Below are 288,358 nucleotides of genomic sequence, written 5' to 3' on the forward strand. Positions count from 1 at the left end.
GGGAGGCGCAGCCTCTACACCAGCCTCAGCTCTGCTGCTGTGTGTTAGGTTGCGTCACAGCTCATGCACCAGCCTCAGCTCTGCTGCTGTGTGTTTGTGGGAGGCGCAGCCTCTACACCAGCCTCAGCTCTGCTGCTGTGTGTTAGGTGGGGTCACAGCTCATGCACCAGCCCCAGCTCTGCTGCTGTGTGTTAGGTGGAGTCACAGCTCATGCACCAGCCTCAGCTCTGCTGCTGTGTGTCTTTGGGAGGCGCAGCCTCTACACCAGCCTCAGCTCTGGTGCTGTGTGTTAGGTGGAGTCACAGCTCATGCACCAGCCTCAGCTCTGCTGCTTTGTGTTTGTGGGAGGTGCAGCCTCTACACCAGCCTCAGCTCTGCTGCTGTGTGTTAGGTTGAGTCACAGCTCATGCACAAGCCTCAGAACTGCTGCTGTGTGTTAGGTGGGGTCACAGCTCATGCACCAGCCTCAGCCCTGCTGCCATGTGTTAGTGGGGGTGCAGGCCATACACCAGCCTCAGCCCTGCTTCTGTGTTTGTGAGCAGACAGCCCATATACCACCCTTAGTCCTGTGTCTGTGCGTTTGTGGGGGGGAGAGGCCCCAATGCCAGCCGCATCTCTGCTGCTGTGTGTTTGTTTTGGGATGCACATCCCATGCACTAGCCTCACCTCTGACACTGTGTATCTGTGTGGGGGAGTTCAGCCCCTGCACCCGCCTCAGCACTGCTGCCATGTGTTTGTGGAGACAGAAAAGGGAGTGGTGATGAACAGAGTGTCTGAATTAAGCAGACCACTCTTACCCAGTCCAAAGATCAGGGCTTGATCCATCACCGTTATTTAGCTCACTGCCCCATCCCAGCTCAGAACCTGGCTATATGCAAATTAGTCTGTCCCTGGCCCAGTGCATCATGGGAACAGGGCAGACCAAACTACCAAGCCAATTCTTCACCAGAAAGGAGACAAGCTACCGGGGACCGGTTTCTGGCATTTCAGCCTCGTCGGCCCGGCTTGCTTGAATCCTGATGGAGCAGTGAGCAAGGGACTCATGTCTGATTATACCCTGCCACACCTATAGTGGCCAAAAACGATTCAGAAAAGGGGGTGGTGATGAACAGAGTGTCTGAATTAAGCAGACCACTCTTACCCAGTCCAAAGATCAGGGCTTGATCCATCACCGTTATTTAGCTCACTGCCCCATCCCAGCTCAGAACCTGGCTATATGCAAATTAGTCTGTCCCTGGCCCAGTGCATCATGGGAACAGGGCAGACCAAACTACCAAGCCAATTCTTCACCAGAAAGGAGACAAGCTACCGGGGACCGGTTTCTGGCATTTCAGCCTCGTCGGCCCGGCTTGCTTGAATCCTGATGGAGCAGTGAGCAAGGGACTCATTTCTGAGTATACCCTGCCACACCTATAGTGGCCAAAAACGATTCTGCTTAATTCAGACACTCTGTTCATCACCACCCCCTTTTCTGAATCATGTGTTTGTGGAGGGCACAGCCTCTACACCAGCCTCAGCTCTGCTGCTGTGTTTGTGGGGGGGGGGGGCACAGCTCATTCACCAGCCTCATCTCTGCTGCTGTGTGTTTGTTTTGGGGGGCACAGCCCATGCACTAGCCACAGCTCTGCTACTGTGTATCTGTGTGGGGGAGTTCAGCCCCTGCACCAGCCTCAGCTCTGAGGCTGTGTGTTTGTGGAGGGCACAGCCTCTACACCAGCCTCAGCTCTGCTGCTGTGTGTTTGTAGGGGGACACAGCCCATACACCCGTCTCATCTCTGCTGCTGTGTGTTTGTGGGGACGCAGCCCTTACACCAGTCTCGGGTCTGCCGCTGTGTGTTTGTTTTGGGGGGCACAGCCTATGCACTAGCCACAGCTCTGCTACTGTGTATCTGTGTGGGGAGTTCAGCCCCTGCACCAGTCTCAGCTCTGCTGCCATGTGTTTGTGGAGGGCACAGCCTCTACACCAGCCTCAGCTCTGCTACTGTGTGTTTGTGGAGGGCACAGCCTCTACACCAGCCTCAGCTCTGCTGCTGTGTTTGTGTGGGATGCAGCCTCTACACCAGCCTCAGCTCTGCGGCTGTGTGCTTGTGTGGGATGCAGCCTCTACACCAGCCTCAGCTCTGCTGCTGTGTGTTTGTGGGGGACGCAGCCTCTACACCAGCCTCAGCTCTGTTGCTGTGTGTTTGTGGAGTCACAGCTCATGCACCAGCCTCAGCTCTGCTGCTGTGTGTTTGTGGAGGGCACAGCCTCTACACCAGCCTCACCTCTGTTGCTGTGTGTTTGTGGAGGGCACAGCCTCTACACCAGCCTCAGCTCTGCTGCTGTGTGTTTGTAGGGGGACACAGCCCATATACCAACCTCTGCTCTGGTGCTGTGTGTTTGTGGGGGGCGCAGCCCAGACACCAGTCTCATCTCTGCTGCTGTGTGTTTGTGGGGGCGCAGCCCTTACACCAGTCTCAGGTCTGCCGCTGTGTGTTTGTGGGGGACACAGCTTATACACCAGCCTCAACTCTACTGATGTGTGTTTTTGTGGGGGTTGGGCACAGCAGACACACTTGCCTCTGCCCTACTGCTGCTGTTTGTTTTTGAGGGGGTACAGCCCCCTGCACCAGTCTCAGTTCTGCTGATGTGTTTCTGTGGAGGCAGCTTCTACAGCAGCTTCAGCTCTGCTGCTGTGTGTTTGTGTGTGTGTGTTGGGGGGGGGGCAAAGCCCATACACCAGCCTCATCCCTGCTACTGTTTGTTTGTGTGGGGGGCAGCTCCTCCCCAGCCCCAGCACTGCTGCTTTGAGTTTGTGGGGGTTGCAGCCCATACATTAGCCTCAGTCCTGCTGCTGTGTGTTTTGGTGGGGGGGGGGGGGGGCACATCCCATACACTAGCTTCTGCTATGCTGTTGCTGGGTTTTTAAGGAGGTGCAGCCCCTGCACCAGTCTCAGCTATGAAGATGTGTGTTTCTTTGGGGGGGCCAGTTCCTACACCAGCTCTGCATCTGTGTGCTTGTATGGGGGGGGGGCAAAGCCCATAAACCAGCCTCAGCACTGCTGCTAATGAGTTTGTGGGGGTTAGAGCCAATACATTAACCTCAGTCCTGCTGCTTTGTGCTTTTTTTTTTGGGGGGGGGGGTACAGCCCATACACTAGACTCTGCTCTGCTGCTGCTGTGTGATTTGAGGAGGTGCAGCCCCTGCACCAGTCTCAGCTCTGCTGATGTGTGTTTCTGTGGGGGAGGGGGCAGCTCCTACACCAGCTTTAGCTCTGCTGAGGTGTTTGTGTGGGGGGTCAAAGCCCATAAACCAGCCTCAGCTCTGCTGCTGCACGTTTGTGGCGATGCAGCCCTCACACCAGCCTCATCCCTGCACCTGTTTGTTTATGTAGGGGGGCAGCTCCTACCCCAGCCTCAGCACTACTGCTCTGTGTTTGTGAGGATCGCACCCCATACATCAGCCTCAGCCCTGCTTCTGTGTGTTTGTGGGGGGGGGGGCACAGCCCATACACCAGCATCAACTCTGCAGCTCTGCTGTTGTGTGTTTGTGGAGGACGCAGCTCATGCACCAGCCTCATCTATGCTGCTGTTTGTTTGTGGAAGGTACATTCCCAACACCAGCCTCAGCTCTGCTGCTGTGTGTTAGGTGGAGTCACAGCTCATGCACCAGCCTCCGCTCTGCTGCTTTGTGTTTGTGGTGGGCGCAAGCTCTATATCAACATCAGCTCTGCTGCTGTGTGTTTGTGGAGGTGCTACCCTTACACCAGCCTAAGATCTGCTGCTGTGTGTGTGTGGCGACAGCCCATGCACCAGCCTCAGCTCTGCTGCTGTGTGTGTGGCGACAGCCCATGCACCAGCCTCAGCTCTGCTGCTGTGTGTGTGTGGCGACAGCCCATTCACCAGCCTCAGCTCTGCTGCGTGTTTGTAGGGAGTGAAGCCCTGCACCGGCCTCATCTCTGCTGCTGTGTTTGTGGGGAGTGAAGCCCTGCACCAGCCTCAGCTCTGCTGCTGTGTTTGTGGGGAGTGAAGCCCTGCACCAGCCTCAGCTCTGCTGCGTGTTTGTAGGGAGTGAAGCCCTGCACCGGCCTCATCTCTGCTGCTGTGTTTGTGGGGAGTGAAGCCCTGCACCAGCCTCAGCTCTGCTGCTGTGTTTGTGGGGAGTGAAGCCCTGCACCAGCCTCAGCTCTGCTGCGTGTTTGTAGGGAGTGAAGCCCTGCACCGGCCTCATCTCTGCTGCTGTGTTTGTGGGGAGTGAAGCCCTGCACCAGCCTCAGCTCTGCTGCTGTGTTTGTGGGGAGTGTAGCCCTGCACCAGCCTCATCTCTGCTGCTGTGTTTGTGGGGAGTGAAGCCCTGCACCAGCCTCAGCTCTGCTGCTGTGTTTGTGGGGAGTGAAGCCCTGCACCAGCCTCAGCTCTGCTGCTGTGTTTGTGGGGAGTGAAGCCCTGCACCGGCCTCAGCTCTGCTGCTGTGTTTGTGGGGAGTGAAGCCCTGCACCAGCCTCAGCTCTGCTGCTGTGTTTGTGGGGAGTGAAGCCCTGCACCGGCCTCAGCTCTGCTGCTGTGTTTGTGGGGAGTGAAGCCCTGCACCGGCCTCAGCTCTGCTGCTGTGTTTGTGGGGAGTGAAGCCATGCACCGGCCTCAGCTCTGCTGCTGTGTTTGTGGGGAGTGAAGCCCTGCACCGGCCTCAGCTCTGCTGCGTGTTTGTAGGGAGTGAAGCCCTGCACCGGCCTCATCTCTGCTGCTGTGTTTGTGGGGAGTGAAGCCCTGCACCAGCCTCAGCTCTGCTGCTGTGTTTGTGGGGAGTGTAGCCCTGCACCGGCCTCATCTCTGCTGCTGTGTTTGTGGGGAGTGAAGCCCTGCACCGGCCTCAGCTCTGCTGCTGTGTTTGTGGGGAGTGAAGCCCAGCACCGGCCTCAGCTCTGCTGCTGTGTTTGTGGGGAGTGTAGCCCTGCACCGGCCTCATCTCTGCTGCTGTGTTTGTGGGGAGTGAAGCCCTGCACCGGCCTCAGCTCTGCTGCTGTGTTTGTGGGGAGTGTAGCCCTGCACCGGCCTCATCTCTGCTGCTGTGTTTGTGGGGAGTGAAGCCCTGCAACAGCCTCAGCTCTGCTGCTGTGTTTGTGGGGAGTGTAGCCCTGCACCGGCCTCAGCTCTGCTGCTGTGTTTGTGGGTAGTGAAGCCCTGCACCGGCCTCAGCTCTGCTGCTGTGTTTGTGGGGAGTGAAGCCCTGTACCGGCCTCAGATCTGCTGCTGTGTTTGTGGGGAGTGAAGCCCTGCACCGGCCTCAGCTCTGCTGCTGTGTTTGTGGGGCGTGAAGCCCTGCACCGGCCTCAGATCTGCTGCTGTGTTTGTGGGGAGTGAAGCCCTGCACCGGCCTCAGCTCTGCTGCTGTGTTTGTGGGGAGTGAAGCCCTGCACCAGCCTCAGCTCTGCTGCTGTGTTTGTGGGGAGTGAAGCCCTGCACCAGCCTCAGCTCTGCTGCTGTGTTTGTGGGGAGTGAAGCCCTGCACCGGCCTCAGCTCTGCTGCTGTGTTTGTGGGGAGTGAAGCCCTGCACCGGCCTCAGCTCTGCTGCTGTGTTTGTGGGGAGTGAAGCCCTGCACCAGCCTCAGCTCTGCTGCTGTGTTTGTGGGGAGTGAAGCCCTGCACCAGCCTCAGCTCTGCTGCTGTGTTTGTGGGGAGTGAAGCCCTGCACCAGCCTCAGCTCTGCTGCTGTGTTTGTGGGGAGTGAAGCCATGCACCAGCCTCAGCTCTGCTGCTGTGTTTGTGGGGAGTGAAGCCCTGCTGCTGTGTTTGTGGGGAGTGAAGCCCTGCACCAGCCTCAGCTCTGCTGCTGTGTTTGTGTGGAGTGAAGCCCTGCACCAGCCTTAGCTCTGCTGCTGTGTGTCTGTGTGGGCAGGGCAGTACATACAGCAGCCTCAGCATTGCTGCTGTATCTTTGTGAGGCACACAGCCTGTACGCCAGTCTCAGCTCTGCTGCTGTGTGTTTGTAGGGGGCGCAGCATGTACACCAGCCACAGCTGTTGCTGTGTGTTTATGGGGGCGCCCCTACACCAGCCTTAGCTCTGCTTCTTCCCGGAGAAATGCATCATTAAGGGCCGGATGTAGGTCGGTCGGTAACGGCCGAAAATCGGAATTTTCGGCCGTTACCGACCGGTATTGCAGGAATGGTATGTAGGGCCACATATTTTACAGATTCGATAAATTTACCGATCGGTAAATTTACCGAATCTGTAAAATACCGATTCGGTATTTTTACCTATTCGTTTAATTTGATATGTAGGTGGGACTCTTCTGAGTCCCACAACCCTTACCGAATCTATATTTTACCATCAAATATATTTGATGGTAAAATACCGATTCCGGTGTGCATGCACATGTGTGCATGCACACCTGTGCCATATGACAGGCAGGTATGCCTGCCACATGGCACCCGAGCCTCTTTTGGGGGTGCCAGAGGGTGTCAAAGTGACACCCCCTGCACCCTTGTGGAATTCGGTATTTACCGATTCGGTAAATACCGAATCGGTAATGCCCATTCATTCCTATGGGCTGCAAAGCCCATAGGAATGAATGGGCATTACCGGTCGGTATTTACCGAATCGGTAAATACAGATTTTTACCGATTCGGTAAAAGGAACATCTGGATGTTCCTACATGTCCCCCCTTCTTATTTACAGATTTTTAATTACCGAATCGGTAAAATTCGGTAATTAAAAATCGGTAAATAAGTCCTACCTACATCTGGCCCTAAGTTGTTAATATTGGAATTAATGTATGGGGTATTATAACTGAACACAGGTGGGAAATGTGGCCCCAAATGTATGACGTTACTAGGCGTGCTAATACCACTTGTACCATTTCACTGTGAGTATTACTACGCTAGTATGTTTACAATAACCTACCATTACAACACATTCTTTTACCATGCATATGCCTTTACCACGCATGTCATTACAACACAAAGGCATGCGTGGTAAAGGCATACACTTGGTAAAAGTGATTAAGGTGAGTAACACTACCCCTGCATGACCCCCTAACCCCTGGCCTCCAGCCCTTGCTGTACCCTAAACCCTAAAACATAACCCCCCCAGTCCCTTCCTTTCCCTAACCTAAACCCTAAAGCAACACTAACCCTGCACAAGTCCCCCGACCCAAGTTCTATACCTACCCTAAACTATAACACACTACCTGTGCACGATCCCAAGCCCCAAACGTTTCCCTACCCTAAACCCTAAAACACTACCCTTGCACGGCCTCCCATCCCCCAGCCTTGCCCTAAACTCTAAAACAATACCCCTGCACGAGCCCCGACCTCCACTCCTCTCCCTACCCTAAACCCTAACAACTACCTCTGCATGCCCCCCCAGCCCCAATCCTTTCCCTACTCTAAACCCTAAAACAACACTACCCTTGCACAAGCCTCCCGACCCCAAGTCCTCTCCCTACTCTAAACCACTACCCACGTGCACAACTCCTACAACCCCCAATACTTTCCCTACCTTGAGCCCTAAAACACTACCCCTGCATGACACCCCCGGCATCCAGCCCTTGCCCTACCCTAAACTCTAAAATAATACCCCTGCACAAGCCCCCCCAATCCCGTCCTCTCCCTACACTAAACCCTAAAACACTACCCCTGCACGACCCCAATACTTTCCCTACCATAAACCCTAAACTAACCCTGCATGACCCCCTAGCCCCCAGCCCTTGCCCTACCCTACCCTACACCCTAGAACATTACCCCTGCATGACCCCTCCTTGGCCCTCGGCCCCTAAATTATTAACCCTCACCCCATGCCCAGTACCTCTTACCTTTCTCTCCTCGTGATTCCCGGGGTGCAGGCAGCTCATCCGAGCGGCGGTGCACGTCATTGTGAGGAAACGGAAGAGCTTCCGTTTCCTCACAACAATGTGGATCGCATATATTTTTTCATGTATGTGCTTTTACCATACATACCTTTACAATGAAATTACTTGTAAAGGAATGCGTAGCAAAGGCACATACGTTGTAAAAAAATGTGTAGTAAAGTTTACGCGTTGTTACAACGCATGCGCGGTAATGCTTGCTTTGTAATGGTATGTGTGGTAACAGCAGCGTTATAATGGGTATTGACCGGTGTGTAGGATCTAAAAACAACAACAAAATCAAATTAAAAAAAGAGGAAAATCTTAAATTGCTGCAGAATCTGAGTACCAAACAGGACTATTGTTTCATGGATTCAGTGACCTGGCAACGCCCCCGTCATTATAAGAGATTTACTGGGGTGAATTAGTCACACTGCAGCCCCCAGAGTCGAAGTCTCTCATTTATACAGACACAGAAAGTGAAAGTTCAGTCACATAAAGGCGCCACTCTTTCCCTTTTGTCGCCTCTCTATAGGCGACAAAACCCTCAGCCTAGAAATAGCCTCTCTGTAGCCTAGACAAACCCCTCAGCCTAGAAATAGCCTCTCTGTAGCCTAGACAAAAACCCTCAGCCTAGAAATAGCCTCTCTATAGGCGACAAAACCCTCAGCCTATAAATAGCCTCTCTGTAGCCTAGACAAAAACCCTCAGCCTAGAAAAAGCCTCTCTATAGGCGACAAAACCCTCAGCCTAGAAATAGCCTCTCTGTAGCCTAGACAAACCCCTCAGCCTAGAAATAGCCTCTCTGTAGCCTAGACAAAAAAACCTCAGCCTAGAAATAGCCTCTCTATAGGCGACAAAACCCTCAGCCTAGAAATAGCCTCTCTGTAGCCTAGACAAAAACCCTCAGCCTAGAAATAGCCTCTCTATAGGCGACAAAACCCTCAGCCTAGAAATAGCCTCTCTGTAGCCTAGACAAACCCCTCAGCCTAGAAATAGCCTCTCTGTAGCCTAAACAAACCCCTCAGCCTAGAAATAGCCTCTCTGTAGCCTAAACAAACCCCTCAGCCTAGAAATAGCCTCTCTGTAGCCTAGACAAACCCCTCAGCCTAGAAATAGCCTCTCTGTAGCCTAGACCAAAACCCTCAGCCTAGAAATAGCCTCTCTATAGGCGACAAACCCCTCAGCCTAGAAATAGCCTCTATGTAGCCTAGACAAAAACCCTCAGCCTAGAAATAGCCTCTCTATAGGCGACAAAACCCTCAGCCTAGAAATAGCCTCTCTATAGGCGACAAAACCCTCAGCCTAGAAATAGCCTCTCTATAGGCGACAAAACCCCCAGCCTAGAAATAGCCTCTATATAGGCGACAAAACCCCCAGCCTAGAAATAGCCTCTCTATAGGCGACAAAACCCTCAGCCTAGAAATAGCCTCTCTATAGGCGACAAAACCCTCAGCCTAGAAATAGCCTCTCAATAGGCGACAAACCCCCCAGCCTAGAAATAGCCTCTCTATAGGCGACAAAACCCTCAGCCTAGAAATAACCTCTCTATAGGCGACAAAACCCTCAGCCTAGAAATAGCCTCTCTATAGGCGACAAAACCCTCAGCCTAGAAATCTTATCCTAGAACCATCAAGAACTAGACAATACTTTAAGCATTGAGGAAACTTTTGGGCCCCTCAAAAGAAACCTGTGAGTACCCTCCAGTGCTTTGGGGCAATTTAACTGGGCTACTGTGATCTTCAGGCTGGGGCACAGAGGCGCTAGATGACACACCTGTTCATCCATAGGGTCTTGCTGGGCAGGTCAGAAGCAAGGTGTCCTCTTAATGCAGATCCCAAGGGCCCCGGTCACCTCAGTCCATCACAGGCGGTGGGAGCCGGACAACCCTCAGAGGAGCAGCGCCTTCATCTGAGCAGACACTCGTCCTACAGGCTGACTGCTGGCAGTCTCTCTATTCCCCTGCTTTCTCCCCCTCCACTCACCCTCTTTCTCTCTCACTTACACTCACTCTCCCCTCCACCTCCTCCCTCTTTCTCTATCACACTCACTCTCCCACCACTTCCCCCTTACTCGATCTTGCTCCGTCTCTCTCTCTCACCTCTCTCCCTCTTTCTCTCCCCCTCACAGTGTCTCTCTATCCCACGCTCTCTCTTTTTATGTCTCTCTCTCTCCCCTCAGTGTATCTCTCTTTCTTCCCTTCCATCACTCTCTGTCTCCCCCGTTCTTCCCCTCTACTTTTACCTCTCTCTCTCTCGCCCATTCTCTCTTTACAACTACTACCACTCTCTCCCTCTCTTCTCCTCACCTGGACTGGAGGTGTGCGCATATGGACACCGACAGAGGTTAAGGGGCTTATTTACAAGGCCCTTGCGCCACTTTTGCGTCATTTTTAACATGGGAAAAGTGATGCAAAAGTGGTGCGAGGGGCTTGTAAATCTGCCCCTAAGTGTTTATGGCAGGGCCAAGAGTCAGCCTAGCTGCCCCCAGGAGCTGTGTGTGAGCAGGTGCACTATTGGAGTGGCGCCCCCTAATGAGTCCAGTGAGAACACCCTCTAGCGAACTAGAATTAAGGTACAGTGTGAACTGAGACCTGGTACGAAGGGACCACCACAGACATTCACACCATTACAACCCCATAACTGGCACAGCCCATTTCAGAAGGAAAGGGGGGTTAACTACAGACCCCGAGAGAGCGGTGAGAGCCAGGGGAAGTCCTATTCAACCTTCTGTCCTATTGTATAACTGTCCTCGTTTACAACTGTCCTACTGCACATTCACTGAGACAGCACAATACCCCTTACTTAGAGAAGTCAAGTAGACCCTCAGTCCTCATTCACTGATTCTAACTATGGATCACTCTCTGTCCAATCCAAGAGTATATCTAGGTGCATCTTTATGCCTCCTCTATTTTTTGTGAACAGTCCTGAGTTGTGTGTTTGTGAACACTTTTCATTTTTCAAGTAAAAGCGCTGGCAGGACAATCATTTACCAGTTTTATGCCTTAGTGAGTTCTTGGTTTCTAGCCCTGCACTTTCTCCTTGAGTAAGCCTCAGACTGCTCGACTTCACTACTCTGAGAGTCAAGGGAGAGGGGTTCACTTGGTGCTCAGTCTTGGACCCCACAGTAAGATGAAGCCCCCGACACCAGTGGTAACAGGTTCTCTTTGTTACACTGTTTGAGTCCAGTTACCCCAGATTGACACAGAACTCCTAAAAAAAAATCAACAATGACAAGTATTGTAAATATATCTGTTTATTATGTTTTTGTAAAATGTTTCACCTGTAATATTAATTTATCACCAGTGAAACCATTTTATTCCTATAATGTTATTAGTTGTACTGATGTATACCAAAACTACAATCCCAGAATTCATAATGAATTTAAATGAATGTCTAGGGCTCGGAGGTACATTTCTCAGTGACGTAGGCTGACAACCAGTGGTAACAGCATGGAGGTTTATATAAATACTACAATACAGTGCAATCATTTGAAAGTCGATGTACACCCTGCCAGGATTTTAACCTGTGACCTCTAGATTTTGTCTTGCAAATGTGAATCAACCCAGTGAGCTACCTTATAAACGGACACCATGCCACTAAAGCTGAAAGGGAACACAATCAGCCCACGTCTTACTCAAGAGACAAGAATTACATCCAATCTCCATGAAGAAAAGACTCATATATTAATATGCAGCAGAATCCCCTAAAGGGGTGAAGAGGTGACGGGTGCTATACATCATTCCCGCTCTCCCAGGAGCAGCATTTAAAAATCATAGCAAAAACATTCTGCTTTGTTTGTCCTGGTGTCAAACCCTCACTCCAAGTGACCCCCCCAATACCTGACCATTTGTGTTAGTAGCACTTTGCATTTTGAGGCAAGTGGTTTGTTGCTTTCTATGAAGTACATTGTTATCCCAGTCCCAGCCTGCACTGGTGTTGGGTTGGAAGGCAGATTTGCCTCGAGTGTTCCACATCTAGCTGCTCTTCTTAACGTTTCATGACACAAATAGATTCTGCTTTTAACGCAGATTGGCCTGTATATACAAAATTACATCTGGAAATAATGTGCAGACAAAAAATCATTCTACCTAATATTTCTGCACAACATGGAAACGTTTGTGGAGTCACGAAAGCACTGCAGGAGGCTGATATTGTGTTGTATTTGTGCTGGAATATAAAAGTATTGCTCATTGTTCACAGAGGCTGCATATCTTTGCACAATAGATAGTCCATAAATCACAATAGTGGCTTGTGCAGTAGGGCAGATGTTCCACAAGAAAATGTGTACAATGTGGACCGTAATTGTGATGGATGGAATGTTTACAGTTTTTTTTTATATTTATTATTTTCCATGTTGCGCACACTTTATACATTATACATTGTTCAGCATTATTACTTCATGCCTCATAGCTAAATGACCTCTATTACAAGATATACAAACATTTCATTACGCATTTCCACCATCATTATTTCTATATTTTATTACTATACCACCAAACATTAAGCCCTTCTTGGGTCTACCTACGGCCCAAGTCCTTCCTTCCACCTTCTTATGGGTTGCCATATTCTTAAGCCTAATGTCCTTCCCCCTTTTCCCTTTTCGTGCATAAATATTCTTCTCCATATTGTATGCATTCAACAGATTAGCCAGCCAGGTTTGTAGTGCCGGCGGATTTTTATAAAGCCATGCCCTTGCTAAGGTCAATCTGTATACTGACATTGCCACGAACAGAAATTCCTGTTGTGTATCGGCTCCTTCCATACCCAGACCTAAAATTATCCGAGCTGGGCTAAGTTTAATTTTGATCCCCAATGATCTGTCCAGAAAACCCTCGATGTCCCTGATTAGCGTATGTAGTTGGGGACAGGTTGCAAATATGTGAATACTATCAGCTTCACTAGCGTTGCATTGGGGGCAATTGGTACCCATGGTCCCGCCCCATTTAGCTATCTTGGCGGGGGTATGATAGAGTGAGTACAGTTTTATAATGTTGTGACTGCATGGAGGATGAACACAATATAGTACGGCCTAGGTCCAGTGATTCCTTAAACCACCCTACATCCACGCTAAGTTTTTCCGCCCATTTATTACCCACTTTTCCCAAGTCGTCAGTTTTCCCTTTAACCAAACAGGCATAAAAGGGCCTAATGGTGCGATCCCCCAAAAGTCTAATTTTTTCCAGTATCTCATTCCTACTCACTCCAATTGACCCCCCTGATTTATTATTCAAAAAAACTCCTGACCTGGAGGTATTTGAAAAAGCCTCTATTATCGATGCCATGCTTAGTTCTTAGATCTGCAAACTGTACCATCCCCTCTGCATCAAATAAGTCCCCAATCTGGACAGTACCGTTGTTTACCCATTCTGACATTACTTCATCTGCGAAGATTGCTTGAGAAAACGACCTGTTTTTATATAGTCTAATATATCTGTTGTATTTCCCCAGTTTACTTCTTTTCAAGAAGGCAATCCAAATCTTAACAGCAGCGGAAACTGTCTTGAACCTGGTTCTTTTAAAATAGCCAAAATCAATACAGTTTAAGAAACAGTTTCCCACATCTGTCCCTAGCACAGTAGACAGGTTATTAACTCTATGATCCAAATCTGTTCCTCCTATTAGCCCTTGAATATATTGTAGAGCAGCTGCCATGTAGTATAACCTGAAATCCGGAGCTCCCCACCCCCCCCCCTTTCTCTTGGGAGCGTAATATATCTATATGCCCTACGCGTCTTCCCATGTGCCCAGATAAAACTGTTATATATTGCCTCTAGTGTATTAAACCAGCTGTTCTCAAAGAATAAAGGGATCGATCTAAAAAGATAAAGAAATTTGGGTAGAATCAGCATCTTAATAACGTTAGTACAGCCCATCAGCGATAGGTGTAAGTTGTTCATCCTTATTAGATCCATTTTTACTCTTGCCATCAGTGGAACCATATTTATCTCTACCACCATATCAAGATTTGCTGATATTGCCACCCCCAAGTACACGGCTGAATCAACTACCCTAGCGTCATTAAACGCCGAATATCTATTTTCAACAATCTGTGTCTTCGATTTGTTCAGTTTGTATCCAGAGATTTGACCGAAACATTGTGCCTCTGCTTCAATCTCCCTAATGGCAGTGGAGGGGTTAGGTGTCAAAATGGCAACGTCATCAGCATACGCAAGAGTTTTTATTGCACAGCCGTTTATATTCATTGCCGGGATCTGTGGATTCTGTTCCAGCCTACGCAGATAGGGATCCAAGTATAATGCAAACAGCAGGGGGGATGACGGGCAGCCCTGCCTAGTCCCTCTGCAGATCTTGACTGCTGCCGAGTATCCCCTATTGACCCTAATCTTAGCCATTGGGTTGATATACAGGGTCCCTATGGCCTTGATAAAGCCCTCCCCAATTCCACTCCCCCTCATGGCTGACCATAGGTATCCCCAGGAGACCCTATCAAATGCCTTCTCTGCATCTAGAAACAGCGCTGCCATAGGGTCTCCTAGGGTACCTGCTGCATGAAACATGGTAATGACCTGCCTGACGTTCTGTGTTGTTCCTTTTCCTGGGATAAACCCATGCTGGGAGGGACTAACTTACCTCTCAACAACCCCTGCTAATCTTTTAGCCAGTATCTTTGAGTAGACCTTGACGTCAGCGTTCATCAACGTAATTGGGCGGTACGAGCCTGGTTAGGTTATGGGTTTACCCTTCTTTGGTATTACGATGATGTTGGCTGCACCCCAGGACTCAGGGACGGATTCACCCTTTTGTGCCATCACCATAATATTAAACATGTCCGCTATGATCACTGTTTGGAATATTTTATAAAATTCCACCGGAATCTGGTCCGGTCCTGCTGCTTTCCCCGAGGGAAGACTGCCAAGAGCAGTGGCCAGTTCCTCTAACCGGAATCCAGCATCTAAGTCCTCCTTTTCGGCTACGGAGAGCACCGAAGGAGGCGCCTCGCTCAGATATTTTTCTATCTCTTCCGTGCTTGCTGTTATGTCTGAGGAGTAGAGCTCTGTATAGAACTGTTTAAAGACATCCCTTACCTGTCCTAGCTCTGTTACCATATTTCCTTGAGTATCAGCAATTTCTTTAATATCTGCTGCTGCTACTCTCTGCCTAGTCCGCATAGCTAGTATATGTCCCACCCTTTCACTGAGCTCATATGCATTCTCCCTGTTAGCCAGGTATTTCTCGGCCGTCTTTTGGACAACTCCTTCCAGGGCATCTGCTCTAAGCGATATTAGTTTAAGGATGTTTTGTTCTATCGGGACCTGTTGTAGGATGGCTACTGCTAATTCTTCTTCGGCCCTCAATAGGTTTAGTCGTATTTCTTCTGTCTTCCGTTTCTCTTTTTTTTGTGCGGACAATACAAAGCTTAACGTCTCCCCTCTAACACCGGCCTTAAAGGCGTCCGACACTACCCCTGGGGGTGCTGTCCCTCTATTTAAATCCCAGAAAATCTTGATCCATTTTGTCATGTATACCCGATATTCATTATCTTGCAGCAGCGCCCTTTCAAAGGTCCATTGCACTTCTGTTTTATGGGAATGCCCTAGTCTTAACGTCAAAACCAATGGGCTATGATCAGATATAATTCAGGGTTGTTTTTCAATTTTTGATTCACCGATTAGACTATTTGAAATTAGGAAATATTCGAGTCTGACCAGCACCTGGTGAGGAGCGGAAAAGAAAGTGCTACCATCTAAGTTCGGATGCCATTTTACCCAAGAATCTTCCAGCGAATTATGAAACGCCATATCCGACAGTGCCCTAAACATTTTCCTTTTCCTCCCTAGATATTTTGACCCTGGCTGCAAGAATGAACTAATTGGGTCATGCAGATTAAAGTCGCCGCAACATACAATTGGCTCAGGCCAATGTGCCAATTCCACATCCAGGTACTGGAATACGTCTGGGTCATCCTCTGTGGACCCATAAATTGTAGCTAAAGTGATCATCTCCCCCTTAAAGTCTATCTCTATCAGCACCCACCTCCCCCATTGGTCTTCTTTTTTCCTCTTTATAATTGTGTCACTGCACCTGCCCAGCACCGCCACACCTCTAGTTTTGGTCCCTTGATTTGATTTTGCCATAACTTCGAATCCCAATTGGCCCAACAGGTATGCGTTGGTACCCTCTATGTGGGTCTCTTGCAGACAAACCAGGTCAACGTGGAATGTTCTGAGTAGGGCTGCTACCTTGAACCTCTTTTTTTGCTCATTGAGCCCACATACATTTATCGAGGCTATTCTACATGCCATATAGCTTTAGTACTTTCGACCCTATGCTGATGATTGTCTGTTTTATCTTTACTTTGCTGTATATCTTGTATTCCTTTCCCAACCCAAACTTGTAATGCCAATAACGAAATACCATATCCTTGTGCAACATTTCTGCCCTTTCCCCTCCCTCCCCCTTCCACCCCTGCTATCCCCCCCTTTCTCGCACCCGAGCCCTACCCTCTCTGTGCTCCCCCCACCCACCTCCCCCCTCCCCATTGAGACGCCCTGGGTACATTGTTCCCAGGTGTGGTTGACAGTTAGGGCAGTACGTGTCAGACGTGCCCCGTGGCCCGGAATCAAAGAGATGTATTCCCTACATCTCTTTGGTACATAAATAGAACCTCTGTGCTCCAATATAGGTTCTACTCAATATCTACGTATATTAATGACATGTGAGAGTTATGTCCTGCGTTTTAAGTTCTTGTCGTTTATTTATTCATTTAACAGGCTTTCTGGGCTTTTGCTATTTGCCAGCTTTCTGGTTGGTGTTCCCCACGATTTCGTTCAGATAGGATTCTGCTTGCACTTCACTGGTAAAGATTTTAGTGGTGCCTTTATAGATTATTTTTAATCTTGCTGGGTTTTGAAGAAATATCTTTGCACCGTTTTGTTCAAATGGGGTAATCAACTGCCTCATCCTCCACCGGCGTTCTACTGTTGCGTGAGCAAAATCTGGGCGCACGAAGAATGAAAAGTCGGTGAATTCCTTCTTACTTGTGGGCCTCGCAATGTCATAAATTGCTTCTCTTAGCCTAAAGTTTCCTATGTTGACCAGCATTGCTCTAGGATACTGTGCTGGCTTCTGGCTACGTTTTGGAAGTGCCAGGGGGAAGCGATGTACCCGTTGAAGTTCAGTATTCATATCCCAGCTTTCAAGCTCAGGAAAAGCTGTCTTTACTAGGTTGATCATGTACCCTCTCGGGTCATCTCCCTCAACTCCTTCGGGAATCCCTAGAAAACGAAGATTGTTCCTCCTGCCTCTGTTCTCTAGGTCTTCAACTTTTTGCATCAAATCCTTGATAACACCTTCATGCTCTGCCCCTTGCTTCTGGAGTTTACTGAAGTCAGACTCTAAGTATTCAGTGTGGGACTCTACAGAGGCCATTCTGTTCGATATTTCTGAACATGTTTGGTCTACTTTTTCAACGGCTCCTCGAAGTTCCTGGATTGCAGCATGATTCCTATTGCTATCATTCTTAACGTCTATGTTAAAATGCTTGATTGAGTTTAGAACTTCGCTTACAGAGGGCTCCCTCCTATTTTGCATATCACAACCATCTTCAATTGGCAATGGGCTGCTTTTCTCTGGCTCTTGCCAGTGTTGGCTGTGTGATTGTTGTTCTCTTGATGCCCTTGAGGCTAAACCTAACTGTGAGCGGCTACTCCTGTGTTTGCCATGCTCCATGTTGCCTCCGGGATCTGTGGTTTCTTCGCCGGTTGATTGATGGTGCCTTCTGCGCCTTGTTCTTCTTTTTCCCCAATCATCTTTTTTCCCTTTATGGCTAATATCTCGGGTGGATGCCCGTGGGACGCCCAAGATTGTGGTAACCGAGGCCTCCAAGACTGTTGTTGCACTCCTCTCTCCAACCTCGGCACCCTCTCCTTCCTCTTCTTTCTCTTCCTCCTCATTTGAGCTACTTGTTGCACTAGAGATAGACATACCAGTCTCGTAGATATCTGAGCCAGAATCCCCACTTGATATTTCAGATTCCAGAGGCAACTCGTTTTTTGGGGAGGATGTCTGTGCTTCCGACGGGAGACATTTGGTCCCCGGGTTTTGATTTAATGGTGGGGGCAAGGATTCTCTCCTTATAGGGCTACTTAAGTTTGCACAAGGCTTTTCTTTCATTAGTTCATGGCCAACTCCCGCATTTTTTTTTTGAGCACTGTTTGTATCAGAAATAAGACCCATACTGTGCCTTCGTGCTTCCTGGTGGTCATTCCGTTTCCTTTTGTCTACTGGAATCGCCAGGTTATGATACTCTTTTTTTATTTATTTTCTCCTGATTGTCTTTAGGGATTGGGCTAAATATATTTGATATCCTTGGCTGTGAGTCTGGCTGCTGCCCAGTGCCCTTAGTGGTTGCTTTCAAGTTCTTTATCGTCTGCAATCTCCTTGCTTTCTTCTCCATTAGGTTCTCACTGTCTTTATCCAGCTCATCTGCCACCTTGCTTTTTTCTTGATTTTTACTTTTCCCTTTCTCCTTTACCTTGTCGGATTCTTGTTCCAGCCTAGTGTGGTGCTTCTGTTCCAAATTTTTGTCTGTTTTTTTCCCTTGGTTTTGTTGCAATCCTTGCCTGACGGCCTTTCAGTGCTACTGCTGTCGTCCCCCCCCCCCCCCCCCCCCCGATTGCCCTCTTTGGCTTTAGTTGCTCTAGTTTCTGGCCTTTGATTAGGTTCCTTTGTTACCTTGGATTTATTTGTGGTTTGTTCCTCTACGGCATCCCCTGTACCTTCTTGTCCATCTTGAGTATCCAGATGGCCTTGATATTTCTCTTGGGCCTGAACTAGGTCTTTATCCTGCTCCATTTCTCCCGGGCATTTGCGTAGGTGGTCAACTGATTCGCCGGTCGCGTTTAGGGGCATAGCGGGCATCCCAGGTAGCCCCTCTACTCCCGTTCATGCTGCCATTTTATTTAGGTCGTTGTCTTGGGGCCGAGGATGAGCCAGCTGTAGATATATGCCTACTTTGACATGTATTTTCAGCTTCCACCGTTTCACCTTCTTAGTTGCGAGGAACAATAAAGTTTTGGCACTGGGGTTTAGTTTAGTAGTGCAGGCAGTATAGGCAGTGTAAGCAGTGCTGTCAATGAAGGCTGTATCAGCTGTACAGGCTATACAGAGTTCGAGATTTTTAATAGCTCTGAGGGTTTTGAGGATATTGAAGGCTGCTCTGGACTTTGTGACTGTTGAATTGTTAGCCAGATTACCTCGCCCCCAGTCCCCACTCTCCTCCCCTCTGCTGTTAACTCTCTCTAGATAGCCGCTGTCGATTTTTGGAGGGATCGTCTCCGTTATTGCAGCCCTTTGCTCACCAATTATTGGCGCATGTCCAGCCCCCTCCAGCGTGGCTCCCCACTTTTTTATTTCATTAAGTCGCGTCTATCTCCTGCTATCTCCTCCCCTTTTTTGCAAACATTTTGTTTTCCTTTTATTTTTTCCAATACTCTGGCAGTTAATAGTTAATAGCGTTTTAATGGTGTTAGAACAGTTTTGTTATCCGTGATGCGACCGTGAAAAATCAAACGCCTAGTACCTGTTGGGTGGGCGGCTTCTCCCCCCTCTGTCGGCGTTCTGTCAGCCGTCCAGTCACCCAGCAACCCGGCAAGGCAGCAAAGCAGGACCGTCGTCGTCATCGTTGGAGAGCTGCCAGGAGTGCCGTCATCACCATGGGCCAGGAGCCAGGGAGCCAGGTAACCAGGAAAACCAAACAGGGAATCAGAGAACCATGCAACCGCGCTGTCTGCGTGATACCACCGCCGTCGGCACTAACTTTTCCGCTGAGCTCAACCGAGAAACTTGGGGGAAGCACCAGACGCGAACTCAGGTTGATCTCGGATTACAGGTTTCCAAGCTACGTTTTTTTCCTTGAGGTTGGTTTAATCACTCACAATAATACAATAGATAGTGATAGGTAATGACTGAAATGAAGTAAGCGGGGTCTTCTCCTGCTTATAGCCGCACACCGATTTTCGCTGTGGAAAAGATTTACTGCTAATGCGACTTCAGGCATTGATTGCGTGGGCGCTTACAGTATCGCGGTGATGTTGCTCGCCGTCGCACACAGTATCGCAGTATCACAGTATCGCAGTATCACAGTTCAATAACCAATGTCCATCTGCCTCGATTTCCCATGCATACGATAATCCAAGGTATGTAGTGGCAGGTAATGAAACGATGCAGACTGCCCTCAACCCAGGCTCAGTCCCATCAAAGCCTCTGAGCCCCTGAGCAGTCACTCCATAAAAAGTCCCCGATCACACGGGCAGGGAGCAGATCTAGCGACTGCTCTCCCCCATCGTAGCGCACAGGTTTCTCTTCTCTCTGAGCTCACCAGGTCCGGAGCCACGGAGTGTCCTCCGGCCCGTCCGCTCACACTGACGCCATATTGTCTCCTGAGAGGAATGTTTACAGTTTAGGCACTGTAATGTTTTCACATAGTTCTGTATTGTGATATATCTTCACTGGCCTAGTCAAGCTCACATGTTACAAAAACACTGTCCATAAAAAGAAGTTTTACACCCTGGCAAAGAAATACCAGCTACATTCACATGTGATGGATCACAAAAGCATTAACATTTAAGTTAGAAAGGAGACACAAATAGAAACCCATTTAGTGGCTTATTTGTACAAAGTGAAACCAGAAAACCTGGATTAATTGTGATTTACCCACATTTTATGATCCTAGGTAAATAGTGCACTTCACTGATCCTCCATTTTCTTCACTTTTACATATGAAAGCACTTTCAATCCTGTGAGTTTAGAATACCAGCGCTATAAAAACCAATTGCGTTTGATTTAATAGACTATGCTGTTGCTTTATTTATAAGAGTCTTGGCAGGGGCAGCTTTAGAGCCAGAGTCACCTCGTGTGACAATCTATTGTGACGCCCCTACCCCCATTACCACCTTCTGCAAAGATTCCCACTCCCACCTGCCAACAGTGTCCCTCTTCTCTACACAGCCCCTGTCTCACACGCATGTCTTGCTTTATAGCGCTACTCATACTAACCTTAGGGTGTTCAAGCGCTTTACATCGCACACACTTTATACAGAGACAATTCGTCTTGTGTGTGTAAATCAGTCTATAGGAAATGTTACAGAAACCAGTGAGGATTACTGTTCTGTGATCTGCATGTACATGTTCTTTACAGCTCTTAGCTCTGTGCTACTTTATGATGATTTTAGCTATGTGCTACTTTATGATGAGTCAAAACTGCAGCTAGCCAAAACTTCCATCTCTCTCCAGCAGAAACATTAATCACTTGCATTATCGTGGCATTTTTATTGTTGCCTGAAACGTGCTGGGCACACAAGGAAACAGCAGGTGCTTTAAAACCCAAAGTTATTTCTTAACACACAGCACCTATCCCAGGTCAGCGTAGGTGCGACTGCACCGGTCGCACTGTCCTAAAGCCACCCTGAATCTGGGTTGCATACAGGGTTCACATGACAACTGTCTTGCCTCTTAGTTCACTAATAATAGCACTGTCGCCGAGGCGGGGGCAGGAATGGTTTCTAAGGTCATGTTTAAAAACAATCACTTTTAATAAGTGCTCCTCAGCGCATCGCTATAATGTGACATATTAATGTCAAAGATCCGCATGCGAAAGAAAGGCACATTTTTCAATTCTGCATAGACTTTAATATGCCTTCCATGATGTTTGGTGTACGATGCACATAGCAAACATTTTCTGGAATTATTTTTTAATTGTATAAGGAAAAGAAATATGTAGTGGTCACTTGAACATGAGGCTTCTGGTTGTCATGGCAACATGTAAGAGGATCATTGTGAAGAAGATTCTTTGGAAAGTTGGTGTTTAAACTGGGGATGGACAGGTGAGGTGTGGGCTCCTCACATCGGGGGTTGGCTGACATCTATACATTAATAAATCTACATGAAAGAAACCTTCTTTTCAAGTCACTGGAATTACTACACCCTCCCATGATACTTATTCCTAAAGGAAGTGTTTTATTATTTAAAAGCGTCTCTATTTGTGCTCCTGGTCACATTGTTATCACTGCAGAAGGGGGCGGGAGGGAGGGATGAGGGGCTGAAGCTCCCTGCATCTCTCACACCAGCCTCATTTCCGTTCCTTCATCGATCCAGAAGAACGGGAAGAGCCGCTCTGTGAAGAGGGCCTGCGGGAAGGTGTAGAGAAGCTCCATGGAGTCAGCATTGTACAGGGAGATCCGCCCCCCCTCATAGTCTAGATACACCCCCAGCTTCTGGGGCTTCTCACGAAGCCACAAAGAAGTCTCATCGTAGGTGAGAGCTTTGTAGCTCCATTCACCGTCCCACCTCCGTATAGCCCAGACTCCCTGCGAAGGTGACTTTATGAAGGGTCCCTTTCTGTTCACAGACTCTGCTGCGACCCCCACCTCCCACCCATACCCCTCCTGCAGCAGCTGCACCTCCCAGTAATGTCTGCCGGAGGTGAACCCCTCGCTGCCCAGCACACAGTGGTAGTAGGTGAATCTCTTGGGAGTGTCCGGCACAGGCTGTGCTGTGTCTGTCCGTATCATACGTCTCTGCCCCTCAGAGAGGAGGAGCCAAGGATGAGCTGTGTCAGGATCCAGAGTCACCGTCACTGCAGAAAAGAGATTCAGAATTAGAGATTTAATGACACAAAGAAAGGCTGTAATTACTGCTTTCCATATGATTAATTTACACCACATCTGGAAGGAGCACGCTGTGCTAGAGAGCATGGCACTAGACTGCTCACTACACTAATGCAGGCATTCATCTAGAGCACACACTACACCAAACAGGACGACATAGAGAGGACATCCTACTATACACTGCATTGCACAGAATACTACATTACACCACACAGTGCTAAACCACACACTGTGCTACACCAAACACTGGAGCAGATAGGGCACTGTAAGAGTCAGTACCCTGTACTAGACAGTACAGAGTAACAAAGCTACTAGAAGATATACTATACTAGTCAGTACACTGTACTAGATGGTGCTAAGTAACAGAGCTACTCCAAGGTTTGCTGTACTAGTCTTTACACTGTATTAGATGGTACGGAGTAACAGTGCTACTAGAAGGTACCCAGAAATAGTCAGTACACTGTATTAGTGCAGAGTAACAGAGCTATTCCAATGCATACTGTACTATTCAGTACACTGCAGTAGATGGAACAGAGGGACAGAGCTACTTGAAGTTATACTGTACTACTCAGTACATTGCATTAGATGGTACAGAGTAACTGACAGCTACTACAAGGCATACTGTACCACTCGGTGCACTGTACTAGATGGTACAGAGTGCCAGAGCTACTCTATTTTATTTAGAAGTTTTATATAGTGCTAGCCAGACCTGAAGGAATCGGAGCGCTTAACAACATTTATTGAATAACAGTTGCGTATACAAAGAGTGAAATATACATACAGTGTTCAAAGATGGGTCATTACTCGGTATAAGTCATATCATTCGGATGCAGAATAGCAGTGGAGGTGATAATAGTCGGGGAGCGTAATGAGCGGGGTAAGAGTAAGATGCTGTAGGGAGTTGGTCTTATCATAGTGACTGGATCCTCAGTTAATGTCGGATTGGTAAATTGTAGCACCTTTGTCATTTTGGGAGAGCTCGATTGAGGAAGAGCACTTTGAGCTGGCATTCGAATTCTTTGCAGGAAGCGTTAGTTCTGATATGTACAGGGATGGCATTCCAAATTCTGGGTGCATTTCCAGAGAAAGATCGAGATAAGGTCTTTTGTTTACGGGTTTTTTGGGGGGGTGAGTAGCATAGTGTTGGTGCTCCTGAGTTTTCTTGTCTGTCCCGCTTTGTGGAGGTTGGCGGCTAGATAGGAGGGTTTGCCAGTGTGGAGCGCTTTGTGGGTGAGACATGCAGTCCTGAAGTTGGCAAGCAATTCTATTGGGAGCCAGTTGAGCTCTTTGAGCGCAGGGGAGATGTGATCGTATATTTTTACCCAGTCACCATTCTGGCTGCTGCATTTAAGGTAGATCTAAGATGAGCAACGTGTAGCTTAGCCTTGCCTGTGAGGGTGGCGTTCCCGTAGTCTAGTCTGGATAGCACTAGGGATTGTGTAACTTGCTTCAGGTCATTTGGAGAGATGAAGGGTTTGATTTTGTTTAGTAGTTTTAAGTTGAAAAAGGCACATCTTGCAGTGTTGTTTTTGAAGTGCTTTATCATGTCAAGGTTGGGGTCTAAAGTTATTCCCAGTGACTGCACGGAGTCTGCCGGGATGAGAGTGCAGTTGAGAGCATCAATAGACTTTATCCATTCCGTGATTCGGGGGGTCTATTCTTCGTTAGCTATGAGGAGGATTTCCGTTTTGTCCTGGTTAAGTTTCAGATGGTTTTGGGACAGCCAGTTTTGGACTTCAATTAGGGTGTCATTGAGTTTTTGCATATCCACTATGGAGGAAGTTTAGAGGTAGATCTGGGTATCGTCGGCGTAGAGGTGGAAGGGTATGTTGGCTTATTTGAGGATGATAATGAGTGGCGACATGTAGATGTTGAACAGTGCGGGTGAGAGAACTGAACCTTGGGGGACGCCTCTGGTTATAGGGTGTAGGTCAGATGTGAAGTCTCTGATTTTTATTTTGCGGTTTTGCAGGAAGGAGGTGAACCATTGTAAGACCACCCCATCTGCTCCTGTCCTTTCTCTGAGTATGTTGATGAGTAGATTGTGGTCAACTGTATCAAAGGCCGCTGAAAGGTCGAGGAGTATGAGTAGAGAGCAGCGATCCATGTCCAGTGATTTATGGATGTCATCAATGACATTTAGGATGGCAGTCTCTGTGCTGCATCCTTTTCTGAAGCCTGATTGGTGGGGGTCAAGGAGATTGTTGATGTCCATGTGATGGGAGAGTTGACGGAGTACACATGTTTCTATTAGTTTTGCTAGGAATGGGAGATTGGAGACAGGCCTGTAGTTGTTGAGATCACTTGGGTCAGCGCCTGCTTTCTTCAGTAAAATTGTTACCTGGCCGATTTGCAGGCAGTCAATCAATCAATCAATCAAGACATTTATAGAGCGCACTACTCACCCGTAGGGTCTCAAGGCGCTAGGAGGGGGGGGGGGGGTGCAGTTACTGCTCGAACAGCCAGGTCTTGAGCTTCTTCCTGAAGGAGAGGTGGTCTTGGGTCAGGCGCAGGTCGGTCGGGAGGGAGTTCCAGGTTTTGGCGGCCAGGTAGGAGAAGGACCTTCCACCTGTTGTCGCTCTTCGGATGCGGGGGACGGCGGCGAGGGCGTGGCTGGTTGATCTGAGGTGGCGCTTGGGAGCGTAGAAGTTGATTCGGTTGTTGAGGTAGCTCGGGCCTTGGTCGTGTAGGGCTTTGTGTGCGTGGGTGAGGAGACGGAAGGTGATTCTTTTGTTGACGGGGAGCCAGTGCAGGTCTCTCAGATGTCCGGAGATGTGGCTGTTTCGTGGGATGTCGAGGATGAGTCTGGCTGAGGCGTTCTGGATCCGTTGGAGTCTCTTCTGGAGCTTGGCGGTGGTTCCGGCGTAGAGGGCGTTGCCGTAGTCCAGTCGGCTGGTGACGAGGGCCTGGGTGACAGTCTTCCTGGTCTCGGTGGGGATCCACCAGAAGATCTTCCGTAGCATGCGTAGGATGTTGAAGCATGTCGAGGAGACGGCGTTGACTTGTCTGGTCATGGAGAGGGAGGAGTCCAGGATGAAGCCCACGTTGCGTGCGTGGTCCGTCGGTTTGGGTGCGGTGCCCAGGGCGGGGGGGCCACCAGGAGTCGTCCCAGGCGGAGGGCGAGGATCCCAGGATGAGGACCTCCGTCTTGTCTGAGTTCAGTTTCAGGCGGCTGGTCGTCATCCACTAGGCTACATCTCTCATCCCTTCGTGCAGGTTGGCTCTGGCGGCGGCGGGGTCGTTGGTCAGGGAGAGGATCAGCTGGGTGTCGTCGGCGTAGGAGATTATGTTGAGGTTGTGTTGGCGTGCGATGGCCGCGAGGGGGCTCATGTAGACGTTGAAGAGGGTGGGACTCAGCGAGGATCCTTGAGGGACGCCGCAGATGACTTCGGTGGCCTCTGACTTGTACGGTGGTAGGCGGACTCTCTGTGTTCTTCCGTCGAGGAAGGAGGTGATCCATTCCAGTGCCTTCTCCTGGATTCTGATGTTGCCGAGGCGCTGCACTAGGGTGCGGTGGCAGACAGTGTCGAATGCCGCTGAGAGGTCCAGGAGGATGAGGGCCGCTGTTTCTCCGTTGTCCATTAGGGTTCGGATGTCATCGGTGGCAGCGATGAGGGCGGTCTCGGTGCTGTGGTTGGCTCGGAAGCCAGACTGTGAGGGGTCGAGGGATCCATTCGTCTCGAGGAAGGCGGCCAGCTGTTTGTTGACGGTCTTTTCGATGACTTTGGCCGGGAACGGGAGGAGCGAGATGGGACGGTAATTCTTGAGTTCGGTGGGGTCCGCTGTAGGTTTCTTGAGTAGAGCGCTGAGTTCTGCGTGCTTCCAGCTCTCCGGGAAGGTGGCGGTGTCGAAGGAGGTGTTGATAATGTCCCGCAGGTGGGGTGCGATGACAACGTCGGCCTTGTTGAAGATGTGGTGAGGGCAGGGGTCGGTCGGAGATCCGGAGTGGACGGAGTTCATTGTGCGGACGGTGTCTTCGGTGCTGATCGGAGACCAGGCGCGGAGGGTGGTGGTGGGTGGCGTTGCTGCGGTTGTGGCGTGCGTCGGTTGGATGCTGAAGCTGTTGTGTATGTCCGCGATCTTGTTGTGGAAGTAGGAGGCGAGGGAGTTGCAGAGGTCTTGCGACGGGGTGATGTCGTTGTTTCCGGCGTTGGGGTTGGAGAGCTCTTTCACGATGTTGAAGAGTTCCTTGCAGTTGTGTGCGTTGTTGTCCAGCCGGTCCTTGTATGCATTTTTCTTGGTGGCGCGGATCAGTTGGTGGTGTTTCCGGGTGGCGAGCTTGAGGGTGGTCATGTTGTCCATTGTTGGTTCCCTTCTCCATACTTTCTCGAGGGCTCGGCAGTTCTTCTTGGAGCTCTTGAGTTCGTCGGTGAACCATGGGGTTTTTCTGCTGCCGGGTCTGCTGGGCGGGGTCCTCAGAGGTGCGAGTTCGTCCGCGCAGTTGCTGATCCACTTCGTGAGGTTGTCGGCGGCCTGGCTGGGGTTCGCTGAGCCGGCCGGAGGGTGCTGGCTCAGGGAGGCGGTGAGCTGGTCGGCTGTGATCTTGTTCCAGCTTCTTCGGGCAACCTGTTGCTGGTGGTGGTGGTGGTGGATCGTCGTTCTTTTGAAGGTGAAGTGGACGCAGCTGTGGTCCGTCCAGTGGAGTCCTGTTGCGTGGCTGAAGGCGATGTCTTTGCTGGATGAGAAGACGGCGTCGAGCGTGTGTCCGGCGAGGTGGGTGGGGGTGGACAATAGCTGCTTGAGTCCGAGGTTGGCGAGGTTGTCGAGCAAGGTGATGGTGTTACGGTCGCTGTTGTTCTCCAGGTGGAAGTTGAGGTCCCCCAGGAGGATGTAGTCGGCGGAGGGGAGGGCATGCGGGCTGATGAAGTCGGCGATGTCCTCGCTGAATCGTGTGCGTGGTCCCGGGGGTCGGTAGATCAGGGTGCCTCTGAGGGTGGTCTTCGGGTCGGTGTGGATCTGGAAGTGCAGGTGTTCGGCGGTGGTTAGGGTGTCGTCGGTGTTGGTCGTGATGCGGATGGTGTCTCTGTGGATGATGGCGATGGCGATGCCTCCTCCCATCTGGTTGGCGGTGCGGTCCCTCCGGGTGATCTTGTAGCCCTCTGGGATGGCGATGGCGATGTCGGGCGCTGAGGAGGCGTTCATCCAGGTCTCCGTGAGGAAGGCAACGTCAGGGGCTGTGGTGTCGAGGAGGTTCCAGAGTTCGATGGCGTGTCTGTGGACGGAGCGGGTGTTGAGCAGGATGCACTTGAGGTGGTTGCTGCTGGTGTTCGGCTTGGCGGGTGCTGGTTCAGGGTAGGTCCGGATGCAGGTGAACTTGCAGGCGTGGCAGCTGAAGGGTCCGTGGGTGTGCTTCGGGGTGGCTCGGTGGCATCCCGGGATGCCGCCGGTGTTGAGTGCGGTGAGTTCGGCGGCGTTGTAGGTTCGTCGGGTCGGCTTCCGTCGGTGGGGGCCAGGGGTCCTGGCACTGGGCGCGGTCCAGGCGCGGACGGGCGCAGACGGGCTTACCTTTGGCGCGCCTTCGGCGCACGATCGGCGCGCCCGCTGCGCGTCAACGCTGCGCGTTCGCACGGTCGCCATATATGGCGAAGTGCGCGGGGGGGCGGAGCAGCTGGGAGGCGGGAGCGGGGAGGGTACAGAAGGCAAAAAGGGGCGGGGTTAATGGCGGTGGCGGGAAGCGGGGAGGGATGACGAAGGGCAGCTAAGAGCAGGCAGTAAGAAGGAAAGTACAATAAACTTGAAAAACAGGCAATACAGAACGACAAAACAGAATTCAAAAAACAGCAAAGACAACAGGGGCCGGTCAGGCGAGCACGGACCATGCCGCTCGAAGGCAGGGGGCGTGGTCACGCGGCGGCAGCGAGGCAGTCAGGCAGGGTAGGCACACGCAGCAGCTGGTGGCCGTGCGGCGCGGGGGTGTCCTAGAACTAGGTCACCCCGGGTATGATTCCTGTTTTCAGGGAGCTATTAATAATCTTCAACCAGCGTGGGACTATGGAGAGTTTGAGTTTTTTAGCCAGTTGGGCGGGGAGGGGGTCCTCAGTGTGAGAAGAAGGCTTGGACCAGTAGTCAATTCAATAATTTCAGCTGCATTGATGGGTTTGAATGTTATCTAGTTTTTTGTGGATTGTCTGGGTGGTATCATGTCACCTTTGTAGGGTAGCGGGTCTTCATTGGGAGGAAGGAGGTGATCCTTGAGTGAGAGCTCGATCTTTGTCATTTTTTAATTGAAGAAATTGGCAAATTTGTTACAAAGATCTGTGGAAGCCGGAATTGCAGAAGGTGGTGGTTTGGATGTTTGTTGTCTAATGATGTTGAATAGTTGTTTGGGGCGATTGTTAGCATTTTTGAGTGCACCACAGAAGAAGGTGGATTTTCATTTATAATATGCTTTTTATAGTTCCTACATTCCTTTTTGAGTTGCTCGAGGTGGGTTGTTGAAGGGTTATTACGCCAAATTCTTTCTGCAGCTCTTAGTTGCCTTCTTTCCATGTTAAGGTCAGTGCTGAACCACGATCTCGATGTTAGGGTCTTGGTTTTTTTCCGTTTCAAGGGGGCTATTTGGTCCAGCAAGGCGGTCATAGCCGCGTTGTATTGTGAGGTAAGTTCTGTTGTGGACCTGTCGTCTGCGGTGGACGGGGGAAGTGTATTTAGCCCTTGTTCTAGTTCTTCAAGGGGGACTTGTCTCAGGTTCCTCATCCAGTGAAAGTGATTGTTTGTGCTATGCAGTTGATGTGTCTTTTGATTGATATGAAAGAGAATGAGATGGTGGTCTGACCAGTCAACAGGGAGTGTACAGCCGATGGTGATATATTTTTTTTTCTTTTTTATGGCCTCAGATGGCCGCCGAGTAGGAGCACCTCCATCGAGCTCCTGGGTTGGGGAATACTTCATCTGTATTTATTCCCCGAGTACCTGGCCATCCGACCCATCCAACCATAGCTTTGCAACCAGTAATTAATATCGCAAGAACATTGAAAGAATCCTGAAGAAAACTTGTTACTAATGACTTACCCCTGGACTCAGCGAGGACTCGTTGCGACTGATCCTCCACTCGCCCCGGCTTCATCAAAGACCCGCACTGAAGGTCCCTGCAGCTGCCGGACTAATCCGATCGCTCCCCAGTCAAGAGGAATGCCCCGGTGAGTCTCGGGGACCGATGCCTGGGGCTGAGACCGTTGTGGCTTTGTGGTCGCTTAGTCTGCCCCAAGCCCCCCCCCCCCTGAGGACAGCACTTAAAGTGAACCCACTGATCACCGCCGGCGCTTTCAGCTGACTGAGGCCCGTTGACTGGGGCCAGCCGAGACTCCTCAGCCCTCGCCTCGCCTGAGGCTGACGTCCAGGGCGCTGAAATCTACTGGCGGCTGACCAACACCTGCCGTCTGAGGCCTATCCTGACTCCCCAGCCCGTGCCTTGCCTGAGGCTTGAAGATCGAGACCAAGGTTGAGCCCGTTGAGAGTGGCACCTTATCTGCTTGGTGCTGGGCCCGATGTGGCCTTGCGTTCGCTGCCTGGAATCTGAGGCCTCGGAAACGCGTCTTTGATGCCCTGAGTCCCCCGAGGTAGGCGCCTGGGGGGAGCCCACTGGAATCTGCAGCGTCGCTTGTGGCTGACTGGGACCTGCCAAGACTCCCCTGCCCTCGCCTGGGACTGACGGTCGGGGCTGCTGAGGTCCTCAAGGTCGCTTGGGACCGACTGCGGCCTGCTGTTTGAGGCCTATTGTGACTCCCCAGCCCGCGCCTCGCCTGAGGCCTGACGATGGAGACCCTGTTGAGCCAAGGTGAGCCCGTTGAGGGTGGCACCTTTTCCGCCTGGAGCTGGGCCATATGTGTCCTTGCGTTCGCCGCCTTGACCCCGAGGCGTCTGAGTCCCACCTCTGCCTTTGAGACCGAGCCTCCCGAGGCTGGCGCCTGGGGTGAGCCCGCTGGGATCTGCAACGTCTCTCACAGCCAACTGAGACCTGCTGATTGGGGCCTGCCGTGACTCCTCAGCCCTCGCCTCGCCTGAGGGTGATGATAGGGGCTGCTGGGGTCGTCAACGTCGCTTACAGCCAACTGAGACCTGCCGTCTGAGGCCTGTCGTGACTCTCCAGCCCGCACCTCGCCTGATGTTTGACAATCGGGGCCCTCTGATCCTTGATGAGCCCGTTGATGGTCGCGCCTGGATTGCCCTTGGCCCCCCAAGGCCGGCACCTTTGAGGTGAGTTTGCAGCCCGCGATCCTGGTGACTCCGTTGATGGTCGCGCCTTGACTGCCCTTGACCCACTGAGGCCGGCACCTTGAGTCCGCTGAAATCCTCAACGTCACTTGAGGCAGGCTGAGGCAGGCAGGCTGAGGCCTCCCGACTGAGGCCTGCTGAAACTCCACAGTCCTTGCACCGTTTGGGAGTAGACAAACAAGGCCTAGATGAGACTGTTGAAAATAGACCATATGTAGCTTGAGGCTGTGCAAGACCTGCCGATTGGGCCCTGCCGGAAATCACTAACCCTTGTGTTGCCTAAAGCCGAAGATCAGAGCCCCATGACCCTGAGGTAAGCCCATTAATTGGCCCAGATGTTGCCTGAAACTGATTGAGTCCAGCCGTTTGAAACATGCAGGGTCTCACCAGTCCTCGCCTTGCCTGAGACCGATGATCGGGACCCACACAACAAAGTACCTTGCTGTGGTTCCCTGCCGTGATCGCCCCCCGCGGCTCAAGATGCCCGGACTCTGGGGGATCCCGCCGCACACCGAAGGCACGTCAGCACTGCCCCTTGATCAGCAACAGGAGCCTGGTGGGTCAGTGTATTACCCTCCCCCCTCTTTACTCACCTGAGACGGACGCCGGAAGCGGGCCTGCCGTAAAACCCTCCGACCAGCACAATGAGCAACAGTTCCCCACTGCTCACCCCAAGATCCATTGTACCGGAACTCCCCTGAGATCACCTGAGGCCTCCTGAGACCCCTCAATCCTCTAAACATCTAAGACTGACGCCAAAATTGGGCCACTGTAGCCCCCTGGATCCTCGCCTGCGAACTGATAGGTAGGTCCGAGCAGTGGCTCCACGAGCCACGCTGAGACCTCATGAGCCCAGTGCCTCATTTGGGCCCACTGAGACTCTTTGACAAATAATTACCCCGTAATAGCGTGAGGCTGTCACCATATAATGTGTGACTAAGATCTGCAAGTAACCCTCAAACCTTGCTTTGTTCAATCAGTATATAATGTGTGAATCAGTGTCAATTAGTATATAATGTGTGATATAGTGTTATCTTGCTAGCCTGGGCACCTACCTCTACCTTTCTCCGCTCCTTATTGGCAACCTTCCAAATCTTAATAACCTCCGTCCTACCCTACCTCTGCCTCCAAATCTCCCTTTCCCCATCTCCAACCCCGCCAATCCTCTACTCTCCTACCCCCCACTCCGGATTTGATGCCGTGACTCCCAAAACTCATCCCCTCCCTCCTTCCCACTCCCCCTCCCTCCGCGCTCTTACCTTAAGCCCCCTTCTTCTAAAAATTCTCCCCCATCTCTTCGCTCGCTCCCTTTTCTCCCCCAGCCAAACCTCACCACGGTGCCCCGCCTCAATATCACCCACACACCACCCCCCTCATGTCCCAACCGACAAACAGTCCGCCCTCACCAAACATGGACCCAACTCCTGGACCATTCCATATCCTCCCAACCTTTCGCAAAATACCAAAAAGAATCTTAAACATAATCCAAAATCCTGAAACCGTAATGGAAGACAACTACCACAGCTCCACGTCCCCCATTAAAACTAATATTCAATATAATAAAACTTTTTTTCGGTTTAGTTTGCAAACCACAAAAGTAAAATACAGCAATCCCAAAAGTTCATTATTTAAAAATCAAATCAAATAAAGATCCTTAAAAAGGTACAATAATACCTGACTAGCAGCAAGTATAGCAGCACAGGTTATACTAAAGTGAATAGTGCATGTGCAAAGAGGATTTAAAAAATAATTTACAAATCCAAACATTTTCTGTACTTTACAATTGTTTTCAGGAATTCTAATACAAAAAGAATACTATCACTATGTAATAGTTGTAAATACATCATGGCAGGTATGATTTGACAAAAATTCAATTTCTTTAGAAGCGGGACCAGATAGCGTTTACGGGGAAATTCATAACATTTACATAAAAACATAAAATGTAGCATATCCTGCAGAGACTTTCCATTGCAGCCGCAGGGAGCTGTTACTTTGTTAAAAGTGATTGTTCGTGGCCTAACAAGCAAATAATAAAAATGATTCATTCGGAATCTGGTTAGTAAAAATTTCTCGTACGAGGTCAGTGAGCCCATTAAATAAGGTTCGATGAGTGGAGTGGTTTTTAGCATAACATATGTTCTGACACTCGGTTTCTGAACCTCAATGGCTTCCCTCAATGTTCTCCTTTCCAAAACTAATATATTTTCTACACCAAACGCCCCTCCAAATGGAAGAGCACCTTTTTACACCACCTCCCAGTATCTAGCGCAATCAAAATCCCCCACGGTTTCAAACTTGCCACTTCTCCTACCTTGTTTTCCCTGGTGAAATAACCATCTCCATCTACAAAACTGGAAATATCCCTATCCAAGCCTCTGAACACCACCTCACAATTTTTAAACTCCTCTTCAGCACTCTTTCTAACCAGCTGACACTACCCAGTCCTCCTCCAACACCCTCTCAGTCCCTTAATCCCTTAGAGCACACCTCAACCGCCACAACCCCTAACCCTCTCACTAAGGAGAGTCCCCCTACAATAACTACTTCTCTGGCACCCGCACTTGAACTCTCCCCTGCCGCAATCCTATCCCCTCTACCTACACCAGCTACCTCCCCCACCCACTCCCAAATCCCCTCCGCCTCCCAGAGAAATACTCCACTCCTCCATGACACTCCTTCCCGTTATGAATCATCCCTCTCAACTCCTAGCCCACCCTCAGCTCTGGAACCATCCTCCACTACTCCTCTAATACACTCCTCCAAATTTCCATGTCCCCCGATGACCGTCCAACTCCAACACCCAACCACCTCCCCAGTATCCCTCCTCCCCTTCTAAACCGTCCCATAACGACCATAACCCCATGTCCTTGCCCCTTCCTCCACAAACGACACTTCTATGTCACCCTCACTCGAACCCTCCCCGGCCGCAATCCAATTCCCTCTCCCCACTCCAGCTCCCTTTCCCACCTACTTCCAACTCTCCTCCACCTCCCAGAGACAAACTCCAGTCCCCCATAACACACCTACCCGTAATGACACATCCCCCTTCGTAACTCCTGTTATACCTACCTCTCTAGAAACATCCCCCTTCCCCTCTAACACACTCCTTCAAATTCCCATGCCCCCAAATGACCGTCCACCTCCAGCACCCCATCACCTCCCTAACACCCCCCCTCCCCTTATAAACCATCCCTTAACGACCCTTACCCCTCAGGCCCTTGCCCCTTCCTCCTCAAACCTCACATCCACCCATTACACCGATACCACATCCCCTCTTGCACCTCACATGCTCCCCTCACCTCCCCACTTTCCCCTCCAACCGACAGTTCTCCCGAGGCTTCGCCGGGAGCAACAACGCCGCTGAGGCGCGGCGCAACCTCTCTTTTACTAACAGTGCCTGGACACTTTTAATTCACTTGCCTCTTGCTTCAGGGGCTGCGCCGAGGTCATCGCGCACCCCTCATCCTTTTGGGATTCCCTCTCCTGTTGCCGCCAGAGCGCCCCACGCCGAGCGTTCCCTCCCCCTCTAACGGGCAGGTCACGAGGGCGGGGACGGGCGTGGTGACCATCTTGGGCTGCTCTCTGGTTGGCGGGGCAGCTCCTCTATCCCTCCCCCCCCGGCAATACCTTCCTGCCAGGCGAGTCCCGCCTTAGCTCTACAGAACCGACAGTTCTCCCGAGGCTTCGCCGGGAGCAACAACGCCGCTGAGGCGCGGCGCAACCTCTCTTTTACTAACAGTGCCTGGACACTTTTAATTCACTTGCCTCTTGCTTCAGGGGCTGCGCCGAGGTCATCGCGCACCCCTCATCCTTTTGGGATTCCCTCTCCTGTTGCCGCCAGAGCGCCCCACGCCGAGCGTTCCCTCCCCCTCTGACGGGCAGGTCACGAGGGCGGGGACGGGCGTGGTGACCATCTTGGGCTGCTCTCTGGTTGGCGGGGCAGCTCCTCTGTCCCTCCCCCCCCGGCAATACCTTCCTGCCAGGCGAGTCCCGCCTTAGCTCTACAGAACCGACAGTTCTCCCGAGGCTTCGCCGGGAGCAACAACGCCGCTGAGGCGCGGCGCAACCTCTCTTTTACTAACAGTGCCTGGACACTTTTAATTCACTTGCCTCTTGCTTCAGGGGCTGCGCCGAGGTCATCGCGCACCCCTCATCCTTTTGGGATTCCCTCTCCTGTTGCCGCCAGAGCGCCCCACGCCGAGCGTTCCCTCCCCCTCTGACGGGCAGGTCACGAGGGCGGGGACGGGCGTGGTGACCATCTTGGGCTGCTCTCTGGTTGGCGGGGCAGCTCCTCTGTCCCTCCACCCCCCGCCACGCCCTGCTATTTCCGGTTCCCTACTTATGGCACTTCAAGCCCGTCTGCGCCCGTCCGCGACGGGCCGGGACCAGGGGCCACTCCCCCTACCCTCCTGTTGTCATACACTTCTGCACAACTCCTCGCCTGCTCCACTGAGGTGCCCCTTTCCCATACCATTATGCAGCACTTAGCTGCATTAGATATTTATGTCCCCCATGCAGACCGTGCTGTGTTTTCATATCCAATTATTTCTTTGCCTACGCCGGACATTGACTCCCCCCCCATTGGACCCTCATCACCCCCTCACACTGCTTCTGCCTATCTCCTCAATACTCGCTCGGCAGGCAAACACCAACTTGACCTGTTTAATCTTCTAACTACAGACTCCCCAGATTTTCTGTTTCTAACGGAAACTTGGTTTTCGGAGGCTTCCCTCCCCGACATTCTTGCCATCCTTCCCCATTCTTATTATGTCCTTCGGGCTGACCGCCCCGCGGACAAGATTGGGGGGGGTGTTGCCATGATTGTCCGATCTGCTATTCAATTCCAGCTTCTTCCTCAAGCACCTATCGCCGGAGTGGACTTCATGGTCGCTCGCTCTTCCAATCTGTCTGCACCTCTTACTATTGTTCTTGTCTATCGCCCTCCCCTGAACATGCCCCTGTTTGTGGCCTCCCTGCAGGAACTCCTCGCCACGCTGGTGGTTAATAACTCCTCTGTTCTCCTGCTTGGGGACTTTAACTACTGGCCTGGCGACCCCAGGGAGGACCCAGCATCTAAGGACTTCACGGCCACTCTCCTCTGTCTCAACCTTAAATCCCATGTTTTGGTCCCTACCCACAATCTTGGACATATCCTGGACCAAGTCTGGTCTTCCCAGGACATAGTTTCCCCCCCCAGCATCCTCCCATGTACATGGTCTGATCACTCTCTCATTTCTTTTTCTATTACTATTGGTTCCCCCCACAAGCCCTTTCGTCCCAAGAATGTCTTTTCTCGTAGTTGGAATCGTGCTGACTTGGCCTCCCTCTCTCACTCCCTTGCTTCTTCCCCCCCAGATCTCACTGGCATTTCTCTTGATTCACAGGCTACCGCAGTCGGTAATTGGCTCTCTTCCGCATGTGATTTAGTAGCCCCCCTTAAGTTAATCAAGTCCATTCGCCCTCACGAGGCTCACCGCTGGTTTAGCCCGGAGCTCAAGACTCTCAAATTGGAGCTTAGACGCTCTGAGCGCCTTTGGCGCCGTAGTTACTGCCCTGACCACAAGGCCAAATACAAATTTCTCCTTAAGGAGTACAAGAAGGCCATCTTGGCCACCAAGATCAAGTATTTCTCCGAACAAGTGGCGCTCTCGGCCAACAAACCTAAAGAAATTTTCTCTGTGGTCAACAACTTGGCCACCTCTGATCGTGCTTGCCCTCACTTCACTCCCTCCCAGGCCCTCTGCTCCTCTCTTAACCACTTCTTTATTGAGAAGATTGTTAAAATTAAATCTAACATCTTGATCACTCCTTTTACTCCTCCTCACTCTGTTCCCTCTGCGCTCAAATGCTCCTTTTCTTCTTTTCTCCCCCTTTCTTTGGACTCTTTTCTAGCTCTGCTCTCTAAAATTAAGTCTGGCTCCCCCACTGACTGTGCCCCTGCTCGCATTCTCAAAATCCTTTTTTCTTCCTGTTCTGATACCCCTCTCTCCCTTCTTAATGCCTCTCTTTCCACTGGATTGGTCCCTTCTTCATTTAAATCTGCTATTGTTTCTCCTATTCTTAAAAAACCTGGTCTTGATTCTTCTGTTCTTTCTAACTTTAGACCTATCTCTCTTCTCCCCTATCTTTCTAAAATTCTTGAATCTTACGTTACTTCCTGTCTCTCTGCTTATGTTGAACAGAACCAGCTCCTGGCCTCTCACCAAGCTGGTTTCCGTTCGGGTCATTCGACCGAAACCGTGGTGCTAGCCGTCCTTGACGAGCTTAAAGCCAAGGCCGACGTCAACTCTCCCCAAGCTTTGATCCTCCTCGACTTGTCCGCTGCGTTTGACACGGTCGACCATAACATTCTTTTGGACCGTGTCAGCGCAGCGGGCATACGAGGCTCTGTTCTCTCCTGGATCACTTCCTTTTTGACAGGTCGCTCTCAAGCCGTTCACCTTCCTGGCTTTTCTGCTTCCCCCCTCCCGGTGCCCTGTGGGGTCCCCCAAGGTTCCTCCCTTTCTCCCCTTCTTTTCAATCTCTACATCCACCCCCTTATTTCTTCTCTTCTTGAGCTGGGGGTCTCTGTGTATAACTACGCTGACGACCTCCAGCTCGTCTTTGATCTTTCTTCTTCTTCTCACTCGCAATCCTTTTTTCACTCCACCATGGTCTTTATCTCTGGGTGGATGAGCGCCAACCACCTCAGGCTCAATCCAGATAAGACTGAGCTTGTCCTGATTGGCGGCTCATCCAGCCCCTGGTCCCCTGCTTTCTGGCCTTCCATTCTTGGTCCCCCTCCCACCCCCGTTCCATCCGTTAAAACTTTGGGCATCAAGGTCAGACAGGACCTGTCCATGCATGGCCAGGTCAGTGCCGTGGTGTCCTCCTGTTTTCTTTCCCTCCGGATGATCCGGAAAATCTCTCGTTTCTTTTCTTTTGACTCTCTTAAAATCATTATTTCTGCCCTTATTACCTCCCGCCTTGATTATGGCAATAGCTTGTTCGCTGGCATTCCTGCCTATGAATCTCGCCGCTTACAAGCTATCCAAAACCAGGCTGCCCGTCTCATCTTTCATCTGCCCAAAACCCATCACATTACTCCCGTCCTCAAATCCCTTCATTGGTTGCCCATTTCTCAGAGATCTTTGTTCAAATTGGGGTGCCTTGTTTATCGGGCCCTTGACCACTCTGCACCTGCCTTCATCAACTCTCTGATTTCCCTTCACACCCCTGTCCGCACTCTCCGTTCATCATCTTTTGCCCTCCTCACTGTTCCCCGTTTTCAAAAAACTCGCACTGGTGGAACCCGTTTCTCTGTTCTTGCCCCCCGGTTCTGGAACTCTCTTCCTCTTTCTATGCGCTCGATCCCTATCTTTTCACATTTCCGTAAAGCGCTAAAAACTTTCCTGTTTGCCCTGGCCTACCCCTGCTAATCCTCCTGGCCCTGTCTGTCTGGTTCTTCAGAGCTCCCAGCGCCAGGAAGCCGTTTTGGCCATCGCGCGCTTTACAAATATTTTTCATTCATTCATTCAAGCCATCACACATCACACCAATCCCGCCCGCCCTCCCAATACTGGGCTGTACCACCCTCCCCTCCCCTGGCCTCCCACACTCCTCATTCAAACACAGATCTAGCCACATAATTTCCCCCTCATGAACGGGTCCAAGATGTCAACCTCCTCTCCCTAGCCACTCCGACCCTAACACCCCCTCCACTCCAGCCACCTCCACCTCCCTCCTTTTTAACCTCAGCCAGACACTTCGTAACTTGGACTATAATCTCGTTACCTTAGCTACTGAACTTACCCTTCTCAGAAAAAATGTAAAACAGTTCGAATCCTACAAACCCATATCCCGCCCCTCTTGGCACCCTCTCCCAAGTGCTAACCCTCGAAAACACTCAGATCCCAAACAATGGTTAACAACACCTGTCCTCACCCGCTCACACAGACCCCTTCAAACCTCTAATACCTACTCCGCCCCTGACCTCTCTGCCACACCTACCTTAACAATACCCCACCTAAAGAACCTTCCCCCTCTCACTCCAAAATCCCTGTTATCTTGGGGACCAGCAAAATCCCTGAGACTCCTAGCTCCCCTAGAGCCCCCCTCAACTCACCAGCATTCAATTACTCCCCCCACCTATCACCAACCCCAAACCCCTTACCTGCATGCTCGTGAACTGCCAATCAGCTGTCAGACATGCAACAGAAATCTCAGAAACCATTCATAACAAAGGTACCGACATCGCCTTCCCCACTGAAACACTGGCTACTCTATTCTCAGAAGAGACAGACCTGAAAAAATAGGGGGTGGTCTAGCAATCATTTTTAACACCTTCAATGCTACAGGGTATTTTTCTCCTGTGCTGAGCTTTGAGCTTTCCCATTGTTCATGACAAGGCCAGCTCGTCATAAGCACAGCTCCAGTGGTACTGCATGACGAGCTGACCTTGTCATTAGCATGGAAGAGGTTAGAAGAACTACAACTCTCCCCATTAATAACACTGACTACACAACCTTAGAATACTTAGGAGCCAAACTTAAAATTAAATGCTCCCCCCCAATACGACTGCATAACATCTATCATCCTTCTGGTGAACCCCTTCCCTTTGCAGAAGAATTTTCTGACCTCCTAACTAAATCGCTACTTTCCAGCACCGAAAATCTCTTCCTAGGAGATCTTAACCTCCATTGGAACGAGCCTGATGCCCCTGCAATCAACCTTATCAATAACCTCCTTGAGATTAGCGACCTCAAGCAACTATGCCACTCCCCTACCCACGCCAAAGGAGCTATCCTAGACGCCATCATCTCAAACCCAGATCTTTCATCCCTATCCAACATCATCCCCATTGACTGGTCTGACCACCATCTCATTCTGTTCACAATCTCACTCCCACCCCCCCACCCCTATAAAAATCAATAAATCTACAATCGTAACCAGAAATTTTAAACAAATCCCACCTGGTGCACTGGAACATAAACTCCAATCCCAACTGTGTCTCACCCCCCCCCCCCCTCTTCAAATGCTAATGAACTCACGGAGCATTTCAACAAAACTGTATCAGAGGTGTTAGACCAACTTGCCCCTCTGAAAACTAAAACATTAAAAAAAGCCCCCTCTAAATCATGGTTCACCCTAGACCTTAATAAAGACGCTCGCTGAGACTGGCGGAAAGAACGTGGCGACAACACCCTTCCCTATCTCATCTTGCCCTCCTTAGAACTGCGAGATCCTCTTACAAAAAACACATATTTTACGAAAAATCGTCATTCTTTCGTCTACAACTCCCTCGTGCCAAAAACAGACCTAGAGAACTGCTCAACATTATTAGAAATCAAACCGCCCCTGCACCCCTTAACCCAATGGCCTCCATTAACAAATGTGAAGAAATTGCCAACTTTTTCAGTGAAAAAAAATCACAAAAACCAACCGTGCTTTCCTCGATACTCAACCCTCGCTCACCCCTCAACCTCCCCTGAATACAACACCTCTTTCCCCACTCCCCTTGAACACATCCCTGACTCCCTCACTCTCCCTCCCATCTCATACCCCTCCTGAACCCATTACCGTTCCGCTTAAAAATAACGCCTCATGTCATAATTTCCACCCTGTCTCTGAACGGGATGTCTTCAACATCTTAGCCAAAATCAAACCTTCCTCCCACACCAACGACCCTCTCCCTTCCGCACTCATCCAAGATCTCAAACATGTCCTTGTCCCCTACTGGACTAACATCCTCAACGCCTCCCTCTCAACAGGGAGTGTTCCCATCTCCCTTTAACTCGGTCGAATGACTCATCCCCAAAAATCCCAAAGCTGACCCCAACGACCCTAACAATCTCCGCCCCATCTCAAACTTCCCCCTCCTCTTCAAAGCCCTGGAAAAATGAGCCCTACTCCAACTGGACAAACACATCAACACGTTCAACCTGCTTGACCCCCTTCAATCTGGCTTCTGCAAAGGTTGCAGTACGGAAACCGCGCTTCTCAACATATTCGATGATATTCACCTAGCCCTGGACAAGGGCGAGACCTACCTACTCATCCTTCTTCACCTTTCCGCGGCATTTGACACAGTTTACCACCCAACCCTACTCAATACACTCAAAAATCGCTTCGGCCTCAATGGCACTGTCCTTAACTGATTCACCTCCTACTTCCAACATAGAACTCAACAAATTAAAATTCAAAACTGCCTCTCTAGCCCAACCTCTGTCTCCCTTGGTGTCCCTCAAGGATCCATCCTCTTGCCTGCCCTTTTTAACCTCTTTATGGCACCCCTTACCCGGATACTCAAACAAGAAAGAAATCTACTACCACCTGTACGCTGACGACACCCAACTGTACTAAAAAATACAATTCCGTGCTGATATCCTGCACCTTAACACTGCCTTAATCAAGATCAGTATAGGAAAACAAGGGTACCCCGAAAAGCGAACCTGCGGTTATAGTGTATATAAAGAGTACAGTGGTTCAAGGGTGGCCTAGCTAGGTCCAAAAGCAAGAGCAATTACTTAAACTAGACACTAAATCAATGCGGGAGCAAAACACGTAGGGCAACATGTGTATTTTTAATTGATGTGCTTTTTCAACATATTTAAAGAATACGTTCAGGTGCTCACATAAGTGACAGGGTGTGTTTTGTGACTGAGTGAAAGTAACATAGACAAAGCATCACATAAACAACACAAAATTATATACAATGGAAGGATTTTCGTTGGGGGCAGGGTTGACGACATTTCGATCTTTGAGTTAGTTAAGATCATCATCAGGACAGGGTGAGCAGTCTGAAACTGAATTAAAGCAAGCTCAAATTAGCACTTTGCCCTACTTAACTTTCCACTTAATGTAGTGACTTAGTGCTCCCAGTGACATGATAAAAACAGTTGCCATGCAGACTGTTTATTCTTATTACTTAGAAGGTATAATGCAGGCGGGAATCTAGGCGGTGAGGGCTGGGGCGCGCAGAGTTGCATGTGATGGATTTTACTATTCGATCGCTAAGGCGCTGGGGACTGTGTAGTGTGGCTACACTTACTTTCTTTGGGGATCAGATCAATGGTGAAGGGAGGCAGACTGTGACATGAACACTGAAGTGATTGCCTGAAACCAATGGCCTGCGGATACTGCTGGCATGATTTCCAATGAATCAAAGTTGGGGGTGGAATTCTATAAATGGGCAGAAAGCAAAAGTCAGCTCTATGTTATGTTATGTTATAAAGCCTTTTATTGCGCGCTCTATTACTCAGGAGTATCCTGGCGCGGTGAGTACGTGAGAAAAAAAGCGGGGCAGCTAACACAACAAAGAGAGAGATTACAGAATAATATTAAACAAATATGTTTTGAGTCCCTTCTTGAACTGCGAAAGTGAGGGAGCAGTGCGAAGGGCTAAGGGAAGAACATTCCATGCTCTGGCTGCCTTGACAGAGATGGATTTGCCTCCTGTTCTTGCAAGCTTAAACTTAGGCTGGACCATCTGACAAAGGTTAGCAGAGCGGAGAGCCCGTTTAGGAGCATAAAGAACAAATCTATTCCGTAAATATACTGGACCCTGCTGGTGGATAGCACGATAGGCCAGGACCAGAATTTTGAACAGAATTCGATTGGCAATAGGCAACCAATGAAGGCTGCGCAGATGTTCACGAACACTGGATCTCCTGGGTAATTGGAACATCAATCTGACTGCCGAGTTTTGAATAACCTGGAGTTGACGGACCATATAGTCTGGTAGGCCGCTGAAGAGTGCATTTGCATAATCTAAGCGTGATAAGATCAACGCTCTTAGCACAGTCTCTCTAGCTTCGCCAGGAATGAGGGGGAAAAACCTTCTGAGGGCCTTGGGTTCAGGAGGGGTATGAGATGGGAGGGGGAGTGAGGGAGTCAGGGATGTGTTCAAGGGGAGTGGGCAAAGAGGTGTTGTATTCAGGGGAGGTTGAGGGGTGAGCGAGGGTTGAGTATCGAGGAAAGCACGGTCGGTTTTTGTGATTTTTTTTCACTGAAAAAGTTGGCAATTTCTTCACATTTGTTAATGGAGGCCATTGGGTTAAGGGGTGTTGGCAACCTATAAGGATTAGTCTAAGTGATGTTAAGAAGGTATCTCTCTTACTAGTTGGTTGAAAGGGTAACTCCACAACTTGCTAATCGTTCAGGAGGGAGAGTCACTTACAAAGGAATCTAAGAAAAGAGAGTGAATCAGGATCCAAAACAACACGGTTGGGGAGTAGCACAACTGATAATATCCATGCTTACTGGGGTTGTTAAAGAACTGATGCTGTACATGATTTATCATCACCATCGGTTGAGAGGCTCGGCCAGTCAGTCGTCTGAGCTTGGGCCTAGGGGTAAGCTAAAACAGTTACCAATTCATCTATGCAGTAAAGATACATCTATACAGTGCGAGATAAAGGCGCAGGCGCTTACTCTATGGACTAAATATGTAAAACGGTGTTTCCTCTCGAGGTGGTATGGTAGCGACTGTGCAGACTAAGGCGAGGACCAGGAGGGTACTAGAGGTCCCCGACCACGGCGATTCAGTAAGTACACTGGCCCAACCCTATAAGCTAGTCTAATTTATCGGCAATAATGTATTTATGTAAAGTAATTTGTTCCTGTTTTGCCAAACAACTCTTGTCTTTTCATTCCTTTAAAGTAAATGCATATCCGAGCAATAGTACAGGGCGACAAGGCTACGCTAAGGTACACAGTACTAATCAGCACACTTTATTACATGGTAATGCGTAACTGAGCTACTCTGTGGTATACTGTGGTACTCAGTACACGGATGTATGACGTTACGACGCATACTTTTACAACGCCTACCTTTACAACGCAATTTTTACAACGCAGGATCCATTACAACGAATGTCTTTACAACGCAAGTTTTTACATTGCAGATGCCTTTACAACGCATGCCATTACAACGTAAGTATTGGTAAGTATATAATATTTTTAAAAATTTAATGAATTAAAATTAATATAATTTAATTTATTTTAATTTGTATTTTTTTAATTTTTTTTATAATTATATATATATTTTTAATTTAATAATTTAGGTATTTTAAAATAATGGATGTAATAGTAGGGTAAGGGCTGGATAGTGTAGGGGTAAAAATTACTATTCTAACTCCAGAGGGTGAAATAGTAGGGTAAGTGCTGGATAGTGTAGGGGTAAAATGTACTATTCTAACTCCAGGGGGGTGAAATAGTAGGGTAAGTGCTGGATAGTGTAGGGGTAAAAATTACTATTCTAACTCCAGGGGGGTGTAATAGTAGGGTAAGTGCTGGATAGTGTAGGGGTAAAAATTACTATTCTAACTCCAGGGGGGTGTAATAGTAGGGTAAGTGCTGGATAGTGTAGGGGTAAAAATTACTATTCTAACTCCAGGGGGGTGAAATAGTAGGGTAAGTGCTGGATAGTGTAGGGGTAAAAATTACTATTTTAACTCCAGGGGGGTGTAATAGTAGGGTAAGTGCTGGATAGTGTAGGGGTAAAAATTACTATTCTAACTCCAGGGGAGTGTAATAGTAGGGTAAGTGCTGGATAGTGTAGGGGTAAAAATTACTATTCTAACTCCAGGGGGTGAAATAGTAGGGTAAGTGCTGGATAGTGTAGGGGTAAAAATTACTTATATATATATATTTTTTTTTTACTTAATATTAAAATTACTTAAATTAATTTAATTTATTTAAAGTACTTTTTCATTATAATTATTTTTATTAATAATATTTTCTATTTTTTTATAGTTAATTAATTAAAAAAATATTTTTAATTAAATAAATGTTTTAATAAAATGATATACTTGTGTTGTAATGTCATGCGTTGTAAAAGCATTCGTTGTAAAGGATCCTGCGTTGTAATAGTTGCGTTGTAACGGTTGTTTACCTCAGTACACTAGTCTGTACACTGTGTTATATGGTACTGAGTGACAGAAATCAGTACACTATATTAGTTTGTACATAATGCCAGAGCTATTAGGAGATATACTATATTAGCCAGTACACTTTATCAGATGGACTGGAGCTCCAGAGCTTCAAGAAGGTAAGGCTGGGCTGTGATTGTGGAGTTCCGAGAACTTCGCCGCACTGCACGGAGTTCCAAAAGCAGTGGAGTATGTAACTTTGCGCTGTTCGCATTGATTTTTAGCAGTGGGTGTTTGCCCCACGCTGGAAAACAGCACGTGCAGCACCATGCGCAGCAGAGGATGTTCTACTCGAGTGACAGGTTCCTCAATGCGAACGGATGGTTTCTCAGAATGAGCGGTCGTGACTGCCCGCATTGAGAAATCTAGCTGGAAGGTGGTCTAGCGTTTGATTTTTCTCACTCATGCACGCCAACTTAATATTGGCAAGCAAGTAAAAAACTTGATGGCATGCCAAAGCTACTAAAAGGGATACTGTACTAGTCAACACATTGTATTAGATGTAACTGAGTGATAGAGCTACTAGAAGGTATACTGTACTTGGCAGTACACCAAATGAGATAGTGCAGAGTAATTCATAGCTACTTCAAGGTAAACCATACTAGTCAGTACACTGTATTAGATGGTACAGAGTGACAGATCTACACCAAGGTATTCTGTACTTGCCGATACACTGTATTAGATGCCGCACAGGGGCAGCACTACTCCAGGGTATGCTGTACAAGTCTGTACAATGCATTAGACAGTACAGCGTGACAGAGCTATTAGAAGGTATACTGTACTAATCAGTACACTGTATTAGAAGGAATAGATTGCCAGAGCTACCAGAAAGTATAGTGTAATAGTCAGAATACTTTATTAGATGTTACTCAGCGACAGAGCTACTAGAAGGTATATTGTACTAGTCAATACACATGTATGAGATGGTACAGAGTAACTGACATACTCCAAGGCATACTGTACTAGCCAATACACTGTATTTGATGACACAGAGTGACAGATCTACTCCAAGGTATACTATGCTAGTGAGTACACTATATTTGATAGTAGAGAATAAAAGATCTATTAGCAGGTATACTGTTCTAGTCAGTACACTGCATTAGATGTAACCAAGCGACAGAGCTACTAGAAGGTATTCTGTACTAGTCAGTACACTGTATTAAATTGTACTGAGTGACAGCGCTGCTCTAAGGTATACTGTACTAGTCAGTACACTATATTAGACGCTACAGACTAGGATGCTTGATTCCGGTCCAGGAAAGACATGGCTCGGCAGCTCGGTTTGGACTGTTCCCATGAGGCACAGGGTCAAGGCTGATTTGCATATGGCCATGTCTGAACTGGGGTGGTGTGGAGTGCAAAAAAACGATGGATTTAGGCCCAGATCTCTGTACTGGGGTGGATGTATGACATTGTTCTGCATTCTGTCCATCAACTGTTGTTTTGCATTTGTCACTCGAAAATGACGTAGTCTCGCGAGATCCACACTGCGAGACTACGTCATTTTCGAGTACACAGACTGAGCTGTAATGGCGCTAGAACAAGCATCGGATAAATTAAAACTTTGGTAACCGTGCCTCCATAAGACGAAAGCAGTTCACGCAGGTACCTCCTCGGATAACGCAGATTTTTATTAAAAAAGAACTGAATGAAGACAGAGGTCACTGTGAAATAAAACCTCACTAATTTCTTCCAAAAATAACAGTTGGAAGCCATCAGGGGGTCAAATATTTTTATAGTTATTGATTTTCCTGAAGATGGTCTTAAGGAGTCAACAAACAGAAGACCGAAACGTCGACAGACCTGTCCAGATATTTTATATTTTGATTAAATCCAGACAACGTTATACCTTTTGTTGTAATCTAGGAAACGTTGACTTTAATTTGTATCAGATTGGACCTATATTCAGAGGGAGCAATGGAGTGATTGATTCAATTCCTGTTCATTTGAAAATTTGTTTGTAATAATCGATTTTAAATATTGAATTGTACCCTAGAAAATATAACTAAAAATCTTTTTGCATAAAACAATTTCCCCGTGTAGCAATTTTATTCTGTTTTGTTCTTTTGTTTCAAAAAGAGAGACATAAACAATACGATCAGATAGCAACTTTGGTGTATAGACTATTAGAAGTGATGAAGTCACAAGTCTACTATCTGTAATTGATTACAAAAAACAAATTCCTTTGCTGGCAAACTTTTAATAATTGATTACTAGCCCGAGCCCGCAAGGGTATATTGGGTAACCCACCGTAACTTACACCATCATGGGAAATGGCAGAAATGGCAGAGGCTGTGAGGCATAGTCTTTTTGGGCTGACACAGGTTTTACTCCCTGTAAGTCTGCTGATCCTTAGGATGGTCCCTTCCCCCACCATGTGTCCAGATTGCTTTTGCATGTTGTACATGCTGTATGCTGCTGGCATCACCTGTTCTATACGTTGGCCCACACTGTGGATGTGTGTGATTAATTAGGTCAGGCCATTACTACCACAGGTGTGTTGTAACTCTTACTAACGTCATTCTTGCATTGTACAGGCCTAATGCTCATGTGACATTTTGACTGCTGTGGAAGTTGCTCAGGTGTGAGACAATCGACTTTTGTGGTTCAGCAGCTTGTTAACATGCAACAAATCCAACTAAGGGGCCCATTAGGATGTCGGGCGGATTGCCTCCGCCAGGGTAGCGGTGGCCACTGCCACCCTGGCGGAGGCAATCCGCCCGACATCCTTCCCTGCATTCCCCCCGCCATATTACAATGGCGGAGGGGACCGCAGCGGTGGGAAACACCGCCCGCCTGTTTTCCGCCCTGGTCGCCTTGCGGCCGGGGCGGAAAAGGGATAACATGGTGCCGGTGTCTATCAGACACCGCCAGCCATATTAGCATTGGCATTTTTCAATGCTTTTCCCTGGCGGCAATGCTGCCACGGAAAGGCATGCGGTGTTCACTCTGGGGGGCCCCTGTGGGCCCCCAGAGTGACGGCCAAAGGTGGGTGGCACACAGGGGGGTACCTGTGGTAACCCTGCATTTGCATAATCGCAGCGGCAGGCACCGCGCGGTGCCTGCAGCTTCGATTATGCAAATAAGTGCCTTTGTCTTGAACATTGTGGCGGGCGGTGCAGTAAGCACCGCCCGCCACAATGTTAAATTGAGAAATGCGCCCGCCACTGTGGCGGGCGCACCCTAATACCAATGTCGGGACCCCGGCCCTTTAGGCGGGCGGTCCCGATCTCCGTTAGGGTGGCGGGCGGACAAAGTCCGCCCGCCATCCTAACGGACCCCTAGGTATTCTGAACTTCATAAGTTACATCCCTGTGTCAGTGTCACATATGGCAGGAGGGAAGTCCTTTGATGCTAGTACCAACCACTCAAAATCTGTCACACATTGTATGGTATCCCATTCTCTTGTCCACATGGCCAGACAATACCGGAGGGGTATCTGTGAGAACGACACATGCTTGCCCTTTCATTGTGATCTTAGTTCTTGCTGTCAATATGTACTATGGCGTCAGGCTGTATGTACCATATGATAGTTGTTAATGGGCCTGGCAGTTACAGGGTGTGTACAAACATGCACAACTGTTTTACCCATAAGAAGGTCTGAATGGTGTGGTGTGTGCCACAGTAGCTCACAGCACACTACATGTAGGATGGCCCCGGCTTACATGGTGTTAGTGGGTTGTCTTTGTCAGTGTAGGCTTTACCAGGATTGAGGATAGTCCGCTGATGACTACAAAATGTGTATACCCTTATATGTTGTGCTAAGCATGTGAGGAGTACACACATAGTATATTAAGAATTGTTACTTGCTTGTGCTAGATATCTCCAAAATGTGTGTGACCCTGACATTGATCTATTTACTTGCAGCTACAATGTTTTCCATCATTTGTTGTGTGGATACAGGCCAATGCCCATCGGAAGCAGGAACTGTGGAAAGCCATTGCCTGAAAAGTATAGTCTTTGCTGGCCTATCACATGTGCAGCGTCCACTGCAGGAAGAGGTGGGAGGACCTGAGATGCTGGATTTAGAAGATAATGGAGGTCCAGCTGGGGAAGTCCTCCCAACATGGTAGGGGCGCGCACCCGAAACTGATGCCCCTACTGGCCTGCATCCTAGCAGTGGCCTACCCGGAGCTTGATTGGCAGTTGAGGGCCCAATAGCAGCTAAGAGGGGGTGAGTATTTGGCAGAGTCATGCATTGTGCAATAACAGTTTCTTCTAGTTACAAGTAGCAGTTTCCCCATCAAAATTGTAGATTAATCATGTCCTAAGGATAAGCAGTGCTGTTGCATGTGTAGGTGTTGTTGTAGGTACATGATGTTTAACCAAGAAATGTCTTTTGGACCAGATCCAAAGCAGAGTCAAGTCACATCGTCGGAGTTGTACAGACACATGGCAGAGTAATGTAACAGTTTCCCTACATGTGTTTGATATTGTCCCACACAGCCCATTTGTCTTCTTCGTGTAAGGAGTGATTCTTCCCCAATACTGTTTATCTAGTCCAAGGGGATATTTTACATGTGACATGGCATACAGTGCGCATAGGATGCATACAATGAGCCATACTTGCCCTTGGTAAGTGGGGTATGTACAGCAGTATTAGATGGCAAACAACACTGTTGCCATCAGGAGTTTGCCCTACATGATGGCATGTGTAGCTTTAATGTGTTGTGCTATCATCTGCACAAGGGTGTGATACATGATGTAAGGGTCTACATAGGTTAAGCTGTGAGTCCTCCACACTTGTATGTGTTGGCAAATGTGTAAAGGACAAAGTTTATTTATGCTAGGGATGCAGGTGATGTGTACGCACAGACAGGAGTGTGTAGACATGAGTGGGTTTGTTATATATGTTTTTCATGGTATGTACACTTACAGTTGTGTCTCACAAATTGATGATCATCATTGCCATTGATGTGGGAGTGTAGAGGTATGTGAACTACCCACGTGGACTTTTGAAGGTACATTCACTGACTAATGGCATGCATCGGGGAGTGACATGAAGATTTGTTGTGGTCATATGTGAGTTTTTAAACACTGTAATACGTTGGTATGTGTGTGTGCAACACATTTTGGCTGCTGTGATGTGCCTTCCCTTTTGGACACAAGTGGTACCTCATTCACTGGGTTGTAGATATGCAATCTGAAGATGGTGTTCCCACCAGGACCAATGTGAACTGAGGATAGCCATAGGTGGGGTCTGGTACTATAGATATATGTGTATACCCTTATATGTTGTGCTAAGCATGTGAGGAGTAGACACATAGTATATTAAGAATTGGTTCTTGCTTGTGCTAGATGTCTCCAAAATGTGTGTGACCCTGATATTGATCTATTTACTTGCAGCTATAATGTTTTCCTTCATTTGTTGTGTAGATACAGGCCAACGCCCATCGGAAGCAGGAACTGTGGAAAGCCATTGCCTGGGAAGTATAGTCCCTGCTGGTCTATCGCAGGTGCAGCATCCACTGCAGTAAGAGGTAGGAGGACCTGAGATGCTGGAAGATAGTGGAGGTCCAGCTGGGGAAGTTCTCCCAACATGGTAGGGGTGTGCACCTGAAACTGACAGGGTCTGGTACTATAGATATATGTGCAACTTCTGACAGAAAACTTAGGGCCACCTTGTCTCCATGCAAGTTTTAGGAAACCATGGGCCCCATTTACAGAACTAACTTAGGACAAAATCCTAAACTTACTACCATTTTGGTATTCACAGAAGGCACTTACTCATTTTGGTATTCACAGAAGACACTTACTCATTTCGGTATTCACAGAAGTTAAGAGTCCTAACTTAGGGACTCCTAAATGCCTTCTGTAATACCAAAAGTCTTAAAACTAGGATTTTTCTCAATTTAGTAGTAGTAAAGTTAGGACTCCTAACTTTAAGACTCCTAAACTGAGAAAAATCCTAATTTTAAGACTTTCGGTATTCACAGAAGGCATTTAGGAGTCCTAAAGTTAGGATGTAAAAAAGAAATATTTTCAAGAAAGTACTATATTTGAATTTTAAAAAGTGTTGGTCTATACCAATACAACTATAATACATGTTTTTATTAGTTTTTTTCTCACTAATACAACCATGATTTTTTATTAAATAATTTTCAAATATATATTTTCCCCATTTTTCATTATTTTTTTTAATTTTAGTTTGACAAAAATGTCATATTTAAACATTCAAAAAAGTAAAATTTATTTTCAAAATTCACATCCCAATATTTTAAATAAAAATAAATATTTAGTAATTTCTAAAAATCTGTTTACCAATGAATGTATAAATAAATACATATATATATATATATATATATATATAAAATAAAATTATATAGGGCCTCATTATGATGTCAGGCGCATGGTGCCTGCCAAACAGTGCAGGGATTTTTGAACTCTGCATTTTTTCCATTGTGGCTCGCAGCAGCACAAGCCACACTGGAAAAAATACAGGATCTGACGGCCAAAACTGCAGTCAGATTGTAATCTGGGAAGCGGAATCTCCAACTCCTTGTCGGGCGGTCCCGTTTTTGCTATGATACCAGTCAGATGCGCATCAGGCCTGCATTGTAATTGGTCCCATTATATACTGAAACAATATTTTACTGAGAAAAAAACAATATTAATAAATAATATTTAAAAATGTCCCCACCCTTATCCCCTATTAACCCAACATCCCACTTTTGATTTATTTTTCCTAAAAAACAACTTCTTTTAAAAATGTCACATTATATAGTAAACACTAATAAATCTTTTTTTGAAAATCTACCCACCCTCGTCCCCTCTAAATCCAATATCCCACTACTAAAAGAATCTATCCAAAATAAAAAAATATATAAAATAATAATTCTAAACTAAATATTAATATATATTTTTAAATATCTACTCATCCTAGCAACCCAACATCCTGCTACTAAACAATATATTTCTACATGTCAAAAACATTGAAAGTATTTAAATAAGGAAAATATTTTTCTACATACATAATATTAAAAAAATAAACAACATTAAAATAAATAAGATAATAATAAGATAAAATATGCAATATATAACACTATTCACCACTAAAAAATATTATAACCAATGATATACACTACATTGATATTAAATAAAATCAATATTTTCAACCACGTCTAAAATGATGTTTTTGACAGCGATATTAATGAACATGACATTATTGGATCACAATATTCTTTACACAATATTAATGTAACAAGATATTTTTGATTTAATATTCTGATCAAATACCAATAATCTTTGTCTCTGCTCTCTCATACATTTTCTGTATCAACCTCGTGATCTGGGAGGGTATATTAACCCCTCCCATGCTCGTGACGGAACCGTTCCGTCACAAGCCTCGGGTGGGCTGTGCTGGTGACGGAACGGTTCCGTCACGGCCCAGCCGCCGCGCCTACGCGGCGCGTGTGACGAAACCGTTCCGTCACAAGCACAGCTCACCCGCGTGCCGTGATGGAGCGGTTCCGTCACGAGCACGTGACCGCCGCGCCGCCACCCCGCCCCCTTAGCGCTGCGGCGGCTATTCCGGGGTTAAATCTCTCCAGTATACTAAAAAGAGACTCCTAGATCACGAGGTTGAAGCCTTTTCATCATCCAATAAATGAAATTGCAGACGGAATTTGATTAACGGGTAAATAATCAAGCACATCTGATAAATATTGCCTGTTGGTTCCAAACTTACACAGCGATACAAAAGGGGATAATGGACGGAGCGTTTGAGCAAATCAAACACTCACCCCCAGTCAACTGATCTGGGTTTAATCCATCACCATTCTTTAGCCCACTCAGCCACCCCATTTCAGACATGGCTATATGCAAATCAGTCTGACCCTGTGCCTCATGGGAACAGTCCAGCCCGAACTGCCAAGCCATGTCTTCCATGGACCGGAAACGAGCATCCTGGGACCGGTTTCGGATTCATAATCCTCATCAGCCAGGCTATCGTGAATCCAGTGGCCAAGTGGCACGTCTGAGCATACCCTGCCACACTTAGGGCGAACAAAGCGATACAAAAGGGGATGATGGACGGAGCGTTTGAGCAAATCTTCCAAACTTACACCCTGCAATAAACCCCCTCTGATTCGGATGGATCAGTTTAGTGGTTATCCCATTAAATAGGTTTACCAGCATTTCCATAATTATCCTGTAGTTTGAATTAAATAATGTTATTGGTCAATATGAGTTTGGATCATCTGTATCCTTTCAAATGTTTTTAAAACTGACTACATTACCTGAATTAAATGGGTTGGGATGGTAAAAGCAGATACTCCATTAAAAACATCTAAAGATTCCTTGCAGAATTTTTATGGAAAACCATCAGGACACAGCCTTTACCATTTGGCAAGCTATTAACTACGTCAACCATCTTCCCATCGGAAAAGAGGTTGATCATTTTTTCCATATCTTCCTCCAAACGTGTGTGCATATCTAGCCCTCCCAGGAATATGTACAGTGGCACCTGTTCAACTATCTGAGTACAGTTGCAAATCCGGTTATGAATTTAAAGGAAGAGCTCATTAATCTTTCCCTGTTCTTTACTTGCGTAATCCCGTTATGGGACATTTTAAAGTATTTATAGCAGTCTTGGCTGTTGGCTCATGGGCCTGCCAAGCCATTAACTTCCCGGCATAGTTACTCTCCTCGTAAATCATCGGCCTGTGAGCCATATTAGTTACATAACACTTGGCAAATAAATAATTAATCAACGCATATTTAGCTTTATCAAGCCCTCTTTTATTCTTCTACGAATATTGCTGGAAACATTTATTGTGAGCTTCTTGCACACGTTTCTGCAGGGCCAATTTTTTCTCTATAGCATTTCTATTAATAGCTACATCTTTTGATATCAGCTGGCCCCGCAGATAAGCTTTTAAAGCATCTCAAGCTATGTTTGGTGGAGCCGCCCAATGATTTCTTTAAAAAAAAATCTCATTTCTCACCCTCACAAACTCTAACTTATCCCTCATCCTGAAGAGAGTGCTTATTAAAAACTCACCTCTTAACCTGGGCCTTTTGCCTTTCACTTAAAATCTCCAACTCAAGAGTTTCGTGATCCGAGAACCCATTAGGGGACATCTTCAAATGTTTAAATCCTACGTTCTTTGAGACAAGGAAGAATATCTGAGAGGCAAATTCAGAATCTACCTGAAAAGCATGTAAATACTCTTTTTCCTGGGATGGTTTCCATCCAAGGATCAAGAAAAGACAGGGCCCTTTGATAGTTTTGCATGGTGTTTGCTCTTTGGAGAGTCCACTGCCTTTTACAACCTGAAGAGGAGTCAAATCCTGAGTTTTGTAGAAGATAAACATTTCACCTATAATAATCTCACCTAAGACTTGCAAAATAGATTGGAATAACCCCTCATATGACCTTGTGTTTTACTCTACAGGGGCATAAAAACGAATGAAAGTAATCCGCACTGAGGAGTCAGAGCAGTTAACCAAACAGCCCTGAGTGTCTCTCACACAGGCATGAACTTTCACATTTAAATTTGGAGCTATAAAAACACCAACTTTATGATGCCTCACTAGGGCAGCTCAGAAGGCTCTATAACTAGCCCATTTCTTATACATAGTGAACTTCGCTAGCTTGTCTGACAGAATATGGGTTTCCTGTAATAACACAAAACATGGATTACGCTCCTCTATACAGGCTTCAATGGCATTCATTTTCTTTGTGGTATTTAGCCCATTAGTATTAAATGATATCATCTTTAATATAGTCATTTGAGTCCCTGCCTCCTTCCTATTTCTGCCAGGAAACATATGCACTAAAAGTTCCTAAAGTGCTAAAATGTTCAATAAAGTGCATCACCCTCTTGAAGTGCACCTTTTGCTCAGCTAAAGTCAACAACTCATACATTTCCTTATGGGTTTTGCTATTTCCCTATCCCTTCAAAAAAAGCATGCCTAAAAGTGATAGAAAGTGCCAGTAAGTGCTACAGTGCCTCATGAACTTATACAACTGTCCCAAAACAAGCAATAAACTCCCCCAGGTCCTTCAATCCTTTACTACCTTAAAGTGTATAAAAGTGCTGAAGTACATCATTTAATGAAGACAATTAGTCAAGGAACGTGCTTACAGATCACCTCAGATATACCGACACAACCCAGGCGGCTGTTGACGGGCCGATACTGCTTTCTTGCTCATTGGCGTATCTTTCCTGAATAAACTGCTCTAGATCTGATGTTATACTGCTCCACAACATCGCAAAAATGAGGGCGAGCCAGAACAGAAAGGGCAGAAATTTGGGGACAGACTTAGGCTGTTGCGTCATCACCAATACCCTCTGCACTGTAGGAGCAGACTGTGTGACGGCATCTGAAGGAGTCAATGGGGCCTGGGACCTACCTCTCAGGGCGTGCTAAAACATATTGAGACCTGGAGCTGCTCTGACTTGCTGCCCACTAAAGGCCACATTCACAAAGGTAAAGTGAGACCAAAAGTTAAAATTTAGACCTGAAGTCTAAGGGGGCGATTCACAACGATAAAAATAGACCAAATGTCTAACTTGGATCATAGACTAGTAAACGTACTAGTAGTAAAGTTACTACTAGTAGCTTTACTAGTACTAAAGTTACTAGCAGTCACTAACCTTTGTGAATACCGAAAAGTAGTAAGTTTAGACTTTTGATCTAAGTTAGACGTTTGGTATGAATTTACCATTGTGAATCCTGTGTGTCTCTGGTTCTCTATTATTGGCATTATTTGTTCCTCAAATATATAGCACCACGGTGGATTGTTTGCTTCTCCATATCTGAAGGGAAGGATGTACCAGGCCCTCTAAGCTTGACTTGAGTATTGGAGGCAGGAGCGGAGCTTGTACTGAACATCCAATGTTGTAGCACCTGAATTACAATTAAATACCCGCAAGAACCGGTGAGCAATTAAAGGCAGGACATTATACGGCTGTGCCTAGGTGTTTTAGGCCGTAACGGTATAGAACTGTTTGAGATATATGATGGCGGTATCTGGGCATGTGATTACTGAGCCCCTGGAAGGTCATGGGAGTACCCGAGGTAAGAAACACATTGTGCCTTACTAACTACTAATTTGACTCTTTTAATGCAGTTCTTAATATTTATGTTAATTTATGTGATGTGTGTGATCAAAGGTTATGTGAAGTCTTTTTCTGGGATGATTGTGGTCAAAGGTCATGTAATGACAATTCCTATACCGTCACGGAGGTTAAAGGTAGATATGTCAGCTCTGCATTTTGAAGAATCAAGGTCCATGATGTTGAGCAAGCAAGCAGACAATATTGGGCTCTGATGTTACCTGTCACCAGGGGTAGAAAAAAATTAAGGAAATACAGACACTAGTTATAATAAAATGTACTGATCCACTGACATGTCTTTTTTTCCATAATGAAGAACTTGTATATACAATTGCTTTTTTCCTCTACCCGGAACATTTATTTGCTCTTATGAAACCCTTTTTCTGTATGCAACACCATTTTTGCAGGAGTTCCAGGCCCATTCACACCTTCCAAAAGGGAATCTCTCCCGCCCCTAAAAAGGAGTAAATCTTCAACCATTTCTATAGTAAAATAGGCCACAAATATATTTGTAAATATTCACAAAAGTATAAGCTCAAAACATTCCCTCGCACCCAGATCCTCAAACACCCATTCCCTGCCCCCATCATAGGATTGACTCATGAGCATTATTAGACCATCTTGAATGACATTCAACATATGGAAATTGATTTATCCCTGCAAGGTTACCATTTGTGAATTCCCTATACATGTAAATTAAGTCATTTACACATCTATGACTACCAGTGTGCCCTCAGCTCACATTGAGCAAGGAGACCCCTACTTTACACATAGTAGACAATGCTCTCCTGACCACAGAACATGTCCTCTGCCTCCTGATATTGCTAGACATGATATTTCTTAACCCAACCAAGACAAAATCCCTGTTGTTTGGGAAGAACAGAAAACAGTACAATATGAAAAAAGATAAAGGGTCCTATAGTTGTAGACACTTTTGACAATGACCAGTATTGTGCTTTGAAGTTACTAGGAAATAAGTTACTGTGAATTGTGGTGAAGTGTATACTCTTATAGTTGTTTAATTGCACTTTTTACATTCATAGTTCTAACGAAATAATTTTGGGGAGGTTTACACAAATGGCAGTCAACATGTTTCGCCCCTTTTGGCATGCAGGCCTGGGGCTTTCCCAAGGCTAAAAGCCCACTGTCTGTAGGTTCGTGGTGGGCTGCAAATTCAGAGTGAGGCATGGAAAGTTGATTGAGTGTGCTTTGAAATGTATTCCTTTAAATATGGTCACATCAAAAATGACCAAAAAGCATTCTGTACATTAAAACCTTGCATACTGTATGTTTTTTTTCTTCAAATATTAGGGAAAGATCGCTTTAGTGCACAGCTTTATTGTTTGCTCATTGCTGAGGGCTGAGTCTCCCTAAAAATAAATTTCTGACTGCAGACCTGCATCTAAAAATAGAAAGATTAAAATTGAGAGCTTGGGCAAGAAGCCACTAAGGTTCCTGATTATGATGCCACAAAAAGTGTTTCCAAGTTTGAACTGGGATAGATGATCTACTGTGTACAGTGAAAGCAAAATACCACTTGAAGAGTTCATAAAGCATCCAATGCCGCTATATTATTAGAAAGACTATCACACTCACCTTTCTCTTTTTTGAGTTGGTCTGTGTACACAAAAACAAATATGAGCTTGTTAGAATTTGTTTATATTTAAGATCCATCTATTATTGCTCAATTTAACAACATACCTCTTGCTTTAATTAAATCACCTGTCAGAGGAAATATAGAGAAGAATATGTTAACCTTGGTTTGAGGATGTGCAAGTTATTTCTACATTGCCTGCTGGTGAAATTAGACAGAAAAAGGAGAACTTAGAAAGGGTAGTATTAGCTACTTGGGAGGATTTTTTAAACATTTGTATTACTTTTTGCAAAACAAAATGTCTGTAATGCGATACTCATAAAATATTTCTGTTCATATACTCATAGATATTTTCCATGTTTCAAACTGACCTATCACATTCACATTCATCAACGCTGCCTTTTATATTACTAGTATTATAAAGTATTAAAAGTGAAAAGTGTTCATAATGGTAAATGTAATATATGCAACAGAGTAGGCCTGCACTTCTAGTACTTTTTAAAATACATTTTTATTTTGAGATCCAGAATACATAATTACAATACACCAACAGAGAAGAACTGGTCCATGATTGATTTCATACAATTTTCCTACAATTTCATACAATATCCTACAATTTCCTACAGCATTTACAACTTATATGATATAGCTCAAAGAACCTGTACTACATTTATCCTTACAAAGCATATACGAATAACCTACTTACACTTGCCTTAACAAGACATTGATCCACCATAAAACATGCCTACAATTTATTGAATCCCACTATCCCTACAAATCGAGTAGCGCATAATAGCTCTTTTGCTCCTGCTTCATGTTCTCCACCCAATCACCAATAAAGGGAATTAGCTCTGCTTTCCATCTTTGAAGCAACAAAGATCCAGCCATGAACATCAAGACATTAAGTGTTTTTTTTTATAACTGGAAGTAAATCTCAAGCTGGGATCATGGCCTCACGTCACCAACAAAGCACTGGGTACCATCTGAATTTGTCATACTTTCTCCAAGCATGGCGCACTGCGCCAAGATGCCTGACCCTACCAAATCCCATGATCGGGTCAGGCATGCCTTCACGCAGTACGCCATGTGCACTGCAGTTCTTCCTGTAAATCAACCGGATCAGCGGAAGTGGAGCCAGGCCCAGCAGCAGGGGCAGGACAGCAATTTGGAAGGAAGGTAAGTATTTTTTTTCTGGCAAATTACTACTACACTGGAGGTGAGATGGGGGGCCGGGGCCTTAGCAGGGGGTGCAAGGGTGGGGGGAGGGGCAGGAGGTCACTCCGCCAGGCCTCAGAACTCCACAGAATTTCACTGAGTTTCCAGTAACTCAGTGAAATTCCACACGTACCACTACGCGAGCTCCACCCACCCCTATTTCATAACTTTACCCCACACTTTTCGTCTCAGTGTAAATCCTTCATTTCCCCCCCCAATTACTGACAGCTTTTCGACAGGTATCAATCCCTCTACATGATGCAAGCAACCTCTTCCATGCAGCCGGTCACTTTGGATCCGGGATCTTAATTAGGTTTGTAATCAAATTTTGACTGCTCAATACTGGGCTAATATCAGATGTCTTTAGAAACTAGGAGGACGCCCATAAAACAACAAATGAACACAGATCAACGTTTACTTCGCAAATGTCTCAAGTGGAACTAAGGGCATATATTCACAAGCTCCTATTGCCACAGGAACGTCACTTTTTCTGATGTTCCTGTGGCAATAGGAGGTTCGCCTTATTCACATGGTGGCGTTCAGCCACTTAATATGGCTTAACAGCACCTTGTAAATAAGGCCCCTTTTCATGCTACACGAAAGGGGTGGGCAATGGTTGTTGCACCCATTGATTTTTATGCGGCCCCATATTTACAAGGTTGGCATAAATATTGGGCAGCTCCAGAATTAAGAACGGGATAACCTGGTCATAACATGGTGAAACGAGGAGAAATGCAACACACACAAAAAGAGCAAATGTCATGAATGGTATTTTAAAAAATTACAAATTGCACCTTCAATGTGTGCTGCATTCTGCAGCACACATAGAAGTTACAAATCTCAATTACTGAGCGTTATGTGCTCGAAGGGACACCTTCTGGCACATAAACAATCTTTCCCTGCAACACAGGCACCCTTGCACAATGGTGCAATTGTGCCTGCGTTGGTGCTAAGAGGCTTCATTTAGCACCAGCGCTAAGAGAAAGGCAGGGATGTGCTTGTGAATATGGTGCATCCCCGTGATTGGAAACTGTCAGAGCGTGGTGTTAGCCTTCTTGGCTTCGACAGTTTCCCAGTAAATATGCCCATAGGACTTTGCAGGTGCACTGCACCCAAAAATTCTCCCTTGTTAATGCATTAATTTCTAGCCAGTTTTTCCACTTCTCCCTTATAATAAAATGAGTCACCTTGGTAAAACCCACTGCCCCCCTTTCCGAAACTGTACTTTGATCTAACTTTGATCTAACTTTTCAGAGGGACCGAAAGCTAAATCCGACAGGCGTGTGATGCAGGGGATTGATTATGACAAATGGAGATCTTTTTTTAAACTATGCAGGATCTTATTGTGCATTCTCTTGGGGGATTTAGTCAGCTTTAACACATCAACTATGCTGTATTCCCTTAAATTCAAGCTCATTTGGTCAATATTAAAATTTCCAGCTGACTCACATTCTATACGAAATCTGGACATTTTGTGTAAAATAGGCAAACTAGTATTAAAGCAGGGCTAAGTAACCTTACTCTATGTCTCTGTACAAAGTGCTAAGTGCTAATCTAGTGGTTTTATTCTGCCAAATAAAAGATAATATCAGAGATTCAATTTATTTAAAAGTATCAGCATTCACCACACAAGGTAGTGCAACAAAGAGAATATGAAACACGGGTAAAATAGTTTTTTTTAACATCACCCTCCCCAAAAGAGTAAGGGGATCAAATTCCACTGCACAAACACCACTTTAACTTTCAATAATACTGGGACCAAATTTAGTTTCAGCAAATCTTCAATTTTGGATGTATATCTAAAATCCAAATAATGCTTTGGTTGCTCGTTCACACAGGTAGCAATATCTGGAAGTAGAATTTCAGCCTATTACATAAAATGGCTTTGGTTTTCTTGTTATTATTTCTATAACCCCCAAACACCTGATACTTAAAAAAAATCTCAAACACACTATCCTGCATAATCTTCCTAGTATCTAGATATATATACATTGTAGCATCTGCATGTACCTTTATTTTATCCATCTGTGGTACTGGAGGGTGAACCTCAGCATCTTTCCATATTGTGAATGCCAATGGTTTGATAAAGAAGGCAAAAAGGACCAAGGACAGGGAACAGCCCTGCCTAGTTGCTTGCAATATTCACACTATTTTCTGATGCGTTAATGATAATCTTTACCTCTGCTCACGCACAAATTTTCTCTATCAACCTCATGACCTAACAGTGTATATTAAATCTACTCGGTCAAAGCCTTTTCGGCATCCATTAGAAGGATCGCAGCAGGAACATGATTAACAAATAAATAATCAAGCACTTCCACTAAATAATGCGTGTTGGTTCCCAGCTGATGCCCTGAAATAAAACCATTCTGATCCTGGTAGATCATTTTAGCGGCTATCCCATTAAATCTCTTTGCCAGCAATTTCAGAATATCTTGTATTCTAATAATTTTATTGGTCGATATGAGCATGGATCTTCTGCATCCTTTCCTCTTTTAAAGATACTGAATTAAAAGAGGGTGGGATGAGACCTCTTCTAATATAGAGTTAGTAACTAAAAGCAGATACTCCATTAAAACGTCTAAAAACTCCTTATAGAATTCCAATGGAAAACCATCGGGCCACAGACCTTGCCATTTGGCAAGCTATTAACTACCTCAACCATCTCTTCCTTGGGGTTGATCACGTTTTGACTATGTTCCTCCGAAAGTTTGGTTATATTTAGCCCCCCCCCCATAAATATTTACAGTTCCACCTTATCAAATACCTGAGTACAATTGTAAACCTGGTTATAATGGATATAAAGATTCTATTCATCTTTACCTTTAAAATATGTCTAGTATTCTTGGCTGCTTGATCACAGGCCAGCCAAGCCATAAACGTCCTGGCATAATGGTTCTCCTTGTAAATATTCTGCCTGTAAGCCATATTAGTTATATATCACTTTGCATAGCAATAGTCATTCAACGTGCACTTAGCTTTATCGATCCTTCTATTCTTCTCCGAATATTGCCGGGAAAGTTTATCGTGTGTTTCTTGCACAAGTTTCTCCCGGGCCAATGTTTGCTCTTTAGTATTTCTATTAATAGCCTCATCTTTATATATCCGCTGTCCCCCAGATAAGCTTTTAAAGCATCGCAGACAATGTTTGGTGGTGCAGACCCATGAAACCCATCCCTCCTCCTGCTGATAGTATTTAATAAAAACCCACCTCTTAATGCGGGGATTTCGCCTCTTACCCAAAATCTCCAACTCAAGAGTTGCGTGATCCGATAACCCATTGGGGAACAGCTGAAGACATTTAAAACTCAGGTTCTGTGAGACAATGAATAAATGACTCTGAAAGACAGTTCAAAATCTGCCTGAAAAGCATCTAAATTCTCTCTTTTCTGGAAAGGTTTCCCTCCACGGATCAACAAGAGACATGACCCTTTGATAGTTTTGCGTGATTTTTGCTACTCTGGGCTTCTGGTGCCTTTTACAATCAGAAGAGGAGCCAATCAAAGAGCCAAGTCTTGAGATCCTTCATGAATTGGGTCAGAGATGGGGATTGTTTGATGTGGAGGGGCAGGATGTTGGAGGACTTGGAGGCGAGGCAAGGACCTTCCTCCAGTTCTGGTCTTGTGGATCCGTGGGACGAGGCCAGGGCAAGTTGGGTGGAACAAAGTTGTCTGGCAGGTACGTGGAATCTGAGGCGGTGGTTCAAATATGCTGGTCCTACGTCGTAGAGAACTTTGTAGGCATGTGTGAGGAGCTTGAAGGTGAATCCATTGTTTACAGGGAGCCAATGGAGTTGCCAAAGATGTTCTGACTGTGGCGTTTTGAACGTTCTGTAGTTTTCTAAGCGGTTTATGGCATAGATCACATTACCGTAGTCAGGTCTGCTTGTGATGAGTGCGTGGGAGACCGTCTTTCTGGATCCTGTGGGGATCCATCTGAATTTCTTTCAAAGCAGGGGTGGAAGAAGGATGAGGATACAGCATTGATCTGGCCACTGTGAGTGAGGAGTCCAATATGATGTAAGACATTTCATGTGTGATCCGTGGGGGTAGAAGGGGTTCCCAGTGTGGTGGGCCACCAGTAGTCGTCCCGGCTGAGGGGGCGGGTCCCAGGATGAGTACTTCGATGTTGTCTGAGTTGAGCTTGAGGCAGTTATCTTTTATCCAGGTGGCAAATGGCTTTATCCTACTGTGAAAGTTGATTCTGGCAGCTGTGGATTCGTTGGAGAGGGAAAGGATCATCTGGGTGTTGTCGGCGTAGGAGACGATGTTGAGTCCATGGCTGCAACATGGCCATGTTGATGTTGAAAAGGGCGGGGCTCAGGGAGGAGTCCTGGGGCACTCCGCAGCTTATCTCTGTAGGGTCTGAGAGGATTGGAGGTATCCTGACTAGATGTGTTCGGCTGGTAAGGAAGGACTGGATCCAGTCCAGGGAGTTGACACAGATGCCGGCATCATGGAGTCTTGTGATTAGGGTACGGTGAAGACGGTGTCGAAGGAGGCCAAGAGGTCCAGTAGGATGAGGGCTGTGGTTTTGCCTTGGTCGAGGAGGGACTGGATGTCATTGGTGGTAGCAAGGGGTGCGGTCTTGGTGCTGTGGTTGCTTTGGAAGCCAGATTGGGAGATGTCCAGGATGCGGTTCTCTTCTATAAACTCGGAGAGTTGGGCATCGATGGCCTTCTTGATGACCTTGGCTGAGATGGGAGGAGGAAGATGGGTCTGAAGATTATGAGGTCTGATGGGTCGGCGAATGACTTCTTTTGCAGGGGGTTGATATCAGCGTGTTTCCAGTTATCGGGAAGGTGTGGTTTCGATGGAGCAGTTGATCGGTGAAGCTTGGGGGCGATGGAGGAGGCTGACTATGGAAGATGTGGTATGGACAGGGCACTAACGGGGCTCCTGAGTGGATGCCCTTGAGTCCTGAGTGTGTCGTGAGTGACCGGCATTGTGGCAGGGTCTTGGGTGTCGAAGCTGTAGTAGATCTGCCTGATCGTGTGGTGGAAGTAGGTGCTGAGTTTGTTGCAGAGGTCTTGGCATGCCGAGAGGTCTATAGTCTTGCTGTTGGGTCTGTCGAAACTCCTTGACAATGGCGAAGAGTTCTTTGCTGTTGTGCGTGTTTGCGTTGATTCTGACCTGGAAGCAGCTTTCTTTGTGGTTTTAAGGAGGAAGTGGTGTGCGTTGACAGAGGTTTTGAAGGTTGAATGGGTTTATGCGGTTCTGTTGTTCATCCATCTCTTCCTGAGTTGTCTGCAGGTACGTCAGGACTCGTGGAGGGCGGGAGTGAATCAGCTGGCTTTAGAGTGTTGCTTGCCGGTTGCCTTCTTTAGGGGTACCAGAGTGTCGGTGCTGTTGGAGATCCATTAGTGAAGGTTGCGTGCTGAGGTGTTGGCATCTGCTGATGTCAGCGTTGTGGTAATGCTGATGAGGAAGGCAGAGAGATGCTCTTTGGTGGCCTTGTTCCAGCTACAAAGGGGGGCAGTGAGGGTGGTGTTTTTTTGGTGGGAATGTTGAATACGAAGTGCACACAATGGTGGTAAGTCCAGAGGAGTTTGGTGGTGTGGCTGTAGGTGATGTTTTCACTGGTAGAGAAGACTGGATTAAGCATATGTCCGGCTGTGTGGGTCGGAGTGGTGACCAACTGCTTCAGTCCGAGGTTGGAGAGCTTCTCCAGAAGGGAGGCAGTTTTCTGGTCACTGGGGTTGCCCAGGTGGAAGTTGAGGTTGGCTAGTAGGTTGCAACCGTTGGATGCAAGAGCCTGAAGTGCGATGAGGTCTACGATGAGGTCAGTGAAGGCCGAGATGGGAACGGTAGGCCTGTAAACTAGGGTGCTGCGGAGAGAGGTGTTGGGCTTAGTCTGGATCTGGAAATGGAGGAGTTCCATGGTTGTTGTTGTGTCATTCAAGTGAGTGGTCAGGCAGAGGGTGTTCTTTTGGAAGATGGCGATGCCTCCTCCTGGTCGGTCGGCACCGTCCCTTCAGGTGATTTTGTAGCCATTGGGGATGGCGGTGGTGATGTCCAGACCAAAGCTGGGGTTAGTCCTGCTTTCTGTGAGGAAATCAGTGTTCAGAAAGGTGGCATTGAGGAGGTCCCAGATTTCTGTGGCGTGCTTGTGATGGGAGCGCATGTCGAGGAGGATGCAGCCGAGGTGGTCCGGTGTGCTGCTGGTTGGCTGGGCAGTGAGAGGAGCTGGCGTGTTGGGATGGGCGAAGGTGTTACTGCAGTTCTGGCAGGAGAAGGGTCCTTGTGTGTCCTTTGGTGACGTGAGATGGCAGGTGGCTTGATGTACTGTGTTGAGGATGAGGGGGTGCTGACTTCATACCGGTGGAGGGTCCGAGAACCAGGGTCCGTGGTGCTGGGTGTGGTCCAGGCACAGACGGATGCAGATGGGCTTGCCTTTGGCATGCCTGCTGCAGCAGCATTTAAGCTGTGTACGGGGGCAGGACAGCTGGGAGCCAGGAAATGTGGGGAGCTGGAAAGGGTCACTGGAGGGGGCCAGTGCCTTGGGGGATCGCAGCGGCAAAGGCAGTGAAACAAGAGAGTGAGAGAAGAGAAAAAAGAACAAAAGGACAGAAAAAAGGCACAACTATTAAAAAAAAAAACAGAAAAGGGTAGAACCAGAAAGAGGCAAAAGAAGCAGAAAAGCAGAGGAAAGAGAGACAGAAGGGCAGCCCAGCAGCAGAGAAGGGACGCTCTACTACTAGACCACCAGGGCCTCAAACTCCTGACCAGAGGGTCAGCAGCCACAAATGGAGCAGCAGCAGCTACCAGGCGGAGCTGGAGAGGGAAGGGAGCAATCCACTAGGTCAGTGGACTGCACCTTGACCGTGCAGCGGCCACCATTAAGTAGTGTGTGGGAGGGCGGGACAGCTGGAAGGTGGGGAAAAAGGGGAAGGGGAAAGGTTCACTGGAGGGGGCGGTGCCACAGGGATCGCTATGGCAAGGGAATCAAAGCAAAAGAGCGAGGGAAGAGAAAAAAGTGAAAAGGGTCAGAAAAAAGGCAAAAGGAGAAAAGGGCAAAAAAACACAAATATGGCAGAGGCAGAAAGAGGCAAAAGAAGCAGAAAAGCAGAGGAAGTGAGACAGAATGTCAGCCCAGCAGCAGAGCAGTGACGCTCTACAACTAGACCACCAGAGCCTCAAACTCCTGACCAGAGGGTCAGCAGCAGCAACAGGGGTGGCAGCAGCAGCTACTTCGCGGAGCTGTGCAGGGAAGAGAGCAGCCCTACGGAATATACTCCTCTATACAGGCTTCAATAGCATGCATTTTCTTTCTATTATTTAGCCAACTAGTATTAAATGAAATATTCGTCAATATATTCCTTTGAGTCCCTACCACCCTCCTATTTCTGCCAGCAAACGTTTACACTAAAAGTATTAAAATATACATGAAAGTGTCTCATCCTGCTGACGTGACGCCTGATCCTCAGCTAAAGTCGACAACTCATATCTTCACATGGTTATACTGTATCCCAAGCCTTCAAAAAGTCCTTTAGCATGCCGAAAAGTACTTGAAACTGCCATAAAGTACCACAGTGCACCATAAACTTGTAAAACAGTCCCAAAACCCGCAATAAAAACACCCACGTACTTGAATACTCTACTACCTTGAAGTGCATTAAAGTGCTGAACTACATCATTTACTTGAAGATAAATAATCAAGTAACTTGCTTACAACATAACATCATCTTGGGTATACAGTCACAACCCAGGTGGCTTCTGCTGTTAACAGACCTATACTGCTTTCTTTTCCAATGGCGTATCTTCCCTGATTTAACTACGGCTCATTTGATACTGCTCCCAGAAACTCCCCTTTCCCTTTCTGCCCCATGCCCTGGTGGGAGCGCCGCCTTCTCTCTCACTCCTCGCATCTGCCCCTTTCCTTGAAAACGTTCGTGCCATGTTACAGTGCCAGACTCCCCGCCTCTCCTGCAGTTTCTTTTTCTCATTAGAGTGCTTAGATGTCTTCAATGATTTAGATTGTTTAGGCTGCATTTCCTTGGAGCTCTCTAATCGCTGAGATCGCAAATATATAGGCCGCATAGGAAGTGAAGAGAAGAATCTTTTGTTTACTAGACCCTAAAAAGTCAGAGAAAATAGCTAACAAAGACTCAGTTTAACCCCTTCCATGCTGCCGCGATTCTGCTCCTGTGCTGAAGATTTCAGCGCGGGTGCGGTCATGACGGCCCCCAGCCGTCATCAGCACACGAGCACTGTAGTGCATGACGGCTGGGGGCTGTCATCAGCATGCCAGGGGTTAAAAGCCAGGTTCAGAAGAGAGAACATTCTCCAAAGAGCAGCAGACAATCAGCAACAAAGAAGCAGTCGCTGAGAAAGTTTGTTGGCCGCATAGGTGTAGAGAGAGGGGGCTCTTTTACTACTAGACCCCAAAAAAGTATGAAAATGTTACTAATAACAGTGGCGTAACAAAGACCCCACAGCCCCTGCGGTGCGCGGGACCCACAAACTCCAGGGGGCCCCCTCAGCATTGTACCCCGGCCTCAGAGCTACTGAGTGAGTCTGGTGTCAGGCTCCCTCAATGTACATTGCAGGGGGCCCTCCCTCAAGGTTTGTTATGCCAATGACTAATAATGACACAATGCGAGTGCCATGCTCAGAGGAGAGCGCGTTGGTGCAGTCTACTTGATGGCATCTGAAGGAGTCAATTTGACCTCAGGGCTTGAAAAAAAACGTATCATGCCCTGAAGCTGCTCTGACTTTCTACTGACTGTGGACCCAATTCACAAAGGTAAAGTTAGACCAAAAGTTTAACTTTAAACCTGAAATCTGAGTTTGAACTTTAGGTATAACTGGACACCTAAAGTCGAAGCTTAGACCTGAAGTCTAGGAGCCCGATTCACAAAGGTAAAGTTAAACCAAAAGTCTAACTTTGCTACTTTTGGGTTTTCACAAAAGTAACTTACTATGAGAAACTTTACTACTAGCTACTAGTAGTAAAGTTACTACTAGTAGGATTCAGTGAATTACAGTGAATTTTAAATTCTTATAGTTGTTTATTTGTACATTTTACATTCATAGTTCTAACCAAAATATTTTTGGGAGCTTCATACGAATACCAGTCAACATGTTTTGCTCCTTTAGGCACACAGGCTTGGGCTTTCTCAAGGCTAAAACTACATTGTCTGTAGGGCTGTGGTGGGCCACAAACTAAAAGTGGAGCATGGGAAGTTGGTTGAGTGTGCTTTGAAATATACCTTAAAAAATCCTTGTATTCCTTCAAATATAATAACATAAAAAATGACCAAAAGCCACTGTGCTTGCATACTGTTCGTTTTTCTCTTCAAATCTTTGGGAAAGACGCACCTATAGTGTACAGCTTTATTGTTTGCTCCTAGCCGAGGACTGTGTCCCTCTAAATATAGAATTCTGTCTACAGGCCTTGCATCTAGGAGTAGAATGATTTCACAATTTGAGAGCTTCAGGCCCGAAGTCACTAAGGTTCCTGATTATGATACAGCAGAAGCTTGTAAACTCAAACTGGGATAGCGGTTTTACTGCTACAGGGACAGTGAAATACCACTTAAAGAGATCATAAAGCATCCAATATGCTATATTAATAGAGAGACCATCACACTCACCTTTTTCTTTTTTGTTTTGGTGATTGTCTGTGTACACAAAAACAAATTAATACAAGCTCAATAGAATTTGTTTATATATAAAATCCATCTTTTATTGCTCAATTTAGAAACTTACCTATTGCGTTAATTAAATCACCCATCACTGAAAATATAGAAAAGAATAATTTAATCTTCTTTTGAGGATGTGCAAATTATTTCTACATTGCCTACTGGTGAAACGAGACAGATAAAGTAAAACTTGGAAAGGGTAGTATTAACTACCTGGGAGAATTTTCTAAATATTCTTGAATATTTGTATTACTTTAAGCAAAACAAAATGTATGAAATGTGATATTCATAAAATATTTCTGTTCATATAGACATATATATGTTACGTGTTTTAAATCATCTATCACATTCATTATACTTTTCTAAAATGTCTCAATCATAGACATGGTATTTTGAAATATACAACATCAAGTTGCCTTGCACTATTATGGTAAAAGAGCTGTAAAATAGGAATAAATTCAATTTCTATGCAGATTATAAAAAGGCTATGTAACAAACAATATATTCCGAAAGTTGTAAACCAACTATCGTTTGAAAATTCTTTTGTTTGATATGTCTGCTCTGAATGCCAACAATAGGTTATGAATTTCAAATTGGGCATTTCTGAAGATTTTCAGCTGGAGTCAAAGAATCTCATTTGAGTGAAAACCCTTTGTGTGCGTCTTGGTGTATTGTGTGCAGAGTGGTCAATGCCTTATTCATTGTTAAGGGAACCTGTGTTTTTGTACAAAGGAGACATAGGGGCCCATTAGGATGGCGGGCACCGCCAGCCTGGCGGGGGTGATCCGCCCGCAATTCTTGCTCTAAAGACCCCCCGCCATATTAGGATGGCGGGGGGGACCGCGGCGGACGATAATACCGTCCGCCGCTTTTCCGCCCCGGTCGCAAGGCGACCGAGGCGGAAAAGGTATAATATGGTGGTGGTGTCTATCAGACACCGCCAGCCATACTATGATGGGCAAATCTGAATGCCTAGGGAAAGGCATGCAGAGAATCTCTGCGGGGGCCCGTTGCAGGCCCCCAGGGACTCCGGGGGGGGGATGCACATGGGGGGTACCTATGGTACCCACCGCATTTCAAACTGCAACATGGCAGGCACCGCGCGGTGCCTGTCATGTTGTGCTTTAAAATGCACAACGTGCATTTTTACCATTGCGGCGGGCGGCGCATGGTAAAAATACAGGATGCGCCCACAAGTGTGGCGGGCGCATCCTAATTGCCAAGGTGGGACCGCCGCTCCTATGGCGGGCGGTCCCGTTTTGCACGGAGATGGCGGGTGGACAAAGTCCGCCCGCCATCCTAATGGGGGCCATAGTTCGTCTAATAGTCCCTCTTTAAATCAAAGTATAGTTCTCAACATTATCTTTTGCAAATGATGCAAGACAAGCAGTAAAAATCTTCAGAAAAGTTGTTTAACAAAAGTACTCTACCGTGACTAGATTTGTCCTTGCCCTCACACTTCTGTCAATGCCATTTCACATACCTTTGTGCTTCTGGAGAGTGTCTGAAACAGAGAGGACAAACGTGTTACTTGTGTAGATTTTATACTCTATTGCTCACAATTTCAAAGGTGAAGGTTCAAGAGTTATTTTACACTTAAATATAAATAATGACAACTATGTGCAAGTGTAATTCTCTGAATTTAAGCTATTCACAAACATTATAGGTATGATGTTAAAAATTATGAGATTGAAAAGGTTCCACCATAATGAACAATTGACAGTCAGAATTGAACAGAAGAAATGAATCTGCATTTGGAACAGTACAAGACCTAAAAAGTGTGCACCATCTCAGGGTCTGTGAAAAAACATTGTGTGCAAACTCATCCTACATGATGCATGCATAAAATTGAAGCTGAACATATTTTCTGCAATATTATGAACGATTTAAATAAGAAAAAAGCTATAAATGACATAAATAACACAGACAAAGAAGTAATGAACCTCTGAAATCCAAACATTGCTGCCCTTCTCATATTCATGATTCTAAATAGATTAACCAAAGCCAATGCATTAAAAACAAAAACAATAGTTGCCTTTGTTAATGTATCGTTACTGTGTACAGGGCCATTTCTCATAATCCCATGCAGGTCGCCAACAACATTCTATTTATGTCTTGAAGCATTTCCAAATCCTGGGCTAATCCAACCAGAACAGTAAAAGGATTAATGTTTATGAAAGCTCCAGGATAAAACAGGAAGAAGAATGGCATTTTTATCTGTATGAGCAGCACTGTATGTGTTCCTTCAGAGGTCTCTTACAGAATCACCATCAGGAATAGTCTCCAAGGGATCTAAAGATAATATGAGTCCCATTGTAAATCACTGACAAAATATCAATGTGAAGAATGTCGACCTACCAAAATATTGAGGTAAAAATATCGAGGATCAGAATATCGACTTCCTATCTACAAACAGGTAAGTGCACAAATATCGAATCCAAAATATCTATGTTAAAAATATAGTTTGCAAAAATATCAATTTTTTGTTAATGTCTTAAAAGTAATATAAAATTAATTAAATAATAAATATAATTAAGTAAAACATACTTAAAAAATAATTTTAAAATGTAAAAATTGATAAAGAATAAATGAAATGTAAAAAAAAGAAACATAAATTTTTTTTATAACTATATTAACTTAATATAAAAAATAATTACTATTTGTAATAATAAAATGTTAAAAACATAACTTAAAATATAATTACATATATATACATATATATATATAAATAAACCTATAATATAAATATAAAAATACATTATATATAATACATTAAAACATTAAAATTAATTTAAAAATATATATATTTTACACTATATTAAATATAACAATACTGAAAAAATTCCATAGCGTAAAAGATAAAATTTCTATTCCCACTCCAACAAGTGGTACAGTAGGGAAAGTGTTGGATAGCGGGAGGGTAACATTTACTATTCCCACTCCAGTGAGTGCAACAGTAGGGAAAGCGCTGGATAGCGGGAGTAAAAATTACTACTCCCACTCCAGTAAGTACAACAGTAGGGAAAGCATTGGATGGCGGGAGGGTAAAAATTACTATTCCCACTCCAGTGAGTGCAACAGTAGGGAAAGCGTTGGATAGCGGGAGGGTATAATCTACTTTTCCCACTCCAGTGAGTGCAACAGTAGGGAAAGCGTTGGATAGCGGGAGTAAAAATTACTATTCCCACTCCAGTGAGTACAACAGTAGAGAAAGCATTGGATAGCAGGAGGGTAAAAATTACTATTCCCACTCCAGTGAGTGCAACAGTAGGAAAAGCGTTGGATAGCGTAGGGGAATTATTTAAAATACACTCTCCTGCAATATAATTAACATTAATTAACAATTTATTTTGTAAAAATTCATTTACCTCCCACCCTTTTCTCCTATAAACATCACCTACAATATTTTAACATAGTAATAAATTAACAAATAATTAATTAACGAATTGCAATTAATATAATTAACATACTTACAAATTAATAGTTAATAATTAATATCTAATTAATTACGAATTAATAAATAAAATGACAATTAATATAATTGACAATTAATTATTATTAATCAATTTATAATCAATATTACATTAATTAACTTAATTAACAATATAAATGATTGAATATTAAATTATTAATGAAATAATACATTAATATATTTCAATTACATTACTTCCCACCCTATTCCCCTATAAACCCACAACCGGCTACAGAGATATATTACGCAAAAAATTAAGATATAATTAATGAGTTCTAAATAATGCTACTAATATATAATTAAATTACTTCACACCCTATTCCCCTATAAACCCACAACCCGCTACAGAATTAAATTACACAAAAATGTATTAACATAAAATTCATTACTTTTACAAAATTCTAACATACATTACAAAAATAATACATACTTTTAACACATATACTAACACTTAAAACACTAAAAAGAAATTTGATATTACTAACTTTGATATTGTGGAACTCGATATTTCTTACCTGCATTTGGATATTCTGCACCACTATATTTTTGCAATTCGATATTCTGTCCATTCGATATGAAAAATTCGATATTCTGCCCAGTCGATATTTTGTTTTCGATTATGTGACTAGTTACATCCCATTGTACCACTTTAAATCATAGCCAAGAGACCATCCCTTCCCCGTAGATCTTTCTCTCTTATTCATCTCTTTTCTTCTTATATATCCCCTAACATAGATGATACTTCGGTCCACTCCCATCAGCAGCAATAAGGTATTACATTTAGCTCAAGCCTATTTTCCTCAGATGTGTCTATTGGGAAGTCCTCTAGGATTTCAGAGGTTTCTCGATAAAGGGAGGTATAGGGATGCTGCTCGACCCCCTACCCTTGTAGAAATCCCTTACCAAAGGCCGAGATTTACATCACCGCACCCAATAATGCTGCTTTGGAAGAGAGGGACAGCATCATATCTACAGAGTTATGGCACTCTCTTCCCCTCTCTTTATCGATGGTGCACAATCAGGGTGCTGACCGTCATTCACACAACTTTGTGCCATAGTGCAAGAGTGTGTGCGTGTGTCTAGCATAGGTTTCTTTTGAACTGGAAGGGTACCATTCCAGTACAAAATACTATGCTTAGACTAACTTTTAAATGTGTCGCCCATTGAATGTGTGTTGTACAGTAAGACACACATGCAAAATGGAAGCATTCGGAGAAGTCAAAGCATTTCTCCTTGTTAACACCTGCTTCAAAGTGGTGTACTTTTTTACCCAAAACCCTGTCTTCTAATGCTAGTATATGGGGTCTTGCATTAAAAAGCATGGATGATTGCATAGGAACACCCATGTAACACCAATGTAACTCCCCCTTGAAGGTAAGTAACGTAAAGCAGCCCTTAGTGCTGCTTTGTGTTAGTTTTAGGCAAGAAAGTTTTGTTTTGGAAAATGAAAAACATGAAAAACCCATTTTGCTCTAGTCTGCATCATTTTTATGGCACAACACAGCGTAAAATATTTGTAAGTCTGGTAGTAAGATGCTATTGTGCCTACTTGAACTATGAACGAAATGCTACAAATAAAGCTGGCATAAAAATATAAATTCTGTGCTGCTAGGCATCAGGGTAGCTAATAAGCCACTGGGCCTGATTCACAAAGGGCCTACGTACTTGTGTCAGAGGACCCGCAGTATTGGGAGGAACTTTGCACTGCAGTTACTCATTGTGGAGGTCTCGCCATGAGTGCGGGTCCACACTTCCACGACTGCGAGATCCCTGCCACAAATGTGGAGGCCCTTTGTGAATCAACCCTACAAACATTATATAGTACCCAAAGGAAGTAATCAGATTTGGGTTTCTGATTATACCATCCTCTGGGGATATAGCATTCTTCATGGACTCTCCTCTACCTCAGAGTCACATGGGTCAATTTTCTTACCCCAAGGTGCAGAAACTTATGGGCTGATTATGAGTTTAGCGGTCCAATGGACCGCCAAACCCACAGTGGTGGTGCGGCAACTGTCGTACTAGTAGTCCGACCGCCATATTCTGATTACAGTGGTCAGACTGCCATAGGACTGCCGCAACTGCCAGGGATCTGTGATCCCTGGCAGTGGCACGCCGTTCAGATATTCGCAATATTCTGGCTGTGCTCCTGCGGCACCACTAAGCATATTACGAGTTTCTTCACTGCCACACTTCCGATGGCGGGGAGCCTGCCATGAAAAGTGTGGCAGTGAGGAAACAAATGGGGCCTTACAGGGATCCCTGTTGCCTTAGGGCATTCGGTGCATGCAGGGGGCACATGGTGTGCCCCTCGTGTGCATGAACCCCCTATTCTTGCACAGCATGAACTTTACAGTCCATGCCATACTAGAACATGCTGTGGTGGTCCCACAGCACTGCCTTTCTAAGGCGCTCCCACTAGCCTCTGAAAGCCAACGCTTTGGGCAACAGGACCACGCACCCAGATTATAACTTGTAATGCATCAGGAGTCGGCGGTAGAGTTTGGTGGTGTGGGAGCGGGGATGTGGTGTGCCACCCTGCTCCCACATAACCAAATTCAGAATCAGGCCCTTAGTCAATATGCCAGCATGAACTATATGTCCAGTTGGACTACAACCCATACTTAACCCAGTGAACAATACTACGCAGGAAGTGTTTTGTGGTTATGATAAGTGCAACAAGATGAGTTCAGGGACACCCTTGAATTTCAACCATTCTTTCATTGATGTATAACACACTCAAAACCATTATGAAACAGGACATGCATTTCAAAACATTTATTTTTGCGTCTTTTGCTTTCTCGCCCTAAGTGCGCCAGATATGCCCAGACGTGAGTCGTTACCTCACTGAATTCAAGCTAACCTGGCTGATGGGGGTGACACTCCAAAATCGTCCCAGGGTGCTTGTTTCTGGTCCAGGGAGGACCTGGCTTAGCACTTAGGGCTAGCAAGTTCCCCTGAGGAGGAGGGTCAAGATTGATCTGCATATGGCTGGGTCTAAATTGGGGTGGCATAGTGAGCTTAAGAACAATGGATTTAACCCAGGTCTCTTAGCTGGTGATGTAGTGAGCACAAAGTTAGTGGTTTTATTCATTTATTTATTTGATATTACTTATCCCATTTGTCAAATTCCACCACCCCCAACCACCTCACCGCTCTAATCTGTGCGAGCCCCACTTTCTTTGAACACACCTTGCAAACACAAGAATTTCTACAGTGAGAACAAGAATACACTTTTCCCACTGAAATTGTGTCTCTTGATCAGTATGTTGGAACTAAACAATGATATTCTGCAGTGGTTCAGACTGCTGCAGTAGCTGCAATTACTAGTACACACACAAGGGTGAATGGGAACATCATGGTTGCTGACAATACTTCACATAGTGGCACTCATTACCTAACAAAAATGTCCAGCAAAATACGCCTATCTACTGAGTGTCCAAAACATACTTTTTGCTCGTAATCCTAAAGTGAGTGATCAGGTGATATTCAACCAGGACGCCAGGCTAGAATTAAACATGGCTTCTCATCAGGGATTAGCATCTTGCCATGCAGGTATGATGGCCATGGTTTCCTTATTACTGAAACGCTATTGGCAGCATGGTCTACACAAGCAGACTAAACAATATGCCCTTAGTTGTGACATCTGTCGGCAAATGAAAGGTTCCACCACAGCTCGTCCACCGATGACACCTCTCCTAGGTTCAAACAAAATTGTGTCAATCTGGAGCACTGCAGACCTCTAAACTCAGACGGCTTGTTCAAATGTATTCTATTAGCAGTTGATTAATGTTTTGAGTTCTATTGGCGTGGCCACAATGATCAGCTGACTCTTGTACTGTTATAAAAGATTTGCATGACTTTATCGGACATAAGCAGTAACAGCATTCCACTTGGACCAGGAGCCAACATTTGCCTCTAAGGCTTAGCGGGATACAAGCGGAACCCTGTTGTTGCTGTGCATTATTCCTCCCTCTATCATCCTTTAGGAAATTTGATTGTGGAAAGGAAAAACCGTGACTTAAAACAATCTTTAATTTCTAGAGTATTAGGTTCAGGTCCTAGCTGGATCCATCACTTGTATAGAGTCTAGAAAGCTTTAAATAATCTGCCTAGATTATCCTTGTGCAGTCACAACCCCTATGAGGTCCGGTTTGGTGTCCAGATGTCCGTTCCAGATCTCAATAACACTGGTAGATTACTTATATGTTTTACATTTTTAAGGATGATGTAATTAATCCTGGCAGTATATCTGATGGCTGGTATGTGGACACAGTCTAGAACATGCTTTCTGAACTAGAATACAATGCAGTATTTGAAACTGAAGATTTGTATTTAAATTCTACAAATCATGGTGAAATCTTTTGTTATCATCACTATGCTCACTATTATTTACATAGAGCTAGAACTCCACGTGCAGTTTTCAATTACAAACAATGAGAACAATGCCCAACTCCACCAGTGGGTAGTTCAAAAACATCCTTAAATAAGTATGCATATTTTTTTGATAACAACCCTTTAGACTCAGTTTCCTATTATTATAAGCTTACCTCTTCCCCTGTGAAGAAAAACATGCTGACCCAAACAAAATTAATCTATTCAGAATCATTTAATTGCCAGCCGGCCGTACAGGGCTATGTATTTTGGAAGGAAAACATTGATTTAAAGTCAATTTAGGGAACCCGACACTAGCAATTCTAGGGCAAGGATGCTTTATTCAGAGTTTGTCTGATCCATAGACAAGTGATCTTCCTGAACAACAGTGTAGCAAACCACCCGCCTGGGTTTGGCTAAAATTAAAGACATGACAGCACCTAGCATTCCCTCTCTTGCACGTTTTGACAATTAGCAACACTGCAAATATTATAGCTCAATAAGATGATACAGAATGGTACATATAATTCTTTAATTACAGGTTCAGACAAGTGGTTAGTGTAGTCAGTCCACACTAACTGTTATCATGCACATTTTTTAAACACCTCAATAGGTTTTAAAGCAAACGACGAGACACTGGTACATGCAGTCTCAACATTCAAGGGTAGTTACCATCTATAGCATATGTAAGTTATTCTAGTAATGGTTACAGCATTCCACCTTATCTGCAGTTAAGGAATTAATAATTCTTCTATCGGATGACATGGATTTACAAGACTTCTTGCTGGGTCCTAAGTCAACATGTTCTAAACGTCTCATACATGCCATATATAATTAACTTAGGAAAGTTTCTCAGCAGGAAGCTGCTGAAAGTTTAAGAGAAATTGATAGGGCAAATTTGAAAAAAGCATTGGATATTGTAGATAATAGCATGACTAAATTGCCAACTTGCATTTATTTTTTGAATAATGTTGTATCATCTACATTGGATATAAAAACAAACCATGTGCCATGGAAATATCTGAAAGCAACTGAGTTGTTTTTGCCATATAATTTAACATGCACACAAAGCCTAACGGCAAAGAAAGATGGAACTTATACAAAGTTAAACATTGACCATTTAGAAAAACTGCCTTTCACAGTAACTGAGACACCATAAGCTGTATGGCTGATCCAAGGATTTGTTTCATTGCCCAAATCGATGTTTACATTTTACACCTTGTTTGAAACACTTTCAAGAAGTAGGTAGATGTGAAGCTTTAGGGGAGATTTTGTGCATAAAACTTGGTTTCTGCCTTAGATTACAAATGTTTGCATGTAGAAACTGAAGTCCTTCTAAGTGGAAATGAATATGCAACTTAATTCGAACAATCATTAGTTTGTAAAGAGGTGACAGTTCATGGGGCATGGAATGCATTCATGGCCAATTTGGGGTGTTATTTGAAGGGCGTCCCAGTTTCCTTGATTAAGCTAGTGTTCCGATTACTGTCAAATGGACGTTTTATGAAACTGAACAACTAAAGTTGTTGTGGGACAAAACTGGGAGTGCCATGTGTGGTAACGGCTTCCAGGGTAGTGATCTGTTGTAATAATGTGTTATTTCCACCTAATCACACATCTAGGAAAGTTACTTTGCAGCATACGATTCCTATTTTTAACATTAACTCTGATAAGTTAAGTTGACTGAAAGCCTTATTGTTTCAAAAGAATGTAGCTTTAACATCTGGTACTTTGGCAAGGTTAGGGGTTCAGATGAGGCAATGTATGCTAGCTATGAATTGGAACAAAATTTCCTCATGATATATGTGGATATGTGTGTCTCCATATTTGGACGTTTATGTGGTCCAGACACACAAACCTTCTTAATTTGTAGAAACCATATAACATTATCCTGTTCGACCTCTCGGTGGCATTCGACACCGTCTCCCAAGACAACCTCATCGCTAGACTTTAGGAATCTGGAATCCAAGTAGCAGTCTTAGGTTGGATCGCCTCCTTTCTCTACAACAGAACACGAGTCAGACTCTCCACCTTCACACTACAAATACAAGAAGCTCGTCTGCGGAGTCCCTAAGGGCTCCTCTCTCAGTTCAACCTTTACAGGAGACCTCTCATCTGCATCTTAAAGAGCCACACACCTTAACATTGTCTCCTATACCAATGACACTCAGCTAATTGTCTCCCTCAATGGCATGAACAGCACCACCAGGAACAACGACACCTCTGAATGTCTGACATGGACAACCGGATGCAAGTGAACTGCCTCAAACTCAACACAGACAAGACGGAGATCCTGATCTTTGGAAATAGGAACTCTCCCTGGGACTCCTCCTGGTGGCCACCTGGCCTGGTTCCCAACCCCACAAACCACATCAGAAACTTTCAGCATCATCCTGGACGACAAGCTGTCAATTAACAAACAGGTCAAGACTGTGATCCTGTTGCCACATCCTTAGAATGCAACACAAAATCTTCAAATGGGCTTCCCACGCACACAAGACACACAGTCACCCAAGTCCTCATCCTCAGCAGACTTGACTACAGCAATGCATTCTTAGCCAGCAACTCTACCCAGCTCATGCAAAGACTCTAAACGATCCAGAACGCCGATGCTAGATTCATAGTAGACGTTCCCAGAAACACATACATCACTTCCTACCTAGCAGAACTGCACTGGCTAACCATCCAGAAATGCTGCAACACACCTACAAAACCTTCTACAACAGAGGACCGACTCCAACTCTACCAACCCTCCAGATAGCTTTGCTCCACCTCTATCTCCCTCGCACATATCCCAGACATCCAGAGAAGCAAGGTAGGAAGACGCACTTTCTCCATCATTGCTGTCAAAAGCAGGAATGAACACTCTCCCACATTAGAACTACCACTCAACTCCTCATCTTCTGAAAGAGGCTGCAGACCTGGCTGTTCAAATAGGAGCACTGGCAGTCATAGGCTCCTGCTCCAGAACTGCCAGACCTACGCACTTGCTTAAAGAATTGTTACTGGTGATGCAACCAATTGAATTTGACAATTAAGCATGTTATTTTGAGGTCTTGCTGAAGCAAGGATTTTCCTATGTATGCATAATAAATTGTACTTGTTGATGCAATAATTGATGGTGTATAATCTGATGAAAAAATAAGTATTGTGTGTTAAGAGTAATGAAAAAACATTGCAACAGTGCGCGGAGGTCGAGTTTGAACAACTCGATATAGGAAGGGTCTAAGTTAGGCACGGTTTAGGACAAACGTGCTACCTCTGCAGCACGCTTGATTATTAATGATTTTAAAAGATTTAAAAGAAAAATTATAGGTTTAAAAGTGAGTGCTTCCCCAGTTTTCTTCAACGTTGTGATCTTATGCCATAAAAAGTTAAATGTTTCTCTTATTTCTCATGATTATGAGGATAATGGCCGCTGGGTGATAGTTAAATTACGTATAGATAAGATTCCTATTGTGATTTTCAACGTTTATGCCCCTACTGGTGTTGATAAGTCTTTCTGGCCTAGCATTTCTGAAAAATTGTATTGACTTAATGATGATTACCTTATTTTTGGCGGAGATTTAATCAAAGTCCTTGACCCTATCCTTGATCGAAATTCCACAGTTACGTTTTGTACATCCAAAATGCACACTCAATTTACTGCTTCCATACATCATAAAGTTTTGGTAGATATTTGGAGACTATGTCATCCGGACCTCAGAGAATACAGTTTCTATTCCCCTTCCCACCACTCCCAATCTCGTATCGATTACATTTTCCTTAGTAAATCATTAGCTCAACATGCCACTTCCTCTGACATTGGATCCATTCTAATTTCAGACCATGCCCCGGTTCATGTGGATATTGACCTCATTCCCTTCTCTCCTCATCCTGGCCGATGGAGATTTAATAACTCCCTACTCCTTGATTCCAATTTTTGCACTAAGGTTTACTCTTTTTCTCAAGTCTCTGGTTACCGGCTTAATGTCGATAAATGTGAAATTCTTCCCTTAAATAATTTATGCCAAAAACATCTTTTTGAACAATCTGGTTTTTCCTGGCAACCCTCTAAGATTAAATACCTCAGAATTTGGTTTGCCCCTCTGAATACTCTGAAAATAAATTTTGACTCTCTACTTAAAAAATTGGATTCAGCTATTTCGGGCTGGAATCCTCTCTTCCTTTCCTGGTGGGGTCGTCTTCATTCTATTAAAATGATTTTATCCCAGATTCTTTAATATACTATCTATATGATTCCTGTCCATATTCCTAGTCATTACTTTAAGAGAATTGACGCTACCTTGCAAAAATTTCTGTGGAAAGGCAAACGTTCTTGACGGTATACAACGTTTACAACAAAACTTTTACAACGACCTACCATTACAACGCAACTTTTACAACGCAAACTATTACAACGCATTGCTCTGGGGGGCGCTCTAGGATAGGGAATAGGTTAATTTACTATCCAATAACCTTCCCTACTATCCACGGGGACTGGAGTTGGAATAGTAAATTAAACTATTCACTATCCAGCACCCCAAAGCGCTATGCGTTGTAATGGTATGCGTGGTAAAAACCGCGTTGTAAAGGTAGGTGTTGTAAAAGTATGCGTTGTAACGTCATACATCCGTTCTTGACTAGCTCTTGTAACTTTGAAGAAGGATAAATCGCATGGTGGTCTTCGTTTCCCTGATTTTAAAACTTATCATCGTGCTTTCTCACTGAGACAGGCTACCCGTTGGATTTCCACTGATCTCTCTTTCTACCCCCCTCTTTGGTTAAAAATAGAATCTTCTTTTTTCTCTCCTTTTGACTTTCAAGAAATTCTTTCTTTTTCTTCCAAATTAACTTCTCTTCGACACCCTGTCATTTCACATTCTCGTAATCTACTTCTACCTTTTTTACCTTCTTCCTACCCCTCTTATGATTCCATTGATTTTCAACCTGTCTGGCACAATAAACATATTGAAATTGGTAATCGCACAATCTTTTGGAAGTCCTGGCATTCCAGAGGAATACGGTGGATTTCTCAACTTCTTTCTCATAATCAACCTCTTCCCTTGTCGGCTCTTCGATCTCAGTTCTCCCTTCCCATGTCTTCGCGTCCACAATTGCTTTGTCCTGTCCTAGTTCAATATATCCAGTCATTACCCACAACTGCCGCTATTCCAACTGAATCTCACTCCATTTCCTCCTCATTAGATCAATCTCCCTCTGCTTCTTTTTTGTATAAATCCCTTCAAGTTCTCATCAATAGGCCTAAAACTAAAACTAAATTAACCTGGGAAACAGATCTATCTGAAGACTGGTCAGTTCCTCTATGGGATAAAATATGATTTAAGATTCATAAGACCTATAGAGCTGCCAATACCACCCAAACCCTCTTTTTCATTTATAACTGACTTTTATTTACTCCACAAATTCTGTCTACCTTCTCATCAGATACCCCTTCCACTGTTGGTCTTGCACACACCCTTCTGCTGATTTAAAGCACATGCTTTTTGACTGTCCCCCCATTTCCCAATTTTGGAAACGCGTTTGGTCCCAAATTCAATTAATTTTCCATGTCCACACTCCCTTTTCCATCTCCCTTGCATTTCTAGGTACTCTTTCCCCTTTATGGCCTCTTTCTTCACCACAAAATAAACTCCTTGATCTCTTAATTGCTATCGCATTTCACCTTATCACCTTTAATTGGAAAGATGCGAAGAGCGTGGCCTTTCGCTCTTGGTGGAACGCAGTTTGTTTTCATCGACTAGAAACCAATTATGTCACTCCTATTTCCTTAGCAATCAAAAGGGATCACCTGTGGTTACCTTTAACTAATTATTTAACAATGATTATTTCCCCGTCCACCTCCTCCACAACTCCTTCGGGTGATGTCCGCAAACCACCTTGAACTCTTTCCCTTTGCCTATCTTTTTATCACTGATTTCATTATTTGATATTTCTTATTTTTTGTATAACACTTGCTTATGTTTTATCCTTTGCTATGGTCATGCTTACAATGTAGCTTTAAACTTGTATATTTTAACAGATTTTCTTCTGTGTCACTTATACTTTACACAGTTTTTTGCTAATTATGTTTTACCATATATTTTGTAAGACTGTATCATTCACCTGTTTTCTTCATTTCTGTTCCTGTTTTTTGATCTCAATAAACTCAAACTTAAAAAAAAAAAAAAAAGAAATTTCTCTCAGATAGCCAACAATAGGTAATGAATTTGAAAATGGGCATTTCTGGAGATTTTCAAGATGTAGTTGAACAGTCTAATTTGAGTAAAATCCCTTGGTTGTGATGAAGAATGTGCATTGCTTTGCTCACTGTGTAGGAGACTTCTGTTTTTGTATAAAGGAAACACAGTCCAACTAATAGTCCCTCTATAGAGCAAAATATAGTTCCCAACATCATCATGAGCGAAAGATACATGACAGGCAGTAACAATCATCAGAGAAGTTGCTTTAGAAGAAGTACTCTATCTTGACTAGATTTGTTCTTACCCTCACCTTTGTTTCAATGCAATTTCACATACCTTTTTCCATCTGGAGGGTGTCTGAAATAGAGACAACAAATATGTTACTTGTGCATTTAATACTCTATTGCTCTAAATTTCAAAGGCGAACTTTCAACAGTTGTTCTAAGCTTGAATATTATGACACTTTGCTCACATGTAATTCTCTAAATTCACGATATTGCCAAATCTTACCGGATTGTTTCTAAAAATGAAGAGATTAAAAATGTCACATTTGGTTGGTGGTTGGCTGGGCTGTGAGCCCTGGTCAAGCTCACCCACTATCGATGTTGGGTCAAGACACAAGCAAACCCCCAAAATGATCTGTCCCCCTTGACAGCTTGGCACAGACCAGTGAGGCTTAACTCAAGAGCAATGTATAAAGTATATGTGGAACACTTCAAACTATAAAACAGCAAAAACACACCCCAAAAGACCCCCTTAACAGATAGAGAGAAAATTACAGTAACTTTTAATGAATAAAATCACAAAAGTCCAATTAGTAGAACCAGAGAAATTGAATTGTACAGTTTTAGTGAAACTTGCACCAAAAAGAATAAAGCTCCAACTGGGAATATCTGGTTGTGCTGAACTGGGACATAGCCACAAGTTGAGGCCAACAGCTATGGAGTGCAGGCTGGCTACAGGGACCCAGTTACACCTGCAGAACAGAGTACCAGAAAACCTGGTTGCAGAGCGTTATGTGGATCTGCATCAAAGATGTGCAGCGGAGCCGAAGCAATATGTTGGTTCGAGATGTGGCAAGGCTGCAGTGCGAGGTCCTGGTGCATCGTTGTTGAGAATTCAGACAACAGGGCTTATGATGTGAAGTCCGGCAACGGGTGGCATTCACCGGTCACAGCTCCGGTTCCGAGGAGCCGAGATGCTCAGTCCATCACTGTCGTAGAGATTGCCGTTGACATGACATGGAGGACATGGGCTGTGGATGCCCCATACTGCAACATCAGAATGATGCGTCGGTCTTGAGTACTGCGGTGTTGAAGATGGTCTTTGCGAAGGATCCAATCCACACAGCAGTGGTGAAGTGTCCATTCTGTACAGGGGTGTGCCGCTCCACAGATGAGATGTGCCTATTTTGCTAGGGATGCACCGCTGATCAGACAATATTCATTGGTTCGGCTGGCAAGCACCTTAGGCCTACTTCTAAGGGTCAAGGACTTGGGTAGCACCACTTGGCAGGGTAGACTCACAGATGGCAGAGGACAGGTGCAGGAGCAAGGTGGTTCCAAGCTTATTTCCCGAGACTTCAAATAAGGAGGCCAGCCATCTGGCCCTTGGAGACACTCTGTGTTCTGGGTTCAAAAGATGCAGGTTCAATCCTTCTCACCCAGGTAAGAGGGCACCAGGTCAGCATAGCAGGGCAGCAGTTCCTTCACAGCACCAGTCCATCAGAGTGGCAGTCCTTCAACAGCACAGCAGTCTTTTTTCCTGGCAATGTATCCACAGGTCCAGACGTGTACTGAGGGTTTGCTGTCTGAGGTCGCATTTTTATATCCTGATGCCCTGGTACTGGAAGGTGGGAGAAGCTACTAGACATTGTCTTTGAAGAGCAGAGAATTCCGTCCCTCCCCTGCCCTGGCTCCAAGCTGGCTGAAGTGACAATGCGGGGTTGTGAGGCCATTTGTGGGGAGACACAACACAGCCTAGTCAGGTGTGAATGAGGCTGGGGCCAGCTCTTCCCACCCATCCTGCCTTTTATAGCACATACAGTCACATCTAATCTCCCATTATGTGTGGCTGCCTATGAGGAATACACAAAAGCCCAGCTGTCAACAATGCTCAGTCATGTGGCCACAGATAGGCTGCAGGCTGCAATTGGCTAAGGCATACAAATGTCAACTTTCTTACAGTAAAATTGGAAAACAGCACAGGTACACTCAATAGTACTCTAATTTAAACATAGCAGTCTATTCAAATAACTTTAAAATGTAAGTGTGCACTCTGTGGGAGGCTTTGTCAGCCTCCTGAATACTAAAGCAAGTGAGGTCAGCCCAGAAGCATGTCCGGGGGCTCAGGGTGCACTACTGTGGTGTCACTTTGTTCAAAGTGTACTAACAAGGAATCAAAATTACTTTAGGGTTTTATAACTTTTTTAGAAAACAGGTAATCCAGGAATCCATTTCGTAAACAAAAATATTCAGGCCATCACTGAAACATTGCAACCATAAACATTTTTCAATATCTGCTTTTTATTCAATCCATAGCAGAATTTCTTCAAGAAGTGATGATGCTTTTCTCAACATTGTAAAACAGATGACAGTAGTAGTTCCATTTCCCAATGCATTTCGGGCAAAATTCTGCCCTTCTTCAGGGGAATCTAAAACATCAATAATAAGAATCAAAATACAAATCTTCACAAGTAATATATTTAACCATAATCAGCATACTGCTTAATGTGGTGCTCATATAAACAAGCAAACAGGGCTCCAGGTGTCGTTCATAAGGTGATATAAGACTCTATAAGAAACCAAAGAGTTGTGACCAGAAACGCAAGTGTGCAAAAACGGTGTCTACACGAGGTGCTGTGACCTACTTCCCACATGAGGTGGTTACATTAAAGGAGAAGTGTGGTGGTGACATACCATGAGTGTCAATCAATCAATCAATCAATCAATCAATCAAAGCATTTATATAGCGCACTACTCACCCGGAGGGTCTCAAGGCGCTGGGGGGGGGGGGTCCGCTACTGCTCGAACAGCCAGGTCGTGAGCTGCTTCCTGAAGGCGAGGTGGTCTTGGGTCAGGCGGAGGTGGGTCGGAAGGGAGTTCCAGGTCTTGGCGGCCAGGTAGGAGAAAGACCTTCCTCCTGTGGTGGCTCTTCGGATGCGGGGGACGGCGGCGAGGGCGTGGCTGGTCGATCGAAGCTGGGGTTTGGGAGCGTAGAAGTTGAGGCGGCTGTTGAGGTATCCTGGGCCTTGGTTGTGTAGGGCTTTGTGTGCGTGGGTGAGGAGCCGGAAGGTGATTCTCTTGTTGACCGGGAGTCAGTGCAGGTCTCTCAGGGGTCCGGAGATGTGGCTTCGGCGGGGGATGTCCAGGATGAGTCGTGCTGAGGTGTTCTGGATCCGCTGGAGTCTCTTCTGGAGTTTGGCGGTGGTTCCGGCGTAGAGGGAGTTGCCGTAGTCCAGACGGCTGGTGACGAGGGCCTGGGTGACCGTCTTCCTGGTCTCGGTGGGGATCCATCGGAAGATCTTACGAAGCATGCGCAGGATGTTGAAGCATGACGAGGAGACGGCGTTGACTTGTCTGGTCATGGAGAGGGAGGAGTCCAGGATGAAGCCCAGGTTGCGTGCCTGGTCTGTTGGTTTGGGTGCGCTGCCCAGGGCGGGGGGCCACCAGGAGTCGTCCCAGGCGGAGGGTGAGGATCCCAGGATGAGGACTTCCGTCTTGTCCGAGTTCAGTTTCAGGCGGCTGTTCGACATCCATTTGGCTACGTCTGTCATCCCTTCGTGCAGGTTGGCTCTGGCGGTGGCGGGGTCGTTGGTGAAGGAGAGGATCAGCTGGGTGTCGTCGGCATAGGAGATGATGTTGAGGTTGTGCTGGCGTGCGATGGCTGCGAGGGGGCTCATGTAGACGTTGAAGAGTGTTGGGCTGAGCGAGGATCCTTGAGGAACGCCGCAGATGACTTCGGTGGCCTTCGATCTGAACGGGGGAGGCGGACTCTCTGTGTCCTTCCGGCGAGGAAGGAGATGATCCACTCAAGTGCCTTCTCCTGGATTCCGAAGTTGCAGAGGCGCTGTACAAGGGTACGGTGGCAGACAGTGTCGAAGGCCGCGGAGAGGTCCAGGAGGATGAGGGCCGCTGTTTCTCCGTTGTCGAGCAGGGCTCGGATGTCATCGGTAGCTGCGATCAAGGCGGTCTCGGTGCTGTGGTTGGCCCGGAAGCCAGACTGCGAGAGGTCGAGGGATCCGTTCGTCTCGAGGAAGGCGGCCAGTTGCTTGTTGACGGTCTTCTCGATGACTTTTGCCGGAAACGGGAGTAGCGAGATGGGGCGGTAATTCTTGAGGTCGGTGGGGTCGGGTGATGGCTTCTTTAGTAGAGCGCTGAGTTCGGCGTGCTTCCAGCTCTCCGGGAAGGTGGCGATGTCGAAGGAGGTGTTGATGATGTCCCGCAGGCGGGGTGCGATGACAGCGTCGGCTTTGTTGAAGACGTGGTGAGGGCAGGGGTCTGTCGGAGATCCGGAGTGGATGGAGTTCATCGTGCGGATGGTGTCTTCGGTGCTGATCGGGGTCCAGGCGCGGAGGGTGGTGGTGGGGGGCGGTGGTTCGGTCGCGGCGTGCGTCGGTTGAGTGCTGAAGCTGTTGTGTATGTCCGCGATCTTGTTGTGGAAGTAGGAGGCGAGGAAGTTGCAGAGGTCTTGCGAAGGGGTGATGTCGTTGTTTCCGGCGTTGGGGTTGGAGAGCTCTTTGACGATGTGTTGCGTGCTTAGAGTCTGGATAATGTGGAATTGTGGAACAGGAAGTGCGTAAAACCAATATATGCCGTGACCCATCAAAATCAGATCCTGTAGCAAGAAGTACTTTAACTTTTTGCCAAAACTTCAACTTGCCGGAAATCACAAGAAAAACAAGATAATAATCTGGTGAAATACTGCAAAGTGCCCCGGAAGCTCAACCGAGACACACGATCACAGAATCTAAAAGAGATATTGACATCTCCACTATCCTCCACGGCATGTTCACATAGAGGCATGAGGAAATGTCAAAACTGCTCGCACTGTAACAATATGCTAATTGGCCAATCGATAACCCACCCTAGATCGGTTAGAACCATCAAATTGCACTTTACTGCTAACTGTAACAGCGCTTAAGTGATATATGTGAGTAAATGCCCATGTGTCTTATACTATGAGGGTAAAACAGAGTGAACATTAAGAACCTGCATAACTGAACATAAAAGTAGGATACGCACTAAGACTCTGAGCTCCTCACTGGCCAAACATTGGGTGGATCATCATCACAGCATTGCACAACTTAAATTCAGTGTAATGGAAGTTATTAACACACAACAAGGTAGAGACCTTGGTAAATTGCTCTTGCAGCGCGAGACACACTGGATCTGGTTTCTTGAAACTTCATCCAAAAGGTCTAAATGATAATTATGAATTGTCTTGTTTTTTGTGAATTATATCATTAGAATCAGCTCCCTAGGTATCACTTTCTTTAAACCTAGTCCTGTAGTTTTGTATAGGCAGTCTTGATACCAGTTTTGTATAGGCAGGCACTCGAGCTATTTATCCACTCGAAACTTGCACTTAACTGAGATATACCCTTGCTTAGTTATTCTATTGACGAGCTCAACTGAATGGTTTACAATGTAAAAATGTGTATTATCGTTTAATTTATTTGTTCAGTATGAGTAATATTGAAGTTTTGACTTTTTATTTTAGGATATTATTTTTAGTGTTGTACCAGAGCTTGCAACATAATTGACTGTACCTGAAAGTTTACAGCACAAGATTTGTGTACTTTTTGTTGCTCTCTTTGGGTTTTTTCACTTTGTTTTCATTCACTTTATTGTCCTCACTACTAGCGCACAATGCGCACTTCCTCCACTCGTCCTGTTTCTATTTTTATTACAAGACGTAGAGCAACACACAGATTTTCCCGCGGATTGCCGACACTATAGGAGAGTGTCCTCACTCAATTTTGCGGTTGGCAGACTGGGAAGGCACCACCGGGTAAGCCTGATTTGCAAGCGTACTTTTGCAACTTATAAATCAGTTTATTCTTCGGTCGTGGAGCGAAGAATTTACCTTTGTTTCCTTTGTCCTCACAGCCTCTCTTAGTACCACTTATATTGTTTTCCAGCCATCCGCCATCAACTTCTAGGTAATTTTTTCACTCTATTCTTTAGTGACTCGGTTAAGCTTTTGGGGCACTTTGCAGTATTTCACCAGATTATTATCTTGTTTTTCAGCCGTCCCTGGTTTGGGTTGTGAATTTCCAGCTAGTTGAAGTTTTGGCAAAAAGTTAAGGTACTTCTTGCTACAGGATCTGATTTTGATGGGTCACGGCATATATTGGTTTTACGTACTTCCTGTTCCACAATTCCATATTATCCAGACTCTAAGCACGCGAAACTCACGGTATGTCACCACCACACTCCTTTTTTGATGTAACCACCTCATGTGGGAAGTAGGTCACTGCACCTCGTGTAGACACCGTTTTTGCACACTTACGTTTCTGGTCACAACTCTCTTTGGTTTCTTCTATCACCTTATGAGCAACACCTGGAGCCCTGTTTGCTTGTTTGTATGAGCACTACATTAAGCAGCATGTTGATTATGGTTAAATACATTACCTGTGAAGATTTTTATTTTTATTCCTATTATTGATGTGTTAGATACTCTGAAGAAGGGCAGATTTTTGCCAGAAGGGCTGATTTTAATTGCATTGGGAAATGAAAAATACTACTGTCATCTGTTTTACAATGTTGAGAAAAGCATCATCACTTCTTGTTGAAGAAATTCTGCTACGGATTGAATAAAAGCAGATATTGAACATTTTCGATTGTTGCAATGTTTCAGTGATGGACTGAAGATTTTTGTTTATGGAATTGATTCCTGGATTACCTGTTTTCCAGAAAAGTTACAAAACACTAAAGTAATTTCAATTCCTTGTTAGTACACTTTGAACTAAGTAACACCACAGTAGTGCACCATGAGCTCCCGGACATGCTTCCAGGCTGACCTCACTAACTTTCTTACAGTGGCATTTTCAGAATTGTAATTTAATATCTAACTACTCCATAAATTAGTGTTTAAAATTAGGATTCTAGAGACACCAAACTTGAACCAGTAATCTCGTCCCATTTGGAAATTATACTTATAATATGTAATAAGGAAATCTCCTTGTTATCTTAAAGGAGAGCTACACCTTGGAGAAGTTTAAGAGTTTTCATTCTCCAGGACATGTACAACTTAAAAATACATGTCCAATTTTCAAAAAGATCGCACCCTGCCCTCTGGGATGTCCAGGGGCTACCTTAAGTGTGACTTATATGAACTGAAGATTTGGGATAGTAGTGTAAACAGCACACATATGCTCTGCAAAGTCAGGCCTGAGACATGTTTAAAGGGCTACTAAAGTGGGTGGCACAAACAGTGCTCCAAACCCACGAGTAGCAATTAATTTACAGGACCTGGGAAAATGTAATGTCACTTTACTATGGACTTATACGTATATTCAATATGCCAATAGGGCATAAACCAATTCTACCATGTTTTAAGGAGAGAGCATGAGCATGTTAGCACTCATTTGCAGTGGTAAAGTGCACAGAGTCCTAAGGCCAACAGGATGGAAATCAGCAAAACTAGGAGGAGAGAAGTCAACAAGTTTGGGGATGACCCTACAGAAATGGTAAGCTCCAACAGAGTGCCACTGTTTAAATATGTTGTGTAATTGGTGCAAGAGTTTGCCCCAATTTTCATGAACAGAATATCTAAACCTGAGAATCAAAACTTAGAAATCATAGAGTGGGGAATATCCTTTGTAAGTCAAGCTCCAAAAACCTACAGTAACCGGGGGCACCTATCTCACATTAAGGAGGTAACCAACATTACAACAGAAGATTCTGTCATACTCCAATAATTATTTTTTCAATTGTGTGATCAAAAACTACTCAAATGTACAGATTTTCCGTGCCTTGCCATGGGAGCTAAAATGTAATGTTGTTTGGGTGCGGGGGGAAACAAGAACTTAAACAATGACTGGCTAAAAGCCACTACTCACTTCTGTCTCATCTGACTGAGGTTTCTGTTGCAGACCGGCGTGACCTTTGCCTCAATATCCCTTATAGTATCTATTTGTTGATTACATGTTGTCCTGTTTTTAAATTTGAAAACAATGACAGGACTTGCATACACTAAAGTAGAAATAAGGCAAATAGTCATTTTTGCAAATGTGCCACTCTATCATCATAGTGATAGGAGATTGTTCACATTTTGAAACAATTCTAGAAATCAGGAGCACGTGGTGCAGACATTTCTAGTATTCCTACACATCTCTAAAACTTCACACTTTCTATGAAAGAAATGACAATGGCTGATAAAAGTAAAAAGAACATTACACTGTAAAGACTGAAATCACAAACTGATGAAAATAGAAAAGTCCGAAGGGAATTGTCACAGTGTTCCTGACACATCCTCCAACCACTTGGGCAGGCTCCTGATGGACCTACCCAGATATCACTGCAGGCTGACTATAGGTAAGAAAAAAGAGTTCTGCAATCTGGAAAGGGATACTGAAGCAGCAGCCTTTACCTCTTGGGCTGTTCTGGCCAGACAAAGTCATTCTTTGTACCACAGCAGAGGGAGGGTTCAATTTGTTTCTCATGTTGGTTTCTCACACTGCTCATGTTCACAGACCTGTCGCTGAAGTTGTCCTTCACAGAGTTGAATGTTGTTGAGCTGGAGCTTCCGGCACTACAGTCAGAGTATTCATTTGAGCTATATGTTCCCTGTCTCCTTACAAAAGAAAACATAAAACAAGGTAAAGCAATCCTTGTTTACATTCTAATGACTGGGAGTGTCGTGCTCTACCATGGCCATCAATGACCATTATTGGTGATTATCCATTAAGTTCAGATATCTGAAGAATGCACTCTTCCTGCATCTCTTAATGTATGGGTTTGAACAGGAGTAATAATTCAGCAGAGAGTATGGTGTAGGCTCCCCTGGAGGAGAGCCACTGTTCCTAATTGCATATGCCCACCTTAATCCCTCAGTGCAGCTCCAGATTGATTGTTAAACTGAAGCTAGAGAAATCTACGAAGCAGCAATGTATTTCTTTAGTTTGCTCATGAAAGATTTTAGTATTGAAATAAATGTCTCTAAAAGAGAAAGTAAATCACTGACCATAAGGCACAGGGAGTTTTGTCATTATTTACTGAGTCATTAATAGATTTAAACCCTCTGGACTGTGATGCATGACTCTTCCGAGAAGTGCAATTTAATGACAGTAGCTATTCTCTAAATGTGGCATGGCATCCATAACTATTACGTTGTGGCCCAGTGATATACAAGGTTTTCAACCGGAGGAGCCAACTCTAAATTTGAGGGTTTTGCAAGATTGACAGAATGGAGTATTTGGCAAGTTATGGCAGTTCCCATTTTCTACCGAACTGTAAATTAACCTCTCTGTGTCCTCCTGTATACTACAGGGGGCAAGGAAGATGGTCTTGCACAACAAGATGATATTGTCAAGTTTATAAGGGCACACAAATGCTTATTTGATGAGATATAGACACAGAAACCTTAAGACAAACAAGGCTCAGATTCTGTCAGAGTATAAACAGAACATACATCATCGCAGTGGAAGGGGCCCATATAATCAGATGACAGGATTGGAAGTTTTTTGCATGAAAACTGATGCACATCTAGTAGCTGAAAACAGTAGAGAAAAGCAGTGTAACATTGGGCCCTTCACGTGTACCATGACATCAATCAGGCGACAAGGAAATGTGTATTGTATTCCTCTAGGTCTTGAAACCCATTCCTCTATTTCAGTACTCATTTCAGTATCTGTTAATGTCTTTGTAGACAAAATTCCAGAATCAGAGCATCTTGAAATAGAAGGATATAAACATTTAATAGCATTAGGCAAGAAGCTACTAAGGTTCAAGTTAGGATGCCATAAAAATTGTGCCCAATATTGAACTGGAATAGACAATCTACTGTGTACAGCGACAGCAAAATACCATTTGAAGAGATTGGGAAGCATCCAATGCCGCTGTATTAATAGAAAGACCATCACACTCACCTTTTTCTTTTTGGAGATTGTCTGTGTACACAAAAACAAATTAACATGAGCTCCCTAGAGTTTGTTTTAACATAAAATACACTCAATTATTACTCAATTTATAAACATATCTCTTGCTTTAAGAGAAAATATAGTTACGGGTAACTTATATTTGTATACTTTTCTAAAATTCCTCAACCATTTAACTAGATTTTTAAGTATATGATATCAAGTTGACTTGCACTATATTGGTTAGGGGGTCTGTAAATTAGTAACAAATTTAATGCAGTCTATAGAAAGGCTTCAAAGATATGTAATAAACAAAATGTTCAGATTTTGTAAACCTCAAAACAATTTTTTTTTAAAAACCTACAATCATTTGGAAATTCTACTGAAAAAACCAACACTTGCTTTATGAATTTGAAGATGGGCATTTCTGAATATTTTCAAGATATAGTCGAGGAGTCTAAATTGAGTGTCTGACTTGGTGTTTAGTGTGTGTCTTGGTGTTTAGTGTTGTGGTGCAGGCTGGGCCTTGCCTTGCTCACTGTGTAAGAGCCTTCTTTTTTAGTCCTTCTATAGAGCAAAATATAGCTCCCAACATCATCATAAACAAGTGATGCAAGATAGGCAGTAAAAATATTCAGGCAAGTTGCTTAACAGACGTATTCTATCTTGAATAGATTTGTGCTTGCCCCCTGCTTTGTATCAATGCAATTTTAAATACCTTTTTCCTTCTGTAGAGTTTCTGAAATAGGGATGAAAAATGTGTTACTTGTGTATATCTAATGCTCCATTACTCCAAATTTCAAAGGCAAACTTTCAAGACTTGTTCAACTCTTCAATATTATAGCAACTATTGTTACATTCTCTAAATTCAAGTTATTTACAAACATTATGGGTATGATATTAAAAATGATGAGATTGAAAGTGTCACACCACAATGAGCATTTGACAGTCAGGATTGAACAGAGCAAATGAATGTGCATTTGGAACATTACAAGACCTACAACCGAGTGCTCCTTCTTAGTGGCTGTGTAAAAATATGGAGTCTGTGCACACGCTCAGATTACAGAATACTTTCATAATAATATGCATAAAATATATATTTCACAATAATATTAAAGATTGAAATAAGAAAAGAGCTATACAGGTCATGAATGACACATACAAAAACAATGAAAAGCCGAAGTCCAAAAATAGCTGCCCTTCTTACATTCTTGATTCAAAGGAGTGCCACTAAAAGAGAACACAATACAAAAACAATAGTTGCCTTACTTTCTGTTTCGTCACTGTGAACAGAGCCATTTCTCCTAATACCATTTTAGGCCATTACCGACAATATTATGGTTATGGCTAAAAGCATTTCAGCATACTGGGCTAATCCAGCCAGAACAGCAAAGGGATTAATGTCTATGACAGTTCCAGGCTAGGACAGGAAGGGGAATGCTATTTTTATCTGGATGATCAACACGGTCTGTGTCCATTCTGAAGTCTCTTACAGAATCGCCATCAGGTAAGTCAGTGAGGGATCTAAAGTTAAATAAAGGCCCATATTATCACTTTAAATGATATCCAAGAGACCATAAATCAGGGGCGGACGACTTTTATAGAAAATAATAAGAATCTTGATCCAACTCAGTTTGGATTCCGTAGTCATCACAGCACTGAGCTGACACTGATCACAGCCACTGAGGAAGTCAGGCAGACAACAGATTGCGGGGACAACACAGCCCTGATTTATTAGAAGTGTTGACGGCATTCGACACAGTTAACCATACTCTCCCAAATGACCGACTTGCATCGTTTGGTATAAAAGGCAAAGCACTCAAGTTCTTAACATCCTTCCTAGCCGACCAAATTCAAACAGTGTCTTTAGGAGACTTTACATCACCAGCTTTCTCACTGCCTTGCGCGATGCCCCAGACTTCATTCCTGAGCCCCACTCTATTTAATCTGTATGTCACCCCGTTGGCAGCACTGATCAAAGCTTATGGTTTCACGCTGGTCTGCTTCGCTGATGAAATGCAGATCGTTGTGTTGATAGCAGGTAACCCCGAGGCCATGGCAGTTCAATGTCACTCTTGCATGCTCCACATAGCAACTGGATGCGGAATAACTGCCTGAAGTTGAACTCCTCAAAAACTAAGGTTTTACTGTTTGGCAATAACCCCTCCTTCTGGTCTCCTAACTGGTGGTCTCAAGAACTTGGATCACTGCCTACCCCAAGTAGTAAAGCAAACGATTTGGGACTAATCATCAACACTAAGCTATCATTTGAAGGACAGAGAAATCATACTACATATTCCTGCTTTTATGTCTAGAAAATCCCCCGAAAAGTGTTGACCCAAGTGCAAATGACCTTGCAAAAAACTATAGTTATTGCTCTCATTTCCTCTAAATTGCATTACTGCAATGCGCTCTTCATCAACATTCAAAAGCATTTACTGCACAAGTTGCAGACACTGCAGAATGTGGGAGCATGATTACTGCTGGGTATCCACAAACTTAAACCTGCATCCCATCCCCTGGCCCAGATACATTGGCTACCCATCGGAAAACACATACAATTTAAGGCACTTTGTATAGCCTTTAAAGTGTTACAAGGACTTGACACTGCTGCGTATTTGAGACAGCGCTTCCGTTACATCTCAGCACGATCTCTTCGCTCTGTTTCCAGTGGAAACTTTGTAGTCCCTAAATTCAAACTAGTTAACTGTGGCGGAGTGGCAGTTCATAACCTGCACAGCGTGGTTGTGAAATTTGCTCCCGATAGTTATGTTATATCAGCATGTTTTGTATAACGCACAGCTGCCTCAGCAAAGAGGCGTCCCAGCGCTGAAGCAGAACATATAGGCTGGTAAACAGAGGGAGGCACTAGAGTGAGGGGAAAAGATGAATTTTGATGGCCCTACGAAAGGCCAAGCAGTTGTTCATGGCACGAATGGGCAATGGCAAAGAGTTCCTAAGCTTGGCAGCCAGTAAACAAAGAGCGCCCGCCAGATCGCGCCCTCCTCATATGAGGCACAGTCGCCAGATGTTGTCCCGTCGAGTGAAGGTGGCGAGTAGGAGAATAGAGTGAAAGCAAATTTGAAAGGATGTTAAGAGAGGAAGCTTTCTGAATTTTGAACGCATTGCAAAGGACATTGAATTCCACTCGGCTGGCAACAGGCAGCCAGTGTAGCCGACGTATTGCCCTAGAGGTGGGGCAGGTTCTAGGGAGACCCAGAAGGGTTCTAGCCGCAGTGTTTTGAACTCGCTGTAGTCTCAGGGTTTAGGTCTTATTTACCCCTAAATACAGTGCATTGGCATAGTCCAGTCTTGATAAAATGGAAGCCTGAATAATTAATTGCCTGATGGACGGATCAAAAAACCCAAGCAATGGTTTGAGCCCCCCGAAGTATGCCAAAGCACGTCCCTGCAACTTTCTTAGTTTGAAATTGAAAGCTGAGGACCTAATCAACCCAGACACCAAGATCTTTCACCACCTGCTTACGGGTAGGTGCACAGCCCAGTATGGTCGGCCACCACCGTTCCCCCCACAGCTCTTCATCCTTTCCCACCAGCAGAACCTCTGACTTACTGGAGTTCAGTTGGAGACAATTGGCAGTCATCCACTCGGCGATAACTGTAAGATTGTCCTGAGACTTAGATGCTGCCCCCACGGTGTCCTCTGAGAGAGCTACTACCAGCTGTGTATCATCAGCATATAATACAATAGTAAGCCCTCTGCTCCTTGCCAGGACCGTCAGAGGTTGAACATAAAGGTTAAAAAGCGTGTGGCTCAGCGCAGAGCCCTGAGGGACCCCTTGTTTGTTGGCATGGAGCGTGGAGGCGAACGGCAGGGCCTCAACCTGAAAGGTCTTGTTGGAGAGAAAGGAAGCAAACCAATCCAAGGCTGAGCCCACAACACTTGCCTCCTCCAGCCTGCGCACTAGAATCTGATGAGAGACCATGTCAAATGCAGTACTGAGGTCTAGGAGAATCAGAGCGGACGTACGTCCCTCATCTAGAGCAAGCCAGAGATGCTCAATGACAGCCAGGAGAGCAGACTCCGTGCTGTGGCCTGAGCGAAAACCATTCTGAGAAATGTCCCAGCAGTTGTTCACTTCCAAAAATCTGGTGAGGATAGAATTAATATGGGTCTCAGTGATCTTGGCGATCCACGGGAGGAGAGAAATCTGGCAATAGTTTTCCAGTTTGGCTGCGTCCAGGGAAGGTTTCTTGAACAGAGGAAGCTCCCTGGCTTGCTTCCAAGTACTGGTAATGACCGCACTAGACAAGGATTTATTGATCACCTTATCTTATCTTAGGTGCAATTTGTAAAGCGCACTAACGCCGAGGCTTCCTGGCGCTGAGAGACAGAGTGAGTGAGGGGGAAACGAGAGTAGCGGGACACCTGGCTCAGAGGTGACAAGAGCACAGGTAGCGATCTCATGACGTGGTCAGGTTTAAGGTGGTCAGAAGGGGAGCCGGATTTAATCTTGTTCCATAGCATGAATGAATGAATAAATATAAAACTTGTAAATCACTAACTTTGCCCAAGGGAGTCAAGGCGCTAACAGTGGAAGATAAATGCAGACAGCCAAGGCACTCCTAAACCAACATCAGAGGAAACAGCCAGGTTTTTAACATTTTACGAAACACAGTGTGTAAATATTGTCCAGCAAATTCGTCAGGAAGAGAATTCCACAATTTAGCAGCAGTCACTGAGAAGGATCTCCAGGACCTCCAGGTCGACCAGCGGGAATGCAGCTTAGAACTCAAGAACAAAGCAAACTTATTAGAATTCAGGGAAAACGTAAAAACTTGGCTATTTACTAAATAGTCTCTCCCCATTTTTCCATAAACAAACTGTCTCTAAGTCTGGCTCAGTGCCTAGATACACCCAGGTTAAAGTTGCGCTTTAGAAATCTTATTTTCATTTCATCCCTTCCCCATAGGTCTGTCTCTGTCTCATTCCTCCATTTACTTCTTATGCATCCCTAGAATAGATGATACTTATGCCTTCTTACTTCAGCAGCAATAAGGTATAACTTGTAGGCCAAGATTATATTTCTCATATGTGTCTGTTGGCTAATCTAGGAATATTTCAGATGCTTCTTGATGAAGAAAAGTAAATGGATGCTGTTCAGCCACCTACCTTGTACGAATCCTACACTAAGGTGCTATTAAGCTTACTTGAAATGAAAAAAAAATGCTAATATTAAGGCCAGGATAAAAATGTAAATCCTCAGCTCCTGCTCCAGCACAACCAGACCTATGCTTCTGCTCCAGTACCTAAATACCCTCGAGTAATAACTTGCGCAATACCAATCTAATATAAAGTAACATAATATACCCATCTTAATCCTTTATTGCAGCTCCAGAAAAATTGTTGAACGGAAACTAGAGAACCCTATAGAGCTGCAACATCTTTGTTTAGCCTGCTCATGAAAGATTTTAGTATTGAAATAAAAACCTACAAAGGTGGAGGTTTGTTAATGAGAAATCACGGACTATAACTCACTGGGAGTTTTGTCTCTATGTACGGAGTCAGTTATGGATTTACAAACTGAAGACTGTGAAGCCTCGCATGACCTTTCAGAGATTGGAAATTTTTTGACAACTGTTAAGCTCTAAATATGACGTGGCATCCATAACTATGACCTGGTGGCCCAGCGACAGGTAGGTCACCAGGCCAAGGGTTTCAACCAGGGGAGCCTACTTTAAATCAGAGGGATTCACAAGATTGACCGGGTGGAGGAGCATTTGGCAATTTTTGGCCGCCATTCCCATTATCTGCCAAACTGTAAATGATACCTCTCTGTCCTCCTGTATGCTGCAGGTGACCAGAAAGACGCTCTTCCACAACAAACCTGAAAGTGCCCAGTTTACAAGGGTAAGGAGATGCTTATTCTTAGATATATAGGCAAGGCAGCCCTAAGACAGACAGGGCTCATATAATGTCAGATGTCAAAAAGAAAATACATCATCGCAGTGGGAGGGGCCCATATAATCAGAAGCAAGATTGGATGTTTTTATAAGAAAACATGGTGCATATCTAGTAGCTGAAAACAGTAGAGCAGTCTAATGAGATCAATACACCTCGATGATCTAGGAGAGGAAATCAATGTAACATTGAGCCCTTCACTTATAGTATGATATCAATCAAGAGAAGGGAACATTAGTATTTCAGCCCATTCTTTCACCTCAGTACTAATTTCAGAAATAGTTTCTTGACAATATTCCAGAATCAGAGCATCTAGAAATAAAAAGATTTCAGAAGTTATGAGCTTTAGGCAAGAAGCCACTAAGGTTCCTGAGCAGGATACAGAAACTATTTCCAAGCATTAACTGGGATAGATGATCTACTGGGTACAGTGACAGCAAAATACCACTTGAAGAGACCATAAAACATCCAACGGTATTGTATTAATAAAAAAGACAATAATACTAACCTTTTTCTTTTAGGAGGTTGTCTGTGTGCAAAAAAACAAACTAATATTACTTATCATACAAATTTCATGTATTACTGCTCAATTTATAAACGTACATAATGCTTCGATTAAAACACCAATCAGAGAAAATATAGAGAAGTCTAATTTAATCTTGCGTTCAGGATGTGTAAAATATTTCTACATTGCCTATGGGGAAACTAGACACATAAAGACAACTCAGAAAGGGTAGTATTAACTTCCTGGGAGGATTGTTCTAATTATTCTTATTACGTTTTGCAAAATGTGTGAACATGTAATATTCATAAGATATTTCTGTTCATATAGTCATTAATAGTTTATGTGTTTCAAGCTGACCTGTCACATTCACAATTCTTATACTTTTCTAAAACCCCTCATTCGTTTTCCTGTTATTTTTGTAGTATATGACTTTAGGTTGCCTTGCAATACAATGGCGCGGGGACTATAAAATATTAATACATTCAATGCAGTTTATAAAAAGGCTTCAAAGATAGGTAACAAACAATATGCTCAGATTTTGTAACCTTTAAATGTTTTCTTAGACAGCCAACAATAGGTTATAAATTTGAAAATGGCCATTTCTGGAGATTTTCAAAATGGAATCAAATAGTCTAATTTGAGTAAAATCCCTTGGTGTGTGTCTTGGTGATTTGTGTTGTGGTTGTGGTGTGCATTGTCATGCTCACTGTGTAGGGGACTTCTGTTTTAGTATAAAGGAAATATAGCGGCAGTCCTTCAGCTGCAAAGCACTCCTTCTTCCTTGCAGAGTATCCACAGGTCCAGAAGTGTACTAAAGAGTTGGTGTCTGAGGCCTCCTTTTTATATCTTGATGTCCTGGTTCTGGAAGGTGGGAGACACTTCTAGACATTTTCTTTGAAGGACACAGAATTCTGCTTAAGTGGGTGGTCCAATCAATGCTGTAAACCCTTTAGTAACATTTCATTTAAATGCCCTGGGAATGGTTCACTGACAAGATATTGACCCTCAAAATATTGTGATACAGAAATATTGAGTCACAAATAATCGACACAAAAATATTGTTTTGTAAACTTATAATGTAAGTGACAAGAATTTCATAAAAATATTGTTATGCACTAATATCAAATAATATACACAAAAATATAATGTTTTAAAATAGTAAATATTAAATATATTAACATGTAAGTAATATAATAGAAAAATATGTATCAATATATAGTTATGATGTTAATTTATATTTAATTTTCTAGTAATATAACACATATTATATATTTACATATACACAATAAACTAAAAACCTTAAAAACTGGGAAAACATTTAAAAACATACCAATTTAATTACACATTAAAAACTAAACAATATAAAAAAATCATTTTACTAAAATATATTATAAATTACAAACATAACTAATAAAAAATATATAATTTTGAATACACAGAAACATGATAATATAATTTTAAACAATATGAACAAATCTATAAAATTATACGAATATTCCTACTCCAGTCTGTGCAACAGTAGGGAAAGCATTGGACTCAGGAGGAGTAAAATTTACTATTCCCACTCTTGTCGGTGCAACAGAAGAGAAAGCGTTGGACTCAGGAGGAGTACAATTTACTGTTCCCACTCCAGTTGATGCCACAGTAGAGAAAGTACTACACTTCAAACACATACTTGGTGCAGGCTCAGTGGTAGAAGAAGTTCTGTCACCTTGATGGATGCCATTTGGGGCATCTCTAGCAGTATTTCTAAGAGTGTCTTGTAAACAGCTCATGCACCAAAAGGCGGGTCCCACTTGTAGAGCAATTAATTGTGAAATTATAGAGTCCAATGCTCACTTAGATCAATCAGCCATCGAAATCCTAGATAAAATGGTATATTTTCCTGGCACTGCTTCTTGGTTGGATAGTCGTAATTCATGTTGTTGGTTGTACTGGTTTTATTTATTCGCTAACAAAAAGACCAAAACACCCCCACCAATAAGGAGAAGACTTGCTGAAAATCCACCAAACAAGCTTAAGAAGAGTGAACCAAAGAAGTCTAAAAATCACTCAACAAGCCAGATTAAATACTTTTGAAAAAATGTGCTACGCCAGTCATGTTTGGTGAAACAAAGACCATGTGCACTAGATATACAAAATGAGTTGGCAACTGGGTTTGTAGGAGTTTTTCGCTGACACAGAATGGGCTGTTTCTAAGGGAAAGGTTTCTACTGCTGAGGTTAAGGACAACTCTTCTCCCCAACTGAATCCTTATCTCCTGCCCTCCTTTCCTCTGTGTTGCCTGATTCACTGCCCAGGACAGCTCCTGAACGAAGCAATGGTGGAGTATTCACCTACATCATGATGATATGGGAAATTGCCATTAATTGGTAACCACAAGTCACAGTACAGTAAACGAGACCACACAAGAGATGGTATTGTGTCTGCAGAATGCTTAGTGTGTCCAGATGAAGTGCCATCTTTCTCCTGAGTTTGAAGCAATGCTCATACCCAGTAGATCACTCTTTCACATTAAGTAAGCCCAACTGCCAGCTACACACTGGCGTTTTTCACCAGCTCACAAGCCTGGGGTCTCCGACTTCATCTGCTACTTCAACAATAATTATAGCTTGGCTCTCTATGGTTATATCAATAACATTAGTACAACCTGAGTTACAAATCTGGAGTACAATGTTTTTCTAGTAGCATTGTTTTTAATCTAGGAAATGAGTCGACTGCATGAGGTGGTTTTTACCTGCAACATCATTAAATCGTTAGGATGATTCCACTGTCAAGGAAACATTTAATATAGATTCTTCAGTTCAGTGATTGCCCCTAGCTATCATGTGAAAGTCACTGATCACAAGTTTGAGGCCAATCAACTGTGGAGCATTAAATGAACTGAGACTATAAATCAATGCTTTCAACTTCTTCTTTAACACAGCAATGCATGATAATTGGGGGCCATGGCCTAAAGGGGTGATATCACTTACATACTGTAAGAGAGGAGCACAAGGAGTGCTCCTCTCAAACGTATCTAGGACACTATTTAAATATCGCTGATTCATGCCCTTATGTGGTTATAGCAAATCATATCCTTATAAAGCCATAAGAATCATATCCATATTTAGTCATAGCCAATGCAGTCCAAATACGGCCAGGCTACTCCCATAGACTCCTAGAAAGTACAACGCGTTCTTTAAACAAACCAAGCCTCCAGCAGCCCGGGAATTCCCCCTGCTTCTGTTTTGATATGTCCAAGAACTCCTGGAGTCCTGAAAGAACTGCGAGTTCTTAATGACGTCTCATGTCCAACCTTACGTCAAACTCTGCACCTTGCAGGTATAAATATACCGACATCTGCCTTAGCAAACACACGGTGGTTTGGAGCAGATCGGCTATCTACTTACCCAAAGCCCAGCTGTAACGAGAGCCAAAGGAAGCCGAACCTCCCATTGACGCACTGAGAGAGACGCTGTCTTTTCTCCTGCCGAGAAATCCAGCTCCAGTGTTTCTAGTCACCCTTGAGGGTTGCTGGGAGATCGAGTCCTGAGAACAAGATACAAGTCCTCCTCCATTCTATAACCAAGGTACGGAGCTGATTAGATCCTTAGAGAATTCTTGATTAGGATTCTTGGCAAAAACTATCTTAACTTAAACTGCAGCTCACTTACTCCTTCCCACGTACTAGGCTTAGGTTAGGTACACCGGAGTAGGCTTATTTAGAAGCACCAGTTGAGTACATTTAGTCAACTTTTATCATTGTATGTATTTTATCCGTTTTAAAGTATCTTATGGCTCAGAAACCATATAAATGCTTTTACAGTATTATTTCATAATACTATTTTTACTGTACGCACTTTACTTTATGACAAGTATTGCAATTGTGGCAATTCAATTCTCTTGCATGAGAAAGAAGACTGCTCAATAAATAACCACTCTGCACTCCTGGTGAAACTAAGTATGCACGATTGACTGAGTGAAATAGCTGTCTATTGTTTCCGCGGCTCTGGAGATATATAGTCCTTATTCTGGAGGGAGCAAAGTTGTCATGTTTATGCGGTTGTCAGAAACTAATCCCTTCTTGTCTATTCATGAGTTAACTCCTTCCTGTCTATTCGAGAAAGTTTCTAGTGACCTCTGAGCTAGCTGGCATTCATAATTAAGTCTAACATATTCAATAGAGACCTAGTCGACCTCAGTCATAGCTCTAAACTATCGTTTATGTTATTCCAATGCGCAGAGCCTATTGGGAATATAGGATCTGCACTACACGGGGAGGAATTGCTATCAATTTTATGGAGCAGCTGAGCTGCAGGTTACACCCATCATTGAAGGTTGCAAGGTGGGGAATTTATAAAATTGAAAACAAACAACCTTTGATCTAGTAGCCTGCTGACCTACCGTCCACCCGGTCCTAAAAGCAGTGCATTCCGAGTTGGTTATTAAGTTCTTGAGCCCTTTATTTCTTGAGGTAACTTCACCATCTTGGGGGATTGCAACCTCCATTCCAGAAGAAGAGTGCAAACGCCACACCAGGGCTTTCATGTATCTTATGGACAGTTTCAGCTATATCTAACAGAGTGATGCTATGACCCACAGAGTTGGTCACACTTTGGATGGGGCTTTTTCCAACCAAGAACCCCGGATTGTGGGTGATTGTCTTCGGTTAAGCTGGCCTGACCATAGTATAGTGATGTTTAGTGAGCGCATGGAACATGTATTGGAAAGCACACTAGAAGTTAGAATTTGGAGACAAATCTCATTTGACAATTTTGCTGAAGCCTTTCTGTGAAATTTAAAGAGAAGGACATTAGTGGTCCAGGTTCCCCTGCAGAGAATCCTAACAATTGGATTAGGTCAGCCATTGAGGAGGTTTCCCGTCTAGTCAGAGCTAAGCCCGAGGGCAAGAGGAAATTATCTGCTTCATGGTTGTCAGCAGGAACTGAAATGGAGATTGGCATCCAATTTGAAAGAGAAAACCAAACACAGGGAGCGTATTCCCAAATTCAAAAGTGCAATTTAGAAGGCAATATTGTACTTCTTTCAGAGGATAAGATGTGCTACAAAATTCCTAAAGAACTCATCAAGACGGTTTTATGCTCTTGTTGCCTCCTATACACCAGCTGGTAGAAAACTCCCACTTTTTCTCTAATAAGGTTGCAAATTCCTTTAGCGACAAGTTCATGATGATCTTGAAGACTTTCCTGCCAGCTCAAGTGATTTCAGGGTGCCAGGACAGAAGGGGAGGTCTATCGCCCCCAGTGGGAAAGGTGTTACTTCAGAACTGCCTATTTGCAGCTGCTTACCCAGGTTCTAACCGTTGCCTGCGACTAAAATGAAGGCTTTTCTAGGAAGAACCATCCCCTGGCCTCATCGGATGATCCATGCCCAGAGCTGGGCCCTGACCTTATTGCGGATGCTTTGGAGAAGGTCTTGTAGACTGGTGTGTATCCTCGGGGTTAGAAGGAGGCAGTTGTCATTCGACTGAAGAAAAAGCCCAATGGGGGTTCAGCTGATCTAAAAGAGCTGTGCTCAATCTCTTTGTTGCCTGCCCCAGCTAGAATCCTAGAGAAGCATATCAACCAGGCATTTGCCCAGTACCTAACAGACCAAGAACTCCTGGACCCTTCTCAAAACACGTTTAGGAGCAGTCACAGCACCAAATAAATGCTTTTAGCAATTGTTGATTCCATTTGCAGGCAAGTTGACCACGGAGGCCTCAGCTATTTTGTGTTGTTGGCAGCCTTTGACACCATATCTCCATTGTGCTGAAGCAAAGGCTGTGCCAGGCCGGGCTGAGGAATGTGGCCTCAAATTTGATGGAGTCCTTTCTGCTTGATAGGACTCTTACAGTCAGTTGTGAGAATTTTACTTCCAAACCTTTTCAGCTCCCCTGTGGGGTTCCACAGAGGTCCTCCCTCAGTCCCACACTACTTAACTTATATATCGCCTCCCTAGCAAAGCTGGTGCGTTCTTTCGCCTTCTAGGTGTCGTCCTATGCAGATGGCACCCAGATCATTGTTTCCATCTTCGATTACTAGGATGGGGTGACTGACAAGTTTAGGGCTTGCAGATGGAAATCTGCAGGTGGATGAGGTAAACTCGCTGAAAATGATCGGGGAAAAAACTGCGATTGTGGTTTGCAGAATGGATCATTCAATCCGTATCAACGGATGGTGGCTGGAAACATGTGGTACTAAATTGGGTGTAATTTTCGACAACACCCTGGTAAATAGGTTAGCTCCTGCTTTTGGATCACTAAGACTTTCAACAAAGTTCTTCAATTTCTTCTGAAAGAGCTTAGGGTGCCAGTGGTCATTACGCTCATCACGTCTCCCTCGGACAACTGCAATGCCCTTTACATTAATGTAATCAGTACTCACTAACTAAACTCCAAAATATCCAAAATGCAGCAGCACGATTGGTCTGATACTGCCAAAACACTTGTCAGTCAGGGAGGAATTGAGACCCCTCCCTACTGATTTGCCAGTGCAAAATCCAGTGTCTTTCAAGGTCCTTTGCTTTGCGCATAAGTCTCTCCATTTGCAGGGGTGACATTTCTTAACACAGCCTTTGATTAGTATGTCCCCCGTAGACCTCTGAGATTGGCAGGATGAAGTAAAATTACAGTAACTATGTGTAGGAAAGCCAGGTGAGGAGAACAAGCAGTCACAGTGGCGGCTGCCAAGTTGTGGAACTCCCTCCCAGAATACATTAGGTGTTTAAACTTGTACCTGAGGTTTGTAGGCAGGCTAAAATGTGGTTATTTTCAAACTAATCCTTGCTTAGAGTAGCTCGTTTTTTAAGGTTTTCTCTATTTAGGGTCCTCATCTTTGCCATGGTTCTCTTCTGGCATAGCACTTTGATGCCTTTTGGTTTAGCATGCTCTACAAATTGCACAAATACAAATCCTAAACTACAGCAGTAGATGAAATCATTGGCATTGATGAAATTGCATCATCTGGTTCCTCCATGAAAACTGGCACTTGGTGTAAAGCTGGAGACATAGGAGGATTTGCAGTCCCTCGAATGGGACTACGATTTTGAACATGGTTGTACTAATTTTCTAGGCAGTAGAGCGAGGTTGTGAGTTTCTACTCTGAAGGCACTTTGGTTTCAAGAGGGTCTGTTGAATTGTTGAATAGAACCAGCCACATAATGCCTTTTACAGTGATCAATGGAACCTTCCTATTTTACTTTGAACCAGGAATTAGAAGCAGGATTATTGTTTGTGGGCCTTTACCTCAAGAACTGGACAGGGTGGTCTGTAAAATGGCTTGAAAACGTATCTATCAGGGATCTTTTCTTGAGCTAGCACTTCTACTTTGGGGAGTGAGCCGCTGGCATCTTTAGAAAACTTATCTTCACTAGGGGTTGATTTTGAATGTTTCACATTAGATAGGTTGGATCGTACATTTTATAAACCATTAAAGCGAGTGTACAGGTCAACATTTTCTCTTCTGACACCTTTCCAGGAATATCAAGATCAAGTATACACAAAGATTCTCTCGTATAGAGTACGACCACCTAATACTCCTTTAGGCAGATTATTTAATACTCTCTGAACGTCATAAATAATATGTAGTCAACTCAGTGCTGTACTTATTATCCTAGAAGTCAAGCTCTATTACTCTAATACCCTGGTACCTTCCAGGTGGAACAGATGTGAATGTGCAGACTTAGGGCCAGATTCATCAAGCCGAAAACGTCTCGCAAAGGGCCAGATTCTGAGAATCTGGCCCTTTGCGAGCTCTATTTTTGCATTTGGGATTCATCATCCCAAATGCAAAAATCGCATTTGTAGAAATCGCAAATTTGCGAATAATTGCATTTAAGGAATCTCAATTAGAGATTCCTTAAATGCAATTCATGAACCATTTAAAAATTGCGAATTTGCAATCTGGGGCCGCTATTTACCGCGAAGTCTGACTTCGTGGTAAATAGCGAAAACTTAGAAAAATGCACTTTAGTGCATTTTTCTAAGTTGTATGTTAAACACACACAAAGGACATGTGTGTGCGCAACACCAGTGTACATGAGCATTTCAGGGGTGCTACAGGGTGTCCTTTGGACACCCTGGCACCCTTGAAATCGCTTCCTTATTTGCGATTCCCTATTTGCTAATCGCAAATAAGGAATGACTCCCCATTCATTCATATGGGCCTTTGGGCCCATAGGAATGAATGGGAAAGCCATTCCTTATTTGCGATTAACAATTAGCGAATCGCAAATAAGGAGGTAGTAGAAATCGCTAGAATTATTGCGATTTGTACATGAATCCCGTTTTGCGAGTCTTTAATAGCGATTCCTTAATAATCGCTATTAAGGACTCGCAAAACGGGACTTTGATGAATCTGGGGGATAGAGCCTTATTCACAAAGGTAAATCTACACTTTTGATGTAAGTTCACTATTATTTTGCTATTCACAAACTAAAAGTGTAGTTTTATGTTTAGTATCTTAATGAAAAAAGATATAGGACAATCTCATCAGTCGTAAAGAAGCTACAAGTAAAACTACACAAGTAGCTTGTGAATAGCAAAAGAAATTGAAAACTTACACCAAAGGTGTAATATTAGCTTTGTGAATACGGGCCTTGGAATCCCTGAATGCCTTAGCGGCAAACACAGGGCATTTGTCGGAATGAAAGGTATCAACTGCTCCCATTGCTCCTAGGCATTGCTAATCTTTTATGACTGATCAGGAATCAGAATTTTGTTGTGGTCAAACACACAGGAATATGGAGCATGAATCATCAGCAAATAACATATTGGTTTACTGGTATGGTTGATATGAATAAGGTCCATGTTATCCCTAAATGCCTTAGTGGCAAACGCAGGACATGTGTCTGAATGAAAGTCATAAACTGCTCTCATTGCTACAAGGCATTGCTAATCTTTCATGACTATTCAGGCATCAGCATTTTTAGTTTTGGTCAAACACATAGGAATCTGGAACAGGAATCAGCAGCAACTATCATATTGGTTTACTGCTATGGTTGGTATGATAAGATCAATGCAAATTATTTCAAACAGGTGATCAGAGACAGCAAGTGGACTCTATGATGGTCTTGAAAAAGTAGAGATATTTGTTGGCAACATTTGCTTGTTTGCAATATTGCGTTGCTACACATAATTCTTTACTCTTTAGTGGCAGAGATTAATTCAATCATTCCATCCAACACTTTGTTTTTGATGCCATAAGTTTGATGGGTATGCACACACATGGATCCCATGCTTACTGTGCCACTGGAATCAATATATATCTGGCTAATAAGCCCATAATAATGGCACAACCGCTCCTGGGTTGCTTGTTTTCCGGTTCAGAGAGGTCGTAGCCTAGCAGTCTCAGCAGTTCCCGGTGGACTGTTCTTATTGGATCAGGATCAAAAATGATTTGCATACATTGGATCTCAACTGAGGTGGCATGGTGTGTGAAAAATGATGGATTGGGAAGTGGCTGATATTAATTCAAGCATTCAATCAATCACTTTGTTTTTTGATTCCACTTCATGTAAATTGCAATGTCATTTGTGGCAAAAAAAATAAAAATACAATGAACACACGAAACCACAGAACACAATAGGTGTTGTTAGTGGTGCTGTTTTGTGCACTGTTTCTTTTTTGCACAAAATGCACCCTGAAGTAAAATATTGACCCAATGACTCATTTTAGGCTAACATTTTGTGCAAAGTGGCAGATTTGCATGTTGTCTAAGTATGTATATTTCTTCTGAAATTTCACGTATTAACAAAAAAGAAAACTACATGAGTTTCTCACACCCCTAAAATGTGAAAGAATATCAAAATGTATGTGCTTACACTTGACAGTTATCAAATAATGCATCCATCTCAACAGTTTTTATATTTAGCCCAAAATATTCTAATTCATTAATATCTATTTTACCTCTTTCCTTCTCCAGGTCACAGGCTGATGCTCCTAAGGAGAGCAGAGAAATATCAGACACAGTCTATTTGGAATGTATCTATCTCATGATGAATGTCTGAGAACACACAATAACATTAGTAGTATTTCCACTTTCCCCATTCAGAGGTGAACATCAGGAGAATACACTGAACTCACAATTATATGAGTCATCATCACCCTCCTCCTTCCCCATAATTAAAAGAGAACCATGGACAACATAAACCATACACTGAAATACAATTCAAAAGAGTAAAGCTCACAGCTCCCCCAACAGCAAATAAGAACAAAGGGCTATTGAAAGTTTCACCTCAGCATATTCTTATGCGGTCCTTGTGTGACAGATATAGGCCATGTAGCTGTGCCTGAGAACCATGCTGTACATCAACAGATAGATCCTGCAAAGTCTGGGGCAGTTAAGGGGTGCATTAAGAAGGATTTGCATATGTCTGGTTGCTATGTACAACTATATTGGGGAGAAGATGTAGAAGCTGGGGAACCGGGTTCGAGTCTCGGCAACGATGCTCAACATCCTGTGATTCTGGGCAAATCAATTAATCTTCCAGTGTCTAACAAAAATTAATGTGTCTGTCTGTAACGAAACTGGTGCTCATGTAAAGCGCTCTGATACCCGATGTCTCGGGTCTAGTTTGCGCTATATAAAACTCTTAAAAAAAAAAAAAATAATAATAATTATATATATATATATATATATATATATATATATATATATATATATATATATATATATATATATATATATATTTGTTAAACAAAGCGCTCTGCAATGAAGACGCACTCGGCAGCAGTTAGGTTCCAACACCTTTAATATTGCTTGTGAAGGCGAAGTTTCATCCGTTATTTCAATCCTTTTCCCGACGCGTTTCAGAGCATGGCGCTCTTTCTTCAAGGGTATTGAAGCTACTGTTTCAAGTCTCACGTTTTTTTACAGCCTTTATTTCGCCTTGCTTGGTAGCGTGCATTGTGGGACTTGTATGTAAATTACCCCCAGTGGGTATTTCAGTATCGCTTCTCAATTGTAAGGATAAACAGTGATTTATCTCGCCCTCACTGTAATGTTAAGGCCCCCAGTGGGCCCCCGGCATGTCAAAGTCAAGATGCACCACCCAGGTTAAGGAGGAAGAAGCCGTGGGAGAAAGGGGCCGTCTGCAGGAGAACCGTAGCTGAACTTCGACCCTTCCACGGCCGCAGCGTACCAAGCACCTTTCGCTCCCACGAAAACACCTCCAATTTCCACTGCTGTGCTTGGTTCGTCAGGGCGGGTCCCATGAACTTGCGCAGTGGTCACGCAAGAAATATGCAGCAAAATTCGCATCCAGTTAAGAACGAGAAGGGACACAGTGGGTCAGTTTCTGGTCAGTATATATATATGAAAAATATGTAAAATAACTAGCATTTGTTTCCTCCAACTTGCTTGGGTCTACCCCATAAATCCTTTTCCAATTTTGCCTTCAAAATGCTCTAATATGACTCATATATATATATGGTAATTGAATACCGCTTTTAAGTCATCATGAATCAACAACTTAAATTGAATATATTTGATTTTTAAATGATCAAAAATGGTTCTTTTTCCCATGAGCCGCCGATAGCTTTCCTTAACCATAAAATATGTTGATTTTTTAACCTTTAGTCACCATATGCACTTTTCTCTAATCACGTTTCCTCACTTCTTTGGCAATGACGAATTATGGAGTATCATACAAGGTTACACCCACGTTTGTAAGCCTTGTTTCAAGAAACGAGCATTTAAAGCTAAAAATTTCAAATTAAACCAGAATGGCAAACTTATACAGCAGGTCAGATAGATTATGACACTGCATGCAATTACTGTATCATTGGCAATTTTTCAATGCATTTATGCAAGTATTATTAAATCAAAAACATTGTGAATATAACATTTTTTTTAATTGATTTTAAATACTAGTCCAAATATATTTTTGTACTAGAATATATTTTTGTACTAAATATATTTTTTGCATTATGACATACAGAATATATGTATTTTAAACTATATTTATATCAATGTGTAAACCAATGTATTTATACAATAATTACTTATGCTTGCCTTGTAAATACTGGGATAGAAAGATTACAACGTATTTTAAATGTCGTCTTGTAATATGAGGAAACGAAAATTTCTTTTATGTTTATTATTCACTGCATAGTCACGTGCAATGGTGCGGTTTTTTAACTGGTCTACAATCTGTTTGGCGTTGTCATGTGATCAAGCCACCTCGGTGGTGAAACGCGTAATGGCCGATTAAACGCGAAAGCATTCTTTGCACTAAAACTGGGTCTGTGTCTGCTTGCTGCAAAACATTTCCTGGAGGTGGCGATGAGCAGTAATATATATATATAAAAATATATATATATATATATATATATATATATATATATATATATATATGACTGCTCCAAGTATTCGTAGTATCTACTACAAAAAGACCAGCACTCACGGTAGCGAGCTTCAGATTTTATTATAGGTCACGGTGTTCAGACGCGTTTCGGCATTCGCCTTCGTCGGTGTTAACACCGACGAAGGCGAATGCCGAAACGCGTCTGAACACCGTGAGATATAATAAAATCTGAAGCTCGCTACCGTGAGTGCTGGTCTTTTTGTAGTAGATACTACGAATACTTGGAGCAGTCATAGAGGCGGGGGCACCACCCGCTCAAAGGCACCCGCTCGTGCGTGCTGGGAGTTTGGTGTACAACACAGGAGCAATATATATATATATATATATATATATATATATATATATATATATATATATATTGAACACCAAGTGATGAACTAGAAGGGTGCGAAGAGGAAGTTTCAATACTAATTCCATTCGACAACTACATGTTTTCATTGACAACTACATGTGTTCCAATCCTTTTACAGTAGTTATTTATTTATTTTTGTGTTTTATAGAGCGCGAACTTGACCCGTTAGGGTATTCGACCGCTTTACAGAATCATGGAGTTGCACAAAAGGCATGGAATCATAAGAGTATACAATTGATTGGGAGGGGGCGGAATGCTGGATACATAAGGGATATAGGGATACATATGTACAGTTTACATTACAGTTACTCAAGACAAGATCCCAGGTTTAATGGTGGGGTGACTAGGTCATCAGAGGGAGGCAATAGCCAGAAATTGATCAGGGTCTCTGTGGTGGTTGAAGGTAAAAGTTTAAACAAGGAATTTACCCATAAGGAAGGTTTTGGCCTCCTTTTTGTAGCATGCCAGAGAGGGGATTCTTCTGATGGTGGGTGGGAGAGAGTTCCATATTCTTGGCGCGGCCCCAGCGAAAGCCCGATTGTACGGGTTTTTTTTCCCCGAAAACGTGCAGGCTGGAGCAAGAGGTCTCTGGCGAACCAGGAGTTTCTGATTCCTCCAGATACCACACGTTTCTGTGCAAGATATGCAGGTGAGTTTGAGTATAAAGCCTTGTGTGTGATGCATGCCAGCTTAAGCTGTATTCTGGCCTTGAGAGGAAGCCAGTTCAGCGCTTTCAGGTGTGGAGAAATGTGATCGAATTTCATTGTGCCGGTAAGTAGTCTGGCGGCCGCGTTGAGGCAGGCTTTCAAAGGTGGGCTGTTCTACCCAACAGGGTAGAACAGCCATATTCCAGTCTAGAGAGGACTAGTGCATGGACTGTCATTTTTAGGTCGAGAGCGTCAAGGAAGGGTTTCAGTTTTCATAGGTAGCTCAGGTGGAATCTGGCTGATTTGGCCATCGAGCTGATGTGGTCCCGCATGTTCAAGTTGCAGTCAAGGGCTATTCCCAGTGATTTGGTTGAGTCCACGATGGTCGGCGGGCAATTTAAGGCTGTGATGGCCTTAATCCATATCTTAATCTCAGGGTTGATTTTAGGAGGGGAAATTAGGAGAAATTCTGTTTTCTTTGCGTTGAGTTTGAGTTGATTGGAGGCAAGCCATTGGACGGTCAGCGCCAGGGCCTCACTCAGGGAGAGAATCTCCTTGAGAGATGAGATTTTGATGTAGATCTGAGTGTCGTCAGCGTACATATGGTAGGAGATATTTGCAGTGCGTAGGACTTCGACAAGCAGTTCTAGGTGAAGGTTGAAGAGGGTGGGGGACAGCGTTGATCCTTGAGGAACTCCAATCGTGACTGGAGAGGGAGTAGACAGGTTGCCGTTAATTAGGAAACTCTGTGATCGGTTTTGGAGGAAGGATCTATACCATTCTAGGACAGAGCCATCCAATCCCATCCTGAGTTTGAGGTGTTCGAGTAGCTATCCATGGGGGACTGTGTCGAAGGCAGAGGATAGATCTAGGAGGATTAGGAGACATGTTTTGCCTTGGTCAAGGGCTTGGAGGGCATCATCAATGATGTGGAGCATGGTGGTGTCAGTGCTCCCAGTCAACAAGAGAGTCACTTTCAAACTCCTCACTTACGCCAACAAAGCTCTACATGACTTAGGACCAGCATACCTGAACCACCCCCTCATATTCCACATACTCGCAAGACAACTCTTATCCTCCCAAATCGCCCTCGCCTCCATCCCCAGGACCCACAAGACAGAACAGGAGGAAGGTCATTCTCTTACATCGCCACCAAGACTTGAAACACACTGCCCCTCAGGCAATCCGCGTTGCTGACCCAATTCAGGAAGGAGCTCAAGACCTGGCTCTTTGAATGATCCTCCCCCAGTCCGACCAGCAGCCCCTCTCCCCTAGCACATTGATACCCTCACAGGTGAGTAGCCGCACTTTACAAGTCCCTGATTGACTGATTAATTGAGAAGTTTTTTCAATACTTACTGTGATGGTAACCTCTTGTTCCCCCTTCATCTGCTGCCACTGTAGATTTTGTGCGTTACTGATTAGGTTGGCCTGTTTTACGCCATGTTTACAATGATTCCTTGAGTTGTAGAATGTGTTTACAATACTTCCTGTGCTAGGAACCTCTTTTTCTCACTTAATCGGCTACCACTGTGGATGTTGCTTAATACTGATGCGCTTGATCTGTTTTATCCTGTGTGTACAGTGATTCCTTATCCAATGATATTCTTCTATCCTTGGTCAAGGGCTTTAATGTGGCCAGGAGAGAGTTTGAATTCTGATTTGAAATGTTGACAGATTATTTCAAGTGAGCTAAAATAGAGGGCAGAATTCTCTCTAAACAATAAAATGATTGAGTACTGTACGGGTGAATATAGATTTAACTCCAATTATTGAGTAGCAGACATCCTTGAAGTGGTAAAGAGATTCTCATTAGGAGTACTACCAAAGAGCTGCCTCCTAGGTTGCGAGCATTTGATGAGGCAAGAAGGAATGCCTACCCTGCAGAGGATGCAATTGATATGTGATGATGCTGCTTGTGGTCAATAACTAAATCCACGACAGTCAAGTCTTCTATGGGATGTTCTTTTTCCACCATCTCAAAGCACTTAGAGTGCATGCATGCGCCCTCGCCATCCGGTAACTCTTTGAGTAGATATAATTTCAGGCGTTACCTCCATTGGAACCATTTCTTTGTCTACAGCATTGAGCCTCAGAAAGTTGAGTTGACATCCTTCAAAGCATTGTTTTCTCAATATGTCATTGTTTTAGATGTACGTACACAGACTAAACTCACAGAACAGGGTTTTGAAGCCACCATGACTTATTTTTTAGACCTGAACAGGCCGGGAGACCAGACATATAAAGCAGACAAATGGAAGGGGCACATGACTGATAGTGATCAATATTTCAAAGGGTTGAAAATGGCCAGGTCACTGAGTGCTCCCAGTGCAAGGTTTCTGTTGTATCCTAAGATTTACATTCTTATGTGAATCAGCCTAGGTCTTCCTAGCTGCTCAGACAGAGTGAGAGATGGTGACGGAATGTTGGTGTGCCTGTGATGAATGGAATGCCTGGGTGACTGTGTGGATGAGTGGGTGACAGTTGGAGATGGGCTGAGCAGCTAGGCAGGCTGCTCCTGGTGGCGCTGGCATAGGAGTTACTAGAGCTGGATTAAGAGCTGTACTTGGATGATCCCTGTTTGATGTTATAGACATGGATTAATAAAGAAGACTACAAGATACTTACAACCTGGCTACCAGTGTCTTCCTATACAAAGTACAACATATTTTTGGCGACGAGGACCTGAACCAAAGCGTACTTAAGGACTGAACAGTAACCCAGAGACTACTAAGTAAACAATGTAACTATTGGTTCTTACAAGATTGGTGTCAAGGTGACATGTGGGAAGCACTACTAAGGATTTTCTCTTCAAGTGTTTGGAGGTGTTCAAGTATTGTGTTTGTTTTGCTTCTGGCAGTATCTACAATATGCTGCAGTTTCTGCTCAATTGGAGAAGATGTAATGTATTTCAAATGAGGAGAGCCTATTGGTTGTTCACTTTCAGAATTGGTTTATTTCGCAGCTGTTGTGAATTCCAGCACACGTGGGGGTTCACATTTACACGTGACATTTCTGAAAGATGTATTTATTTTAATCCTGTAGCAAGCAAAGGGGGTTCCTGTCATCTGTAACCTGCTGTCCACATGTGTTGTAATGTGTGGTGACACATTGCACTCACCGATGCTCAATTATGGACCCCATCCGGCTTTGTGTTAATATTTAATTCGTTTTGGTCATGTCTTCATTTGAGCTGCGCATTTGCCGTTTAACCGCCATGTTCTATTTAAAATGTGATGGAGGCACGAGCCATCTACTGCACGTGCAAGCTTACACACAACGGAGGGTGTCGCGTGGAATTCCCATGGCAACCTGGAATCAATGCGTATTGTCCGCATTTCCAATGTTGTATCTGCTGTCTTCTGGATGCGTCATAGCTACTACGGAGCTCTCGGCGCTGCTTATTGTTGTTTTGTGCACCAACGCGCCAGGAGCCACCCGGCACGGCCGTAACTACGTGCCGCCATCTTTTGGGAAGTATGAAGACAACATTGCGGTGGAAAGTTCATTTAAGTGGTACATCTTGCCAGGGAAGTAATTTCTTCAAGATGGTCTGCGAGGCGAGGTGTCAGCTGTGGAATATTGATGCGCAAGTCATGCACAAGAGCGTGGGTTTATTTGCTGTCTCTCATCTTGCAAGCTCCGAATATTGAATGCCTGTCACAAGTAATTTCTCAGTGTGTTTGGGAAGATTGGAGCATGTTCATGCATCATCACGTTACGGGACCCTTCAGTACTGCTGGTTTTGTGAGCAAGAGTCAATTCCTCACGTCGTGGGATTCTATGGGACTGCAGTTCACTCTGAGCAGGTGTCGTTTTGTTACCTTCCTGGTATTTGTGTGAGAGTTCTTTTATCTCGTCATTTCAGTCTAATTTTTCATGTATGTACTGCAAATATGTAACACGGAGAGTGCCCGGTATTGGTTCATTTATTGCAATCTTTTGAGTTTTGTTAATTAGTTTATATTAAAAAGAAAAAGGTGATGTTATTTTGCAGAGTGAAGTATTCGGGTGAGAGGTCGCTTACCGGTGTTGGGCACAGTCTTATGTTTAGTAGATGGAAGTGTATTAGTAATACCAAGAGTTAAGTTGATAGTAGTGTCCTGTTTTTTTTACCAGCTCTACTGTGCTGGTTTGGTGTTGGTATTATTATTATACTACTGTTTCATATGTTGTGATGTCACAGATTTTACACTATTTATAGCTTGGGACGTCATAGTCTCCTGGTGGGTGGACATCACATGTTATGGTGGGTGGTTCCCATGTTCCTGTGTTGTGTTGTAAGTCGCCTTGCGCTGCACGTCTTATATGTTTGTTGTTTGTAAGTCGCCCTGCGCCTCACGTGTTGTCCTGTGTAAGTCGTCCTGCGCTTCAGGTGTTGTCCGGTGTAAGTCGCCCTGCGCCTCGCTGTGTGTGTACTCTCTATGTTGTCCATATTGTGGTACACGTGTATTGGTAGTGTTTGTTCACCCCTTATGTTGGTTTCTGGTCTCGGGTGTTTGTCGTGGGGTGTGTGCACCGTTCACTACTAAATTGTTCTTTTGTTTTATTGAGGAAGGACGGGGTTATTTCTGATTTGAAATGTAATATTGCTGTTTTTCCTTCCCAATTTTGATATTGTTTGATGGTTCATATCTAATGTATCTTTTTTTTGTAAATATATTTTTATTGCAGAATTCGAAATAAAACCAGTCAATAGCCCAACCTGTACACTGAAGGCTCCCCACAGTGAATATGATGAAAATACAATACACAGCCATTTAGCCCACATCCCGGAGGCTGGGCGGCAATTCAATGAACCAGTATTCCGGAGGCGCCTCAGTGCGTGCCTTGTCTAGGCCATAGGTCAGTTATAACGTATAGTATCCGCTTTTACCCCATAACATCCATCCCCCCCCCCACACCGCCATGCCCCGAGTTACATCCACTGTCGATCCTAGCAAATCTACTCTACGACCTTATTGGGCCTTCCGGGGTCGGTAAGCTTCCCCGCGGTGTCAAACCACCCATTCCACGAACTCCCTAACCCCCCCTCCATCCCCCCCAACTGCTGCTAATGCGGGTTCAATAATCAGTCCCTGCTCTGAAGTATGTCCTCTACCAGGATAGCCTGCCTAACGTGTGATCTCCATGGCATCCCTTCCTATATCTGATCATCGTCTGCACCGTCTGCGATGTAGTCCCGTAATGCCTGTACTACCAACTCCCAGGACCGCGCCAGTTCCAAACTTTTTTCGTTACCAGTTCTAGTCGCTTGACGCAGCCTAAGCACACTCTCACAGCCCGACCACTTCAACAGCTCATTCCTCCATCTCCGCACCGACGGGCCCTCCCTAGACTTCCAATGCCAAGTGATTTCACGCTGTGCCAGTATTATACCCAAGTCTATGAATTTGCTCGTCACCTTAGTCTTCCTGGTATGCGGGAACCAGAGGAGCAGACATGCAGCCATATCAAAATCTACCTCCCTGTCCGTGATAGCGTTCAGGAGTTCTCCCACTTCCGGCCAGTATTCCCCTAACTTCGGGCATCCCCACAACATGTGGTCCAGATCGACCCCCGGTTCCAAACATCTTGGGCACATGGCGTCAAGCACCTGGAAGTGTCGTCTCAACCTCTCCGGGGTCAAATACGCCCTATGGACAATGAAAAAATGCACTTGCTGAAACCGCGCATTCCTCGTCCCTTTCCAGGCCCTATGCAACACTTGGCCCCAGACGGTGTCCGGGATCTGCTTGCCTATGCTGACCGCCCATCTCAACTTCAACGCCACTAAAGGTGCTAATCCCTCAGTCAGCATTCTGGCATGGAGGCAAGTCACTGCCTTGACGGTGCCCGCGGCCATCACCACATATTGGCACGCTACTGTCACCTCCGGCTCCGCCAGCCCTCCCCCCCAATGCCGCTGCATCGCTGCCACCACCGCTGCATGCAGCAAGAAGGTTCCACCCGGGAGGCCGAATTGTTCCTGTAACGTCCCATACGGGACTAGCGTTCCGTCCATATAAAGGTCTCCCACCATCTGCAAACCCAGGTCTTCCCACGCCAATAGTTGGGACCAATCGCCCCCGTGTGGTAATGCAGTTAGCATACCTAGCGGTATCTCCGGTGCATACGGTCGGTGCTTCTTCGCTCTTTTCAGGTTCCTATTCCAACACAATTGAAGCGTCCGTTCCTCGATCGTAAGATCTCTCCCCTCCAGTTTCTGTTGCATCACGATAGATGACAAGACATGTCTCTGGATGCCAATCCCTCGGACGCCGTCCGGGCCCCTGCATTCTCTGGCTACGTTCTGCGTCAGAACCTGGAGTTGCGCTGCTAGATAATATAACTCAAAATCAGGGACGGCCATCCCCCCCTCGCACTTGGGCCGTGTCAAGGTAGTCAATGCCACCCTTCGCCGCCCATGGCCCCAGAGGAAGCCGGTCACCAATGTCTTCAACTCCCTAAAGATTCTCTGCGGGACCCATACCGGCAACGTTCGGAAATAATAGAGTAGCCGCGGTAGTGCCACCATCTTCAACAGTGCTACCCTACCCAGCACAGATAGTGGAAGAGTGGCCCAGAAATCCATACAGCTCCTCAGCGCACGAATACAGCGCCCCACATTCCCCTCTAGAAGGACCGCTGCGTCGTGGTAGATGCGCACCCCTAGATAAACAAAACAGGAGGGTTCCCACACCACCGGTCTCGTGAGCTGTGGGCGGAGCGTAGTCTTCCGCAAAGGAAATACGCAGGTCTTGGTCCAATTCACCCTGAGTCCCGATAGTCTCCCGAACCCACCCAGCATGTCCACCGCGCCTTCCAGTGCCCTCCCAGGATCCGCCAGGTACAGTAATAGATCATCGGCATATAGTGATATGTAGTGCGATTCAGGTCCCTGCGCTATCCCGTCATATATGGTGCCCGATCTTGCCTGCGCCGCCAGCGGCTCCATTGCCAAGGCAAAGAGCAGAGGAGACAGCGAGCAGCCCTGCCTCGTGCCCCTACAAACCGGGTAAGCCGGAGAGACCAAGGGCCCCAGCCGCACCCGCGCCTTAGCTGAGGAATATAGCACTCTCGTCCAACACCGAAACCCTTCCCCAACTCCAAACTTCAGCAGCACTCCATCCAGATAATCCCATTCTAAGCTATCGAACGCCTTTTCGATATCAACCGCTAACACCACCGGGTCCTGCTCCGCCGTAGCAGCATCGTCAATGACCCTGACCAATCGACGGATATTCATCCTGTTCGGGATGAATCCCGCTTGATCCCTATGTACTAAGGTGGCCATCTGCGGTAGGAGCCTGGTAGCCAGGATACGACTTAAAATCTTATAATCCACCGTCAACATGGACAATGGCCGGTAAGAGGATACGTCTAACGCGTCCCGACCCGGTTTCAGCAGCGGCACCACCAGCGCCTCCCTCATAGATTCAGGTAACCGCCCCATCTGTTTCGCCTCCGCGTACACTATCAGCAGCTTGGGCGCCAAGACATCCACGAATTTAGCGTAGAACTCAATCGGCAACCCATCTACCCCTGGCGTTTTGTTCCGTGCCATATGTTTAATCGCCCCTCGTATCTCCGCTAGGGTGATGGGGCCCCCCAGGTCCAGTGCGTCCTCTTCATCCATTAATGGTAAGGGGATCCGTTCTAGGTAGTCACCTATTTCCGAAGCCTCTGCCTCGAGATGGCTCGCGTACAGTCCCATATAGTAGGACTGGAAGCGTTCCAAGACCGCCGATTGCGAATAGATCACGTCCCCATCCTCGCGTCTTATGCTCATGATCGGGCACCCTCTGGGTTCCGGGACAGCCAGCTTGGCAAGGAGTGTGCCCACTTTATCCCGCTCCTCATGCACCCTGACAGCATACAACTTATAGTCATAACACCGCAGTCTTTCCGTCTCAGTCGCCACCACCTCTTTAGCTTGCAGCAGTCGTTCCTGCAACTCCGGCCGCTCGGGTCTGCGCTGTTCCAGCTCTCTCAATGCCACCTCCGCTTTCGTAAGGTCATTCAACACCGTCCCTCTCTCAGTCAGAAACCTTCCCATACACACCCCTCTCACCACCACTTTCATCGCATCCCATTCAATCGACCTAGTCTCTGCTGAGCCTGCATTATCTGCAAAATAATTATCTATGCCTTGGCAGACCGTGTCGCAGAACGCCGGATCTTCCAGCATATCTGGACGAAGCCGCCACGACGGAACAGCCGATCTCACCAGCTGCCACCGCATGGAAAGCAACAGGGGATTATGGTCGGAAATGGTCCGGGACAGATACTCTGAGTGAGTCACCACATTCGCCAATGAGCCGCTGCACAGCACCGAATCCAGCCTAACATGTAGGTCGTGCAGCGCGGAGAAGTAAGAATAATCCCTGGTCTCGGGGTGCTGCGCCCTCCACACATCCACCAAGCCCCACCGTTCCTGCCATTCCCGCCTGTGTGTCGCTAAGCGGCGCACTGGGGAGTCTACTAGGGGTGGGTGTGATCGATCTAACAACACATCAGTGATGGAGTTAAAATCCCCCGCCAGTAAGACAGGGCCTGCCAAATAATACGCCAGTGATCGCGATAAATCCTCAAAGAAACGAGCTTGATCAGAGTTGGGGGCATAAATGTTGCACAGCACCACCTCCCTACCATACAGCCGTCCCTCAACTACCACATATCGACCCTCTGGATCTATTCTCTGACTTGTAACTTGAAATGGCGTGCCCGCCCGTATCCATATCAGCACCCCTCTGGCGTATGCCGAGTATGTCGTGCCAAACACCTGACCCCGCCACCTCTTCTGTAAAGCCCCGCACTCCTTCTGCGTCAGGTGAGTCTCCTGCAGCATTGCAATCTGAACTCCCCGTCTCACCAAGTAAGCATGTACTTTGTGACGTTTCACCATCGTTCGAATACCACGGACATTCCATGTGACATATTTCAAATTAGGTAACGTCCCCATAAAGCATCGTGCCTCCCAGTGGCGCTAGCCCAGAAATGACTCCCGCATTGCAGCAATTGTACAGCCCCTGCAAAACAATCCCCCAAACCCCCAATAACCCCCTCCCCAGGACAGGACCTACTAACCCAGCTTCAGCCCCGTTCCAAACCTTAAACACCCCACACATCACTCTAATCTGTGGTCGTCACCACAGAAGACCTTAAGGGTCTGAAAAGGGCTATGGAGCCCCGATCCCGGACAGCAGAGCCATCACCCCGCGCCCATAGTCCCATACTGCTTATGCAGCCCCATACCTGGCAGTCCAATAGAAGTTTGGAGTGTCCATACCGTCAGGCATCCCGGTGTTGTTCCAGAGCCACGCCCCTCACTCGTTGAACATGCCATCTGATGTCTGTGGGGTGACCACCGGCCCCCGCGCTCCCCCCACATCCGAGTCCTCTTCCCCAGTCTTCTCTCCCTCCTCTTCCGACGCCGAGCCTCTAGATGTGACCTCCTGCTGCGAACCCGTGATGGTCGCCGTGGCCGCCAACGCACTCTTCCTGTCAGCCAGCATTTGTGCTTCTCGCTCAGCCCGTTGGCGCTTATTCCGGGAGCGGATGCGCTGGGACTTCCTGATCTTAACTGGTTGTTGCCGGTCCCTGTTGGTTCCGTGTGTCCGATCCGTCCCTGCACGATACAGTTCCAGCCAGGACCATGCCTGGTCGGGCGTTTGAAAAAAGTGAGTCCTATCATCAACGATCACCCGCAGCTTAGCAGGAAAAAGCAAGGAGTATTGAATCCCCTCCTCTCTCAGCTCCTTCTTCACTGACAAGAAAGAAGCTCTGCTCCGCTGCACTTCCTGCGTGTAGTCCGGGAAAATCGTGACCTTGCCTCATATCTAATGTATCTTAACAGTTTTCATGAGGGAGGATGGTGGATTTTTATGCATGTTTTTTTAATATGTCGTATTATGCCCATCTTTTCTTGTTTGCTTTGTTCTCTCTTTGGTGATGTTTTAAATTCATTTTCATCCCTTAGTTATGAACATTATCTCTTTTTGTGTATAGTTCTTTTCTTTAAAGATTGTAAGTTTGTTTTCATTTTTAAAGGAAAGGGATAATGTTGTATGCTAAGATTTACATTCTTATGTGAATCAGCCTAGGTCTTCCTAGCTGCTCAACCAGAGTGAGAGATGGTGACGGAATGTTGGTGGCCTGTGATGAATGGAATGCCTGGGTGACTGTGTGGATGAGTGGGTGACAGTTGGAGATGGGCTGAGCAGCTAGGCAGGCTGCTCCTGGTGGGGCTGGCATAGGAGTTACTAGAGCTGGATTAAGAGCTGTACTTGGATGATCCCTGTTTGATGTTATAGACATGGATTAATAAAGAAGACAACAAGAAACTTACAACCTGGCTACCAGTGTCTTCCTATACAAAGTACAACAGTTTCCAACTCCATCCAACTGCAGTGAGCCAGATATGCCAAGAGGGCTTATCTGCTGTGGCGTCCTTAAAAAGGAAGAGCTTAGTGTGATGTCTGGCTGTCTGTAGCACCAAGATTCGAATTAAACCGAAGCTGCATGCTGACCCGGCGACGCTGTGACGAGGAGCAGGGAGACCGTAAGAAATCGAAAAGGGTGCTGTGGATCGAGAGGAACAAGGCATGGTATATAATCCCCAAGTTTGCTGAAGTCCAACGTGAACAAAAGCACAATCACGACTGCGGACCTGACCACAGAATATTAGGAAAAGGACCCTTTACTCTCTGAAACTTAACGGTGGCTTCCTCGTACAGTGTCGAAAGCGGGATCTCCTACTAAAGAAGAAGGAGAACTGAAGATAGAAACAGTAACTGCTGACAGCTCGTAATAGACTGTGGCTCCAAAAACACCTAGAATTAACAAGGTGTATTACAACATAAAAACTAGTGCTTAAGAATCGGTCCTGAAGAAGGTGCCACATAAGGAAAACCGAAACGCTGCGTCGACTCGAATAGTGATTCTTTTGTTATGATTTTAAATTTGTGAAACCTATTGCATTTCTATAATGATGTATAAAATGTTTTTTAAGTATAAGGAATGTGTATAATTTTATGTTGACTGATTATTTATTTATATGTATGTTTTTAACCATTAAGAATATGACATGTCATTCCCTGTATAAAATGAGAATAAATACAGATATTTTATCAGAAATTAGTTGTGTTAATTTCAAATTGTAATTGTAGCATTTGTCACCCAATGAGCGTGTGTACACGTAGCATCTGCAGATTGTTTATTGTTTATTGTTTACAGTGAGGAGACTCTGAAAGGTCTATGTGACGGGATAGCGTTACTCAATCTAGTATTGAACCCAGAATACTCAGAGATACACAGAAAACTCGTATTGAGCAGCAGGTTTTATTAGCTTGCGACAGAACGGGACACCCCATCTTTCTTTGTACTCCAAGTGCACTGTGGAAATGATGGATGTGAACCGGGTCCCCAGAGTTTGAATCTACAGCCTTTGTGCGACCTACAGGATGTCAAGGCAGAATCAAGAAGATGCCAGGAAATCAGCAGCCAGGTTGTGACAGAGCGCACAAAGGCACCGTAAGTGATGGTGAACAGTTCGTTTTCGGTCGGCTACTAGCAGAGCCACAAGCCTCACTCAGTCCACCAGCCAAACCATCTTGATTCAGTGAGCACACACTCATATGCCTCTCCTAGGTCTGCCCCCACCCCAGTGCTATCAAAACATACCACCAGCCGAGTCACAGAGCTGAGCAGCACATTGATGGGGAAAGAAAGCCGGTTGGGTACGGGCACCCAGGCTGCTGCTAGGGTCCGTGGAAGGCTGCTAGGTCTCTTATATGCTCTGGACATGCAGCATGTACCGGGCCAAAAACTTCAAAGGTCCTAAATGGAGGTGACTAGAAACACGGACCAGCAGCTGCAACACGGCTTCCCTTGTCATCCTTTGTCAGCCAGGACTTAACTAAGACACTGAAGCCCGCTGTAGCCACCCCAGCACCACACCTTCTGCAGCAGAAGCTAAGTCACTGATGTCCCCTGCAGCCTCTCCAAGCCGCATCGCCTGCTCTGCTTCTCAATACCAACACCCGCTCAAGTGATGACCAGATATATATCGACACCTCAAAAACGCTGGGTCAGAGACATCAAGGACCACAGAGAACTGGGGCTCGGTGCAAATCTGACCTCCCCCGCCCGCGCCCCCCCCCCCCTCGCATATCTCAACGGTCAATAACCTCAAGGATCACTACTCTGCAACTATATCGAACATTCTGGATGACCTAGCCCCAATAAAACTAAAAAGAACACAAATCAAAGATAGAAACCCCTGCTTCACTGGATTCCTCAACAATGAGAGGAGATCCCTCCGGCAATCCGAAAGAATCTGGAGAGAGCACCCCTCTGCCGCTCATCTACAACTTCTCCGCCAGGACAGCAATACATACAAGAGGAACATCCTCAACTCAAAAAAAGAATTCTTCAGATTGGAACTGGGGAACACCAAGAACAGACCCCACAAACTCTTCGAACTGGTCAAACACCAATCCAACAAACTGGCCAAAACATCGAAAGAAAACCCCAAGTCTCTGAAATCCTATCGACCTTAAACCCGAATAACCATTTTAACGACCCGCTCCCCTCCAACTGCCTAGCTGCTGCCGCCCAATCCATTATTCCTAGCTGGACTGCAATAATTAACGCCTCTCTCCGGCAGGGATCGATTCCTGACTCTCTGAATGCCGGCCAAGTCCTCCCCATTTTGAAAAAGCAGTCGCTGGATGCAGCCTCCCCATACAACTTCAGACCTATTTTCAACATCCCTCTCTTAGCTAAAGTGTTGGACAAGTGTGTGCAACTGCAGCTAAGTCAACCCATCAACAACTTCCACCTATTGGATGACTTCCAATCCGGATTCAGACCTGGACACAGCACTGAAACAACCATGCTCCACATAACTGATGATGCCCTCCAAGCCCTTGACCAAGGCAAAACATGTCTCCTAATCCTCCTAGATCTATCCTTGGCCTTCGACACGGTCAACCATGGAAAGCTATTCGAACGCTTCAAACTCAGGATGGGATTGGATGGCTCTGTAATAGAATGGTATACTGGGAGGTGTTGCATGATGTGACTGCGGCGGGGGATGTCGAACACCAGTCTGGCTGCAGCGTTATGGAAGTTCTGGAATCTGTGGGATCCATCTGAATGTCTTTCGAAGCAGGCGGAGTGATTGGAAGCATGCTGGGGAAACTGCGTTGATTTGGTGTTTCATAGTGAGTGATGAGTCCAATATGATGCTGAGGTTGTGTGCATGGTCTGTCGGCGTGGGGGGGGAGATCCCAGAGCGGCTGGCCTCCAGGAGTCCCAGGCTGAAGGTGTGGGTCCCGGGATGAGTACTTTGGTCTTGTCAAAGTTGAGCTTGAGGCAGCTGCCTTTCATCCAGGTAGCAACGGCCTTCATTCCACTATGGAAGTTGTGGGTTCATAAGTGAAGGAGAGGATCAGCTGGGAGTTGTCAGGGTAGGAGACGAAGTTGAGTCCTTAGCTCATGACGATGGCTGAGAAGGGGCCATGTAGACAATGAAGAGGGTGGAGTTCAGGGAGGAACCCAGGGGTACTCCACAGCTGAACTCCGTAAGTTCTGAGAGGAACAGTAGTAGTCTGACTGGCTGGGTCCGGCCTGTGAGGAAGGAGTGGATCCAGTCCAAAGCCTTGTCATGGCTGCCGGCATTGTGGAGTCTTGTGATTAGGGTGCGGTGGGAGAAGGTGTTGAAGGTGGCCGAGAGGTCCAGTAGGATGAGGGCTGCTGTCTTGCCCCGCTGGATGAGGGAGTGATTGTCATCTATGGCAGCGAGGAGTGCAGTCTCTGTGCTGCTTTTGCTTCGGAAGCCAGATTGGGAGGTGTCCTGGACTTGGTTCATTTAGATGAACTTGGAGAATTCGGTGTTGAAGGCTTTCTCTATGACCTTGGCTGGGAAGGGGACGTGTGAGATAGGGCTGAAGCTCTTCTAATACTCCTAAAAACTCCATGGTACATATGTTATATGACTTTGTTTAATGTAAAGAACATTTTTACCAAATCGAATTTCAGAAGTGCTCTAGAAAACTAATACAAAAATAATATGCACTGAGACAAAAAACCTGGTAAGCACTTCCACCACTCATAACAACTCAATATAGACAGTGGGTGAACTAGGAGAAAAGTTGGCACTGCCAAAGGAACGTTCCAAAAGGTATCTACAGCTCACAGTCACTCCATATGAGGGTGGAATAAACAGAAAGAATCAGTCCATTAGAAAGGCTCTCCTGAAAGCAGTTGCTCAGCAAATATCCACATGCCTAACAAAAGTAATGAACGTGTCCTCATGTAATGCATCTGGTGCTACGTAAAGGGCTCTGATACCCGATTCGTGTCCAGTTCGTGCTATATCAAACTCTGTAAAATAAAATGCAACTACAAAGCTACATATGTAGGTGGCAAAGGGTATTGTCAAGTGTAGTCCATGAAGTATCTCTACGGTCGGGCCATTTTGTTTTAGGAGGGACCGTTTTATGGCCAAAGGGGCAGTTTCGACTGTTGATTTCCCTAATATTATCACAAACATTGCCTGCAGCAAACAAAAATGCAAACAGCCTTCCACGCCATGCAAAATACCCATACAGTGTGTCTACAAAAGATCTAAATTGGCTTCATTCAAAATATGAGTCACTATTTTAACTATCTGATTTATATAACATGGGCTGCTTTCGTTGGTGACCAGGACTATATTTTGACCCAGTCCAACCGTGCCCCTAACACTAGCAATCACTTCATATGCGCAGGAAGTGAATATAAAAGCAGACACAAGTCTCTGTCACACTGAATCTAGGACAATACTAAATAAATGAGTGCCTTTTGCTTATTTTTATGTTATGCAAAGACCACAAACATGCAGATGCACCTACATACATTCATTAACAGTCCATATGGCCAAAGAATGACACCTCAGGAAGTGGCCCGTCCATAGGAATTATTCAAAGCAGTTCTGCCACTTGGAATGAGTTCATAAGAGGTGTCACAATCACTCTTCAACATAGATCTCAGTACCATAATACCCATGGAAGGTTGTGGTGGAATCAAGAGAGCTGCTGGGAATCTTCACATTGAACTGAAACAAAACCATGGCAAAGCATAATACAAGAGCGGGGGGGCAACATTCTTGCCAATGTTCAAGAGTGAAGATTGTCACAACTCTTTTCTATTAATTAATACTATTCTGTATATGTGACTTTCGATTATCTACTGTTACAAAAATACAAATGAATCCACATAGGCACTGACCTGCTACCTGTAGCTCAAATTCTGCAAAGGTGTCGATATCCCGAGTTGTGGATCTGAAGGTGCACATGTATTGTCCAGTATCGGAGCGGGTAAGATTGGTGAGTGACAAGGCCACGACTCCGTGTGCAATACCTTTTTTGATCAATTTTGTCCTTCCTTTATACTGTTCATCTGGCTTATCGTATTCCGTCCCCTTGTCATAGGAATGCACAAGGTAGGTTTGATTCTCTGTTGCCCAGGAGACTTCTAGTTCCTCTGCACTAATAGGGGGGTTGAGATGGCAGGAAAATATGGTCTTCCCACCAACAATGGCACAAATAGACTGGCTGGGTCCAACCGCCTCCACAGACTGCACAGCTGCACCTGTCAAGGAAAACAGAAGATAACTTTCAGCACAGATGAGAGTGCAGATGTGGTTCCGGTCATAAGGGGCACATTAAAAGGAAAGAGTCCAGACATGTTTAATTTTGTAAGGCTTTTATTTTCTACTCCTACAAATTTAAGCTAAATTCATAATTTCTTCCATGTTAATAGATCTTGTTATAAGCAGAGAGCAGTTTGCACATTGTGTCATTGACCCTAGCAATTTGCGTCCTGAACCTTAAAGAGCCTAATCAACTGTAGCAGTTGAGATATTCTGCACCTAAGTGACAATTTCTTTAGAAAAGGTGGTATCATTATACAACAGGTAGCACTACTGCACAAGCTGGAAGGAGACACCATTTTCCACCACTAGTGATGGTAAACATTGCCACTGCGACAGTCCAGTTGCAATCAACATTTGTATCAGAGCACTACAAACAACCAAGTCCAAATCCGATGTATCCTGCTCAACATCCGCTCCCTCCGCAAACACAGCACGGAAATCTGGGACACCATCATCACTCACCCCACAGACATCAGCTTCATCACCAAAACATGGCTCAACTCTTCCTTGAAGCCACTGTCACCCCGATGGCTACAAAATAATACACCAGAACCGCACCAACAAAAATGGAGGGACATTGCCATCATCTTCAAGGACGCCATTCGATGCACCACCACCGCCGACCACCCCACACCTCACATGGAGCACCTCAGCTTTTGACTACAGACCGACGTCATGACCACAATTAGAAGCACTCTTGCCTACAGACCCCCAAGACACCAACCTACTTTCTGCAATGCCATCTCCAACCTTATCACCCCCTACCCATAGACTTCCACCACTACGTAGTACTCAGCGATCTCAACTGTCACACCGATGACGCCAACAACACCAACCTCCTCGAGAAGCTAAACAACATTGGCCTCACCCAACTAGTCAGTGAATCCAAGCACGAAGCCGATACACACTGAACGCCATCTTCTCCAGCAACGGGATCACATTCACCCACGTCACAAAACTCACCTGGACAGACTGCTCCATCATCCACTTCACAATCTCCAACACACTGCACACCAGCATCAAGCACTACAGCTCCACCGACTGCAGCTGGGTTAAGGTAACCTAGACCCAGTGGACACAGGTCCTCAGCTCCACTCACCCCAAAATGTTAGCAGACATCAACAAGGCTATCCAGAACTATACCATCTAGGTCACCAACTGCGCTGACAGACTCGCCCCGCTTTTACCAGCAAAATCCAACGAGACCTCCAAACAAGCCAGCTGGTACACCCTAGGGCTGAGATCCACCAAGCATCAATGCTCCAATCCAGTAGCATTAGAGAACACCATCCACCCTTCCCAGGAACTCTAAAACATCCTCTCAGACTAATTCCATGGCAGGATTGCCACCATCTACAAAAACTTTGATCCCAACCCACCTCTCTTTACATCGACAACCTCAGCCAACCAGCAAACACCAACCAATCACCACCTGGTCTCCACTCACCACCCTGCCCACAACAGCCAATATGTTGTATATCCACTCTGGGGTGTCCACCGACCCCTGCCCCCTCCATCCCTTCAACCTCAGAACCAACCCAAATCAGCACAGAGCTCACCAGCATGCTCCCCATCTCCAACTCCAACTCCATTGCAACCTTTCCAGAAAGCTGGAAATACGCTGAAGTGAAACCCCTCCTAAAGAAACCCTCAGCCGACCCCAGCGACACCAAGAACTATTGACCGATCTCCATTTGCCCCCACCCAGCAAAAGTACTCGAGAAGGCCATCAACCAACAGCTCACTGAACACCTCGAATACAGCCACCTACTCGTGACTCAAAGTCAGGATTCCGCACCAATCATAGCACCAAGACTGAACTGATCGCATCCAGAGACATTAGAACCCTCCTTGACCATGGAGAAATGGTAGCCCTGATCCTTCTCGACCTCTCAGTGGCATCTGACACCATCTTCAACCACACCCTCATCAACTAAACATCTAGCACAACACCCTCAAATCGATCACCTCTTTCCTGACAGTTATGCATCCAGAGTATCCGATTTCCTCCCTTCACTTCTGCCCCCATGAACTTAGTCTGGGGCATATCCCAAGGGTCATTCCTTAGCCCCACCCTCTTCAACATCTACATCACCCCCTTGCAGACATTGTCAGATCCCACATAATCAACATAATCTCCTACACATCCGACACCCAACTAATCCTCTCCCTCTCCAAAGACCCTAAACTGCATTATAATACGCATTTGCCTACTTTTTAATGCGTGACTCAGGCTCAATGGAAGCTTATCATTCACCACATGTTGATATTTGAAATTCTCGTAACATTTCGAAATCTTGATTCCCCCCCCCCCCATTTGACTAATGTAAATCGTAGGAAGCACATAAAATGTTGCCTCCTTTAAACCCCACATCACGTGTCTGTGCCATTCTTTAAATCAAACATGTTACCACTCCAAACATTTTACGCCTGTATGTCCCTCAATAAACTAGCATTGCTGGCTAGCAGGCACATGCAGCATGAATCATTCATTTTCGAGAGTGTGTCAGCTACCCACCCATCGGAGTGGACTGTCTATCCTCTGTATATCCCTCCAAACCTTCTCTCCCTCATCTTCACACCATTACTAATTTACGGGCAAACCCTTGTCTCCTGTGCGCCCAGATCATCTGGTTTCCAATATCGCATCAACATGCTCCTACAAATAGCAGAATGCTAAGCGTGGTTGGCCGAAAGGCGGACTGGCTCCAATTAGAATACGTGGGTGTTTGGGTAGTACTGGACCACACATGTCCAACAGAAACAAGCCTTTGTAATGCAATAGGTCTCGCATTAGGAAAGTGTGAGCTTTTGGTATTGTAAATGACAATTTTTTTAATATGTGTTCGCTTTAAAAATATATAAACTAATAGCATTGTTATTCACAAAGCCAATAGCTTACACTTTCCTAATGCGAGTCCTATTGGCTATGGCAATGCGTGTTGGTAGCAAGCAAGGACAGTACTATTGTGGTGCTGAGTGATGCTGTTGTGGTGCTGAGTGATGCTGTGGTGGTGTCCCAGAGTGATGTGGTGGTGTCCCAGAGTGATGTGGTGGTGTCCCAGAGTGATGTGGTGGTGTCCTAGAGTGATGTGGTGGTGTTGTGTGGCGTGCAGCAGTGTGTGAGGTGCAGCAGTGTGTGACATGCAGCAGTGTGTGGCGTGCAGCAGTGTGTGGCGTGGAGCAGTGTGTGGCGTGCAGCAGTGTGTGGCGTGCAGCAGTGTGTGGCGTGCAGCAGTGTGGCAGTGTGAGGCGTGCGGCAGTGTGGGGGGTGCAGCAGTGTGGGGCGTGCGGAAGTGTGAGGCGTGCGGCAGTGCGAGGCGTGCGGCAGTGCGAGGCGTGCAGCAGTGTGAAGCGTGCAGCAGTGTGAGGTGTGAGGCGTGCAGCAGTGTGAGGCGTGCGGCGGCGTGAGGCAGTGTGAGGCGTGCAGAAGTGTGAGGCATGCAGAAGTGTGCAGCGTACAGCAGTGTGCAGCAGTGTGCAGCGTGCAGCAGTGTGAGTAATGCAGCAGTGTGCAGTAGTGTGTGGCATGCAGCAGTGTGTGGCGTGCAGCAGTGTGTGGCGTGCAGCAGTGTGTGGCGTGCAGCAGTGTGTGGCGAGCAGCAGTGTGTGGCGAGCAGCAGTGTGAGGAGTGCAGCAGCGGTGGAGGGACGAGAGGCTGTGGAGCAGGGGCAGATTGTGTGTTGAGCTGCAGGGAAGGGGGTCTGTGAGGTGTGGCGAAGTGGTGTGAGCTGTGTGTGCATTAGGAGGGAGCAGCGGAGGAGGGTCGAGAGGCAGTGGAGCAGGAGAAGATTGTGTGTTGAGCTGCAGGGAAGGGGGTCTGTGAGGTGTGGCGAAGTGGTGTGAGCTGTGTGTGCATTAGGGGGAGCAGCCGAGGAGGGAGGAGAGGCTGTGGAGCAGGGGTATATTGTGTGTTGAGCTGCAGGGAAGGGGGTCTGTGAGGTGTGGCAAAGTGGTGTGAGCTGTGTGTGCATTAGGGGGGAGCAGCGGAGGAGGGGGGAGAGGCTGTGGAGCAGGGGCAGATTGTGTGTTGAGCTGCACGGAAGGGTCGAAAGTATGCATGTAAGCCTCTTATCCAAACAAGTTAATTGTAAAAAAAAAAGACTAGGATGGAGCTCGTGCTACAGTGCTTGCCTTACGCTGACTGTGCCACCTTTTCAGAGAATCTGTGCCGGGGCAGTGTTTATAATATTCAACTTTAGTAAAATGAGAGATTGAGAGGATGCATTTATTCGGCTACACCAGTGTGCACAGCTAGGCAGGAGCAGGAGAAATAGCCTGAGGCGTTTTCCTAATGCGTGCCGTGCTTTACAGAAAATGAAACTGCTGCAATTAAACATATGAGATAAAGGACGATCGCGTGCAGATTTCTGCTCCAGCTACCAAAACTCCAAGCAGCCATTATTTGCTGCCATGGTTTTCTGGGGTTAGGCTGCCTTGCACTGTTTATTTTGTTTTACCCTGGAGGCTGCAAAGGGAAATAATAAAACTGAAAGTGTAATAAAACTGAAAGTGTGCACGGTGCGCTGAGAGTGAGAAGCACTGACGGGAACGACGTGGGATGGCGAAAGTCAAATTGCTGCAATTTTGACAAACAGATAAAAGTGAAAGCGCACATGGCGCGCAGACAATAAACATGAGAAGCACCCTATATTGCTCCAAATTGTGTGTGTGCGCCCTAGAACAGTGAAAGTTAAATTGCCCCCATTGTAAAAAACAAAAGTGAAAGCGTGCATGGGACGCAGACAAAAAACACGAGAAGCATCCTTTATTGCTGCAAGTGGTGTGTGTAACCCGGTACGGTGACAGTTAAATTGCTGCCTTTGTAAAAACAAATGCAAGTGAAAGCACGCATGGCACAGACAATGAACACGAGAAGCACCCTATATTGCCACGTGTGATGTGTGTGCCGCAAGACAGTTAAATTGCCCCAATTGTGACAAACAAATAAAAGTGAAAGCGCCCAGGGCGCCAGGAAAATAAACACAAACAATGCCCGCATTGCTGCGAGTGGTATGTGTGGCGCCCACCACCACCATTGTAAACAATTCAAATGAATCCTTATAGTGCGCACCGTGCATGCGATTACATTGACAAACATTGATGAGGGACGGCGAAAGTCAAATTAAAATAAAGAGGTGGGCGAGCCGTGCATAACAAAAGAAAGGCGCGTAACCGCCATTGTTAAAGATGACGTGCATCATGCCGTGCTGAAAAAATATATATAATTTCGGAAAAGTTTTGTTGGACGAGCCGCGTACAACAAAAGAAAGGCATGCAGCAGCCATCCTGAAAGATGAAGTGAGGGCTGCCCAAAATGGGAAAAAGAAATAAAGGTAAAAGTCTTTGGCCAGCAGCACAGCCTAGTTTGAAGCTCTAACAAGCTCTCTGCATTGCTGTGGCCGGGGGGGGGGGGGAGCGGAAGCGCATTCTTTTGAAGTCTGATGGGGGGCGGGGGAGTGGCAGCCTTTGAAGTCTGATGCCGAGGCACAGACAAATGGTGGTGTGTGACGTGGCTGGTGTTGTGCACGCGCCTGTCTCATATGAACTGTGTCTAATCCGCCGTTTTGGTAGACTTTTCGGACCGCTTACTATAATTTCGCCGGAGCAATGCGCAAGTGCATTGGCTCAGGCGAGACCTAAAAGGAAGCTATGCTTGCTAGCTACAAATGTCAAATAACATCAATATACACCATTTTATTTCAATAACCAGCATCTTGTGCAATCGGAATCCACTGAGATATTTAACATAGCATCCCCATTATATGGTACCAGCTGAATCCAGCCAGCGTACACCATTTGTTACTGATGAACTAAAGATTTCGCAAAAGAAACATCCATAATTTCCTGTGTCAGAGTGATATGTGGGTGAGATTGAGCCAGATAGCACAATTGTGAAGGGTGGCTGAAATGCAAGAGGTTGAGCTTCTCAGAGTGAGTGAGAAGCTGCGAGCAGTGCTTGTTGTTCAGGAATGCAACCATTAAAATAATAAACCATTTTTTTAAAGAAATTATGCACAGTTGCTGGTGGAGAGTTTAAAGAGAAAGCCTTATAGTATCAACATTTTAGAAGCTTTATTTGAATGGTGCATCCTACGCAACTGGTATCTGCACATCTTCTTTGCCTGCATAAATTGAAATAGTTGTATTATAATAAACCCTATGAAATTCTGCACTGACGTGTGTGTCATCCACCGTAATTCTTTCTGAAAAGGTTTTCCAAAGCCATAGCTCCCTGTGTTTTTTTTCTGCAGTTTGAGAATATATTTTCCTTGTGAAGTCTGCGTTGAGGACCACGTAAACAGGGTTGAATACATAGCGTATGTATGTTATACATACGTGTATATAATTATAGCGTAAACGTACGTGTGGATAATTTAAATAAAGATATATATATTAATACATGCACAAGTTTTATGCCTGGAACAGTGCAGCATTAATACCCTTTTTGGGTTTTTTACTGGTTTAAAAACTGAGTTAAAACATGAAAGTCTGTGCCTGACAATACGCATGGTTTGCAGCGGCACCCAGCATATTGTAAAGAATTGCTTCAGCTTTTGATAGTTGAGAATATTTGCATCAAGGTGCCAGATGGTGCCTACGTGGTTTTCATGTTTTTTTCTTTTCTTTTTTTCCCATCTCTTACTTAAGTTCTCCAGTTACACTCATCAAGCAAAGAAACAGAATAGTGTAAGTATTTTAACCAAAAGATCAGGAATTATTTTCTCTGAATAGAGGCTCTCTATTTTATTATTTTCTTTGTCCCATTCCAATTTCCCTCTGTTCAGGGCTTCTGGGAGATAGAATTATCTTTGTAAAACAAACATTGCTCTCTCCAATTTTTTTGTTTAATGGCAAGGAATGGATTGAAGAATAAAGTTTTACCAATAATTTTGAAGAAAAAAAAAAAGGGAATGCGGAGGTATACCCTAACTGCTGTGAGCACATGGTGTCGGAAATCTAATTGTCACCTCTTATGCACCACTCCCTGCATATGCGGGCAGACTTAGGCATTACAAAAAGGGTCATTAGTAGGCAGCCTGAGAAATAAAATCTCCTGTTCTTGCTCAATGAGGGCTTCTGGTGCAGAGGCTGTTTTGACCCTTTAGTGGCCTGGCTCCGGGCAGATGAATAATGGATCTGTGCTTTTGCACCCTGGACCCCCAGAACAACGTACACAATTCACCCTGTCTATTCCCGTTCCATTTTGTAATTTTTTTCCCTGTACCCATCTCTTTCATATCCTTCTTCTCTCCCGACGCCACTCTTTTGAATGTTCCATCATCCTAACAGTCTACTTCCCTGTATACCACTCCGTGCCTTAGCACCAGTTACATTACACAAGGTCACAAGCATGATTTGGAAGGAGGAGATTAACTTGTTGCGTGCTGGTGACGGAACCGTTCTGTCACGAGCCTCGGGTGGGCTGTGCTGGTGATGGAACTGTTCCGTCACGGCCCGCTCGCCGCTCCTGCGCGGCGCGAATTCCGCGCTGAGCGTTCTGAAGAGCAGGCGGGGCTGTGACGGAACCGTTCCATCACAAGCACAGCTCACCCGAGGGCCGTGACGGAGCGATTCCGTCACGAGTACGGGAGCGCCGCGCGGCCCCGCCTCCCCCTTAGCGCTGCGGCGGAATAGCCGCCGCAGCTAAGGGGTTAAGTGATTTGCCCAGGGCCCAAGCAGAACCATAGGATAATGAGCCCGCAGCCTCAAAGTCAGCGTCTGTGGCCACAACGATATCCCCTGCCACCAAGACTCACACCCTTCTCCCATTGGCCCTACAAAAAAAAAAAAAAAAAAACACACACACACAGGCTGCCAGACATCAGACAAGGCCTCTGGCCCAGTTTACCTGACAGAAGTTGTAGGCTCAGCTCCCCCTCATAGTTTGGCTCTGTGCAAAACGATGAGCAGCTATCTATGCTGTGAACGGATATTCTGTACGTGCTGAAGCATGAGCAGAGCATCTTTTTACAGGATGCATGTGGCCCGATTCTGTGACAATCACTTACAGGCAGCAGGTAGTAACCCCGCCCTTTCCCTACTCGTCACCTTGTGACGACTTGAAAAAGCGTGTTGCTGGCCTCTGCAGTGATTGACAGGCAGACCCAGGAAATACAGGTCTGAGGCCCTACACGGCCGTGGCTGCTTGAAAATATGACTGCAGGTCAGGGCGCTAGGTCAGCCCTGCTAGCCTACTCGCAGTGATAACAAGTGAATGCGATGCAGCATCCCACTCTGGAAGGTGGCTGGCTGCCTGACTCTGATATGAGATCAGAGAGCCAGGCAGGCCCTGAAAGCGGCACGGGCGTTAATGGGTAAATGGAAGGTAATAAATCTGGCCAATCAAATGGGCAAAGGGACATCAATGGTATTGAGAGCACTGATAGTTTTACGACTTCAGAGGTTATAAGTGAAGTTTAATGTTTGACAATGTTCCACACATGAATAAAACATCAGTAATTACTTTATACTCTGTATAATCAGTTTACGATCCCGATTGGCTTCACCATTAGCTTTCTTCCGGAGTTTGCACGATAACAAAAACAGAGTAAATATTCACCATTCATTGTCATAATATCAGCATATACTTGAGCACATATTTATCTTTTCTATAATCACCTGCCCCTGTGGCTCTTGTGACGGATCTGTCCAGTTAACGCCGGGTGCGACCGGGGGAACCAAAAGTAAAGAAACCAAACTGCTGCTCACCCTGCACTCAGCGAGTTATGGATAGAGGATGTGTGGCAATCACTGACCTCACCATGTCACGTGAATGCAGTGCGTGTCCCCAACCGGCCACAGGATCTGGGCTAACAATGCATGCTCATTGCTCCAGCCAGAGCAGCAATGAACCTTACTGTGTCTCTACACTACAGTGTCCCCATCCACCGAACTCCCTTTTTCCCCATTTCAGTTTCAACAAGAAATGCACGCAGAAATAGATGCCTGCTTGTGCCCCGGGGGAACGTAGATGGCGGGCCAGTACAGGAGCACTGTAGTTGGTCCCTGTTTGTGCCCCCAGGGTACTGTAAAGTGCATGCTATAACACAGCAATGCCGAAGACACCACTGTATCGAAATTGAAAGGCAGGGATTGCGTGGGCGTGGCTGCTAGTTCCCCAGCGACTAGGCACAAGAGGGGAAGGGAGGGGAGAAGACATCAAAATGCGGGAGGGGGTAGGGGGACACAGGAAGAAAGTAGTCTGTGCTGTGAAGGGTGTTGTGTCGGGCCCTAGGCCGACATGCTGCTAATGACTGCCACACGGACACCAGTACGTATAGTGGGTTAGTGAGCCACGAGCACGTGCGCTCGCCTCTATTTATTGACTGTGTCACGTGATGTCGTGACATCAGTGGTGGGTGGGTGTTAAGTGTTTCATTACACTTTCAGCAACTAGACTGTGTCTGCTAGGACACAACATTCCTCCCAAAATTTGATAAAAATTAAGGAAAAGCAATGTAATGTTATCGCGTTATAAATAATGGCACTGTGCTTTGTTGGTAAGTAAAGAACTTTATTCTGAGGTTACAGGTTGCAGAGGAGCGCCGGCCGGCGCTTCCGATCACTCTCGCTCTTCGCGCGCTCTGCCTAGGCTGCGCGCGCAGCTTCTCACATGGCCGTCGCACGTCACGCCTACGTGACGTGCAACAACTAGACTGCGTATGCTACATATCTCCCTCTTTTTATTAAACAAGAAAGAGTCACTTACAGTTCATTGTCCAATTCAAAATCTCGATATCTGGAAGGTCTTACCACCTGCCTTCCACTCCTTGTGACCCTGACTGGGTTCTCCATGGTCTCTTGACTCTGAGTCTCAGGGTTTGCTGTCCCTACGTTCTCAACTCTTCCTTCATGCGTGCTTCTCTCCAGCCTGTCCCATTCCAATCCTTGACTTCCATTTTCTCCTTCTTCTCCACTTTCCGTTCCCGCTCTCTCTCTAACTTGCTGTTCCGCGGCTGCTTGATTCCTCTCCACTTCGGGGCCTTCCTCATCTTCCCAGTCGGCGCTCTGTTGTTCCCAGCCCAAGACTTTATTGCACCTGGCCATGCGGTCTTGGGACCACACGTTTCCGTCACTTAGTAAGGCAGCCCGATCGTACACTTCTACCACTTGCAACGGCTTGCTGTACTTGCTGTCTCCCTTCTTCTGCAAGGTGGCCAATCTTACTCTTACCCACTCTCCTTGCTCCAGGCCTGTGCCTTTGACATTCCTTCGTTTGTTGTAGTGATTGCTGTAAATGGTCTGTGCTTTCTCCAGATTGGCCCGCACCACTGCAGGGGACCACTCACTGGTGATGAGCTTTTCCTTCCAAATTCTGTTGTTGTGGGTAAAGGGTTCACGTCCTCTCAGTATTTGGAAGGGACTATACCCCGTTCCAGTAGGGGTTATTCTGTAGGCCCATACCATGTTCTCTAGCGCCTTCTCCCAGTTCTGTTCACTAGATATGGCCGCTTGTATGGCTCCCATCACTACCCGGTTAAATCTCTCCACTAAACCGTTACCGGCCGGATGGTAGATTGAGGTGTGTTTGACAGTGACGCCATTTCTGTGCATGAACTTGTTCCACTTTTCTGACGTGAACTGGGGCCCATTGTCACTCAAGATCGATTTAGGTATTCCTTCCCTCGTGAACGTCTCAGACAGAAACTTGAGGATGTTCTCCGTGTCCATGGCTACATCTACTTTCAATTCTGGCCACTTTGAATATCGGTCCATAAGCACACACACGTATTTCTGTGTGCCTTGGTCGTCTAGGACCGGTCCCAAAATGTCTATGGATAGTTCTTCCCACGGATTTGAGGGGGGGTCAAACTTTCCTATCGCTGGCCTCAATGGTTTTAATGTCTTGTCCGCCCGTTGACATTGGGGACACTCTCTGACATGCCTTTCAGCCCTTATGTCCATGCCTGGCCACCAGTAATTTTGTTTGGCGCGTGCCTTGAGTTTCCCGATGCCCAGGTGTCCCTCATGTAGCAAGTCCATCAGTTTTGAGGTGAGGGTCCTTGGGGGAATCACCTTATCTCCCCTGTATATGAAGATCCCTCTGTCTCCTATCGATAGTTCTTCCCGCACTTCGAAGTACGGCTTGAGGTTTGCTCTCACGTTCCTTTTATCCGGCCATCCATGTACGATGTACCCCTTCACTTCCTTTATGTCAGTGTCTTCTTCATATGACTCTGTCCATTCTTGTAGACTGATCAGTTTCTCTTGGTCCTCTATTAGAGCTACCAAATCCCCACTGCCGGCAGGGTCTTCCTCTCCTGGCTCCATGGCGGCTGCCCTGCTCAGATAGTCCGCTACTCGGTTCCGGCTCCCAGGAATGTACTCAACATCATACCTGAACTCGAGCAACTTTAAAGACATCTTGGATATCCGAGGGGTGGCACTGGCATGTCCGCCTGACGTCAGCACCTTCACCAACGGTTTGTGGTCTGTTCTGAGTAGGAAGCGTGTTCCCCACAGAAATTGCCGGAATCTCATCATGGCCCATACGACCGCCAGCATTTCTTTCTCGATCACGCTGTATTTGCTCTCCGTATCTGTCAGTGCTCTGGATGCAAAGCTGATGGTCTCCATCTCCCCTCTGCCTCTGTCTTGCATGAGTACAGCGCCCAGGCCTTTGTCACTGGCATCTGTCGTCAGTATAGTGGTGCCTTGCGGGTCATACCCCTTGAGGGGAACAGCTCCAGTAACATCCCTTTTGATCAATTCGAACTCTGCTTGGGCTTCCGGTGTCCATTGGAACACTGTGCTGTCTCTGGTCAACAGCCTCAAATTGTGGGTCTTGGAAGCGAAGTGTACCACAAACTTGCTGTAGTACTCCGCCATCCCCAGGAACGACCTGACCTCTTCCTTGTTCCTGGGCGGCGGTGCTTCAGCGATGGCTTTGACATTTTCCAATTTGGGGGTAACGCCTTGTCTTCCGATCTCATGACCTAGGTACGTCACTGACTGCAGTCCCAACCGACACTTCGACCACTCCGCTGTGAGACCTTTGTTCTCTAATGTTTTCAACACCTTTCCCAGCTTCTGGTCATGATCTTGCTGGTCTCGCCCCATCACCAAGATGTCATCCTGGAAATACTGGACATCCTTGAAGTCTCTGAACAGTTGGTGCATCATTTTCTGGAAAACAGCGGCTGCTGAGGCCAGCCCAAAAGGCATCTGACAAAATTGGTAACACCCAAACGGGGTAATGAAGGATGTGAGCCGTTTGCTGTCCGGGTGCAGTGCAATTTGATGATAGGCCGAGGTCAAGTCGATAGTGGAGTACCACTGCACCCCCCTGGTCTTGGTCAACATTTCCTCGATTCTGGGGAGGGGAAATTTCTCCACAACGATATTCTTATTTAGTTCTCTCAGGTCCACGCAGAGCCGGACCTTCCCATTTGGCTTCATTACGACCACCAGGGGCGCCAACCATTCTGCGCATGTTATCGGCTCGATTATTCCTTTCTTTTCCAACTCTTGGAGTTCAGTTTGGACTGCTTCTCTCACCACAATCGGCACATTCCTCACCTTGTGGGCTACCGGAATGGCCCCTTCCTTGAGCACAATCCTGTGTTGGAAGTTTTCCATCCGTCCTACTGTGCCACCAAATACCTTCGGGTAGTTCTCCTTCCATTTGTTCATGTCCGGCCATTCTTCTTGCTCAGTAAGTAAAATCTGCTCTTTCCCTCCTGGATCCAGTTTAATTCCTAGGTCCCCCTGGTCTAGCCATCCCAGGACCGAGGGTCCCTTTTCTGCGATGTACAGTTTGCACCATGCTGACCGGCCCCTGAATTCGAACAGTAGGCGGCGGAACCCCAACATTGGAATGCGGTCCCCATTGTAAGTGACCGGTCTGATGTCTAGCTTTTCCAACTCCAGTCCCAACTTGGGTCTGAATGTTTCTTCCCATACTGCCTGTTGGATGATGGTGAAGGGGGATCCTGTGTCCGCCACCACGGTGATGGTGATTCCTCCCATTGACATGTCCAGGATGGGTTTTGTGGATTTCCTCCCTTCTATGCTCATCACTTGGTCGTATATGCACAGGACCGTGATCACCTCTTCTTCTGCTACTTCTTCCAGATCTTCTTCACCTTGCTCAACACATTTCACGGTTTCCTTCGAATGTTTCTTCCTACACACCTTTTCATAGTGGCCCAGGATACCGCAGTGTAGGCACGACATCTTCTGTCACGGGCATCGTGGGACCAACTGCCGCATCTGTAGCACGATTTCTTGCTGTCGCTCCCTGGTTGTTTCCCTTGCCACCTGCTCGTTCCTTTGGCTGCTGAGTCTTTTCCTCTTTGGTCCTTACGGTGGTCTCCTTCTTGTATCCTGTTCACCATTGTCGGAGTGACCACATCTTTCTTGGTAGCTGCCGCACACCTCCTAGCCAGCTCGGCCCTTTTTACGATGACCATAACTTCTTTGAGCGTGGTGTCGCCGCTCGCCCACAGCTTGTCTTGGACCTGTGTACTCGTAGTGTGCATCACGATCTGGTCCTTTATGAATTCATCCTCCCACAGTGCATATTTACACGGGGCTGCTAGTTTCCTTAAGGCCCCCACATATTCTTCTATGGTTTCTCCAGCCCGTTGTTTCCTTTGCTGGAAGTTGAACCTGTCCACAGACACACATATGGTGGGGCGGTACCTCTCATCCAGGTCTTCTACTGCATGGGCATATACATCCGTATCTGTGTCCTCTCTCTTCTTGGGCATCAGACTCTTGTAAATCCTGAGACCCTCTGGTCCCAGGTTCAGCAGCAAGATGCGTTTCTTCCTTTGGGGGGTGAACTTCTCTTCATTTTCGTCCTCCAGGACCCCAATGAAATTGTCTATATATTCCTTCCAATCCTCCCACTTCATCAGGGGTTCACCAGGTTTCGGTAGGAATTGCACTGGTGCGATTGCATAGCCTGCCGGTGTGCTCATCTTCACCTCCCTGCTCTCTGTCGCTTTGACGGCCTTGCTGGTGGGGCTCCCTGGGGTGCTGTCTTTTACTTCTGTATCGGCGTCCTCCTGGGGACTCCTAGTGCCAGTCCCCCCTTCTTCCCCCTTGGCAGCCAGCGCTGTTCCTACCTTCCGCGGTGTGATTGGAAGGTATTTGCGGTGATCGGTCTTCTGTGATGTGCAGTGCCGCCTCTCTGGCCACTGCGCCGCCCCTCTGGTTGCTGTGGCACTGCCACGCTCCTCTGCCTGTCCTTCTTGGTGGGTGCAGCTTCGCCCCCTTGAGCTCACCACTCACTGGCCCAGTAGCGCCGCTCTGTGCTGTGTCCCCCGTGGCCTGGGGTCGCCTGCTTTGCTGCAGCCCACGTGGAGGTGGTGGTTCGATTTTTTTTTTTCCTTTTTGTTTTCCTTGTTGGGTGCCGGTGGATTGCCTCCCGTCCTCGTCGCCACTGTAATGTTATCGCGTTATAAATAATGGCACTGTGCTTTGTTGGTAAGTAAAGAACTTTATTCTGAGGTTACAGGTTGCAGAGGAGCGCCGGCCGGCGCTTCCGATCACTCTCGCTCTTCGCGCGCTCTGCCTAGGCTGCGCGTGCAGCTTCTCACATGGCCGTCGCACGTCACGCCTACGTGACGTGCAACAACTAGACTGCGTATGCTACAAGCAATAGTCCGAATCTGTGGGAGGAAGTACATAAATATACACTAATTACAAATTTACATTGAGTCTCTTCAGCTGCTTTCTTGATGACGACGGTGGAAATTGCTGTTGAAATATTGATTCTTCTTGTCCCGACGTCCTGGTTCTCGGTGGGCGTGCTCTTCTGGACTTGCGCCCTGGAGGTGTGTTGGTCAGTCCACTGAGATCTTGCTTTTGAGGGTGACGCCAAACAGGATGACCAGATGTTAGACTTGAAGGATGTTGTCTTCTACTGGTCCGTCGGTTTCTTCACTGTAGGCAGCTTGGCTTTACATTACAAAGGATGGAGTGTTTGAAGGGCATTCTTCTCACTAAGACGCCCCTCTCTCGGGTGTTCTCCTGCCACGAGATGTCCCGGAGGCCCTTTTCATCAGGTTTCCACTGGGCCGGGTATTATTCCACAGCGTTGCTCCAACTCCACAGTCTGCGTGTGAATGGAGGAGACGATGAGAGTACTACCTCACAGAGTCAGTAGCTCCACCTGAAGGGTAGTTGTTGACTCCTGCCTTTGCGCACAAGTTCCTCTTCTTCCTGGGACGTGCAGGTTGGACGGCGATGGATCCATCTCTCTTGTCGGGACCCTTTGCCACCGGTGTCCCTGAGGCCTTTGCCCCTTGGATCTCCACAGGCTGGTGTGGATTGGTCAGTTCTCCTTATTCAGGACATCTGAGCTCCCTCCGCATCCAGGTTTCCGCTCGATCCTAAAGGTGGGTGTTGCCAATGGTCCAGCCTGTGCTCTCCTACCGTCCACGGGTCGTCGGGGTCTTGTGAGTAGGTGCCTGTTCTGTTCTTGGGGCTATCAGTGTTCTCCTTTCTACCTGGATCCCCCTAAGAGCTGCAGGCCTCCATGGACTGTCCTGGGCCGTCCTTCCCTGCACCAGCTGTCCTCGATGCTCCCTGATTACTCTTCACGCTGCGGTGAGTCAGTCCTTCGTTACTCATTTTATTTTCACTTAGGAGGAGGGGGCTGCAGTGCATCGGCTTTCCTTTACTGCGGGCTGCCCAGGGGGGGTATTTCACTCGTGCCTGCAGTCATTCCGTGCAGTTTCTTCTCCCTCCCTGCCCTAGGCCGCCGCAGCTCCACTTGCCTCACGGTGCGCGGCGGGGGAGGATGTCAGCACTGCCTTCCAGGCTGGTCTTTTGCCGCAGTGATTGTATCTTCCCTTGGGCTGTGCCGGGGCACACCGGCTGCTATCTTGCCCGGTCAGTCTTCGCGGCCGCGGGCTGCACACCACCACTCCTCACGGCCCCCCCCTCGCAGCCGAGTCTCCGACCTCACTCGCTGCGCGGGGGGGGGCGGCTTCACTCGGGTTCACTGCGGGTGGGGAATCTTCATCCGCTCCATTTAACACCCCCGCCGCCGCAGCAGCTTCTCATTCCACAGGCGGGTAGGCTCCGCTGGCTTAGCTTCACCGGTGGGCTCAGGGGCACACGATAATGCGGGTGGGCTCCGCTTCTTTCTGCTTTCACTCTCCCCGCCCGCGGCAGCTCCTTTTCACACGCTGCGCAGGGCGGGGGCAGGGGACGATTCAGGCAGGCCGCGGGTGGGCTCCGCTGGCACTGCTATATTTAAAGTTTATTTTCGGCCGCATCTCTCGCGGCAAGGCACCATGGCCATGCGGGTGGGCTCCGCTTATCGGTACAGTCATGTAACGCGGCCCCCAGGCATTCATTAGTGCCCGGGCTCACCTCCGGCCTACGGGCCTATTCTTCTCCTGCGGCCGCGGCGAGTGGGCTCCGCCCAGCCAGCACTCCTCTCCGGTGGGGTCCCTGCTGTTGCGCCGACTCGGGTGGGCTCCGGTCGGTCAGGACGGCTCACCGTGGACACGAGAGGTGCGGGTGGGCTCCCGGTCACCTCGTGATGTACCTCTGGGCCCGGTGCAAGGCACACGCCCGGCAGGCTGGCGCTGCTTCCTGGGGGAGGGGGCACGCTGTCGCCCTTTTGCTCTCTCCCCCTCCACCCACGACGAAAATGGCTGTGGCAGGCTGGGCTCAGCCACCACTCCTCGTCGCCAATGTTGTGTCGGGGCCCTAGGCCCACATGCTGCTAATGACTGCGACACGGACACCAGTACGTATAGTGGGTTAGTGAGCCACGAGCACGTGCGCTCGGCTCTATTTATTGACTGTGTCACGTGATGTCGTGACATCAGTGGTGGGTGGGTGTTAAGTGTTTCATTACCCTTTCAGCAACTAGACTGTGTCTGCTAGGACACAACAAAGGGGTCAGTAGCCATGGATGGATACAAATGACTGACAATGCTGTCATGAGGAGGGACTAACAAGCTCAAAACCAATCGAAAGGCAGCATTTATAACCTAATCCAATGAAGAAGCTGGGCCAGAGAGTGGGCGAAGCTTCCACACTATAGTGTGTACTGCAGCGCATTCGCGCTGCATTGCTAGTGAGACCTAAAAACAAAGCTTACCTGACCAAAGTGACTGCCGGTCCGCACTACCTCAGCTCCTAGGCTCTTGGCGCCTTCATGATTCCGAACAACCCTGAAGTGGCAACCCCTCTCAGCCAATCCTGGCGCTGGAGCAGCGCCAGCATTGACTTAGGGCACTGTTACTCTCCGCCCGCCAGCCCATTAGGAGAGCGAGGTTTGAGCCTTTGTCCAACCCTCGCTCTCCTAATGGGCATGCTCCAGCCTGAGCAGGCACTAGTGCGCATGCCTGGGCATGGCAGAAAAATGTGCCGACCTTCCCCACTCATGCGCACTTGTGCTGCTGCCTGCTGCCCCTGGTCTGGCAATGCCTGTCAGTAAACATGACGCCGGACCACCCACCCCCTTCAGACTCTGAAGGGGGTGGGCGATCCGACGTCATGCTGACTGACATGATTGTCAGTTCTCCCTCGGCGTCTCTGAACTTAAGTAAACTGAGTTTACTTAAGTTCAAAGACGCCGAGGGTGCTGCGGGCGGGGGCAGGGGGGTAACGCCCCAATGGACGCACCGCCCCTGATAGTAGTAGCAGTAGTAGTAGTAGTACTACTTTATTCGCTTTCCATGACCCATCAAAGTATAAATACACTGTACAATAACAGTATATTAAATACAAGAATGTAAATATAAAACAGCGCATGTCCAAGTCAATTCATGATTTAAAAATGTTTGTTCAACCATAAAAAAGATCTTAATAGATACACATTCCATCCCTGTTAGAAATGGGTGTCTCTATTTGGCAGAGGTTTGCACCTTTGAGCAAAATGGGACCCGTCTTCCTAGTCAGAGTAAGGGAGAAACACTTCTAAAATAACCCCTGCTCACCCCCTTGGTAGCTTGGCACAAGCGACAGGCTTATCTCAGAGGCTTTGTGTAAAGCATTTGTACATCCAGGGCACGAGTCAGGGGACCCCGCGGTGGACGGCATCCCCCTACTTATTTTAAAGGATGGACGCCGTCCCCCCTGCTCAAAAGCTGGACTATCTAATATGGCGAGTTACTTGCCCGCACGGCCGCCCCTAACTTTCTAAGAGACTTACCCTCCCATCCCTCTCAATCTCGTGTAGCGCGCGAATGAGCTACCTATCAAAGTTCTGCTGTGCCCTTTGCAGTTTCCATGACTGGGAGTCTGGGACAATTTGCTTCACTCCCCCCCCCTCGTGTGTCAGCCCGGGCTGAGACAGCTTCCTGGGCACACACACAGCCCCACCCGAGTACTTCACAGTTCTTTAAAAGACCATTTGCTTGTGAATGAGGCTGTGTTGTTTTTCACCCCTTCTTAGATCCCCTGCATCTCCACTCTGCATATTGCTGGAAGAGTCAGCCCCCCGAAATTTTTAGCAGCCCCCCACCGAAATGTGGCTCTAGTTGCGCCTCTGTGGCAGGTCTACTGGCGATGAGGGTGCATGGACACATGCACAGAGGCCACTGGAATATCAACAGAGAGCTCTCCCTGGCGGCACAGGTTGTTGTGTGCCGATTTAGATACCATATATACATTTCCTGATATATGCCCTTATATAGGTACAATTCACAATGCCCTTATTTAGGCATAGAAATACAGCCCTTATTTAGGCATTGCTTTGCTAACCAAATACAGGCTTGGTTAACTACATCTGATCCTCTTCGTCACAACGAGTTCTTGGAAAACCAGGCTCTTAAGCCTTAGGGACTTCCCCTTGCCTGGATATTGATTTCTCCAAGAACTCATTTATTATGCATGAACATCTATTCCTTAGGGGTTCATTCATGATGTTCTTATGCCCAACTTGTACGCCAATAATGGCATTCCTAAACACCTTCAAGATATAAATCTACCTTCACTTGCTATGGAAAGGCACGGTTCGGTGCGGTTCGGCTACCTACTTGCACGACGCGGCTCGCCACAGCAAGTCCAGAAGGAAGTCCACTCCCCAACTGACACACTGACCAGACGCTGTCTTCCTCCTCACCGACAATTCAGCTCCAGAGTTTCTGACTCCCCTTGCTGGGTGTCAGAGATCGAGTCCCGGGAAGAGATACCAACCTCTCTGTTTCTAAGGTATGGAGCTGATTAGAACCTAGAGAAACCTTTGGCAATTCTTGGCAAGACTAAACTAAACTAAACTATAGCTAAAAAAGCACCTACTTCTTCCCTCATACTACACTTAGGTTAGGTACACTGGGGTAGGATTATTTTAGAAGCACCAGTTGAGTATTTTAGCCTTTGTATTTTATGTATGTACTTTTATATATGTTATAGCTACAGACCATGCTATTACATTATTATTTTATATTACTGTTAACGCTGTACGTATTCTATTTCGCATTCTATCTTACGATTGTAGCAGTTCATATCTCTTGCATGAGAAATAAGACTGTTCAATAAACCCTTTTATTGAAACGCCTGTCTCACTATTTCTGTGCAACTCTGTAGAAACGAAGCATGCACGATTGACTGAGTGAAATAGTTATCTATTGTTTCCACGACACTGAAGATAATTTTCCGACTCTAAGGGAAACAAAGTTGTCATGTTTATGCGGTTGTCAGAGACTAATCCTTTCTTGTTTATTCGAGAAGTTTCTAGTGACATCTGAGTTAGCTGGCACACACACAATTAAGTTTAATATACTCGATAGAGACATACTGACCTCAGTCCTATGTCAAATCTATAGTGTATGTTATTCCAATGCGCAGAGCCTATCAGGGATATAGGAACAACAATACAAGGTGTAAGAAAAGAAAACCACGAAAAAATTCAGCACACATCAGAGGGCACAGACAAGGAAACAGAATTTTAAGACAAGGTCCACGGTGGTGTTCAGCTGCAGCAGTTCTTGTGCTAGGTCCTCTTTTCCGGCAGATTGGGTGTTCCTCAGTTTTCCCTCACACTGTTATCCCTGTGCCACTCCAGTTGTTCAAAAGCACACTGCACTCTGAGCAACTGCTTCCAGTGGCGCCAATGTGTGTGCAATAACCATGTATTGAGTCCTTGTTTTGGGTACCTTGTGACATGTCTCTATCGTTATCATTTTATTTACATTTGGGAAGCATCGGGTGTACCTCTTTTGGCCAGCTTGATGCTCTGTTAAAGTTGTCTTAGGTTCCGTTGATTTGCTTGTTTGTGTTATCTCGGTCGCTCTCCTGGAATCTTCTCCTGTGTTTGCCCACGATGTGTAGTTGCTGTACTTTGGATTAATGTTACACACATGCCAAGCTTCTCTAAACTTTCTCATGTTTTCGCCATGTGTTAAATCCAGTATTTGTAAGTTGCCCGACGCTTCCTGGCGCAAAACTAAGAAACCCCCAACAAGATGGGCTACTGGTTTTGCCAAGGCTGTTTCGGGGCTTTAGGTGGTTAGAGGAGGGAGGCACAGGAGGGAGAGACCAACACGGAGCAGGGGAGGTGTTTTCCAGGTTCAGGGGGGCCACAAAAGGAAGAGAGTGACAAGAAGTGTGGGCAGGGGGTGTTTTCAGGGTAGAGAAGCACACAGAGGGGGGGAGAGAGTAACACAAAGCATGGAGGGAGTTTGCAAGGGGAAGTACACGAGGAAGAGAGCAACACAGAGCAGATAGAGCATCTTCCTGGGGGAGAAGCACAGAACGGATAGGGAGGAACAGAGATCATGGGGCAAGGGAGGTTTGAAGGAGAAAGAAGCGCACAAGAGGGAGAGAAATACAGTAAAATGGCAGGGGAGAAATGATCTGACAGGGATTTGCAAGGGAAAACACACAGGAGAGAGAGCAACACAGAGTGCAGGGTGTTCAGAAGGTGAAGAAAGCACATGATGGAGAAAGCAACACAAATCTGAAGAGTAAGATGTGTGGTCAGTACTTGTGTCTCGACTTGCCAATCTTGTTCAACGCTCCCATGAAGCATAGGTACTTTACCATCGCTTTTAATTGGCTGGCTTTTAGAAAGTTACATTTTCGTTGCTTGAAGCATGTATAGGCTAATCAGTATTTGCTCTCCAATTTCTCACAACTATACGTTGCATTTGAATGTGTGAACATGGTATGAAACTTTTTATTTCAATTGTTTTGCAGCAATTTCAAAATATTGTGGCTTGACTAATGTAGTTGTACGCCAAACTTCATCCACATATTGGCTGTTAATTCCTCCATACAGGGACCTTAAGTCACAGGCTTAAGTACTGAGCAGCTTCAATTGTTAAATCTTGCAATATGTACAAATGATAGATCTGCTGCACATGTGTTGTCACTTCCTGTTGTGATGTCACTTCCTGTTATGATGTCACTTCCGGACGTGATGTCACTTCCTGGCACCAAAACGCGCATTAGCGTTGTTACTTCTCGTCCTGATATTACCATCTTGGGTCTCCGACGCACTGCTGAGAAGACACTACAGGACGTCTTCAGTGTTTCACTTTGGGAATTGTACTGAGGATGTTGTATGAATTGTTATAAGTTGGATGTGGTGAGCAGATTGTATGAGGATATGCAAGAGGAATGATTCTTTAGTGTTGAATGAAAGATGAATGGGTGATGTGGGGCTGTTTTTATGATTGAACTTTTGTCACATGAACTACTTTATGATGCTATTGTGAGAAAAAAGTATATCTAAAAAAAGAAAATAAAAAGTTATATTTTTCTATCTTTGGTCTGGTTAATCAGTTGGTGTGACCTAGAAATGTAGCGAGCTCAAAATTGCGGAATCGAAATCTCTGGACTCCTTATGAGCCATTAGTTGAAGTATACAGGGCAGCCATTTCTTTGCTTGTAATTTGTCACTTCCTGTGACACCACCTAGCTTGAGAGTCCCCCCACTTCTTTTTTTAGGACTTGTGCCCTCGGTACATCCATACAGTAACACAGTGAAAACACTACAAATGTACACCACACCAGTGTAGAAAAATAAGCACTCTTCACAAAGTCCTTAATTAGTTCCTTGGGGATGTATGCCTGCCCTTTTCCAGAAGGAGTACTCCTCCTCCAGTTTCTTCAACTCTTCTCCTTGGCAAAGGTTCCTCTTGATTTCCCGGAAGTGATCTAAAAGTTTGGGGTCTGGGCCCCTCTTTTTATACAGCAAAATCCTTTGTTCTCTGGTGGCTGAAAAGGCCTGTGCTCAGTCAAAACCAGTTCTTTCCTCTTTGGTGCAGCTTCCTGGCAGGAAGCGCAACAACATTGTGTCAGGCAGACCAGGCCCATTCAGGAAATCTCCACCCCCTACTTTAAATGCAACCCACGTCTATTAAGCCTGGCCCTGACTCATACAGACTTTCTGGAGCCACGGCTCCTCACCAGCCCCTCGCACTTCAAAGCCAGACAGTCAATACACATCCTAGCAGATGCACACTGGATGGCTAGGCAAGAAAATACCTACCTTCTAAAAGTGATATTTTCAAACACAGAATGTAAAAATCACCTCCACTAAAAAGATGCATTTAACATTCTGAGTTCAGGCATACCAAACTTTATTTTCCTACCTTTTTCCCAGGGGTAGTTATGTTTATAAGGTGTTATAAGCAAGCTCCTCATTCTATCCTATGGGAACAAGTGGCCTTGCAATAGTGAAAAGGAAATTGAAAGTATTTCACTATCAGTACATGTCACACACACCAGGGCATGTCCTACCTTTTACAAACACTGCACCCTGCCAACTGGGGTACTTTGGGACTAACTTAAGTGTGACTAACAGGTAAGAAAATGGAACGGTAGGTCCTGGCAAGTGAGTGCACCTGCCAAGCCACCATGGCAGTCCACGACTTCCCACAGGCTCTGCAATGGCAAGCCTGAGTGATATTTACAGGCTGCTTATATAGCTGGCACAATCAGTGCTGCAAGCCTACCTAGCAGTATTCGATTTACAGGCCTAGCAGGTTCCGCCGCCATTGTGAGCATGCTGACCGCTCCGGCGGGCAATCGTGATGATTGCTTCCAGTGGAAAAGCGCCGGCTGGGCTTTCCCTCTGCCGCGGTACTCACCGCCATCATAATGTGCCGGGGTAAATCTCATGACGATGGCAGAACGATTGTCACCGCCAGCCCTGCAGTGGCTGTCCTTCCGCCATCATAATGAGCCCCTAGGTGTATCTCATTCTCACAGTCCAAGCCACAGGCTGGGTAAATACTAGAAACTGGATCCTTGTTCCATTTATTAGTAAATGATTTTAATGGAAGGGTACTGACTCAAAAACAAGTATACAAGCTTTTGACTAGGGGCTGATAAACTGAGTCTAAAAATGGCTCAAAGCATGGAAACAGCTTCAAATCCAGGAACATTTTGGTCAAGGATCCATTTGTTTACATAACCTCTGTGAATATATGTCCAATTACATGTTTTCAGGTCATTGGGATCAGCTTTACGATCGGTATTTGTCTCATCCCAAAGGCTTTGCAAACCCAATCTTCTAAACCAATCAAGAACAAATTTAACCCAGGGTACTATCTTGATTGACATCAGCAACATTTAATAGATCTATAAGAGAAACTGTATAGTCTCTTAGATCAGGTGTTGACAAAAGGTGGACTCAATTCACTAATGGTTTAAGTTTAAGTGGAGCCAAAGTTGAGATTATTTTTAGTCCTTGATCAAAGTATAGTGGAATATGAGGGGAAGTTGTTGAAACTGAAACCAACTTCCTCACAATGTATTGTCAAGAATAGATAATGAGTGGACGTCGGTGCGGCCCCAAATCTCAACACCATAGAGCACAGTACCTTGTGCCTTGGCACGATATACCTCTAGGGTCGGTGAAACAGAGCGCAAGCTAGTTTGTTCGCACAGTCTGATAATGGCATTCAATCTGAGTTCAGTTAGCAGCGGGCTCTTACTAAGTTGTCCTAGCCATTTAAAAATCTCCATTGGGGGGCGTGGCCAAGATGGCGGGCTGACAAGACGCTCTTACCGTGAGCTCCTGAGACCCCGGAGCCCCTGAGCCGTTCTACGCCGCTGATCTCCCCCGGATCAAGCGGAGGGGAAGACCGGCACGGCTGCGAGCTCGGTGGCAGCTGCCTGGAGCCTCTGGTGGCTCCGCAGACACAACGCAACGTCTCGCCACACCGGTCCCTGGAGCGAGTGGGGGCCACGGCTCCGCCGCGGACACACGAAACGGAGGCCGCGACTCGCACACGGAGCCATAGGGCCGTGGAGCTTCTAAGTGCCCCAACGAGGATCGGAGGCTGAGGGGCATACCCCTCCCGGACCGCCGGCGAGCTTTGAAGGCGGCAGTGAAGGGCGCCGCAAGGACGCGCCTCCCAGGGCAGACCGGGGGAGGAGCCGGCGAGGAGCCACTACGCAACCCCGGGGATCGAGAAGGCCAAGAGGCCTAGCTTACCGGAGCGTCCGACGGGCCCCTTCCCGAGGCTCCGGCTGAGAGGTGAGCCGAGTGACGACTCGGGGGACACACGAAAGTGCCCAGCTGGTCCCACATGTAGTGGGGGGACCCGCGTGACTGGACTACGGGGCGCTCACACTGGGCCTGGGCGCCGGAGCCGCCGCGTGGGCCAGCGGTCCTGCCTGGCGCCGAGCACTTATCCCCCCAGCTTATCCCATGGCGACGACAGGCCTGCGCAGTTGAGCTGCATTCACCGCCCAGGGGTTAGTCGAGCTTGGGGGACGCCCTGGAACCCAACGGGCACTCGAACGGCTGACTGCGGAGGCGTGATCCGGCCAGGAGGGGGTCCAGCCTGTACTGCTTTACCCTGTGGGGCGACGGTGCCCACTCTGGGCCCTTGCGGAGGCGCTGCATCGCAGGCATCAGCCCAGAGCCGACGTAGTGGCCCAATCCTGAACAGAGGGGGGAGCACCCAACGATTATCGCTGCCGGACATTGGTCGATTCCCCTCCGCGGGGTTGGCCTGTGGGTGTGTGCTGACTGCTGCGCCCCTACTTGGATCGGCGCCTTGGGGTCCTGGAACTCAGCTGATCCGACCTGCAGTGAGGGCACGCTGAGAAGGAGACGCAGTTGCACCGCCATACCTGCGGCCCTTTGTGGACTACCTCCCTCCCTCCCCCCACGACGCCCCCCACCTCTGAGATGTCGGGCAACAGAGGGGGCAAGAAAGGAGAACGCACCTTGCCCGAAATGTTGGGCCGCAACGCTTCGAGACAGGACAGGACTCAGACAGCCCCGAGCCCTCCAACTAGCTCTCGGGGAGCGGAGGGGGGAGAACCTCCGGTTACCAGGTCTTTTCTGGAGTCACTGTTTGGCACCCTCAGGGAGGACTTCCAGACGCTGAAACAGGAGATGGCTGGAGAGGTCCGGGAGGTGAGGAGGGAACTCGGCTCGCTTGGTGAACGAATCTCCACCATGGAAGACGCTACCCATTCCCGGGACGAAGAGATGGCGCACCTACAGCAGGAGGTATTGCGGCTCAGGGAACAACAGATTGACCTCCAGGCCCACGCCGAAGATCTCGAAAACAGGTCCAGGCGCAACAACATCAGGGTCCGAGCATTCCGTCTAAAGAGGAAGGGGAAGACACGGCAGCCTACCTGAGGGACCTGTTTCGCGACATATTGGGTGAACCTGGAGACTTCCCGGTGAGAATCGACAGAGCACATAGAGTGGGACTTCCGCGCCGAGCCTCGGCTCCGCCCCCGGATATTCTGCCCTGCCTACCGGATTTTCCCCTGAAGGAACGAATCTTGCGTGAGGCACGACAAAAACACCCGGTGAGCTTCCGAGGTCATCAAATAGCCTTGTTTCAGGACTTATCTACGATCACACTGCAGAAACGCAAGTCCTTCAAGATTGCCACGGACTTTCTGCGGGAGCATGACACGCAGTACTCATGGGGCCACCCCTTCAGGCTCTTTTTCCGCTGGAACGGGACACTGCATCAGCTGCGGTCCCTCCAGGACACATGCGGAGTGTTGGGTATCACCGCGGCGGATGACGACGTTCCAACGCCTCGCCGCCGTAACTCCAGGGGAGGATGGCAGACGGTTCGACGGCTATGACCCACGCTCCCGCCTCCACAACCGGATTCTCCCACGATTAGAGCTGAAATGGACAGCGCCATCCGGGAGGTGTCCAGAGACACGTCGTCTGGTGATGTGGCCTTGACGGCCTGAGCTACCTCCGGGGGGAGATCGTATTGGCATCATCAACATTGCAGGTTTGAGGGTTCTGAGGGGGAGGGGGGGCTCTGGGAGGGCAGAGGTGGTGGCTGGACGGCCACTCGAATACCTCTCCACGGACTTGTCCGTTAGGGACCAGACTGGGACAATGGAGTTTTCTGAACGGTTGGGGTTGGGGCTGCAGGGGGAGTGGGGGGATGAGGGTAGGACACTGGAAAGGGGGGGGGACGCGGGGAGTTGGGGAGTTCAGGGACTGTTCGGGGAGTTGGGGTGGGAGGGGTTCGGGGTTTCTGCTGTGCTGCATCTGCTTACTGCCGCGCTTGCTTTGTCCTCATATCACTTTTTTGGGGCTGGTTGAGGACTGTTCAGGGGGGGTTCCGGGATTTGAGCTGTGTTGTTGTCGCTGCTCTTTGCTGCTGCTCTTGCCTTGTCCTTACTCCGCAGGTACGGAGTATAGAGTGTTGTGCTAACTGTCTATCGCATTTGTTCCGACCCACATTGACGACTTGTACTGGGTTCCCTGTTACTTCAGGTCCATTTAGCGCCACTCTTCCAATGATTATTCATGGCCCTCAGGATTGTTACTCTTAATGTGAAGGGGTTAAATAACCCGGTCAAGCACAGGGCAACATTGTCCCTCCTCGAGAGCACCCAGGCCGACATCTGCCTCTTGCAAGAAACTCACCTACTGGCCCGAGACAGTCTCAGGATGCGGTCTCCAAAATTCCCAGTACAGCTCTTTTCCTCAGGGACTACCAAAACGGCAGGGGTTGCTATCCTGGTGTCTGGGAAGTTTAGAGGGGAGGTACTGCATAAGGTTGCGGAGCAAAAAGGGAGGCTCCTGGCTTACAGGGTTAAGATGGGGGGATTTCTGTTCACGGTGGGTTCCATATATAGCACTAATGATCGCCAGGATCTGTTTTTACAAACTGCTCTAGCAGACATCGCGACTACCCCAGACAGACACATAATCATTGGAGGGGACCTGAATATGGTCTTTAACTCATCCTTAGATAGATCTGCGCAGCGCCACCCACACACCGGGGAATTTTCACAGCTGAGTAACTCCCACCTGGGGGATCTGGACATGCTTGATCTCTGGAGACGCCTACACCCCACCACACGGGCCTATTCCTACTACTCCCACGCGCACAGGACATACGCGAGATTGGACTATCTCCTGGTTACGGGACCGGTTGCCGAACTGGCGACTGCTTCCGATATGGGGGTCCTCACGTTGTCTGATCACGCTCCGGTATCGGGAACCTTCCAACTGCCGCCGGTGTCTCCATCACGCGGAGTCTGGCGCCTCCGGGATACCCTGTTACATAGACAGGCGGTACTGAACCAGGTGCGCGCCGTGATTACTGAGTTTCGGGAACACAATGAGAACGGAGATACCACCCGGGCAACGCAGTGGGCCACCCTGAAAGCGGTGCTCCGGGGTGAGTTTATCGCCATCTCCTTGGCGGAAAATAGGGACCGACAACGGAAAAGGGACGAACCTACTAATACGGTGCGGGAGTTGGAACAGGTGCATCAGAGGACGGGGGCCCCCAGAGTCTGGAGGCAACTTAAAGCGGCCCGGAAGCTTCTTTCCGCGCTGGACATGGATAGGGCGGAGTACGCAGCGCTGCGCCTGAAACACGCGTATTACACTGGCGGTGACCGATGCGGCCGATTACTTGCGAATAAACTTCGGGTGAAACACCAGCGCCGACGGGTCAAGGAGTTGTCCACCCCTGGTGGTACATTGGCCACGGAGGACCACCGGATTGCGGACGGATTCCGTCGCTATTACGCTGACCTGTACGCGGGTGAGCCCCCCTCGGCCTCGGCTGAGACCGATTACCTCGCGTCGGTCGACCTTCCTGTTCTCACACCAGAACAAGCGGAACACCTAGACCGGGACATTCGACCGGAGGAGGTGATTATGGCTATCTCCCGACTCAAACATGGAAAGGCCCCGGGACCCGACGGTTACACTCCGCTTTTCTACAAAACACTCTGTCCAGAGCTGGTGCCGCTGTTGACACGGCTCTTTAACTCCTCTGCCGAGCCTGGAGCTATCCCTCCGGATCTCCTGCGGGCTACGATATCGGTTATCCCTAAACCAGGGAAGGACCGGACCAAATGCGACTCCTATCGGCCGATCTCGCTACTCAATGTGGACCTCAAGCTCTACACTGGGATTCTGGCGGCACGTCTGGCACCACATTTGCCGGGACTTGTGGACCCGGATCAGGCCGGGTTTGTCCCGGGCCGACAAACGGTGGACAACACTAAGAGGGTGGTCCACATCCTGGAGAAGGCCTCCCGTATCCCCGGAGAGCGCATGTTGCTCTCGGTTGACGCAGAGAAGGCATTCGATCGGGTGCATTGGCCTTACCTTGAGAAAGTGCTTTGCAAACTGGGTATAGGTGAGAAGTTCCGCACCCTCATATTTAACTGTTCAGATCTCCTACTGCGATAGTGAGGGTGAATGGGTGCAACTCCGACCGATTCGTGATAGAGAGGGGGACCAGACAGGGGTGCCCACTATCCCCACTGCTCTTCGCTCTTTACATGGAGCCATTTGCTCAGAGGATTCGACGCAATCCGGAGGTGACTGGCGTCCGGATGGAGGGATACATTCACACCATCAGTTTGTATGCGGATGATGTGATCTTAATGCTTGACAACCCGAGGGAGGCGCTCCCCGCTTGCATTGCCGAGATGGACGCTTTCGCCGCGGTGGCGGGTTTTAAAATGAACATGAGAAAGTCGGCGGCCCTTGACATCTCGCTTGCCTCTGCTACAAGGCTTGAGCTACAGGGACGATTCCCCATGCGTTGGTCTGGAGATCTGATCCCGTACCTGGGGGTGCTGCTGGCACCCTCTCTGCCCGCCATGGTTATTGCTAACTATGCAGCCCTGGGCAAGAAAATGAAGGAGGAATTATCCCGTTGGAGCAAAGGTACGTTATCATTGTTGGGACGGATCGCAGCGGTGAAAATGACCCTCTTGCCGCAGGTACTGTATTTGTTCCGGGTCCTGCCGCTCCAGCCGCCGAAAGGGTGGATACGACAGGCTCAGACCGATATCGCACGATTTGTCTGGCAGGGCTGTAAACCCAGACTCAGGAGAGCCCTGTCCACGCTGGCACCCGAGTCCGGTGGACTTGGCATTCCGGATCTCCACAAGAATTTTCAGGCGGCGCAGCTGCGGTATTTGGTGGAGTGGAGCAAATGGGAATCTGACAGGCACTGGCTGTTCCAGGACCAAGCAGTGGCGGGCAGGACTCTGCAAGAGATACCCTTCCTACGCAAAAGTCACAGGCCCCCCAATCTCTATGCGTCTTTTGTCACACAGGTCCCGCTCCGTGTTTGGGATGCCGTGAATATTAAGCATGAACTTACCACCTTCCCGTCACCGCTTACACCACTGGTGGGGAACCCCGACTTTCGACCCGGGACGGAACCTGGAGCGTTCTCGCTCTGGCGGGCAGCCAGATGCTGCGCATTGTTCCATATCTATGGCCCGGACGGTGCTGTGTCGTTCGAAGACCTCCGCCGGGAATACCACCTGCCCGAGACTGAGCGTATGCGGTACATGCAAGTACGCCATTGGGCGCTTCAGTCGCAGGTACGGGACCTGGCCGATCGGAAACTCACCCCATACGAGATGTGGCTAGCGACGCGTTCCTCGGACGCCAAGCTCATCTCAGACCTATACCGACTCTTGCAACCCCCACCTTACCACATCCATAACCCCGGAAGGGTTCGCTGGGAACGAGAGCTGGGGAGGGAACTGAGTCACAAAGAATGGGATGACATCTCCTACCGAGCGCGTCACTCCGCCTACCACACTGGGCTCACAGAAACCTTTACTAAGATATCCACATACTGGTACTACACGCCTCAGAGGTTGCACGAAATGAACCATCACATCCCGAACACTTGTTGGCGCGAATGTGGACAGACAGGCACACTTACGCACATTTTATGGGATTGTCCGTTACTGGGTCCGTACTGGAAGGAGGTCCTAGACGAGATAGACCAGTGCTTCAGCATCGAATTACCTCGCCTCCCTGCCTATGTTCTACTAGGGTTACCCAATGGCTTGATGTACCCTCTGCGATCCAGGAGGGGCAGACAGATAGCGATCGCTCTAGGCTCGGCGATCCAGAACGTACTCATATATTGGCGTACCACCACCCTTCCTACCAACATGGGCTGGTTGCATAGGTTATGGCACGTTCTGGGAATGGAGAAGCTGTCCCTCACAGTGGCGGGTGAGGTAGATAGATTTGATGACCTGTGGCAGCCTTTTAATATCTTGCTGCAGTCGGAGTTCAAAGAGATTACCTGCCCCCGATATCTTAGGCTGATGCGACTGACAACCCCGATTACCTAGTCGACATGGAGGGAGGGTGAGATGGAAGGTGGAGATCCTTTAGGGAAGTGCAGGAGGTGTAGGACATTTGCACAGGCACAGGGGGAGGGGGCTGGGGGGTGGGGGTTTGGGAGGGAGGGCAAGGGAGGGGGGAGTTGGGGGGGGTTGTTGGTTCTGGAATTTGTCGTCACGGCACTCACGCCTAAACTGAGGCTCTGCAAATGCTTAGTTGTTAATGTATAGAATTCGGAAGGTGCTTCAGGAGGAGAGACTTTGCAGTACATTCTCACGACGACTGTATTCCTTGTATGTACTGTTTTTCCTTGTTTATGAAAAAGCAATAAAATACTTTAAACCTAAAAATCTCCATTAATTTAACCGATACTGAATCAAAACTATGAACCCAACATGAGTGACAGAATTTGTCTGCTCCCTTTCCAAACACCATATATTTGGTCTTATTTATGTTGAACTCCAAGCCCCTAGACATACAAAATACTAGGAATTTGTCAATTAGGAGCTAGAGCCCAAGGGCATCTTGGAAATAAGAAGAGAGTCATCTGCGAATAAAAGGATAAGAACCTTTCTGTTGCACAAAGCAGGAGAGTCATTTCTACAGTACAACAATATGTCCACTACATCATTCATATAAAGGGTTAATAGCGTCAATAGGGATGCATTCTGTTAGTTCACCCATTGTGGCCACATCGGACTTTGGCAAAATTATTTTTGTGAAGTTTAATAATAAGCTGGATCAAAGTTCAAGGAACCCCTATATTTGTCAGAACACACCACAAGTTGGTACATGAGATTAGGTCAAATACGGCTCTGAGGTCTAGGAATGCCACATAGAGCTTTTGATGAAGTAATAAGACGTATTTCCAATATAACGTGGCAAGTCTAAAAATCAGGTGGGAAGTACTAACCTTTGTGCAGAAACCAGCTTGAAGAGAGGACATCTTTTTGTTAGAATCTAACTAATCTAGCAATTTCTCAAGGACTTGTCTTGCAAAGATCTCCTGCACATAATCAATTAGGCTGAATGCTCTATTGTTTCAAGGGGCTGATGCATCACCCTTTTTTATATATTTTTATAATTTCAGCTCTTCCCTAGGATTCCCGTGTCTCACCCCCTGCTGCTATTGCATTTGACAATAGATTTATATAGCTTGTCTGTACTTGAGACTCAGATTTATATAGATCTCCAGGGATTTTATCTGGGCCGGGTTCTTTGGAGTATTTTAAAAAGCGGGTTGCTCTAGCTGTGTCTTCAAAACTGAAGACAACTGGGTCAGCAACTTCTATGCCAACTATTAATGGTATTTCAGTAACGGTTGCCTGATCGCTGCTCAATAGTGACTTGTTAAGATCTTTTGCAAGATATACTTCAGAGATTTGAGACACCATTTTTCAGATGAAATGTGGGAGTGATACGTTTTCGCTTTTTCTGACCTAAACTGAGCTACTGTGCATCAAAAGGTCCTATTATCATTTGTTTTAACCGCCGCAAGCATGTCTTGCCAAATTTTATCGTTCCAATTCCTTTTGCCTAATCTCAAGGAAGAACTGAAGTTATGCCTCCCTTCAGCAATTTAAAGCCTGTCACCGTCCAAGACAGCCAACCTCAAAGAGACATTTGCCTGTTTACTGGCATGGCCAAACCACCTTACCTCTTTGGTCAAATTTGGTTTCATATGGGCCACGTCTTTGTAGTAAATCTTTTGCATCTCTTTGGACCACAAGTTGCGGATACTTAGACAGGAAATATCTGCTTTGCTTAACCCTACATAATTCAATAGAAAGGCAATAAACAACCCATATATCTGTAAGTACAGTTTTTGGTTGGACAAGACATTCAGCCATGAAACATAACGGCGATTATTAGCTAAAATTGGTGCAGTACTTTTGTATGACATGCATTCTTTTTCCTTTTCAGGGATTTCCCATAAAGTGTTAGGTTCAGAGAATTAAGATCACTTTCTGGACGCGTCTACTTTCATATCGACCGGGAGTGACCACAGTCCCACGTCTAGTGGACGTAATCAATGACACTAGTGTAAGGCCCTCTCTTAAATGTAGTTGCTCTATATGGATTGGAAATAGTATGTCCATTGTAAGCTATTTGATCTCTGCCAACCATTAGGGAAGCTTATTTCGGCACAGTGGCAGTGAAATTCATCCAAGGCTTCCCTGTCAGTTTTGGATACCCCATATTTCATCCTCCACATCTATTATTGCGTTAATATATGGGTAGGGTTCATAGGATATGTTGAAGTCTCCTGCTAGAACTAATTTTGTGTTTGAATGTAAGGAGTCTAAAACATCTTCCAAGAGGGATACAGTGGGCAATTCATTGCTCGCCCTTGTCGGTCTTACATAGATATTTATACATGCTAGACGGACCCTGTTGAAAGAGTGACAATAATTCCCATTAGGTCAGGACAATTTGTCTGCACATGTATGTGAGCTAAAAAATCATTCCTATTTAAAGTCATAAGGTTCCCGATTGCCCTCCCAAATCATTCAGGGGGGTTTCACTTCCACACTAAAAGTGGTAAATCCATCTATTGACATTTTCTTGGTGGCCCATGTTTCTTGGAACATACAAACATCGTGGTCCCTGAGATAAAACATCCAATTAGAATAAACCAATTTTGACACAAATCCAGCCAAGTTCCAAGATAGGATAATACTAGAGTAAGAATAACAATCCCTACCCTCCTTAGAATCAAGGGTGCTCGATGAATAGGGGAGCTCCTCTAAAATGGTTTTTCCATCAGCCATACTCTGCGGAAGTATTCCATAGCTACCACTAGTGGGTGGTTAATCTGTGCTACCCACAGTTGAAGGAGCAAGTGTGTTTCCTGCTACACAATATTTTACCCCACTACTTCTAGTGGCAGTTACATTCACTGTACAAACAGGATCAGTCTCTGGTGATGCATCAACAATAGTGTCAATTTTTCATATTCTATTAGGGGGTTTGACTGCTATAATTAGATGCATTGCTACCAACACTTGTTGAATTGCAAAATGTATTCTTAATGGGAGAACATACGCTATTTGCTACCTGGTTTCTCAGTCAATCAACTGCATTCACATTTGATGCAGCAATGGGCATAGGAGTAGCATTACCCTGTTGAACTGGGTGGGGAAGATGCCCATTAGGACCCTCTAGCAGATGGAGGAAAAGATTTTAGCCTTATTTCCAGCCAGTTGCCACCAGAAAGGTAGCAGGTTCCCACTTCAAAATGTATAGGATTTTCAGCAAACTGATTTGAACACAACAAAACCAACATGTAATCATAAGGAGATATATCAGATGGACATCTTCTTACATGCATAATATCAGATCTAATCACAGAAAGACAGTTCCTCTTCACCCTAGGCCAGTGGATCACTTTATTACTTAAAGCATCAGTGTCCTCAAAAGATCCTGGCTTTAATTTAGCTACCTGGATGCTCTGGAATGAATTTCAAAATTTCCTTGCATAGAATAAAATGGATTGTTCAAAGAATAATGATTTCATGGTTGAAAAGTGTGTACTCTTGGATTAGCCAGCGGACATAGACCTCTCCTGTTGACTTGGTCTCTTTGCCCCACACTATGATCAGGGAGTGATGTTTCAGTAGTTTTACTACTTGATGTGCTTTGCACTAAGGTACTCACGAGAAGAATTGAACTGGAAACACTTTTGGGTAGTCTAGTTGACACCTGTTCTAGAAAATCTAGCTTGGTGCATGTTCACCGCAATGACCGATCTCTCATCTCTGCAGTTAGGGAAACAGCGTTTACAATGCTGTCTCCACAACGCAGTAACTTTACAACGTGGTTGTTACAACGACTGCGTTGTTACCTCACGTGCAATTACATCGCAAGTCATTTCAACGATTTGCTGTAGGGGGTGTGCAACACCAGGGAATGTGTTGGATTTTAAATCCAACACCTTCCCTGCTGCTGCACAAACTGGAGAAGGAATAGCAATTAATACTATTCTTAAGTCCAGCGTGCCCCCTACAGCAAGTGGCTGATACGACTTGCAATGTAATGGCACACGTGGTAACAACGCGGTTGTTGCAACGTCACATATTCCCTGGAATTATGGAATTGGTGTTAGAGCCTAGTTGGTCCTTCAGATAAATGTCAGGCGTTCCTCTGCTGCACGCATGACCACAACCTCAGCAGTGAGTCTTGGTCTGTACGCTAGTGACCTGATCAGAAAGGGAGGTGAGTAGACTTCTAAGATGGTCCAGCTTGCAGTTTAGTGCTTGCAAAATATTTCCCCCGCTCCCCCAGTTCTTGGTATGTCACTCTGTAAATTTGTGCAGAATTATTTAAATAAGATGGTTCCTTTTGAGCAAGCATCTCTCCATTATCGCTGACAGTTGTCAGTTGGGAAAATCAATTATGACAGGGTAGTTTGGAAACAATATTAATTTCAGGAAATAATAGACATGGCACTGTGTTATGGATTCAGTGCATGGTACTTGAATGGACTGGGGGAGGCAGCCTCTATGGTCTAAAAATGATTAGGAACTGGAATACTGGTAACTTGGACACCAGCACCCGCATCAGGAACAGATAATTGTTTAGTTTTTTTAAACATATCAGGAATGTGTTGATATTTTGAAAATATATTTTTTTATAGGCCTCTTTACTGCCTAAGAATTAGAATGTTTACGAGAATTGACCTAATTTGTATGATATCTGTGTCTTTTATGGATTTTTATCTGAATTAAGATTCATTTTAATTGGATTGACTTGCCACCCTAGATGTTCACTAAAAGCTATACCTAGTTATACAAATATATGCAAAGTCAAGTTTGTCCTACTTGAGGGGCCTGAATTAAAATTCATATATTTGGTTTTTGTTACATTAATCTCCAATCCTCTGGTTTTACAAAAACATTCAAACTGGTCCAACAACTTCTGAAGTCCCATAGGGGATTTGGAGATTAATAAGGTGTCGTCATCAAACATGAGGGCAGGAACACTCATGTTTGCTAGTCTGGGAGTGTCATTATTGCACTGGTCAAGGAATTTTATAAGGCCATTAATGTAAAGCGTGAGCAGGGTGCAGGCCTATACACAGCCCTACCTAACACCTCTGGTCACAGGAAAGGGATCAGGTAGCTCACCTACACTGCCACCACAAACCCGTGTATAGTTATTGGTGTGTAGTTTGACCATGATGTCTATCAAATAAATAGGCACTGCCATCTCTGAAAGAACCCTCCAAAGTGTTGCCCTTGGTACTGAATCAAAAGCAGAGAGCAGGTCTACGAATACGACATATAGTTGTCCCCATCCCAGGGTAACGGTCTTCAAGTACACAAAACACTTGGTCAACTGTACTAGTGGACTCTATAAAGCCTGCCTGGATGGGTGTCATAATATCATTTCCATCCACCCAATTCTGCAGTCTGACCAAAATCACCTTACTAAAATGTATTTTTGAGCTATTGACTTATTGGACGATAGTTTGCAGGCAGATCACGGGGGCCCTTTTGAATACAAAGAACATTTCAACCCCATTCCAGATGAATGGAGTAGTTACGCCCTTCATAATAGCTGTAAATTACATTGCAAAATAAGCACTCTAGATGTCCATCTCACTTGCCAAAAAAATCTCCAGGGATCTTATCTAACCCAGGGCCCATATTTGAGATGTCATCAGTGATGTCATCAGTGATGTCACTGACCACATCATGAGTGATATAATATGTGAGGTCACAAGCAGTGCATTGTAGGGGCGCGAATTATAGTTAACTTGGGTAACTATAACAGCTGAATTTCTCTGGTTTGTGTGTGGGTAAAATCTGACCCTAACTATAACGCCCCTGTAACCTTTGTTTATTTTAGTGAATTTCTAAGGTTTTTCATATTTTATTTATTAACTATAATGTCCTTGTAACCTATGTTTTTGTCAGTTAATTTCTAAGGTTTTTTAACTGCTAATTCCTAACTATAACGTCCCTGTAACCTTTGGTTGGGGACTGGGATTCTGACTAGCTCTCAGTACTTCCGCTGCGTAGGACTTTCAGGAGGCACCAGGAGTGCTTCTTGGCCCCGAAGGTCCCTCTGGAGCCAAGGGGAGTTTGTCCCCCAACTAACAGTACGCCAATAGGCACGCTTGCACAGTGGTGGAGAAAGAGGTCGTTGACAACATCTCAGCAATCCTGCTATGTGGGACTTCCTGGAGGTAACTGGATGGGTAATTGGCCCTCAAGGACGTCCTTGGTGACCAGTTACCACTCCTATTGCCTCCAGTAAGTCCTGTACAGAAGGATTGCTGAGATCTGATAACAGACCACACCCCCTTTCACCAACACTTTGCAAACGCACCTACTGATGCACTACTTGTAGGGGGATGAAGTCCCCATGGCTCTTGAGGGTCCTTGGGGACTAACCCTCCTGTTACCTCCAGTAAGTCTAATACTGCCAGATTGCTAAGAGGTGGTCAGAGGCTACGCTCCTTTCTCCACCTCTCTGCAAACGCGCCTCCTGGCACACTGCTGCTTGAGGGATGAAGTCCACTTTAGTCCTGAGAGCCTTATTTAAATAAGGCCCAAAACTTTAAGGTAAGAAACCAGAGCTGTTTTCTTACCTGAAACAGATGTTTGATGGTACAGACACAGCAGCAGCAATGGGAGGAGTCGTGGCAGGCACATGAGTGCCATCATTCTGTGAAGAGAACACATCCCACAAGTTACTTATAGAGACAACAGTGAGGAACAAAACACTGCAGTGACTGAAATTACTATACATCTCACTAAGGTTTGTGTGCAGAAGACTGCAATATTTGCTATGAATTGCCATGTGCATGCTTGACCATGGGAGGCAGGTGTGCTTTACCAAATTAGTCTTTCCACTAAAAAGTACATTTATTCATGACATTTACAAAATTTAAAATTTGACAAAATATGACGTATTAATTTATGCAATGTCTTAACAATTTATCAAAATGAACGGAGAAAGAAATTCATTCAGAACAGATTATCCTATGTCTGGGACACAGCTCCCTAGTAAGTTACTAACTACACTTCTGCTATTTTGCTTGAACAGATATCACTTCACTGTCACTCTTAGCATTAACTATGTTCTAAACTGTGTATTGATTATTACACTGATTACAGTTAAACAATAACAACACGTACATGGTGAGGGTCCTCTCCAGTGGGCCTATGTTCAACTCTCTAGCCATAAATTAAAAAGTTCTCATCGTCTGAGAGCAGGCATATTGATCTTTATCAAGCAAAATCCTCTGGTCATCTGTTTTTTTTCACTGTGTATATTTCACATGCTCAGGATAAATATTCTCTCCAGTTCCACTAAAATCAGCAGTAGCTCTTACAAGTCAATGCATGTTACATAGATCTCTTCACAAAACTGTATAGTACTTCCATTATTCACCTCTGCCTAGACTCCCATTGCTCCATGCAGCAAGGCATTCAAAGAATATAATTTGGAAATATAAACTATTTATTTCAACAGCATGTTAGCGAGATCAGGAGTATAAGCTTAAAGAAAGTGGCTTTCCCCTTTGTTACTAGTCTGTCCTTTTGTTCCTTTTGTTGGCAAAACCTTACACATAACATATGCTCTGGTAAGACTCAATGGGTAACTGGAGTTGGAGCAACATATTGTTCATGTTGTAAGAAAGCTTGTGTATGAAGAGGTGGATCATGCTGAAACTTAACATCCTGTGCACTTAACACGCTGTGGTGGTGTAGGGTGCGAGCATTAGGAATGCATGCCTTGGTCGGCCTCCTCTAGTGCTGGTATGGGAGAAACAACAATGATCTCCTCGTGCCAAAAAGCACTCGATGGGTCGAATAAACGTGATCAAAATTATTACATTCCCAAAGTTTTTGTATTTGTTTAGAGCCATTCCATAGCTTTTTGACCATTTATGGTTCAACAAAATAGAAGCAATAGTAAACAATTTTATTTGGGCACAGGGTAAGACCAGGAGAGCCTATCGACATCTTACACTACCAAGGGAAAAGGGGGGATGGGGGCACCTGATTTTAGGCTCTATTACTGGGCTGTAGCTATGCAGTACTTCCAGGGGCTAATTTGGAGCGGGGGAACCGAGCAAGGGGACGTCACACCTGGCTTCACTAATGTATATACGGCACTGCTGGGTGACGGGGCTGAGAATGGGTTTCTGAACACAATTGATTTTAGCTACTTTAAAGACACAAGATTCAAGACTTTACGAGCTGCTTACAACATTTGGAAGGCGATCTAAAAAAAAATGGGCTTAGGCAGGTATAATAGTTATACGCGTCTGTATACGAATCACTCTTTACCTGGGGATATTTTCAGGGATACGGTTATGAGGGAATGGGACAACAAAGGGATTAAGAAGATTGGGAACCTCATGGGCCAACAGGGGGGCATTCTGCAGTTTCATGAGCTCCAAATAAAATTTAAGATAGCAGGTAACAGCTTCTTTAAATATCTTCAGGTAAGAAGCTACCTCTTAAATAAACCGGGGGGTGCACTGGGCTTTGGTACATGCCGCATAATGGACTTCATAGAGCGCTGCACTCACTGCACAATCCGGCAGTTATACGCAGAATTGTATGTATATAAATGCGACGACAGGGCTAAATTTGCCACGAAGTGGGCCGAAAAAGTGGGATTACAGCCAGAGGGATTTCAGCTGTCCTTAGATCTGGGCCGTACAGTGTTATGCTCAGCAACTTTACAGTCGCAGCATTATAAGACCCTGTATTCGCTCTACCATACCCCTGCTAGAATTGCACAATGGGGAGGTATCACGGGAATAACTTGACCGCGCTGTGATTCAACGAATGCAGACATCGTTCACATGTTCTCAAAAAGCCCACAATTGTACTCTTTAAAAAGCGATATTGAGAATTTTATTGATGGATCATTGGGTCTAAAGATTAAGCTTACGGGTGAGTTAATATTGCTGGGGGTGCTGGTAGGGACAGTCGGTATCCCCACGGAGTTCATGTTTATGGTAACCGCAGTCTTTCGAATATGCATAGCAACATCATGGCTCGACAGGGTACCACCAACTTTCCAAACTTGGATTGCTAGGTTACTATCAACTTATAATTTGGAAAAAGCAATATATGACAGAAAGGGACGAAGAGCTAGAATTATGGGCAGGAAGATATGGCAACCTATAGCAAATTGGAAAAATGTATTGATTAACCGGGAGGTGGCCACTGTTGCTATTGTCAATACACCTGCCGTCACGGGCTGAAAAAATTTAATCTTTATCATGTAATGAATTAACTTGTAAATATTTGTGTCATGACTGAAATGATATAATTTGTATAAGTGTGCTGTAACATTTATTGGATTTCTTGGGAAAAATGCAATAAAAAAAATTCTTATAAAAAAATAAAAAATGAAGAGGTGGATCATGCTGAAACTTAACATCCTGTGCACTTAACACACTGTGGTGGTGTAGGGTGCGAGCATTAGGAATGCATGCCTTGGTCGGCCTCCTCTAGTGCTGGTATGGGAGAAACAACAATGATCTCCTCGTGCCAAAAAGCACTCTATCAAAATAGCTGTTTGCACACCTGCAATGACTTTTTCAATGAAAGCAAAACATGCTTCGGCTAAGGAATACAAGTGAGACTTGTAAGCAATATAGAGAGTCTGTCCTTCGATCTAAGTCATGTAGGTGTAACAATGGTGACTGTGTACGACTATGATAACTAGCTTTGTTTTGTTCTCCATAGTTTGTGCATTTTTAGTTTCAAGCATGTCTGCTTGTAGAGCATGGGCTATATCAGTGTGTGCTGAGTCATTGTTTAGATTAAAATGTGGGAGAAATTAGGTCACACAAAGGCTTCACTCTTTCAGGGTATTTGGAAATAACAGTGATTTCGAAATATTGAGACACAGACATATCTGTAAAAAAATATTATGAAACAAAAATATTGTGATGCAGAAATATGGTTGACCTTAATATAGACTTTTTACGTACATAATATCGTTTAAAAAAACTGTGTTTTAAATATACTTTTCAATATTATAGCTGTAAATAATATTGTTTTTATTACTTAATGGGCTTTAGTGTTATATTAATTTCATAAGTGAAATGATGTGGGGTATATTTACAAGCACATTTGGCCACCGGTGCATCACTGTTATTGACGCACCAGCAGCATATTGGGCTTCCCCATATTTACACGGTCTTGTAAAGTCACCCTGCATGACTTTTTATGGCCTTGTAAATATGGCTCCCTTTCACGCATAACTCTGCGCGTAAGGTGTGTTTCATGGGTGTTGCTGTGGGTGTTCCCATGCAACATCCATGGAACTTGATGCATTCTCAGATTTAAACCATTTTGTAAACCTGGGTAATGCGTGAGAATCCTATGCCTCCCCAAGGGAGGAGAAAGGCGGTGCAAAGAGCAGAAGTACTTTTACTTTTCCTTTTTTTCTCCCTCTTTCTATGCATTCTGCATTCTGCGGTACAAAAGGGGGTGGTGATGGATCTGCAGCACACATAGAAAGCTGAAAATGCCTTTAATTATAGTTTTTGTCCCTTCCTGCAAAAAACAATAATTTCCTTAGCACAGCCACACTTGCAAAATGACACAATGGTGTCTGCGCTGGTGCACCGCTGCTGGCGCAGGTGAGAAGGACAGGAATGTGCTGTATCTTGTAGATACGTAGATACTGTGCATTCTTGCCCTTTTATTTTGATGCATGTCAGTGCAGCAGTAAGGCTTTGTCATCATCCTGGACTCATTGCTCTCAATGAACACCAAATCAACGCTGTTTCATCCTCCTGCTTCCACACTCTCTGCCTGCCTCATGAGATCTTTAAGTTGATCCCCACTGAGTCTAGAAAAACGGTAACCCATGCGCTCGTCTTCAGCAGACCAGACTTCGGCAATGCACTCTACACCGGCACCACCCAGGGACTCCAAAAGAAACTGCAGAACAACCAGAACACCTCCGCCAGACTCATCCTGAACTTCCCACACCGCAGCCACATCACCGGCCACCTGAGAGACTTTCACTGGCTACCCATCAACTAACAAATTACCTTCAAGTTCCTTGTGCATGCACACAAGGCCCTCCACAACGCTGGACCTGCGTACCTCAACCATCGGTTCTCCTTCAACATTCCCACCAGACCTCTCCGCTCTGGCTAACTGGCCCTGGCACCCAACCCATGGATCCACAAGTCCACTGGAGGAAGAGCACCATTCTCTGACACCTACGATACTGCTGCACCTTTCCGTGATACCTCCTATACTGCTGCACCTTCTGTACTCTGCACCTCACTTTACACTGCTTCTGCTGCTGCACCTTTCACCATTCTCTGACACCTCCCATACTGCTGCACCTCCTATCCTATGCACCACTCTCTATGCTGCACCTGCTGCTGCACGTTTCACCATTCTCTGACACCTCCCACACTGCTGCACCTGCACCTCCTATTCTCTGCACCTCTTTCCCTGCACCTGTACCACTTGTTCAGCAGCACCTTTCATCATCCTCTGACACCGCCCATGCTGCTGCACCTGCATTGCCTGTCCGCTGCACCTCTCTTTATGCTGCATCTCTCACCATTCTCTGACACCTTATACATTGCTGCACCTCTATCCTCTGCAGCTAGGAAGTAAGCATGTACATTTTTACTGATTAGTTAATTAAAACCTTAACAATTTGTGCCCAGTTACACATAAGTACAAGTGATACTTAGTAACACCTGTGAGTAAAAATCTACTCTTTAAAATCATTTCTACATAATATAATACAGTCACCTTTCTTCTAAAGTTAATAAATTGTGCAAATAAGCTTGGTGCCTGGGAGGTTGGTTTGGTATTATACTGTGTTATATTGTGCATAAGGTTTTACTAATGTGTTATTCTTACCATGAGGTTGTGCGGTTTTAGATATTTTATCAGTCTGCAATTCAGTTGTGATTCTGACGGGTCTTGTTGACACCAAAATCCCCTCAACCCCCATGTTTCTATTGCCATGATGAAAGTGCGACCTCAGTGGTGGGTCATTACCGAAATGCACGTTGGCGCATATTGTGGAGGCCACCAAGGTAAAACCACCATACATTACGTCTGATGTATCAACAAACTAATACGTCATTTAGAAGTGTATTTGCTTAGGATACTGATGTTATCATGCCCTATATTTATGAAATAACAATATTGAGCATAACCTCCATTTATTATAGACAGGTTCTAAAGATACTGAGGCCGACCTACTCCCATACAAGCAGACATCATATTTTAGGCTTCATTGTGTACACTCTATGAAATGAAATGAAATGAAAAGACCATTTGTAAAGCGCGGTAGCTACCCTGAGGCGTCCTAGCGCTGCAGACAAACGTGGGCAAGGAGGCTGCCAAGGTCTATAGCGTTTGTTGAAAAGCAGAGTTCTCCCACACTGTGTTCTGTGTTGCTTTTAGAATGTGTTAATTGTTTGTGCTATGAATATGGTATGCGTGGAAGTTGGTGATCAGTGACGGTGACAACGTTTGTCTTGGTGCGGCTTATGCTTATTGTACTTTCTTGATGTATGTATGTATAATTTTTGATGTATCTAGTTCTTAAAGGTTTGATATCCATAATAAAAATGAGAATGTATCTTTTCTGCTTGTTCATTGTTTAATACAAGAGTATTCACTGTCCGATTGTTTGTTAATATACGTGTTATTTACGTTATCTGTTTTTGCAGTTAGTGAAATGTTTCTTGGTTCACCTCGGACTCTTTTTTTTTTAGCCTAGCCTAGATTGCGAGTGATTCCACGCATTAAAGCAATTTGCAGGCAGGATAGTTTATTTATACTTCGGTGTATTAATTAGTTTTATGCCCCGTGTTTCGAATACTGGAGCATGATTCCAGAACACGAAGCACTATTTCTTCTGTTTGCCAAGTTGTGCGGGTGTATTCCTTATATTTTTTGGTCTTCCAATGGGAAGAATTCTACTGTTAGACAGTTTGAGGATGGTAAGTTTTTTAACGCTGGAATTTCTGAATATGTCGTGCGGACCCGCGATTCATACTCTGGTTTCAGGATTATTTCTTGTGTTACGGGTCGTTGGAAGAAGGCGTTTTCCTGCTTTTAATATGGACGTGGAGTGACTTCTAGGAGGTTCTGCATTTTGGAGTTGGGGATGGTGACCCGAAGGCCCTCTTCTGGCTTCGTACTGTCCTTTGCTGTGCGGGCCTGAGGTTTAGGGATGGCAGCTTCTTGTTTCCTTGGATGGCCGTGGGCCGCACTCCATGCCTGATTAGGATGTTCTGGCTTCTGGGTGTAATTCTTGTGCATTTTTGAAGGTCGCCCAATGTAGGTCCTGCAGCCTGAGAGACTTGGGAGATGTTGGAAGTAAAATCTTGTCTCTCAATGAGCATTCTTTAGGTCGAGCTGGCGTTGGAGCGCGAAGCGCTCCCGCCAGCTCGACTATAGTCACCTTCCTCCCTGCCAAGGGAGTGAGAGCTGTGAACGAGCAGCTCCAAACCTGGGCACGAGCCGACTCAGGTCAGTGAACGCGCGTGAACGTCAACGTGCACGTTCACGCGCGTCACGCTCCTGTCCTCCCGCGTCTCTTCTGAGGCGCGCTCGAGGCCGACTTGCTGTGTGCTGTTCCAGCGTTAGGTAAGTGAGGGCCGGGGGGGGGGGATTTGTTTGCTTGTTTTGTTTCTGTGACTAGGCAATTGGGCACAGGTAGAGTTTTGGGAACGGGTCTTTCCTTTCCAAATCGTCATGTTTAGGTATGTTTAAGGGCATACATTGATAATGTCTGTCATTTGTATAAAGCCCGCGGTGCACATCAGACTTTCTAGCAATGCTGTTGGACCTTGCCAGATAAGTACAAAGAAAAAGCGGTCCGAGTTGGCAATATTATGTATTCACAAATATTCACTTCATACCAAAATAAACACCACATACAATTCAATACAATAGAATCTGACTGATGGAATATTCTTATTCAAATTGCATTTATTATCCACAAAGAGATATTCATTGGAGTCTTAAGGAATTCATCACAGTATAATTAATAGTAAATCATTCAATGTAATTGTATATTCATTACATTCAAATCGTGCTCTCAGTGAAGTTGGGAAAGGAAGTGAAGAGGTATGTGAGGGACTGGGTAAAGGTAGTGTGACATTGAAGCATCACAGTAAAATCAAATATGCCTTTACAATCAAGGTAGTATTAATGTTCCCCGATACATCACACATAGGAAAAAATATATTCATTGCTTCAGATCCTATGGTGTGTCAGTTTGGCGCAGTCTACGTTTCGACCCCTGGTGTATAGAAGGGTTAGTATGGCCTCATGATGGGGTCTTCATCAGGACATAGTAGAGAGCCTGTGAAGTAAGGCGGAAAGTATAATCAATTGCCTGCGTGGTGAATTGGTTAATCATTTATGTAAAAGATGTAGGCTTTACCTACATGGGGGTGACGGTCAATCGGTGTTCGCCGTCCTGGTAAGGGGCTGTGACGCTCCTGGAATTCTGAAATATACAAAGAATAGGAAGATTCCTCAACGGGAAGTCCTGACTGGGCGGTCAAGAAAACCTATTTATGGGAGAGACACTTACTGGGGAGTGCGTCCTCATGCGGCAGCGTAGGACGTTGAGTCGTGCATTCATTACTTGGTGGTGAACGCCGGATTAGTCTGGCATCGTTCTGAAGAGAAAAGCCTTTATGAGGTACTGGGATACACTTTAAGGGCAGAATAATTATAGCCTTGTGTGGTTCATACAAGTTCCAACTCATACATTAAATGATTGGTAGCCAAACATGCACATGCGGTAACATATTCTAGAGTGGTTTGAAAAGGGTAGGTCGAATGGACCGTAATCTTATATAGTTGAAAGAGTATCAAACATTTAAAAGCGCTGGGGCTCACTAGTCATCATAGGTTCAGAATGCGAAAATCATTAAAAAGCGCTGAGGCTCCAGTGAGACAACCATCTGATTGGTAATTACCTGCCTCACAGTGTCATCTGAAATGGGTAGACACACAAGGCTAGTCCTCGCATGTAATCAAGGATGTGCTCTCAATTAAATGTTAAACCTTATAGCCCGTGGCTTGTGTCAGGCGGGCTGTGATTAAGGTACCTGTCTGGCTTCAGTCCGTCCGCGCAGCACAAGTCCTCGTTCAATCTGAGGCTCCTCGCGGTGCTGCAGCTCAGTGCTAGGTGACTAGGGGCTCGGCACACGTTAGCCAATCACAGGCTGGCGGGCACAACCAGCCCGTCGTCATGACCGAGTCGTCAAGGGAGTGTCTGTAAACGTGCCGTATTTCCTCAGAGATCTGTATTTGTGTAGGGGATATCGATGTTAACATGATTCCTAAAGATGGTCTGGTAGAGGGCATTCTGAAGAATAAACCCAACATGGTGAATGTACGTTGTGCATCAGTATTAGTGCAGTATCTGGTTCTTGTATTGGCCAAACCATACACTAACGGAAGATGAAAATAGTGTACTCTGTAAAGGACTATCTTTTGTGCCTACATCCCTGGCTAACAGATTCAATATTAAGACGGAACTCACCAGATTTTTCAGAAAGATAAGACTGAAACATTTTTTCAAAAACTGTCCAGCACCAACTATGACGGCCTTCACCAACTTTCGCCCACCCTCAACATTCATGCCCTCTATGACCTCGATATCACACAGAATCTTGACATATGAGAGTGTGGTACTCAGAGATGTCTTACGAACATGTGACAGGAGATCCTACGTGAGACATAACATCTCTGCAGGAGAACGCAAAGCCCTGGAAACTCTGAGAAACAACAAGTCGGTTGTCATCAAACCAGCCGACAAAGGGGGCTCCATTGTCATGCTGGATGTGGAGGATTACAAGACAGAGATCTACTCACAGTTGAGGGATGGAGTAAGCTACAGACCAGTAGCCTGTGATCCAACTAAAGACATAAGAACTGAGATTGTTGCAATCACAAAGAAAGGTCTGGAAATGGGATTTCTTACTAAAAAAGAGTTTGATTTCCTCAATGTGGAATCACCAAGAGTTCCTACAATATATGTACTACCGAAGGTACACAAGAATCCATCCAAACCACCTGGACGGCCGATTATATCGGGATGTGGTTCACTGATTGAACCACTCTGCAAGTATATAGATGCCTTCCTGAAACCACTGGCGGAAGCAACACCTACGTACCTAAGGGATACTATGCAAGTGATTAACTTGATTGATCAGATGCCTTTCGATAAAAACAACCAGATCCTGGTGACGATGGACATTGTTTCACTCTACACCAGCATCCCTCAACGACCTGCATTAGACTGCATGAGGAGAGTTCTGAACAAAAGGGTACAACCAGCAGGGGTCCCCACAGAATTTATCATCGCTCTGCTTGAAATTGCCATGACCAAAACCTTTTTCATTTTCCAGAATAAATTCTACTTCCAGAGCAAGGGAGTAGCAATGGGCGCTGCATTCGCGCCGGACCTGGCTATTCTATTTATGTCTGAATATGAGCAAGACTGTATTCTTTCCCAACACAATCCGTTCCACAATTCTATCTCCAATTGGAATAGATACATAGATGACATCCTAATAATATGGTCTGGCGGGGAAAATGATCTAAGGGATTTCATGGAGTGGTTGAACATACAATCAGAAGATATAAAATTTACCATGACTATGAGTAAGGAACAGATAGACTTCCTGGACATAACCATCAAGGACATGGAAGGCAAGCTTCACACTACCCTCTACAGGAAACCAGTGGAAAGGAATTCACTTCTAAGATATACCAGTCACCACACGAGAGCCTTGCGAGACAATTTGCCTTACGGCCAATTTCTACGCATCCATAGAAATTGCTCCCGGAAGGAAGACTTCTTTAAAGAATCTGACGAGCTAATCCCCCGTCTGATAGAGAGGGGATACCCGAAGCGACTTGTGAAAAGATCACGGAAACGAGCATGGTTTCAGGATAGATCCACACTATTAACACCAAAAGAACGCCAGCTATCTCAGGATCGCATGATCTGCGTCACTACATTCTGCACTAAGAGTAATGACATCAGAAGGATCATCAATAAACATTGAGGATTGGTGGCAGACACCATAGAGACTCCCGAGCCGCCGATGCATGCCTTCAAAAAAGCCAAAAGTATCAGGGACTATGTAGTCCGATCCTTACTGGACACGCCACAGGCACCGACCATCCAAGGACTTTGGAACCTACCAGAGATAGTAGGTCACTTTCGTTGCACCACGTGCAAAGCTTGCCCAACCTGCTGGGAAACCAAAGAAATCACACAGAACAATCTGACCGTCAACCTGAAGTCGTTCACGAATTGCAATACCAGTGGAGTAATATATGCCATTTTGTGCCCGTGTGAACTCATGTACATTGGTCAAACCAAACAAAAAGTAAAAAACCGTATTTTTCAACACTGCAGCAGAGTCCGCTGCCAAACAGCAGGATCCCCACTGGTGGAACACTTTATGAACAAAAACCACACTCCTGAATCTATCAGATGGGTCATCTTAGAAAATATCACCCTGGGGTCACGGGGTGGAAATCTGAACTCGATTCTCAACATCAGGGAATGTAAATGGATGCACAAATTCAAGACCATCTCGAGGGGCCTGAATGAATTAGACGCCAATTTTGCCCAGATGGCAAGTTTGGAACCCGAATGATCTTCCCACACACAGACATAGGGACTACAAACCATGATATGACCAACTAGGGGGTGGCAGTACACTGTCCATACAGACAGAACACTTACTGTGTAATAAATAGGGTTCACCCATAAACCTATTGGGCTATTTACATCACCAGCCCGTGCATCTGATGCCAGTCCAAGTCATGTGTTAAATACCAATTCAGTATGTCTGTACCTATATCATTCGTCTATTGATTATAATGTACCACCAGATCGTGAATACCACCCTATGAGGGACGTCAGTATGCATATGGTTGGAAACACCGAGTTTCGGGCCAATTTAGGATCTGAGAGGGTTCAATGATTGGCGTTTGTAATAAAACATTGATAGTGCAGACACCTCTGTGACACTGATGTATAACAGATATGAATTGTTCCAATATTAGATCAGGTTCGCGTCATAATGGTTAATCAGATCGAGAATACCATAATGTGGGGATCGTCTGTATGCAATAGGCTTCTTCACAACTGTACCTATATCATTCGTCTAATGAATAAAATGTACCACCAGATCATGAATACCACCCTATGAGGGACGTCAGTATGTATATGGTTGGAAACACCGAGTGTCGGGCTAATTTAAAATCTAAGCGGGTTTAATGATTTTCGTTTGTAATAAAACATTGATAGTGCAGACACCTCTGTGACACTAATGTATAACAGATATGAATTGTTCCAATACTAGATCAGGTTGGTGACACAATGTTTAATCAGATCAAGAGTACCATAATGTGAGGACCGTCTCTATGCAATAGGCTTCTTCACAACTGATATCAAATCATTTGTAAATTTATGTTTGGCCAATACAAGAACCAGATACTGCACTAATACTGATGCACAACGTACATTCACCATGTTGGGTTTATTTTTCAGAATGCCCTCTACCAGACCATCTTTAGGAATCATGTTAACATCGATATCCCCTACACAAATACAGATCTCTGAGGAAATACGGCACGTTTACAGACACTCCCTTGACGACTCGGTCATGACGACGGGCTGGTCGTGCCCGCCAGCCTGTGATTGGCTAACGTGTGCCGAGCCCCTAGTCACCTAGCACTGAGCTGCAGCACCGCGAGGAGCCTCAGATTGAACGAGGACTCGTGCTGCGCGGACGGACTGAAGCCAGACAGGTACCTTAATCACAGCCCGCCTGACACAAGCCACGGGCTATAAGGTTTAACATTTAATTGAGAGCACATCCTTGATTACATGCGAGGACTAGCCTTGTGTGTCTACCCATTTCAGATGACACTGTGAGGCACGTAATTACCAATCAGATGGTTGTCTCACTGGAGCCCCAGCGCTTTTTAATGATTTTCGCATTCTGAACCTATGATGACTAGTGAGCCCCAGCGCTTTTAAATGTTTGATACTCTTTGAACTTTATATGATTACGGTCCATTCGACCTACCCTTTTCAAACCACTCTAGAATATGTTACCGCATGTGCATGTTTGGCTACCAATCATTTAATGTATGAGTTGGAACTTGTATGAACCACACAAGGCTATAATTATTCTGCCCTTAAAGCGTTTCCCAGTACCTCATAAAGGCTTTTCTCTTCAGAACGATGCCAGACTAATCCGGCGTTCACCACCAAGTAATGAATGCACGACTCAACGTCCTACGCTGCCGCATGAGGACGCACTCCCCAGTAAGTGTCTCTCCCATAAATAGGTTTTCTTGACCGCCCAGTCAGGACTTCCCGTTGAGGAATATTCCTATTCTTTGTATATTTCAGAATTCCAGGAGCGTCACAGCCCCTTACCAGGACGGCAACACCGATTGACCGTCACCCCCATGTAGGTAAAGCCTACATCTTTTACATAAATGATTAACCAATTCACCACGCAGGCAATTGATTATACTTTCCGCCTTACTTCACAGGCTCTCTACTATGTCCTGATGAAGACCCCATCATGAGGCCATACTAACCCTTCTATACACCAGGGGTCGAAACGTAGACTGCGCCAAACTGACACACCATAGGATCTGAAGCAATGAATATATTTTTTCCTATGTGTGATGTATCGGGGAACATTAATACTACCTTGATTGTAAAGGCGTATTTGATTTTACTGTGATGCTTCAATGTCACACTACCTTTACCCAGTCCCTCACATACCTCTTCACTTCCTTTCCCAACTTCACTGAGAGCACGATTTGAATGTAATGAATATACAATTACATTGAATGATTTACTATTAATTATACTGTGATGAATTCCTTAAGACTCCAATGAATATCTCTTTGTGGATAATAAATGCAATTTGAATAAGAATATTGCATCAGTCAGATTCTATTGTATTGAATTGTATGTGGTGTTTATTTTGGTATGAAGTGAATATTTGTGAATGCATAATATTGTCAACTCGGACCGCTTTTTCTTTGTACTTATCTAAGACCCCAGGTCCTTGAGTTTACAGGGTAACCCCTTTATAACTCACACGTTGGACCTTGCCAGGTCATGACTCTAAGAGTTGGTGCAGTTAAGTTGGTTTTAGACATGGTTTAAAGAAAGGATCCTTATTCCTAATTTGTGTGTGTAACTAGAGGCCGTGCTCTCCATTCCACCTCCCATGAAGTCACTGATATCGAAAAGGGGTAATAATGAATCAGTGAGTGTATGCCCAGAACGAGTGGAGAAGGAACCATTTCATGGTTGTGTCGTGGTATGTGACTCTTTTTCTCAGAGTGGTGAGTCAAACAGGCAGCAGTACCTGGTTGTGCCTGCCAGCCAATGGCTTCTTTTTAGTGGCAGTTTCTATTAATCGTGTTTATTTTAGCCTATATAGTTAACTGCTCACTCCTGTGTGAACAAAAATCTGTGGCCATGTCCCTGCTTCTTTACTTGAATACTGCTTTTGGTCTTAAAGTGTCAATATGGCCTGCCATCTGATTACAATGCTGAGTATATAATGCAAGTTCCTCAAAACGTAGAAAATTAAGACCTGTTAAGAGTGCACCACAGACAGATAGAGGGGAGCAAGTACAGCGCTGTTACTTGGTGCTAGGCTCATGTATGGTCTGTAGTCTAGAATTAGGTGTTAGTCCTACTTCTTGTAGCATAGTTTCACTCATTTAGTGCGAGAAATGCAGTTTGCGACACAGTCTCTTGTGTTGGGGGCACAGCTCACATTTCGACACACAGTCTCCCTCACAGAGTGTACATGTAACTTTTTAAACCACAGTCTCACTCATTGCTTGAAAATGGACCTTCTATGAGCACAACCTCGTTGATGGTCTCACTTCTGGTGCATATCCTCACTCATATAATGGGAGTCACACCGTTAGGTGCAGTCACATTCTTTTTTTGTGTCTCACTACTTTGGATGGCACCCTCCCTAATCACTGTGAGTCTTACTCATTGTGCTGTATCTCCCACTGGGTGCAAGTGTCCTCCACGGTGCACAGATTCTTCATGGGATGGGTGCCACACTCCTAAAAAAAGGCAGGTATAGCAGATGACTAGGGGCTTGGTAGGAGAGGAATGTGGTTTCTATGTACTGTTATCAACAGGGCTCCATAACATATTCTATTTACAGCACATCTTGTTTGAGATCTCCCTACTACAAAAATGTTCTGTATAAAGCACTCCTCTGCCCATTGAAGCTATTTCCGAGCTACATCAATATTTAAACAAAATTTACAAATGCAATAAGTTTCACCATGTCCAACTCTCCCGACAAAACCTGGCCAATGGCAAAGACGGTTGTCTAGTGTGTTGGGGAGGTTAGCCCAGCATGTACACTAACATTGCTGCACAGAATGTTCACTTGCATTGGTCCTTCTCTTCTGGCCTGCCTGAACTTTATTGTATTAGAAATTAATTTCTTCTGATAGGGGCTTATTCCAGCCTCCACGTGAGTCCCCGGCAGCCACGCCTGAAAAAACAATGGTGCTGAAGGACTGACCTCTCAGGGAAGACAAATTCACTCTATCCTAGCCTGCAATTGAGCATAGCTCTTGGTAGTGCTAGTCTTGAAATCTGTTGAAGGAGTTGCATTTCATAAGGAGAGAATTGTCTCAGACACCTCCCTTCTGGGAAGGGGACCTCACATGTGGCATCTTCAAGCTCAGGAAACATGGTCAGTAGAGGAGAAATCTTACCACATTAACTTACCTGGAATTAAGAGCAGTCCATGTAGTTCTGAGGTGTCCTTAGAGATGAAATCCGTACTTGTGTAGACATACAGTTATACAACCATGTACTAAGTGAACAAATCAGAAGGGACACATTTTAAACCTCTCTCCCTGGAAGCACAAATGATCTGGAAATGGCTCTTTGCGAGAGACTTGCAGAACACAGCTTTTCATGTTCCAGGTGTTCAAAATGCAGAGGCAGACTTGCTCAGCAGGAAAATCTCAAATGGGTTCTCTACTACAAAGTACTCAAAGAGTCTTTCGAGTTCAATACTTTCCACTCTTAGAAATTTTCATAGATGCAGGAAGCAAGAAATGCTCAGACTTCACCTCTAGGTGCTATCAACAAGGGTCGAAAGGGAACACCCTTTTTATAGACTGGTCAATGATGTTTCTTTATGCATTTTCAGCCAATCCCGTTGATTGTAAAAGTGCTAATCAAGCTGTCCCACTTCAAAGTTGGAATGATTCTCATACCTCCGGAGTGGCCTCACCAAGAGTGGGTTATAGACCTACCACACTTTACAGTGCGACCACACAGGGGGCTGCCGTGCAGACCAGATCACCTTCACAAGTTCAGAGGCTAGATCCTACATCCCAACCTTCTCGTTGAAATTAACAACCAGATGCTGAACTCCTACAGTACGGACCTTTGAATTTGCCACAAGACTATAAAGACATTCTGAAGGAGGCAAATCATCCTTTCACCAGAACATTGTTTGCTTTCAAGTGAAAGAGGTTCTGTTTCTGTATAAATAACTATAACCCTTCCAGATGTCAGGAAGCGGGGGTACGCCCATATCTAGTGAGAACTAAACTCATGGCTTCAACTTTGAGCCTATTCATAAGGTATCTTTACAACAACATGGGTTCAACTTTTGAGTCTATAGATGAGGTATCTTTACAATATCTGACTTGGAAGGCTGTTTTTCTGTTAGCAATAACTTCAGCTTGTAGGCTCAGCGAGATTTAGGCCTTGTGCAGTCATGAACTGTATTCTAGAAGAAGCGTGTGGTAATGAGCACTAATCTGAGTTTCCTCCCTAATGAGGGGTTAGCCTTTTACATCAATCAGACCATCTGTTTGTCATCTTTCTTTCTAAAACCACCATCACCAGAGAAAGCAGCCCTTCACACCTTAGATGTCTGAATATGAATTTTTAGGTCTCGCACCTGGCGACGCAGCGCGAAGCGCTGTCGCCGACGAGAGTTATTGTCAGCGACTTGGCTCTCAAGTGGCGCACTTACAGGCACGCGCACATCTCCCAGGCAAACAAGCATGCAGTTTCACTTTCGCCCCATGCTTTTAGTGCACATGTAAACAACACAGCATTCAACATGTAAGTCTTGTAACCTGTGCAAAACAGCCCCCGTCACTTATCTCTCGGGCTGGCTCTGTTAGGTGCGTGTGCGCGTGCGTGCGTGTTGTCAGATGCCCGCGCCCCGTTGTTTATCCTCAGCCTCAACAGAGCAGTGCTTCCGAGGCTGCTTCCTGCCTGCCTCGAGTTCAGCCGCTGTTAAGCACCCGGCCTCCGTCCGACCCCTCTTTGTTCCCGCCCGACCACTCTGCTGCAGCTCTGCGGTCGGCCCTCGCTCCCACACAGCTCACGAGCGGGGTGCATGGAGGACCCAGGAGTTTAGTGGTCCCTTCTGTCGTGTGTGTTGTCAGATGCCCGCGCCCCATTGTTTATCCTCCGCCTCAACAGAGCATTGCTTCCGAGGTCTGCCACCGGAGGCGGAGCCCGGGGCTGCTTCCTGCCTGCACCCGGCCCCCGGCCGACCCCTCTTCGTTCCCGCCCTACCCCTCTGCTGCAGCTCCGCGGTCATCCTAGTCATCTTGGCTCTAGTCATCTCCAGGGTTGACTTTGCAAACATCTTATATGTGGGGATTCCTGCCTACCAGCTCCAGAGACTCCAACTGATCCAGAATCAGGCCGCCCGCTTGGTGTTCCACCAGCCCAAACACCAGAATGTCTCCCCTCTGCTGAGGAGCCTCCACTGGCTTCCAGTGGCCAAACGGTGCACCTTTAAACTCGGATGCACTATCTTCAAAGCTCTTTACAATCTGGCGCCCGCTTTTATTTCCTCCAAGTTAAGGCGGTATTTACCAACTCGTAACTTACGCTCCTCCGCCGACAATCTCCTGTGCATTCCCCACAACCACCGCAAGAAACATGGTGGTATGCGCTTTTCCTTTTTAGGCCCTTCCTTTTGGAATTCTCTCCCTTCCTCCTTTCGTCACTGTCTCTCTTATGAGCTCTTCCGCAAGACATTAAAAACGTTTCTTTTTAAGGCTGCCTTTGAGTAATCATCTACCCTTGCCCGCTGTGTTTGTTATGAGCGCCAAGAAACCGTTTCGGTGTATGTGCGCGGTATAAGATTTTTTTAACATAACTTAACATAACATAACATCGGTCCTCGCTCCCACACAGCTCACGAGCGGGGTGCATTGTAAATACTTGTTTAAACCTATTGCGGTGGGTATGCGACTGAGGTGTAAATTGTGTGTTACAGGTCTCAGCTTCTGCCACATAATATAGGTGTTTTTTCTTTGTAGGATTTTTGTATGCTCTTTGTCCACAATCTGTCCGCCTTTGTGCCTCGTGGTGGATTACTAAAAGTCGTAGAGTTTACAGGGTGTCCTGGTGGGTCCACACAATACATTCCAACTCCTCGGGGTATGCACGGATTGATCAGCTGTGACGTCATTGACTCTGCTTTGTTTTAATTACTGTAAATGTCTGTGCTAAGTTGTTATGATTTTAAATAACTAGAAACATCAAAAGTTACTTATTTCAGGGTCTGCTGCCCGTAGCTTTCACGGCTTGGGAGGCAGGTGTGTGTGTTGTGTGCATGTATTGTGTTTTGTATGTGTGTGTGTGTGGTGTGTGTGTTGTGTATGTGTGTGCCTGCATGTGTGGTGTGTGTGTTTGCGTGCATGTGTGTGTTGTGTGTGTGTGAGTGTGTGTGGTTAGTTGTCTACAGTTATCCCTGGGGTCAAACATCGGTCCTCCCAATCCTCAGAAGTCCCATAGAAGCATCACACATTTTCTAAAGTGTACTTACACAATTCTTGCACACACCTATCACAAGTTTGCCTGCAAAACCCCATGTGAAAGCCAAGGATTTTTAACAATGGCATTTAAAACAAGCATTTGCAAATCTAATCTGCCTTGCCTTTGGGAACTATTGGCTTTGACATTTGTTTTTAGTGATGCTGTGCTGTGTGACCAAAGAGAAAACAAAAATAACGTGGTTGTATTGCAGCTGCAGTGGGTGTGTTATTTTGAAGGCATGTGTATCAGACATACATTCGTCTAAAAATATGAGCATGGTTTTTTCCATTTGTTTACTGATTCAAGCTGGGTTGGTAAATAAAAAGAGGTAGCGCCAAAGCATTATTAAACCAGCATTTGCAATGCAATAGGTCTCGCATTTGCTAGAGTTTGAGCTGTTGGCATTGTAAACGACAATGCCTTTTATTTACGTGTTGGTTTTTTAAACATAAATAAAAGGCATTGCCATTTACAATGGTAATTGCTTAAACTCTCGCAAATGCGAGACCTATTGCATTGCAAATGCTTGTTTTTTTGAAGGATTTCGATCGGCAGATACTTTTTCCCTTTTGCAGGCCGTTTTTTTTACTAAAAAGGGTTTGCAGGTTTCCGTCGGCAGTGACCTCAGCAGGTAGGATTTCATTGAGGTACTTGTCCCTGTATTTTGTTTTGTCCAGTTGTTCGAGTTTTTTGTTTGTGAAAGGTCCCTTCCTGACCCTTGAGATATGCCGGGTTCTTCCAACGTGTTTATTTCTTTGTTGGTTCGCTTGGCATTGTTGGGTAAGCCGGGCTTGCGATTGCCGTCCAGTGTTGATCCAAATATCGAATATACTTTTGATGTCCGTAGTTTTGATTGTCATGTGATTTTGTTTCCTGCTTTTCCTTTCCTCTTTTCTTGTCTTCTCGAGTGCGTACGAGCTATAGACTATTCTGATGTGGATTTTTCTACTAGTGGTTGCTCTCTAACCCTTTTTTTAACCTGCTTGTTTTTTTGTTTTTTTAATGTTCCTTATGTTGTCTAGAGATTGTGGGGTGTCCTTGTTGCTTTGTGCAGGTATTTAACAAGTTGTCTGGCTTAGTGACGAACTGCTTGCCTGTGTTTGAAATGTAACATTTGTTTTAATATTGCTGGGAGGAAGCTTAGTTTAGTGATGATAGGACCACATGGGCACGTTTCTTGTGTTGGCAAGTGAATTACTTGACCTCTTGTTATTAAACTAGTTAATTATTCTAGCTTGGTGTTGATTCCCACAACCTAGGAAGCTGTGATGTTCATTAGTTCAATCTGAATGTCTAGTTAGCAGGATTGCATTGTGAGTGCCTCCGTTGAGGATTGTAGCGTGTGGAGCAATGTGTTAAAAATGTCAGTCTGATGCTACCACCCTCTGGGCTGCCCCTGGTGTGTGAATTTTGATCCAATGGAAGGAGCTTCTTCTTAGTTCAGGTCTGGTGGGTTTGTCTTGTTGATGGAGGAGAGTGCTGCTGGAAGTGTCAAGAGAGGGGCAGGCTGACTTGCTGTGTTTTTTTAATTAAAGAATTATCGGAGATTCCCGCCACGTTTTCAGACGGTGTGTTGGGGTCTTCTTTTCTGCTGTGTTCTTTGTCGATGACCAGCTGATGCATCGTTTTGGATCTTATAGCTTGTGAGTGGTCCTCGTTTGCTGAGTGAGACAGGGATCTCAGCCATGCACTTTCAAGGTTGTCCTGCTGGGTCTGTATAGATCCTTAGGTCCCCCAAGATGCTTCTAGTTTTGAATGGCTCTCGGGATCGAGTGGGGTGGATTTAGCGCCTCTGTGTTTGAGATCGTTTCTGAAGAATGTATCCTTTTGTTAATGTCTTCTTTATCCTCATAAAGCTTGTGATCCTCCGAGAAGGCGCTCTTGATTGTTTCTGTTGAAGTCTGGCTTGAACTGAAGCTCGAACGAAAGCTAGAGGCTGTGGCCAGTCTATTTGGGTTTTCGGTATGAATCTGAGCTGATATGGTTTTAGTTTTTTGGGTTGGTTTGATGGTGCTTGTAAGTGCAGCCCCTTTCTTTAAAGTGTTGTGTGATTACTCAGCGCCTTGATTGCTGTAACACGCTTGATCGCGTTGGTTTTTTAATTGCAGCTCTTGTTGGGATTGGGAATGTGATATTCTCTTCAGGACTAATGGGGTTAGAACGCCAATTAAATCTTCTGGCATTAAATAAATTGCAGATCCAGGGTCTTTAAGAAAATGGAATCTGGTGCACATGCTTTATTTGCCTACTGCTTTGTCAAATATGGAGAAAAAAATTAGGGGGTTCCCTGTGTGTGTCAGGCTTCCGCAGGTTTGTTGGCTTTATTGGTTTTTTTATGGGTGTTTTTTTTTATCGCAAAAACGCAGAATAGCTGTGGGTCACAACAAATGGGAAATGAAGGCTAACTCAGTACCCGAGCAACAACCCGAGTGAAAAAGTCAGACACATATATATAGAAAGTATATGTGGAATACTGTGTCACTACTATATGGGGAGGTATCTTCTGATAGTGGAAAAATACCCATCAGTTGTCGACCGGAACCGCCCTTGTCATCATTTGGGATCCTTCACACCGGAAAGAAGAAATGTTACAACCATGCCCGAAGTGATTTTATTACAGGTTGTACAATAATGTATTCCGGTGTATCCTAGAAGGATATGGACGTGTGGTGACAACTGTAAAGCAGTGCGTGAAAATAATGAAGTGAAAAAGTGATGAGATATAAGATAAAATTAGAGAGCAAAGAGGAAAAATAGTTTTAATCGTTACCTCTCTACTTCCAAATCAATAAAAAAACAGTGCGAACCAACCAACCAAATAGCTACTAAAAGTGTTAATAGTAGCTATTTGGTTGAACTACTATTCACACTGTTTTTTTATTGATTTGGAAGTAGAGAGGTAACGATTAAAACAATTTTTCCTCTTTGCTCTCTAATTTTATCTTATGTCTCATCACTTTTTCACTTCACTATTTTCACGCACTGCTTTACAGTTGTCACCACACGACCATATCCTTCTAGGATACACCGGAATACATTCTTGTACAACCTATAGTAAAATCACTTCGGGCATGGTTGTAACATTTCTTCTTTCCGGTGTGAAGGATCCCAAATGATGACAAGGGCGGTTCCGGTCGACAACTCATGGGTATTTTTCCACTATCAGAAGATAACTCCCCACATAGTAGTCACACTGTATTCCACATATACTTTCTATATATATGTGTCTGACTTTTTCACTCGGGTTGTTGGTCAGGTACTGAGTTAGCCTTCATTTCCCATTTGTTGCGACCCACAGCTATTCTGGGTTTTTGCATACTGTCTTGTTTTTGAGGGTTGTCGCTGTGTATGGTCGGTAAACATCCCCTTGGACCCTCCCATCACCGTTTTGTTTATGTTTTTTTTATCCCCACTTTTGACTGCAGCCCTTCTGCCACAAGGTCGGCCTTATTTTCCCTGATCTCATTTTTTTTGTCTTTTTGACCGACCTTAATTAATGATGGTGTTGGTATTGACTCAAGTCCTGATCTAGTGGTTCTGAGATGTTTTTGGTGCTCTGCACCTCACTTTAGGCTGCACCTTTCACCATTCTCTAACACCTCCAACACTGCTGCCAATGGCAGCTCCTCTGCGAAGGTGGAGGAGCGTCGCCCCATTGCTTTTGAGTAGTGTAAATAAAGGAAACATAAAATGATAATAGCAAAGTTATTATCATGTTATGTTTCCATGTTGCATTGTGTGCAGGCAGGGCTGCTCTGCTCTCAGGGCAGGGGAGGAGTGATTTGCCCACTCCAAGTGCACAATGACTGTTTGGCCAGCCCCAGTCGTATGCACTTCGCTTGTTCTCTATACAGCCTGCATGGAGAACAGGCTCCGGCCCCTATTCCCTGGCTCAGTGCCAATCCACGGCATAAGACCAATCGCAGTGATGCATTAGCAGCCGCGACCCGTGGAGGGAGTTGCGGTGGGGCGAAAGGCGGGGCGGGAGAGGGGCAGGGGGGGGGATGCTAAAAACCGGAGTATGGATAATTGGAGGTAAGTAAACAATTTAATTAATAAAACGAATTTCGGAGCGTGCCCTGCATCGCATTTTGCTCCACTGCCTTTCTGACAGGTTCACACAAACACCACACCCTTGCATAAACAGCTACCTCCCATCCCAGAAGCACCTCCCTGCCTTCCATCATGTTCAGTGCTCCACTGCCTTTTGGCTAGAGTCACACGAATGCCACTCACTTACAAACACAGTCACCTCATCCCAGAGTCACTTCTCTGCCTTCAATCATGTACAGTGCTTCACTGCCTTGCTGCTTGAGTTACACAACCACCACACACTCACTTACACAGCCACCTCCCATAAGCCACCTCCCTGCCTCCCATCATGTACAGTACTCCACTGCCTTTCGGACAGGTTCACATAAACACCACACACTCACATACACAGCCACCTTCCATCTCAGAAGCCACCTCCCTGCGTTGGATCATGTACAGTGCTCCAATGACTTTTGACTAGGTTCACCCAAATACCACACACTCACATACACATCCACCTCCCATCTCAGACGCCACCCCATGCCTTCCATCACGTACAGTGATCCACTGCATTTCAGCAAGAGTCACACAAACACCATACACTAACATACACATCCACCTACCATCTAAGATCCACCTCCCTGCCTTCCATCATATAGGGCGTTCTACTGCCTTTCTGATATGTTCACACAAACACCACACACTTACATACACAGCCAACTCTCATCTCAGCATCCACCTACCTGCCTCTGGCATGTTCAGTGCTCCACTGCCTTTTGGCTAGGTTCACACAAATAACATACAGTCACATACACATACACCTCCCATCTCAGAAGCCACCCCGCCTTCCTTCATGTACAGTGCTCCACTGCCTTTCAGCAAGAGTCACACAAATACCACACACTCACATACACAGCCACCTCCCATCCCAGAAGCACCTCCCCACCTTTCATCATGGACGGTGCTCGATTGCCTTTCGGAAAGGTTCAAACAAACACCACACACTCACCTACACCGCAACCTCCCATCTCAGGACTACCTCCCTGCATTGGACCACGTACAGTGCTCCATGGTCTTTTGGCTAGGTTCACACAAACACCACGCACTCACATACACATCCACCTTCCATCTCAGAAGCTACCCCCCGCTTTCCATCATGTACAGTGCTCCACTGACTTTTGGCTAGAGTCACACAAACACCACACTCACATACACAGCCACCTCCTATCCCAGAACAATCTCCCTGCCTTCCATCATGTACAGTGCTCCAGTGCCTTTTGGATAGGTTCACACAAACACCACACACTTGCATACACAGCCACCTCCCATATCAGAACCACCTCCCGCCTTCAATCATGAATGGTGCTCCACTGCCTTTTAATCATAGGCAATGCCCCACTGCCTGACAGATATGTTCACACAAACACAACACAACACAATTACATACACATCCACCTCCCATCTCAGAACCACCTCCCTGCCTTCCCTCATGTATGGTGCTCTTCTGCCTTACATGCAACAATACTCATCCACAAAGGAGATGCCATGGACATTTTATGTTTATGTACGGAAGAGTTAAACATTGCATGGTGTTGAAGTCAGAAGCCGTCTGTTTGTCCATACCTCTTTTCGTCAGTCACCTTAGCTAGCTATGTGAGCCTGCATCTGTGAATTGTGATAGAATACCTTTGTTGTGGATCTGTGTTTGTCTGATAGTGTTCTCCCTCTGAGCCTCACAGTGTTTGTGTGCGTTTGTGACTGCATGTGTGGTGCTGGTGTTCCATTTCTCATGATATTTGTAGCTCATTTGTGCACTGATACATGTATGCCTGGACTGTGTGTGTTTCTGTCTGCGTGTTGCACCATGTGTGTATTTATACATGTAGGTGTTTTGCTATATGTGTGCTATATATCCATATTGACATATATGGATGTCGCTATCTCCCTATGGGTGTACATGTATGTGATCTATGTCAATATGTGCATGTACAGGACAAAAGTCGGGCCAGTTGGCTTTGTTGATTCTTGTTGGAAGAGACACCTTAAGTCTAATGGCTGCAAGGTCCAAGTCTCCTTTCTGCCTGTATCCTTCCAGATTGTAACTCCCAGTTGGCTGGGGGATCATCAAACATCCTAATCTGCCGAGGGGGGGAAGTTTTAAACTTTGTTCGACAACCTTATACGAAAAGTGGATACTATATAAGCGAATAAGGTTACAAAAGAGATGGAAGTCTGCACTAAAATTGTAAACATTTAAAAATGAATTAATTATTCCGAAAAACTGTTTTAATTTCTGCATATGACATATTTTATAAATTTTTAGTAGTGTGCTGCTAGACGGGGGGAATATTAAACGACCTGATTTTGCCATGGGGTGAAGTTCTAAGCCTAGCCTAGATAGATGACCTTTTACGAAAAGTGGACACTACAAAATGCGAACGAGTTTATAAATGCGATAGAAATTTGCACTAACATTGTAAAAATTTAAAAGAGAACGAAATTTTCTGAAATACTGTTTTAACTTTTGCAATTGAATATTTTATACATTTTTAGTAGTGTGCTTTATGGTTGTGAAAGACCAAATAAAGAACTTTTGGTTTGGTAACTACCAGAGATTTTAAACTATTGTTACAGTGCCTAAGGTGAAGTGCTTTGCAGGCACAGAGTGTAATGGGCTTCTCATGGTGCAGTTGGCTCTGTGCCATGCTTTACAAAAAATATCAGAATGGCCTGGGAGGGACAAAAGTGATTTATGCCATTTTCACAACAGATATGTATATGCGTGTTGAAATGCTTGAAAATATGGAGGACATGAAATGGATGTTGATAAATGGTTACTCACCTGCTTGCAAGACAAGCACCTCTCTGGGCTCTCAGATAACCGGGTGCAGCAAATACATGCCTCCTAAGAGTGGCCAGGTTGTAGCTTTGAAATAAGAAGCAGTGACAAGGGACCAAAGTCTGAATTCAGGCTAGTGATTTCCACATGTAGCAAGGTAAACAGTGCTGTTCAGAGAAAACAGAGTTAAATCCACAGCTGGGCTGTGGCCAGGCGCCCTGATAGGACACGCTGGCTTCATTACAGATTTTGTATCCTCACAATGAGGGATGGCTGTGCCCTTGATGTTCTGTTGTGTCTCCGTTGTGTCATGTGTGTTGTGACATCACCCTGGTCACGTGCTAGTCATGTGCTCATGGGTCTATCACATGGTTAGGATGCTGTCATAACAGGTACGGATTCCATGGTCCCGTGTCTATGGCTTTGCCACATGTAAATTTGCAACACTCTCGTGGGTGCACAGTATATGAGTCTCTAACAAAGCATGCCGGGGCATGTTCGGCCTGCCGCAGTCGTACCCCAAGCCCCCCTGTCTCTCTAGGCATATGTCTTATCTGGGTCGGCTCATATTTGACTTAAAAGGTCTTTTGTTAGAAAGGTGTAGACAAAGTCATAATTAAGTCAAGACTGTCATGAAATGGAACCCAAACGCAGATGGATGTTGCACCTCAGCAAAGTGCTCTCACCCTGTAATTAGCAAGCTCTACTAAGTTGAAAATGTCATTCCAAAGGGGACACACACACACACACATACAAATACACTCAGAAGCAGACATCTGCTATGAAATGGAACATAGTGACCCCACCCTGTGATTAGCAAGCTCTACTAAGTTTAAAATGTCATCCCAAAGGACACACACACACACACACACAAATACACTCAGAAGCAGACATCTGCTATGAAATGGAACAGAGTGCCCCCACCCTGTGATTAGCAAGCTCTACTAAGTTTAAAATGTCATCCCTAAGGACACACACACACAAACACACACAAATACACTCAGAAGCAGACATCTGCTATGAAATGGAACAAAGTGCCCCCACCCTGTGATTAGCAAGCTCTACTAGGTTTAAAATGTCATACCAAAGGACACACACACACACACACACACACAAATACACTCAGAAGCAGACATCTGCTATGAAATGGAACAAAGTGCCCCCACCCTGTGATTAGCAAGCTCTACTAGGTTTAAAATGTCATACCAAAGGACACACACACACACACACACAGTAACAGTAAAGTTTTATTTTTGTTACGGTACTCTTACGAGGACCACAAATAAAATATACATTTATACATTCCGTATTAATACATTTTCAATGAGATTTTCAAAAACTTAAAAATTCTGTAACAAACGAATTCATTAGGGGGGCTTTTACATAGTGATAAAAAGTCTTGTGAGCTAGTGATCCTGCAGGACCAGTAGATGGGCATAAGACATGTTGACCTTGCATTTACAATTTCTGCATTAGGGCATATAAAAAATAAGTGTTCCAAATTTTGGTTGCCTCCTTGACAAAGGGTACAAAGGGCAGAGCTGTCAGGCCTCCAAGAGGAAGTGAAGGTTTGTACAGGAAGTGTTCCAAGGCGCAACATCATGATTGCACGCCTTGCGCCATGTTGAAGAGTATACTCTAGGTAAGGCTGACGTTGTTTGTATTCCTGCGAGGCTACATAAAATTTATATGACGATAGACTATTACAATGAAAGTGATCAATCTCGTAGCTCAATTTGGGAGTGAAGTTTTTTAGAAAAAGTTTGAGTTGAGCTGGTGACCACGTAGACAAAATTTCCACATTGACTTTTGCAAGCTGTAGAGCCTCTCGCATATTTTTAATAAAGGTAGTATGAGTAGAGTTACTCTCGAATGTTTCTACTTTTAGCAATCTTCTTAAAGTACCTTCTTTTGAAAGAAGAAGATTATGGGCCCACCTTATGATGCTCGCTATAGCTGTAGCATATGCGCTCGTGATGGTGCATTCCAGTCTCAATGCCTGTACTGGGGTAGATGTTGAAATCTTCAGTAGTTTTTTCAATATTCTTCCTTCTGTTAAATCCATATATGACCATTGATTTAGAGGAATATATTCCGATGCATAGGACAGGACCGGTGTGATTTTAGCTCGATAGACTTGAATCAGTGCAGAGAAATGTCTATGTCCAGTGGCCGAATATAAGCGTGACAAGGCCCCAGCATGCAGATCACTTTTTCTTTTCAGGTGGTTGATTTGATTGATGTTACTCATGTTTTGTGAGAAAATTCTACCCAGATATGTATACTCCTTTACTTGTTCTAGTTTCTCACCTCCCAGCTTCCATTCGTACCGTACCCTTTTCTTCTGCTTTGAAAAGGCAACCACTTTTGTTTTGTTCGTATTTGGAATTAGGTAATTTTTCCTTGAGTACTTATATAAAATATCTAAAAGATTTTGTAATCCGAAAGGTGTTAGGTCAAACATGACTATGTCGTCTGCATACAGCAGGGAATGGATATATTCAGTGGCTATCTTAGGAGGAGTACATATCCCTTGCTGCAGTTGGGAAGGTAGGTCACTTAAATACAGTGAGAATAAAATTGGAGCCAAGAGGCACCCTTGTTTCAGGCCATTTGATGTTCGTATTACCTTCGATAGGCCCTTGTCACTTCCCATTTGGACGCGGCACCAGGTGTCACTGTGTAGATTCACTATCAGGTGTAATAGCTGCTCCGGGATCCCCATTATTCTCAATTTTAACCACAGGGTCGGTCTATCCACTCGATCGAAGGCTGTCGAGTAATCAATGAACGCTGCGTAAATAGTTTGTTTTTTCCCTGTTGCGTACTTATCTAAAATAGTTTGGAAGATTGCTACATTGTCAGTAACAGAATGGTGTGGGCGAAATCCGGACTGAAATTTAGGAATTAGACCTAATGAGAAAGCCCAATTTTTCAGCCTATCCAGGATTTCTGCTGCAAAAATCTTCCCAGCAGCGTCCATGAGGGCAATTTGCCTATAATTTCCCGGTGTGTTTCTTTTTCCTTTTTTGAAGATCGGGATTATGATACTTCCTTTCCAGGAATTTGGCATTTGACCACTGTCAAATACATAGTTAAATAGCGGCGAGAGCACCGTTCCCCACTCTTTATGGTCAATTTGGTAGACCTTGACAGGTATCTGATCGGGGCCAGATGCACCTGTGCTCCTTGCCTTCCTAATATTCATAGAGACTGACACTGCCGACGTTTTATTGATCTTAATATCTTTAGTTTCCACGTTTTCTCCTCCCACTTCTTCATTTTTAATATATTGATTCTGTTTGTATAGCTCGTGTAGGTATATGTCCCAGTTTTCTTCTGATACAGGTGTAGCCTCCAGCTTTTTTTGGGATCCTGTCATTGTTGCGATCAGTGACCAATATTTACGCTGGTTATTATGTTTAACTGCTAGCTGAATTTCAGTCCAATTAAAATCCTGCTTCAGTTTTTTTCCTTTAGTTTTTTCTCGTCGTATTTGATTCTTTAATCTATTGATTTCCTTTTTGTTTACTGACGAGAATTCCAGATACTGGGCACGTATCAGTCTATTGATTTGTTTTACGACTGGTTGATTCCAGTTTTTATTCTTGTTTTTCCATTTTCTTTTTGCTGGTCTGTGGTATTCTAGCTTACTTTGCAGAGCTTGTTTGAGATTATTCGTTAGATGTTCAAAGTTCTTTACAGGGTCATCTGAATATATGTTGGTCAATATATTGGTTTCAGTAATTAGTTGGCGCAGATATTCCAGATTTTCTGTCCCCCAGTAAATGCGACGCCTAGTTGTGTTTACTTCCGTTTTTTCTGTAAGAAATAATGGCAGGTTATAAAAAGAGGACGGTGCAATCCAGTGGGTTGAAAGGTTTAAAAAAGCATGATCACTTTCTGCAGTGAATATTATCGAAAGTTGACTCATTTGTTCTTTTCCTTCTGTTCCGCATATAAAGTAATCAATAGTTGAAGGAGATCCATTTCCTTGCCGTGTGTATGTTGCTGGTATATCACCATTGATGTTACCATTTAATATAATCCCATTAATGCCAGAGAGAAAAGCTAGTAGTGCGCGTCCCCTCTTATCCGATTTAGTTCCTTTTGGGAATTCAGGGAGTGATGGTTCCAGAGATTCCTCTTTGAGGAGACGAGCCCATTTCTTTATCTCGCAGTTAGAAATTTTAGCATTCAAGTCCCCCATTATGAGGTATGGCAAGTGAGATTGATCATCAATTATATGGGTGATAATTTCCATTAGGCGGTCAAACAGCAAATCATTATTATTACTGCTGGGAGGTGCGTAAATATTGAAGAGTAATATTTTTTCTAGTTTGGCTGAAGCATGGGTTCTAAGGGATACTTTTAAACATTGTAGATTGTCTGTGTTTGTGTTAATTATTTCCTGTGACCAAGAGTGATCTTCTTTTAATAATATTGCCAGACCACCCTTGGCGTGTCCCCTTCTTGATCTTTTTGCCAATGTTTCGTATACATAGTATCCTCTTTGAGTAAAGGTATTGATTAACCATGTTTCCTGGAGGGCGATGATATCAGGGGAATTTTTTATTGCATGTTTCATTTTTATATCAGTTTTCCCTGCCAGGTTCCAGGACAATAGCGTCAGACCTTTGCTAAACTTCGCGTTGTTGTGAATTTACCATTTTTTTGCTGTTTAAGGTTTCTGATAACCATGCCCATGATTTTATTAAGTTCTCATTGTTACTAAAGGTGGAATTCCGAGACCAGACTGACCTCTCTCCTTGAATTACTTGTATTTTAAGTAGATCTTTCCTCATAGTACTTGATGCTAGGTCTCCCCGATTAGAACTGTTGTTTTCTTTTCTTCTGTGGGTTTGTCCTAATATACCATTATTTGAGTTGTTGGTTTTAAAATCTTCCACCGAGATTACATCATAGCCATTTTTGTGAAGAATTTCCTTCTCTCTGATTATTATTCCAGGCAAAACCGGTGAATAAAAGGATACCTGTACTAGTTTGTTATTTTCTTTTATTGGAAACAGAACTAAGTCAATTTCATTGCTGGTCAGAGATTTCAAGGATGGAATTTCATGTAATAGATTAATGATTTTACCGCGATTAAACGGCTCCTTATCTGAAGGAAATAGCTCTTCAATAGTTATGTGTTTGGATGGATTTATTTCCCATGATTGGAAATTATTGTCATATGATTCTTTTATGACCATGTTATTTTGCGATGTAGGTCTATTTTCTATCGGAGGACAAAATTCATCTGCTTCAGGATTTAAGGGTTTTTCTACTGATGTTTTTTGAATTACTGGAGTGTTCACCAGATTTACAGGATTAAATTTTTGGAATTTGAGCCTATTCCCTTTTTTCCTCTGTATTCTCCTCATAGGTTGTCTCTTCTTCTTCCCCCTTACTTTTTCCCTAGTATTACTTTTTTCAGACTGTTCTCTTTGGTTGAAATCCTGTTCAGCAGTAACTCCTGTTAGCTCAGTTTTATTTTTTCCGATAATCTGATCGCGATTGTTATCGGATACTTTATTCGAAAAAATCGGATAGTGTTTGATATTGTTCTCAGCTTTGATTTCCAGTTCTTCTTTGAACAGTTTTTTAAGTGAATATGTGATAGGTGATTTTTCTTTGTTTTTTGATCCGTTAGTTTTATTGTTGATTATTAGTACGTCGTTCGTTTGTGTGCTTGCTTCCTGTTGTTTTGGGGCGGCACTTCCATTTTTATGAAATTCATCTGTTTGTTGTGATTCGACTTCTCCAGTTTGTTTTGATGAGACTTTAGTTAGATCTTTTTTCTTTTTTTCTTCAACCAGGAATTTAAGTATTCCTATTTGTACGTCTAAAGTATCATCTGAGTTAGCTAAAATGTGTCCAAGATGTGTTAGTACTGAATCCAGAATTTCTTGCAGTGAGAAGAGTGCTTTTGATATGGGAGAGACAGTATTTCCAGAGTTTAGGTTTATAAAATTTGGGTTTATAAAATTTGGGTCTGATAGATTGGTCAGATTAGAAAAAAGGTTAGGTGATTTTTCTGGCGAACTGGTTTGGGGATGTCTTTGACTTAGCAATATTTCTTTATTTTCTTCTTCAGTCTTTGAGTTATGATTTGCGGATACGTCGAAAAATAAGTCATTGTCCTGATTTTTTATAGGTGTTATAGTTGTTATTTGAGACACAACCAGACGAGATTTTTGACATTCTTCCGAAGGAGAGTAATTTGCCAAATTACTCTCTATTGTTATTTGACCTTGTTTGTTGGATTTCTGGTCAGAAAAATGTAACGGATCAGGTTCAACCAACTTATTTTGATCATCATTAGAATTTGGGGAAAAAAACTTTTTCTTGGAGAGGGTAGAGAAGTATTCACTTATAGCAGGAGTGCTTGATATTTGTCCTGGTTTTAGTGACTTGTCTACAGAATTTCTTACAGCTGCGTCCGTCCCCATTCGCCTCATGTAAATTGTCCGTGAGCGTAGTTTTTTTAGCGCCCTCATACTTGGGGACAGAAATCTATTTTATAGATGTAATGTATAGTATTAATTGTATGCTGTGGCTTGTCTTAATCACACTATCTCAGTTGATCAGTTAAGGAATGAGGGTTTTTTACACGTATGAATCAAAAGTTTAGTTGAAGAGTTTCCTCTTATAGTGAGCGTTAGTGGGGTGGCCCGTCCCGTCCTCGGTCGTCCCCGGACGGCCACAGACGGCCCGCCCTTTTGCCCGGGCTTATCCCCGCGCTTAGTCCCGCGCGCGTCCCGCGTCGCGGGATGCGAGATGTTATCTATATACGTTTCGTTGGGGGCGTGTCCGTGGGCGGTTCGCCTGGGGGAAGAGGAACCAGGTGGTCTCCGCTAAGGATTCTGGTCCTCGCAGTCCCCCAGGCTAGGTGCTCTCGCTGTTTGCACCCTGGCCTCAACCCCTCTGACTCCAGCTGGGAGCGACAGGCAGAGCGTGCCGAGTGCAGCTCACGCTCACACCAGCGAGTCAGGGGGAGGCAGCGCCACGACACAGTGAGGAATCAGCGTCAGCTTCAGACAGCCAGCACAGGCTGCAGACGGTAGAACGAGTTCTCTTGCTCAGCTGAAGTAGAAACAGTAGATCAGCAACAGTGGTTAGCTCCTGTGAGTGGCACACACACACAAATACACTCAGAAGCAGACATCTGCTATGAAATGGAACAAAGTGCCCCCACCCTGTGATTAGCAAGCTCTACTAAGTTTAAAATGTCATCCCAAAGGACACACACATACAAATACACTCAGAAGCAGACATCTGCTATGAAATGGAACCCAAACGCAGATGGATTCTGCATCTCTACAAAGTGCTCCCATGGTGTAAGTACCAAGCTCTACTAAGTATAAAATGCTGTCCCAGAGGGGGCCACACATACACACACAATCAGCAGCAGCAGTGAAAGACCTCATTTAAGTCTGTGGCCTGAGGGAAGCAAGAACCATGGAGCAAAGCTTTGAGATGCAGTGGGGGGAGCAGCACGAACAAGGACAACTTCTTTTGCAGGTTCAAAACAATGTTAACTTACAGTATTGACATGTTTATTTACAATTAAAATGCATTCCATTTCACTGTTTAAGCCTTTGGTGGGAAAAACAACATGTGTTGCTGAACCACTGTTTCACTCTGCTGCAATAGTTACGTGAAAATCTGTATTTTTAGAAACATTTACAAATTATCCTACCTTCTAAAACCAAAGGTTTTGCAAGTGGTTAGCTGACTCCTCTCAGGTATTTCAGTGTGCTGTGTTTGTTACTTCAAAATCTGGGTTTTTAGAAACATGTACAAATTATCATAATGTTTAAAACCAAAGGTTTTGCAAGGGGTTAAAGGACAGAAGCATGCTTTGATTGTGTTTTCAAAAGTCCCGAGCAATAGACCAGGGGCAAGTGTAGATAAAGGAAACTGTATTTCTTTTGGTCTAAATCTGGATTAAAGGTTTATGTAAAAGCATACATTTTGAAAAAGCAGCCCTGGGGGGCTCAGCGCTCTCTGTCAGGGTTGAGTGAAGTGTTAGCTAAGTCCTCTAAGAGTGTTTTACTGTGCTGCGTTGGTTATGTGAAAATCTATGTTTTTAGAAAAATTTACAAATTATCCTACCATTTAAACCAAAGGTTTTGCAAGGGGTTAAAGGACGGCAGCATGCTTTGATTGTATTTTCAATCAAAAGCCCTGAGCAATAGGCCGAGGGCAGATTTAGTTTAAACATGGATTAAAGGTTTTTGTAAAAGTGTACATTTGGACAAGGCAGCCCTGGAGGATTTAATGGCAGCCATTTCAGAAATCACCCTAAAAGGTAATGTCCCTATATCAGAGTGCCACTGTTTTGAAGAAGAAGCACCACCTTACCAAAAAGCTCAGTAATAAAAGGGCTTTTCTAATTTCTAAGAAGAAACTGGTGAAGTAGTCAGGATGTTCTATAGGTTCTTGGTGGGAATCGCTATACAGCTCATTACTAGCCTCCAAACCGGGAACTGGTACCACGACAGCAGTTGGAACAGTTGGAGACGTCTAAGGGTGACGCCTGGGATGACGCCTGGGATATCCTGAAAAATATGACGCACTGCCTGGATGCTGAGATTGAAGACATTTTGAACCATTCTGATTTAAAACCTTACGACAAAACAGGTCTTTAGTCCAGCGCTCTTCAAAACATTTTAAAATATAACAGGCTGTTGAATGTTGAAAAACACAGGCTGACTCTATATACCCCTGATTCTGAACGGCATCCACAACCCCCTTCAATGCCTCAAGAACCACCACCAGCCTCAGACAACCATGTTGAAGACCTTTTAACAAATATAAGTCAAAGGTACAGGGGGACTGCACAAATGTTGTTAAGAAAATGTCAGCTTCTAAGACCTGTCCTCGTGGTATGAGAGAGGCAAATTCCTCCACAAAGCTCAAGCAGTTGCTGGATCCCACATGTTCGATCTAGTCAAAGGTCTTGCACACCCCAAAACACTATCACTCCAGAAAGCACCTAGAAGTTGGGAACTATTTCTGTGAGCCTCTGTAGAACTCAACATTCCTTCGATAATCGTCAGTAATGCTGAACATAGACGGTTGCTTGAAAGTTTGAATGATCTGACTTACAGCCCCCCAAGTACTCTAACACCTATTGTTTTTAAACCCCTACCTAAGATGCCCGGATCCGGTTTCTTTCCCCATCCATCCCTCTCTTGGAACATGTTAGGCTCTGCCTCTGGAAGTTAAAAAAAAGACAATGTCCAAAATGAACATGTGGTTAAACGTCTGATGTTTCCTCTGACTTTAGAACCTATGTATATGTGTTTGTGTAAATAGTTATGCCATAGTTAACATTTTGATGTTTTTCTTCTTTTGTTTCTGTAGTAAGTTTGTAAGTGTGATGCCTGTACTACGAAAAGAGACTGTTTTGGAAATAAACCTTTTAACTTTTCAAAGTATTTCTTTCATCTTTTAAAAACATTTTAAATGTGTATCCTGACATCAGGCTAAATATATAGGATAGGATAGGCTATGTGCTTGTAAAGCGCTCAATTGCCGTGGCGTCTTGGCGCTAGTGTATATGAAAGGGAGTACAGCCTACACTACCAGGAGAACTAGGTGGAGATAAACATCCATGTTTTCAGAGCCTTCCTAAAAAGTTGCCGATTGGATTGAAATCTCATTGGCATTGGCATTTTCTTCCACAACTTTACTGCGCAGTTCGATAAAGTCCTACCACCCCATCTTGACCGCCTAAATGTAGGAGTCTGGATAAGGACCAGATTTGAGGACCTAAGAGCCCGAGAAGGGGTGTAAGGTAAGATTTTTTTAGGATGTCCTCGGAGCCACCACCGTAAAGTGCCTTATGCACCGGGCATAGAGCCTTAAATTCCACGCGTTGCTGAATGGGAAGCCAGTGCAGTGACTTGATGCCTGCTGAAGTAGAATGTCCTTTGGGTATGTTTAGAAGTAGTCGTGCAGCAGCGTTCTGTAGAGACTGCAGTTTCCTCATCTGCATCTTGTCTATGCCCAGGAAGAGGGCATTGCAATAATCCAGTTTGGACAAGAAGAGAGCCACCAGCACCGTCTTTTGCAGTTCTTGTGATATAAAAGGAAAACATTTTCGCAGGGTTTTTAATAAAAAGAAGCAGGAGGAAGTGAGACTGTTGACCTGGGCAGAAAAATTCAGCTGGTCATCGAAAATTACTCCGGGGTTCCTGACCTTAGAGACAGGGCAGGGGCACTCCCCAGCCTCAACCAGCCACCAGGAGTCGTTCCACAGTGATCTGCCCTTGCCAAACTCTACCACCTCTGTTTTATCAGTGTTAATTTCCCGGAAACTATGGTTCATTCAGGTAATGATCTCAGTGAGACAAGCATGAAAACTGATGGCTGTGGTCTCAGGCTGGTTGGATACAGAGATCACAAGCTGAGAGTCATCAGCGTAGGAGACCAGGGCAAAACCATGCCTCTTGATGAGTCTGGCCAACGGAGTGACATAGATTTTGAACATCGTCGGGGACAGGGCCGATCCCTGTGGGACCCCGCTTTGAAGATGGAAACTATCAGATTGCAGACCATCCCAGTTCAGACTCTGCGGAGGAGAGGAGAGGAGGGCCAGAACTGTGTCCTCTATTCCCACGTCCTTCAGCCACTGCACTAACACCGTGTGATTCACGGTGTCAAATGCTGCTGATAGGTCTAGGAGGATGAGGACCGCTCTGCCCCCTCCATCCACTATTCTCCGGATCTCTTCAGTTGCAGTAATCAGGGCTGACTCAGTGGAGTGACAGGCCCTAAAACCATGCTGTGTAGTATCAAGCAGGTTGTTAGCATTTAGATAGCCAACACCTTATTGATTGACTTCTCCTGAATTTTGTTTACTATCGGCAAGCCAGCAATTGGGCGGTAGTTCTTAGGTTAAGTAGGGTCCAGAGTCATGTTTTTGAGAATTGGCCTGATACATACTCTTTTCCAGGGCACCGGATAATTACCTGATTCCAAAACTAGATCACAGAACTTCTTGGAGGCTAGGTGCATAGTGGCTGAGGGGCAGGGGTCTTTAGGTGAACCAGATTTTATAGAGAGGAGGAGTCTGCATTTAGGTTTTTATTCTTTTATTGTAGACAGTCGCCATTATGCATAAGAGGTGTTACACAACCTTACACTTTTGACAAACTGTGTATTCTGCACACCGCTAAGGAATTATAGGTCATTACCTTGATGGGAGACGTTTTGATCGCTCAGTGATAACTTGCATTATAAGCATCTGTTAACGCCTGTAGAACATCCACATATCGGTAGGTGTTGTAGGCCGTAAAATATCACCACATCTTAGATTTTAAAGTTCTGTTACAACGCACTGTAACAGCAGCTTTTACCTCCATGTGTGTTACAAAATTAAGAGCAGGTGACTGTTTTAATTTCTGCAGCGAATAAAAAAAAAAAATCCAACATCTGTTTGCAGTTTTTGTGGGGTTTGCCCTTTCCTGAAGATGGCTTTAAAGACCTTGGTGACGGTAACACCACTTTAACTGCTTAGCGATTCTGCAAAAGGCGTACTTGGGCAATGCATCTATTACTGTTGATATAGCCTTAGAGCTCGACCTAGCTGGCTCTACCAGCTATTAAAGGCCAGCTCCAGCATTAAAGCCCCGCGCTCCGTTATTATACTTGGCTAGATCTTGAAGACTGATTATGTCCTCCTGCCATTGATAATCTAGCTGCACATTAACAATGCTCAGTCCCCTCCTAAAATTCCTCCTAGCTGTTTTGTGGGGTGAATACGCCTCTTCCCCATATAACCAGGTCCTGACCTGCACTCTGTTTAGAGGCTCATTTTCAACTCGAGCCCTTCTAAACAGAGTTTCGGCGCTTCCAAAGCTTCTGACCCCACTTGCATCATAATAAAGCTTCCTTAACCTTTCCCAAGACATGTAATCAGCAATGCTAAATTTGTAAAAAAAAAAAAATATGTGCCAGGGCCCTTGTCCGGTGGCAGTTGTACCTTGCACCACTAATGCATTTATTTCCCTATTTATAGAAAGCACTGGGTTAAAATGTGATCACCGTTTAGTTGGAACATGAGATGATTTACATAATGTAGCCAGAGAACCTGCATTACAAGAAAGGGCTTCAAATAAGTCGGATTGAGGAGAATAACACTCAGCCATTACTAAATGCTGCTGATTTCTTATCAAAACTGTTAAATTATCTTTCAATCTAGCAGTCGCTAGAGTATTCCAATGGATTATACCATTTGTTGCATTAAACCCCACTGTGCTATCTGTAAAATTCCAGGAGCCTACATTAGCACAAGTAGATTCAAATTTAGAGCAGATCAGCATATGCTCGCTAAAATCATTCTCCAAAACCTCCATACTTACGAGTTTGTAGAAGAAATCTGCAGAAACAATTAGATAATCTATAATAGATCTCCCAGTAGGTGCCTTATGGGTATAGTTTGCTGGTATTTAATTTTCTAACCTCCCATTGACAACTTTGAGGTCCAAGCTTCTCAGACCTTCAAGTAATGTGGCTCCTTTTTTACTTAGTGAAGTTTTTTTCCTCGCTCGCGTTCGGCAATGTCAAGTTGGCGACCGTGAGCCAGGAAAATCAACCTCACGGCGAGATTTTTCCTTGTTCGCGATCGTCAACATCAAGTTGGCAAGTGTGAGAGTGGAAAATCAACATCCGGCGAGATTTCTCAACGCAGGGGGGGGTCAGGTTTCTTATTGCGAGTGGTCGTGTATGCTTGCGACAGCTCGCGTTGAGAAACTGCCCGTTTGCTTTGAGAAAGCTGCTGCTCGAGTAAAAATCTACTTGAGCGGCTAAAAAGGAAAGCAGGGACCACTTGCACTGTGCATGGTGCCGTTCGCAATGTTTGCACAATGCGGACAAGCATCCAGCACATCCAGCACTGTGCAATCACCGCGAACGCCATTTTTCTATGGTACACCGCCACTCATGTAGCTCCGCGTAGTGCGGGCACGTTTTTGTGCACTTCCCGGAGTGCCGCATAGTGTAACTCCGCAAACTCCGCCCAGTGTTAATTTACAGGGAGTGCAGGCCGGCACTATTAAGTCTTCAGTGTACCAGTTCTTTATGATCCAAGTCTCTTGTAGACATATAACGTCCGCATTCTGCTCTTTCAAAAATAAGAGATTAATTTTATTGGTGCTTAGGCCGGCTGCGTTACAAGAGATCAAATTAATACTCCTGCTAGGAAGAATTCCAGTATTTTAAACCAGAGGATCTATTTGTGTTAAGGGCGCCTGCTACCCAACTCCATGTCTTATCTTTCTCATCTGCAGGGAGTATATAGTGGTTATTTTTCTCTGTGAGAAGCGAAACCCTCCTTCCCTCTTTCCTAAGGGAAACATGCAATATACTCTCGCTTTCCGGGAAGGGCAGGCCCTTGTGGGGAGTTCTCGATAAGTATTAACCTGCTGATTGTGGATCACTTTTTTTGAGGCTAGCTTCTCTTCGGGTACAAGAACATCAATGCCACAGCATCGTAATGTATCACTGTTTGACATTATCAGGTGGGAGATAACTTTAGATGCAAACGTTACTCTTGCTTCCCTAGGATTATTATATTTTTGAACCTGAACCATGGTGAGGTGCTTACTCTGGATCATTTTAGGTTTAGGAAGCAGCCAGAAGCAGTTCTATCAATTGTTGGAATTGCATTGGGATTCGCTGAAATCGTAGTTTGGTCTTGTCGAGGCATGTTGACATAAACATCAGTATTTGGTCTAATAGCAACTTGTGCGATATTTTGAGTTCCGTTTTGAAGCTGAACTTCAGGTTCAAGAGGAACGACTTCCATGGCATTGTTGAATAGTCCATCATTCCGTATAGGTGACTCTTCAAACGTGATGAGTCTTTCCGTTTGAACTTCTTGAATTGTAGCAAGAGGAGGACAACTGCTACTTTGGAGTCCACCTGGCCTACTGCTTATATCGGCCACATAGTGTGGTTTGATTAGGTCAATTGAGAAAAATCTTTTTTTCCGGCAACAGGCGGTAGAAGTACAGTTTGTGTTCCTTTAATGGCTAGGACCGGTACAGGCTGTCTGTAGGATGGCCCAAATTCCATCTTGTCTGCTATTTTCTCTCTGACCAGATCCCTGACTTTTGTAACAGATTTGACTTCCCCATTGGCGGTCTGCTTCAGGTGGACATTACTTTGTTGTTCCCTGGATTCATTTAGATCCTGTAAACAGCCAAACAATCATGGATATCAAATGGTTTTTCATCCGCCACAGCTTTCACCCGTGCCCTATACTCTAGCGTTAAAGATTGCTTTAAGACGTTTTTTCCTCTCCATGACCGAATTTCCCTCGGGATGGTACAGAGAGTAGGCCTGGGCGTAGTCCGCGGAACTCCACGAAGTTACAAAACAACTCCGGGAAGTTCTGCGAGTGGCAGAGTTCAGTGCGAACTGCAGTTTGTGCTGGTATTCCTGCCGCTGGGGTAGAAATTCTACCTGAGTGCCAGCTCGCGCTCGTGAACTTACTGTTCGCGATCATGAACTTACCGTTTGCGATCGCAAGCGGGAAAAAACTCTGCTGCACATCGCAAAGAGGAGTTTGCTGCACTCCACGAGCTCCGCAGAGTGCGAAGTGCAGAAAACTCCGCAAACTCCGCAAAAGGAGCGAAGTTCACTGCCCAAGCCTAAAGGAGAGGCGTACCGCAGTGCTACACCCAATCCTCGCATGGCCTTCTTGTAAGCCTGAGAGCTAAACACAGGGCCCTGGCCAGAACCCAATTTGCCAATTGTGTAGGCCCCTATGAAGACTCGCAGATCTTTCATAATAGTTCGAGCGTCAGCCGAGCGCTGGGGCCACACCCATAGGAATTTCGAGCAGGACGTACGCAAACGGACAGCGTAATGCTGTCTAATAATGGGATTTGCGCTTGCCGTGCTATCATGGCTCCATTTATCTGTTGACAGATATCGCACTTTAAGACAAAGTCTTTGGTCTGCTTTATTAACCCAGTCCACGAATAGCGTCATTTCAACAAAGAAACAGTTGCCGTAACTCTTGCATGTGCAGAACCTATCCCTTTGTGTGCTGCTAGAATTAAACCTAACCTATGATCCATATTTGGAATTACTCTATCCCCATCTCCAATAATCTGACCAAATGGAATGTCATTTGCATCTAACTTGTAGGAGTATTTGAGTGGAAACTTTTCCGGTAGTGCTTTGCTGTTTTTACGTGAAGCTATAACAGCTACCATAATCTCCCCGTCTATTCTCGTTTTCGAATGAGTGATTGCAGCTACGGAAGCCGTGGGTACAGCCCTTTTGCGGTTTCATCAGCCAATGAATTCCCTTCAACATGAACGCCATCATGCTGATGACTAGTGTGTTTATCACTTGAGCCCTCGGTAGTTCCGATTTAAACTTGACTACCTGTTCCCATAGCATTTTGTGCTTAATTGTGCCACCTTTTGGGTCTTTAAACCTGTTTTGAATAAGGTATTGCAAGTACTCATTATATGACTGTACACAGTAAAAGGAATCACACACATTTAGTGTGGGGAATTCTCGATCCATATTTACAAGTGCCAGTATCATTGCTTTTAACTCTGCCAACAGTGCCGTGCAGTCTCCTAGAGATTGCGTTTTCGTGCAACTCGGAAGGAACTGCATGCAACCTTTAACAATAACACATACTGCTCTGTATTGTTTCTTATTCCCTATGGCCAGTTGAGCAGATCTGGCAGTGTAAATTATATATTCATGCTGATCTACAGGCATTATATCATTTGATAGAGGATATTCTTGTTCGTATTGCAGGAATGCTTGTGTCTTTAAATTTGTGTCTTATCTGTATTCTACATGAATGAATGAATACAGTCTTGTATCGCGCAACTTAACCCAGAGGCATCAAGGCGCCTAAAAGATGGTACTGTTTGTAATATGAACCGATGCAAGATTACAGATAGGCCTCTTCAAAAAGCAATGTTTTTAATGCTTTACGGAAGATCATGACAGATGGTTGCCCTTTTAATTCAGGGGGAAGGGAGTTCCACAACTTCGGGGGCGAGAGAGGAGAAAGCCCTCCCTCCCCACCTAGCTCTAAGAACCCAAGGGACAGACAGACGATTTTTATTAGAAGAACGCAGGGCTCTGCTAGGAGAATAAGGGGATAGAAGAGATCTAATGCCCTCTGAACTTGCTCCGTACAAGGCCCCATGGATAAGGCAAAGGATCTTAAAAGAGATCCTGTCCTGGATGGGTAGCCAGTGCAGATTCTTCCTGGCTAGAGTGGCAGAGGAGAGGCTGGGGGCATCGAGAACAAGTCTGGCCGCCGTGTTTTGTACTATCTGCAAGCGCTGAATGAGCTTTTTGTTAACGCCTAGATAGAGCGCATTACAGTAATCTAGTCTCAAGGAGACAAGGGCCACCACGATCTGCTTTCGGACATCTGGAGAAAGGTAGTGTGCAATCCTTCTCAAGATCCTGATGACACCACAGCAGGTGGAAACAGTCCTGTTGACCTGACTGTCAAAGGAGAGCGGATTGAGAGGGCATGGGGCACACTCCAAGGGACGGAGGCCACCAGTCGCTTGACCAGATGTCCTGTTTGCCCTCAAAGATCAGAACCACGGTTTTCTCTCTGTTTCATTTCAGTGAGTTCAGAATCATCCACTGAGAGACTGCCTCCATACAGTTCCTGAAATTAAGAGCGGAGATACTCACCGAGTGGGAGAGGGAGACCATGATTTGGGTGTCGTCAGCATATGACAACACCTCCAACCCAAAAGATCTTACTAGCTTGGCAAGTGGGGCCACATAGATGTTAAAAAGTGTGGGGCTCAAGGCCGATCCCTGGGGACCCCACACTGCATGAGTTTGGAGGGGGAGAGAAACTCCCCCAGCTTGACTCTCTGTTCTCTCTGATTGAGAATAGAGGTCAAGAGACTCAATGCTGGGCCCTCCACTCCCAGCTCCCTGAGGCGTGTTACCAAGACTGAGGGAGACAGGGTATCAAAGGCCGCTCTCAGGTCGAGCAGGACCAGAAGGGTGGTCTGGCCCCTGTCGACTTTGGAGCGGATGTTATTGGTGACCACAGTAAGGGCAGACTCAGTACTGTGGGCCCTCCGGAAACCGTGTTGAGATGGATCCAGCAAGCTGGAGGCATCCAGGAAGGAGCTCAGGTGTTGATTAAGATGCCCCTCAAGCATTTTTGCTGGGGCAGGCAGCAGGGATATCGGACGGAAGTTCTTCAATATCTCGGGATCCAATGTGGACTTTTTCAACAGGGGCTTGACCACCGTCATTTTCCAGGAGGAAGGGAAAACGCTTTCAGTGATTGCAAGATTCATCACCTTTAGGAGGGGAGGCAACACGACCTCCCTGCAGTCCTTAAGAATCTTAAGGGGACAAGGATCCAGAGGGGATCCAGATTTTATTTTGTCCAAAAGCAGATCTAGCTGCTGAAGGGTGAGAAGAGGAAAATTGAAAAGGCCACTATGGGGTTCATTTACCTGGCGTTCTGTAGGGGGGGAAAGCGGGAGGGATAGGGGAACCAGCTCTAGTTTAAGAGATTCAAGAGTAGTATAGATATCTGCTATTTTCGTGTGAAAGAAGGTCGAAATCTTATTACACAGTTCTTGAGATCCCACTATGGGGTCCGTGGTTTGCAGAGTGCAAAGTGAGTCCACAATCTTAAACAGTTTCCTGGGGGAATTGAGGGAAGCCGTCATGTTAGCAAAGTAGGCGTTCTTTTCCTCTATTACCTTAGACTTATATTCTTTAAGGAGGGTTTTATGTTTTTCCTTCTCCTTGGGATCTAAAAGAGTACGCCAAAGCCTCTCCTGTTTCCTGCAACCCTGCCTTAGCATCCTAAGTGATTCAGAGAACCAGGGAGCTGAGGGTCTCTTTCTGGCAGAGTAATGCTGTTTAGCATGGGCCAGAGAGTCCACTGCTTTTGCAATGGTATTGAAAAAAATGCGAACAGCGGCGTTGGCATCCCTCAAGGGGGATGGCCTAGAACTGGTCATACAAGGAGCAACAGTCTCATTTTTGATCATCCTGTAGTGCCTTTTCAGTACCCACTTCCTAGGGTCGGGGAGGGAGGTGGAAGCATGGTGAGATTTTAGTTCGAGAGGGACGGCCATATGGTCTGACCATGCAAGGGGAATGGGAGAGCCTGTGCTTAATCTGGGATCATTTGAAAAGACTCCATCCAACGTATGGCCGGCTAGGTGGGTAGGGCTGTCCACCAGTTACATCTGTTGCAGTGAGAGAATTAGCCCATTGTATCCATCTCTGATGTAAGGCCTTAGCGTTAGGGACGCTTGCCTTTGTCGCAGCCTCTAAGGCTGGAACTAGAGTCACTACTATAATACATTTCCCCTGAGCTTTTGCTCTTTCTCTTACTACAGCAGTCTGTACAGCTGTTAGAATCTTTTCTGTAGATGCAAAGCGCATCTCAGCATTTGTGTACAAATGTGACTTGTATGCAATTGGTACTGTTTCACCTTCATTGTATATTATATAGGTATACCCAGATTGACCCGCAATTATACAGATCACCAGGTAGCATACGTGTGCGCGTGTCTGTAAGTGTTTTGAAGCTATCATGTCAGCTTTAAGGACCAAAGTGTATCTGTGTGTTCCTGTGCCCAATTTCTCACTGAAAAATCGGGCTTTATTAGGTCATAGCAAGGTTTTACTCTTTCTGTGTAATCTAAAATGTATGTTCTACCAAAATTTAGGAATTCGAAGATTGATTGTAGATTTTTAAATGATTTGGGAGGTTGGAGCATGGCACATTTTCTAAAAAAATAGGCTGCCAGGCTTTTCCCTTCACTTAAAAGCTCATATCCTATAAACAAGACACTGAGGTGGGCAATTTTTGATTTTTTAAAGTTGAATTTGTAGCCCTCAGATGCAGATTCCAAAATTATGGTATTCATTCTGTTCAAGTGTTACTCTAGGTCATGGGTACTCACAAACTTTCTCTCGGGGGCCACATTTACAGTGTGGTTTGTGTCCGAGGGCCGTACCGGTGGGGGCGGGGTCAGTGGGTGAGAGGGTGGGGCTAGAGCAACCAAAAAAAACTGTGACCATGAGGTTGAACACAGGTCCCTGCAGCAGACGCCTTTGTCCACTGAGCTACAAGACCAGGCATACACACCTCTCTCTCTCTCGTTCTCCCTCCCTCTATCTCTCTCTCTCTCTCTCTGCCTCCCTCCCTCCATCCCTCTATCTCTCTCTCTCCCTCCCGGTCTCCCTCTGTCTCACTCACTCTGACTGTATCACTCCCTCTCCCTCTCTCCTTCCCTCTACCTCCCTCTAGCTCCCTCTCCCTCCCTCCCTTTCCCTTCCTCTCCCTTCCTCTCCCTTCCCTCCCTCACCCTCACTCCCCTTCCCCCTATTCCTTCTCCCTCCCTCACTCCCCTTCCCTCACCCTCACTCCCTCCCCTCTCTCCCTCCCTCACTCCCCTTCCCTCCCTCACTCCCCTTCCCTCCCTCCCCTTCCCTCACTCACTCCCCTTCCCTTACTCACTCCTCTTCCCTCACTCCCCTTCCCTCACTCCCCTACCTTCCCTCACTTCCCTTCCCTCACTCCCTCCCCTTCCCTCACTCCCTCCCTCCCCTCACTCCCTCCCCTTCCCTCACCCACTCCCTCACCCCTCCCTCACTCCCTCCCCTTCCCTCACTCCCTCCCCTTCCCTCACTCCCTTCCCTTCCCTCACTCACTTCCCTTCCCTTCCCTCGCTTCCCTTCCCTCACTTCCCTTCCCTCACTTCCCTTCCCTCACTCCCTCCCCTTCCCTCAATCCCTCCCCTCACTCCCTCCCCTTCCCTCACCCCCTCCCTCACTCCCTCCCCTTCCCTCACTCCTTCCCCTTCCCTCACTCCCTTCCCTTCCTTCACTCCCTTCTTCCCTCACTCCCTTCCCTTCCCTCACTCCCTTCCCTTCCCTCACTTCCCTTCCCTCACTCCCTCCCCTTCCCTCACTCCCTCCCTCACTCCCTCCCCTTCCCTCACTCCCTCCCCTTCCCTCACTCCCTCCCCTTCCCTCACTCCCCTTCCCTACCTCCCTCCCCTTCCCTCCCTCCCCTTCCCTCACTCCCTCCCCTCACTCCCCTTCCCTCACCCCCCTTCCCTCACTCCCCTTCTCTCACTCCCTCACTCTCCTTCCCTCACTCCCCTTCCCTCACTCCCTTCCCTCACTCCCTTCCCTCACTCCCTTCCCTCACTCCATCTCCCTCACTCCATGTCCCTCACTCCATCTCCCTCGATCGCCCTCCTCCCTTTCTCTGTCTCAATTTATCGGTCTCCCTTTCCCTCCCTCTCCCTCTGTCTCTGTCACGGGCTGAGACAGCTACCCCAGCCAGCTTCCCCAGCGCGCACAGACACACAGCCCACACCGAGCACTTCACAGCACTTCACAGGTCTTTAAAAATACCATTTGCATGTGTATTCTCCTTCTCTTAGCGCCCCTGCAGCTCCACTCTGGCCTCGCTCGATTGAATCGGTGGGCCCCCACAGAGCAGCAGAGTGTTTGCAGACACTCTTTTGAAAACACAGGTAGGATGTCTCATGGTCCGCGGGCCACCACGGAAGGCTTGCCGGGCCACCACCGGCCCGCGGGCCGTACTATGAGTACCCGTGCTCTAGGTCATCTTCCATCAGATAAATATCATCCACATAGGACAATGCCTCTTCATCTAATTTTTGAAGTAACTCGGTTACTCTGGCCAAAAACAACCCTGGGCTATTCTTTTACCCTTGGGGGAGTCGCCGAATTTGCCCCTGTGCCCCCAGCGCTGAGAATGCTTTCAAATACCTGCTTTCAGGTGCTATATTTTGGCAGACAAATCCATTTGAAATATCAAGTGTTGTTTTGTATTTTTTCCACACAGTGTTATTCATTAATGCGGCACTGTGTGCATTTTGGACTGCGAATGTCTTAGTGCAAGTCTTTAAATGTCTGTAATCTAAAACTAGACGATATGTATTTTTAGGTTTTGTGACTGGAAACAAAGGATTATTCATTTAAGAGGTGCAAGTTTCAATCCCCCTTGGTATTCAAGTTGACCTAAGATCTCCCTGACCTGTTTTTAAGCTTCTTGCTTTATTGGATACTGCCTCTGTGCAGTTGGAGTATTCTTTAAAGAAATTATGTGGTTAGTTGAATCCTCATCCCATCCAACATGTTTTTTTTTAGGTCTCGGCTAGCCGCGCGAAGCGCGTCTCCGCCGAGCCCCTTTTGTCGGCATGTGTGCTTCCCAGGAGACAGTCCTGGCCGCGCGCATCGCCTTGGAGGCGATTTGAAAGTGACACGCGCACGCGAACGAGCGCTGCGGCCAGGCGCTGGCTCCTGGGAAGCACACACGCATGCGCATACACACACAAGCGGCCACGCACATACATACAGAGAGACTCCCCCCCCCCCACACATACGCGCATACAAGCTGCATTCATGGACTGGGGGGTCTCGTTTAACAAGCACCCATCTCTCCCTGCTCCCCGAACACCAGCCCAGCTCCCTCCCAAGCTCCGGCTGCGGCTTTACCTTTGCAGCGGCGCTGAGCCGGATGCGCGCTCAGATCTGAAGGAACAGATCCCATGGAAATGGAACCGGGAGAGCGAGCGAGCTCCGCCGGGAGGCTCACATCGAGAGGCGCGGGGAGTGGGGCAGCTGCAGTGCGCTTCCACCGACTGCAGGGGGGCGCCACCGAGCGGCTTGCCGAGAAAAGCAGTGGGAGGCAGGGGCCGAGCTTGCGGGAGGAGGGAGGAGGGAGGAGAAACGAGAGCGCGCTCGAGGGCCTGACTGACAGAGGCACGAGGAGGCAGGACTTCTCACGAAAAACAGAATTGAGCTCTAGTTGACACCCCCGGGGTACCAAAGAGTTGTCGGCGTGAAGGAGTAGAAACGTCTCGCCCTGTGGGCATTGAATTCATGAAACCTTGAGGTAAAGAGACACAATAAGGAAGTAAGTTAAGGGTACATTCAGTCTTATACCAATTTGGTGTGGTGACATTACACCCTCAATTTGTGATGCCATGAGGTGTTGATTGTAGCTGGTGCACCCCTACCAGACCTATAGGAATATCACAGATAAGAACAATCAGCTAATTGTCTGCGTTCTTCCCCAGTTTTGAGGTGAACAAAATCAGGCTGTGCGCTTGAGTACACAGTCTGCACTAGATGTTTTATGCCATAAATTGTGCGACCAAAACCTACGGTGTACAGTTAGCACCCCATTTATAATCCCAATTTACGCCTGAATCGGGATTTGTGTGGAGCTTGGACTCAGCCCTCAGTGGGTACGTCTCTCCGGAAAAATATTGCACTTACCATTTTAAAAAGGATTGTAAAGTAATTTTATGACATTGTAGTATGTAATGGGCATGGTAATATAACGTTAATACTTATTGATGGAGCGCACCTTGGTGCTCGCTAGATTAATACAGCACCAGACTAAAACCAAATAAAACAAACGGAACTCGATAAAAGAAACAAAACGGGTGAAGAAGGAGCTCAAGGGGGTAACTGCCATGATTTGATGTGGTCCTAATTTATTCCATGAGGCCAAGAGCCACACTTTGATGTACAGAGAAGTCAACAAAATTGATTTCCGCCCACAGTGTACACTGACATCATTGCAATATGGCCCCTTATGTAGGAGCTGCCTGCCCAGGGAAACATAAGCACCTTAGCCTTTACAAGATCTGTGGATCATTGTGAACCATTGTGAATCCAGTTTAGCAATGGCTCTTGTAGACAAAGAAAAACTGGAACTAAAAAGTAGTAAGTGAGTAGTGAGTGCAGAGTAGTGAGTGCGCAGAGTAGTGAGTGTGCAGAGTAGTGAGTGCAGAGTGAGTGTGCAGAGTAGTGAGTGCAGAGTAGTGAGTAGTGAGTGCAGAGTAGTGAGTGCCGAGTAGTGAGTGCAGAGTAGTGAGTAGTGAGTGCCGAGTAGTGAGTGCAGAGTGGTGAGTAGTGAGTGCAGAGTAGTGAGTAGTGAGTGCAGAGTAGTGAGTAGTGAGTGCAGAGTAGTGAGTAGTGAGTGCAGAGTGGTGAGTAGTGAGTGCAGATTAGTGAGTGCAGAGGAGTGAATGCAGAGTAGTGAGTGCAGAGTAGTGAGTAGTGAGTGCAGAGTAGTGCGTGCAGAGTAGTGAGTGCAGAGTAGTGTGTGCAGAGTAGTGAGTGCAGAGCGGTGAGTAGTGAGTGCAGAGCGGTGAGTAGTGAGTGCAGAGCAGTGAGTAGTGAGTGCAGAGCAGTGAGTAGTGAGTGCAGAGCAGTGAGTAGTGAGTGCAGAGCAGTGAGTAGTGAGTGCAGAGTAGTGAGTAGTGAGTGCAGAGTAGTGTGTAGTGAGTGCAGAGTAGTGAGTAGTGAGTGCAGAGTGCAGAGTAGTGAGTGCAGAGTAGTGAGTGCAGAGTAGTGAGTGCAGAGTAGTGAGTGCAGAGTAGTGAGTACAGAGTAGTGAGTTGAGTAGTGAGTAGAGTAGTGAGTAGAGTAATGAGTAGAGTAATGAGTAGAGAGTGCAGAGTAGTGAGTTGAGTAGTGAGTGCAGAGTAGTGAGTAGAGTAGTGAGTAGAGAGTGCAGAGTAGTGAGTAGTGAGTAGTGAGTACAGAGTAGTGAGTTGAGTAGTGAGTGCAGAGTAGTGAGTAGAGTAGTGAGTAGAGTAGTGAGTAGAGTAGTGAGTAGAGTAGTGAGTAGAGTAGTGAGTAGAGAGTGGTGAGTAGAGAGTGGTGAGTAGTGAGTAGAGAGTGGTGAGTGGTGAGTGGTGAGTAGTGAGTAGAGTAGTGAATGGCTGGCCCTGTTTCTAGCTCAAGCGGCACCGGCACCTGTAGTCTAAAGATAATACCTCTACCTCAAGTGAAGTACTCTGGTACCCAAGGATGACTAGCAAACAATATTATTCACAACGTTGCTTACTATTCAGCAACATTTGACAGTTTGCAAATCATCTTTATAAAACAATTCAGAGTTTGATAACAAATTAATGCAACACATTGTAATATACAATGCCACTAGCTCAAACTTTAATGCTGCGAGACCTATTGCATTGTAAATGCTTGTTATAATGCTGGAGCCTGAGCTACCGCCCACTGCTGCGCATATGTATGTTGCAAGTGCCTGAGAATGTGATCTGAGAACGCCAGTAAAATTACTTTTTCTCCTTTAGGGCAATCCATGACGAATGCTGGCTGCCAATATTGTCCATCTAACAAAATGTCATAGTCAACTGTAAGGGTCTCCCAAAAGAGACATCTCACTTTTCTACTTTTGTCCCCCTCCATTTGGAGGGTTATTTCATATACTTTATGTGGGACACTCACCCTAGTATCAGGTGTTTCCACCGTGCTATAATCATTCAAGTCTGCTGCCACCAGAAATTCCATCAGGTTCTGGTGAGGTATTGCTACTTCTGCCGTACTGTCGAGCATCGTCAGAGCCCATTCCCAGTTCAGCAGTCGAGTCCTCAAAATTCTGAGTATGTCTGATCTTTAGACCTGCAACTTTCATCTTTTTGAACTGTGGATTTTGCTTTGGCTTTTGTTCTTTTTTGGAAGTGTAATCTTGAGCGTGCTGCTTGTCCCTGGACTTTGTACACTCTTGTCTTTCTGACCGTCCTTCCCTCTCTGAGATTTCATCCCTAAGTCCAGAACAGGTTCTGCTCCGTACCCGTTCTGTATTTGTCTTAATATATCAGGTATTACTGCTAATGAAGGAATACCATGATTTCTGGTATAAATGGCAGCAAAGACTGTACCCCAAGTGGTCAATCTTCTACTTGTGGTGTTATCCCCATGGGCAAGCAGATTGTTAGCATTCTGTGTTTGTTTTTCATACAGGGTACTAGTCGGGAATACTGCCTCGAGCTCTGTGATTTTCGGAGCTACCCAGAATGGCATTTGTTCACGCTTAGTGGGCATTTTACCCATCACTGTGTGTAATGTTTGTGGTTTGATTTTAGTTGCTGTACCCTGAGATTGAGTTCCATTTGTTGCAACTATCGCTGGTTGGACAATGAATGTCCTCATGATGAATTGTGTCATGTTTCTATAGATTTTAATTAAATTAAATCTTTGTGTTGTATGAGTAAGCCTGCCTGTGGCATTGTGTTAATGTCAGGATGTGGTGTGTAGGCCGCTAATATTGGCTATGTTGCCCCTTCTCCTCTGAGCAGGCCTAATCTTCCTCTTCCTCTTACGTGGGGTAGGGTGCCTTTAAACCAGTATAAGTGTTCTTGGTACATGAGTGCAACCTCCATGTCCTCGAACAGACAATATTCCACTGGTGCATTTCCTTCTGTGTAAGAGTGAAATGTCTTTGTTCTTGCATTTGCTGCTTAGAATGTAACCCACAAATTAAATACTTCTGTTTTGTTTGATTCGTGTGCCTCAATCATGAAAACTACTAAGCCACCCCTAGCTGATAAACCATTTCTAACAGTTTCATGGTGACTGTATGTCTGAATTTGTCTGCAATCGGAATTGCGTCTGCATCTTCTTCTCCGGCTGAGAAGTGTAGATCCACTATGGGGTTATCTCCTGTCTCAATCATATTTGTAAAGAAGAAGTTTGTCCAAGGGAACTAAGATTAAGTTATAATGCACATTTTTTAGGAACACAGTGTCCTTCAAGCTTGATTAAGCAACAGCTAATAAATAGGATTTTTCGCCTACTCTGTGGCGGAGTTTGTGCCCACCCACTCCAGACGTCTCTGGTATTTTGTGAGTAGGGGTCTCTGAGAAAGAGCACTGAACTACTCAGATTCTACTGTTAAATAAGTACTCAACCAATGTTGGCGGCGCCATGTCGTGTGGCTCCGATATATCCTATATAGGATCTGCGTGTTCGGATAACATAAACGGTGGGTTTGGTGGTAAACTGGTTCCAAGCCCTCCACCGGATATGTTAACCTGTTTGAATTAACTAGCTCACAGTGCCACTAGAATCTCCTCCTATTTGGTAGAGAATAGTTTCTGGCAACCTCAAAACATGACAACCCTGATCCCTCAGGAACGTGGAAATAATATACTACTTTTCGCTCAGTCACTCGTGTTCACTTAGTTGGTCTCAGACATACACATAATAAACATACTGGACGTTTGTCAATAAAGGTTTATGTGACAGTTGTTATTCTAGTGTAGAATAGATGAGCTGCAACAACCATTAGACAGTAGTAGAGACATATGATTAGCAATACTACTAAAGTAAAGGGATGGTATAGCTCTACCATCTTGCAGTAATCATGAATATATGCAAGTACATAGACTTTATTATTTTTTATTTTTACCATTTATAGAGCGCACTGTAACCCTGCGGGCATCCTGGCGCTAAGACAGCATACGGACTGGAAAACTAGGTGGATAGCTGGATGGGCACCACTGATATAGAGGTTTTTTTGGGGGGTTTTTACGTTCTGTTTATTGTTTTTTTTCCACGTTATACATAGTTACATTTCCAACTGTCATCCAAACACAAATAAAATCAGGTTCATTTACATATAAATTAACATTGTATCCAGTCATCATTAATGCCTTACAGCTTGCAGCAGTACATTACAAACATTTCTCTGCTTCTATCTGAATGTTGCACATCTGCATACACTATGCTGATCGTATCCGCCACATTTTCCTTCATGAAGATAATATCCGGCAATACCTCATTCAACTTACGCCCATGGGCAGTCTACATACATCACTCATGCTCTCCCCTGATAACATTACACTCCAGTGTGTACCCAACAGTCCATTGCACTCCTCTACGTCCCCACTGCCTCTCACATTGTCACCAATTTCCTGGCAACCCTCTCCAGTTTACGACTTATCTCTAGGGTTGTTAATCAGATAGCAGTCAGTGGCGCCCATATATCATTAGGTCGAGATGCTACCGGCAGTAATTCCGCATACGCGGCCAACTTCTCCTGGCACATTATTAGATCGTCCAACCACGTCTTGAATTTGGGCGCCCTTCCCCTTCCCCACCTGCAGTTGACTCTCGTTTTGGCCATTAACAGCGCCATTGCCATGAATCTACGATACTCAGCTCTTATTTGGTGTAACACATCCCAGCAGCGCCAGCAGAGGGTCAGGTGTCAGAGGGGTGTCTATCATTTTCTGCAATGCATTAAACACTTGAGACCAGTATTCCTTAACACTCGGGCAATCCCCCGCTAAGTGCAGAAAGTCAGCACCCTCAGCTTTACACCTATCACATCTATCCTCCGTTCTAAGCTTGTATCTATACATCTTAGCTGGCGTGTAGTATATCCTGTGCAAAAACTTATAGTGTATAATTCTGAGTCTGCTACTTGCTGATACCCTGTCTGTCTGTAAGCAGCATGTCTCCCACTGATTATCGGTGAGGGCAATGCCTAGTTCCTCCCCCCACTTCTCACACACCCGTGCGCTGGGCAGCTCTCTCTGTGCATGCATTGTTTTGTATATCAGGGAGACCATTCTCATGGGTTTGGCCTTTTCCAGTATAAGGTGTAAAGGAGGCAGTACTGGAGGTTCCTGCGGGAACCCCGGTATAAGTAATCGTATGCTTTGTCGGAGCCTGATGTACAGAAAGACATCCAGTGGGGTCCTCTGTGCCGACGGCAACATATGGTCAATGGCCCTAAATTTGTGCTCACTGTACAGATCTCCCCAGGTGACTATATTAGTCTTCCGTTTAAAAGCATGAAACACCTCTTCCTGCAGTAGTGGGATGTCAGGGTGATATGTTAATGGCAATAGTGACAAATACAACCACGGCACCTCCAGCATGCGTGCCATACTCTGCCAGGCTTTGATCGTGCCAACAAGTGCAGTAGGGTGCCTCTCCCGTGTCCCCACCCGCATGTGTAGCGCTCCATCTATAGGTATAGGGTGTGCCAACCAATGCTCTGCTGCTACCTGTGGCATATAACGGGGTTGCTTAATCCAATACTACACAAAGTGGGCCTGCGCTGCATTAAAGTAGAGTTCAAAATCCGGGATCCGAAACCCACCCTGCGAGTAAGATCTTGTCATGACCTCCCATTGCAATCTGGGCTGTTTGCCAACCCAGACAAGGCGTATCAACTCCAATTTGAGTGTTTTAAAGAAATGCAACCCTGGGTAGTATGGGATATTCAGAAATAGATATAGTAGCTGCGGTAAAATCACCATTTTAATTAAAGACGCACGTCCAGCCATGGACAGAGGAAACGCCACCCATCTTGTCACAGTTTCCACTATTTTGGACATGGCCGTGCCATAATTCAATCGCAGAAGTTCCCCTCTGTCTTTCGTGACCCTGATCCCTAAATATTTTAAGTTGTCTGTACACCATTCTAATGGGTAATCCATCACAAAGGGCTGTGTGGCATCCTTGAGTGGGAAGAGGCTAGACTTCCCCCAGTTAATCTGTACCCCAGAGAGTCTCCCAAAGACTATGAATTCCCTGAAAATCGGGTTAAGGTTCTGTTGTGGATCTCGGACATATAAAGTAATATCATCCGCATACAGGGATAAAAGGATTTGGCGCTGATAGCACTGCAGGGCCTTATCATTGTGACATTGCCGTAGTTTTGCCGCCAGTGGCTCCACTGCCAGCGCAAATAATAGAGGTGACAATGGGCACCCCTGTCTGGTGCCTCTCGTTATATCAATTTCAATTTCAAATGCTTTTATTCGGGTTGTCAAAACAAACCATATAAGCAGAACAGTAAAACATACATTCATTAAAATAAAACATCAGAGTTACAAATTCGTCATTACAACTAAAAAAAAACAAAAAACTGTACATCCCTCCTTAGTACTATACATATGTACCCTACCGTGCACCTTTCAGAAAGATCTACTTTAATGTATTTTGTTATTCATATTGTATTTTTACATAATAAAGTGGCAAGTGCAAAATATTTGTGCAAAATTTGCAGCAGTGCAAAATACAACAGTATAAGTGTCATATGCTTACAAAAAAGAGTAGATACAGTTTAATTTGTGCAAATTGGCTTTAGTTCAAAAATGCATCAGTAAGGTGCAATATACTTCCATCATCACCAAGCAGTAGAACAGTATGTAAGACGAGCTTTGGTGGCAGCTAAAATTTCTATCTAAAATACTAGTGCAAATTTGGCAAAATTATTTAAAATTCAACAATTCTAAAAATAAAATAAAATAAAATTTCTGTTTAAAACTTTTTGTGGTTATTCATAAATGATTACATCAGATAATTATAGATTTCCTGGCGGCTATACATTTCATTATATACGTTGCATCAAAAAAACAAATATCTGGACTTTCTAATGACGATATTCATTTCATGGCTGAATTCGTGGATTGAACATTATATTTTAAGAAGATAGGTTTTAAATAAAATTTCCTTAAAAAACGGTAACATTTACAAAACAGTAAAAAATGGAAGCAGCTTTGTTTTGAGGCACAGTCGCATTGGCATACAGAGTTTGTACCAGTTTTCATGTGCGGAAATGCCACCAAATGGTGCACAATTCCTAGCCTGAGATGAGTTAAAACAAATCGATGAGAGCTGTGCGTCACCATGGAAAGAAAAGCTTGAAAACCTTTATTTAAATTAAAATCCAGGACAAAAAACAACTGTCGATAGCTTCCTGGACTGCCTTTCTCCTACCTCCTTCTTATATGTCAAAAATCTTTCTTTTAACTCCTTCTTGGTAATTGAAGCCGCAAACTCAGGTGCAGAGAGGATGTTACAATCAAATAGGAGGTTATACCATTGATGGACATATTTCAGCCACAGGATGTGTGTAAAATGATCAAGCCTCAGACAGTCTCTGCTAATTTTTTGTGTAAAAAGCGTTTCAGTTTTTGTCCATATGGATCGCCAGAGTGTCAAAGGGCGTAGCGCTGCTAAATCTGATATATAGTTTATGCCTACTTCCTCATGTATGAGTGCAGTTGAAGCTGAGGAAGGGACGCACAACAATCTCTTAAGAAACTTATTTTCATTGTGTTGTAGAGATTTCCCGCATTGATGGCCCCAGATTCCTGCCCCATATATATATATATGGTACTAAAGGGGGTGGTGATGGACGGAGCATCAGAACCAATCAAACACTCACACCCAGTCAAAAGATCTGGGTTTGAGCCATCACCGTTCTTTAGCCCACTCTGCCACCCCAGTTCAGACATGGCTATATGCAAATCAGTCTGACCCTGTGCCTCATGGGAACAGTCCAGCCCGAACTGCCAAGCCATGCCTTCCCTGGACCGGAAACAAGCTTCCGAGGACCGGTTTCTGGCATTCCAGCCGTCTTCAGCCCGGCTTGCTTGAATCCAGTGGCAAAGTGAGCAAGGGACTCACGTCTGAGCATACCCTGCCACACTTATGGCGGCCAAAGCGGTACAAAAGGGGGTGGTGATGGACGGAGCATCAGAACCAATCAAACAATGCGGACATTGTTCAACATTCTGTCCATCAACTGTGGTTTTTGCCATATATGTATATATGACACACATCTAGCGTTATAAATAGTTATCATATCTTTAATTCTTCTAGACACCAATTTGTTCGAAAAACTGAATATGCTATTCGTATTCCTACTCATTTTCGGGCTTATGTTGTCGTGTTCATTTATCCATCTCCCATCAGCTGCAAATGTTATCCCAAGATAACAAAAAGTTTTGACAGATTGCAACTTGACACTTTCTATAAAAAAGGAACTACCTGTCTTGCCTTTTTTCCCGCATGACATGGCAAAGGTCTTACTTTTATTAATTTTAAGTTTCCTGCTCTTTATAAATGTTGCAAAGTTATCTATGAGACGCTGTAAGCCAATTTGGGTGTGCGATATTAGAACAGCGTCATCCGCATATAATAAAATTGGGACCGTTACACCTTCTATAAGCGGGGCATCTGCTGAAATCTGGCCCAGGGTTGAGTCTATTTGGTTAATAAATAATGAAAATAAAAGCGGTGCCAAGACACAACCCTGGCGTATGCCTCTTGTAACCTTAAAGAAAGGAGTGCATTCACCAGATGAACCATATTGTATTTTACAAGATAACCTTTCTTAGAGCCTCGCTAAGAAATGTACTATTTCCTTGGGCGCACCTTGGTCAAGTAGAATCTGCCATAAAATGGCATGATCCACGAGATTGAAGGCGCTGCTAAAGTCCGCGAAGAAAAGGAACAGATTTCCCTCCTTAGCAACAGTGTATTGATTGATCAAAAGATCAAGATTAACACACTGTTCTAGGGTTCCTAAACCTTTTCTAAAGCAGTATTGTGCCTTAGATAAAATATCATGCTCTTCTACCCATGTTTCCAACCTATTTAACATAACTCTGCTCATTACTTTGATAGAAGCATCTAACAAAGAAATGGGGCGGTAATTACACGCCTCAGATTTGGACCCTTTCTTAAAAAGTGGAATAATTAGCGATTGGCCCCATGATATCGGTAGTTGACCCTCTGCCGCCACATTAAAAAACCTTGCTAAAATAGGGGCCCAGAGGTCCATTTCTGTTTTATAAAGGTCTACAGAGACCCCATCCGGGCCGGCTGCTTTGCCTCCCTTACTCTTGTTTAGGCCCCCATATACCTCGTCTAAACTTATTAATAAAGGTAATGGGTGCCAGATGGAGACATTGCAATCAATTGAATCTAAGGTAGACCTATCTGGAATAAAATCTTCATAAAATGCTCAATCCATTCATTACATTCTACATAAGAAGTTAAATCAGGCATATTGCCATTCTTTAAAAAAGGACTGTTTATGGTCTCCCAATAAAGTTTGCTATTATTAGTATCTGCCGCTAGGTTAAGATTACTCCAGGCCTCTGCTTGTAAATTTCTCTTCCTATTAGAAATAGCAGCTTTATAGTTTGTGCGTAACAATTTAATAGTTATGTTGTTACGGGGTTTAGCACTCAGTGCTTCTTTCAATTCTTGTAAGGCCCGATTACGGTTTACATCAAACCAGCCTAAATTTACAGCCATTTTCCCACTAGTTTTTTTGGTAAAAATGTCTTCTATGATGCCATTAATCTTTACAAAGCTATCATATAAAATACTAGGAGTAGCTTCATTACTAAGGCAATGCTCTATCTCTACGCGACATTTTGTCACCACCTCCATATGCTTTTTTGAGGGGTCAATGCCGGTCCATTTGATTCTCATACCATTTGGTCTGGAGGCTACAACATTTGTGATACGGTTGCTATCGCTAGGTTCTTTATTTCGCCAGCACAATAATGATATGCAAATGCTGTTGTGATCACTTAAAGGTTGTTCCATAACCCAAAGGTTTGAGTACTCAGTATCACTAGAAAGTAAGATATGGTCAATATTAGTATTTGCATTTATGCCTGTAAAGGTAGGGCAATTAACATTGTCCTTATTCTTGGTACAATTCAGCAAGTCCAGGTTAAATTTAGCTAATAATGTATTTAAGGCTGTTCCATATTTGCAGTGTGGGAAGTGAAAATCATCCCGACCTCCCCGTTGCCAGTCTCCTTCCTAAGGCCACAGGAATTACTCGTAGCCGGTGGGCAGGGTTTGATGTTGAAATCACCTGCCCATAGGATGATGCCTGTTTTCGACACACTGCAAGGGCCTTGTTAATTTCGATCTCCAATGGGTAAAGAATTTTCTCTCTATTGTAATCAAAATTATTATTATAGTAGTTGATCAATATTAAGTCTTTGCCTTTGCTAAATTTTAATCGAAGCACCTGACTATTTGTATCAACTGAGGTATAACTTCCAATTTTACAGGCAGTAAGTTTATTAGATATTAATAAAAGAAGACCACCCTTTGCTCTTCCTGCTAAAGAGTTGGCCGCATTTAGCCAATGTGATGTGTAACCCTCTATAAAATTAGGTTCTTTACACCATGTCTCCTGGAGACAAATGATGTCATGTCCTGCAGTGATAAAGTCCCTCCAGAATGGTGTGTCCAGCTTTCTTTTAAGGCCCGCTATATTCCAGGTAACTAGACTATATCCTGATTCTAAGCCTGAATTAACATTTGATCTTTCACCTTAAGGGGGAGCAGATCTTTCTGCAGAAGAAATTATAGGCACTACTGAGGTTATAGAAGTTAAGATAGATTGTGCCTTCTTTGAATTAATAGATTGCTCATCCTTATTACTAATAGAATCCGTAAAACTACATAGTTCAGGTGCTACTATGTCTAACCGAGGATAGTTAGCCAATAACTCATTACCTGATTCAACTAAGTTTCTCAATTGTGGCCCAGTGGTGGGTTTTACTTGTATTATACCCTTGGACAGTGGATGTCAATCATTAACCTCTAAAGAATCGAAAGCCAAGTATCTATTATGCATTGGAATTGTAAAGCGGGAAAGTTGCATAGATGGTGCTATTGTTCTACTGGTGGTAGGAGTATTATTGATGTAACATTCAGGATCCAAAAGATGTCTATAAAAATATCCCAAAGGAAGGAGGTTCATGTTAAACTCCCAAGTTGATGGAGGTGGGGCATTAGCAAGAGTGTTCTTTGCCCAGTGGGGGGAGCGGAAATGTATGATTATACAGTCCCCCTCGAACTTTTTCGTGAGCGGGCCCACCCAACCCACCCTTTGTGTTAGTAAAATCTGATTAGCTCCCATCTCTGGGAAGTTACATTTGTTAGAGAGCCAATGAAGGGTTTTGTTCTTAAGCACCTCGTGAGTTTCTGTTTGACCCTTCCTTAATTTGGGGACATTTACAAGCACCGCAACATAAGCGCTACATTCTGGCGGAAGATTGATACAAGTTGGGATTTGCCTGTCGATATCTTTAATCGGCTCATTATTATCTCTGCTGATTTGTACTGCAGGTGGTGGTTTTCCTTTTGCTCGGGTACCCTGAACAACATTTGGAGGGTTATTCTCTATCTGATTACCCGCTGTCATGTTGTTCACTGGGACTTTGCTCATATCTAGCACCGTCTTGGTACTACTATGTCTTGGTACTACTATTGGTCGCCACTATGTCTCCATTATTTTTGTTATTGTTTGCTTTATTTCCATTGTTCTCCTCTATACTAAGTCCTCTATCATGGTGTGGTTTCATGGTTACTTTCTCCAATTTACTACTTAATTTGTGGACCTCCCTGGCCAGGTTGTCCACTTTCTCGTGCAAAGGCCTAATTAATGCTGTCATTTTATCAAAGATTACTACTTGGCCCTTGTACGAGTAGCAACCATGTTCCCTACTACATTAGCTCTTTTGTCCCTTTTGCCCTTTAGATTACCTGGACCTACTGGTTTCTTGTTCCTACCCTTTTGTTTGGGGGGGATGAGGGGCAGAGACTAATGTCCGTGATGGACAATCTGGGTGAATTAGAAATACATGAGTTAATGTTGCCGTTATTATTCGTATCTTCTAGCAGAACCATATCTATATCAACTTCTGTGGTAGTACTAGGTATTCTACTTGAATTAGCCTGGTCCGCTAACAAGATATTCGATCCATTAGAGAGTCTCCTTTCTGTGTGGTCGATTTCTTCATTAAGGGCTGTGACTGCCTTAACTAGATATGTGTCGATAGTATTACGTGTATTATCATGTTGTGGCTTGGCACGACGTCTTGCCATTATCAAATATATGACTATCTATTAGGACTCACACACAGGCTAATCTATATATCCAGCCAACTATACTGCATAAATGTTATTAACATACAGTTAGAGCAGATGATAACAAAAGTAAAATATGGTACATATAGGAGGGATCAAAAGAAATATATCAGTAAAACAATGTTTCCGGATCTTATTAGGGGGGGCCCAGCCCAGCCTCCTCCGGCTCTGACGGCCTAAGACGGTCTTGCCCTTGTCCAAGGCTTAACCCGCCGTGACACGCGTGCGGGGGGATGTCCTCTAAATGTATGCACCTCCTGGCGCGGAATACGCGTTGGCGGCTTCCTGCCGCAAGGGCTCTTGGTTCTTGTGGTCCCCCCCCTCACTGCGGCCGCGCTCTGATGGATAGGAGGTGCGGCGGCGTAGGGAGACCGGCTGCGGCTGCGGCACTGTGGGACAGCGGGGCCAGCGGAAATGTACAGAACCTCACGCAAGTCCCCCCAAAGTGAATAGCTCCCCCCAAAATGAATGTGACACATGCCCATTAATAAGGATCTTTGCAACCGGATCAGTATAGAGCAATCTGATCCATGGTAAAAACAAAGGCGGAAACCCCATTCTCTTCATCACTCCAAATATATACCTCCATTCCACAGAGTCGAACGCCTTGGTGGCGTCTAGGAAAACCGCCGCCATAGGGAGATCCGGAGATACCGTATTTAAAATAGCAAAAAGCGTTCTTAGGTTGTAAGACGTGGCCCTTCCAGGTACAAAACCGGATTGGTCTGGTAGGACCAGGTTTTCCATGAGGAGGCTCAATCTCGTTGCAATAAGTTTAGCCAATTAAGAAGCGATAGCGGCCTATACGAATCGCAAAGGTCTGATGCCTTGCCCGGTTTCAACAGCGATATTATAAGGGCCTCTGGTAGGGGGTAGGTGTCCCACTTCCAGCCCCTCGTCATAGACTTCCCTGAGCACGGGTGCCATGATGTCAATGTAGGCCTTATAGAATTCAACTGCATACTCATGATCGCCTCACCCAGTTCATCCAATTTAAATGGCGCACATAAAAAGGCCCTCTGTCCATCACTAAGCCAGCCCAGGGCAACATCTCCAAGAAAATCATCTAATTCCAAAGGTTCTTGCCCTGTTGTGGTATATAATGTGCTGTAATGCTCTAGGAATGTATTCAATATATTGTGTGTGTCACGGCAGATCTCCCCACCCGTTCTTCTCACTTCCTTGATATACGTGGTGCAGCGTGGCTGCCTCACCTTTTGTGCCAGTATCCGGCCAGGTCTATCGGTGGGAGAGGTGTGGCGCCGCGGCCAGGGCGACTGACGCTGGAATCTGGGGATCACGGTTCGATCCCCAGCGCCGGCGGCAGGTTAGCCCAGCACCATGTGACTCTGGGCAATAGCTTGCTTAATCTTCCCGACGGCCCCCAGCGCCTAGAGACCCTTACGGGTGATTGTGCGCTTTACAAATGTGGATTATTATTATTATTATTATCACCCTCACCAAAGTTCCTAGCCACCCAATATTTACTTTTAGATCTTGCTTCCCTTTGCGCTTCCTCTATATACAGAGTAAATTTTCCTCGGAAGGCCTCCTGTGCCAGTCCGCTCTGTGTCACTGCGAGCTCAGTTTCCAGCCGCTTCAAATCCCCATCTAATGTACGTATTGTGGCCTGTATATCTTTAAGAACCCTGGACCCCTTCGCGATACAGTACCCTCGCATCGTCACCTTAAATGCATCCCAAACCATTTCCACATCGGCAACCGAGTCCTTATTGCGCCTAAAAAAATCACTGATCTCCTCCCTTAATTCCTCTGAAGACCGTGTCAAGCAGCACTGGGGCATATAGTCTCCAGGGGCTTCGGGGCACGTTAAAATCCGCCGAGGCGAGCGCCAGTAGCACCGGCGCATGATCTGAATACATTCTAGCTAGGTGTCGTGTGTCAGCTATGGCAGGGGCAAGACCCCTAGTTACCAAGAAATAGTCCAGCCTGGCCCATGTTTGAGCATGTGCAGTAAAGTGTGTACCCTCTCGCTGTTGTGGGTGTACATGTCTCAATGCGTCTATTAACTGATATGCTGTCTTTATTTCCTTCACAACTGCCTGAGCCTTAGTATAGTGGTGCGGTGCTAAATGGGATCTGTCCGCGCTTGGACTACATGTGACATTGAAATCACCATCCCATATGACATGTGTAGATTGTGTCTCAAAATGTTTTGCCCAGAGTGTATAAAAAAAAACAGGGTCATCCAGGTTTGGTCCATAGCAGCAGGCCAATGTGACTGATTGGGAACCCAGTCGTCCCCACGCTGTGCAGTACCTGCCCTCTGAGTCCCATGAAGCGCCTGCCATCTGAAAGGGGGCCTGTTTCTTAATCAGTTTCGCTGTCCCTCTAGCATATGTAGAATAGGAAGAGAAAACTCTAGTCTCCGCCCATTTACTAGCGAATGTTATTGGCGCAGTGCGCAAACAGTGTGTCTCCTGCAGCATAGCAATATGCACGTTGTGTCTATCTAAATAGGAGAAGACTAGCCTCCTCTTTCTGGGATTTCCCAGGCCCCGCACATTCCATGTTAGTATATTTAGCGTATGTGTCACTGTATCAGCCATATCTTCTAAGTGTATGTCTTGCTCGAAATATCATCCTAGGATGATATCCATTCTCGACTGCGTATTCACCTTCCTGAGCTGTAATGCAATGCCTAGAGTGTACATATTGTCTTATGCGAACCCAATTTTCTGTACTAACGCATACCATAAACTCAACACAACTCAACCAGTCAACACCCCCCTTCCCCCCCTTTCACCCTCCTCCCACTGAAGCAACCCAGTCTTGCCAGAATTCCTCACCCTGCCCCCCTCCCACTGCCCTAACAACCTGACCAAAAAAACACAAAATGCACAGCATCTCGGGTGCTGTGATCCAGTTCAGGGGTATACCCTCCGGGGGACAACTCTAGAGGCCCACACAAACACGCCTCACATAGTAGGTCCTCCTGGATGTAACACTTCAGGACCTCGTTTCAGGTGGGGAGACGGGCCTGGCTCTCACCTACTGTATACAACTGGCATGTCCTATAGAGTTGCGCCAACACTCTTACTTGCTCTCCATGTCCAACTCAGCCTCTGTTCATTGCATACATCTCCGTTACTGCGGGTTTTCACTATCTCGTGCAGGGGAGGATCTCTGAGAGTTGCTGCGACCTTCTCCTCCCCGTTGCCGCCTTTGCACCGTCCAAAGAAATTCTTACGCTTGGTGAGGGTTAGTAAAGAACTTATGTTTACCTTGGTGCGTCACCCTTAATTTCGCCGGGTACAGCAATGCGTAGTCTATTTGCGCCATGCGCAGCTTTTTCTTTATTTCAATGCATTTCTTACGCTCTTCTTGCACTATGGGCATAAAGTCCGGGTAGATCGAAAAGGTATTGCATTCAAAGTTCATAAACTGTTGTGTCCTGGCCGCCCTAAGTGCCACATCTCTGTCACGGTAGTTCAATAATCGCGCAATTATGGGCCTAGGTGGAGCTCCTGGTACTCGTCTTGGGCCTAGGTGGAGCTCCTGATACTCGTCTTGTCTCCGGAATTCCCTCTACCCGTATGTTATTGAGGCGGCTGCGGGCTTCCAAATCCTCGTTCTTGGCTGCAATCGTTTTCAGTATTTTATCCATTCGCGCGAGCTGGGCCGTGTGTCCAGCCATGGTGTCATCATTCTCGGATATTCGCCTTTCCATCTCTGCTATGGACTCTTCATGCGCGTCCAGCTTGTGTGCTATGGCATCCATTCTGGAGGACATGCGCTACGACAGTCGCAAATCCCTGCCTCATTTCCTGGAGGATATTAAGCAAGTCCACGTTCTGCGAGGCACTGCCGCCATTTCCTCGAACTTCACCATCAGGTTCCTGGTCATTTTGCTTGTTTTTGTTCACATTATTAGCAGCCTCAAAATTGAGTTTCGGCTGCCTGGTATCAGGTTTCCCCATCTTTCACCCCGGTTCTCTGCAGCTATGGGGGTCCACGCAGCACCCCTGCTGTGGTCACACCCCACCAATCGTCACAGGGGTTTGCAGCAATCTGACGCATCACCACACAATGGCTGCCGTCTCTGTCTCCAATCTTACACCACAGGGCTCTGCAGAGAAATCCGAAGTCGGGCTCAGCGTTATCACATATGTCGTGTGTCAGTCTCCGACGCCTCCCGCCCGTTAACCTTAAGGAGGCCGGTCTGAATCACTGTCTCCAAGGATATCCTATTCCGGCGGTATCAAGATGTCGCCCGGCCCCCCACGGCACAGCACAGCCCGCGCAGCGCAATTGGTCCAGCTTCTTCTGCGCTTTGCACCCCTCCACACTGCACTCCCACTCCTGGCATCCTTTATGCCGGGAGTCACCAATCATGTAGCATTATTTCCTCCAAGTGGGAGGCCAATCTTCTCTTCACCGCGCCCCCTTCCCTAATATAGGTCTAATATCCTCTCCTGTGCCACGTGCTTCAATAGTACCTGCACCTTCTGCCTCAGGGGGGTAGGATGTGGGTGATCGCCCCCTAATTTGGGTCCACAGAGCACGTCTTGGAGTCCTCCTCACTATGGGCAGCCTCTCTAGTGCACGGCCTCCTCAGCGCCCTACCGTGAGCACTCACGCTGTTGTGCGCTTCCACACTCTGGTAGCTCTGTTGTGTGTTGTTTCGCCGGGTGGGTGAGAGTGGGACGGGGGGGAGCAGTGACTACTTCCTCCTGTTGGGCCAGCGGACCCCTCCTGTCCTCTGCGGTGCCACTATTCCCATAGGCTTCAATACGGTGAACTACGTCCCCCGCCTCCCGCTTCCGCAATTGGATCACCAGCACGCCACCCTATATTGTGTCCCGGTGTTCGTGGCCCGCCAATTCCTGTCACACTTTGGCCTGTTAGTTGTCCACTGCCTCACCGGTACGCCCCTGGATGCCAGCGCTATTGTCCCTCATCGCCGGTGGCTTCCATAGACAACGTACCAGAGTCTGTGGCTCGTGTCCTTACTGCCGCCTCCACTCTGTGCTTCCCCAGCCAGCTCCGTTGTCAGTCAGGGACGCATAAATATAAAAAAAAACAGTTCCTCTCCTTGCACTTACAGCTCAGACCGGCCCCCGTCAGAGGCGCGGGACACTGTCTCCCCCGCTGTGGCTGTTCCGTGATGTAGTATCCCGGGGGGGTCGGGCCGCCGCAGCCGCCCAGTTCTCGCGCACTTGTCCCAGTGGCCTGTCCTCTGCAGTGCAGTCCCCGGCCTTGCCTGGATCTCTTCCCCGGATTCCGCTTCCAGCTCTCAGCAGTCCAGTCACCGGGCTGATCTTAAGCCGGGCGGCGCTCGCACACACTTCCTCCGTTCAGGCTCAAATTTGCACAGAGTGTGCATCCTACACAGTACTGCAGCTTAGCGGTGTCACAGACCCTCGGAACACCAGTTGCATCAGGATAATTGAAGGATTACTGGACCAGGCGGCAGGAGCCTCACTTACATGTGGCCATTCTGCGTGTGCGCTCTCTAGCGCCCCAACGCACCACTGATATAGAGTTAGGGACTCAGGGAACGGACTTTGGGAAAGAGCCAGGTCTTTACTTTCTTACGAAATGGCAGTATGTTCAGTGTGCTCCTAATTTCCAGGGGAAGGCTGTTCCAAAGGCGGGCAGCCGCCACACTAAAGGCTCTTAACCCCATAGTTGCTCTCTTTGTCCTTGGTATCCTGACCGAATAGGCAGACGCTGATCGAAGGTTACGAGTGGGTACGTACCATTGAAATCTGGCTTGGGTCGGCTTTGGTCCTTGCCCATGGAGTGCTTTAAACGTTACCCACAAGGATTTAAACAAGATCCTTTGCGCTACTGGGAGCCAGTGAAGCTCCGCTAAGGCCTGTGTTGTCAAGGAGCGACGTGGGCGGCTCAGCGCAAGCTTGGCTGCAGTTGTCTGGACACTCTGGAGTCTGGCAATCAGATACCCCGGGGATTCCCAAAGTAGGGCATTACAGTAATCTAGACGGCTTCAAATAATGCTCCTGACTACGGTGGTTCTTGCCTGGACAGACAGCAAAGGTAGTATTTTACGCAGTCCTCGAATAAGGGTGAAACAAGCTCCTACTACTTTGTTTACGTGGGACTCCAAATTCATTTTCTCATTAAAGCTTACCCCCAGATTGCGTACAGAGCTTACTGGTGCCAGCGAGCCGATTCCATTTGTTGGCCAGAAATCATTCGGCAATCCTCGAGAGAGCTTTCCCACTTTGCAGTGTAGAATCTCTGTCTTTTCCCTGTTGGATTGAAGCAAGTTGCCTTTCAGCCATTTTGCCATTTCAGACATGCAGGTATGAAAGCTTTCCACTGAATCTGCTTGGTCGCCATCCAGGGACACAATGAGCTGGGTATCATCGGCGAAGTTAATCACACTGATATTATACATTTTAATGATCCCCAGCAATGGTCGCAAGTAGACATTAAACAGAATCGGGCTGATGGAAGACCCCTGTGGAACTCCATATTCATTTTTAACAAATTGCAATTGGTAAGGAGGGAGCGCTACTGCTTGCCACCTGTCAGATAGATAGGAACGCATCCACCCTAGTTCCACCCTTGTCACTCCTAAGGATTCCAGCCTTGTCAAAAGAATGTCATAGTTGACCGTGTCGAATGCGGCGGACAGGTCTATCAATACTAAAGTTGACGATTGCGCCCTGTCCGCCCGCATTGGGAGATTGTCCAAGACAGTCACCAAGCCTGCCTCCGTTCCATGACCTGGTCTAAAGCCAAATTGCTCCTCCGCCAGTTTATTGTTTGTCTCCAGAAAGAGAGACAGTGCCCTACTGACAAGACACTCCACTATCTTGGTCAGGTAAGGCAATAGGGAGATGGGCCTGTAGTTCTTATACACCCAGGATCTAGTGTGGGTTTTTTCAGAAGTGGCGTGATAATGGCCTGCTTCCAGCTGGATGGTACCAGTCCATTGATGAGCGATTGGCAGCACAGTTGATGCAGATTGGGGAACAGCTCAGATCCGAGTTCTTTCAGTATCTTATGGGGGATGGGGTCCAGAGGTGATCCAGATGAAATTCCCAGGGCCGTTCGTGTGAACTCCTCTTTCGAGGGTATCGGAAACATATCCATGATGACCTTAGAGACTATCGGGCAGATGTCCTTGTCCCCATTATCACAACTGTCACCTTTCATCTGGTCTGGCTGCCTAGGTGAGGTCGTATCTTTCAGACCTTCCATGATCGTATTGATTTTTTCTTGGAAGAGACTACATGATAATAAGTGCGTACGCCTATGATGCCTCCCTAACTAGATGTGCCTACATATACCTAGCATCTGTGTAGGTGTTATGCCAAGAATCCCTCTAGGATCTGGTCACATTACCTGAGAATGAGAGACTATGGGACTCCATCCTGGTCTCGAGTTGGACACCCCGCAAGGGATGTTAGACCACTGCTAGCTGGAGCGTCTGCATGCAGGAACCTCAGCGTCTCTGGTCAGTGTGTCAGCCGGGAAGTCACGGTCTCCTCTGTCTCTCTAAGCAAGACATGATGTATATGTACCCACAGGTCTCCCGAGGGGTCCTACCTTGCTGTGTTACTGTGTTGGCCTAAAGGATGACATCGGCCCTGGTCTTTATACAGAGATATTATACAGGAGATGTTAGTCCCGCGGTTAGTCTTGCTGTGCTTTCAAGAAGCCTCAAGCATAATGTAAGAGATTCGAACTAGGGAAAAACCAGTGTTCTGAATGCAGTGTTGTATCTAGATAAAAGGTCAGTGCCTAAGAACCGTTATGTATGTAATGTAGGAAAGAATATTGGTGAAAGGTTGTGACGTTACCCGCGCCTGTATAAGGTACCTAAATTGAATATAACACCAGATTTAGTAACATTTTGCGTCAGGGTTGCGTCACTTTTCTGACCCAGCCCCAATACAAATATATTTCAGGATTTAAAAAGAAAAGTAATGCAAGGTAGCTCAAAGTGTTTTTCAAATGTACTGTTTAGGACTTGGGGACAGAGTACCCGAGTCGGTGATGGTGGTTGCAAAATCTTTCTTCGTGTTGTAGCTAGCCAATCGAAGCACTTGTCCTTTCACTTCTGATCTTAGTCCCCTGATCGAGTTGGCTGATGAAGAAAGCCCCCTTCAGCTATACAGAATTCTTAAGTTTTTTTTTATTTGGTTCCCCTGGACTTGTGGGACTAGATATTGCTTACATTTGAACTGTAATTTATAAAAAACTACTGAACGAGTTTTCATTAAATCAGAAAAAGCATTCATTTTGGGTAAAATGTGTTCTTTTTCCAAATGTGGTGTAATTCTGTTCAGCTGTTTATGCTGTATCATCGTCTAAAAGCCCTTAGGGAATATGCATAGGAAAAACATGATTTGGGACCCCCCTCCTTTTTCTGAGCCCTTGCTTGACAGATTAGCACAAAACGTTTTAAGAAGAAGCTAAGGTGGCTAAACTTTTTTTGTCAAATAGCACCAACATTATTAGCAAAACAAAAAATGTTCTTATTATAAAAACTTTGATTTACGTACAACTGCACAGTGGCAACTGTGCAATATAAAGATTAAACCTTTGGTATAGTTAGGAAAATGTATGTATTCTAGGAAAATGTATGTATTCTTTATATGCAAACCTAATTTAAAGTACCTAAATATTAGAAATCCTACATTTATAGGTATACCGTAAATTTATAATTTAAGCGCTACCTTTAAATTATTATACCTTTATTTATTCATTCTATACAAACCTAACTTAAACAACACATGCATTAGAAATTCTAAAGGTATGGTTATACCTTATGTATATAATTTACACACCAGATTCAAATTACTATAACTCATATACCTCCAAGCAGTGTAGTGACTTCAGTGGGCACAGACACACAGTGTTGGTTGTGGTAAACAGGTGGCTAAAGGGAAGAGTGGTTCTTGGCTCTATGAGGAAGGATGAGTATGTGTATATATATATATATAAATATATATATATTTATACTAATCTAATAAAGAGTGAGCCCAAACCTTTGAGGCCGGTAATCTCAGGAACCACAGCACCAATCACAACACCCAATACAGCGTTGGAAAGGGCAGTTGCAGCAGAAGGACGTAGGCTATGCAGACGCCCACCATATACATTTAAAAGGTCAAAGAACCGTGCCAGCAAAGTAGTCCCTTGTGGGTGTGTCTGCGTTGTGCTGGGGGCGTGACAAACGCTGGGGGCTTGTGGTACGTTCCGCCCTTCATGCCATGTCTCATATCATGTGCTGTGGGCGTGTGCTGGGGGCGTGGGCGTGTGCAGGGCGCGGGATTACAGAAAAAAAAGCGAGCGTTGTGCCCAATATTTCATCGTTTTTCTTCCCAGGTTCTGTACATTCCAGCTCCGGGTGTCCACCCTGCTCCCTTTAAATACCCCTGCACCCCATAATCATAACCCAACCTTACTCCTTAAAATACCCCAACACCCTTAAACACTAACCCATCTTAACCCTATAAATATACCCTGTACCCCAAAACCCAAACCTATCCCTAAACCCTAAAAATACCCCTGTACTCCAAAACCCAAACCTAGCCCTGAACCCTATAAATACCCCTGTACCTCAAAACCCAAACCTACCCCATAACCCTTAAAATACCCCTGTACCCCAAAACCCAAACCTACCCCTGAACCCTAAAAATACCCCAAACCCCAAACCTAGCCCTGAACCCTAAAGATACCCCTGTACCCATAACCCCTACCTATCCCTAAACCCTAAAACTACCCCTGTACCCCATAACCCAAAATGATATCTGAACCCTTAAAATACCCAAACACCCCAAAACATATACCTCAGTACCCCAAAACATATACCCCTATACCCATATTTACCTTATCCAAACATTTAAAAAAAACATGCTTTTACCATTCATGCATTTACAACGAATTTCGTTGTAAATGTATGCGTGGTAAAAGCATATAAAATGTAATGCCATGCGTTATAATGGCATTGCGGAGTCATGGTACTTTCGTAATGAAAGTACGCGGAGTCATGGTATGCGGAAAGAAAGTTGCGGAATAATGGGTGTTTACCCTCCCCGGTAAGTACATTCGTGGCACGGGGGCCCACATCTCCAGCAACATACTCATATTTTTTCACCACTGATTTGAAAAATGCCCAGGTCTCTCTCATTGATGGCCAGCACCGACATACACTTTTAGACACACCTCCCGCCACAAGTTCTAGAATTGCGAACTTTAGAGCTGGGGAGTTACGTTTGAATCTCTGCATCAGCTCAACATCCTGTGATTCCAGGCAAATCGCTTTGTCTCCACGTGCCTACCACAAATTAATGTGTTCTTCTGTAATGTAAATTGTGCTCATGCCATGTTGTCGAGTTCGCGCTATGTAATATTGCAAGGAAAAATAAAGTAGGGAAACTCGAGTTCACACACTACTGAACGCGCACTCTTAAGTGCATCAGCAGTGCACTGTGAATCGGAGCGTTTCACAGGCCTGTCACAGATAAGAAATGCTGTCAAAACGAAATCCTACAAAACAATATACTACTGGCCGGCAGCAATTCATACCCGGACAACGTCGGGACGGGCTGCTCGTATATATATATATATACTGGTGACCATATTTTACTAGTGTTCACCAGTGGGTAGTTATAGTTAGGAAAAAAGTTTCCACAGGAAAAGCTTTTTTTGTTTTGACAATAACTTCGGCTCTGCTTCACTAATCTTCACAAAATGTGCACAATAATTCCCCTTTTTGGTTTAGCTGTTGAGTTAAAAAATTTGCAGGAGCCAAGAAAAAAGGGGGTCCCAAATCACGTTTTCCCTATATAATATCTATGGGATTTTTTTATTTTTTTAACACAACTACGGTCAAAGCCACTGCATTTGGCAGAAAGCTAGATGTTTGTAATGTAATGTGATGTAAGAGCAAAACTTGTATAGCGCTACTATCACTCCAGGGAGCATCTTGGCGCTGATACGGAAACCGGAAGCGGAGGAAAAACCAGTATGCTGCTCATAGCAAGTAGAACTGAGGTTTTCAGATCAGAGTTTTGCACAGTACATCTGGAGCAGTATAAATCCAGGTTTTGAGGGCCTTCCTGAATACCGACTCAGAAACAATCTGGCGGACCTGAGGTGGCAATTGATTCCAAGCCTTTGATCCCAAAACTGACAGTGATTTTCCTCCCTTAGACACCAGTCTAAAAGTTGGAATAGTCAACAAATTTGCATTGGAAGATCTAAGGCTATGAGAGGGAGCATAGTGCTTAAAGCGAGTTTGAAGATATTGTGGTCCACGTGCGTGAAAGGCCCTAAAAGTAATAATAAGGACCTTAAACAGAACACGTTTGTGAACTGGTAACCAATGCCAGGTATCTAATGCAGCAGAGGTGGAAGATTTCCTAGGCCACTTTAGTACCAGCCGAGCAGCCTCATGCTGGACCATCTGAAGCTTATGCATGACTGATTTGTTGACTCCTGCATATAGGCAATTACAGTAGTCCAGTCTGGATGTAATGAGTGCAACAGCAACAGTGTGCCTAGCCGAGAAGGGGAGTAGGTCAAAGAATTTCTTTAGACTTTTTATGATATGAAAACAAGTGCCCGCAACTGCTAAGGATTGTTGTTTGAAAGAAAGGGTGGTGTCAAACCTTATTCCTAAGTTTCTAGCTGCATTTATTGTATTAGGAGGAGGTGCGGCATTTTCTGGCCACCAAGATTTAGGCACAAAGGGGTTTTGTTTGCCAAATGTCAGAATCTCTGTTTTTTCCGAGTTACACCTCAGATGGTTGTTATTCATCCATTTTCAGGTTGCTGAGAGGTACTTTCTGAGGTTTCCTTCTGCCTTAGTAGTGTTATTATCAAGGACCAGAATACGCTGCGTATGGTCCGCATATGAGATGGTATTGATCTTGTAGGACGATATTAGCTCAATCAGGGGGGACATATAAGCATTGAAGAGGGTCGGGCTCAAGTTTGATCCTTGAGGAACCCCTGAAATGAGTGCTTTTTCTTCTCAGTTATATTGTCCCAATGCGATCACATGGGGATGGTCTTGCAGAAAGTTCTTGTTTCACTCTAAGACATTACCCAATACACCAGATGATGCAAGACGGCCTATACAAATGGTATGTGAAACTGCGTTTTAAGCTGCGGACAGGTCCAATAGGACCAGGACGGCATTCTTACCCTGATCCAGGGCTGCTCGCAGGGTTTCAGCAGTATACAAAAGGGTAGATTCTGTTGAGTGTTGGGCTCTGAAACCTGACTGATTAGAGTGCCATACATTTGTTTCTTCTAGAAACATGGTAAGTTGTTTATTGACAAACTTTTCAGTCAACTTAACAGGGTAGGAAGAAGCGAAATAGGTCGCAGGTTAGAGAGGGTCGTAAGATCAGCCAGTTGTTTTTTCTGGAGGGATTTTACCGCCGCAAATTTCCATTCTGATGGAATCTTGGCTGTGAGAAGCGAGGAGTTTATCATATTGTTGATGGTGGGATTTACAACATCAATAAGAGTGTGTAGGAGATTGGGGGGACAAGGGTCGAAAGGGAAGCCTGATTTGATGGATAAAATAGCCACACGGGATTACTCCAGCGTGATGGGCTGGAAGGTTTTCATACAGATAATATCTGTGTCAGCAATGGTTCTCTTCAAACAAACAAGGTCCAGAGCACACAAGAAATCCTTCCGTGAGTGTAATCACATTATGTCATTAAAGATATGATCGCACAAAAATAGATCTTTCTTTTAGTTTTTATAGGTGAAAATGGTCCTCCTATCAAAGAAGATGGTTTCATGTTCTTCCGGTCTCCTATTTGTGTGCGATCTTATCTTTATTGACATAATGTGATTACACTCACTGAAAGATTTCTTGTGTGCTCTGGACCTTGTTTGTTTGAATTAAAAGGGAGGGCTCTTCCACACTCTTATTCTGAGGTTTTGGGTTTCCTCTGACCAAGAAGCACCTTCTAATATTGTCATTTCTCTTCAATCTCACTGCTACTTGTTGTGCGCCAAAACATTTCTGAATACTCAAAACCCCTCGCAGAACTCTTAGCAATGGTTCTCTTGTTTGTCCAGCAAGCGCCCCTTTTGTGATTTGGTAAAATTTGGTTCAGTAGTTTCAGAGATATTGAAGTTTCATAGCCCAACAGCCTACTGAAACCCTACTGAAATTTGATTGGCTGCCAACACTTCAACAAGGACATGTTGGCAGTAATCTTAGGACTCAGTTGAACTGAGTCTCACAACAAATGTAAAAAAGAGGAAAAGGGGATGGGATAGAAACACCCTGACCCCTTAGGCCTCTTGGAGGGGTGTTCCACTAGGCCCAGGTCAAACCAAATTCATAAAAAAAAAAATGAAGTGCAGGCTCCCTTGCTTTGTTTATTATTGCCCCGGGGTATTATTTTTAATAATGCAGGAAAGGCACATGCCGCCCCCTCATTGGGCTCAATAATGTCCTGGGGACCACCACCTCCCCAACCAAGGCTTCTTTAAAAAAAAAAAAGCGGGAAGCCCCTAACAGCCTACCACGCTGCCCCGAGTATGCCAGATCTTGGGGGCATTTTTTTTAATAATGGAGGGAAGGTGCAGGACCAACCCCTACTCAGGCTCAATATTGCCCTAGGGACCACCCCGGGGAACCCCACGTACCCCCAAGAGCCAAGGGCACTTCATCCCCCAACTAGTAGTGCACCAGGAGTCGCGTTTGCAGAGTGTTAGAAAAGGGGGCATGGCCACTGAAAACCTTTCTGCAAACCCACTGCGTGAAACTTACTGGAGGTAAAAGGAAGGGTAGTTGGCCCCAAGGACCCTCAATAGCCAAGGGGACTTAATCCCCCTACTAGTGATGCACCAGGATTCATGTTTGCAGAGTGCTGGAGTAAGGGTGTGTGGCCTTCGACAACCTCTCAGCAAACCTGCTGTGTGAGACTTTGTGGAGGTAACAAGTGTGGTAGTTGACCCCAAGGACGTCATTGGGGGCAACCTACCCCTCCTGTTACCTCCAGTAAGTCCCACACAGCGGGGTTGCTAAGAGGTCTTCAGAGGCTACGCCCCCTTTCTCCACAACACTGCAAACATGCCTCCTGGTGCACTACTGGTTGGGAGATAAAGTACATCTTACTCCTGAGGGACCCTGGGGGCCAAGAAGCCCTCTTGGTACCTATTGTAAGTCCTATAATTCACGTACTGCACTGCCTGGATTTTCACTCACCTCACCCTTCGCTTGGTATTTGGCGCCGCATCTCCCCGGTCCACCGCAGCTTGTGCTGTTTGTGTGGAGGGAGTCCTCGCAGTCACAATACCTACGTACCCTCACTTCCTGTGGTCTGAGTTTGGCGGCCATTTTGGGGGTAGCGCTCTAGTCTGCGGCAGCCTCAGGCTGCCATAAAAGAACACCATGCCACGCCCGTGCAGCGGACGGGCGCAGCGGGCACGCCGGCGGCGCGCCAATGGCGCGCCAAAGGCAAGCCCGTCTGCGCCCGTCGGCGCTCGACCCGGGCTCAGGGCCACCCCCCCGCCTGATCCACTCTGGACAGGATGACTTACAGATACAGCAGGGAGACATTGAAAATGCTTGATCCTTTGGCCGGTAAGGCAACTTGCCCACGACTAGCTCCGAATACAACATCTAAGGATAAGAAACCCTGCCCAAACTGTCTAACCTGCTTGCCGCTTATAAACCCCCTCTCACTCGATCTACTAGAAAGATCTAACCTGGCCACGGGTAACAGCCACATCTTGCAAGGAAAAACGTCACATTCAGAACAAGGACACAGACTCAAGGGAGAGTTGAGAAGTGGGTTACTAAACGTTAGATCCCTCCCCAAACATGCCACTGAGATACAGCTGCTGATCGAGTCCAATAACCTGGATATCCTGTTTCTAACTGAAACATGGACGGTGGCTGGACTGGAGTCAGAGCTGGACCCGGCATGTCCAGTGGGGTACAAGATCCTCCACAACCCTAGGCCTAAGGAACGAGGGGGAGGAACGGGAATCATCTTCAGGGAAGAATTGAACATCGCTATGTTGGACGTAGATAAGGTCTCCTGTGCTGAATTTCTTGGGATATCGATAAAACATGATTCAGGGAATTGCCTCACTGGCCTAATCTGCTACAGACCACCAGGGTCCATTAATGTTACGCAACAGCAGGAACTGATCACTGTTATTAACAACTTGTCACTCACCCATAGTAGATTACTAGTGCTGGGAGCCTTTAACCTATGGACCAATGGCAAACTAGATACAGCCTTCCATAACGTCATACAATCTTTTGCTAACCTAGGGTTAAAACAATGGGTAACCACTCCCACTCACAGGGAAGGTAACACGCTAGACCTAATCTTCGCAGAAGAAGCTCTCATAGCCATGGAAAGAATCCAACCAGTGGGATGGTCAGACCAGTACCTAATAACATTTAATATCCATACTCTGGCTAATATAGGGCATGCAAATATACCAGTCAGAACATTCATTAGCCGGGACTGGAAAGGACTAATAAGAAAAAGGGAAAATGGGAATGATCTCTTTCAGCTGAAGACCCTGTTTAACCCAGAGATTGATATTACTGCGAACTATCGCTCGCTCTGTGATCATGTAACCAGGAAACTTGATCATATTGCACCGCAGAAAGTAATCAGGAAAAGAGGCAACCCTTCCGCGCCCTGGTATACTGAAACACTAAAAAACCTGAAAACCATCTGTAAAAAGGCAAAAAGGCAATGGAGAAAAGATTACACAGAACAGAACAGACTACTCTGGAGACAGACAATAACTAAGTATAAGAAAGAGATTGCTACAGCCAAAGCAGAACATTTCTCAGCTATTATCCTAAAAAGCTCTAATAAGTCACGCGACATCTTTAAGATAGTAAAGGAATGGTCCCACCCTGAGTGTGCTAATTGTATTATCAAACCTTTGCAGGAATTATGTGACGGCTTGGCCTCCTTCTTCCAGGAAAAAATTAGCAAATTAATAGAAAGCATGGAGGATGCTCCCACGTTCTCCGCGCAGCATCAAAGCAGCGTGAAGAAGGGGAAGAAGATAGAGGGAACGGATGGACACCTAACGCCAAAGGCCATCATGGACAAATTCAATACTCCTGCAGAGCTAGAGTTCGCACAAATAGCCCTTGACATATCATCTGGATCCCCACTGGATCCCTTACCCCACAGAGTAATAAAGGAATTTGGGGATGAATTCTTTCCGGTACTCCATCAGCTTTGTGATCAATCCCGCGGAACAGGCATTGTACCAAGAGATTGGAAAAAGGCAGTTATCACACCGCTACTAAAGAAACCGAATTTAGATCCTAGCTACCACAAGAATTATCGACCCATCTCGCTCCTGCCGTATCCTTAAGATCACGGAACGGTTGGTCAGTAGGTCTCTGCCCCTCTTCCTGGAAACAAACAACATACTGGAAGAGGAACAATTTGGGTTTAGACCAGCCCACGGGACCGAGTCAGTGCTGCTGACGGTCCTGGACAACCTGCGAATGAGGGCGGACAGGGGAGAATCAGCAATTCTAATTCTGCTGGACCTGTCCGCCGCATTCAACATGGTGAGTCATGACGTCCTACTGACAAGGCTGGAAACCATCGGAGTAGAAGGAGTGGCGCTCAACTGGCTTCGCTCGTACCTAACAGATAGATGGCAGGCAGTAGCACTCCCCCATACCAATCTGAGTTTGGGGTCCCACAGGGGTCCGCGATCAGCCCAATCCTTTTTGATGTTTATATGCAACCCCTGATGAGCATCATCAAGGCACACGGCATTAGCGTGATCAACTATGCGGATGACACGCAGCTGATGATCTCCCTTGATGGTGCCCAAGCAGTACCACTTGAGAACTTCCATACCTGCATGTCGGAAATGGCAACTTGGCTAAAAAGTAACTTGTTACAATTTAACAGCAGTAAAACTGAGATAATGCAATGCAAAGTGGGTAGAATCACCAGAAACCTGCCTGGTGACTTCTGGCCCCTAGCCTCAGATGGACCATTGATACCAGTAAAGACGGTGCGGAATCTGGGGGTCAGCTTTAATGACAAATTAAATCTGGAGACCTATGTCAACAAACCGGTAAGCAGCTGCTTCACCTTAATGCGGGGCCTCCGAAAGCTGCTGTCTCTCCTTCCAGCACAGACTAGAGCAACCGTGGTGAGGAGTACTATCCTTAGCCGCCTGGATTACTGCAATGCTTTGCTACTGGAATCTCCTGCGTATTTGATCTCCAGACTTCAGAGCATCCAGGCGGCAGCGGCAAAAATGACACTCCTTCGAGGACGACGAGCCTCCACCACTCTAGCACTGGCCGAGTTACACTGGCTGCCCGTGCATCAGAGGATCCTCTTTAAATCTCTATGCACTGTCTTCAAGGCAGTACATGGTCTGGGTCCCAAACCCCTCCAAAATAAATTCATATGGTATGAGCCCACACGAACCCTCCGCTCCTCATCCTCTAACCTCATTAGCATACCTAGGATCAGGAAGACTACTCATGGTGGCAGAGCCTTCAGTATTGCGGCAGCCCATCTTTGGAACAGCCTTCCTATTGAAATCAGAAAAACAGGTGAACTGATGCCTTTCCGCAAAAAGGTAAAGACCTGGCTCTTCCCTAAGTCCTAACTGCCCCAAGAGCATCTTGTTCACTCCCCCATCCTGCCCCCTGATGCTCAGCTCTCAATCGCACCTCTTTCACAGCGCCAGGATGCCCGTAGGGTTGCAGTGCGCTCTAAAAATGACATAAATAAAGAAATAAATACAAACACAGTGGGATTCCTGAGAGCTGGTCAGAGGCCCAGCACCCTCTCTCTACCACTCTGCAAATGCAACTACTACTTAAAAAAACATAGACGTTACGGGGACGCAATAGTTAGGAATTATCTTTTAAAAAACCTTGGAAATTCACTTAAAAAAACAAAGGTTACCGGGATGTTATAGTCCTCAGATTTCACTTGTTTAAAACCAGTGAAAATTTAACAGTTATAGTTAGCTGAGCTAACTATAACTCACGCCCCAGCAATGCACTGCTTATGACCTCACATATTACATCACTCATGACAGGGTCAGTGACATCACTAATGCCATCTCAAATGACATCACTGATGACATCTTAAAAAGTTTATCAGTGTTAAATATATATACACCAAGGTGTACTGGTGAACCAGTGGGTGTATGAGTACCTGTGTGGATTAATTAGTGGCTGCATGCTGACTTTATAAGTGTGTGATTAGTTGTCTCAGTGAATGTATGGGTGAGTGACTAGTTGTGTGAAAGTCTATATCAGTCAGTTCAATCATGACTGCACTAAGGCTTACAAAGTTTTAAATAGAACTACTAATGCAACCCCACGTGACCCGTTAGCTGTCAAATTAGCAAGGAGGGAATGTAATCAAGCAAACGATAAAAGTGAGGCAGCCATTAGAACTAATGCTTGGGATGATTTAGAATGTGCAGCATGTCTAAAATATAATAAAGCAGCTTTGGGAAATTGTGAACAGACATTTATTTTCCAATAAAACGTGTGCAGACGTTGATTGCCACATATTGGATGAAGATTGGGTAAATTTTTTCTCAAATATTTTTAACCCAGCATGTGTAATATCTAGGCCACAGTGTTGGTAGATTTGCCTCTTTTATCCTTAGATCCTCTGGAATTTGGCAATCCCATCACGATAGGGTATGTACATAAGGCTATTGTGAACTCTGCAGTAGGAAAATCACCAGGCCCTGATGAGTCCCAGCAGAGCTCTTTAAAGACAATTTTGAGTTTTGGGCTTCTTGTGTTACTAATGTCATTAGAGCTATGGTTAAAAGAGGGACCTATAGAGTTATGGAGGGAATTGATAATAGTTTCTATCTTCAAGAAAGGAAATAGAAGCTTCCCTAGTAACTACCGCCCCATCTCATGACTTGACGCTTTGGTTAAAATATTTGGTTGGGTTATTTCAACGAAATTGGAAGACTGGGCGCAAGAAAAATCCTTCATTTCAGAAACACAATATAGGTTCCATCCGGGATTGGGTACCACCGAGCAAACCCTTAATTTGTCTCTGGTTCTAAATAGATATGTCAAGGCCAGGAGAGGGGCCATAAGGATCACTGAAAGAATATCGATGACACAAATATAGACTTACCAAAATATAGAGTAAAAAATATAGAATGCAAAAATATCGAATCCCTATCTCCAAACAGGTAAGTACAAAAATATCGAATCAAAAATATTGTTCTGGGGGAGGAGCCAAGATGGCGCTCGGAGCGGACGTGTAGTCCCTCGGCTCCGGGGACCGTCTCCGCCTTCAAGTCTCTCCTGCCTGATATCCTGTAACGCAGTGGCTGATTTCGACAGCGGACGTACTCTACTGACCCGCCACGAAATCCTGACGCTTTTGCTCCTTGGCAAGTCGGAGAAATACTTGGACGCAGTTGGCGGCCCGCATCAGCGTACAGACCGGGGCCTCGCGTAACTATCGAGGCCGGTCAGCAGACGCGCTCTCCCGGACTTGGGGACGGTGAGGTCCCGATTGGCGGCTCTCATCGGCCAGCGGACCCCGTGCTCGCATCCTGCTGCGCTTTTGACTCTGCGGTGTCTGCGCCAGTCTACAACTTTGACGCTACGGACACTCGCACTGTGCTTTGTGTGCTTATTGCCTGCATTTCGCCCCGCTATTGCCGCTGTACTTTCGAGCTGGCCGAACAATCGAAACTAAGCGGACGGCGTATTGGTCGGACTACACTAATGTCTGCGCCCAGGCTCAGGCTCAGGCTTCGGACATTGTAGCACGCCTGGTTGTCCTTGTATGGTGCGTGCCTGTTTCTACCTGGGGTCTCCCTGCCCGATGCTATGGTGGACATCCTGCTGTGTGTCGTGGCTGTTTGGCCGTGATTGGTGTTTCTTGCCTCACTGAATGGAAAACATGCCTGATACATTGTGTGCTCCCTCTCACAGTTTTGGGAACGTTTTGGAAGCGGTCCTCTCCTTCCGATCTGAGGCTCTACGCTCTGGCTGCGTCCTGCTGGACAAAATGGAGGGCATCCTCGGTGCTTCGATTTGTCCTAAGATGGCCGACTCGCAGGGACTCGGCGCCGCTCTTTGTTCCACCTTCGCCTGTGCTCCGGTGGCGCCCACTGGAGTCGGTGGCGCCCTCGTGACCCCAATCCTGTCGTTGCCATCAGTCACGGAAGAGTGGCCCCCGAACTCGTGTATTCTGGAACCTTTGCCACAATGCGAGCCCTCCCTTCTCGCAATGTTTGCTGATCCCCGAGACTTGCTCCGAGGAGAATTGTGCACGGCGCTTTCCCTCCCTGCCCTGGCTACCTTCGGAGATTTTGAGATGGCATACTCGGCGCTCCCTTTGGTACTCCTGGACTTCATTGCCCTGCCGGCACCGGATCCCCTACACCGCTGTTTCTTTCCTGAATTGCCGTCTGCATCCGTATCGACTGCACGGGTCTGCGGTGGTAGGGATAAAACGGGACAAGGATAGACGCTTCCGTTATGGGGCTGTTGGATTTTTGGTTACTGATCATGCCGGATGGGGACATATTATTGGTATTCTGTTTTATGTTCTTGCCGCTGTGCTCCTTTCTGTGCTCTGGGACCGTGCTATGGCGATTGGGCTACTGATTCCTGTACTTGTGCCATTCTGGTGGGTGGGACGGCGAGGGATCTAGCTTCTTTGAGTGACTCGGACATGTATCGTTGGGGATGGAAGATTATGTCGGGGGCTTGCGCTTGGTTTGGGTGCTATTGCCTTACATATATTGCGCGCTGCTGCTGCGCCTCCACTTTTTCTGCATATTGGACATATTATACCTGTTGAGCGTCAGACCGCTGTGGGAACTATTGGTACAGAATGGCGGAGCTGGGGGACGGGTTGTGGGCTCCTCCCCACTTTTCTTTTTCTGAGAGTGTTAGGATTCTCTCCTTTTCTTACTCTCTATCTTTCGGGACTCCTTTTCTTGGGCGACAGGCACACTGCTAGGGGGGGTCGGGCCGTAGCCAGCTGCAGGGGTGCAGGGTGGGGGGTACTTAGGGGGGGGGGATGCTTTCTTTTTGTTTTTTGTTTTTCTTTTTGTTCTATGGGCCTACTATTCTTTTTCCTTTTTTCCTTCCCTGGGGTTTAGACGCTTCTTTCCTTGGTGCCTCGCAACGACTTTGGTGTTTGTTTATGCTTCAAGATTACCTATCCTGATTGTTTTATACCGATGTTGTCCTGTTAGCACCGCGCTCTCCTGTTCATGTCTATTCTACAAGGAACACTTTTAAAACTAGACCTCCTTCCTTCTGTAATGGATCCTTCGTGCTTCAGTAAATTGCAATGTATCGTATGTGTGAGCTCCTGGGCTCCTGTTGCTTTGTATTTGCCTTTTCTGTCAATAAAGGTCTTTAAAAAAAAAAAAAAAAAAAAAAAAAAATATTGTTCTAAAAAATATAGTTAGTCAAAATAACGAATTTTTTAAATGTCTTAAAAGTAATTGAAAATTAATGAAATAATATATATAATTGACTTAAACATACTTAAAATACTTAAATAACCTTAAAATTAATAAATAATTAATGTAACTAAAAAAAACAATTTAATGTTTTAACACACACACACACATATGTATATATATATATATATATATATATATATATATATAAACATAATATTAATGAAAAATATACAATATTTTTACCGTAGGATAGCGGGAGGGTTACATTTACTATTACTACTCCAGTGAGTGCAACAGTATAGAAAACATTGGATAGTGTAGCAGTAAAAATTACTATTCCCACTCCAGTGAGTGCAACAGTAGGGAAAGCGTTGGATAGCGGGAGTGCAAAAATTACTATTCCCACTCCAGAGAGTGCAACAGTAGGGAAAGCGTTGGATAGCGTAGGGGTAAAAATTACTATTCCCACTCCAATGAGTGCAACAGTAGGGAAAGCGTTGGATAGCGTAGGGGTAAAAATTACTATTCCCACTCCAGAGAGTGCAACAGTAGGGAAAGCGTTGGACAGCGTAGGCATAGCATTTACTATTCCCACTCCAGTGAGTGCAACAGTAGGGAAAGCATTGGATAGCGGGAGGGTACAAATTACTATTCCCACTCCAGAGAGTGCAACAGTAGGGAAAGCGTTGGATAGCGTAGAGGTAAAAATTACTATTCCCACTCCAGTGAGTGCAACAGTAGGGAAAGCGTTGGATAGTGTAGGGGTAAAATGTACTATTCCCACTCCAGTGAGTGCAACAGTAAGGAAACCATTGGATAGCGGGAGGGTACAAATTACTATTCCCACTCCAGAGAGTGCAACAGTAAGGAAAGCGTTGGATAGCGTAGAGGTAAAAAATACTATTTCCACTCCAGTGAGTGCAATAGTAGGGAAAGCGCTGGATAGCGTAGGGGTAAAAATGTATATTCCCACTCCAATGAGTGCAACAGTAGGGAAAGCGTTGGATAGCGGGAGGGTAACAATTACTATTCCCACTCCAGAGAGTACAACAGTAGGGAAAGCGTTGGATAGCGTAGTAGTAAAAATTACTATTCGCACTCCACAGAGTGAAACAGTAGGGAAAGTGTTGGATAGCGTAGGAGTAGAAATTACTATTCCCACTCCAGTGAGTGCAACAGTAGGGAAAGCATTGGATAGCGGGAGGGTACAAATTACTATTCCCACTCCAGAGAGCGCAACAGTAGGGAAAGCGTTGGATAGCGTAGAAGTAAAAATGACTATTCCCACTCCAGTGAGTGCAACAGTAGGGAAAGCGTTGGATAGCGTAGGGGTAAAAATTACTATTCCCATTCCAATGAGTGCAAACGTAGTGAAAGCGTTGGATAGCGGGAGGGTAAAAATTAATATTCCCACTCCAAAGAGTACAACAGTAGGGAAAGCATTGGATAGCGTAGTAGTAAAAATTACTATTCGCACTCCACAGAGTGAAACAGTAGGGAAAGTGTTGGATAGCGTAGGAGTAGAAATTACTATTCCCACTCCAAAGAGTGCAACAGTAGGGAAAGTGTTGGATAGCGTAGAGGTAAAAATTACTATTCCTACTCCAGTGAGTGCAACAGTAGGGAAAGCGTTGGTTAGCATAGGGGTAAAAATTACTATTCCCACTCCAGTAGTGCAACAGTAGGGAAAGTGTTGGATAGCGTAGGGGTAACAATTACTATTCCCACTCCAGAGAGTGCAACAGTAGGGAAAGTAAATACTTCATATATGAATAAAAATAAATTACATATTAATACCAATTATAAATTAATTAAATGTAATTAACAATTTTTTATAATATAATAATTAATCAATTAAAAATACAAATAAAATTGTATTATTAAAAATTATTACCTAATAATACAAATTATTTACCAATTAACAATTAATTAATTAACAATTAAAAAATAGTTACAAATTACAGCAAAAAACAATAGATAAATGAAAATATTTAATTAATTAAAATTCAATTACTTCCCACCCTATTCCCCTATAAACCCACAACCCGTAACAGAAAATAAATTAATAAAATTAACATAATTATCAATTAATCAATTAATTAAAATTAATTACCAAATATATTGTAATTAATTACCAATTAAAAATTTAAATAACAATTAATTCAAAATAAATACCAATAAATACATTTAAATTTGTAATTATTTATAATTAAATTACTTCCCACCCTATTCCCCTATAAACCCATAACCCACTACAGAAAATAAATTAATACAATTAACATAATTATCGCAAAAATTAAATACCATAAAATTAATTAATTAAAATAAATTATAAAATAAATATACACTTTTCACACATATACTAACATAAAAAACACTTTAAAAAATTGGATATTGTTAAAAAATTGATATTAACTTACCTCAAATTCGATATTTTTGTTGTCTATATTCTGTCCATTCAATATTTTTGTTGTCTATATTCTGTCCGTTCTATATTTTTGTTGTCTATATTCTGTCCATTCGATATTTTGTCCATTCTATATTTTGAATTTGATATTGCTGCTATTCTATTCGATATTTTTGTAGTCTATATTCTGTCCATTCCATATTGTGTCAAGTCTATATTTTTAATTCAATATTAATGCAAATCGATATTTAAAACTCGATATTTTGAGTGTATACCGGGCCATACACATGTCGTCTTTGGACCTCTCCTATGCCTTTGACTTAGTGGATCGAAACATCCTTTCGGACATCTTGGGGTGGCAGGGATTAATCCCTCTATATTGCATATTTTAAAATGTCTTCACAGAGACACTCAATTGAGAGTAGGTTCCCCTCAATGTGGAGACCTTTTCTCTCATTCAAATTAGCCAAGGCATTAGACAACGCTGTATGTTGGCCCCCTTCCTTTTTTTTACCTTATATTGATGTTCTGGACTCCTTTTAATCTTAATGCACATCCAATGTCCCAGAAGTCACCATGCTTCTGTACGTAGACGCAGACAACTGGGTTTTTCTTGCTTGTAGAGCAAATGGGGTACAATTCATTTTAGATTTTATGTCGGCTGAAGCTAAAAGTTAATCTTTCAAAATCCTACGTGTGGCCCAAATATCACCAGACATATGTTTTTAGTTACATAGGCATGAAAATATGCTTTTGGAAAGATTAATTACCCAGAGATCTCAGATGATGTAGGCCTCATGTGAAGCAATCTTCAGGTTGCTAAGAATTTAGGACAAAAACCCTTAAAATAAATGGTCATGCTTTATAAAAGTCTACATACCAACATGTACTGCGCAGGTGTTTTGGGCACATGCCAGCAAAGGCTTTTCTTTACATGTGACGCTGAACATCCTGTGATTCTGGGCGAATCACTTAATCTCCCCGTGCCTAACAAAAATGAATGTGTCCTCATGTAATGCAACTGGTGCTACGTAAAGCGCTCTGGTGCCCGATTCGGGTCAAGTTTGCGTGATATAAAACTCTGAAACATAAAAAACAGGTGGCGGACAACACATTTTAAAACAGGTTGTTAGGGGTCTCAAAATCTACACCAAGTTATATAACTCATTTTAAACTAGTGATGGACTACCAGGAAGACAACATAGGTTTGGATCCCATTTAGCTTTGAAATAAGATTTGTTAACTCCAGAGCGGGGTTTACTAAAAAATAGTGGATGACTGTCTTGTGCAAAGTAACTCGAGAGCTATTCCTTGGTTAAAATATGTTAAAAATACTCTTTCTGGTCTTGGAATGAGTGACCTTTTTGAACAACCAGGAACATAAATTCATATTCTAAGGGCCAGTTCAATGAAAAGTAGTCTATAAAGAAAGAGAAGGTCAGTCTCATGATAGTGCTTGATTCAGTAAAAGCTCAATCTTGGGCGCCATTTTCACTCATTCAAGGTATGGAGCCTTATTTAATCTTGACAAAGATACCAGAGTATAGAATTTACCTTACTCAGTTTAGTCTAAATGGGAAACATCCTTTACATCGTAGTGAGTACCCCGCGATGCAGTTGCAACGCAGCCGTTACAACGCAAGTCGTTACATTAACTTGCGCTGGATGGCGCTATAACCTAAGGAATCGTAAGATTTACTATTCCAACACCTTCCCTACTGTACGTAGACTGGATTCGGAATAGTAAATCTTAATATTGCTAAGTCCTGCGCCCTCCAGCGCAAGTCGTTGTAACTGCGATGTAACATACCGCAATCATTTTGATTGCATTGTTACATCACATATTCCGATGGGAGGTCACATCAGTCAACCAAACACTTTATGTTATTTTGCACCCTGTACACCGCCTTCAGAAGATGGTTTCCCCGCCCAGTGCTCACTGGAAGATCCTTTGTGAATCACCAGGAGGGTATGCTCTCCCTACAGCGCCTTGAGTCCCGCTTAATATATTCTGTTTAAACTGTATTACACAAGCGCTGAAATGAACGAAAAATTAAGCATTGTGACCCATTTATGGCCTACAATTCTTTGACACTTTTAAATACTAAAGGAGAGGAAATTAATGTTACATTTTGGTTTGTTTATGAATTATGATATGATCTCCCTGTGAAATTATTTTCTTAAATTAAAAAAAGAGCTTAGCACGGTTTACACTTGTGTGAAGTAGCACTTTATAATGGAGACACAGCAAAGTGACTCTAGATATATTCTTTATAAATTTCTGTGATTATTATGAGCAACCGGCTAGCCGTGGATTTTGGCACTGTTTGCAATTTTATGTAGGATAACATTTATAATCGAGAGACCATAGAGAGAGGTTAGGCATTCCCCTTTTATAATTATTTGATATTTTACACTAAGGCACTGTATGTGCTTTTGTAGTTCTGTTTGTTAAGATATGGGGGTGGCAATGGTGAGTTAATGCATAAGATGTACCTTTGCACTAGTGTATCCTTGTACATGAGAATGTTCGTTTGATAGAATGATATTATGATATTTTTTGTGCAACAGTTTATTTTATCATTATATTTTATCTCATGCTGTGACTTTTATGGCCTGCCATTGGCCGAATGAACGATTTTGAATTGAAAAAAATATTTACAAATATTGGAGGACAATGCTAGAATATTTAGCCAGAAATCAAGAGCTTCCCTTCCACCAGGTGCATCTTATCTGGACTCCATCGCAATTGGCTAGTAATCACGACTTCCAGATCTACTGTGTCCACAGATTGGTATTGGTGCTTTTTTGCATTTGTTGCTATTTTTACTTAAATCTTCTAAAATTATTATTTTACGAATTTCCTTTTTGGATTTGTGTCGTTTAGTGTGAGTCTCTCTACTATTGTGTTTAGTGTTTGACTTTTGAACAGTTTTAGTATTTCTAAGTGCTTACACATTTTCTTTAAGTCATTTGTGCAGGTTTCTATACAGAGATCATGTCACCATTTGACTATTCTGTGAGCATGGGGCAAATTGTAGTGAGTCGCAGTGGCTCTTGAGCTATCATCAGAGCCAAGTTGCTCAATTTCCCTGCACGTTTACGTGTTTTGGGTCTTGAGATTAAACATCACAGAAAAAAAGTCTAAACTGTGAACTCTTTCCCGATATTAAATTTACATAATAAAAATGTTAAGTAGATTATTAACACAGAATTACATCTGTCTTTGAATGTTAGTAACAAAATGTGTTCATAATGATAATGCTGCTCTCAGAGCAATAATCAGCACACCTGACAAACTCACTCTGGCAAGCCCATGCTTAATGTAAGCATTTACCAATAATCCTTGCCAGTGTGAGAAAATAAACACTGTAGATGCAAAACTCTGACAGCAAAAAGTCATACTGATCCACATTGCATTTTAGGTTATCTATATACATGCACAAAAACCACCCTGCCTGTAACGCAGGCACCCTTGCACCATGGCCTGGTTTGGTGCTAGACAGCACTCAGTGAGCCAGTGCAAAGAGAGAGCAGGAATGCTCAATATCTTAGTAAATAGTGCATCCCTGTTCTCTCCATTTTGTTTAGGTGCATTATCGCGACTGTGGGCTGACTGCTAGCGTTCCAGTTAGCTGTTCTAGTGACCTTTTGCGCGCTGATCGCTAGCGCTGGCTTTATGTGTGTGTCACTGCCTACCTGACGGTTCATCTTTCCTGCTCTCCTCATTCTCACCACCTGAGGCGGAAAGCCGGGTGTTCTCCTGCTCCTGACTTTCGCATTTTTTTCCTTACCTCTTTTCCCCGCCTCGCTGGGTGACATCAGCATCGCGGTGGATTCTCTGGCTCATTTCCCCATACCTGCCTGACTGACTAGGTGCCGTAAGGTATCCTGGGACCAGTAGGCTAGTAGGCTGCATTCTGTATTTAGCGGCCATCTTTGGAGGATTCCTGGCACGCTGGTCGGCGGACCAGTGGTGCGGTCTTCCTCACCTTCGCCGGATTTGTTATAAATTTGAGCTGTGAACTACCTCGGACCGATTGTGTACCCTCCCGCTGTATTTTGAGGTGGATGCTGGGTGCGGTTAGACGGAGGCATTAATGATTATCTGCGGAGCTTTTTAAGCAACTGTTACTTGCGCTGACTTAGAGCGCCTTTTAAACTTTTAAAACTGTTTCATTTTGTTTAGGTGCATTATGGCGACTGTGCGCTGACTGCTAGCGTTCCAGTTAGCTGTTCTAGTGACCTTTTGCGCGCTGATCGCCAGCGCTGGCTTTATGTGTGTGTCACTGCCTACTTGACGGTTCAACTTTCCTGCACTCCTCATTCTCACCACCTGAGGCGGAAAGCCGGGGGTTCTCCTGCTCCTGACTTTCGCATTTTTTTCCTTACTTCTTTTCCCCGCCTCGCTGGGTGGCATCAGCATCGCGGTGGATTCTCTGGCTCATTTCCCCATACCTGCCCGACTGACTAGGGGCCATAAGGTATCCTGGGACCAGTAGGCTAGTAGGCTGCATTCTGTATTTAGCAGCCATCTATGGAGGATTCCTGGCATGCTAGTCGGAGGACCAGTGGTGCGGTCTTCCTCACCTTCCTCACCTTCGCCGGATTTGTTATAAATTTAGTGGCTCTTTTCTCGGACGCGCGGTGCGGGGGCGCCTACTATCGAGCCTACTATCGCGCCTAAGGTAAGCCCGTCTGCGCCCGTCCGCGTCCCGGAGGCGGACGGGTGCGGGCGGAGCTTTATCCTTTTTTGGTCCTAGCTCTCTTACAGTATGCGCACATACACTTCTGAGGAGCTCCTTTCCTTAAAAGGAAAGTCAGGAAATTGCCACAGATTCTTCCCTGGAAAACAATTCTGTAAAAAACGTTGTTCGGCTTGCGGATGGGGCTGGGTGGCCCTCCTGTGTCATCTCCGCGTGGCCTGCCCACAGCTCTGTCCTGTCTTCTTCTTAATACTAGGTCTCTTACTAGTCACTCCCTGGACATCTACAATCTTTTGGTCGACACAAACCCTCTGTGTCTCTTTCTTACAGAGACTTGGTTGGGTGAATGTTCGGGACCCGACCTAGCGTCAGCCATTCCTAATGGCTATGTTATCTTCAGGAAAGATAGGGCAAAGGGCAGAAGAGGCGGCATAGCCCTAATAGTCGATAAGCGTTTTCCCTGCACGATCATTTCCACCGACGATATAGCGGGCTGTGAATCCCTGGGGTTTTCTCTCTCCTTATCCCCTCACCAAACTTGTGCTGGGCTTTTAGTTTACAGACCCCCCGGGACCCCTAGGCTCTTTTTTTGAAGAGCTTTACACAGCTGCGACAGCTCTGTGCCTTAAAACGGACCAGTGTATGCTGCTGGGGGATTTTAACATACAGATGGACTTAGGCACTGATGCTGATCCCATCAAGTTATTAGAAGTCACCACCCCATTGGGTCTGGTCCCTTTCATCACTACTCCCACACATAATAAAGGACACACCCTGGACCAAGTGTTTTCCACCACCTCCATTACTGTGTTTCCCCCCGAACCCGTTTTATGGTCGGACCACTATCTTGTTAAATTCCTGATCCCGTTGGCCATTAAACACCTATCTCGACTTTTAGAATGCTCGCGTCAAACATCGAGAGCCTTCAATTGAGTATCCCCGGATATGTTGGAGAGAGCTCTTTCCTCCCACCCTTGCCAGCTGTCTGGCAGCCTCGAAGCCGATGTAGATCTCCTACAAAGATGGTTGGCTGAGAGATTTGACGAACTAGCTCCCACCACTACCTCACGTAAAGACTGTAATCGGGCATCTGCCCCGTGATTTACAGCTTCTCTTGCGGCTATGCGGCGTGGCTGTAAGAAAGCGAAAAGAGTCTGGCGCCGTTACTATGATCCTTCGGACAAGAATGTATATAGGGAGTCCATCAAGCTCTATCATTGCAGCATCACCTTAGAAAAGAAAGCATATCTTGCTAAAAGAATTGAGGCCGCCGCTGCTGCCAGCAAGGAAATTTTCCTTATTGTCAAGGAATTTACTACACCTAGTTCTTTTCTGCCCACGCACCATCACTCTGAACCCTGGGTGTCTCAACTGGCCAACTTTTTCATTTCTAAAATCAAGAACATTCAAGATTCCTTTCCCCCTACCATTTTAACAACTTCGTTTGTAATGGGTGCCCCTTCTTCTATGTTCTTTCCTGAAGATGGTTCTTTTCTGGCTAACTTTCCCCCTCTTTCGTTGTCTTCTTCTCTAGATCTGATTTCTAAACTTAAATCTGGCTCACCTCTCGATCCTTGTCCTGCAAAGTGCCTGGGAAAAATGGCCCCAGTGATCAATGATCTCATCAATCCGGTGCTCAACTGTTCACTGAACACGGGCGTGGTCCCTCAGGCCTGGAAACATGACCTGATCCTACCGCTTTTGAAGAAGCCTAATCTAGATCCTTTGCTGCACGCTAACTTCAGGCCTATCTCCCTCCTCCCGGCTTTGGCTAAAGTTCTGGAGAAGCACATCCACGCCTCTCTTTCAAACTTCCTGGATAAGAATAACATCTTGCATGATACCCAGTCGGGTTTCCGTGCCAATATCAGTACGGGGACGGCATTACTGGAGGTTACTGATGCCATCAGAGAGGTGTTGGACGCTGGAGGCAAGGCGATGTTGGTACTGTTGGACTTGTCGGCGGCCTTTGACACCGTTCCCCACGGCGGTCTCCTTCTCAATTCAATTGGTTTAAGTCCTTCCTAGCTGGCCGCCGCCAAACGGTCTGGGCCCCCCCCTTCTCTGCCGAGATGCCGCCATTGGAGGTAGGGGTGCCCCAGGGCTCTGTTTTGAGCCCTACTTTGTTCAACATCTATTTGGCACCCCTGGCGGCTCTGGCGGAGTCTTTCGGTGCCCAGATCGTGTCCTACGCTGATGACACCTAGCTTCTCTTTACCTGTCAGAAGGGTGCAGACTTCGATGGTGGACAGATCAGAGGCTGTCTGGGGGCTGTCTTTAAGTGGTTTGAACAACATAGCCTTAAATGCAACTCCGATAAATCGGAGCTGCTGTTTTTCGGCTGCTCTTCTGACCCCAGATGGCAATCTTGGTGGCCGCCTGCCATGTTTCCCCCCACGGCTGCCTCCTCCAAGGCCAAGAATCTGGGAGTGCAGGTCGATGACGGCCTCACGATGAAACCCCAGATCTTGGGCCTCGTCGGCAAGTGTTTCGGCATCATCAAGATGCTCAGGAAATTTCTATCGATGCTTTCTCTCTGTCACCGGAAAGTGACGGTTCAGGCCTTGATAGGTTCGCGCCTGGATTACTCCAACGTGCTCTATCTGGGCCTGCCGGAGTTTCTCCTTTCTCGCCTGCAGGTTGTGCAGAATGCCGCTGCCAGAGCCATTTTTGGCTTGCACCGCAGAACAAGTGCAACGGCATTAATAAAAAAACTTCACTGGCTTCCCATCAAAAAACACGTGATCTTTAAGGCCCTCACACTGACCTTTAAGGCTCTCCATGGCGTAGGAGCAAAATACATCAGAAATCGACTGGCTTTCTATCTGCCGTCTAGGACTCTGAGGTCAGCTTCTCTGGCCTTGGCACAAGTTCCCTCTGTCAGAAGAGCCCGAATTGGTGGTCGTTCCTTCCGCTATCTTGCTCCTAAGCTTTGGAACTATTTGCCTGTCTCCCTGAGATTGAACACTAATCTTTTGGGCTTCAGGAGGGAGCTAAAGTCCTGGCTCTTTGTCCAATAGTCTTATGTTCTGTTTGTCCGCCCCTGCCATCCGCTCTAAATTTCTTTTAAAAGCGCCGGGACGCTCCTCGGAGCAGCCGAGCGCTATATAAAACCATCCTAACATAACATAACATAACATCGATTTAACGCATTTAACGCAGTGAAGCAAGTTGTCTAGTGCGTTGCATCAAATGTTAGTAAATGTGGGGGGCGTGGTTTCCGCACCTTTCGGGATGGCCGCTTAGAGAGGGAGCTCCGCCGCGCCGGGACACCTTTGCCTCATTAACCACGCATATTTGCTTTATTTTTGGAGTCGGAGCATCTTTATGCGCACCGGAACACCTGGGGAGTCTGGTGAGATCTATCCCGCACTGCAAATGAGCTGCATTTCTTGACTTTTACCATTGCGTCTTCTCACGCGATGTCCGCTGCCATTTTAAGGAAGCTCCGCGACTGAATGACGAGTAGCTGGCTTCGCTCCTTCTGTCAAGTATGTTCCCTCTATGCAGCCTTCAACATTAAAGTGACTCAATTTTTGCTTTTTTGATGCTCTGCTGCAGCGTCTTTCCACTAATTAGCGCTGCCTTTATTAGCTTGTGGCTGTGAGTGTACTGCCTTTCATGAATTCTCTGTTGCAATACCTCAGACAGCACTGACCACCATTTTGTCTAGCTGTGCACAAAATGTCGACCAGCAATATTATTACCTTCAGAATGTGCGTGGCTCCCACTGGCTTTGCTAACGACGTAGTTTTGCACTGCAGTTAATGTTCGGAACATCTTGTCATCAGCCTGCCTACATTAATATCAGCTGCCTTGTTGGTTTTCACTATGCAATATGACTGTTTTGCAAAAATTTTCTTTCACTGCCATTTTTAATGTGTTATATGCTTGAACAACTTTCTACTGTGTGGCATTCAATCACTTGTCTGCGCTTCAGGTGCTTTGCCCTCTTTCCCTCATTATCCTTCTAAAGTTATCAAGCGAAGATACCTAGTGACAAGCCATTTGTCAGTTGGAACTTCTTGAATAATTCTTCACCTTTACAGTTCACGCCTCTCAGACTTGCCTTACAAATGGACGATGTATGTTGCCATAGTATCTACTCGATAATAAGCTATACTTTTCCTTCTCTAACTGGTGCACCTCTAGATGTATGGCGTTGTAACACATGTTTTCTTCAACCACTGTTGCATCATCAGTTCTCCTGTTTCTATCTTCACTGACTGGAGTGCCCTATGGGCAAATTGCGCAAAACAAAGTTTGTCTTCATCCCTTCTAGGAGTGTTCAGGTTCCGACTTCTTCAGATTCCCCTGTTTCTACTACTGCAAATCCAATGGCGAGTGCTACACCTAACTGTTCTTCTTCAACGCAATCCACTTCTTCCAAATCTTCTCCGCCAATTACCTCATCCAAATGCCTAAAACAAGATCCTCCATCTCCTGACAAACCATCCTCTCCTATTTCCATGGAACTAATTTTGGAGGAGATTTGCGTCCTACGCCCATTTATTGAAGAAACCAATAATGAAATGCTACTTCTGAAAGAAAAATGGTCGTCTATTGACAATAGAATCGCATCAGTGGAACATCAGATCTTGGAAATACCAACTCACGCTCAACGCATCTCTTCCCTAGAAAAGTCAGTCCTTGCCCTCCAGCAACACACCGAAGATTTGGAAAATAGAAATAGGCGGAATAATCTTCGCATTTACGATCTACCTGAATCTTTGGAAGGAGATGATCCCGTCACATTCTTCACCTCTTTTCTTCCAAAGTTACTACACTTGGCCCGCGCACCTCTACCTCGCCGAAACCACATGGAATCATCATTCTTTTCTTGAAATTCACGGATCTTCTCTCAGTTCTCTCTGCAGCTAGATCCAAACGTCAAGTCTCTTGGTTGGGCCAAAGAGTGTTCCTCTCTCAAGATGTCTCTAATGCTACTGCATCCAGACAAAAGGAGTTCCTCAATCTGCGTGCGCCACCACGCTCTCTCTGAGCTAGATATGGATTATTTCACCCATGCATCTTCAAAGTTACCCATCAGAATCAAACATGGACTTTTCAAGACCCTGGAGAACTTAAGAACTTCATTCAGATTCAATCCAATAGTGGCATGGACACCTCTACTTCCCCTAGTGGCTAATTGATTTGTCTTTTATATTTGTTCTTTGGCTTCCTTACAGCATTTTAGAAGCAGCCCTGATGTTATTTCTTGGTTCTAATTTATCTATGGTTATTTCTTGAACACGTTATAATGTTGTTTTTTGCTTGTTGTATGCATTCTTATATATCCCTATTGTGCTTTGCCTCTGTCATTTAATATTTGTTTGTATTCTTGTTGTCTTTTTTCCAAGCATTCTTGTTTTGGCGCGTTTGTATTTCACGTTCTCCATTAGATTTTCGAATGTGTTGTTATGTATGTTCAGTTTACTCCATACCTTATAACGAATAACCTTTTAGTTACTTCCCTTTTTTCACTTGTCCTTTCACTTCCTTACATAGCCTTGTGACATTTGTTCCCTCCATCATTTGGCTCCCTTCCTTGGTTTTTGACGTCCTGGTGCGGTTGGATTCCGACTCTTCGAGCGGTCCGTCTTGTTGAGTGTTGCCACTTCCCCGTTTTTCCTCTTGTACTTCCCCTTCAGGTATGTTTTTTGCAGTCGTCCTTTTGGATATGTACTGTCTCTTCTTCACTCTCCTATTCTGCAGTCATGCAGCTTTCTTTCTCTTCCCCTTCTTTCCCTCCTATTCTCTCTTTGAAGTTGTTATCTATTTTTCTCTTCTTTTCTTACTTTTCTCTTTTTTCGGCCATATGATGTATGCGTACTTTTTTGCACTTTTTGTTTTTATTAATTTTATCTCATCTAACTTTTAGAGTTGTTTCTTGGAATGTAAAAGGTTTTATTAACCCCATTAAATGGCAGAGAGTACTTTTTCATTTAGCTTCCTATAATCCTGATATTGTCCTTCTACAAGAAACTCACCTTAATGAAACAGAATCCCTTAAATTGAAACGTAGCTGGGTTGGTACAGTTTTATTCTCCCCCTCCAACAACAAAAAGAATGGAGTTGCCATTTTATGTCATACAAAATTGAAGTGTAAAGTGTTATGTGAAGAAAAAGATACTGATGGTAGATGGATTTTGACTAAACTGCTGATTAATTCAATACCTCTAACTGTTTTTAAAGTTTATGGTCCTACCCAACCGGATTGTTCTTTCTGGCCCTTAATTACGAACAAATGTATTCAACATAAAGAGGACCTATTTCTTTTAGGTGGAGATTGTAATCAAATTGTAGATCCATTCCTTGACCGCAAATCCACTGTTCGTTTTATTCATCACAAACCACATAAACAATTTCTGGATACTGTTTTGCAATCACATCTTACTGACTCTTGGAGACTCTTACATCCAGACACTTTAGACTATTCTTTCTTCTCTCCTCCTCATTCATCTTTCTCTTGACTAGACAATATTTTTCTCTCTCAATCCTTATCTCAAAACTTACTATCCTCTTCTATCGAACCCATAGTTATCTCGGACCATGCCCCAATTGTAACGGACCTAGACTTACTTCCACCTCATCCCAAGTCCTCTCGTTGGCGTTTTAACTGCACGCTTCTCACTGATCCTAACTTTTCTTCTTCTTTTCGCTCCTTTACTAATGATTTCTTTCGGTTTAACTCTAACCCTAGTACTCCTCCCCATATCCTCTGGGATTCCTTCAAAGCCACTGCCAGAGGATTCATTATCGACTTTGTATCTAGGAAAAAGAAACAATATCTTCAAAAACGTAAATTCTCTTTAGCACTTATAAAATCACTGGAACATCAATTTTACACCTCTTCCGATAAATGTATGTCACCAGAGCTTTTAAGCACAAAAATTGATTTTAATAAGCTTACCACTGATAATGCCTCTTCAATTCTCCTTCGGAGTAGTGCGCGTTATTATGGAGGTCGTAATAAATCTGGGAAACTCTTAGCTAACTACCTCAAGTCTCGTAAGGAACGTACTCTTATCAAATCCATTTACTCTTCTGATAATACTCTTCTGCAAAAAAATAATGACATACCTAATCAATTCCAACTGTTTTATCAACAACTTTATACTCCAGAGTCTCCTCCTACCCCCTCTCTTATTCAGTCTTATTTTGACAAACTCCAGCAACTCTCTAATTCTCTTCTCAATTTTCCAGATCTCGAACTTGACCTTTCACTACCTGAACTTTCTATGGCTTTGTCATCCCTTACTAAAGGTAAAACTCTGGGCCCTGATGGCTTTCCTGTTGAATTTTACTTACATTTCTCTGATTTTTTTTGCCTAAAACTTTGACGCTCTTTCAATCTGAAAAGCGGATGGTGCTTTTCAGGACGCTACCATCTGCCTTATTCCAAAAGAAGGCTGTGACGTCAAATTTTGTAAAAATTATAGTTCAATCTCTCTAGTTAATGTTGATTATAAACTATTTGCTAAATTACTCGCATTGCGTCAGGACCCATTTATGCCTCATCTTATTGGTAAAGAACAATGTGGTTTTTTTAAAGGTAGACTCACCTCCGATAATTCTCAACTCTTTCTTAACGTCTTTAATAAAGCCTCATCTCTTTCGATTCCTCTAGCCGCTATTTCTGTTGATAGAGTAGATTGGTCTTTTTTGTTTGCTTCCCTAAGATGGCATAGTTTTGGTCCCAAATTTATCTCTTTAATATCCTTGTTACATTTTGCGCCCAAGGCCTCGGTTCTCGTGAATGGTCAGCTTTCCTCATCCTTTACTCTTCAAAGGGGAGTGCGTCGAGGCTGCCCTCTTTCCCCACTTCTTTTTGTTTTAGCTCTTGAACCTTTTTTGTCCTTCATCCTTAATAATGCATCCATTTCCGGTTTTCCCTATGGTGATAATCAGCTCAAACTCTCTGCATATGCAGATGATATCCTCTTGTTTATTTCCAATCCAGAATGATCTGTCTCCCCTTTATTATCTGAATTTGAAGCGTTTTCTCTGGTGTCAGGTTATAAGATTAACTCCGATAAAACTGAAATTCTTCCTTTGAACAAAACTTGCCTTCCTCATCTTTTTTCTTCAACTGGCTTCGCTTGGAGCAGTTCCAAGATCAAATATCTTGGTATTTTGTTTTCCAATTCTATTTCCTCTTCCATCAATTTAAACATGTCGGCGGTTTTGTCTCGGATTGATCAATTATTCTCCTCCTGGAATCCTCTTTTTCTCTTCGGGTGGGGCCGACTCGATTCAATCAAGATGATGATTGCTCCTATTTTGATTAATACCTTTTCCATGTTACCTGTTTATATTCCTTCTCTTTACTTTAAACGCATTGATTCCTCTCTTGCAACATTTCTTTGGAAAAATAAAAAATCTAGGATTTCTCTTGTAGCTCTTCCAAACCCAAATCCAATGGTGGAGTTAATTTTCCGGATTTTCGTCTATATCATAAATCCTTCTCTCTGCGTCAAGCATCGCGATGGCTTTCGTCAGAACCTTCCTTCTTTTCTCCTCTATGGCTACATATTGAACAAACTTTATTATTACCCTTCTCTTTTGATGATGCTCTACGTTTCTCTACCAAATCTCCTTATCTCTCCCTCCCTTTATTTAAACACACTTCTTCTCTCTTAAGGCCTTTGATTTTTCCGGCTATCGTCTCGCGGGAATCCTTTTTACATACCCCCATTTGGTACAATTCACTTATTCTTTTAAACAACAGACCCATTTGTTGGACATCTTGGGGATTACGAGGTATTATGTGGGTCAGTCATTTCTCTTTGATGGTGTTTCGCCTTGCTCTTATCCTCAATTTCAACTCCGGTTCCTTTGTCCGCGCTCTTTCCTACCGAAATGTACTATTCTTTTTATTTATTTATTTATTATATTTCTTTTTATTAAAACAAGGCATCAATAAATACATCGGTGCAGAGCACAGACAGAAGGGGGGCCAATCAACATCAATATTAAATACAAAGATTCTTGGTCGGGGGGGGGGGAACCGTACATCAATATCATAACCACTCATTCAATCTGGTTATGGGGAAGTTGGAACATCCAGAACTACATTTGCAGGTGGTACACAAATATTCCCCCTGTATTCGTTCCAGGGGCCCCAAATATCATTCCACTTCCGAGGACGACCCCGTGCCTGGTAAACATTTTTTTCACGGAACATACACCAATCCATACTTTCTTTCCATTCCTCTATTGTTGGCGGCCTATCAGAACCCCACAGTTGTGCTACATTTCGTTTAGCAATCATGGACCCCAACGTGACCCATCGGGTCTGCGCAGTATTCAAATCCGTGGGCTCCCAGATATTTAGCAGGTATCTCCTAGACTCTGGCAAGAGAGCCACCCCTGTAACTTCATGCATAACATGATAAACAGAGTCCCAATAATTCACCATATGTCGACATTCCCAGATGATATGAAGGAACGTCGCCAATAGGCCACATCCCCGCTTACACAAACCCTCCTCTGATAGACCCATCTTAATCAAACGTGGACCCGTAATATAGACTCTATGAAGTATCTTAAGCTGGACAAGTCACAATCTTGCTGGGATCGCGACCTCCTTTGGAGAGGAGATCGCCGATTGCCAGTCCTCATCATCAATTTCAAGGCCATCTCGGGTCCACCTCTCCCTCAAATCTACCAAAAGATTAACTCTGTGATTAATCAGTTTTTTTATATATCAGGGAAATGGTGCTATCGGGCATATGTCCATCCAGTATACGTATTGAAAATTAGTACGGTTTGGTGAACATTATCTGCGCCATCTTGCCTCTTCCCCTGATGCCACACTTTTGTCGTGCGCACCCGCCATTTTAAGATGCCTTGATCAGAACGAACCCTTTCGCATGCCGCTGGCCCCTGACATAGCCCTTCGCCCTCACTAAGCCTGCACGCTGACCAACCCCCTGCTTGCACCTGCCTTGAATCATAAACCCCTCTTCGGCGCTGCTCTGCCCCAGGCCCTCATCCTGTTCCCAGCGCGACACCTCCCTTCTTCCCTTTCATGATCCCCGGCCCTTAGATGCAAACCCCCTTTTCCCCGTGTGCCCGTTTGTCTTCCCCGTTCCCAGGCCGACACCCAGCTCTGCCGATACTATCCCTTGCCCCTCCCCGTGCAATAGAAAGCTTCCCTCATCAAAGGACCCCCGAGTTGATCAAAGCCCCCACCCCATGAGATCCGATCGAACCCCGCATTCCATGAATTGGCGGAATATCCAGCTGCGCGATAGTCATCACCTGCTGTGACCAGGGTGGGGACTTCTACTGTAGATATGTGTGGGAACGGGCCCGAAGGGGGATTCCGGGAATGTCTTTCCGTACATCAAAGCTTTATCATATGTATGTAAACTGTAATAAAAACCACAAACACTGTATATAAGGGGCCAGGCCTCAAACGTAAGTTAGAGCACCTCAGAACGATACCTGCTGTCCGTTTTGCTGTGTTCTCCTCCGGAGAGAATAAAAACCTTGTTTCCTGCTTTCCAGTCTCCAGCGCCTGCCTCTTCATTGATTAAATAACTAGAGGGTCACAGAGGCAATACCGCCGGGCAAATATCGATTGTCCCCGACCCGACTCAGGTTTTAACAATTGGCGCCCAACGTGGGGCCCATCAGCGACTCGTGGATCCAGTGGGAGAGGTCCCGACGACAGAGTGAACGACTGCAACGATCGGGAGAGCTCTTGCCCAATAGACCCTCGTCTGGCAGCCGATCATCCGAACTTCACTAGCTCCGAACAGACCTCTCTCGAGTGATCTACGGTCCTGACTGGGAACCATTAGGAGTGCCGTGAGAAATACGAGAAAAAGAGGACGAACGGGCGCTGGATTCGGAAGACAAGAAACTGTCCGTACGGTCCGGGTAAGGTCGTGTAAACACGACAAGTGCGAAATAATTGCTTGATTGTTTAAATACTAGTATTGCTCGTTATTTGACTTATTTGGAGATTCACTGTCTGCACACGGAGAAACAGTAGGGTCTTTCCCTTTTGCAAACAGTGAAGGATAGGTAACGCAGCCGTCGTACCTATTTTTCTCCCCCACTGATTCTATTATTTATTAACGGTTTTCAGGAGATTCCCTCTCCCACACTGATTAACTGGGTTCCTTGACCCCGAACTGCGGTTCACAGATTGTCTTCTGGAGATTCTCTGTCTGCAAACAGGGAATAACAGATTCCTCTTTACGGATAGTGAAAGGGTAGAGGACGCAGACTTTTGCGCCCCTGCTTACTCTCCCCATTGATTCTATTCTAGTTCTTTATCATTGATTGTTCTTTATTATTGATTATTCTTCGATATTCGTTCATGAGGTATTCACTGCCTGCAAACAACGTAGAATAGAAATATTCTGTCTAGTCTTTGCACACAGTGATAAGATAGGCAGTGCTGACTTTTTGTCCCTCGTTGCGAGCCGTCATGTCTGTCTTCTCCCCATTGATTGATACTTGGTTCAACCCGGACCGTCTGTTAGAGGTGGATCATCTAGCCCCGCTGGAGGGTACCCCTAATAAGGACATGTTCATAAACTATGGATTAGTTACCATAGCCTATAATAAATTGTGGCACAGGTATACCAAAGAAAGTCAAGACAAACAGTGGCCACTGATAGGATCCTTCGACCTTGATAAAATAGAAACGTTAGAAATAGCCCTTCGTAATAATAAGACAACGCCTATTATGCTCGACAGTCTCGGTATGTGGCGAAGAGAGGCAATGCAACGACAGAAAAAAGACGAGGACAGAGCAGGTAGAGGAACATATCAACAGGACAACCCCTGGACACCACGACCCGAAGGTTATCCCCCGACACTACGCACAGGACGGCCAGACTTAGGGCCAGACCAATGTGCTTTTTGTAGATATGTCGGACACTGGAAAGCCCAATGCCCGACTCTACTGAGCGTGAGTAGGGGCAGAGGGCCGACAGGAGTAACAGGCCAACAGAAAGGGAAAGGGCGCGAGACAAAGAAGAATCAGACTCACATGGACAGACCAGATAGAACCACCACGTTCGATTATGCCCGATGGCACAGATTTCGCCAGAACAATTTCAGCGGCATGTTCGAGTTTTCCTAGGTCGGACAATATAAAAACGGGAACCCAGCCTAGTTCTAAGTTAACAGACGGAAAAAGATAATTTTGGCCAAATAATCACTGTTTTATGTTTGTCTTCGGATCTTGCGTGTCATACTTTTCTACTACCCCCCGTCTGAGTTTGTGTGTACGTAATATATGAATCTGCGTCATCCCCCTGCACGTGCTTCCATGTTACATAAACTATGTTAATAGAAATTTTAGCATGAAACAACCTGGAAAGAAAGAAATGGGAAACGAAATCAGTAAGCCACTGATAAACACGAACTTTTATTTTAACATAACAGGCAAGAGAAAACACAATAACGCTAGAAAAACAAGAACGGTAAACTGTAGAACATGAAAGTCAATAGAACATTCGCCCCCCCCCACATTCTGGAACCTTCCAAAGTAGGGCAGGGTTACGGCTACGCCCAACCAGCGGCAACCCATATAAGGCGGGCCCTGCTGCCAACTCTTGGTCAGGAAATCTTAACGTATGGGGGAGCCGGAGGAGAGGCAGGAGCCAGCAGCCTGGGCAGTTGTAGGTAGTCCCGCCACATGTCCAGAGAAGAACGAGGCACCTCTTTCTTTTCCCTTCCGTAACAACCGCAGCAGCTCTGGGCGGCGGGATGCCCTGTCCATACCTCTGCAGGAATGCGTCCAGGTCGGGCTGGGAGGGAGAGGCGACGCGGACGAGCCTCTCCCACCTCCACCGATAGGAGGTCTCCCAGCCCCCGGCCCAACGCCGAACACCCCCAGTCAGGCGATGGTGCCCCAATACTTGCGCAGCACCGAACGTGCAATGGTGCCCATATTTTCGGAACACTGAACCTGCAATGACTGCACCGATACTTGCGGAGCACCGAGTGTGCGCCACAGATGGCCATACTCCCACGGCACGGAGCACACGACTTGAGAAGCACCGGATGGGGAGAGACCTTCGTGCGGGCCGATGAAAAAGAGCAGCATGGGGTGCCCCGGAAGAAGGAGACGGCGCGAACGAGTCTCCCTCGCCCCCAGGTGGGGGCATCACAGCTGCACCCCAGCCGAACGTCCCGCTCTCACAAAACAGAGCCCTCTTCCTTTCACTCCGAAGTGTCTCTTCCACTCTTGCAAACTCGACGAGAGTGGGCCCTGTAGGGCCTCAAAATGGCGTCTGGGTCCGCTGGAAGGCGGGCCCCGGCCGCTAGAGTAACTTTGACCAGCAATATAACTCGGACACTTGCCCACTGGGGCACGAGCCCCCATCTCCAACAGCATCTCCGCAGCCTTGAAGATTCTACAAAGGTCCTCGGCGGAGCCTTCGGCCTCTGCAGGCTTCCGGTAAGGGACGGCTGCCTTGATCGCCAACGAAATAAACGTGACATTGCCACTCCCTCTGTTAGCATGAATTCTAGAACTGCCGAAAAGGACTCTGGTCCAACTGCCAGTAATGGGAAACATTTCCCCCTGATGCTACTTCCGGACTGAGCCGGCCCCGCCCAAAATGGCTCCGGTATCAAGAGGGACTTGCGAACACCTCGTGGTGTTCCTTCGCACTAATACAAACTTGATGTTCTGAGACTTATATGATCCTTCGAACACTTGGCTAGAAAAGACGAGGAGAGTTCACTCGACGAACATTGTGAAGGGGTCCCGTTAAAAATGTCGATTACAAATGTGCGGTGTATTATATTTTCGTTGCTGATGTATAACCCCATTTATGACGCACACATACGGTATGCATATAGGAAATCTGATTGCGACTATTATGATTATGCTTCTAAATTATGAAATAAATGCCCCCGAACCCCCAGCCAATTAATAGACGTTTTAGTTTCTTACAAATGAATGAATAAAACTTTCCAATGTATTTATTGCTGCAAGACGACACCCCCACTGTACGCACTTTAGCCATTGCCACGTCCGGCCAAATACGACCGCACCCTCATAATCCACGTGCTGAAATGATTGTGCCAAATAAAGGTTTTCGAAACTATGGACGGGTATTGCATGCTTTATTTTTAAAAATGTGGGATCGGTGGGAAAGTTCTTTTCTGTGCACCCTACTCTGCTCTCTCTTTAAGGTTGAAAGAAGATGGTTGCCCAGCCCTGGAGGTCGGATCGGATCGACAACACGACACTCTGCCTTCAAAATACGCGACTGAGTCATGAACTCTCGCATGGAGGAAGACCTCGACTTCCAAGGATGGGTAAAACGAACGGTGTAAATGGGGAATGTAAAAGAAGGGTGAAATTAAATGATGTAAATATTATTAAGTACAACGCTCGAAGGTACTAGGGAACAGAGTTGACCAAAGAACTAATGAACCGCAGAATGTCACAACGTTGAAGGAGATTTAAGGACCCCGATAGCTAGATGCACCTACCAACTGGATACCTCACACTAGGTATCTTTGGTTTTCTTCTTAACGTTTTCCTACACCCGACCTATAAGGGCACACTGCCCCTCTCCCCTCCCGACCCCAGAAACCATACCCCCGGGACTCTGCCCCGAGGAGGAAAGACGAGTAAGAGGTAAGTAAAGGACTTATGAATCCATGTATTTGAATATGCGCGAATGCTGTCTCCCCCACCCCCTTTTTCCTCCCTCTGCAGGTTACATCAGAGATTACAGCCGAGGTATGGCGAAGACCTGAAGCCTTGCCATGTCTAAATGTACGAAGCAGACTAGCGCTGCAAGGTGGTGCCTAAGCACGCCTACTAACTACTCACGTATCGAACAAACCCGTAAAATTAGTATGACCTGATAAAAAGTGATCACCCTTAAACCAGACCACACGAATGAACCCATGTCACGTATGACGCGAAACTATGAGAGAATGTGTGTGTGTGTGACTGAGGCGTTGACCCAACTGGTCGAAGGACCGAGAATGCGAGAAAGTGCGACAAAATGGTACCTCCTTTCTTCTTTCCTTTTTCTCAAGGCACGTCCCCTCTACCCTGTCTAATGCTCAAACTGCATGATTACAAGATTCTAACGCAGACCCGTGAATGTCCTTTACTGTGTAATGCACTAAATAGCCTTTCTTGAATACACTGCCACCCTCTCTGTTGCACGTGTACTATTTAGCCTGCCGTTGCGCTCTCTCTCTCTCTCTCTCTCCCTCCCTCTCTCTCTCTCTCTCTCTCTCTCTCTCTCTCTCTCTCTCTCTCTCTCTCTCTCTCTCTCCCTCTATTTTTGCACTCCCACTCTTCCGAGTGATTAGCCCCGAAATTGGCAGACTGCCACCCCTAGCACACCACCTAATTGGCTTCAAATACCGTCAGTATTTGAACAAAAACTTGTCTTTAATACAATCACCCTGAGACCGCGTCATTACCTATCCTTTTCCGCTAGAAGTCAATGAACCGAGGTTGGGCCGTAAGGGAAAGGACAGGTAAGACGACAAAGGTTCCCTAATCTGACCCGTAATAAGGGAATTACATGTCAACGGCTCCTATGGTATAAAAAAAAAAAAAAAAGGACCTCAGAATACGCGACCCTCCCCGCCCCGAATTGTCGCAATACCCAAACAGGAAAAATGATCACCCCTGTTACATCCCCTGTATCAGCCGCTCCAAACTGGAGTTATGAAACTACCCCTCACTCCCGGTTGTGAGAGATGGGTCGATTTACGCCCTTACCATAACTTTTCTATGTCCCTAGTTGTTTCCCATAAAACCCCTGTCTTTTCTGATTAAGTAATCAGGCCGTAGGAAGCTACGTAGGAACCAGAATGATGTTTTACAAGGTTAAAAGACTAGACCAAAGTGAAGAAATCGTTGAAATGAACCCTGCCGAAAGTGAAAAATGTTTAGTTGAAAAACAGGACGCATTGATAAAAAGAAATGTTTAGCCTATGTTCGTCCCTCAGCAAAATACCTGTTTAGTACCATTTCGATAGCACACAGTACCCTTGGTAAATATAAAGCCCTAGAGAACGGCATATCTTTGTCAAACCCGTCTTACGAAGGTGGGTCTCCATCAGATAAACTGTCGAAACTGTAATAAATAATTATGAAGGAAAGTCATAGTACATCCAACAGGCCCGTCATCGGTCATTTATATGTTAGTTGTGAACCCTAAAATAACGGACGTTTTCATTTCTGTCTGAAGCTGGGAGAGAAATAGACTTTTGTGATTACCTTCCTCTGCAAATTCTCTAAAGACTGTCTTTTCAAACTCGTTTAAGGGTACGGCTGTCAGGAGAGAGAAGGACCGGATGTGGGAGCACGAGGCCTGACTGCAGACTATGGAACACCTGCGACATGGGCCAAGGCGAGACCGTGACAGAACAGAGCTACAGGACGAGGCACTACCTCCAGCAATGTGAGAAGGAAGGGCTAACCTGATGCCCCCGCTCTATGTCCGAATGTGTGCCGAAAGGTCCCCGCTCTCTAGACTCGGTCACGAGCCCGCCCATCTGAAGTCTCTCGTTCCCCTAGTTTGTTCCTAATTTGGCCTTGCTCCATCCCCCTTTTCCTCCGACCTACCCTATGGACTGTTTTGTACGCTCTTCTTCCATCTGAACTTTCTGACAATCACCTCAAAGGACACAGGGCGAAAAGGACCTTTCCGACCAGGAATACGAGGGAAAGGTCGTGCCCTGCAACGCGAGACCTAGAATAGAGCTGGACCCGTAGCTCCATCGCCGGTGCTCCACAGCGCCAACGAAAAGACAACAAAGAATACTGAGAACTCGTTAACTACGAACACTTTGACGTCCTCAATCACCATTTCTGCTGCGCCTCATTTCTCTCCCAGCCGCCATTGTATTGATCATGCTCCAATCCGAATCTGATATATGTAACAACCTGCCAGTCCACGTTATGAAATGTACTTGCTGCTCTCGCTACAGAATCGTTTTTGTATTGCATTCCTATGACTTTCCTGCTGAACAAGTTTATCAAAGTTTATCAAATAGGTCCACCTCCTAAAAACTAGAAATCTCAAAATGTATTGTTTACAACTCTTTTCATCTAGGGTTCCTACCGTTTTCTTTCTCATGCCCACCACAATAGAACCGAGTAGAAAATGAACCAGCAAGATGTCTTGAATATGTTAAAGGGAGGACTGTTGAAAATTAGTACGGTTTGGTGAACATTATCTGCGCCATCTTGCCTCTTCCCCTGATGCCACACTTTTGTCGTGCGCACCCGCCATTTTAAGATGCCCTGATCAGAACGAACCCTTTCGCATGCCGCTGGCCCCTGACATAGCCCTTCGCCCTCACTAAGCCTGCACGCTGACCAACCCCCTGCTTGCACCTGCCTTGAATCATAAACCCCTCTTCGGCGCTGCTCTGCCCCAGGCCCTCATCCTGTTCCCAGCGCGACACCTCCCTTCTTCCCTTTCATGATCCCCGGCCCTTAGATGCAAACCCCCTTTTCCCCGTGTGCCCGTTTGTCTTCCCCGTTCCCAGGCCGACACCCAGCTCTGCCGATACTATCCCTTGCCCCTCCTCGTGCAATAGAAAGCTTCCCTCATCAAAGGACCCCCGAGTTGATCAAAGCCCCCACCCCATGAGATCCGATCGAACCCCGCATTCCATGAATTGGCGGAATATCCAGCTGCGCGATAGTCATCACCTGCTGTGACCAGGGTGGGGACTTCTACTGTAGATATGTGTGGGAACGGGCCCGAAGGGGGATTCCGGGAATGTCTTTCCGTACATCAAAGCTTTATCATATGTATGTAAACTGTAATAAAAACCACAAACACTGTATATAAGGGGCCAGGCCTCAAACGTAAGTTAGAGCACCTCAGAACGATACCTGCTGTCCGTTTTGCTGTGTTCTCCTCCGGAGAGAATAAAAACCTTGTTTCCTGCTTTCCAGTCTCCAGCGCCTGCCTCTTCATTGATTAAATAACTAGAGGGTCACAGAGGCAATACCGCCGGGCAAATATCGATTGTCCCCGACCCGACTCAGGTTTTAACATACGGTCCTCCAAGGGAGATGCCTCCGGTATCTTCTCCCCCTCGGGGAAGACCGATCGCAGTGCATGTCTGACCTGCGCATAACGAAAATACTCCGTACCACTCATCTCATATTCCTTTTGTAGGTCAGCAAGTGATTTAATCTTTCCCTTCACCCAGAGATCACCTACAGTGGTTATTCCAATCATTTCCCATTTATCAAAACCCTTCGTGTTCCATAGTTTGCCAAATCTATCCAATCTAAAGAGTGAGGCAGCCAGAGTCATGCGGTCTTTCCAACCAAGCGAAGTAGTAACATCATGCCATATGCGCACCGCCACCCTAGTCGGCTCATTCAGGGTTTTTTCCACTGATTTAGTATACAGTGCTCTGCTATAATTGCCACCCGGAATCACCCACCTATCCATGGCATAGCCGGGATCAGTCGCAGATCCATACGTACCATGATTTATAGCCCCTAGTTGCGACGCCCAATAATATCTCCTGATGTCAGGGAGGGCGATCCCTCCGTCATACCACGGAAGCGTTAGTTTTGCCAACGCAATACGTGGTCTGCCGTCCCAGAGTAATTTACGCTGCAAACCCTCCACTTCACGGAAATAGCCTGCAGGTACTACGCCTAAGGTGTTTTTGAGGGCATAGAGGAAAAGCGGCAGGGACATCATTTTAAAAAGGGCCGCTCATCCCAACATCGAAAGTGGAAGTCTCTGCCACCCAATCACGTCACTTTTCAGCCGAGCTAATGGAGGAAGACGGTTTCGCTCAAAGCGGATCGTAGGATCCATGGAAATATAAACAACAAGATATTTGAAACCTTCCTGTACAACTTGAATGGGGCAGTTCCGAGGCAAAACTGGGGCGTCACCATGTAAGACATACAAATACGACTTCATCCAATTTATAATCAATCCCGAATTTCTGCCATACGACGCCAAAACATCACAGAGGACAATTAGAGATTTCCTCTGAGAGGAAAGATAAAGCAAGATATCGTCAGCGTATAGAGAAATCCGATCCTCAAACTGTGGAGACCAACGAATACCCTTAATCGAGGGCTCCCAGCGGAGCCAAGCCGCCAACGGCTCGAGAGCCAGTGAAAATAGAAATGGGGAGAGTGGGCACCCCTGCCTAATGCCCCGCCCAAGACAAAATGGCGCAGAGACACGACCATTAACGACTACCTGCGCAAGTGGCTCAGTATACAATAAACACACCCAGCTAATGAACTCCGAACCAAAACCAAACTTAGCCAAGACAGCCCATAAATACGGCCACTCCACCGTATCAAAAGCCATTGTCGCGTCGAGTGACGCCACAATAGCAGGCTCCTGCAAGGTATGTGCCCTCGCAAGAACCCCATGCAATCGCCTCAGATTCAAGGCCGTACTGCGATGTGGAATAAATCCCGACAAGTTTACCGATAATTTTTACCAGTCTATTGGACAGTATCTTAGCCAATATCTTAGGCTCTGCATTTAACAATGAGATCGGTCTGTACGAAGCGCAGCTAGTTCTTGGCTTCCCTTCCTTATGAATCACCACAATCGATGCCAGTCTCTGATCTCGGGGGAGAACACCACACTCTCTAGACTCCAAAAACATATCTCTCAAATAGGGGGCGACTATATCAGGGCGGAGCTTATATAATTCGATAGGGAGACCGTTGGGACCTATCGCCTTTCCGGAATTCATGGAGCGCACAGCCAAAGCTACCTCATCGGCGGTAAGTTTACCGTCCATAAAGTCTCGATCCCCCACCGACAAACACGGAAGTTCAATGTCCCTCAGTAGTAAACACGAATCCTCCTCCGGCCTATCTGAGACGGAAGTATAAATATTCTGGAAGTATTCAGCGAAACGGTCCACTATCTTCTGTGGGTCGGTCACACAAGTCCCGTCCTCAGCCTCAACCTCCGGAACGACCCGATCTGCTCTATCTTTCTTGTCTCGCCAGGCAATCAACTTACCAGCTTTATCACCTACATCATACAGACGCCCCTGTTGCTCACGACTAAGAGCCCTTGCACTGTCAGTGAACAAAATCCTATACTCAACTTGCTTAAGCTGTAAAACATGCAATCTGGCTCGGGTCACCTCCTGCTCCAATTCTAATTCTATAGTAGCTATTTCGGACTCAATTCTCACTACGTCCTCCTCCTTCTGCCTTTTAACACCAGCGATCAGGGATAAAGCCTGACCCCTAACGACAGTTTTGAACGCCTCCCACAAAGAAATAGACGACTAGACCGATCCCTCATTCTTCTGAAAATAATACTCCAGCGCTTTTATCAAATCTTTCCGGATTTTGGGATCACGCAGATACCAGGAATTGATGGGGCTACTCTACCATTGGAGCCAGCGGCGAAATCGAAGCTAAGCCAAAGAGGAGAATGATCTGATATACCTCTGGCTAAATGCCGTACTTCAACAATAGATGAGGCCTGGGCCGCAGGCACCAGACCATAGTCAATCCGAGAAAGACTCCCATGAGCACCAGAGTGAAAAGTGTATTGCCGCTGAGTAGGATGAAACAATCTCCAACTATCCACCAAACCCAGTGTCTCCACGAAGTCCGGAAGCCATCTTTGAGCTCGCCTCAAATCCCGTGACGGAGATCTATCCAGGGTACCAGAGACTACCGCATTGAAGTCTCCCCCCAAAATCAACAATCCACTAGGAAGGTCCAATACAACCTTATCCAACTCAAGAAAGGTCGTGTTCTGCAGACCCGGAAGGACATAAACCGAGACCAAAGAGAGGGTACGCCCCTCCAAACGTCCTGTAACCGCAGAATATCGTCCCCTTTCATCCGCGACGATCGAGTCAAAACAAACGGGCGAGAACCCCTAATGAGGATCCCAACCCCCCTGGACCCAGAAGTAAAACCCGCATGTGCCACAAGCCGGAATCCCTTCCTATTCATTGCCTTACATACATTTCCAACCAAGTGAGTTTCCTGCAGGAGGACCACATCTGGGGAGTGTCTCTTAAGGAATTGTATGACCACACTACGCTTAATCTTGTCCCCCAACCCATTGACGTTCCTACTGAATACCCTCAAGCCCCTACCCCCTACCCCCCATCATGGAACAAAAAGGAGGACCAACCCTCCCCCGAGCCCGGCACCTTACAGGAATAAGCTTGAGATATAATGCCTTGTGAAAACTCAAACACAACACCAAAAAATAACAGTTCCCCCTCACCTCCCCCAAACAACTCGTTACTCTACCCCCACCCTGCACCCCTGCTTACGACTTTCAAGCCTCCCCAACTCGCAGTGTGCCTGTCGCCCCCACATCTAGACTAAACTACAAAAAGTAAGTCAGAGGAGCAAAGAGGCCTACCAATAGCCCGTTTATCCCCCTAATGTATCTTGCTAGGTGTGAATAAAAACAGTACAAAATAAGGAACCCTTTCCACCATCGGCCTCGGGTCCCAGAGCCACAGTTATCATCTTGTTCTTGCGCGCTTCCATCTTCTCCTCCGCTGTGTTTCTGGGGTTCCTGCCGGGCCTTCAAAGTGTCTAACCAGTCTGCAGCCATTTCCGGGTCATCGAAAAAATAAGTTCTATCCCCGTGCTCTATCCTCAGTTTAGCCGGCTACAGCATGGAGTATTTAAGTCCCATGTCTCGAAGCCTTCTCTTCACCCCCATAAAGTTCAGTCTTTGCTTCTGGACTGTTTGTGTAAAGTCAGAAAAGAAACTGATGGACAAGTTTTCATACCTCAAGGAGCCTCCCGATCTGGAAGCCTGAAGGATAGCGTCTCTGTCTCTAAAATTGAATATTCTGGCAATCAAGGGTCGAGGCGGGGCACCCACACGCGGTCTTCCTCCCAGGATTCTGTGGGCCCGTTTGACGGTAAAGAACTTGCTCAGGCCTTTGGGGCCAAGATGGTTGGTTATGAGACCCTCCACGAAGAGATCAGCTGCCTGCCCTTCCGCATTTTCCGGGACCCCAATGATACGTACGTTATTCCTCCGGGCTCTCCCTTCAAAATCCTCCTGTCGACGGACAACACGGTCATTAGAGGCTTTCAGATTCCGTACTTCGGATTGTAGCTCCGTGACATCGTTCGTAAGACTGGCCGTTTTAATGTCTAAGGATTTCACCTTCTCACTTGCCTTCGTGAGGTCAGCCCTAATCAAGTTGACTTAGATGGACACCGTATCAAGTTTATGAGACAGGGTCTCCATCTTCTGTCCGAGCGAGGAATTGATCCCATCAATGGCGGCCATTACGTCTTGCAATGTAGGCTCAGTTTCCAGGGCAGAGGCATCCTTTACTCCTTCCTGTTACTTTCCTAGTCCACTAGGCGATCCCTTCGTCTGGGCGTAGCGATCCATGTTGTTCGACTGCGTATACCGCCCCCCTCTGGTGGCCTTCTGCTGGCGTTTGTCCCCCTCCGGCTTGGTCGCCATTTCGGGGATACTGCCATACACGTAGGCCGATCCAGGGAGGTGGCAATTAGCAATCGTTATTCATAGAACACGTCTAGTCCCTCACTTCCGACCCTCCAGGATAGTATGACAAATATCCGTAGCCAGCGATGTCAACTGGGGTGTCCTACAGTTAGACACACTCTGCAGCTGGTTCATGAGTGCACCCACCAAAATCGAAAGTAAAACCAAGTGAGGTCGTGGGGCCGGACCGGCCATTTCTGGTATACAGCGCCGTTGTTGTTGAACTACGCCACGGGCACTATGCCAGCCCAGGCTCCGGGTATCCAAGAGAGATAGGCCGCAAAATTTCCGAGTCCATAACTCCGGTTTCCGAGGCGCCTTCGGGATACGGTTTACAGAGTTCAGATCGTCTTTGCTTCAACTGCAAGAATCACTCCACAGCATTCAGGATTAATGACAGGATATGAGCGGGGGGCTACGGGGGTCTCGGATGCGCGCGTGCATCTTGGATGCGCGCGAAGCTCCTCCTCGAAATTTACTATTCCTATTGAAATAATTCTTGACCGTTATTATTCTCTTCCCTCTCCAGCTTCATTAATTCCCCAATCTCCTCTCCTTGTGGTACTCTCCACTCTTCCTAAAGCATCTCTTATCTACAAATACTTTTCCTCTCCTAACTCAGACCGTGTTAAAACTAAATTGGAGCTTTTTTGGGATAAGGATTTGGATTGTATTTGGTCTGTTGCTCTTTGGGATAAACTCTGGTCCAGAATTTTGAAAGTTTCTCGTTCTGCTTCTCTTACCCAATCTTTATTTTTTCTATATCATAGACTCTACCTCTCTCCTCTTTCTTTATCTCGTTTCTCATCTTCTTCTGACTCTAAATGCTGGACTTTTGGTTCTCTCAATGCTGATCTTTTGCATTTGTTTTTTCTCTGTCTTGCTGTTTCTATCTTTTGAAAAAAGTTTGGTCCTATATTTCTCACATCCTCACACTCTCTAGTCTATCCCCTCACTCTTCTTTTTCTAGGCAGCCTCTCAGATTCTTTAGAACTTCCTGTACATTCCCACGGTCTTTACGATCTCATGCTTGCACTTGCATTCCAACATCTCTCTTTCAACTGGAAATCCCTTACAAATGTCTCGATACAGGGTTGTTGGAACTCTTTATGTCATTTTCATAGACTTTATGTCGCCTTTGCCTCTTCCTGTAAACCAAGGCGTAATGTGGATCTCTATTGGCTACCTCTTACCACATACTTAAACCAATCAGTTCAAAAGAAATGTACTCATACCAACTCAGGAAATTTTAAACCCCCTTGAAGGATTTACGCTCTCTCCTTCTTGTTTATTTGATATTTTTACAGTTGTTCCTATATTGCAAGTTTTCATATACTGTTTATTTTGTATTGATATCTGTATCATTTATTTATTTGCCGTTATTCTCTATAAGTGCTATTCTGTTATAACATTGGTTTCTCTTGCCCTCCCTCCCCCCCTTTTCCTTATAACCTTAACATTCCCATAAAATGCTTTATTTCTTTTTGTTATTAGCAATATTACTATTTCAGGTTATGTTTCCACATTTCATATGTCTTTCTGCTGATGCCTTCTTGTTGTTGTCATTATTGTTCTTCAATAAAGCTTTCAAACATAAAAAAAATGTTAGTAAATGTAGCCCCCAGTGAATGATGTCCAGACAGTATCAATTTTTGAGGATGGTGATAATTTAGAACACTTAGGTGTCGATTCCGATCCGGTAAAATGCGCTCCGAATGGTCGTATGGAGAGTTTTTTCCCCGTACGAATCGTATCCGTAGACGTCCCGTACGTACGATGAAGTACGATCCGTACTAGGTGCCGAACTCCGTACGAGTCGTACAGGACTCCGTACGACTCAAATCTCCATACGAATCTCACTCGGAACCCGCTGTACGCGACATCGTGGCACGTTTTTACGACCCAGCAAGTACGATTCGTGTCGGGTACGCGCCGTACGACCCTTTTCCTACAGGAGCCGAAAACAGTCGTAAACGCAGAGTTCGCGCCAAAACAGGTACGGAATGCCCCCCCCCGGGTACGGCACGTACCCCCCATGATCGCAGGGGTACGCGGCGTACCCCTGTGGTCATGCGGGGTACGTGCCGTACACCCAGCGTACATGGGGTACGCACCGTACCCCATGTACAGTGGGTGTACGGCACGTACCCCATGTACGCTGGGTGTACGGCACGTACCCCGCATGACCACAGGGGTACGCCGCGTACCCCTGCGATCATGGGGGGTACGCGCCGTACGGTGTGTAGGTGATCGTGCGCTTTTCCGTACGAATCGACGTGTACCGTACGAATCGCGTACGGGTCGGCCGATCGGGATCGGAATCGTCCGGTCGTACGGCGTCTGTACGAGTCGTACGGAAACGGCTCCGGATACGATTCGTACGCCGGATTATTTTACCGGATCGGAATCGACCCCCTAAGGTAAACTTAGAAGTCATCAAAATATTGATGGATGGATCATTTTTGTGGGCTAGGTGGTACTACCAGTGGCTTGATGTGCAGGAGAATAAGGGTAAGGGTAATTTATGATATGCAGTGAATATGGGAGATCACGAGAAGAAGTGAGAATATGGTGGCTTCTATCTGTCACAGAGCTCTGCTGCCATCATGGGTCTTTCATCATTCACTGCTGTCACCTAGGCCTCCCTGGGCTCTCCACTCCACATTGGACAGCACATGGGTGGGGAGGGTTCTAAGAGTTCTACTGTTCAGCATCCATAAGCACCACCACACCCATCACTGATGCAGAAGCATCTTGGCTGCTAATCAAACACCTACTGTGCAAAAATAATACGTCCACGTGATCTGTGCAGCATAAACAAACCAAGCATATAATGCCTTAAAATAAAATTAAATGGTATGTTTTCATGTTGCTACACAACTATAAGTGAACATGCTCTGTGCCAAGACCTCTCAGTAAACACATGCTTACATTAAAACACTAATGTGTTGTCACCACTACATTTAACAGAACATTTTATGTTAGTAACTTAAAAGTGACAATACTTAAAAAATGCAATTTACCTGCAACAAGAGAACAATTAGCAGCCATTTGATTTGTTGACTGCATGTGATGGGGGCCAGATTATAGCCTTAGAGTAACGGCCATTAAAGGCCCTCTCCAGCATTAAAGGCCTGAGCCAAAGGCGAGGGCCTTTAACAAGGGAATGGGGCTTTAATGACCGGTAGAGCCCACTGCAGAGGGCTCTAAGGCTATTAGAACATTCCTCCCCCAGAAGGCAGAATGTTCTCATTTGTAAAACAAAATACCTCATGGAGCCCAAGGGTTCCGTGAGGCCTTTTGTTTACAGCAACAGCTGTGAACAAAAATGTCAATGTTGGAGCTCCAGGCTGCTACCGGTCATTAGATGTTCTAATCTATGATAGCATGTTTGATTTTAAACTGGTTGCTGTTGGTACTGATGGGATGTTTTTCACGATAGTTACCCCTGAGGAAAGACAGTTTTGCCCGAAATGCATTGGGTTGATATTTCCTACATATCTCTATGAAGAAAATTGAATTAATGTGTGTGTTTTGTGGAAAGCCTGACAGGCACCTGTTGGAACTTATGTTGAACTGTATAAAAAATGTATAGAAGAAAACAGAGTACAAATGGATTTACCCAGATTAAAAAGGAAGAAAAAGTTTGAACTTATTTGAATGTCAATTTTCCTGGCTGTACATCCGGGCGCTTGGGGGACCCGAGGAGGCTTCACCTTCTTTTCACATATTCATGCGCACGGATGGAAAGCAGTCAGGGGAGCATGCCCTATACATTTGGTATGCATTCTGCCATATTCTTGATGAACGGGTGGGCACTCTTTGATGTGTGCAGCCATTTTAAGGGCTGACTGGTCATGCCTTATGCATCCCTTACTGGGATATGATCACATGACTTCTGAAAAGTAAGCATTCATCTGATTGGAGTTTCACAACATGTAAATATTTGCCTTCTAGATAACAGAACTCTGTATTCCATCAGTTTCTCTTTCAGGGTCATTACCCTGGAAACTATCCACTCAGTAGTTGCAAACAGTCAGACATCATTTTACGGAACAAATCAATATCCATTACAAGCCAGTGACTTACATTTATGTCAATGTTTTTATTGAAGTTTTCCCACACAGAGGACCTTGCCTTTATCCATTAGCCAGCGAGTGCAACATTGACTTAATCAACAAACAGTAATTATTAGGCATGGTGACATTTATTTACATGGAGTAATCGAAGTAATTTTGTTAATTTTGTGTTACACTTTTTACATGAATATACTGAGAAATTAAGCTATTACACCGGTTTGCAGTAATTTGGCCAAACATTTCTACGGTAGGATCACAGGACTAACAAACTTCGCAAGTGCGAGTGGTTGGTGGCTGCTGCGGTTCGTGTTCTCTTGCAGTTAGCTCTATTTTCTCCGCTCAAATTGCATCCTCTGGTCTATTTTAGATGTAAGGGTGCATTTTGTGCTAAACTAATATGTTGAGTTCTGCTGCTCGCATAATTCAATGTATTTTCACATACATTTGCTATCATTTTGTGTAATTACACTAGATCAAATCAATAAAGTAAAAGCTCCTCCTAGCAATTATTTTCCAACCCTCCCCCACTGCCCGTATTGATGACCTTATATGAATGGCATGTGGCTATCATTTTCTGGGCCTCACAGAATATTATTCTGTAGGCTGACGCTTTCTGCTTTTTTAGGTAGTAACTGAGATTGTCTCAGGTATGAGGTTATGTGGCATAATGTAGCTAGGCTGTCATAGTTCTCTATACCCACATAACAATGGTGTCATATATGGGCCCAGTTAATCTCGTAAGATTTGTTACAGTGCTCAATATATTGTGTGATTTATTTTTCGATTGAGAGAGTATTCCTCAGCCTGTTGATCCAGCCCCAGTAAGCTAGCGGTGCATGCTTACCTCATATAGCTACTATAGATTGAATAGTTACAAGCCCACACTTTCCCCTCAAGGCGGGAATAAGAGCCTCTACTGAGGTGCTAAAAGGAGACACTGTTTTCCCTTCATTGATTTTTGTTGCCCCCCACATTCGTGTTGCCTGAAGTAGGGGCTAGAAAAAGAGCCAGATCATCTGCATATAACTTAATTCTTGACACGTAAGGTAAGGGAGGAGCTATTCCTGGGTTGGAGTAGATGAAATATGCCAGTGGTTCGATAAAAAGTGCAAACAGCAAGTATGAAAGGGGACAGCCTTGGCATGTGCCATGTCTCAAACCAATTTGACCTGCAGGAGAATTATCAATAACTAGCAGTGCCAAGGCTAATTGATACAGGTGCTGAATTGATCTCATAAACTGAAAAGGAAACCAAAACGTGGCTAAAATCTTGAATAAACACCTGCAGTCAACAATGCTAAAAGCCTTCTCAGCGTCAATCAGCAAAATCACACCAGGAATAGCATCCGCTGTAACCATGTCAGTGAATTCATTCATAAAGTGTGTGCTGGTAAAGAGGCTTCCCCCACTGATGAAACCATTCTGATCTTTGGTTATGGAAAAAGGAGCAGCTTATCAACCCTATTAGCTAACATTTTTGTATAAATCTCATAGTCATAGGTTTATAAGTTTATTGGTTCTCAGATCACAGATCTGATGGTAATTTGCCTGGTTTCAAAACATTCTGAAAGACCTCTCCATGGAAGAAATCCAGGACCTTTCTTCCTTCAGACAAATGTTTCAAAGGTATGGCCAAAGTGGATCTAAGAGTTGAAACAAAGGTCTTGTAAAATTTTAGGCCGCCTCCATCTCCTCCTGAGGCTTTCCCGTTAGAGAGACACTGTATGGTGTCTTCCACCTCCTCCTCTGTTATGGATCTTAATAAAATAGAGACGGGTTCCTCCATCAAAGCAGGCAGTTGTATCTTTTCAAGGAAATCTGCCACCTGCTATACCAGTGACTCACTAAATGCTTGTCTGTCCTCATACAATGTCGAGTAATAGTCAAGGAAAACACATACATTTGTTTCCAGCTTTTCATGTTGGTTAGCCTGTGATACCAGATTTCAGAGATTTGATTTTGATTTGTCTTCTCTTTTGCCGCCAGGATAGAAAGCATCCCATAGATTCCCCTTCCTCGTACACCTGTTGTCGGAAGGTTCTATCATTGACTCCTTCCCTTTGCATATAGTAATCCCTAATTTTCTCCTTGGGATTAGATCACCTCTCATATGTGGCTTCCAAACTATGCAATCCTAATGCCTCTTCCTCTGATATTCCTGTAGGGAAATTAATACCCCTCGGATGGTGCATTTAAATGCCTCCCACACTATTGAAATGTCGGCAGAAGACTCATTGGTGGTGAAAAAGTGAATTATTTCCAGAATGATATTATCAATAACCTCTGGTTCCCCCATAACCATTTTATCCATCACCGGCCTTCGAGTGTCATAGGTAGGGGGAAGTCACACATTAATAACACTCCCCGACGATCAGTCAGCCTGCTAGCTTAATGGGAAAGCTCCAGAATCAAAAGAGGCAGGAATCTCTCATTATCTTGGTATGGTCATTTTAAAGGCTTTCTCTCATTTTGTAGATGAGACAGGGAATCTGTTTTTCCACATTCATTCCAGCATGAATCCTGTTTGGTCTATCTCTGTAGAGTAATGTACCAGTATGCTGGTGATTTATATTGAGTTTTCCTCACTTGCTGCTACATGCGGTAATTCATGTCCTGTCATACATTCTGTCCCACTCCTTTGGCAGTAAGTGTTTTCCCTAATTCTAGCTCCCATCTTCTTTGAGCTGGCATTTTGTGTTACAGTGGTATTATCAAAAAGAGCTTGTATATGGCCAATATAGCATTTCTTCCCTGGGTAGCACCATTTACCCATTTAGGTTGATGAGTGTTTGTGAGACTCCATTCTTTGACCGAGGGCATGAGTACTTGATGGCTCACATGATAATAGGAAAAGCTTTCATACTTGAGGAGACTGTACTAACACTTAAGCTCTTCAAGTTGTTTGATTTGGGCATTTGTAAATCCAGAGCCTGTCATTACACCTATTTTTCTTCTGCTTGAGAAAGGTGAACTTGTCTACCATCAGGGTGTACTCTGAACAAAAACAGATGGAGGTGAATTGAGAAGGCAAATACGTTAGCTCACTTTTGATCGCAACCTCGTCTCACACTGCTAGGGTGGCACGAGGTATAAAAGATGAGGACAAGCTGCATATTCCGTAGGAGAGTGGGAGCCGGAGAGCCTGTCAAAGAGGGACCCTGCTATGAGATAAACAATCCAACAGCATTTTTTATTTGTATTCGTTTTCTCCCACTCTACCAGATACCTTTACATCACCACCTGATAATATGTATGAATATTTGGTATTGCTGTGTCCTGTGATACCAACTTTCAATTGTAACTTGCCACTATTCTAGGCATCATATTCAGGGCAGCCAGAGGCAGAAGAACCTGTAGTGTCAGGGTACGGTAGAGGATCCTCAGGATTGACAACCTACGAAGCCAAGAGAAGTGTTGCAAGTTCCACCTCTGAAGATCAATCCTTTAATTCGCTGGAATTATTTCTTAGTGACATTTTGTACTGTTGAGTGCCCCAATTGGATGTATGACGTTACAACGCAGGCTATTACAACGCCTGCCTTTACAACACGGTTTATACATCGCAATCCATTACAACGCATAGTGCTTTTGGGTGTTGGATAGTGAATAGTTTAATTTACTATTCCAACTCCAGTCCCCGTGGACACTAGGGAAGGATATTGGATAGTAAATTAACCTATTCCCTATCCTAGAGCGCCCCCCAGCGCAATGCGTTGTAATAGTTTGCGTTGTAATGACTGCGTTGTAATGGTAGTGCGTTGTAAAAGTTTTGTTGTAAAGGTTGTTTACCGCCCCAATTTAATTCCAGATAGATGATTTCCTTGACCTTTTCAGATGTAAGATTTGAATATGGCTTAGAGTTGGATGCAGTAGCAGTGCCTCAGGTTTCCGGAACATTGATTTTAAGGTCTAAGACCGCTTTATAGGTTTCCTATTCCTCAAAAAGAATCCCCATTGGACTTGCGGGGTTCTTGTAAGAACACTATAATTTCATCAGCAAGCATAGTCAATTTATAACTATCGTTGCCTACTTTAGCGTTTAACGTCTAGAGTTAGAGCAAATAGTAGAGGACATAGTGGACATCATCGTCAACAGCCATGATCTATTCAAAGCTCTGAAGATATAATTCCTTTACCCTTATTGTGGCTCTTGGAGATTGGTAGCTTGCTGGGGCCCAGTTCTTAAAGCACCTTGTGAAAGTCTTCTTTACCTGTGGGACATGCTCCATGAATGCCCAGTCATCTTTTTGCCATTCAACGAGAGTATCAGGACTTTTTTCTGCTTCTTATCGGTGTTCTCTATAGGATGTAGAAGATTCTTAGTGTTGTTGCTGCATTGGTGACCTGGTATGACTCCTGATTGGTCAGTGTTTGGGTAGGAGGGTCTCCAGTTGCTTTACCAAGATACTTATGAAATGTTTATATTAATATTCAAAAGGGAGATTGCCCTGTAAAAGGCAAACCTGTATGGTCCCTTATCTGGTTTCAGGATAATGACTATTGCTGCGTCTTTCATGGATTCCACTATCTCCCTTGTCTTGTCAAAGCTAATGTAAAGCCCAAACAATATCTGTGCTAGAGAAGTACAAAACATTTAGTAGAAAATGCTTGAATACCCAGCTGGGACTAGTATCTACCCCTGTTCCGGAGTATGGATTGTGTTTATCATTTCTTCCTTCGCGATGGGCTTATATATTTTGTTTTTACACTTTTTGAAGACTTAACATTGAAGTTACTCATGCCGGTCTCAGTTAACAGTCTATAGGAGGGCCTCCAGTCCCTGGTATGTAGCGTCTCATAGCACCCCCTCAAAGATTCGGCAATGTCTCTGTGACTGACAATCTCCGCCCCATCTGGGGTGATAATCTTTTACAGTGCTATTTTAGCTTTAAGTTGTCCTGTCCATAGCTTGGCTGCTTTATTTGAGAGTAATTTTTCTCTTTAGTAAACAGAGCTCACAGTCTGCTTTATTTAAACCTAAGCTATTACCACCACTGGGTTTAGACTCTCAGCAGTAAGACCAAGCATCTTATAAACAATAAACTGAAACAAGCATTTACAATGCAACGGTTTCGCCTTTGCCAAAGTTAGAGCTATTGGCATTGTAAATGACAATATTTTTATTTATGTGTTGGTTTTGAAAACAGATAAATAAATGGCATTGTCATTTACATTGCCAACAGCTTAATCTCTTGCAAATGTAAGACCTATTGTACCCTACTGGATTTCACTGAAGAAATTCAGAGTCTGGTCTGCAGGTGTCACGTGACAGATGCCCAATTGACAGCTGAGGGGGTTAAATCGTGCTGGGGTGGCACATTAAGGCTTGCTGAAAGCACTACACTACCCTACTGGAGTGTCAGTCTTTTTGGACATGGTCCACTCACTCATCTTGAAACAGGAAGCTCGCCACCAGTTCCACAAAAAATACCGTCATTAAATCTTTCCTTTTTAAGGGTTGGACATTTCAGTTGGCGTCTGCTCTCAGTCACGCTCGTCTTGTCGCCCATTGTCAATCACGCGCCTCTCTGTGCCTGGCTGTCAAGTGCCGGCGCCATCCTAGTGCGCATCTTCAGTCAGCCACGGTGTGCTAGCCAACCGAACTGCATTATGGGATGGCATGGTGGGTTAAAGAACCTGTTTTACAAACATGTGTCCGTGCTTGTGAGGAGGTAGTGCACCTGTTGAGGGAGAGAGAGTGTGTTTGCATATGTGCGTGCATGCATGTGTGTGTGTGAATAAGCACTTCCAAGATTTAGTGGGACTAGAGTTTTTATCTACAAATCATTGTTTTCAGCTGTGTTCTAATGGAATCAAAGCAACACTACACCCCCCATAATGCATAGTGTGATCACATAAAAGTACAGAACTGGAAAGAGTGTCCATAATGACCAGCAAGACGGTTTTCACCCTAAGAAGGATGTGCTTCAGTCTCCAGTGCCACGGGCGAGTGGAAACACACACTGTGCTGGTGGAGAAGTAGAAGAAGTACAAGTGTCCATAGAAGAGAAGTAGAGGGGATGCACTCTCCATTCCCTATGCACTCTCCACTCCCTATGCACTCTCCACTCTCCACTCCGTATGCACTCTCCACTCCCTATGCACTCTCCACTCCCTACGCACTTTCCACTCCCTACGCACTCTCCACTCCCTACGCACTCTCCACTCTCCACTCCCTATCCACTCTGCACTCCCTATGCACTCTCCACTCTGCACTCCCTATGCACTCTCCACTCCCTATGCACTCTCCACTCCCTATGCACTCTCCACTCTGCACTCCCTATGCACTCTCCACTCCCTATGCACTCTCCACTCCCTATGCACTCTCCACTCCCTATGCACTCTCCACTCCCTATGCACTCTCCACTCTCCACTCCCTATCCACTCTGCACTCCCTATGCACTCTCCACTCTGCACTCCCTACGCACTCTCCACTCTGCACTCCCTATGCACTCTCCACTCCCTATGCACTCTCCACTCTCCACTCCCTATGCACTCTCCACTCTGCACTCCCTATGCACTCTGCACTCTCTATGCACTCTCCACTCTCCACTCCCTATGCACTCCCTATGCACTCTCCACTCCCTATGCACTCTCCACTCCCTATGCACTCTCCACTCCCTATGCACTCTGCACTCTCCACTCCCTATGCACTCTGCACTCTCCACTCCCTATGCACTCTGCACTCTCCACTCCCTATGCACTCTCCACTCTGCACTCCCTATGCACTCTCCACTCCCTATGCACTCTCCACTCTGCACTCCCTATGCACTCTCCACTCCCTATGCACTCTGCACTCCCTATGCACTCTCCACTCCCTATGCACTCTCCACTCCCTATGCACTCTCCACTCCCTATGCACTCTCCACTCCCTATGCACTCTCCACTCTCCACTCCCTATGCACTCTGCACTCCCTATGCACTCTGCACTCCCTATGCACTCTGCACTCCCTATGCACTCTCCACTCCCTATGCACTCTCCACTCCCTATGCACTCTCCACTCCCTATGCACTCTCCACTCCCTATGCACTCTCCACTCTCCACTCCCTATGCACTCTCCACTCTCCACTACCTATGCACTCTCCACTCCCTATGCACTCTCCACTCCCTATGCACTCTCCACTCCCTATGCACTCTCCACTCCCTATGCACTCTCCACTCCCTATCCACTCTCCACTCCCTATGCACTCTCCACTCTGCACTCCCTATGCACTCTCCACTCCCTATGCACTCTCAACTCCCTATGCACTCTCAACTCCCTATGCACTCTCCACTCCCTATGCACTCTCCACTCCCTATGCACTCTCCACTCCCTATGCACTCTCCACTCTCCACTCCCTATGCACTCTGCACTCTCCACTCCCTATACACTCTGCACTCTCTACTCCCTATGCACTCTCCACTCTGCACTCCCTATGCACTCTCCACTCCCTATGCACTCTCCACTCTGCACTCCCTATGCACTCTCCACTCTCCACTCTGCACTCCCTATGCACTCTGCACTCTCCACTCTGCACTCCCTATGCACTCTGCACTCCCTATGCACTCTCCACTCCCTATGCACTCTCCACTCCCTATGCACTCTCCACTCCCTATGCACTCTCCACTCCCTATGCACTCTGCACTCTCCACTCCCTATGCACTCTGCACTCTCTACTCCCTATGCACTCTCCACTCTGCACTCCCTATGCACTCTCCACTCCCTATGCACTCTTCACTCTGCACTCCCTATGCACTCTCCACTCTGCACTCCCTATGCACTCTCCACTCCCTATGCACTCTCCACTCCCTATGCACTCTCCACTCCCTATGCACTCTCCACTCCCTATGCACTCTGCACTCTCCACTCCCTATGCACTCTGCACTCTCCACTCCCTATGCACTCTGCACTCTCCACTCCCTATGCACTCTGCACTCCCTATGCACTCTCCACTCCCTATGCACTCTCCACTCCCTATGCACTCTCCACTCCCTATGCACTCTCCACTCCCTATGCACTCTCCACTCCCTATGCACTCTCCACTCTCCACTCCCTATGTACTCTCCACTCCCTATGCACTCTCCACTCCCTATGCACTCTCCACTCTCCACTCCCTATGCACTCTCCACTCCCTATGCACTCCCTATGCACTCTCCACTCCCTATGCACTCTCCACTCCCTATGCACTCTCCACTCCCTATGCACTCTCCACTCTTCACTCTCTATGCACTCTGCAGTCCCTATGCACTCTCCACTCTCCACTCCCTATGCACTCTCCACTCTCCACTCCCTATGCACTCTCCACTCTCTATGCACTCTGCACTCCCTATGCACTCTGCACTCCCTATGCACTCTGCACTCCCTATGCACTCTCCACTCCCTATGCACTCTCCACTCCCTATGCACTATGCACTCTCCACTCCCTATGCACTCTCCACTCCCCACTCTGCACTCCCTATGCACTCTCCACTCCCTATGCACTCTCCACTCTCCACTCCCTATGCACTCTCCACTCCCTCGAGCTGCACACCCTATGCACTCTCCACTCCCTATGCACTCTCCACTCCCTATGCACTCTGCACTCCCTATGCACTCTCCACTCCCTATGCACTCTCCACTCCCTATGCACTCTCCACTCCCTATGCACTCTGCACTCCCTATGCACTCTCCACTCCCTATGCACTCTCCACTCCCTATGCACTCTCCACTCCCTATGCACTCTCCACTCTGCACTCCCTATGCACTCTCCACTCCCTATGCACTCTCCACTCCCTATGCACTCTCCACTCCCC

General features: G+C 45.6%; 1 protein-coding gene across 3 annotated transcripts; it reads right to left on the reverse strand.

Moving 5' to 3' along the window:
- Window positions 1-21,454: 21,454 nt before the first annotated feature.
- LOC144754229 (butyrophilin subfamily 3 member A3-like) lies at window positions 21,455-190,059 on the reverse strand. 3 transcript variants are annotated; one of them, XM_078641817.1, is made up of 14 exons: window positions 189,921-190,058; window positions 164,754-164,830; window positions 127,233-127,595; window positions 108,520-108,552; window positions 98,634-98,654; window positions 92,921-92,941; window positions 92,215-92,235; window positions 82,458-82,478; window positions 69,577-69,597; window positions 68,161-68,187; window positions 68,046-68,072; window positions 57,343-57,363; window positions 57,238-57,258; window positions 21,455-22,423 (listed from the first exon to the last, which is right to left on the reverse strand). In XM_078641817.1, the coding sequence occupies exons 2-14, from the start codon at window positions 164,827-164,829 to the stop codon at window positions 21,906-21,908; spliced, it is 1,191 nt and encodes a 396-aa protein (XP_078497943.1). In that variant the 5' UTR covers window position 164,830; window positions 189,921-190,058; the 3' UTR covers window positions 21,455-21,905. The 3 variants fall into 3 exon arrangements, with proteins under 3 accessions (XP_078497943.1, XP_078497944.1, XP_078497945.1); XM_078641818.1 differs by lacking the exon at window positions 92,215-92,235; XM_078641819.1 differs by lacking the exons at window positions 92,215-92,235; window positions 92,921-92,941 and having other exon boundaries at window positions 189,921-190,059.
- Window positions 190,060-288,358: the final 98,299 nt, after the last annotated feature.

Source organism: Lissotriton helveticus, chromosome 5_1 (genome assembly GCF_964261635.1).
Source record: "Lissotriton helveticus chromosome 5_1, aLisHel1.1, whole genome shotgun sequence".
NCBI lineage: Eukaryota > Metazoa > Chordata > Amphibia > Caudata > Salamandridae > Lissotriton > Lissotriton helveticus.

Coding starts and splice junctions, on each gene's coding strand:
- LOC144754229 (XM_078641817.1), bottom strand. CDS start 164,829: ATGATGGCACTCATGTGCCTGCCACGACTCCTCCCATTGCTGCTGCTG. Junction 82,479..92,214: donor CAATCTCCAAAAAGAAAAAG/GTGAGTGTGATG, acceptor TCTCTATTTCAG/ACACCCTCCAGATGGAAAAA. Junction 68,188..69,576: donor CACTCTCCAGAAGCACAAAG/GTATGTGAAATG, acceptor CTATATTTTCAG/TGATGGGTGATTTAATTAAC.